A 288,358-nucleotide genomic window follows, 5' to 3' on the forward strand; every position below is an offset into this window, starting at 1 on the left:
TTTAACGCAGTATCTCTCTTAGTTATCACAAGTTCCAGTGGAGAAGTTTAGCCTCATGTCTTTCAGTCCTTTTCAAACTTTCCATGGTAAAGTCTTATTTTTCTCTAATCCACAGAAGACTGATAACTTCTGTAAAATGCAAAAAAAAAAAAAAAAAAAAATAGTAACAACATCCAATTGCCATAATAACTCCTAATGCTTACTCTCCTGTTACGTACTTACACAGTCACAGACAGCTAACACACATCAAAAGCTCTCTATGAATCGACCCTTGATTAGGACTGTGTTATGGATTGAATTGTGTCCTCCAAAACTATGTGTTGCAATTCCTAACCTTTATGCCTGTGGTTATAATTCCATTTGGGAATGGTTTACCTTTGTTATGTTAATGAGTTGGGATGAGTGTAGGTATGTCTTGAGTCAATTTCTTTTGAAATACAAAAGAGATTAAACAAGCAAAGAGAGAAGAGATGGATAAGATAGATGCCAAGACACATGGGGGAGCTTCAAGGAACGAGGAAGCAGAAGCTGAAGAGACAAAGAACGTCCTTCAGAGCTCACAGAGAGAGAAAGCCTTCCCCTAGATTCAGTGCTCTTAATTCAGACTTCTGTCTTCCTAAAATGTGAGAAAATAAATTTCTGTTTGTTAAATTCATCCACACGTGGTATTTCTAATATAGCAGCACTAGATAACTAAGGCAGAACTTGTTACTGAAAGAGTGGGGTGCTGCTCTACCAGATACCTAAAATGTGGAATTGATATTGGAATTCAGAAATGGGTAGAGGCTAGAAGAGTTTTAAGGTGTTTAATAGTAAAAGCCTAGAATGTCTTGAAGAGATTGTTGGTGGAATTATGGATGTCAATGCAATTCTGATGAGGGCTCAGAAGGAAGTGAGAAGAGCTATACAGAAAAGTTGTTAATGGTCTTAGAGAATACATATGGTGCCAGCATCAGAATGCTGCTAGAAATGTGGATGTTAGATGTGCTTCTAGTGAGGCTTTAAAAGAAAATGATGAACACATGATCAGACAATGGAGGAAGGGCAATGCTTTTCATGCAGTGGCAAAGAACTTGTCTGAATTATGTTCAAATATTGGGTGGAAGGTAGAACTTGTAAGTGATTAACTTGGATATCTGGCTGAGGAGATTTTTAAGCAAGATCTTAAAAGGGCCACGTGGTTTCTTCTTGCTGCTTATAGTAAAATGTGAGAGGAAAGAGATGGACTTAAAAATGAATGGCACAAAATGAAAACAACTTAAAGATTTGGAAAATTCTGTTGTACAAACTAAGCACACTCACCTAGAATGTTCACCAAGGATGTGGTTACACAATCTTTTGTTAAAGAGATTAAGCCTGTGATTGATGGATGTAACCAACTACCACAGCAGAAAATCCATTAGCTAAGACTTAAGGGGACAGAGAGAGAACAAAAGGAAAGAATGCTGTCAGCCTCTTAGAATTCTACAGGCAGGAAACAGGCCAAAGGAGCTACATCTGTTGTCCTCCAAGAGAAGAAAAGAATCATTCATGGAGCAGCCCAGAGATCAGTTGAACTGTAGGAAGGAGTCTCAAAGAGTGGGACCATGGCCTCTGAGATTTCAAAGGGTGGGGCCACAGGCTCCTAGGTTTCAAAGAGTCAGATATTAGCCAACTTGTTTCTGGGGTGTGGGGCTGCCATGAAAGTGTGCCGGGCAGATGGGGTGCCTCCCAAAGCAGAGGGTGTGGGGCTTCCACATCCAAGAAGCAGAAGAATGAGGCTTGCCAGGGCTCAGGGTGTGGAGTTGCAATGCAGATGTACAATACCATGGTAAAAAAAGTCCATGGTATATTCAACTTTCTTCGCGAACATCATAATTCAAATGTATAATTTTTTCATGGATCTTGCTTAGTCATTGTCCAGCTTTTGCATGCATATGAGGCAATTGAAAATACCATGGCTTGATCAGGCACATCTTAGTCCTCAAAGTGACATCTTTGCTTTTCAACACTTTAAAGAGGTCTTTTGCAGCAGATTTGCACAATCTTTTGCTTTCTTGACTGCTGCTTCCATAGGCATTGATTGTGGATCCAATAAAACGAAATCTTTGACAACTTCAATCTTTTGTCTGTTTATCATGATGTTGCTTATTGGTCCAGCTGTGATGATTTTTGTTTTCTTTATGTTGAGGTGTAATCCACACTGAAGGCTGTAGTCTTTGATCTTCATTATTAAGTGTTCCAAGTCCTCTTCACTTTTGGAAAGCAACATTGTGTCATCTTCGTATCACAGGTCGTCAATGAGTTTTCCTCCAATCTTGATGCTGTGTTCTTCTTCATATAGTCCAGCTTCTTGGATTATTTGCTAAGCATACAGATGGAACAAGAATGGTAAGTAAAAGATACAACCCTGAAGCAAACTTTTCCTGATTTGAAATAGCACACTGTTCTCTTATTTCATTCAAACAACTACCTCTTGGTCTACGTAAAGGTTCCACAGGAGCACAATTAAGTGTTCTGGAATTCGCATTCTTCGCAACGTTATCCATAATTTCTTATGATCAACACAGTCGGATACCTTTGCATAATCAATAAAACACAGGTAAACATCTTCATTGTATTCTCTGCTTTCAGCCAAGACTCACCTGACATCAGCTATGAAATCCCTGTTCCATGACCTTGTGTGAACCTGGCTTGAACTTCTGGCATTTCCCTGTCTATGTACTGCTGCAACCATTTTTGAATAATCTTCAGCAAAATTTTACTTACGTGTGATATTAATGATATTGTTTGATAATTCCTGTATTCTCTGGGATCTCCTCTCTTTGGAATGACCACAAATATGGATCTCTTCCAGTCAGTTGGACAGGCAGCTGTCTTTCAAATTTCTTGGCGTAGATGAGTGAGCAACTCCAGCACTGCATTCATTTGTTGAAACATCTTAGTTGGTATTTCCTCAATTCCTGGAGCCTTGTTTTTCCCCAATGCTTTCAGTGCAGCTTGCACTTCTTCCTTCAATACCATCTGTTCTTGATCATATGTTACCTCCTGAAACAGTTAAACATCAACCAATTCCTTTTTGGTTTGGTGACTGTGTGTATGCCTTCTATCTTCTTTTGATGCCTCCTGCATTGTTCAATATTTTCCCATGAATTCTTCAAAATTGCAACTTGAGGGCTGAATTTTTTCTTCAGTTATTTCCGCTTGAGAAATACCAAAATCCCTTTTGTTTTTCTAACTCCAGGTCTTCGCACATTTCATTTGAGATATAAAAGAGATTAAACAAGCAAGCAAGCTAGCAAAGAAGGGGGAAGGGAGATGCCAAGGCACATGAAGGTAATCCAGAAGCAGAAGCTCAAAAGAGACGAGGCTGTTCCTCCAGAGCTGATAGACAGAGGAAGCCTTACCCTATTTCCGGAACCTCAAATTTGGATTTCTAGCTTTCTAAACGGTGAGAAAATAAATTTCTGTTTGTTAAAGCCATCCATTTGTGGTATTTCTGTTTTAGCAGCACTAGATAACTAAGACATACTGCTTTAGACCTTTCAGTGTTTTTTAATAACTTCTAGAAAGCTCTATATACATTCTAATTTTTTGAAAATTTCTTTGGGATTAAAACTCAAAAAAGTATAACAACATCACCTTTAAAATAAAATAGTGAAAATTAATTTAAAATGTCACATTGAAAGTCAATGTAGAGATGGGAAATGTCACCTAAAAGTAAATTATAACCTGGAAAAATGAGTATTTCTTTTCTTAGTTTGTGTAATTTTAAGTCTATGTTCTAGAGTAACTTGTTATTACATTAGTTTATTTTAATTATTTATTTCTGCTTCTACTAAAATGAATTTAGTAAGAGGTTAGATTTTGGATAGCTGCCATCCCCACTAAAATGAACTGTAATTAAACTTGTTATTAGTGTTTTTAAGAGCATGCTAATGTCTCTCATTAAATACTAGATGGATTGTTTTTCAGTCCATGTTCCACGGTGTTTGCATTTTGTTATGTGGATGTTGGCCTAGATGTTGGCAAATGATACAGCCTAATCTCCCAGAATACTCATGGAAATGAAATGTGTGCATCCTGAGGCGAGCTGGGTGAGCAAAGGCTGGTACTTAATGAAATCAACAGACTGTTTGCCAAGGGTGACTTTAAGTTTGTGCAAATGATCCTCACCTCCATAAGGACAATAAGGTGATTTTACTGGCAGTGATTTTACACTTGGAAGAGGTGATTAAGCGCCTCTGGCCTGATGCTTCCATTAAGGGAGAATATTTTGCTTTCTTCCCTACAACAAAGCCAAGGTTTATGCTACATTAGGGAGTCTATGGTGACTGGATGATGTTTCATTTGTTGTTCTACTGCCCATCGCTGGGTTTGGAATTTTTATTGTGAAATGAGCACAATTCACTGTTCCAAATGACTTTTATTTTGCTACTCAGTGTGTGTTTGTTCTGCGTTACTCTAGGTGAACTGTACACTGCTTATGTTTCCGGAACTTTTTTAAGATTCATCCTTGAGCAAAGATTAGTAAGAACTATTCATTTATAGACTCTCCTCTAAAGACTGGCCATAAGACGAGTGATGGATCTTGGAGCTCATATTATTAAATATTAATCATTAGGAGATGCATATCTCCTCTTAACATGAACAAAATTAGCCTGCAAAAGGGCAAGGACTCATTTTTTTTTCCTATTTATTGTGCTTTAAGTGAAAGTTTACAAATCAAGCCAGTCTCTCATATAAAAACTTATACACACCTGGCTATGCACTCCTAGCCACTCTTCCCCTAATGAGACAACATACCCTTCCCCTCCACCCTATATTCCCCATGACCATTCAACCAGCTCTTGTCTCCCTCTGCCTTCTCATCTCACCTCCAGACAGGAGCTGCCCACATAGTCTCATGTGTCTACTTGAGCCAAGAAGCTCACTCCTCACCAGCATCATTTTCTGTTTTATAGTCTAGTCTAATCCCTGTCTGAAGAGTTGGCTTCAGGAATGGTTCCAACAGGGGCTCATTTTTTATGGATAATGCCTGTGGATCTAATTTTATAGAATGTGTTAGGCTGGATTCTCTAGAGAAGCAAAACCAGTGAAGTATATATACACATGTGTATATATATATATATATATATATATACGTAGAGCAAGAGAGAGAGAAAATGTTTATCTCAAGGAAATGGCTCACATGGTTGTAGAGGCTGGCAAGTCCAAGTCTGTGGGTCAAGAATCAGGTTGGAGGCTTCTCCTGACTCATGTAGCTGTAGGGGATGACAAACCCAAGATTAGCAGGTCTGATGGCAGGCCACTGGCTCATGGATTGTGGAGGCTGATGAATCCATGACTGGCAGGTAAGATGGCAGGCTGCTGGCTCAAAGGCTGTGGAGGTTGGCCAATCCCAAGATCTGCAGGTGATACAGTAGACAGCTGGCTCAAGTTCCAAGAACGAGAGATCCAATGATGATGAGCTGGATGTAGGATCCAGAGCAAGCAAGTGAGCTTTGCCAGAAAGCATATATGTCTGTGATCCCATAAGGTTATATTAGAGATCCCATAGGAGAACAGGACATAGTGGAAGTAACTGGACATATTGAATGCAACAGCTTCCTCCACACATGTATATCTCATGTCTCTTGTATATAGGCAGTCCCTGGGGTATGAATAAGATCTGTTTCTAAGTCTGTCTTTAAGTCTAATTTGTAGGTAAGTTGGAACAGGTATGTATGATTCTTATTTAGCTTTAATTAGTCAAATGTTTGTCTTAGTATATACTATATATTGTACCTTTCTATAGATATACTTTTTTTCCCAGAAAGTTGCAATATATGCACCATTTTCCTTTCATCCTCAGAGGCTGAACCCCTGAAGTGTACAGGTGAAGAATGTCATGGATTAGAGTGACTGGAGAGTAGAGACAGTGAAAATATGTGATTATTACTAGTGCTAAATTATGATATTGGAATAAAGGGAAATAGATTGATGAGATATTACAGGAAAACTATCAACACAACTTGATAATTGATTGCTTATGACAGTAAGGGGCAGGCTGTACTCAATAGTGATTCTAAGCTTTTGTTTCCAGGTGAGGGAAATAATGAGGGTATTGTCACATGACAACTTGATCATATCCAAAAGCAAAAAAAAGGAGGTGTTGCTATGAATCAGAATTGACCTGATGGCAATGGCTTTGGCTTAACCTGAATAGCTCTACTGTCAAATGGTCAAGTATAAAAGAGGGACACAAAAGGCAGGCATCCAATAGGGACCAAAACTTTGCAAGAATTTGATACACAGGGACAATAACTAATGCACTGATGGAACAGACTGCCCTTCCAGACAGATACTTTTATTTACCTAAAATAGCAAGATGCAACAGAATCCTCATCTAACATGGTTTGAACCATTAGGTTTCAGGGAGATCAAAATAAGGAGTGCCTACCACTAAAATCTGCATTCTCTGAAAGAAGTGCAAACTGAAAAGAGCTGAAAGAAGACCATTCCACTGATCTAAGGGTATCAATAATTCACAGGTAATGATAAAAAAACAGGCCATCCTAGTTGATCTGTAAATCAAAGCCATACCACACAGCATTCCATTGCTCTTCATCAGCATTTTTATACAACGCAACTTTTATCCTCTGCTTTCAATGATCAAATCTAGTGATACAGGATTTGGTTGCAGTTTCTAAGAACAGAAGCCCATGTGTGGTTCTAAATTATTAAATGCAATTTAAAAATGCAAAATGTTCATTTTTCTTCCTCAAAAAAAAAAGTATACCTTGTTGAGAGCTAAATGGATGGTATTAAGATTACAAACTAATGATTAAAAATACAAAAGCAGGTAGAATGAATCTGAATCTGGTAGTTGTGTGGACAACGATGAGGACTTAGGGCATGAGATTCTTCAGAATTTATGACTCATCATCAATAGTGGGAAACAAGCTATCAATAGGATATATGACTCCGAGAAAGATGGGAAACACTTTTGAGGCATTATTTTCACCTTCTTCCACAGATGAATGAGATATGATCACAGAAGTGTGGGTTTGTGTGTTTTCCAATGACTTACAGATTTAATAAAATAGCAAGAAAACCCATTTATCCTTTTTTATGGGTCCCACTGCATAGCTGTTCGTAGATAGAATTGTAAGGAATAAGCATCACATGTACGTTCACTGCTTTAATTTATTTTAATTGCATGCTTCTAGTAGTACATTTGTTTGAACCATTTTTAGATTGTTGTTCCTTTTAATAGTACTTCCTTCCTTGATAGCAGGACACAGCTTGTCTTATCATATCCAAATATTCTTCTTTACATCCCACTTTTTTAAAATCAGAAGGCACCAGCAATGGGATAATAAGACCTGCACCAAAAAAAGTCCTCCCCTAAACTGCTTGATAAATTACCCGGTGAAGCAGTTCACATGGTGTGTGCTTTCAAAATTTTGGGAGCCAACCATTAAAATACCGCAGAACAGAAGAACTAGATTGATGTTTTCTACAGTAACCTTTTATTTGAAAGTATAAAAATCAATTTAATTATGGAACCCACCTATTAGAGGCACAATTCAATGCAGCCAAATTAAAGTTTATGATCTTATAAAGTATTTGAGGTACAACAGGCCAATATCAATAGCTGGAAGCCAAAATCAAAAAAACAATCAGGAGATGTAATTTTTGTGTCTTTAGGTATTTCCAAATCATCCCTTAAAAAAGCATTTATTGAGTTTGGGCCACATGCTAGAATCTCTGCTAGAAGCTGAAAATAGAGCAGAAACACAAGAGAGAAGTGTTTTGCTCTCTTGGAAATTAACAGCAAATGCAAAGCAGACTGAACAAACCCTGCCCCTGATGCTCTTGCTTCCCTTCTTTATTATATGGAAAGACCAACACAACTACTCAACAAATTCTCTCTTGTATAGGAATGATTAGATCCAACCAGAGGGGTGAACCTTGAACTAAGAAGATGGGGACTTCCATTTCTGGGAAAATGAAGTAGATGTATTTTCTATATCCCTCCCTTATAGTATAACTAAAAACTCTAGATGCTACATATAAAACAAAAAAATAAGAAGACTCTAAAAGTTGAAGAGAAGAAGGCAGACTGGTTAATGATTTGGGACCTGATGAATGACCCAGTGGTGGCTTCCCTGGGTTTCCTTTGACTTGGAGCCAAAGAAGGTGGCAACCTAGTAATACCAACAGGTTCCCAAAAGAAAAATGAGTTCTTTTATTAAGCAGGAATAGGTAAATAGTGAAAACAAAAAACCAGCATGACCATAAGTCAGAGAGCTTTACTACTGTATCAAACTTCATGATCCCCTACCTCTTAACACCTCTCCTCACAGCAGTGTCTTTTGTTGAGCCTGAGGAAGAGCTTTTGTGTTACAAGGCTTCCCACAGCAAGAGCTCAAGGTATACTTACATGTTCCATAAAGACTCACTCTGTGAACATAGTTGCCTGGGGTCTGTAGGGGTTGGCACCACAGGAGCTGAGGAGTAGGCAGACCATTAACTCCACAGGCAGAGGCACTTGAATAGTTCAGCCCAGTGAAATTTATGACATTCATGAATCCACAAGCAGTCTGAGATTTCTCCTCTCCAATGGGCAATCTATAAAACCAAAGTTTCTGGATGAGACCTGCAGATAGTTTATTTCAATTGAAAGTTGTTTTGATTTTAACATGTACCCATATTATATTTATTATATGATGAATGCATAATATATAAATATTTAATGAGCATTCAAAATACATTGAAACTATCAAATATTCATCAATAAATATTCATAAATAAATAGACCACTGGAAAAATAGAAGAGATTTGCCTGGAGAGGTGATAATATTTTTTCTTTGGGGGACTGCACTGTAGTTATCTTATATAGCGCTTCTGGTTTATTTTCCTCTCATCCCAATAACACAGGATATAAACCAATTAAAAAAAAAAAAAAACTTTCTGAACTTAACGTTAACATAACCCATATATTTAGAGAAAAAAAAAATTTAAAAAATTTGTTATAGCATATTTTTTGCTGGCCACAAGGCCAAAGACTTGGATTTAATCTAACAATTTTTTTTTTTTTCCCTAAAGGAGGAGCCACTAACTCTAACCAGCAATGCAATAATGTGTTTCTTCTTTTTTCCAAAAAAATAGCACTAAAAAATGAAAACCTGTGCCCAAATGCTGTGGTCACAGATAGTTACTGACTTTATAAGCATAATTTGTCCAAATACAAGATCATTTTTTAGACCGCTAACCACCTGAAATCAGGGAAACAGAATTACCCCAAACCCTAACGAAATTATTTTATTGTTTCAAACATTTCACATGAATGTCTCCAAAATGCCAAGCTGTAAGTGTGTTCAGGGGGCTTTGTGATTAAAAAAAAAAAAAAAAAAGTGAAGGCAAATTCTCCAGCTTCACAAATGGGGCCACATTTATTTTTCCTCTGTCTGTAACCACAAAATTAAAATATATACCCCTCCTTCATTTCTCCATTTTGCCAAGCCCTGAGTCAGTTAAAGGGAGTATTTCTTTGATTTGGGGAAATCTGACAGAAAAGACCAAGCTTTGTTATTTCTCTGGCTGGTTCCCATATCCTCAAAAAATCCCAGCCTAACACATTTTACCTTTCACTCCTTTCCACATCTCTGCAGGGCTTCTGAAAAATGGTTACTAATCACTTCTCAGAGTAGTGATAAAGGTGAGAGGGGTGGTAAAGAAAAAGTCTGAGGCCAGTGGTCTGGTATAGATGGAATGGTGGTTCATCTAGAAGTGATTACTTTCAATTCAATAAATACTTATTTTACTGGACTTGTCATTTACATACTGTGTTCAATGTCCCCATTTAGCTAAAGAGTCCTTTCACTCAAGCAAACTTGAGCACTGATTTCGTTGGCAACTTATGAGGTAAAGATTTGTACAAAGAATTCTGCTCAGTAATCAGGAGAACAGTAATTAGCTTAGCTAAATAGACTGGCTCCCTCTGAGATTGTAGTTGGAGAACATAGAAGACTAAACAGTCAAGAACAGCAAGAAAATACAGAAAAGCATAAAAAGACTAGAAATAGTTCTGAAATACCCAAGGGAATGACTGTGAAGAAACAGCCATTGGTGGTAGGCAAATGCTAAGAGCTGGGATGGTATATTCAAAAGATACGGAGCTGCTTAGCTTCCTTCAGAGACTTGTAGTAGTTAGAGCAAATTGTGTAGGCACAGAATGATCAGAGATAAGGCTGGACGTGTTCATTTAGTACAGTGTTTCTCAACTGGGGATGATTTTGATCCCTACCTTGCTTCTGCCAGAAATTATTTCGCAGTGTCTGGAAACATTTTTGTTTGACCAGGGATGCTGCTAGACACCTTGTATGTAACACAGGAAAATCTCCTCCCTGCCCACCATGCTTCCCCGTGATTAATCAAAAATTATCCAGTACAAGGTGTCAATAATTTCAAGGTGAGAAATCCTGGTTTGGCCCAATAGGAAATGGAGACAGACATGTAGTTTAGAATTATCAGTTGAGCCACAATGTGAAGATGTACAGAAGAGGTTTAGAATGAAGGGCAGGGAGCTCAGTTAAACAGCTCAGGCATTAGTCCAAGTGAGAGACAATGAACTGGGTCATTGGTTCTCAAACTTAAGTGTGTGTCACTATCATGGGACAGGCTTATTAAAACTTAGATTGCTGAGACCCGCAGCCAGCGTTTCGGATTCAACAGATCTGGAGTGGGACCTGAGAATCTGCATTTCTAACAAGTTCTCAAAATTTTAGGACTACTAAACTAAGGCGTTGGGAATAGTCAAGGAGAAAGGGAAAGGCTTAGTAAAGAGGGGCAGGATTTGGGTAATCAATTAAGATGTGGGGTTATTGCTTCTTGAGCTCGGATTCTATGATCCATTATTATAATTATTTCTAAATACTCTTACCTGATGTACCTTCTGTCCTGAGAAACTCTATCTTTGGTGAAGGTCAACTACGTCTCTTCTCCATTTCAGCACACAACCAGATGAACACTGTTGGAAAAAATGTAAAATGAGCCAACTAAACAAACTTCTAGCCCATTATAGTTACTAAAATCTACCAGAAAACTAAGAAATATTTCTAAGTATACTTGCTTTCCTACTCCAAGATTATCATGCTATATGTTTCCCCTTAACCTCCCTCCCTCACTTCCTACCATGCTAGCAAATAAACTTCCCTCAAATTACCAAAGAAAACGTAAGGCATTAGATGGGGATTTACCCATCTGCTGTCCTTTCTGCCCCGGTCCCATCTTTGACTTTTTATTATAAAATGAAACCTGTACGCTTCAAATGTTAAAAGCCTGTCGCTGTACTTTTTTTTTCCTTTAAATCCCATCACCTTACTATTTCTCCAGACCTCCAGTTACTCACACTCTCCCATGCATCATAAATTTCTCACTATTCATTGAATTAACTTAACCACACAACATGCTCTAAATAATTCTAATTTAAAACTCTCTCTTGACCTTACATTCTCCTTTAGCCAGAGCTCCAATTCTCTGCTCCCCTTGACAACAACATTCTCTCCATTTTCTGTGCTTGCATGCTTTATCTACTTCCTAACCTCAATTCTCTCTTCACCTCACTGAACTAGACTTCATTATCAAGCGCTGAAACCAAACAGTTCTTACCAAGTCACAAATGACTAACATGTTGCTCCACTTGTTGGCTATTTGTCCTTACTAATTCCTGGACTATCTTTTGTAAAGCTGACTACTACCTTTTTTTTGTAACGCTGTTCTTTTTTTCAGCTTTGGTGAAAAACCTTTTTTAGCTGTTACCCCACTTACCAAGCCTTCTTAGTTTCAATGCTTACTTCTCTTATTTCAAATCTCTAAATCTTGGTTTTCTTAAATGCTTGTTCATGGTCCAATATTCTTATCTATATTCTTTTCTTAGTGACTTTATTTTTTCACAGGACTTCGAGGTTATCCTTTTGCTAACACTTTTCAAATATATATCTCTACTCCAGACCTCTTCTTTGAGTTTCAAACTGAATTATTCCCCTGCTTATCTAACTTCTCAATTTGGATGTTTGACTGGAGCTCAAGTTGAACATATCCAGCATGCAATCTTTGACTCCCACTCTATTTTCACCATATCTCAAAACAAACAAACGAACATACAAACAAACATTCTCTCAACAATAGTGCCAGAAATCTAGAAGACATGCCTCACTTCTCCATTTTCCTCACTCCCACATCCATTGCCAATCCTTTTTTCCCTATCTCCTCTTCCAACTCCTTAGTTCTAGCCACTGTCGCCACCTGGACAATAATAATAGCTTCTTAATTGGTCTCTATAGGGTCGCTATGGGTCAGAATCGACTCGATAGCAATGAGTTTAACTGGTCTTTCTAATTTTCTTCTTGCCCTCACCCTTCACTTATTTGTCCTACAGTATTCAGCATTACATTTTAAAAGATAACAACAGCTATTGCTGCTGCTACTACCACTACCACTACTACTACTAGTACTACTATACATATTTATAGGACTTAATATATTTACACACACTTTCCACTCATTAGCTCTTTTAAATGAAACTAAGCCCTCCATAAAACTCTTCTATGTAGTCCCATTACATTTAGGATGCACATAAAAGTAAGTAAATGCACTCAGAAGATTCTATTTGAACAAGCCACTGCTTGTTTCTCCAATCTAAACTCATGTCAGTCTGTCTCCTCCTATGCATAAGTCATGCAAGTCTCTCTCAATTTCTAAAACTTATTAAGTTCTTCCAGACACAGAACTTTTGCCCAATGTTCCCTCCAGTAGGAGTCTTTGCCTCCCATTTCTTTGCCTTATTTATTTATTTATTTTCATCTTTTCAGTCTCAGCTTTATCGTACCTCCTCCTACTGCATGCCCTGACTAAGCCACCTGAAATAGCCCTCACTTATTCTCAGTCATATATCTTATTTTACTTATTTCATGGATCAAGTCTCAAGAAATAACTATTTCCATTATTTAAATATGTGTTTATACAATGAGATATCATCTCACCCAGATACTACTGTCACTAATAAAAAAGAAACAGAAAATAACAAATGTTGGAGAGGCTGTGGGGAGACTGGAACTCTTATGCACTGCTGGTGGGAATGCAAAATGATACAACCACTTTGGAAAATGATATGGCGCTTCCTTAAAATGCTAGAAATAGAAATACCATACAATCCAGTTATTCTACTTCTACTCCTAGGAACATATCCTAGAGAAATAAGAGCCAGCACATGAATGGACATATGCACACCCATGTTCATTGCAGCATTATTCACTATAGCAAAATGGTAGAAACCACCTAAGTGTCCATCAACAGATGAACAGATAAACAAACTATGGTACATACACACAATGGAATACTATGCAACAATAAAGAACAATGATGAACCTGTGAAGCATCTCTTACTAAACATGGATGAATCTGGAGAGCATTAAAAAAAACGCTGAGTGAAATAAGTCAATCACAAGAGGACAAATACTATATGAGACCACTATTATAAAAAATCATGAAAAGGTTTACACACAGAAAGAAAAAAATCTTTGATGGATACGAGGGTGAGGGGGGTGGAAGGGAAAAAAAGCTCACTAGACAATAGATAAGTGGTAACTTTGGTGAAGGGTACAACAGTACACAATACAGGGGAAGTCACCACAACTTGACCAAGGCAAGTTCATGGAAGCTTCATAGACACGTCAAACTCCCTGAGGTACCAAATTGATGGGCTGATGGCTGTGGGGACCATGGTCTCAGGGGACATCTAGCTCAATTGGCATAACTTAGTTTATAAAGAAAATGTTTTACATCCTATTTTGGTGAGTAGTGTCTTGGGTCTTAAAAGCTTGTAAGCACGCATCTGAGATATTCTGCTGGTCCTATCCTGTGTGGAGCAAGGGAGAATGAAAAAAACCAAAGACACAAGGAAAAGATTAGTCCAAAGGACTAATGGACCACAACTACCACAGCCTGCACCAGACGAGTCCAGCACCTCAACATGGTGCCCAGCTACCACCACCGACTGCTCTGACAGGGATCACAGACAGAGCCAGAGAAACATAAAGAACAAAATTCTAACCCACAAAAAAAAAAAAAAAAAAAAACAGACGTACTGGTCTAACAGAAACTGGAGAAACCCAGAGAGTATGCCCCGGACACCCTTTTAACCCAGTACTGAAGTCACTCATGAGGTTCACCCGTCAGCCATAGATTAGACAGGCATATGAAACAAAATGAGACTAAATGGGCACATCAGCTATGGGGAGAGGACTAGGAGGCATGATGGGCAGGAAAGCTGGTAATGGGGAACCTAAGGTTAAGAAGAGGAGAGTGTTGACACATCGTGGGGTTGGCAACCAATGTCACAAAATGATATATGTATTAATTGTTTAATGAGAAACTAATTTGCTCTGTACACCTTCATTAAAGCACAATGATAAATAAATACACGTGTGTTTAATTCCATCTCCCCCATAATAATGTATGTTCTGTGAAGGTAGAATCTTGTGTCTTGCCTTCTCTTGTACTCCTCAGTTCTTAGCACAGTACCGTCACCTAGCAGGTGCTTAGTAAGCATTTGTTGAATGAAGTAAATTTGTTTAATAATTAGTCTGGGTAGACGAACAGCTGTAAAATGTCACCCCGAAATCTCAGTGGCTTAACATAAAAATCGATTTATTCCTGGCTCACATCACAGTCCAGTGCAAGTGAGCAGAGATGGTGGAGATCCTGCCATCTTCAGCTCCCAAATTTACTTTAGGAACTGACATCCAGCTGGCAGACAGGAGAGAGAAAGAGGTAAAGGCATGTTTTCTCTTACATTATCTGGGCAGACATTACATGTATCAGTTTTAATCACATGCTAATATCCGGAAATGGTCACATAGCCTCAACTAGATGCAAGGGGATGTAGAAACATCATTGAGCACTCTGTCCAGGGAGAGACAAGTGGTTTGGTTAGCATCCAGCAGGTCTTCTCCCACTCTGTAACGTTGCTCTCTGACTTCTCATGATTAAACCTCCTACCTCCATCAAGATGTAGATCTTCTTAATGATTCTAGCCTCTGCTTACCATTGAGACCCAGCATGTATAATGCTTATATTATGACCTTACTAAGTTATATGGATTAATTGACCAAAACAAACATAACAGAAGTGAACATACGCTTAGAGTGCTGGCAAAGAAACAGTTCTGAAGTAATCAATATTCCTAGGTCTAAATTACCTCCCTGAGTAAAATCTACTTGTGTAAGGCGACATTGAGGAAGTAAATTTGCCTGAACCTTATTTTTTTCCTGTCAAAAGTATTTATACCGTCATTGCATTGCAACAAATTAATGAATTTTAATGAGTTAAAACATACTTCTAAGTACTATAGACTATGCAAATGTCAAGTATACTTCTAATCTGAATTTAGAAGAAATGTGCATAAACCCTTTATCTTTGAAAAAAGCCAAGACTGTATTTTCATATTGTATTCATTATTTACACAGAAAAAAGTGATTGAAGCTTGCATAAAATTGTCTTCAAAATAAACAACTCAAATGAAAAATTAAATTGTTTTGAAAGTGTAACTGAATTATTGTACATGTGCTCATACATAAAAATTTTTTCAGACACATTTTTCCTTCATTTAAAGTAACTTTAATGAAAATCCTCAGTGTTCAGTTCTCCCAATAACATGCATAGGTTTTATACTCTACCTTTTAGTCTAGCTGAGACAGGTTTAATTACTGAATTAAATTATCATCTATTAATACAACATTGCCTAATTCATTATATTATTAACATTTCTGGCATAGAATAGCATAGCCATTTTTTTTTCCCCATTAACAACTTACAATTTCTTTGGATGCTTTTTTTTTTTAAGCATGCTTTATTTATTTTGTGACTGGTATTTTAATGAAAGTCTCAAGGTAAAGCCAATAAAATGTGATTCCAAAATTACAGAACATGAATTCTGATATATTTCAAACATACCATTGAAAAATAAGGAGCTCTGGTGTCATAATGGTTAAGAGCTAGGCTGCTAACCAAATGGTTCAGCAGTTCAAATCCACCAGCTGCTCCTTGGAAACACTATGGGGCAGTTCCACTCTGTCCTATAGCATAGCTATGAATCAGAACCAACTTGATGGTTTATAACAATAACAACAATTTAAAAATACACCTCAAAGTATGTATATTAGAAAAATGATATGTTTACAAAGTAATTTTTTAAAATCTTATAATTTTTAGTGGGCATTTACATTCATTTAGTCCTTGACAAAGTCTGAGTCAGTTGACATGTACGGGTGATCCAATTTTCCCCATGTCCATTTAAAAATCAGAAAATTATGCTCAGAGAGAATAGATGGTTTGCTCTATATTTCAGCATGTGACTACGAAAATAAGTTACTGTGTAAAAAAAAAAAAAGCACCCTAAAATTAAGTAGCTTAAAAAATTTTTTGCTCTGACTCTAGGGGTTGGTAATTTAGGCTGGGCTCAGCTGGGTGTTTCTTCTAGGCTTGACTGGGATTACTTACATGTCTGTGGTCAGCTACAAATAAGCTAAGAGACATTGCTACTCTTCCATGTAGTTGCATGTACCAGCAGTTTATTTTTTTTAAGTTGATTAATATGCTATTTTGTGGCTATGCCACAATGGCTTTATCCATTTGTCTGTTGAACATCTGGGTTTTTTCCAGTGTTTGCTGTTATGAATAAAACTACAATGGACTTTTGTGTTCAAGTCTTTGTATGACAGTATGTCCTCTTTTTTCTTGGATGAACACCTGGGATGCAACGCCGAATCACAGAGTAGCGGTGAGTTTAACTGTTTAAGAAACTCTCAAAATGTTTTCCAATGTTGTATGATTTTATATTTCCACCAGCACTGTAAGAAAGTTTCAGTTCCTCTATGCCTTCCCCAACTCTTGGTATGTTTGGACTTAAAAAAAAAAAAGATATTCTAATAGATGTGTAGTGGTTCCTCATTGTGGTTTTAATTTGTACAGTATTTGTACAGTATTTCCCTAATGCTATAGAGCATCTTTTCTTTTGCTTATTTTTGACATTTGTATATAATCTTTGGCATAGTGTCCATTCACATCTCTTGCCCATTTATTATTGGCTTTTTTGTCTTATATTGAGTTTTAAGTCTTTATATATTTTATATATGTGTCTCTTGTCAGATATTTCTTTTACAAATATTTTTAGGACAAAAAGTGTTACCAGGTATAAAAAGGGATATTTTATAATGACAACCCGTTGCCATCAAGTTGATTCTGAGTCATAGTGACCTATTTATAGGGCAGACAGAGTAGAACTGCCCTGTAGAGTTTTCAAGGAGCTCCTGATGAATTTGAACTGCTGACCTTTTGGTTAGCAGTTGTAGCTCTTAACCATTATACCACCAGAGTTTCCTTTATAATGATAGAAGTGTCAACTTATCAACAAGATACAACAATTCTTAAAGTGTATGTACCTATCAACAAGGTATGAAACTATATTAAGCAAAAGCTTACAGAATTAAAAGCCACAATAGATAAATATGCAAGTGTAGTTTAATTTTTCAAAACTAATTTTAAAACCTCTTAGTAATTTATAAGTAAACAGAAAATAAAAAATGGATTAAAAGCTAGAACAATATTATCAAATGGATACATAGACTGAAAATAAGTAATTATATGGAAGATATGAACAACAATATCAACAGAATCAAGCTAATTTACATGTTTGGGACAATTTCCTCAAGAGTGGTATAATTTATACATTCTTTTCGTTTGCATATTTTCACCAAGCTAGGCTACATGCTGTGATGTAAAATAAATCTGAATAAATTCCAAAAAATTTAAATGTTACAAAATTTATTTTCTGCCCCAAATATACTAAATTAACAAGCAGTAAAAATTAAATATTTTTAAAAGCTCCAAATGTGTGGAAACTTACAAAACAAAGAAAAAAATTAAATCAATTGGCCAAAAAAGATATTATCAGAAAATTAGAAAAAATACTGTGAGCTTAATTCAAATGATAACAGGACATATCTAAATTCATGGAGTGCAGCTAAAGCTGTGCTTAGAAATATATGTATAACTTTAAACGCTTATATACCCACTCCTCAGTTATTGACATAATTAGGTTCCAAAGACCAGTTCATTACACGCAAATCAACGTTATGTGAAAATGGAGGATGACCACATCAGATCACAAAATGGAGGGTGGCTACATCATTACATAACTGCCAAATTACATCATTACATAGCTGCCAAACTGCTGAGAATCAAGGCAAAGACAGATTGACACATAACTTTAGCCATCACAGCCAGTATCTCCCTTGCCTTGCAACTCAGCATTTGTTACTGCCAGATGTATGCCTTTAATGTGCAAAATAGTTGGATAATAGATTTTTTACTATTGCTGTAAATGGTAAATGTTGGATAACGAGATAGTCAATAAGTGAGGAGCAGGTGTATAAGAAGTAAAAAATTCAAAACTAATGGTTCAAGTTTAATAAACTATAAAACTAGGTAGGAGTAAAGTAATGTTATGGATTGAATTGTGTCCCCCCAAAATATCTGTCAACTTGGCTAGGTCATGATTCCCAGGATTGTGTGATTGTCTACCATTTTGTCATATGATGTGATTTCCCTATGTGTTGTAAATTCTATCACTATGACGTAATGAGATGGATTAGTGGCAGTTATATTGATGAGATCTACAAGATTAGACAGTGTCTTAAGCCAGTTTCTTCTGAGATATAAAAAAGAGAAGCGAGCAGAGACACATGGGGACCTCCTATCACCAAGAAAGCAAAGCCAAGAGTAGAGCGTGCCCTTTGGACCTGAGGTTCCTGTGCTGAGATGCTGCCAGCCGCCAGACCAAGAGAAGACTGATGACAAGGCCTTCCTCCAGAGCCATCAGAGAGAGAAAGCCTTCCCTTGGAGTGGCGCCCTGAATTTGGACTTGTAGTCTACTGGACTGTGACAGAATAAACTTCTTTTTGTTAAAGTCATCCATTTGTGGTATGTCTGTTACAGGAGCACCAGATGACTAAGACAGGTGATAATAATAATATAAATGGGAATCAATGGAATAAAACAAAAGGATAAACAAAAGAGAAAATTAATGAAGATGCACATATTTTTAAAGATTAATAAAATTGATAAATTTCTAGAAAGACTGATGATGAAAGAAAACCCAGAAAATTACAAAATAAAAATTACCAATATCAGAAAATAGAGATATTATCACTGATCTGGAAGACATTAATAAGATAATATTTAACAGTACTATGCACAACTTTATGGCAATCAATTTGACAACTTAAACGAGTTGGACAAATTTCTTGAGAAGTAAAACTTAACTCAATGTGTCTTAAGAAGAATAGAAAATCTGAATAGCTCTTTTATCTAGTAAAGAATTTCAATTAATCAAAAAATTTACTGCAAAGAAAAAAAGGTTGAGGTGGTTTTATTGCTGATTCCTCAAGAAATTATACTAATTTTACACAATTTTTTTAGAAAATAAAGGAGGAAACACTTTGTAAGCCATGTTATGAAATCAGTATAATCATCATACCTGGCAAAGATAATGCAAGAAAAAATTATTACATCCCATAACCCTCATTAACATAGCACAGAAATCTATAACAAAATATTACCAAATTGAATCCAATAATATAGAATTTTATATATACAAATATATATATCATTCCCAAGTGTGTTTCATCCTAGGAATGTAAAATTTAATTTACTTGGAAAATCAATAAATGTAATTCACTACATTAAGAAGAAGCAACCCTGGTGGTACAATGGTTAAACATTTGGCTGCTAACCAAAAGGTTAGCAGTTCAAATCCACCAGCAGCTCCATGGGAGAAAAGATCTGGCAATCCGGTCCCATGTAGATTATAGCCTAAAAAACCCTGTGGGGGAGTTCTACTCTGTCACAAGGGGTCACTACACTTTGTAGTTGATTCGATGAGATACAACAACAACAACATATTAAGAAAATAAAAGAGAAAACTCATATCATCACTCAGTGGAAGCAGAAAAAAAAAAATGACAAAATTCAACGTCTATCTTGACAGAAGCTTACCAAACTATGAATAAATCTTTTTCAAATTAGTTAAAGGGTATCTACATTGGAACTTATAGCTAAAATTATTTATTTATTTATTAACTTTTATTGAGCTTCAAGTGAACGTTTACAAATCAAGTCAGTCTGTCACATATAAGTTTACATACATCTTACTCCGTACTCCCACTTGCTCTCCTCCTAATGAGTTAGCCCTTCCAGTCTCTCCTTTCGTGACAATTTTGCCAGCTTCCAACTCTCTCTATCCTCCCATCTCCCCTCCAGACAGGAGATGCCAACACAGTTTCCAGTGTCCACCTGATATAATTAGCTCACTCTTCATCAGCATCTCTCTCCTACCCACTGTCCAGTCCCTTCCATGTCTGATGAGTTGTCTTCGGGAATGGTTCCTGTCCTGTGCCAACAGAAGGTTTGGGGACCATGACCGCCGGGATTCCTCTAGTCACAGTCAGACCATTAAGTATGGTCTTTTTATGAGAATTTGGGGTCTGCATCCCACTGATGTCCTGCTCCCTCAGGGGTTCTCTATTGTGCTCCCTGTCAGGGCAGTCATCGATTGTGGCCGGGCACCAACTAGTTCTTCTGGTCTCAGGATGATGTAGGTCTCTGGTTCATGTGGCCCTTTGTGTTTCTTGAGCTCTTAGTTATCGTGTGACCTTGGTGTTCTTCATTCTCCTTTGCTCCAGGTGGGTTGAGACCAATTGATGGATCTTAGTTGGCCGCTTGTTAGCATTTAAGACCCCAGACGCCACATTTCAAAGTGGGATGCAGAATGTCTTCATAATAGAATTATTTTGCCAATTTACTTAGAAGTCCCCTTAAACCATGGTCCCCAAACCCCCGCCATTGCTCTGCTGACCTTTGAAGCATTCATTTTATCCCGGAAACTTCTTTGCTTTTGGTCCAGTCCGGTTGAGCTGACATTCCATGTATTGAGTATCGTCCTTCCCTTCACCTAAAGCAGTTCTTAGCTACTAATTAATCAGTAAAAAACCCTCTCCCTCCTTCCCTCCCTCCCTCCCCTCCTTGTAACCACAAAAGTATGTGTTCTTCTCACTTTATACTATTTCTCAAGATCTTATAATAGAGGTCTTATACAATATTTGTTCTTTTGCCTCTGACTGATTTAGCTCAGCATAATGCCTTCCAGGTTCCTCCACGTTATGAAATGTTTCACAGATTCGTCACTGTTCTTTATCGATGCGTAGTATTCCATTGTGTGAATATACCACAATTTATTTACCCATTCATCCATTGATGGACACCTTGGTTGCTTCCAGCTTTTTGCTATTGTAAACAGAGCTGCAATAAACATGGGTGTGCATATATCTGTTTGTGTGAAGGCTCTTGTTTCTCTAGGGTATATCTGGGTTGTATGGTAGTTCTATTTCTAACTTTTTAAGAAAATGCCAGATATATTTCCAAAGTGGTTGTACCATTTTACATTCCCACCAGCAGTGTATAAGAGTTCCAATCTGTCCACAGCCTCTCCAACATTTATTATTTTATGTTTTTTGGATTAATGCCAGCCTTGTTGGAGTGAGATGGAATCTTATCGTAGTTTTAATTTGCATTTCTCTAGTGGCTAATGATCGAGAGCATTTTCTCATGTATCTGTTAGCTGCCTGAATATCTTCTTTAGTGAAATGTGTGTTCATCTCCTTTGCCCACTTCTTGATTGGGTTGTTTGTCTTTTTGTGGTTGAGTTTTGACAGAATCATGTAGATTTTAGAGATCAGGCGCTGGTCTGAGATGTCATAGCTGAAAATTCTTTCCCAGTCTGTAGGTGTTCTTTTTACTCTTTTGGTGAAGTCTTTAGATGAGCATAGGTGTTGATATTTAGGAGCTCCCAGTTATCTGGTTTCTCTTCGTCATTTTGGTAATGTTTTGTATTCTGTTTATGCCTTGTATTAGGGCTCCTAAGGTTGTCCCTATTTTTTCTTCCATGATCTTTATTGTTTTAGTCTTTATGTTTAGGTCTTTGATCCACTTGGAGTTAGTTTTTGTGCTTGGTGTGAGGTATGGGTCCTGTTTCATTTTTTTGCAAATGGATACCCAGTTATGCCAGCACCATTTGTTAAAAAGACTATCTTTTCTATTCCGAAGTATTTTATCTTCTTGGGGGCTACTATGAATGGTATTGATTTGGTTATTTCCTCTTCGATGTTCTTTTTGTTGATGTAGAGGAATCCAAGTGATTTTTGTATGTTTATCTTATAACCTGAGACTCTGCCAAACTCTCCTATTAGTTTCAGTAGTTTTCTGGAGGATTCCTTAGGGTTTTCTGTGTATAAGATCATGTCATCTGCAAATAGAGATAATTTTACTTCCTCCTTGCCAATCTAGATGCCCTTTATTTCTTTGTCTAGTCTAATTGCCCTGGCTAGGACTTCTAGCACGATGTTGAATAAGAGCGGTGATAAAGGGCATCCTTGTCTGGTTCCCGTTCTCAAGGGAAATGCTTTCAGGTTCTCTCCATTTAGAGTGATGTTGGCTGTTGGCTTTGCATAGATGCCCTTTATTATGTTGAGGAATTTTCCTTCAATTCCTATTTTGGTGAGAGTTTTTATCATAAATGGGTGTTGGACTTTGTCAAATGCCTTTTCTGCATCAATTGATAAGATCATGTGGTTTTTGTCTTTTGTTTTATTTATGTGATGGATTACATTAATGGTTTTTCTGATATTAAACCAGCCTTGCATACCTGGTATAAATCCCACTTGATCGTGGTGAATTATTTTTTTGATATGTTGTTGAATTCTATTGGTTAGAATTTTGTTGAGGGTTTTTTGCATCCATGTTCATGAGGGATATAGGTCTGTAATTTTCTTTTTTTGTAATGTCTTTACCTGGTTTTGGTATCAGGGAGATGGTGGCTTCATAGAATGAGTTGGGTAGTATTCCGTCATTTTCTATGCTTTGAAATATCTTTAGTAGTAGTGGTGTTAACTCTTCTCTGAAAGTTTGGTAGAACTCTGCAGTGAAGCCGTCCGGGCCAGGGCTTTTTTTTGTTGGGAGTTTTTTGATTACCGTTTCAATCTCTTTTTTTGTTATGGGTCTATTTAGTTGTTCTACTTCTGAATGTGTTAGTTTAGGTAGGTAGTGTTTTTCCAAGAATTCATCCATTTCTTCTAGGTTTGCAAATTTGTTAGAGTACAATTTTTCATAATAATCTGATATGATTCTTTTAATTTCATTTGGTTCTGTTGTGATGTGGCCCTTCTCATTTCTTATTCGGGTTATTTGTTTCCTTTCCTGTATTTCTTTAGTCAGTCTAGCCAATGGTTTATCAATTTTGTTAATTTTTTCAAAGAACCAGCTTTTGGCTTTGTTAATTCTTTCAATTGTTTTTCTGTTCTCTAATTCATTTAGTTCAGCTCTAATTTTTATTATTTGTTTTCTTCTGGTGCCTGATGGATTCTTTTGTTGCTCACTTTCTATTTGTTCAAGTTGTAGGGACAGTTCTCTGATTTTGGCTCTTTCTTCTTTATGTATGTGTGCATTTATTGATATAAATTGGCCTCTGAGCACTACTTTTGCTGTGTCCCAGAGGTTTTGATAGGAAGTATTTTTATTCTCGTTGCATTCTATGAATTTCCTTATTCCCTCCTTGATGTCTTCTATAACCCAGTCTTTTTTCAGGAGGGTATTGTTCAGTAGCCAAGTATTTGATTTCTTTTCCCTAGTTTTTCTGTTATTGATTTCTAGTTTTATTGCCTTGTGGTCTGAGAAGATGCTTTGTAATATTTCGATGTTTTGGATTCTGTAAAGGTTTGTTTTATGACCTAATATGTGGTCTATTCTAGAGAATGTTCCATGTGCGCTAGAAAAAAAAGTATACTTTGCAGCAGTTGGGTGGAGAGTTCTGTATAAGTCAATGAGGTCAAGTTGGTTGATTGTTGTAAGTAGGTCTTCCGTGTCTCTATTGAGCTTCTTACTGGATGTCCTGTCCTTCTCCGAAAGTGGTGTGTTGAAGTCTCCTACTATAATTGTGGAGGTGTCTATCTCAGTTTTCAGTTCTGTTAAAATTTGATTCATGTATCTTGCAGCTCTGTCATTGGGTGCATAAATATTTAATATGGTTATGTCTTCCTGATCAATTGTCCCTTTTATCATTATGTAGTGTCCTTCTTTATCCTTTGTGGTGGATTTAAGTCTAAAGTCTACTTTGTCAGAAATTAATATTGCTACTCCTCTTCTTTTTGGCTTATTGTTTGCTTGATATATTTTTTTTCCATCCTTTGAGTTTTAGTTTGTTTGTGTCTCTAAGTCTAAGGTGTGTCTCTTGTAGGCAGCATATAGACGGATCGTGTTTCTTTATCCAGTCCGAGACTCTCTGTCTCTTTAGTGGTGCATTTAGTCCATTTTCACTCAGCGTAATTATAGATAAATAAGTGTTTAGTGTTGTCATTTTGATGCCTTTTTGTGCGTGTTGTTGACAATTTCATTTTTCCACTTACTTTTTTGTGCTGAGACGTTTTTGTTAGTAAATGGTGAGATCCTCATTTTCATAGTGTTTGACTTTATGTTTGTTGAGTCGTTTCGTTTTTCTTGGTTTTTATCTTGAGTTATGGAGTTGTTATACCTCTTTGTGGTTACCTTAATATTTACCCCTATTTTTCTAAGTAAAAACCTAACTTGTATCGTTCTATATCGCCTTGTATCCCTCTCCATATGGCAGTTCTATGCCACCTGTATTTAGTCCCTCTTTTTGATTATTGTTATCTTTTACATATTGACTTCAATGATTCCCTGTTATGAGCATTTTTTTTTAATTAATCTTAATTTGTTTTTGTGATTTCCCTATTTGATTTGATATCAGGATGTTCTGTTTTGTGACCTTGTATTGTGCTGGTATCTGATATTATTGGTTTTCTGACCAAACAATTTCCTTTAGTATTTCTTGTAGCTTTGGTTTGGTTTTTGCAAATTCTCTAAACTTGTGTTTATCTGTAAATATCTCTTAATTTCGCCTTCATATTTCAGAGAGAGTTTTGCTGGATATATGATCCTTGGCTGGCAGTTTTTCTCCTTCAGTGCTCTGTATATGTCATCCCATTCCCTTCTTGCCTGCATGGTTTCTGCTGAGTAGTCTGAACTTATTCTTATTGATTCTCCCTTGAAGGAGACCTTTCTTTTATCCCTGGCTGCTTTTAAAATTTTCTCTTTATCTTTGGTTTTGGCAAGTTTGATGATAATATGTCTTGGTGTTTTTCTTTTTGGATCAATCTTAAATGGGGTTTGATGAGCATCTTGGATAGATATCCTTTCTTCTTTCATGATGTCAGGGAAGTTTTCTGTCAGGAGATCTTCAACTATTTTCTCTGTGTTTTCTGTCCCCCCTCCCTGTTCTGGGACTCCAATCACACGCAAGTTATCCTTCTTGATAGAGTCCCACATGATTCTTAGGGTTTCTTCATTTTTTTTAATTCTTTTATCTGATTTTTTTTCAGCTATGTTGGTGTTAATTCCCTGGTCCTCCAGATTTCCCACTCTGCATTCTAATTGCTCGAGTCTGCTCCTCTGACTTCCTATTGCATTGTCTAATTCTGTAATTTTATTGTTAATCTTTTGGATTTCTACATGCTGTCTCTCTGTGGATTCCTGCAACTTATTAATTTTTCCACTATGTTCTTGAATAATCTTTTTGAGTTCTTCAACTGTTTTATCAGTGTGTTCCTTGGCTTTTTCTGCAGTTTGCCTTATTTCGTTTCTGATGTCTTTAAGCATTCCGTAAATTAGTTTTTTATATTCTGTATCTGATAATTCCAGGATTGTGTCTTCATTTGGGAAAGATTTTGATTCTTTTGTTTGGGGGGTTGTAGAAGCTGTCATGGTCTGCTTCTTTATGTGGTTTGATATCGACTGCTGTCTCCGAGCCATCATGGTTTATTCTATAATTGCTCACTGAGTCTTATCTTGTTTTGTTTTCTTTCAATATACATGGATGGGCTACTAGATTGTGCTGTCTTGTTTGTTATAGCCCTTGACTTATTTATGACCTATTACCAGCTGGTTTGGGCTGTTGCCAGATATATATGCCTGAGTCTATTCACTATTCTTGAGTAGAATCTGATTTTGTGTCATTAAGTATGTGCTGCACCCTAACACCTATCCACCTCGAGAAGTAGTGGTGATAGTTGTGTGTACCGGATTCTATTAGCAGCTGGGGTTCACCCTCCAGGGGGAGCAGGATGCTGACAGGCTTCCCCCAAGTTTCAGTGAGGTGGGTGTGTCTCTATTCCTATAGCACCTTGGTGGGACGGCACTGCAGCTGTACCTTAGGCCCCCAATGCAAGTACCTCTACTGATTGGTAGGTGTCACCCTCCTTAGACCCCTAAGGCAAGAGGCTAGGTGGTCTGGGGGGAGCTTCAGCCCTCAGTTCCCTGTTGTGGGTCAGTTAGGGCTCTGTTGAATAAGCAGAGATATCAGACCTGGGAAACTTGTTTTTCCAGAAAATCCGCTAAAAAAAATGCAGTCAGATCCCTGTCAGAACTGCTTTTGGATTATAACCGCCACCTTGTTCCCCGTAAGGATGAAAGTCCGAGATTTGGATCATATATGCTTGGCTGTAGCTGGTTCTGTGTTTTTAGTCCAATTAGGGATGGATTTTTGGTCCCTGGGTTTTTTGTGGTTCCTTCTCTCAAACCGGAAGAATGGGTTAGGAAAAGACCAAAAAAAAAAGGGGGAGGGGAACAAAGCCGCCGCGGAGCCGGAGCCGTTCTCCCTCTGGCTCAGGAAATTCCAATGTTAATGAAGCCACCTGGGAAGGGTGGGGGAGGGTTCAGAGACATAGGAGAGTAGCACCTCGGAATATAGCCAAAGTTGCTTGTCTTGCTTGGAATGACTATTTTATCTGAGATTCCCAAGGGGCCTGTCGCCTACGTGTGCTGGCTGTGTGGAGATTGCCCCTGGGGGTCTGGCCCGCTGAAGCCCCGGTCAGATCCTCTGCTTCCAGTCCAAAGCCCACCGTCAAGGTTCCCCTGCTGGGATGCTGAACTCCCGGCTCCAAAATCAGTCGCTGCCTCCTGGGGACTTCTTGTCCCACCAGCCGTGTCGCAGCGCCGCCCTCGCGGACCGGCTGGGCCCCCTCCCCAGGTTAGTTCAGGGGAGTAGGGCTGCGCCCCGTGCTTGCGCCGTGACAGTGCCCAGTCAAAGGCCGGCGCCAAGGTTCCCTGGCTGGGACGCTGCACTCCCAGCTCCAAAACCAGTCACTGCCTCCCTGGGACTTCTCCCACCAGCTGCGTCACCACGCCGCCCACGCAGACCAGCTGGGCCCCCTCCTGGGTTCAGTTCGGGGGGTAGGGCTGCGTCGCTTGTTTGCGCTGTCACAAGATTTTTGAGTTCAGCTCCCCTGGGCCCAGAAGCCTGGCGCCAAGGTTACCTGACTGGGACGTTGGCTCCAGGCTCCGAAAACAGTCGCTGCTTCCCCGTATTTGTTCGTTTTCCGTCTCTAAATCTGTGTTTGTTGTTCAGGGTTCATAGATTTTTATGTATGTGATCTATTCACTTGTTTTTCTGAGTCTTTGTTGCAAGAGGGATCCGAGGTAGTGTCTACCTAGTCCGCCATCTTGGCCCTGCATCCTAAAAAAATTATTTTTAATGGGGAAAAATAAATATTTTACTTCTAAAGAGTGAACATCGAAAGGTGTCAAATTTACCATTTTGGTTCAACATTGTAATGGAGATCTGACTAGTACTATAAGGCAAAGGGGGGGGGAGCACACAGATTAAAAAGAAGTAATATTGTCATTATTTATAAATAACATGATGACATACACAGAAAATCCTATGAATCTGTGAAAAAACACTCCTAGAACCTGTGAGTTTAGCACAATCACTGGGTATAAGGTACACATAAAAACCAACTGCATTGCTATGTACAAGTTGTTGCTGTTGTTAGGTGCCGACGAGTCATTTCTGACTCATAGCAACCCTATGTACAACAGAATGAAACACTGCCCGGCTCTGCGTCATCCTCGCAATCATTGTTATGCTTGAGCCCATCGTTGCAGCCGTTGTGTCAATCCATCTTGTTGAGGGTCTTCCTTTTTTTGCTGACCCTCTACTTTGCCAAACATGATGTCCTTTTCCAGGGACTGATCCTCCTGATACCATGTCCAAAGTATGTGAGACTAGTCTTAACCATCCTCGCTTCAAAGGAGCTTTCTGATTGTACTTCTTCCAAGACAGGTTTGTTCTTTTGGAAGTCCATGGTATATTCAATACTCTTCCCCACACCACACTTCAAATGCATCAATTCTTCTTTGGTCTTCCTTATTCATTCTCCAGCTTTCGCATGGCTTGGGTCAGGTGCACCTTAGTCTTGAAAGCGACTTCTTTGTTTATAACACTTTAAAGGGGTATTTTGCAGCAGATTTGGCCAATGCAATGCATCTTTTGATTTCTTGACTGCTGCTTCCATGGGTGTTGATTGTGGATCCAAGTAAAATGAAATTCTTCACAACTTGGATCTTCTCTTCCTTTATCATGATGTTGCTTATTGGTCCCATTGTGAGGATTTTTGTTTTCTTTTGTTGAGGTGTAATCCATATTGAAGGCTGTGTGGTCTTTGATCTTCATCATTAAGTACTTCAAGTCCTCTTCACTTTCAGCAAGCAAGTAATGTATGAGTAATGATCAATTAAAAATGAAGTTAAAAATGCTGTCTTCTTAATAGTACCAAAAGTAAAGAAATACTTAGGGCTAATTTTAATAAAATATTTTCCAGATCTGGACAGAGAAAACTGCAAACATTGCTTAGATAAATTAAAGAAGACCTAAATAATTAAATTTGTATTTAATTTACATCTATATTTATATAGCAGTGGTGGTTCAGTAGTAGAATTCTCCCTTTCCATGTGGGAGACCCAGATTTGCACCTCACGTGCAGCCACAACTCACCTGTCAGTGGAGGCTTGCATGTTGGTGTGACGCTGAACAGATTTCTGCAGTTTCCAGACTAAGACAGACTAGGAATAGAGGCCTGGTGATCTACTTCTGAAAATCAGACAATGAAAACCCTGTGGATCACAATGGTCTCTTCCTGTTGTGCTCTGGGACGCCATGAGTCATGGTTGACTTGACAGCAATAAACATAAATATACATTATTTATAGTTTATGGATTAGAATATTCAATGTTGTTAAAATGTCAATTATCACCAAATTTATCTTTAGATACAATGCGATGCAATTCAAAATCTACGTAAGGTTTTCAGGGAAACTGGCAAACTGATTCTATATAAAATTCAATAAACCTAGTCAAAATAATTCTGAAACAAAGTATGCATCTATATAACTTAAACTACCTTACTTCAAGGCATATTTTGAAAGAAAAGTAATCAAGATAGTATCATATTATCATAAAAATACACATGGCTGATTTTTCAAAAATACATTGCCGGGCCTTTCTTCTGAGGAGCCTGCAGCATTTTGCAGCCTCTGAGTTATGATTCACCGTCATTATATCAGAGGCCTGTTGATGTGGCAGCAAGATGTTGGGGAAAGGGAAGCATGTCATATCTTATAATTAAATCTCTGTTTTTTAAGCAGGCCTGGGTCCTGAGCTGTGACCTTCAAAAGCATTTCTTAGCCTTTTTTTTTTTCCTCCCTTTTGTGAACTGGAAGGCTAGTGGGGGCTGGAGTTTCTCCAGGATAGATAAGGCTCTAGTAACTTAGCTTCCTTGGAGGCCATGCTTTTGTCATGGAGAAGGCTCTGGGCATATTTTGAAATGATAAATTTCTCTTGAGTATAGTTTTAAATGTTACATTTCCCCTCCTTCTGCTGAAACAAATGCCTATTTAAGTTATAAGAGATAATGAATGGTAAGAATTGTGTTTAATATTGTATTGAAAGAAGGCATCTCAAATCATATTCTAAGGTTTACACAAGCAAAATGTCACAAACTGATAAAAATAACAGAAAAAAATGCAATTGATTTCACCTATGAGTATGAATGAAAACCATTGTATTCTAACATCTGAACTCACCTAAATTTCCAAGCAATAAGAATCACTGTCAGCACAAAGCTGGTTCCTATGAGGTGGTTAGACATATCTCCACACACCAACTTTTTCACCATTTCTACCATCAGTCGTTCCCTTCACAGCAATCTCTACATCTCTCCTGGATTCTATAATTCATTGCAATGGTCACATAGAACCTACAGACTATACTCAAAATTATGTAGTTTATAAAAGAAATAACAAACTACAACTTGAGGTCAGGATCAACTTGGAAGCAATAGGACACAACTCAGGAGAAAGATACAGTTCATCAGTCAAGGTAGCTTTCAACCAGAACAGTTCTCTCGGCTCCTTACTGTTGGCTAGCAGGACCCTCCCGTCCCCCATTCTGAGCAGGGCTATTTCCTTCGGCTACTGTCTCACTGCCCTGGTGCCTTCATGGCTCCTGAGGTTTCTGCTCTGCTTTGCCTCTGCTGCTGGGCCTTGCCAAGCCCCTGCTCTGCTTCAGCAAGTGTTACAGCTCTGTTGGCTCCAATAGCAAACCTCCTGCCTGAAGGTGCTCAGCTGTCTCCCTCTCTGTGGGCCAGCTAGCCCACCACAGCTGCCTCTCTTTCTCCATGGGCTGTCTTGCACCACTTTCCTGGTTCCCACAACTCTGCAATGGTTTCTCTGCTGCTGGGCTCTGTTGTGCCTGTTGCTGTTTTCTCACGATGCTGCCTCCACCGTTACAGTTCTTACTACTATTATAACTCTTTTACCAGTTTCCCTCTCTCACTCATTGCCTCTCTCTGAAAACCTCTGTGAGTTGACTGATTAATAAGCAAGCTCCTTATCAATTTCAAGGCATGACCTTCCCAGCCAGGCCACAAACTGATCAATCCCTGCAAGGTCACTTAATCCTTTTGAGCGGTTTTACACACCCTATTTGCATAGTAAACTGACCAGTCCCTGCAGGGTATGTAAAGTAGGCCAATCACAGGGTAGGCTGCAGGCCAATCACAGGGTAGGCTGCAGCCCAATCAATAATTTTTTGCAGAATTATAAACTCAAGGCCAGAAGGACCAAATACAGAGAGAAACTCATTGAGCTCCAACCATATATAAATACAGCAAGTAAACTGAACATCTAACTAAAAGATAATACGCCATGCAAAAGCAGAATTTATTCCAGGAATACCAGGATGGGACCACATTACAAATCAATGAATAAAGTTCACTAAGTTAGTAAACTAATGGATGAAAAACATTTGACATTTTTTGAAAGAGTAAAATCATTGTTAAAGTTCAACATTTATTACTGATTTGACTAAACGGAGAATAAAACTGTTTATAATTAAAAGTCATCACGCAATACCAACAAGATGTATCAGTGTTAACACTAAAACATCAAACTTAGTGTGGTGGACAAGACACAGATCGCATTTTTATTTTTATTCAGCACAATCTGTCCTAGCAAACTCAATACCGAAGAGTAAAAAATAGGATAAACACTATACAAACACAAAAGTATTTTCAGATTAGGCTCATGAAGTCCATGAGAATCAGTTGAAGAAAATACTAATTTATAAGAATATGGTAAACTAGTTATTTCAAAAAACCATTCACAAAAAGAAATATCTTTTCTATAAAACAGCAATAAAAATGACAATTGATGTATTAGAAAAAATTATTATTCAAATAGCAAATAAAACTTTAAAATACACAGGAGTAAAATTAACCACCTAATATTCAAAACCAATATGAAACAAAGGGTAAGTCATTTTTGATAGATATATTATAATCCTAATTGTAGTCTTAATATTGTAAAAATGTAATTTCTCCCCAAATTTATTTATGAATTTAATTATCTTTTGATCGAAAAATCAATGGGATTATATGGGAAGAATATGGCAAATTGACTTAAAAAACACATGTAACCAACAACAAGAGCATGGAGAGAGAGAGGTTTACTTCAAGGAATTGGCTCACACCATTGTGGGGTCTGACAAGTCCAAAACTAGTAGGTCAGCCAGCAGGTTAGAGACTTCTGAATCAGATGATGGAAAGTGTGCAGAGTGAAGAGAAAGAGAGAGTTCTACAAAAATATCTATTTATAGCCTGGAGTTAGAACAAACCTTAAGGAAATTCCCTTTTCAACTGACTGATTGTATTCCATTAATTACATAATGGAAAGTCATTGCATTATATTACAGAACAGTAACTAGATGAGTGTTTAGCCAAATCACTGGGAATTATAGCCTAGTGAAGTTGACATATAAAATTAAACATTACACCTCCCATGAAAAGGTAGAGTTTATTTCTTCTCCTCTTAAATGTGGCCTATCCTATGTACCTAACTTTGAGCACTAGAATGTGGCAGAACTGAATTCTAGGCATTAGTCTTAAACTTCTGTTTTCAATCTGTAGGAATCTAGTCACATGAAAAAATGTTCAGACAAAATTACTGAGTTATGGAAAGCCATGTGGAGAGAGAGGTCGTAAAGAAGCCATCAATGTACAACACATGTACAGGAGGCCAGCCTGGATCCCCATCACCTACCTACCTTTCCCAGCTAATAACATGCAGAGGAGATAGGAGTCATATTCGATGAGTCCTGTCTGAACAACTCTTCCACAGAATCACAAGCAATAATGATTATTGTTTTAAGTTGATAAGCTCTGGAGGTTGTTTGTTTTGCAGAATATATAATTGAAAATATTTCAATGAAACATTTGTTTTAATCTTTATCTGTTACTCTTCAACTTTACTGTGTTTAACATCTATTCCATGTTGTTTTGATTCGTGTATATTTTGTGTTAATGGACACTGTATCATAACAATTAAGAGCACAGACTCTGGTGCCAGATGGCGACAGTTTAAAGTCCAACTTTATATCTTACTTATTGTAAGACTTTGTGCCTCACACTAAAGCTCTTTGTGACTCAGTTTTCTCATCTGTAAAATAGGGATAAAATCTGTCTCATAGGGTAACTTCTCATTTAACTTCTACCCCAGTGTAAACTACCCGTGGGAAAGTTTTTTAATTCCTTGAGTTATGTTTTATCCAAGACTACAATCTTTCTATGTCTTTGGCATACTATGCTCTGCTTTTACTCACCCATATATTGTTTGCTTAAGGAGCCCAATGGTACAATGGTTAAGTGCTTGGCTGTTAACTAAAATGTTGGTGATTTGAACCCACCTAGCAGCTCCGTGGGAGAACCACCTGGCAATCTGGTCTTGTATAGATTATAGCCCAGAAAGCTCCATGGGTACAGTTCTACTCTGTCACATGGGGTTATTATGAGTTGAAGTCAATTCAATGGCACCTAACAACAACAATATTGTTTGCTTAGTTTTTATGATATTTTGCTTCTTTCCTAACATAGGTAGCTTTGTCCAGACTTTCTACTCTTCTGAAATGGTTGAGATTAATTTTCTTGACTACATTTTTAATTTTTCTGGCACTTATTTGTATCCTGTGAATTAAAATGTGAGGAGTGAGGACTGCAGTCAGTTCAGTCTTCTTAGCTACCCTCTAACAACGTCTGCTCCAACTGAATGTAACTCTGCTCTTGGGAGAAACCTTCCCCCACCCACCAAACCAAAGCTGTGACTAATTTAAGATCTTATTACTTTATCAGAGGCATTCAAATTTTCATATTTATGTCTATTTTCATACTTCTCTACCATCAGCAGTTAACAGAGAAATAATGCTTTCTTCTCTAGAGACTTTGGACTATTATTATTATGTTCAGGATTTTTTGTCAGCTCTTCAATACAAACTATGATCCCATGACTAAATACATCACACTGATGTCCTAAAATTTCCTATATTTCTTTGGTCACCTTTTTAGGAAATTTGTGGTATAAGATGTACCTTCTTTCCTTGCCTGATTGTGGCTGTTCTTTGTTTGTTTATATGTGAGTTTGTTTGTAATAGGGAGGGAGGCTACTTGATGTCTTCCATTTCCTTACATATGACCCAGATTCAATATGTCATTTATTTCTGAAAATTAAGACTCTTTTTTGAATGCAACAATCTCAGACAAAATTCTAGAATGACCTCAAATAAAACCAGTTGTGGTTTATGGGGAAAAAAATTCCTAATTTTTTCATATGGACAAGCTTGCACTTGTGTAATACCTTCCTTGAAATAATTAGAAAAGAAATTGTGGAAAAGTTAACAATACCTTTCTAAATAAATATACATTGATCAGAAATTCATTCTTAAATGTGTTTGACTTGCACCATCTCAACTGCCCTCCACTATTCCCCACTCCACACACAAACTTTATTTGACACATTATAGTATAAATATTCAACAGCACTGGGTTTTTTTTTTTTGGGTTAGTATAAATATTTACCTAAAGCCTATACCATGTTTGAGAATATTGTATTCATATCTCTGGACATTGGGAGTAAAATTGTTATCACATTCATCTTTTATTGGTTTGGCATCTGACATTTTCATCTCAGAATATTCTTGGAGGTAAGCTCTCTGCTAGTTTTGAAATGTTTTCTCATGATAAATAGTCCAAAAACATAAACTTCATTAGCTAAAAAGGGAAGAAAATGAGATAATTGCTATACCTAATATCTGTATAATGATTTATTATTATATCTCTTTGTAATGTAACTCCTCTTAGGGTTTAATTAATCCCACTTAGTGTTTAAGTATCCTATATATCTGCCAACTCGAGTTCAATTTCTGGTTGCTGTTTATTAGCAAGATAATTGGCCTTCTTACTTAAGCATGGTGCCTCACTGGCATTCAGCCCAGATGGGATATTTTATATGTATTATATCCGATAAAGGAAAGGGTATGTTTCCTCAAAAGCAGATGTTTAAACAATATTAAGAACTCTAAATTTTTCAAGCCACAGTAATGCACCAAACTGGAGTTGAGACAACATAGCAGAACCAAATACATTAAACTCATAAACTAGAACATTATCTCTTAAATGTACAGTTTATATTTATTACTCTTTCAAAGAGTTTTAGATTTTTTATTTGCATGCACACACGCAAATATTTCTAAAAGGATTTGATATTTCAAGCTGAGTTGGTTGAGCTATTTTTTGCTTGCTCGTCACTTTTACTCTCCTGAAAAAAATAATAATAATTTTCAAACTTCGTAAAAGCTTTTTCTCTGAAAATCTGCCATTTCCCCTTTTCAGTTTAAACTTGTTTTGTGATACACAGAATAACACAGTGCCAGGAAAAAAAAAAAAACCCAACTGAAATCTTGGCAAAGTTATGCCAAATTTTAACTCTGGCGATTGAAAATGATGGCCTGATTGACCACCATTGATATTTGCCTAGCTGTATCCCTTCTTTGCTAACATAATTTCAACAACTTGAGGACAAGCTGAGTTTTGAGATGAACCTTGAGGCAAAATTTTTCCTAAAAAACAAATGGGAGTAGATGAGTATAAGGTCTGAAGATTCTTTATGGTGGTGCACAAAACTCAGGGAAATTATATTAATTCCAAATAATACAGGGAGAAAAGACTTCAGGAAGCCTGGGTTGGGTTTAGATTTAATTGACAAAGTAAGAGCTCACTCTTCCCAAATGTATAATGGCTAGAATGTATCAGAGACAAACTCTTCACTTTCCTAGCTCCACTAAGCACCTCTTATTAAACCGTAAGATTTTTAGAGGATGGGAAAATATTAATACATTGTTATAGACTCACAATTTAGCAAAACATCCGGTTCCTGAAGAGATATTTCAAAGGATTGTTGAATAAATTGATAAATGAATGGTGGAGAAGTTGATAGATACAGCAGCAGTATATCATATGTTGTTGCTGTGTGCCATCAAGTCGATTCTGACTCATAGAGGTGTTACCAGGGAATAGCCTCAGTTCTTGCCTTTGGTGTAGGAAAGAATTCAAACACTGAGACAAATAGTGTCGAGAGAGTGGAGGTTTATTAGCTAACAGAGGGTTAGTAACAAAAGTATGCTTGACTAGGGAGCATCAAGCGGGCTACTCAGATATAGAGAGAATCTGAGAGCCCCCATAGTTGTTTTCTTAGAGTTTTAAACCTTCTTGTCGCTTATCTCTCCCTGTTAATGTTTAATCAGCCAAGACAGGGATCCCTATAGAGATTATTTCCTTGGCATAAGGTTTAGTTGGGACCTTATCAAGTTAGGGACTTTATCAGGTTAGGGGCCGTTATAGGGATCATTTCCTTGGCTTAAAGTTTAACTACCTAGGGACCATCTTATTGAGGAATGTCACCACACCTTGCCTCTTCCTCTTCTTGAGTGGAAGCTCTCCCCCTCCCCTTTACAGAGGCACTATATGACACAGTAGAACTGCTGCATAAGGTTTCCTAGGCTGACATCATCTTCTTTCTTTTTTTTTATTGTGTTTGGGTGAAAGTGTGCAGAGAAAATTAGTTTCTCATTAAACAATACACAAATTGCTTTGTGACCTTGGTTGCCAACACCATGACATGTCAACGCTCCCCCATTCTCCACCCCAGTTTCCCTGTTTCCATTTGTCCAGTTTTCCTGTCCCTTCCTATCTTCCAGTCTTTGCTTTTGGGCTGTTAAGCTCATTTAGTCTTGTATACATGACTGAACTACAAAGCACGTTCCTCACATGTGTTATTGTTTGCCCTATCCAAAGCAAACCAAACCTCTTGTGTGGAGTCGATTTTGACTCATATTAACCCTATAGACCAGAGTAGAACTGTCCCATAGGGTTTCCAAGGAGCAGCTGGTAGATTTGAACTGCTGACCTTTTCGTTAGCAGCTGAGTTCTTAACCACTGCACCACCAGGACTCTTATAGACTTGTCTAATCTTTGGTTGGAGCCCTGGTGGCACAGTGGTGGTTCAAATCCGCCAGCCTCTCCTTGGAAACCCTATGGGGCAGTTCTACTCTGTCCTATAGGGTCACTATGAGTCAGAATCGACTTGACAGCACTAGATTTTGGTGGGTAATCTTTGGCTGAAGGGTGAACCTAGGGTGAAATCTCTACAGCAGCAGACTTCTCCAGGTCTTTTCTCCCACAGAGCTGCTAGTCAATTGGAACTGCTGACCTTTCAGTTAGCAGTGGAACACTTAACCATCGTGCCACCAGGGCTCCTTCAGTACATCAAATAGACATTCCTGAAAATGGTGACTGACTTGTTATAGAACTCAGATCACCAAAACAAGTCTCATTTTTACCATGCATGTTGAGATTCTTTTAATTAGACAATATCAAACAACTATTTTAAGCTATAGACTCTCAAAGCCAAGAAATAATGAATAAAGGAATATTTAAAGGATTATGAGATCTCAAAGCATAATAGTAGTATTATATATATTACAATGAAATATTTTAATAATTTCTATTTTAAATACTTTCTTTTAGAAACTTACTTTATTGTTGATGAGATGGGAATACAGTTTAGTGAAGAAGCCATTTATCTTTTTTTATAAAAGCAACTTTCCCTTAAATGTGACAATTCTTTTGGCTACTGCGCTGCATTTATATGGGACTAAGAAACAGACTTCAAGGAGAAAAGAAAATACATTTCTCTGTTCTCTCCTCTTATCTTCTTTTTCTTCTTGGTTACTTCAGAGGTCCTAGAGATAAAACATAGGAGGTTAGAGTAAAAAGTCTCCCTAGGAATTCGAAAACACTTCATCAAAATGAAATAGAATTTCTCTAATCCAGCATGCATTCTTCCCTTCTTTGGCTTCAGTTTTATTTTTGTGTGTCCTCATTTCTACATGCTTTTTCCAAACCCCAGAATATCAGTAAGAGTCTGCATGACACCTACCGTTTAAATATATAAAAGGTAACAGTACATTTTTCTCAAAGCACTTTGATAGACTTTATATCTAGATTTCTGTCACATGTGCATAAATGGCACACCACATACACTATTGTTTTAGGTCATCAGTGATCTTCGATGATATGTAGCAGAACGTGTTTCTGTAAACTGCATACAGTGTTGCAAAAAACAAGTAGGCTAGCTGGAGAAGAAAACAGGAAATTAGGAGGCTCAGACTAGAGTGTGAAGGGCTAATAAACTTTTCTACAAGGATGAGGTCACTGAACACTGGAATTGGCATACAATTTCAATAAACTCTTGCCCTTATGTGTATCTGTACACTACGTTGGTTGATTCCTTATTAGCTTCCATACCCATGTTTATTATAGGGATGGATAGAACACGGGATGGAACATCCATATGGAATACCATTACCGGAAGAGGTTTTAGTTGCGTGTACCGGCTCATCCTGCAGCTAGATATAACACTTATAAATTTGCTGATAAATAGTTTCCTATGTTACCTGTGGCCAACCCATTTCAATTCTTCTCCCTTAAGGTGCAAAAATCTCAGAACAGCAAGATGGTAGGCTGAACAACTTCTGATAGATAAGCCTACCCAAAGGATAACCCTAACCATCTAGGCTAATCAGTAAGAATGGAAATGATTCTGCAGGAGATTTTTGAATTTAGATATATTGGGCTTGAACCTTGGCCTCACTAGGATTGTAAGCCAGTCTCTCGCCAGCCTTTATCTGCTTATCTTGTTGTTTTGAAAATTATGTAAGAAAACACACCAATTGGAAATAAAAAAAACTTTGAAAAATTAGTAATGGTCTTCAGCATCATTGGGGATCAGTGTTTATTATATTTATAGTATGATATCTGAGCGTCTATTCCAAAGGTTTCTAATAGACCAAGAACAAAGGATCAACCCAAGCCCAGAAGATTCCATTTTATTGGAAGGGAAAATTTACCACGTGAAATGAATGGACTCTGAGCTCCCACATTTAAATGCTGTCATCTGTTATCTGATTTTATTCTTCCAAATTACAGTCCTGAAAAGCTCTCAGCTAGAGAATAATCTTCCCAGAAAACTAATCATGAGAAGCAATGGTCACGATGAGTAAGGAATATACAGCTGCCTTAGTGGAGGAGGTCATTTTTCCAGTTGTGCTTAGAGATTTCAATAAATAGTCTGCAATATTATTGTGATTCTTATAACAAATAACAAATGGGAACATAATCCACCAGTGGTAACCTGCCTCAAGATAACTTATGTGCACCATAACACCAGTTTGTAGTGGAAATAAAGTTGTCAGATGGTATATGGAGAGAGTTCTTTACACTATACTGTAACCATCTTACTTACATTATAACTGTTATTTTCATAAACGTGATCAACTGCAATAATAAACTTGGGACACAACTGTAGTGTTTGTTTGAGAACTTTTTTTTTTTCCTTTTGGCTTTGCCATGCCATAGTCCCATTTCTGTTTTGATCTTAGTGTTTGGATGTTGATATTTTATGCTATATTCTGTAACAAACAAGGCACTTAGGTTTCTAAATGCTACGAAATGAGGCTGAGTCAGACTGCTTGAATTCTAAAGAGTGTTTTAATGTGAGAATTGCTCCAAAAGAACTGAGATGGTATTTTTGGTTCTTCACGTAAGCCACAGGGGTTCAGGACCAGGCAATGTTGCTGTCCCTGAATCTGCATTTCCTTGTTTCGTGCAAGAGGCATCAAGTGATCACCTCCTTGCTTTTCATTTGATTCACACAGAGGATTTTTACTGAGGCTGGACATGCAATGCGGTAGGGTAGGGGCAGAATAGAGATTCTTATGCTAAAATGACAGTTCCTTAGTGATCAGAGCAGACGATGTAGATTGTAACAAGAGCCCACAAGGAGAAATACATCTTCTAGGTTAAAGGGTAGCTGACATAACAAATGATGTTATTCTTTGGTGCTTCTAGTGACAGGTAGCGAGTGGAGAAAAATTAAGAATATCATTGAGAATTGACCACGATTTTGGTGATTATAAATTCTTCTGGAATTAATTTTGGCCTTGGGCAATACCTGATTATCATAGTATGACATAATCTAAAGGTCAATAAAATCATTTAAGATTTGTGTTAGCTTAAGAAACATGCAAAACCTGGACGATGAATAAGGGAAACCTAAGAAGAACTGATGCCTTTTAATTATGGTGTTGGCAAAGAATATTGAATATACCATGGACTGCCAGAATAACAAACAAATCTGTCTTGGAAGAAGTACAGCCAGAGTGCTCCTTGGAAGCAAGGATGGCGAGACTACATCTCACATACTTTGGACATGTTTTCAGGAGGTAACAGTCCATGAAGAAGGACATCTTCATGCTTGGTAGAGGGCCAGGGAAAAAGAGGAAGACCCTCAATGAGATGGCACAGTAGCCACAACAATGAGCTCAAGTTGCTATGAGTCAGAAATGACTTGATAGCACCTAACAATAAGAAGAAACTACAGGAGGGTTATGGCAAAACAGTTGGTGGTGTTACTCATAAACATTTTCATATCCAAATCTGAATCCACGGTATACTTCAATATGGTAGATCATCACTACTATGGATCACAAGTGTATCAGCTCACATGACATGACACGAATATAAAGTCTTTCGTTATGCCTATTCCATAGTTCCTTTACTCCTCACTATGGAGGTAAGTTGATCCCTTATTTCTAGATCAGTCTTAAGACAGGCTCTGGGATACAGTCTGTGTTTCATCAGATATAATTTAAGGATTCTGAGGTCAGCAGTTCAAGGGACTCAACATTTATGTAGTTGCTGTTTTTAAATCTGGCGTCCAATATTGGTAAATAAAATTTTGCTCAATTTTTGTGAACTTGTTCCCACCTCATACTGCAATAATATTTTTTTAATAAAAGAACTGTAAACTATTTTTGTTATGAGAGTAATGATAATTTTCATGTTTTAGAAAGATATCCATGGAAGCAATATGTAGAATGAATTGAAATTTAGAAAGTTTAGGGGCAGAGAGGCCATTGGAAGGGACTTAAGGAAAGACATAAGATATGGATCAAGACCATAGCATAAGAGAAAGGGAAGGAAGAGAGGGTGGGTCAGAGAGACATTGGATTTTGAAAGATGATGGAAATAAATTGAACTGTTGATCAGAAGGAACGTGGTTGATGTTTCTGACTTGTTATTAGTGAAGGCATGGCATAGGGGAATACAATAGAAAAAGAAGCTTGCGTATGTGGAGGTTAATGTTTTCTGATTTAGCCATTCTGAGCTTGGGTACATCCATTCAAAAATATTCCACAAGTGAGTAGATACGTGGGTCTATAGTTGGAGACACAGGTTAAAAAAAGTAAATAAAAGTAAGCCACTGGACTAGACACTGGGAGATCGCAGACAATTCTAAAAGAGTAGTTGGTTCAAGCCCAAATTGGAAAAGGTTGAGAAAGGAATAAAAGGTGAGGCAAGAGAGTGAGCCAGTGCTCTGGAAATTTAGTGACAAGTTAGCTACTACTCACACACAGACCCAGAACTAGAAATATTTTAGGTTGAGAACTTATTTAAGAAAATAAAATTCTTGAACCAATTTGATCTCGAATTGATTCACTATTGCCCAAGCAGTTATATTTAACTTACAGTGAGTTGGAAATTCAAAGGTAAATAATAAGCTCTTCCAATATTGACATCACGACCTCTTGCAAAATGGCACAGTCAAGCTAAGGCACTTGTCCATATATTCGGAAAAAAGAAATTTCAATTAAAAAAAGATTTGTTTTTGGCTAAATTGCTCACACTGGCTTACTCTATCGATCAGGTTCACTGCATAATTATTTGACCCTCAGCTTTACTTCCTTTGTGTTAGACACAGGCAGTAACTTGGTGGCAGGGCCTGCAGCCAAAGCCTTGTAAAGAATGGTGCTGATTGATCAAAAGTGCTGATGTACGGGGAAGTGCTTTGTAAACTGTAAAGCACTATGTAGATACAAAATTGCCATCACTTTCTCTTGGAAAAGAATTTAGTTAATGTTACTTTCTCTTCCAAATACCAGGCTACCACTCAAAACATGGTTTTGTATCATTTGCAACTGGATTTATGAATTTCAGTGCGAGAAAATACAATAGTGCGTAGCTTTCTGGCAGACATGTGTATGAACCTGCAAAATCATACATTACCCACAACTCATCCCAAAAAATCTGAAGCATGGGCACATAACACTTTTGTTTTTTTAATTAAAAAATATATTTTCAGTGAGCAAGATTAAAAAATACCATTCCAGAGGCAAATTAATAAACAAGCTATTAAAATGCATGCAATAACTATCAATTTTTCAAGCAATATTTTAAAATCCCATTTTGGTTCCAACTAAGCCAGACCTGGACAATTTTGGGTTTTCTAAAAGCCGTTAATTTTAAGTTCTACATCCAATAGCACTTTAAATTTTAGTGACATCTGAAAACTTATAGAATTTAAAGGAAAAATAGCTTCAATGGACAAATATAAAAGAAAACACTGGTATTTTATTCTTACGCCACCACTGACTTCCTTCTGGCAACTGGACTTAGATTTTCTTCCCATGTCATGTTAACATAAAATATACCATTTTAGTTTCTTGAAAGTTGTCAAAAATATGCCAAAAGTGATTGGAAAAACATAATGAAATGGATGTAAAATAAAAACCCCATTTTTCTTTGAAATGATAGCTTTGTAAAGTGTAAAACACTATTTTTGCTTCAATAAAAATAACTGGTTTGACTCATTATTGTGGCTCTTTGACGTTTGCTTTCTTTCACCCCCTTTACCATAAGCACAAAATTTTGAAAGGCAACTTAATGCTTACAAGCACATTTATATATGTATTTTACTTCTTCGACACAAAAGCTTGTGAGCAGTTGTTCTTCCCACTGTAAAGATGAAGGAAATAGGAATTTATTTACTCTGGCAGCATATGGTTAAACTGAGACTGGTTTTCAGACTTTTTGACCCAAAATATCAAATATCCCCCAGTAGAGTCATTATTAACATCTTTGCCTCGGCCCACACTGGCTGAGGTCCTGTTTCCTAAAACGTGTCATGATGACACTGAAGAGTATCAAGAAACACAAATTGTCGTTTATGGCTTCCAGTGATGTACAATGAAGATGAGGAAGATAAGTCCTTCTTTGAAGATAAAATCACTAACAAAACAAAAATTATAAAGTAGAAATTGTTTTAAAAATACCTCCTGCAGTATTTTCTTTTTTCAGTAATGTACTTTCTCTAATGTTTGACACCATTTTTATCCCATAGAGGGGAAAGAGAATATCATAAAGAGAAGGTATGGGGATGAGCCTCAGAGGGAAGGATGAGAAAGGAAGGGGGGGGCAAGGCGGAATTCAAAAACAAGTGTTCTAGCTTTGTTTCTAAGGTTCAAAAATTGGGAATGGAAGGTATTAAAAACCACAGACGGGTTGGGGAGTGTCTTAGTTACCTAGGGCTGCTGTAACAGAAATACTACAAGTGGATGGCTTTGACAAAGAGAAGTTTATTCTCTCACAGTCTAGGAGGTTAGAAGTCTGAATTGAGGGTGCCAACTCCAAGGGAAGGCTTCCTTTCTATTTTGGCTCTGGGGGAAGGTCCTTGTCATCGATCTTCCCCAGTTGAGAAGCTTCTCAGCACAGGGACCCTGGGTCCAAGGGATGTGCTATTCTCTGGCTATTGTTTCTTGGTGGTAGGAGGTCCCTTTGTCTCTCTGCTCACTTCTCTCTTTTACATCTCAAAAGAGACTGGCTTAAAATGCAACCTAATCTTGTAGATTGAGTCCTGCCCTATTAACATAACTGCCACTAATCCCACCTCATTAACATCATAAAGACAGGATTTACTACCTATAGGAAAATCATATCAGGTGACAAAATGGTGGACAATCACACAATACTGGGAATCACAGCCTAGCCAAGTTGACAGATGATTTGGGGGGACATAGTTCAGTCCATGACAGGAGGCTGTCAGGAAAGAAGATCCTGAGATATTAGTGTGAGCTTAGAATGAGTGTTATAGACGAGTGGTTTCCAGGTGCAACTCTGATGATCAGAGCTAGTCTATGATGAATTTCCCACTGGCTTGCAACAGATCGACAGATGAAAAATGTGGTGAGATTTTTATTGAGCTAAATTTATTTTATGTTTTCTATGGTATTTTTGGTGGGTTGGGTATGGTATTTTTGGTGCTGAAATATATTTCATCCATGTTGTAGCATGTATCAGAATTTCATTTAACTTTATGGCTGAGCAGAGCCTTAACAATAAAATGGTTAAGCTTTCAGCTGCTAACTAAACCTTGGGGGTTCAACCCCAACAGGTACTCTGTGGGAGAAAAGACCTGACAATCTGATTCTATAAATATTACAGCCTAGAAAACCCTATGGGGCAGTTTTACTTTGTCCTATAGGGTCATTATGAGTCGGAATTGACTTGACAGCACACAACAAGTATTCCATTGTACATACGTACCACATCTTGTTTATCCATTCACCCACTCATGAACATTTACGTTGTTTCTACCTTTTGGCCATTGTGAACAGTGCTTCAGTGAGCAGTGGTATACATGTGTCTCTTTAAGTTGCTACCTTAAAGTCCCTTGAGATATATTTAGCGGTGGAATTGTTGGATCATTTGATAGTCCTAGGAGCCCTGGTGGTGCAGTGGTTAAGCATTCGGCTGCTAACCAAAAGGTCAGCAGTTCAAATCCACCAGCTGCTCCGTGGAAACCATATGGAGCAGTTCTACTCTGCCCACAGGGTTGCTATAAGTCGGAATCGACCTGACGGCAACTTTTTTTTTTTAATGGTAGTGCAACACTTAAGCACTTAGCTGCTAACTGGAAGCCTAGTGGTTCAGATTCACCCAGTGGTCCTACAGAAGAAAAGATTTGGCCATCTGCTCCTGTAAAGATTACAGCCTAGGAAACACTATGAAGCAGCTCTACTCAGTATACAGGGTCACTGTGAGTCATAATCAACTTGGCACCTAATAACAACAACATGGTAGTTCTGTATTTAATATTTTGAGCTATAGCCAAACTCTTTTCCACAATGGCTGTACCTTTTTGCATTCTCAGCCTAGAAAACAGCAACAACAGACAAGGGTTCCAATTTCCCCACATCCTCATCAACATTTGTTATTTTCCGTTTTTTAAAATCAAGCCTTCCTAGTGAGAATGAAGTAGGTTTGATTTTCATTTCTCTGATGCTGCAATGTTATTTCATGAAATGATGATAATTGTTTATCAAATTTATGTGGTCTGTATTTTTATGTGTGTATGAGAGATGGCTTTTGGCAAATTTTGGTTGTCTATGAAATCATAAATGCAGGGAACATATTATTTAATACAAATGTTACACTTCTTAGGAAGAAAGGATTACTTAGATCTGGGAAGTCAGAAGTTGCTTCAGGGTGGATGGGGTAGGGCATTCTAGGAGACAGGAATGCTGGTAGCAAACATAGGGGCTGGTCCATGTGTTATCTAAAAATAGGAAAGAGCAGGTTATTTTAGCTTGATCAAAAGGTGTAGTGAAAGTTAAAGTTAGGTCAAAGTAGGCCCAAATTAATTCAGATAATTCTGAATTTCAGACATCAAGAATTGTATGTTTGCTTGGAGTTAGGCAAATCCATTGCATGGAACTCAGGAGAGAACAGACCCTCACAAATTAAAGGCATTGACTCCAGAACACTTTCAAGAAGTAATTAAAAGGAGGTGAACAATACAAAGATTCAGGAAGTAAGACTGTAGGGATGAGAGCAGGCACTGATAAAATGGGGAGGCCACTGCCAAAGAGAGATCATCATTCAGTATCTGAAACTAAAAGGCCAAACTCATTGACTACTTACATAAACATGAACTGTGGCTATCATGGATTGTCTCATCTGGGAGAGCAAACTGTTGATTTCATATGGTGTTTAGGGGAAGAGTTTGTTTTGAGGTTGGCTTGCTTACAGATGTTGACGTGTGAAGGCAGAAGTGTGTTGCCTATAGAAGCGTGTTTTGCGTTGATGCCAAAGGGGTTTGATTGACTAGCAGTTTACTTGTTGTCATGGTTAGAGACCAATCTGTCTTTCCCTAGTCATATGAGAACTTCTTTATCCTTACCACTTAATGATCAAGACTTTATGCCTTCCTTCCAACTCAGTTCAGTCATCCCTCCTCATTACCATTTCTGTATCATACTAAGAGTTTAGCTATTATTAACGTAGTCTCTAGTCTCCAGTGCTTTCCTACCACCTGCTCTTCTCCATGCCCTCCCCAGCTTAATTGTGCTAAAAGAAAGATTTCATCATGCCACTGCCTTGCTCCAGCCCCTCTAAAAATTCACAATTCCTAGAGGTTAATATTTTCATATTTTTATTCTATAATTTTCATGATGTATTTCAGAGAATTATCAGGTACCTTAAGATTATATGATTTTCCCTAGCTAATGCCTTTTTTTTTTTTTTAATGCCTTGGCTTGAATTAGTCAGAAAACTTTTTTTAATGCCTTGGCTTGAATTAGTCAGAAAACTACCTCAAATCACTGCCTTAGTTTCTCTTTAGATAGAGAATCTGAGTCAAGAAAAAATGAAGTGTCCTTCTGAAATCAGAATCCAATTATGTTGAAATCATTGTAGAATAACTCCAAACAGGCATCAACCACCCTGCCATCAATAAGAGAGCAAAAGTCAGAGACAGACCACCTCATCTCAACAGAGGATTATGAAAATAAACTGCTTTGAGTCTCATTTCCCCTTTCTTTCTTCATGCTCCATTAGAATGCAACAAGAAATACATTTTCATTTTTCTGGTCATTAAAGAAGAATGTGTGTGGTTAGAAAATAAAATTTAGTTCATTTGAGTGAACTCAGTTTAACGAGGCTGACCTTTACGGTTCATTTTTACATGTTTCTTGATTCTGGACAAACAAGCACAAATTTATTTTAAGGAAATATCTTAGTCATTCCTCATCTCATAAATATTAAGTTTTAAGAAGGTGAACTGTAGAAGGGTCACCTTAATAGATGTTCTCTTCCCTCAAAGATATCAACATTAAATCTTTGTTCATCTCTAATTAAAAATATAAAATCAGCAGATTTATAGAAGTTAAGCTGAAAAAAGAAAGATTCATTCTTGGCTAAGTTATATTTTCCCTACTGTAGGGAGGGCTTATTTATCATATATGGCAGATGAGAATTATTAAAATTTCTTTTTCATCTAGATCTTACTCTCAAGCATCTCATTTATTCAAAATATTTTCATTAAGGGTTCCCTATATAACATATGGAGCCCTAGTGGCACAGTGGTTAACAGCTCGGCTGCTAACTAAAAGTTCCACAGTTTGAATCCACCACCTGCTCCTTGGAAACCCTATGGGGCAGTTCTACTCTGTCCTGTAGGGTCACTATGAGTTGGAATCAACTCTATGGTAATGGGTTTGGTTCTGGTTTTATATAGCACATAGGTCACTGGGTGGCACGAACGGTTTGCATTTCACTGCTAAATGAAAAATTGACAGTTCAAACACATCTGGTGGCACCATGGAAGAATGGCCTGGTGATCTACTTCCATAAAGATTTTAGTCAAGAAACTCTACGGAGTTTAGTTCTACTCTGTAATAAACAGGGTTGCCATGAGTCGAAATTGATTCAACATCAATGGGTTTGTTTTTTATACATAAATCCATATATTTCACTAGACTCTGTGTTCAATACATTTTAAATGTTATGTTGTTGTTGCTGTTATCTGCCATCAAATTGGCCCTCAATTCATGGCAACCCTGACGAAATGCTGCCCTACCCAGAGCCATCCCCACTATCATTTGTGAATCAAATCATTGTTTTCTTTGGCTGGTTTTTGGAAGATAGCCAGGCCTTTCTTCCTAGTCCATCTTAGTCTGGAAGCTTCACTGAAACCTGTGCGGTATCATAGCAACACTCAGACCTCCACTGACAGACAAGTGGTGGCTGTGTTTGAGATGCATTGGCCAGGAATCGAACCTGGGTCTCCTGCATGGGAGATAAGAATTCTACCATTGAACAACCACAGCCCCCTCACTAGAGACTGTGGCAGCAATAAACAGTTACATGATTTTGAGAAATTAATTTATGTTCTGTTTCCAGTTACATGAAAAATAAGCAGTCAAATTAATTTGATTAGTGAAAAGCATTTGAGATAATGAACTCATTTAAAAGTTCAGAGTCAGAAAACCCAAAGATAAGATCCAAAATGACAAAGAGATCAGTTTGATAAAAGCAGCTTTGTATAAGAGAATAACAAAATAAATGGTTTTAACGATTAGGATCAAATATTAGAATCAGATATTAGGGGTCATGATAGACCACTTTGTGGCATTTGGACTTGTCCTGAAAAACAAGAAATAAGTCGAAGTTCTATGAAAAAGGGATTCAAATGATTTAAGGTATGTGTGAGTCATTGAGGTTCATCTGGCTACTTCATTATTCAAGCTTTAACACTCTTTTCAAAATGGTGAGAGATTACAGCATTCCCAAAGACGTGAAGCTAAATGTTTAGGGTGGTAACACTAGTTTTATAACTTGTTTTATAACTTTCTTACACTCGGTTTTACTGGGTTAGAAAAGAAGAAATAACATCCCAACTTACAAGTGAATGGGTCCATCAACCATATCTTTTGAATTTCCGCCTTGTTCTTTACATTTATAGTAGGATAGCACAGAAGTCTGAAGGGTAACCAACTAATCCATTCAACAAATACTTTAGTATTAGGAAGGGAATAAAACGGTGAGGAAAATAGGCAAAACCAAAATAATTAACTAATAAAGAGTAACACAACAACAACAAAAAGGAACTGTTCCTGTCCTCAATGACATACATCCGAGTAGATAATTATCAATGAGTAATCTTAAAAATGAATCAAATAATCATACAAATACATGACTAATATGAATGCTATGAGTAAGAGCTAGATCATGCAGTTCAAGAATGGACCTCATCAAGGGATTATTGGGAATATGATATTTATGGGGAGAAGTACAAAATTAGAAACCAGTAACTAAATGACAGGAAAGTGGAGACATTTCCCCAGAAAGAGAACAGCCTGTGCGTAGGTCCTGAGAAGAGAAGGGTCATGGCACAGAGGGAGTCTGATTAAATAATCACATCGTTAAAACTGCCCCTACATTTTATTATTAGCACAAATATGTTTGGTGTGATAGATGGAGGTCTGAGCAATATTGCTGTAGGCCGATTCTGACCCTCTGCCTGTTTTGGTGAATAAAGTTTTATTGAAACTAAACTACACTCATTCATTTATATATTTTCTGAGCTGCTTTCCCTACAATAAAGGCAGAGTTGAGTAGTTGTAACAGGGACTATATGGCCCACAAACTCTAAAATATTTAGCATCTAGCCCTTTACAGAAAAAATTCCCCAAACTCTGTTACAGGCTGTTAATCAGTTCTAAATAAAATTGGTATTATGAGCTTGTTCAAATTTTGCAAAACCTTGGTCACTTTGGGACAAATATCAAAGGACTTGTAAAGAAATTGAAGATTTTCCTCCTAGACTGTCTACAAAAATTTTTAAGGTTATTCTAGCCTTTCTTCAAATAAAATCTTAAGCAAACCCCAAAATACACATCAGACTGAAATCTGATTGTGCTTTTGTAAAGTAAAGAAAGGGTCCCAGACCTCTTTGCCTGAATATTGGGCCAATCCCTCCATGGTAAAAGAAAAAAAAAAAAAAAGAAGTTCAGAAAGCAATGCTTTAGACTACATTTTACAATACTCAAATTATTGATTAAGGAACCAAGAAACTATCTGACATTTCCACAAAAGCCATTGTCATTTATTTTCCTCCAAACCAAATTTTCTCATGCAGAAGCACTGGATGAATAAAAAAATGATCACTCATATATTCTTCACTTAACACTTAACTTTTCACTGAATTTGCTTTGTCTTTATATTGTGTCTGTAAGTATGTTTACAAAGTTCTTTTCTTTACTGAACTAATTAAATATAATAGGCATACATTATAATCTTTCACTTTTAATTTTTTCAGGACGACTCTCTTGAAGTGTGGACTGTATGTTAGATATTAGGGAAATAGATTGCTATTTTTTGGATGTAATAATGGTATTGATTATACATACAAAAATTACCAGTAACTTTCCCTAATACCTAATACACAGTCCACATGTCATTTTTACCCATTTCAGGGGTTACAACTATCAGATTCGTGTACACATCTGTTTATGTGTCTGTGGTCTTTACTATTCTATGACAGGTACCTAGTTGTTTTTTCATTGTATTGACTTTCTGGACAGACCAGGCCATTATCTTGCAGGATACCTTACATTCTGGAGTTGTCTCAGTGTTTCACCTGTGTGTGTCTTCTAAGTGTGTTCATTTCTTTCCTACAATTCCTGGAAACTTAACTGATTAACTCAACTTACACTGAGTAAATAAAAACTCATGAGTCCACAGTGGTGCATAAGGGAAAAAAGAAAAGAAGGAGAAAGAGAAAAAAAGGAAGAAAAAATTCTATCTCATTTGAGGTGATTATAACATTATTTTTTTTTATTCTGAAACTATTATCAAAGAGAAACAACTTAAGCATTTGGCCTGCCTTTGAGGGTGTACTATATTTTATTCCTAGTTGATGAGAAAAGAAGTGGTTCTTTATGGAAATTTCCAGTCAATAAATGTAGAAGGAAATAGAATTTAAAAAATAGCCATTTTACAATACTCAAATTATTAATTAAGGAACAAATAATCAACAAATGCACAAACTATCAGACAAAAGGTTGTTGCAGAACCAGCTATTAACCCAGTGTGAAAGATCTACCCTCCTTCCAGGGTATTTATCCACTGTAAAGGAAAAAAAAGAAAAATCACACTTAAAATGAAAAATTTTGCTGCAACCACCTTAACTTCAATGGCCAAACTTAGAGTCACTAAGAATGGGGCAACTTCATTTTATAACCTCTTGATATGACACAATATGAAGTCCACAGGCTCACCTAGGAAAAGTTCTCACCAAACATTTTTAGCCTGAATCTCTTCAAGTCTTTAGGCCTAATTAGCAATTCTCCCAAGTAGGTGTTGGCTGAAATAATCTCACAATAACAATTTGATAAAAATAGTTCTATAGGCTATAAGTATACTTGAAATGATGATTAATCATTCTGGGCATGGCTCTGACTGTTTCTTTCACAACTGACCCATGAATTAACTAAGAAGGTGGAATGCTGTAGAGAAACGAACAATGAACAACAGGTAAGGAGTCTTGCTTCCACGCTCCAACCACTTCTAACTGAAAAGGCTTAGTTGCTACAAAGACTGCATAGTTCACAAATTCTAAGGTATTTACCATCTAGCAATTCACAGAAGCCCTGGTGGTGAGGTGGTTAAGCAGCTCGGCTGCTAACCAAAAGGTCAGAGGTTCAAACCCACCAGCCAATTCGAGCAGAAACATGTGGCCTGTAAAGATTACAGCCTTGCAAACCCTATGGGGCAGTTTTATTCACTCTGTCCTTTATGAGTTGGAATCGACTTGACGGAGACAGGTTTTTTGGTATAGGGTCAATTGGAAACTCTGGTGGTGTGCTGGTTAAGAGCTACAGCTGCTAACCAGAAGGTCGACTGTTCAAATCCACCAGGTGCTCCTTGGAAACCATATAGGGCAGTTTTTTATAGGGTCGGTATGAGTCGGAATCAGTGCAACAGGTTTGATTTTTTGGTATAGGGTCAAGGGAGCCCTGGTAGCGCAGTGGTTAAAAGCTTGGCTGCCATTCAAAAGGTCAGCAGTTCCAATCCATCAGCTGCTCCTTTGCAACCCTGTGGGACAGTTCTACTCTGTTCTATAGGGTCGCTATGAGTCGGGATAGATTCAATGACAATGGGTTTCCTTTTCTGATTTTTATAGTGTCCTTATGAGTCGGAATCAACCGAAGGGCAATGGGTTTGGTTTTGGATTTTTTTTTTTTTTGGCACCCTTTACAGAAAAAATTTTCCAAACCCTGTTATGTATAGACTTTTAATCAGTTCTAAAGACATTGGTTTTATGAGCTTGTTCAAATTTTGCAAAGCCTTGCTCCCTTTGGAACAAATTTCATCAAAGGACTTATAAATAAATTGAAGACTTAAAGATCTTGGTCACTATCATTCCTTCTTAGGGCTTCAGTTTCTCCATTGGTAAAAAGAAGCTTTGAGGAAAAAGCTTGTCTCTCATGCACCAAGGTTCTATGAAATTTTAGGACACAAGAAATAGTCTTGTATATGCAGTTTAGTGTAGTGATTAAGAGAAGGAACTTGGGATCTAGACTGCTTGGATACAAAATCTCAGCTCTACCCCTGACTGGTAAAAAACCTGTCGCTGTCCAGTCTATTCATAGTGATCCTATAGGACAGAATAGAACTGCTCCATAGGGTTTCCGAGGAGCGGGTGGTGGATTCGAACTTCCGAACTTTTGGTTAGCTGCCAAGTTCTTAACCACCAAGTTCTTTGCCACCACGGCTCTCTGCCCCTGATATCACTTCTCTAATCCTCAGCCCACTCACCCATAAAATGGGTATATTGCAATTAGATTACCTACTGTCTTAGTCACTTAGTGCTGCTATAACAGAAATACAAGTAGATGGCTTTAACAAAGAGAAGTTTGTTTTCTCACAGTAAAGTAGGCTAAAAGTCTAAATTCAGGGTGTCAGTTCCAGGAGAAGGCTTTTTCTCTGTGTCGACTCTGGAGGAAGGTCCTTGTCCTCAATCTTCCCATGGTCGAGGAATTTCTCAGGCACAGGGACCCAGGTCCAAAAGATGCGCTTTGCTCCTGGGGCTGCTTTCTTGCTGGTATAAGGTCCCCTTGTCTCTCTGCTTGCTTCTATCTTTTATATCTCAAGAGGTTGCCTCAAGACACAATCTAATCCTGTAGGTTGAGTCCTGCCTCACTAACGTAACTGCCACCCATCCTCCCTCATTAACATCATAGAGGCAGGATTTACCACATATAGGAAAATCACACAATACCAGGAATCATGGCCCAGCCTAATTGATGCACACATTTTTGGGGGACACAATTCAATCTGTGACATCTACCCTATAGGGTTGTTGTATTTATTCAGTTAATGCAAATAAAATACTCAGAAAAATTACTATTGCATAGTAAGTATGCATTATCTAATATTATATGTTATTATTCATCTAACTTTTTAGTTAAAATCAGCATTGTATTTTATTTGTCATAGGATCTTAAAAAGACCACAGTGGTGGCAATTACACAGAAGATTTATAAGCATCAGTAGTAAACGTGATCATCATGATAATATTGTCATCTGACAGTTCAGTTAATACAGTGTGCACAGGCCACAACTGATTTGATATCTAAAAGTGATTAACAACCTCTTCTCTCATTTATTCCTCTACTGGAAAACTAACCTGTAGCAAAGAGTGGCTATGTGACATACGTCTTGCTAATGAGAAGTTAGTGGAAATCAATTGGCAGAGCTTCTAGCAAAGCTCTCAAACAGGACAACTCAGTTGCTGTCACTTCTTTTGCTCTTTAGTCTTTGCCCTTCTTTCTGTCTGGGACATGGACACAATGCCAGGAATGTGGCAGCCATCTTGTGAACATGAAGACAAAGGAGACACAGATAAGAGCTGTGATGTAGATGTCAAAACTGAACACCTACAGCAGTTCACCTAAAACTAGACTACTTGTTATATGAGGAAAGTAAATTCTTATATCTTTAAACCACAATTAGTCAGGTTTTTCAATGCTTGCAACTGAAGACAATCCAAACTATGCATTTCCTCTATTTTGTTTAATTTCGTAGAAAACACTAAGAAAGAAGCACAATTATTATCTCTGCTTGACACCTATAGTAACCATAGTCTTTAAAAACAAATACAAAAAAAACTTGAGTTCTAAAAGGCACTAAATTGATTGAGCTTATCTGTATCTTTACTTAGGGTTTAAAATTTTATTGTGTCAAATAGGTTAGGAGCCAATTATCTTGTATTTCAATCTATATACTTTAGAGCAGAAATTATATCAGCAACAAATTGAGGTGGGTTAATACAAATGTCTTATCTTCAAGGCTATTATAACCAACAATGTCTTGTTGGATGTTCATACAACTATGAGAATGGTCTACTGAATTAATGCAAGGATTTGCAGGAAGATAAATGAAAGAGTTTTTTGTGGCTTATTAATTGTGAAGGCTTTAAGAATTTTTTGGAAGACTCAACCCATTATGGCAACAGTAATCCATAATTGTTCAGGTATTTTAACAAACCAATGGAAACTTAGCGTGATGGATACTAAACAATACTTATCATTCAGTTCTGGGGCATAGTGTCTACTTTCTGGTATTATTTATTTATTTATTTTTAAATTGTGGGTGTGTATGTGTGTGTTTGATCATTTTATTAAATGAAAAAAGTATATATATATACGTGTATAGATACACACTCGATGGCACTGGGTTATAGGTACACACACACATAAATATATATATATATATATATATTTCCCCCTCCCCCCCGCCATGGGACCTAGGTAAGTTCTTTCTTTTTGTGATGGTGTCTCCTTCTGTATGAGGTCTTTTTGTTGTTGTTGTAAAAATATAGTTAATACAACATATGCCAACTCAATAATTTTCACTTGTACAATTAAACAAATTGCATCAGTCACATTGTGCAATCATCACCAACATCCATTGCCGTATTTAGATAGCTATCTATCTCCTCTTGCTAAACAAATGTTACTGTTCAATAAATATAATAAAATATGCTAGTCGAAACTGATTTCGTAATGAAATTCAAAATTACTCCTACAGAAGAAGATGTTAAAAAGAAAGTGGAGGCAATTTATGTTGCTTTAAGTCCTTTGTTGAGATCTTACTGAGTTTCAAGGGTATAGCCCTATATCTTTTCCTTAACTTCTAAGTTTTCCTCCACTTCTTTTCCTTAACATTTCCTTCCTCAATATTCCAATCCAAACCACAGATTTAAATATAGAGGCAGAAATACTCTGGCTAACTCGCTTTAAGACCTATAAATAATAGAATCATCATCTAAAAATCATTGCAGAGCCCTCTTGGTATTAAAATTTCAGTGTGGCCTGAGTTTGTACACCATGCTGTTTAGAAAGAATCATTTCCATTCTAGAACATCCCAGTTGTCCCCCAAAGCCAATAATTGGTGTGTTTTTGTTAAACACAAGAGTCTCCATTATGAGTTTTCTTGTAAGAAAGTATTTTGTTAACTATTTCCAGAAACAACTGAAGTAGAATTTTTACATGTGGCTATATACTTTCATGTTGTATGTTATTCAGGATATATAAAGTGGTGGGAGAAGAACATTTCAAACTTTAAAGGCAAATTGATTTTCTGACTAATTCAAATGTCAAGAACAGTCCATTTTTAAAGTTTGTGTTTTTTACACAGAAGTATGCAGGATACAACTCTTCCTGACAAAAGTATGGCAAGGTGAATGCAAAGAGGTATAAGAAATGGTCACACTGAGTACTCTTTTCCTCACCATCTTTCTTTCTCCATACTCACAGAGACACTGGGAGACAACATTTGGGATGATGAAATAAGTTTTCCTTCTCGACCATGTGACGGCCCTGGTGGTGCAGTGATTAAGTAAGTGCTCAGCTGCTAACCGAAAGGTTGGCGGTTTGAACACACCAGCTACTCCACGGAAGAAAAATGTGGCAGTTTTCTTCCATAAATATTACAGCCTTGGAAATTCTGTGAGGCAGTTCTGAGCAATAGGGTCGCTATGAGTCAGAATCGACTTGACAGCCTTGGGTTTGGCTTTCTACCATCTACCTCCTTTCCCGAGGAACATGCTGCATTAGAAACTTGGCACTTTAGAGCTCTACCAAAGACTGGTTCACAAGCACACACATTTATACCTGGGTCCTGAACAAATTTGGATTCGTGATAAGCATGGACTCTTTGGTAAATCCACCACCACCTACATGTTAGGTATTTAGTTAGGATCCAACCAAAACATAACAAGTTACCGTCAAGTTGATTACGACTCATAGTGACCCTATAGGACAGAGCAGAACTGCCCACAGGGTTTCCTAAGAGCAGCTGATGGATTCAAACTGCCAGCCTTTTGATTAGCAGCCAAACTCTTTAACCACGGTGTCACCAGGGCTCCTTAGTTAGGATCAAGACAGAAAAACTCCCTGCTCTCCAGAGGTTTGCATTTTAATGGGGGGATAACTTGAAATAATTCTAACTCATATAAGAAAAATAAAGAATACTAACAAAGGTGGAATGGAATTAAAAAAAATAAGGTCCTAGAAGCCTGTTCCTCAGAGGGCTACGATTACCCAAATAATGGGCTTTTGGGGAGGTAGAATATTCCTGGAAGACACAGCAGCTAGTTCAAAGGCTATAAGGTGAGCATAAGGCTGACTGGCTTCTAGGAACAACAATAAGGCCAATGTAGCTGGAGTAGAGCCAGTAAGAAAGGAAGTGGTAGGAGGCAGACAGGGTCTGCCATCCGCAGAAATCTGTAGACTACAAAGAGGTGAGAGATTATCAGGGTGGGTCTAACACAGGGGAGCAGTGAGATCGTATCTGTATATTAAAAAGACCTCTCACTGCTGCATAAAAAAATAGGCATGATATTATGGGGTTAACTTATAAGGCTATGCTAAAAAACTAATATTTGTGAAAGAATGGACATTATTTTTGGTATACAGTAGTCATTCAATAAATATTAGCTCTTAGTATTGTCTCTCTTATGGCGATGAAAGACCGCCATGCATGCCAAGTCTATACAGAGGAGAGGGACCAAATTTTTTGAGTCCATTAAAATTTTAATTGCTTCTTCTTATCATAAAAGTGATACATGCTCATTTATAGAATTCATCAAACTATGAAGGACTATCATAAAAAATAAGAGAAAAATCTTCAACCGTAATCCTTTCTCCCAGAAGCAACCATTATTCATAGATAGGCATCTTTTCTTCCAGTTGGTTTTCTATGCAATAATATCTTTATAGTTGAGCTCTCAAGGTCTATATAATTTTGCATTCTGTTACCCTTTTTCCCCATATTAATTAAGAAAGGTTAAACTTTAGGAGTTTCTGACTTTTCACTTGAGCTTCTTCCAGAAATATGGTGCTTTATTTTTTTATATTATTAATATAATTACTATTGCACACTTGTTTAATGCTCGAGCATGTCACACACTGGGTGTGCATGTATTTTCGGTTAGATCTCAATACTTTGAGGTACGCAGGACAAACTAGAATTTTCATGTCAATTTAACAGATGAGTAAACTGAGATTTCAGTGGCTAATTGGAGAAAGTATAGTTCATAGATGAGCAGAAAAATTAAATCTAAAACCTTGCTCTTTGCTTTTCCAGCCTATTGACTTTCCCATGAATCCTCTGTAGCATCCGCATACTCAGTGAATCCTTAGGTCTTTTTTGCCCAATGCACTGTGGACAAGCAGTATCAGCATCACGTTTCTGCTCAGTGCACTGTGGGCCAGCAGTATTGCATCACCTTGCATCTTGTTAGAAATATGGACTCAGGCCCCACACCCAATTTCCTGACTCAGATTCTGCATTTTAACAAGATAAGGATGATTCCCATGCACTATGAGAAACGAGAAGTAACACATTTTCAATCCCTTTTTTAGAAGGAGATGACAATGACCAAGATAATTAATATGATAACCACTGTCAGCCTCAATCTATGAATTGAAGTCAGGAATTTATTGGATTAAGACATAAGACAGGAAAAATAGCAGTTTTGAGCTAAGCATGCTCTACTGGCCATACATTTATTATCTACTAAAGAGCAGCATAAAAATGAGCTACTTAATCATTTCACTGAAAACCATCAACTAAAGGGGTCTGTAGAACTTGCATACTAAAAATGATTTTCACCTGAGGTTAGGCTAGTTCAAGTGCAAAAATAGTATGTGAATATTCACTTCATCATTGATTATATTAGTAATAGCTGGAAAGACCCTAAATGTAGTCACTACAGGGTCCCTATGAGTTGGAATTGACTCAACGGCAGTGGGGTGGGGCAGAGGACTGGTTACATAAATCAAAGTATACTTGTAAAATGGCAAACTATGTGTGCATTTAAAAGAAGATATATTATGAAATTTTCTCAGGTATTGTTAAGTGAAAAAAGCAAGATGATATTTGTATGTGTGTGTGTGTGGAAAAATATATTGAAAGACACATAAATGTGTTTGTGAATACATGGAATATGTCTGGAGGAATATACAAGGCAATACCATGTATTTTTGTGGGAGGACAAGTGAGTGATTTGGGACAAGGCAAAGAGGGATACCTGCATTTGACTGTATATCCTTTTAATGCTTTTGAACATTATATAATGTAGATATGCAACCTATTCTATGCTTTTAAACAAACACCTACAGAAATAATTTTTACATAAGGCAAGAAAGTGGGGAGAGGCAGTGATTATCATGGATATAATGACAAATGGTTGTTGGGGGGTGTAGTTCAGTGGCACGCATATATTTCACAGGTACAAGGCCCTGGGTTCAATCCCTGGTGCCTTTATCTGCATTTTAAGGGCCCATTGGTGGTTCAGTGGTAGAATTCTCACCTTTGATGTGGGAGAACTGGGTCCAATTCCAGCCAATGCACCTCATGTGCAGCCACCACCTGCTATCAGTGGAGGCTTCTGTGTTGCTATGATGCTGAAGAGGTTTCAGTAGAGCTTCTAGATTAGGAAAGACTAGGAAGAAAGGCCTGGCAATCTACTTCCAAAAATCAGCCAATGAAAACCTTATGGGTCACAATGGCTTGATCTGCAACTGATGATGTGGATGTCACAGAACTGGGTAACTTTTCATTCAGTTGTGCGTGGGATTGCCATGACAACAGCAACAATGACAAATGTTAATCTCTCTATGACATAAACACAGAGAACAGCAGAAACAAAGCTAGATTTGCAATTTGACAACTAGGCTTCTGATGTTGGCTCCACCAGTAATTTTAGCGGCATTAGCTCAGTTCTTTTTATTTTCAAATCTCAGTATTATTTTTATTTTAGAAGAGAGCAAGCTATGCATCCTACCTGCCACCCTGCAATATTGTGAGGATGAAATAAGGAAATGCGTGGGAAAATCCATTGCAAACTGTAACACGGTATACAAAATTGATTCGGTATTACTGGGCTTGGATACTTAATGTTTTGATTTCCTCTAAATGGAACCACATCAAATATTAACCACCTCCATTATTGTCTTCCAATACAACCTACATTTTGGTAACAATTGAGTCTTCCAGAATCACTAATTTTATATTCTACTAGAAAAATTACAGGAACATGTCAAGTTCATTGATATTCCAGGCTCTCAGTGCCCTTGCTCAACAAAAAAGTTCCAGCTTTGTTTTAACTGTTTTTAAAAATAATATATTTCAGTTTAAATGTTTTATTTTCTTTTTCCCTGAAGAGTAATCTCAGTTTTTTGAATTCAAGTAGTTAGGATCTGGTTGTGGCAAGGAGAGGAAATATCTGCTTATTCTTATACATGAAATCCCATGTTAAGGACTTAGGGGCCAGAGCGTGGGAGTAGAGTTGGTGAAGAGGATGGGAAGGTGGTAATAGTGATGATGCTGTAACGCTACAGCCTATTCCCTTATACGTGGTAGGGCAAGTGGCAGAAAAAGCTGACCTGAAACACCACTTGCAATTGTTGTTAGTTGCCATCAAGTCAATCCTGGATGGTGGTAACCCCATGTGTGCAGAGTAGAACAGCTCCACAGGATTTCTAAGGCTGTGATCTTTCAGAAGCAGAATGCCAGGCCTGTCTTCCCAGGCTCCTCTTAGTGGGTGTGAACTGCCAGTGTTTTGGCTAGCAGTCCAGCGGTTAACTGTTTGCACCACCCAGGGACTCCCGAAATGCCCTTAAAATGCCTCAATTTCTACCTTACTTGAATGACACTAAGCCAAGACCAATCGCTTTCAAGTAGATTCCGACTCATGATGACCCCATGTGTGTAAGGGTAGAACTGCTCCTTAGACTTTTCATGGTTATGACCTTTCAGAAGCAGATCACCAGGCCTTTCTTCTGAGATACCTCTGGGTGGGCCTGAACCTCCAACCTTTGGCTTGTCGTTGAGAGCTTAACCAACTGAAGAGCCCGGGGATTCCGTAGCGATACTAGGAAGGCTATAGCTATCACAGATTTATTTTTTATGCTTTCTTCCTAGATTGCCTATTCTACTTTCTCTGAGTGTAGAAAACCTACTCATCCTTTAAGAGCCATTTCAAAGGCAATTTCTTTCAAGGAGCTATTTTTGATGACCTCAGTCCCATGAGGCTTAGGACTTATCTGAATCACTACTGTATATTCTATGAGTTTCATTAGATGTCACATTCTGTGTTATAAATGAGAGTTATATTTTCTCCCCTGCTATATTATACTCTCTCTAAGGACGAGACTGTGTCTTCTTTAGCTTTGCATCTGCGAAAGTATTTCACACTGAATATTAATTTGTCACATCATACAAGAAATAAAATTCCCCCCAATAAATTTCAATCTATTCTTTTTATACAAGATACAAAACAATTTAACTTCTTTAAGTGAAAAACAACTAGCGGTGTATAGGCACATATTTGATCAACAAAGGAATTGTCTTTATAAACAGCTCCTTCGGTTTGGGAATTTATTTCCTGCACCTTCCCTTTTTGTAGATTTTGTTCCAAAAAAATAAATAAATAAAAAAGAGGCACCATTTGTAGAAACTAAAGAAATTATTTTCTAAACCTTGCAATACATACAAATTAGCAAGGCTATTTCCAAATAGCTTTGCTTGGATTCTTACCTGCACTTGTTTAAAACTTCGTCTTTTTCCTCCTATTGATACATTTATTCAAAAACTAAATGGTCATATATCTAAGACAAATGTAGAATAGAGATTCTGTTCCAAATTAGAATCCCAACAGAAGGGGAAAATTGCAGAGACATTAATAACTAATGACTCAATCAAAAATTGATTTAAGACAAATTAACAAAGATGAAAGTCAAATTTAGACTCATTTAGTCTGTCTGGAAGAGTGAAAGGAGAATGAAAGACTCTAAATGCTGAAATTGCAAGAGAAGCTGGACATTTAATTCATAATCTCTAGGTTTATTTTGAAATCAATTTTAGTAAGCTATATCAAAATGTATTAAAATTTACAGACAATTTTTTAATACAAAAATCGAGTCAACATTCACCAAGCCTCTATTCTCAGCAACTCTAATGCATCTGATGCTTACCTGACCCTCCTATACAGTTTCATAGTTCCTATCATGAGTCACTAAATGGGGCTTATCACTTACAGTACAGAATTAAATAGAGGAAACTCCAGCAGGGAGTTCCTACTGCCTTACTTGGCTATGGCTTTATTTTGAGCCTTAACCCTAACCTTCTTTTATCCATAACCTCATGCTTTCTACACTGGTTCTCAACATCCCTTTAACTTGCTCGAGGGATTTATTTCCTTCCTTACTGGATCAGAACTGCCAACAACAAAAAGCAACTCTAGCTAACTCCAGCAAAGAAAGCAGGAGAGGTGGAACTGGGCTCAGGAAGAACAGAAACCAGGACTCCTCTGGCCTTTGAGGGATACTATTGGACAAAGGGTCAGTGAAAAAGAGGAAGATCTTCAATGAGATGGATTGACACAGTGGCTGCAACAATGGGCTCAAGCATAACAGTGATTGTGAGGACGTTACAGGACTGAGTAGTGTTTTGTTCGGTCGTACGTAGGGTTGCTACGAGTCAGAACCGATTTGATGGCTCCCAACAACAACATTGGCTTGATGAAAGCACTCCATCCCTGTTTAGTTCTTGGGTCACTTCTGCTCAAAATTCTGACTTCTGGGAGAGAGCGCCTGGTCATCCAAGTCTGCTGTCATATGCCTCAGCCCCTCAGAGCTGGCAAGGCAGTTAGATTGACAATGGAAGGACAAATAGTTGTTGTGTGCAGGCCAGTTGATTCTGACTCCTAGTGACTATACAGGACAGATAAAAACTGCCCCATAGGGTTTCCTAGGTTGAAATCTTCAGCGGAGCAGATCACCAGGTCTTTCTCCCCCAGGGTAGCTGGTGGGTTCAATGGCCAGTCTTTTGGTTAGCAGCCAAGTGCTTAACCACGGCTGCCACCAGGGATCCTTAAGGACAAATACAAATTGAAAATAAGAGCGTATAATTCTCTGTGCTGAAAGTAAGAGGCCAGTCCCTCCTCCCCTGTTCTTTAGGAATCCACTTTGGATAACTTGTAATTGTAAAATCTTTTTCTGTCTCCTTCAAAAGAATGTAAATCTAAATTGTTAATTCAAAGAACTGGCAGCCATCTCTTTGAAATGTAACTTCATGTAATCTCCTTGGAAGGAGATTAGCATAACCTGAGGTGACCAAGGCTCCAAATTACAAATCGACCTCTGGCCATAAAAATACTAGAAAATTAGAATTTTTATCTTGAAAATATGAATGTAATGGTTCCTATCCACTGAGCTATATAAAGGGTAAGACTTCTCTCTGTTTTTGCAATCTCTTTAGCGGATTGCCTGTGGTGCATCTTATTCCGGTTTAATGCTTATTCAATAATAAAACTTTTCTTCCTTTTCTATTTTTGTGGGGAGGTTTTCTGTGTTGAGATTAGACTTTGTTTTTAATTATATTTTCCCAACATTTCTGCCAAAGCCATATTCCAGGATTTTCGGGAGCTTCCCAGAGCAGATACTGGGGACAGGGTGTCAGAGGAGACAGATGTTTACTTTCTTTCTGACCCATGCCCCCCATTATTTGCTCAAAACATTGTCTCATAGGCAAAAAGGGCTCATATTACATAAAAGAAATTTTTGTACTTAAAGTCGAGTAAAAATAGCACGTAGTTTCAAGCCTCCCTGCCTTTGCTCACATGATTCTCTCTAACTAAAAAAAAAAAAAAAAAACCTCTCTAACTAGAATGCCATTAATCTCTGCTAGGTGAAATTCCACTCCTTCCAAATCCATTTCAAATATTACCTCCTCTGTAATGATTTTCCTGACCTCTCCATGAAGAATGAGTCAGTCCTGGACCTGGGTTTCCAAAGTACATTCTTCATAATCATACGGACTTGCACCAGCATTAGAGTTAATTGTTTACGTGTCAATCTCCTCTGTGGGACTGTGAGCACCTTGATGTCTATCTCCAGATGATTTACTTTGACCTCCAAATAGGTCTCCACAAATGTGCTTTGAGTACGTTAATAAAATTGTGAGAGTAGTAAACTGAAAATTCCTTACACATACTCTGATTCTTTTCTGTATACATGCCAAACACAATCACCTAATACATGCAATTTTAAAAGCTGAGCTATGAACTATATGCCATTTTGAGAATTAAACTGAATTATTTTCACAATTCTATATGGCTAATATTACGATAGAAGAAAGGCCTGGTAATCAAATTCTGAAAATAAGCCAATGATCCTGATCAAAAGGGGGGAAATGCAGACCAGAATTTCAAATTCTCATGGACTCAGACTTCCTGGAGCCATGGAGGCTGGATGAACCCCTGAAATAATCTTTAAACCATAAATAAAAAATATCCCCTGAAGTCTTCTTAAAACAAAACAATAAATTAACCGGTAAAAACAAGTCTGCCTTGAGAATTAAGCTCCTTTAAGAACTATCTACATGAGATCAAAATGACAACAGCAACTTGAAAGGTAAGATACGAACCTTAGGAGGCAGTGAGTTTATGCTATTTGGGTAGGAACAACTCAGAAAAGGAGAGTTGCACAACCCAAATAATGTAATCAATGTCACTGAATTGTACATGTAGAAATGGTGGAATTGGTATATGTTTTGCTGTGTAAATTCTCAACTACAACAACAAAATTAAAAAAAAGAAAAGAAAAGAAAACCCTAAGGATCATAACAGTCCACTCCACAACCAATCGTGGGGGTGGCACAGGACTGCGTAGTGTTTCATTCCTTTGCTCACGGGGTCACTACAAGTCAGATGTCACCTCCACAGCAGCTCAACAGCAGCTTATAGCAAGAACAAATATCTTTTTTTTTTTTTAAAAGCATGTATTAGGAAATCAAAATTCTCCAAACTAGACCTTACAGAAAAGAAATTCTACAAATATTGCTCAGAATTCCCACAAAATTTACAATCTACCGTGAATGGTAATAATGCAGAAAAACAGTAAGCATAAGACTAGGCTTAAACCAAAATAAAACAAATCTAGTGCTGTCGAGTCAATTCCAACTCATAGTGGCCCTACAGGACAGAGTAGAACTGCCCCATAGGATTTCCAAGGAGCTGCTAACCTTTTGGTTAGCAGCCAAATGCTTAATCACTGTGCCACCAGGGCTCCATATGTCGAGGAAGTGATATATGAAGTCCAAGAATATAGCACCTGAAATCTCAGTTAAAAAGAGATAAATATAGATCCAATATGGTCTTGCAAATAACCACTTTCCAACCTGCTTAAGGTAAATTAGGAAGTGTCTACTCATAATTTCTGCAAATACTGACTACCCCAATTATTTGACATTTAGGTTTCTCCATTCTCTTACAATTGTACTTAACTTTTATTTCGCCTGTTTTGTCCCCCACAATGACGTTTTAAGCACTGTGAAGACAAGCTCCATCCCTTTTATTCCTATCATACCCTAGAAATGCACCACACAGTCCCATAAATTTAAAATGCTTGACAAGTGAGTGAGAGGACACCAATTTCACTATCTTTTTATCTCTTGAGTTGTTGGGATAAACATTTTCAGTTGAACTCATTGGGCTTTTGTATTAATTTTTCAAGTCTGTGTTGACAGGGGAATTTTTTCATTCCTTTTGCAGATATAAAGGTATTTGATATCAACCTTTACATCAAGACAACATACTTGTGTAAAAAAAATCTCATAAAGAGGGTTTATGAAAATACATGAATATTATAAATGGATATAAATCCAGAGATCCTCTGGAGCAGACAGCATTATTACTACCTAATTTCCTCGAGGTATTAATGATATAAATATTATCAATGCTTGCTTTTAACATCAGCCCCAAATATTCAGCATTACACTAAAAATCCTGTGTTTGGATGATACTCATACTGTTGTTAGGTGTGTCAAGTCAGTTCCGACTCAGCGACCCTACGTACAACAGAACGAAACACTGCCTGGTTCTCTGTCATCCTCACAATCATTGCTATGTTTGAGCCAATTATTGCAGCCACTATCAACCCATCTTGTTGAGGGTCTTCCTCTTTTTTGCTGACCCTCTACTTTACCAAGCATGATGTCCTTCTCCAGGGACTACTCCTGCCTGGTAACACATCCAAAATACGTGAGACGGAGTCTTACCATCCTTGCTTCTAAGGAGCATTCTGGCTGTACTTCTTCCAAGAAAGATTCGTTTGTTCTTCTGGAAGTCCATAGTATATTTAATATTCTTTGCCAGCACCATAATTCAAATGTATCAATTTTTCTTCTTTCAACCTTATTCATTGTCCAGTTTTCACATACATATGAGGAGATTGAAAATACCATGGCTTCCATTAGTTGCACCTTTGTCCTCAAAGTGACATCTCTCTCTTTTTTTTTTTTTAAACACTTCAAAGAGATCTTTTGCAGCAGATTTGCCCAATGCAATATGCCAATTGATTTTTTTTGACTGCTGCTTCCATGGGCATTCATTGTGGACACAAGTAAAATGAAATCCTTGACAACTTCAATATTTTCTCCATTTATCATGATGTTGCTTATTGATCCAGTTGTGAGCATTTTTGTTTTCTTTACGTTGAGGTTTAAACCATACTGAAGGCTGTAGTCTTTGATCTTCATCACTAAGTGCTTCAAGTCCTCATTGCTTTCAGCAAGTAAGGTTGGGTCATCTGCATATTGAAGGTTGTTAATCAGACTTCCTCCAATCCTGATGCCATGTTCTTCTTCATGTAGCCCATCTTTTCAGATTAGTTGCTCAGCATGCAAATTGAATAAGTATGGTGAAAGGATACTATCCTGATGCATACCTTTTCTGATTTTAAATCACGCAGTATTCTCTTGCTCTGTTTGAACGACTGCTCCTTGGTCTATGGACAGGTTCTTCATGAGCACAATTAAGTGCTCTTGAATTCCCATTCTTTGCAATGTTACCCATAATTTGTTATGATCCGCACAGTTGAATGCCTTTGTATAGCCAATAAAACACAGGTAAACATCTTTCTGGTATTCTCTGCTTTCTGCCAAGATCCGTCTGACATCAGCAATGATTTTCCTTCTTCCAGGTCCTCTTCGGAATCTGCCTTGAATTTCTGGCAGTACCCTGTTGATTTATTGCTGCAACAGTTTTTGAATTATCTTCAGCAATATTTTACTTGTGTTTGATATTGTTCAATAATTTCCACATTCTATTCCATCACCTTTCTTTGGAATGTGCACAAACATGGATCGTTTCCAATTGGTTGGCCTGGCAGCTGTTTTCCAAATTTCTTGGCATAGACAAGTGAACACCTCCAGCACTGTATCTGTTTGTTGAAACATCTCAGTTGGTATGCCATTAATTCTAGGACCCTTGTTTTTTGCCAGTGCCTTCAGTGCAGCTTAGACTTCTTCCTTCAGTACCATTGGCTCTTGATCCTGAAATGGTTGAACATTGACCAAGTCTTCATGGTACAGTGATTCTGTGTATTCCTTCCATCTTCTTTTGATACTTCCTGCATTATTCAATATTTTGCCTCAATACTCATACTATCAAAAATTAAATTAAAAAAATACATAGATACAGAGCCTACAAAGCCAATGGGATTATTGAATAGAAATTCCAAGTCTATATTTATTGCTTATTTGAATTTAATAGCAGATTAGACTTTGAGTGGTTGTTGTGTGTTCCCACAATTCTGCCAATAAACATTAAGAAGAAAAAAGCAATTTGCTCCTGATAAACAAAGGCCTTCAACACTAACTACATTCTTACTTGTACAACCTCAACCTCTCAAACAGCTCTGTGGTCTTTGAGTATAAATCACTGTCACGCTGACTAGTACAGCAGCCCTGCTTGGAGGTTGTCTGTAATTCAATTACCATATTTTTTACACAAGTAATGTAATGTGCACCTTTATGTTTGTTTGCCAACCACACCCTCTTCCTCTCCCCCACCCTGAAGTATTTTTGCAAGGGCACTATGCTAATTTCTTTTAAAGCAACGTGAAAAAAAATTGCATAGCAATATCAGTAAAAATACCCTGCAGGGGGAGGGTGCAGCTTGCAAACAAACATAGAAGGTGCACGTTATTTGTGTAAAAATATAGTAGTAGCTTGAGTAGAACCTTGTGGACTAAGGTGCACCTGACCCAAGCCACCTTATATGCATGTGGAAGCTCGTCAGTGAATATGGAAGACCAAAGAAGAATTGATGCATTTGAATTATAGTGTTGATGAAGAATTTTGAATATATCACGGACTGTCAGAGGAACGAACAAATCTGTCTTGAAAGAAATACAGCCAGAATGTTGCTTAGAAGTGAGGGTGGCAAGACTTTGTCTCATATACTTTGGACATGTTATCAGGAGGGATCAGTTCCTGGAGAAGGAAATAATGCTTGGTAAAGTAGAGGGTCAGCGAAAAGGACAAAGACTCTCAACGGGATGAAATGACACAGTGGCTGCAACGATGGGGTCAAACATGGCAATGATTGTGAGGATGGTGCAGGACTGGGCGGTATTTTGTTCTGTTGTACGTAGGGTTGCTATGAGTTGGAACCAACTCAATGGCACCTAACAACAACAACAGAGCTGAGTTTTATTTCATCTCAGTAACACAATACTTGAATTACAATAATTTCCTCGGGTTGTTGAAAAGAATTTTCATTTTGTAACAGCATAAGTTGTAAAAAATAAAATAAATAAACAGGCAAATAAATTTAAGTAGAAGTGCGTATATTCATTTAATTCTAGAGAGGGTTATAAAACTTCTATGTTTAAAGCAAATACGAACTCTTAGGAATATTTTTATGCCACTTTTGGCTAAAGAATTCACAGGAGAATTTTTTTTTCTCTGATCCTTTAGATGTTAGCCCATTTATTGAGCACCTATTTGATGACAAACACCATGTTAGGCACGAGCCCAGGGCAAGAAAGATTATAGAAGAAATAGAAGGCTAGTTTCCTGATTCTGAAATGGAAAATATTCAAGAAAACATTTACAGAGCTTGTCACAACAAATTCTTTGTTAACAGTCTTAACAAGATCTGTTAAATTAGCTTTTGCATTGTGTTTTACTAAGTGTTCTACGTACGTCCTCTCATTTGAATCCCATGAAAGCTGGCACGTTTATTATGTCTGTTCAGGGCCAACTTGATGGCACAGATTGCCAGGTTCAGAAGGGTCCAAAATTTTAAATAATATTTGAATAAAGGAACCCCACATTTTCACTTTCCACTAGGCCCACAAACTATATAGCTAGTGCCTGCTTCCATGTGATAGACAAGGAAAGACATTAGGAGGGGAGGTGTCATCTTCAAACTCATGAGAATAATTGAATTGTCTACACAAGAAATCAAACAACATAGTGCATTGGGCAAATCTGCTTCAAAAGCCCTCTTTAAAGTGTTAAAAAGTAAAGATGTCACCTTGAGGACCAAGGTGCACCTGACCCAAGGCATGGTATTTTCAATTGCCTTATATGCATGTGAAAGCTGGACAATGAATAAGGAAGACCAAAGGAAAAAAGATGCATTGGAATTTCCGTGTTGACAAAGAATATTAAATACACCATGGACTGCCAGAAGAATGAACCAACCTGTCTTGGAAGAAGTAAACCAGAATGCTCCTTAGAAGCAAGGATGGCAAGACTTCATCTCATGTACTTTGGACATGTCATCAGGGGGGAGAAGTCCCTGGAGAAGGACATCATGGTTACTAAAGTAGAAGGTCGGAGGTAGAGAGGACAAATCTGAACAAGATGGGTTGACGCAGTGGCTGCAACAATGGGGTGAAGAAGCAATGATTGTGAAGATGGCAAAGGACAGGGCAGTGTTTCCTTTTTTTGTACATGGGGCTGCTGAGAGTCAAAACCAACTCAATGGCACCTAACAACAAAACCAGGTAAGAAAAATTTTAAAAAGGTGGATATTTATCTGGATCTTAAAAAAGAGGGCTAGGTTATGCACAGGAGGGGCTAGGCTGGGATACCTGGTGGCACAGTAATTAAGAGCTCAGCTGCTAAGCATACAGGCTGGCAATTCAAATCCACCAGTTGCTCCCTGGAAACCCTAGGGGACAGTTCTACTCTGTCCTGCAGGGTAGCTATGAGTCAGAATCGACTCAATGACAAAGGGCGTGTATAAAGAGTATAGGTTATGCAAGTCAAGATTAATGCCATCATGATTGCAGAAGGACAGTTGGCCTATGTCCCCTAGTTCAGCCATGGCATCAGCAAACCCTATAACATATCGAACATCAAAAAACAGTCCTAAGGAGTCCTGGCCTCGTAGTGACTGAAGGCCAGCTGTGTAAAACTAATGACATAGTGAAATAAGTGTGATTCGTGGGACAGAGAGGAGGGAAATTGAGTAATTCCAGGTGGATAAAACTGTTCTTGGTTCCCTGGGTGGTGCAAATGGCTAAGCACTTGGCTGCTAACAAAAAGGTTCGCTGTTCAAATCTACCCAGAGTTTCCTTGGAAGAAAAGCCTGGCAATCTCATTTTAAAACCCTATGGAGCACAGTTCTGCTCTGACACACATGGAGTCATCCTGAATCAAAATTGACTCAACGGTAACTGTTTTAACCTTTAAAACCTGTGCTTGTCTCTGTGAGGGCACCAATTTTATAGCAGAGCGCTGGGGTCCACCAAGACTTAGATATAACTGTGTCTGATAAAATGCTAAGGAGATATTTTATGAGAATCTTAGAAGAAAAGACATAAATTAGAACTAATGAGATCACACCAGGAATAAGTGACCTATGCCAATCAGATGCCACATGTCTATTGTAATAGCCAGTCTTCCTTTTGTTGATAGACCTAGTGCTATCTCCTAAAAACAAAAACAAAATCTGTTGCCATTAAGTTGATTCTGACTCATAGCAACCCTATAGGACAGAGTAGAACTGCCTCATGGTGTTTACAGAAGCAGACTGCTACATTTTTCTCCCGCGGACAGGCTAGTAGGTTCAAACCACTGACCTTTTGGATAGCAACCAAGCACTTTTAACCAATGTACCACCAGGGCTCCTTGCTGTCTAGTAAGTTTGGGGCAATTGTCTTTGTGCTGCTCCTGATATTGTAGATACCAGGGGTGTAGGGAGCAAAACGAGCACCCAGGAATCTCTATGTTACACCTCCTCTCTGTTTCAAGATGAATAGACGTTGACAGCGGCAACGTGAGCAGAAACGCATTCCTCTCTCTTGTCCGGCTGCCTTAGTCAAGCACCTTTCATATCTGTGGCGCCTTCGAATGTCATTCTGCACCTCCTCTGGCGCTACCTTGGACTTGTGCCAGGGAACAAATGCTGCCCTCTGCTCTGCCCCCTCACTAGCCTCTGATGGAGACCATGATGCTCTGAGCACTTATAAGGATCTTGAAGAACAGTGTAGCTTTCTTCACATGCCCTGCTCCTTGTGCCCCTGAAGTGCAGACTTCCAGACACTCCCTCCACTGTCATTTCTTACTGTGCCCTCCTAGCCACCTGTTTATAAGGCTATGAACAATTTAGGTTCAAAATGTTCTAGATTAGGGGCTGGCCACCTATGGCCTCAGAGTCATGTCTAGCCCAGGGCCTGTTTTATATGGCCTTGGATCTAAAAATGGTTTTTACATTTTTAAAGAGTTGTAAAATAATAGTAAAACCAACAAAGTGAATTGCACAACAAAGACTTTACGTAGTCTGCAAAGCCTAAAATATTTACTGCCTTTCATAGGAAAAGTCTGCCAATCCCTGGTCTAGAGAGACCCAAGGTTTTCAAGCAAACATGCTATGTAGTTTTTTGAGTCTTCTCTTGACCAAGAATAGTTACTAGGCTATCCTTAAAGCTAGGGTCTTCCAAATTTTGACAGCTAGACTCACTATTTACAAGGGTCCGTAGGCTTCAAGGCCTTTGTCAGGTTGATTGTTCTGTGCTTGGCAAGTCTGAGCTACTTTAACCTCACCCACAAGCAAGTCTCCATTCAAACTTTTACCCCTTTCTGACGTTGATTTTACCTTGGCTGTCTCTAGTCCTGACTCAGTTCTCAGTCAGAGTCAGCCATAAGCAGTAGAGTCTTTTATGCACTTCCTTCATTCCATCCTTTCCTCTTCCCCTTTAATGATACCCTACTTATGGTGCCCAAAAATAAGAACATTTTCTCATCATTCACCTCTTTTTTAGGTCCCTCTGTACTGGGTATGGGCCTGCATCACTTTGTTAGATTTTGAGAAATGCAAATGGTGGAACTCTACACCTTGCAGTCCAGATTCTGATTCAGTCCAGATGATTCCCATGCAGGCGCAATGCTAGTAGCCAGACACCCTCTTTGCACTTGCTGCTTTGTGGCAGGTTCTTCTTCTAGGTGCACACAGAACTCATCAAGCTCAGGATCCCAGCGACTGTCAAGCCCTCCCCAGCAGCTTCTGTGGCTAGCAGATGGGTACCAGCCATGGGATGTTTTGTCTCAGCAGCCAAACTATCTTAGCCTGACCCAACATTTTGGTGTAGAATATTGGAGAAATAGCCCACTGCATTGCAGCTGAAGAGAGCTGGATGGAAATATGCCTATTTTTAGCGTAGAAGAGATTTTCACTCCACTGCAAATAAATTTTTTAAATTTCTGGTAGATAATTTATTTTAACAAAAACCTGCATTAGGTATGTATGGATGCGAAAGGAAAGGAAAGATGTAAGCAGTTCAGACACAGGTAGATAATAGAGTTGAAAATAGTCGAGAAAGTAAATATAAACTCTTAAGTAAGGTGCTCTTATTACAATATTTTCCTATCCCTTCTAAACTTGACTAAACCAAGTGTTCTTTCTTTCTCTTCCTTTCCTTTCCCTGGTACTTATGATGTTTTGTGCGAGAAAAATTTACTAAGGGATGAACTTATATATGTCCTTACCTCCCCCCTTTTTTTTTCCATTTCTTCATTGCAAGCAAGGAGACTGGCCCTTAATCACAGATTTCCACCGCATACAGAGTGGAAAACAGAAGGCACTTAATGTTTAAATATTTTCCAGTTATTTATAAAAACTTTAAAACAATTATGCTAGTGTGCACTTTCAAAGGAAGGAAAAGGGAAAGAAATCCTCCTAAGGCAAAAAAAAAAAAGCGCTGAAGGTTGGGAAAAAAATGGAACAAAGAGAAAAGGGCCCTTTAGGTGTTGGTATCAATATTGTAGAGCGTTGGCAAGAAGTGAAAGGAGAGGTTTTTCTAGTATTTCTCAGAAGATTGGAGTAGGCACTACAGAGGATGTCTCATTGGTAATGTGGGTGGATGACTGATAACCAGTGGCCCAATGGACATGCCCAATGCTGTGACACTGAAGAGTCTCTAAGACTGTTGAACAACTAGGCAACTCCAATCATGCTTAAGATTACTTTCCTCACTGACTGATCATGTGGAGTTTGGGAATCAGTATGATTTTGATTTTTTAAAAATTTGAATAAATAGTCATTTCTTGAACATCTAGGTTTGTGGACTGTGATTTGAACCTGCCACATCTTTTTGCTTATAAATGATCACAATGAATAATTAAAGGTCTTGGTAGGATGGTGAACCATGTGGCTTTGTCATAAACAAAGCCAGTAGCCCTTGCCCGAAGAACATCCTTTCATGCTGCCGTTGCCTTTTTACTTGATTGCTCATTGCTGGCTCATCAAAAAAGCTGTGGTTTGCAGCCTGGGACCTGATGACCCTCTCCTATTGCCATTGGATGTTATCCGGAAGGACCAGTCCCTGGAGGAGGACATTATGCTTGGTAAAGTAGAGGGTCAGCAAAAAAGAAGAAGACCTTCAATGAGATAGATTGACACAGTGGCTGCAACAATGGGCTCAAACATAGCAACTATTGTGAGGATAGTGCAGGACCAGGCAGTGTTTTGTTCTGTTGTATGTGGGGCCACTATACATTGAAATCAATTTGAGGGTGCCTAACAATCTAACAACTGCTGGTCATGAAGCCTTGACCTCCCTGGCTAGCTGATGCTTCTGGTACGTCTGAGTTTGCAATTGGTCTAAATGCTGAGTGCAGAACAAAGGAGCCATCACTGAAGGGTCCTTCTGAGGTCACCCTGCCTCCAGGCAGATTAGTACCTACACCATGCAATTCACAAAAGTACTGTCTATTTTTAAACAGCTCCAAAAAGAAGCATTATGTAACTTTACTTTGGCAACCCAGTTTAGTGTTTACCAAGATATCCCTTCATTTAGCCTCTATGTAATCTAAAATAATAATAATTGTAATAATACACAAATGAATTATAGAAACCAAAAGAAACCTTGCTCTAACTCAAGATTATTTATTTATTTATTTATTTTTAGCTCCACTCAAGGGGACAGCCTATATTAAAAGTGCCCATAAGTCAATTTTTAGGCAAATTATTCATGTATATATTCATTTATTTATTCACATTTACTCTATATGTTTTACACTGAAATTACCTTCTTTGCTTATTTTACTTATTTATTACTCTGTGTTCCTCTTCTCTCATCCCACCTTCACTAAATGGAAGACCCCAGAAGACAGGGACACTGTCTATTTAATTTAGTTCACAGCTATATATCATATCCCTAAATTATCAACAGGAATATAACAAATATGCACCAGATATTTTGTAATGAAATACCAGATTGAATAACAAGCTGGTGAATTTAGTAAGCATTATTAAATGCCTACTTTGTGGAAAGCACTTTTGGATTACAAAGATGTGCTTACATGGCACCTCTTGGCAGAAGAAACGTGCTAAAAGTTAAAATGTGATTTGGTATGTTCTAATATAGCGATGGAGTCTCTGGGTAGTGCAAACTGTTAGTGTGCATGGCTGCTAACCAAAAAGTTGGAGGTTCAAGTCTATCCAGAGGTCCCTTAGAAGAAGCCTGGCAATGTACTTTTGAAAAATCAGCCATTGAGGACCCTATGAAGCACAGTTCTACCCTGACACACATGGGGTCACCATGAGTTGGAGTCAATTCACTGGCAACTGGTTAACAAAGAGACACATAACGAGTTCACAGAAGACATAATCCTAATGAATCTATTTTGTATAATTCTTATTTCTTTTTTCATAGAAGTTGCTTCAAAACTCAAGCCCAATTTTTGCTTTGAAACTCAATCCCAACTTCTGCTTTGAAACTCAATTCCAATTGTTGTCAATAAACACGGCAGCATGAGCTCTCAATCACTTATGGGACAACAAGGCTTGAGTTTGGTTATGCTATTTCTGACACAATTTCTGGAAGGGTTATCCAGAAAGAATAGGTTCCATCTGGAGAAGACTATACCATGTCATCCTTCCTTTGAAAAGGAGAAAAAGTATAGCTAGACCTCCAAACTAATAGGAAACTCACAGCCTCTGGAATCTAGGTCCCATGATGGCATTGCCCTCAGAATGATTCATGAAGTTTATTTCATAAATCAGCCAATCCACAATTGGTCCAGTCAAATGATGATTATGAGCTCCATCCAGACCCTGTTTAACTTTATGAAGTTATATTGCAAAGATAACTTAGTGCTCAAATTCCAGGGGCACTGTTAATATTTTCTAGAATTGATAATAAATTCTTATACAGTGGTCTCTATTCTGAATAAGTATATATGTAAGAACAATGACAGACTAAAAGGGGTTAAAATGCTGTACAAGCTAGTTCTATTTGTCCGTTAGTTGGTATGACAGTAGCCCTAGTGAAAACTCAGGCGGTTTTTAAGGAAATGTTAAACCTTCTCCCCAGGGAGTCTAGGAATGATAACATCCTGAAACACGGAAACTGTCAGGTTGCTTGTTGAGCATTCCAGACACACCAGGCCAATCCTATAGTCAGCATACTGACTCCACCAGAAGGGTAAATCAATGATGGAATGCGAGTGTATATCTATCCACCTAGAAAAGCAGTGGAACAGTGAATAAAGCTAATTGTTTTTAATCTCTTTCTTAAAGCAGGTTTTATGCCTAACGTCTTATCCCTTTAAATTATTTTCCTAAAGTGAGACCATAAAGTGGGCTTCTGATTTTTGCATTTTTGCAATCAATATATCTTTGAGCATGTGCAAATAACAAAATAAGAAGTTACTGATATTCTAACCCGTTATGCTTCAAGTGGCCAGGAGAATAAGTATCTTGCATGGCTCTGCAAAGAGTACAAAAAATACACTTCTATTCCTTCCATAGTTTATCAGCTGCTGTTTTTTATTGCTTAGCAGTTATCTGATACAGTTATATGGGCTTTCTGATGGTTTCTCTTTTTTGATGTATGAATTTACAATCCAGGTAGATGCATTTAAGGGTCACTGAATATCCCATCTTCTTTATCAAATGGTTTTCATGGTCCAAAGCTAGAAAGGGGAGATTTTTAAAAAGCATCCTTTTGGCAGATACATTTTTCTCTATTAATTTTTTTCCCCTTGTATTGGCAACAGAAACCCATCCACATGTTTGATGTGTTTACACTAAGTTTATCAAACTTAGTGCACTTTACAAAAAAATATTTAAGGCTTCGCTTCATTTTAAACATTCTTTGACTCTTTTTTCTAAAATGTGACTTTTTTGTCCATTTCTTCATTGAAACTTGCTCTCCTTTGACATCTACTCCCAAAGAAATCTGGACTCTTGAGGCCTCTTTGGAGCTCTTTCTAGGACTCCTTCTGCCCACTAAATAAGGTTACCCTCTAAAATCCTTCTCCTTTAATGCTCACATGTTTGTGTAAGTATCATCTGTGACTCTCACCTCAGAGATTCTAATCCAGTGAATTTAAGCAATAACCTAGAAACTTAATTTATGTATTTTCCTCAAGAGACAGAAATGCACAGCCAAGGTTTGGAACCATTGCTTTTTTTTTTCTTACAACTGTACGTGTTATCACGGCTTCCCCACAAATGACTTCTTTATTTTAGGCTCCTAAAAGTATGCCTTCAAACCTGGTCACACATCTGAGTTGCAACCTTCATTTTCAAGGAGCGCTGGGCTTGTTCATGTGAATATGTTACAGCCCAGCAAAAGAATATCTTATCAAAGACTGCCCTGCCAGGGAACACAACAGAGAATCTCTGAGGTAGCAGGAGAGCTGTGGGATGTAGACCTCAAATTCTCGAAAAAGACCAGATTTAATTGTCTGACTGAGGCTAGAAGGACCCCCGGAGGTGAGGGTCTCCAGACCTTCTGTTAGCCCAAGACTGAAACCATTCCCAAAGCCAACTCTTCAGACAGAGATTGGACTGGACTATAAGACAGAAAATGATACTGGTGAGGAGTGAGCTTCTTGGCTCAAGTGGACACATGAGACTATGTGGGCGGCTCCTGCCTGGAGGGGAGATGAGAAGGCAAAGGGGGACAGAAGCTGGCTGAATGGACATGGGGAATACAGGGTGGAGAGAAAGAGTGTGCTGTCTCATTAGGGGGAGAGCAAAGGAGTAAATAGCCAGGTATATATAAATTTTTGTATGGGAGACTGACTTGATTTGTAAACTTTCACTTAAAGCACAATAAAAAAAATTTTAATAACAGAATTAATAGCCAGGTATCTGTTGAGGAAACAGAATAGCCACCAACAATAAATGTTCAGAAAGACACACACAAAAAGAATATCTTATGTGTGTGTCATATACCGTATACTACGCTGCCCACTTTATATACATCACCTTATTTAAGTACATACCAACCTCATGAAGTAGAGGTCATTATCTGCATTTTCCAGATCAGGAAATTTTACCTCAGAAAGGTTACATGACCACCCAACATTATACTGTATTAAATATAAGAGATAGTTCACTTGGCTCATTGATTTTTCTCCTTCCATTAAACAACACTACTTTTAGAGAAAAGTATAAAATTCATCCTCGCTTTTCCTTTTTCAAAAGGATTATTTCTCCTTGATTTCTTTTTTTTTTCTGTGCACATCCCTACCATCTTTCCAAGAATATTCTAGAACTTGATGATAAGATTATTCTAAGTGTTATCTCATGTAATCCTTCCAAAAACACTATTATTTCAAAAGAGAAAATTAGTTTCAGGGTGGTTGAGTGTCATGTTCAGTGGAATGAGATAGAAAATGGCAGAGGTAGGATTTGCCTTAACTCTCAGCTAGCTTTCTCAACCATAATGCTACACTCAATAAAAAAGAAGGACCCTCTAGACCGTCAGGCACTATAATGAGCAATACTGTGGGTTCAGAGCCGAGGCTGCCCTACCTAACTCTGAGGGTGAAGTGCTAAAAAATACTCCTCTTCTTCTTAAGATTGAGCTAGTCCATATTTTGGAACGAAATGACACACTATGGAAACAGTGTTACATTCACGCAATTATTAGAACCTGTGTGTGTATGTGTGTGTAATGGTTGGGGGACTAGAAAATGGTCTCCAGAATTTTTTCTTGATGAGTATTTGTAGTTGTCATTATGTAAGTAGTGACATAATCATTGCAATGTTTTTAAAAATAGAATTCTCAAGAATGATACAAAATAAATATTATCATAGCAGGACTAATAATGGCAACTGGATATTTTAATGAAGTTGTTGATTCTGTCTGTGTTGAAGTCTCAAAGAAAACAATTCGTAGGTATTCGTATGTAAATTACAAGGGGATTAATTTATAATAAAAAGTAACAATAGAAATGTTTGTTTTTGTTTTTTTTCCACAATGGTAGGGTGGGACTCAACCATAATTTTACCATACAAAGAAATCAGGCTATTTCAGGAAGCGTGAAATTACCCAATCCTTGAAATCTGGCAAACCAGACATACTTACAGTACTATTTTTTTTTTTTTTTAACTTACAAAATGCCTCTCTTGTAAGTCTAACAGTATTCTCCAAAAAAAGATTCTATTAGAGGAAAAAACTTAACATTTGTGTCTATTGGATAACAATATATCTCAGTGTGTGAGAAAACAAACAAGGTCAAAAAGAAAAACATTTTCTTTCTCAGTATAAAAATGATGTAGGGGCGGTGCCTGACCTCTAAGTTCACAAGGGGGAAAGAGAATCAAGATTAGCAGCCCAAGGCTGACGATTCCTATGAGGTGGAGGTCAGGCATGCCTCCTCTCTCCACCGTCTTTACCAATTCTGACACCAACCGTCCCTCCCATAACACTTTCTACATCTCTGCTGGGTTCGATAATCATTGCGATAGTTAATCAGGACTCGGACAATATTCATGATTTTGGGGTTTATTAGGGAAGTAACAGCTACAATTTAGATTAAGGAATACTCAGGATATAGTTCTTTCATCAGCGCAGCCTCTTCCCAGTCGTGCTTGCAGGAACTCCTCTCCCTGGCCTCTTGGCCAATGCCCTGCTCAGGCAAGTATTACAAAACTGTTTTAGTTCTGCCAGTGAACTCCCAGAGGCACCCCACTCTGCCAGTAAGCCTCAGCCCAAAGGAATTCAGCTTTCTTGCTCTGTGGGTCAGGGAGGTCACTGCAGTACCTCCTGCAGTCTCTCCTGCTGTCATTTCTCTGCCGTTGTTTCTCACCCTTGTCAGTGTTACACCTCTCTGTCTGTCTGTCTCTTGGCTCCAGGAGCTTCTCAGTGCAGGTATCCCAGCCCCAAAGGACAAACTCTGTTCCTGGCTGTCTTTCTTGGCAATGGTGGGGTTCTCTCCTTTCTGCCTCTGGGGTGGCTCACCTCAAGCCCTGTGGGACAGCAAAACTAACCAATCCCTTTGGTGTGCCACAATTACCCTATCTGCACAGTCCCACCCAGATGACTGGGTGTGAAAGGCCACACAAAAAAGTTCCATCAAACCACAATCAGTCTTCCTATTTTGTAACAAATCTTGAAATTATTTAATCATGGGGAAATAGAATTATTTGATGTCTAAAAATGTAATTCATTTAATTTGATCTTTATCAATATTTTTAACATCTATTGATACTTGAAGTTGATCAAGATTTGTTGTTCTTGTTCATACCCGAAACACTGAGAATTTGAATGTAAAAGTGTTACCAGGAAAGAAGGATCTGGCTTTGTTCAAAATAGAATAAGAATAAGTAAAAGAGGAATGAGATGTTACAAATTCAGAAAAAATAATACACATGCAGAATGTTTACTACCATATTAAAAAGTCTCTGAGGAGAGGAAAAAAGAAGGTAAAAACTAACAGTATGTGTCACTAGGTTGTGTATGTCTTAAGGACAAGGGCCATGACTTATTTTTCTTTGTATCCGCAGCAGGCAGCAGTGCATATCAAATAGTAGATGCTTAGTAAAGGTCGAAATAATTAAAAAAAAAAAAAAAAAAAGAAGTACTATATGAATTTTAAGTATTTTCTCAAAAATTTTCTCTATGACATTTTTATATTGTTATGTAAATGATAAAAACAGTATAATAACAAACATATATGATGCATGTTTACTACGGGCCCAGTATTTTGAATATATCAACAACCCTGTGAAGGGACTATTATTATTTTTTTTTTTTAAGGAGCACGTGTGGTGTGCTGGTTAAGTGCTTGGCTGCTAATGGAAAGGTTGGTGATTCGAGTGCACCAGCTGCTAAGCAGGAGAGAGATGTGGCAGTCTGCTTCCGTGAAGATTTCAGCCTTGGAAACCCTATGTGACAGTTCTAGTCTGTCCTGTAGAGTCAGTCTGAGTTGAAATCGACCCAATACCAATGGGTTTGACACTGATTTTTGTTCAGATGAAGAAACTAAGGCACAGAGAGATTTGATAACTTAGCTAAGTCATATCTAGTAGCTGGTAAAACAAGGGATGCTTCTTTTAAAATTGTGCCCTTAATACTTTGCAAATTTGATTTCCAAATAATTTTAGTGGGTTTTTTAAAAGACCCTTTCCCTCCTATACTTTAGCACCCTGGGCCCATATTTCTCTGTCTGAAATTTTGTTCCATGATGTATAAAGAAGAAGGGGAGCCAAGAAAGCTGTCATCACTGGAGTCCTGGTACTGAAACTTCCAGTTACAAGCTTCTTCCTTCTCTGTCAGAGCAACACTCATCCTCCAACAACAGCACTTTCTTGTTGACCTCCTGTCCCATAGTGTGCCTACTAACTCCCCTCCCATCCTGACACTCATGAAACTCTTGAATTTGTCATCTTAATTCACATAACAAATATTTTACAAAAACATGCTGATCTCTCCTTAGTATTCCTTGAGGAGTACAGAAGCCAGACAGTGTGCTTGCTGTACTTCTCTAAACTAGGAAGCAGATTTACTGTATCAGCCCAGCTCTGGGCAAATCTGCTGCAATAGACCTTTGCATTGCATTGGGCAAATCTGCTGCAATAGACCTTTTTAAAGCTTTAAAAAAGCAAAGTGACAGTTTGAGGGCTAATGTGCATGTACCCAACACAAGCCATGGTCTTTTCAAATCACCTCAAATGCCTTCAAAAGCTGGATAATGAAAACGGAAGACAGACAGGTTGATGCATTTTAACTGTAGTGTTGGCAAAGAATATTGAATATACCATGGATTGCCAGAAGAATGGAGCCCTGGTGACACAGTGGTTAAGTGTTCGGCTGCTTACCAAAAGCTCAGCAGTTTAAATCCCCCAGCCACTACTTAGGAACTCTATGCGGCAGTTCTACTCTGTCCTATAGGGTCACTATGAGTTGAAATCGACTCAGCAGCGATGTATTTTTGCCAGAAGCATGAACAAATCAGTCTTAGAAGAAATATAAACAGAATGCTCCTTAGATAAGAAGGTGGAGATACTTCAGCTAGCTTATTTTGGACATGTCAAGAAAGACCAATTGTTAGAAAAGGACGTCATGTCCAGTAAAGTAGAGGGTCAGTGAAAACAAGGGAAACATTTGATGAGATGGATTGACACAATAGTTGAAACAATGGGCTCAAATATGCCCACGATCATGAAGATGAAGAGGGACCAGGCAACATTTTCTTCTGCTATACATGAGGTCACTATGAGTTAGAGGTGTCTTGACAATACCTAACAACAATAACATCCAACAGTACTGTCTTAGTTATCCAGTGCTGCTGTAACAGAAATACCTCAAGTGGGTGGTTTTAACAAACAGAAATTTATCTTCTCCTAGTTCAGGAGATTAGAAGTCCAGATTCAGGGTGTCAGCTTTAGAGGAAGGCTTTCTCTCTCTGTTGCCTCTTGGGGAAGGTCCTTGCCTCTTTCAGCTTGTTTCCTGCTTCCTTGGAGTTCTCATGTGGCATGACATCTATCTTCCTCCATGCCTGCTTGCTTGCCTGCTTCCTTGATCATTTTGCTCTTTTATATCTTAAAAGAGATTGACTTAAAGCATACCCTACACTAATATTGCCTCATTAACGTAACAAAGAGAACCCATTCCCAAATGGGATTATAACCACAGGTTATAGGGGTTAGGATTTACAACACATATTTTTAGGGGACACAATTCAATTCATAACAAGTACCAAAACAACTTGAGTCCTTTTGCCTGTTTCAGGATTAGACACAAAGGTATATGTAAGTATAGTTTCTTGTTAGTGTAATTCGGTTTGCTGCATTCTGTTGTACACGTTCTTAATGTTCAAGGATCAAGCCTGTTGAGGTGCGTGAGGTAAGTATAATAGCTCCTAAACACTGTGTCTATTGTTTTCTCTTAAAAATGGAAGAATTTGCCTGCTCTGGGCTCTGTTCAGAAGAATGTGTCATTTGACCCTTAGAAATATTCCAGGACAGAAGGCACCTGGCTTCTCTTTGAAATAAATGAATGGGGATTGTAGAAAACTGAACTTCCTACAGCCTATATAACATACCTTGTATGCCACTATATTTGTAAAAATTGATCTCCCACTTGCAGCATCATCAAGGCTTTTTCAAAAATGATATAACTTGACTTTTTCAAGCAAAAATAGACCCCTGTCCCCATTTGTTCTGTCACTTTTCTCTCTGGTTTGTCCTAAGTTTCTTAAATTACAATTATTTTTCTTGCTGCCTTGAAAGGAACAGGAGAAAGGTCAATTAGCACTCTCTGTACAAGATAGGAACGAGTTGCTTGGTTTCTATCCTCAACATCTTACTTTGATTTTCTAAATGTGTTTTGAGACTGAGCAGAGCATTAACTGATCAGCTGCACACAATTAGAACAATCCAATCAAATAATGAGGCAATTAACTTTATCGTGTTTCAAAAGGGCCATGTATTATCTGTACAAAGTATAACTGAGGCTATCGCTAAATTTACCTGTTCCCCATTTTCAAAGTATCACCAGTATTTTCATAGTTTGATTGCACCAGTCTGAGTAATACAAAATACTATCTTCACATTGAAAACTGACTCAGCAAGATTTCAAAGCAGGAATTCCACAAATAGCTTGTCTACCCACTGTTTAATACAATCCCTTCTGAAATGGGTTACTCGGCATTGCTGGTAAGGCCAAGAGTATATTGGGTTACTCGGCATTGCTGGTAAGGCCAAGAGTATATAGAGTGGGGTGATGAGGTGTGGAGAAAATACAGCAGGGGCTGCCCAGACATTTGCCTATGAGTTCTCCTGAATAACAAGAGGAAGAGATGAAGATAGAACACAAATATAAAGTAATATGGATGAACACAAACTTAGTGTCAGGTGCTGTACAGATGGGAGTCCCTGGGTGGTACAAATGGTTAACACGCTTGGCTGCTAACAGAAAAGTTGGAGGCTGCAGTCCACCCAAAGGCACCTGGAAGAAAGGCCTGGTGATCTGCTTCCAAAAACTCAGCCATTGAAAATCCTGTGGAGCACAGCTCTACTCTGACACACATGGGGTCGCCGTGATTTAGAATTCACTTGATGGTAACTCATAAACTACACGGAAAGATAACAGAGGGCAGTAGGCCCATGAGAGGGTCTCAGCAGTATGAAGACTTTTGGGTAGCCTTCCTTTCTTTGTTTTGAGGCTCACCACTTTCTGGAATGCAATGGATATTCGTTGAACTGATATAAAATTCCTGAACTCTTTTATGTTTAACTGGTTTTTGTACATGTTTCAAGCAAATTCCTTCCTCTCTATCTTTTGTTTGCTTGTTTTTAGCTCAATTTTGTTTTATTTTTGTGACCAGAGTAATTAAAGTGATAGATTACAAGAATGCCCTAGGTCCAGTGTATATAAATTTGATGACAGTTTCATGGTGTTCTTATGGACATGGTGGGATACTGTGACATGGAGAAGAGTGCAGATAGATAGGTGAATTAATGACTCATTGAATAAATGTATCAATGTGAGGATGATTACTCAGGTTAAGGCTGAAGGATGTCTCTAGCCATATCTTATAGAGCTCTATCATCAGGCCTGTCCTGTTCAAGATCACCTTTTCTGCAATGCTTATCAAATGAAAAAAATAGCACAAGTTTAGTGGAGATACAAACAGATTGGGTACCAGAATTAAAAACAATCTTGCAAGCTGGAATGAATACAATGAATGCAATAAAACAACATTTAATTGAGAGAGGATAAAAAGGACAATGTATTAAACTTCCAGAAAAGAGTAGTAGTAATAACAGCAGCCCACCACCCATCTGTGAGTTTGCTATACCGCGGTGGTGTGTGTGTTGCAAATGGTTTTTCAAATACCAGCAGGGTCACTCGTGGTGAACAGGTTTCAGCAGAGCTTCCAGAATAAGACAGCCTAAGAAGAAAGGCCAAAAATTAGCTAATGAAAACCTTATGAATCACAACAGAAGGCTGTCTGACTTGCTTACTTTGGACACGACATCAGGTGGGATCAATTGCTGGAGAAGGGTATCTTGTTTAGTGAAGTAGAGGGTCAGTGAGAGTGAGGGAGACTCTCAATGAGATGGACTGGCACAGTAGCCACAATGATGGGCTTGAACCTGCTGGCCACTTTGAAGGAGCTGTCCACTCAGCACTACAAAGATATTAACTCTCATAACAATGCAGTGAAACGGGTGTAGGATTTATGTTTCTACATTTTGTGTGTGTGCCTGAGTTGGATGTACAGCTGTGGAAACTGACACAGAGTAAAACATTTCCTTGATTGAAGCAGAGCTGAAATGATTACGTATCAAATTAAGAACATACTTATCCAAAGCGTCTTTATAAAACATTGTAACCACCTAATCAAATCATTACTAGAGAAAAATGGCATTCCTATTTATTTTCCATTTGCTTTAATGAACTTTTTTTTTAGTTCAAAAACATCTGGTATACTAAAATATTCTCTTCATAAATTAAGCTGTTTTTTTTTTTTCACATTCCAAAATAAAATTTTAAAAAAAGCACTCCTTGACTTGAGGGAACTTATTTACTAAATTCTAATCTTAGGCAAAATTGCGTATATGTGAATGTGTGTGTGTGTGTGTTTTCCTGAAACTCAGTGTTCGTTAAGAAATGTGAAATAATATCTGGTATCTAGCAACAAAGTGCTGTTCTCTTGCTTGAGGAGGGAGGCATCAGTAATGCATCTTGTTCGGGAAGGTGTGAATTCCCCTATACCTCTCAGTCACAGGCATGGAAATCATACATTGCCTGTCATTCAGTTTATTTTTATTATTATAGCCGAAATGGAGGGGGAGGGTTTCTGATCGTCAGCAAAACTGTCAAGTCTCTTGTTTAAATATCTTTCCTTTTTTCTTCACAAATGAAATAAGTCCCCCTGGGGAAAATGCTGGCTCTTTGGTCATAAATTATGTCTTTCTCTTCCAGGAGCAACTTTCTGTGATGATGTAGCCAAATTTCAGTCTCAATCCTCTGTGCTTACCAATGGTTGTGGTGACATTTTCTCCTGGAAGAAATTAAATTTGCTTCCCCTAGCCCTTCAAAATGATGAGCTTTGCCTCTCAGCAACGGGTTGTCCTGGCAGAGCTCTAACACTTAGATAAGGTGATGCATCACCCGGACACAGGGAATGGGTTTTCAAAGAGCTATCTTCCAGCAGGACAGGGTAGCTTTCTGACGCTGGCTGGGGCCTGGGGATAGGCCGTGAGCAGAATCCTTTCGAGCAGGGGGCTGTTTTTACAAACACCTTATTGACTGAGATGTGCTCTAAGTTAAAGCTCTCTTCAAGGCAATAGAATGTGACAAAGAGTTGGGCTGGTAAGATGAGACAAATCCACATGGCATTAAAAGTTCAATTCCTCCCCGTTTCTGTGAGTAAGCAAAGAACACCCTCAGGATGTCTAAGCTAGGTCAATAGGAGAACAGGATGGTACCTGCAACTGTGTTCCAGAAGCTGAGAGGTGCAAATGGTAAATCTACTTGGCTGTTGACCAAAAGGCTGGAGGGTCAAGTCCACCCAAAGACACCTAGAATAAAGGCCTGGTGATCTGCTTCTGAAAAATCAGCCACTGAAAACCCTATGGAGCACAGTTCTATTCTGACACACATTGGGTCACCATGAATTGGAGTCGTTTCGACATCAACTGGTTTACTGGTTCTGTACTAACAAGATCACTCCTATAGGCAGGGAATTTCCATTGTTACGTGGTCAGATAGATGTCCTTATCACCTATGGCCCCATTTCCCTTTAAATGTGAGGAGCTTTATGGGGTAGGATTGGTGGTTTTTTGTGTTGTGCCTGGTTTGGCCACGCCCAGCTTAAGAACATCTTTGTGTCAAATAATGAGATGTCAGGGGAATTGTGTGCTATTTTTCTGCTTCTAAATTTCTCTCCACAACAAATTACTTTACATTTATACTCTACCCTCCATTCCAAGGTAGAGGAATGGCAGAAAAGCAGTCAAATGGAATTTAGGATCAGCACAGGAAAAAGAAGGAAACTATCACAGTTCCTTCTCTTTCCTTTTCAGCCCAGAGCCCTCCCCATCCAAAAAAAAATATATGTATATAGAACGTGGTTGTTGTTTGGTGCCAATGAGTCGGTTTCAACTCACAGTGACATTATCTACAATAGGAGGTAACGTTGCCCAGTCCTGTGCCATCCTCACAATCTTTGCTATTTGAGCCCATTGTTGCAGCCATTTTGTCAATCCACACCGTGGAGGGTCTTCCTCTTTTTCACTGACCCTCTATTTTTACCAAGCATGACGTCGTTCTCCAGGGACTAGTACCTCCTGATAACATGTCTAAAATATGTGAGACCTAGTCTCGCTATCCTCACTTCTAAGGAGCATTCTGGCTTTACTTCTTCTAAGACAGATTTATTCATTCTTCTGACAGTCCATGGTTTATTCAATATTCTTCGCCCACGCCAGAATTCAAAGGCTTCACTTCTTCTTCAGTCCTCCTTATTTATTGTCCATGCATATGAGGTGACTGAAAATACCAAGGTTTGGGTCAGGTACACTTTAGTCCCCAAAGTGACATCTTTGCTTTTTAACACTTTAAAGGGGTCTGCAGTAGATTTGCCCAATGCAATACGACGTTTGATTTCTTGACTGCTGCTCTCATGGGTGTTGATTATAGATAAAAAATGAAATGAAATCCTTGACAACTTCAATATTTTCTCCGTTTATCATGATGTTGCTTATTGGTCTACTTGTGAAGATTTTTGTTTTCTTTACGTTGAGGTGTAATCCATACTGAAGGCTGTAGTCTTTGACCTTCATCAGTAAGTGTTTCAAGTCCTCTTCACCTTCAGCAAGCAAGGTTGTTTCATATGCATAGCACAGGTTGTTAATGAATTTTCCTCCAATCTTGATGTGGCGTTCTTCTTTATATAGTCCAGCTTCTTGGATTATTTGTTCAGCATACAGACTGAATAAAAGTTCCTCATGAGCACAATTAAGTTTTTGGGAATTGCTATTCTTTGCAATCTTACTCATAATTTGTTACAATCCACACAGTCGTATGCTTTTGCACAGTCAGTAAAACATAGGTAAACATCTTTCTGGCATTCTGTGTTTCAGCCAATACCTATCTGACATCAGCAACGATCTCCCTCATTCTACATACTCTTCTGAATCTGACTTGAATTTCTGGCAGTTCCCCGTTGATGTACTGCTGCAACTGCTTTTGAATTGTCTTCAGCAAAATTTTGCCTGTGTGTGATATTCATGATATTGTTCAATGATTTCCATGTATTGTTGAAACACCTTTCTTTGGAATGGGCACAAATATAGGTCTCTTCCAGTCAGTTGGCACATTTCTGTCTTTCAAAATTCTTGGCATAGATAAATGAGCACTTCTAGCGTTGCATCCATTTGTTGAAACATCTCAATTGATAGTACATCAATTCCTGGAGCTTTGTTTTTTGCCAATACCTTCAGTTCAGCTTGGATTTCTTCCTTCAGTACCATCGGTTCTTGATCATATGCTGCCTCCTGAACTGGTTGAATATTCCCTAGCTCATTTTTCATTTGTTTTGTTTTTCTTTGGCAACATTTTATTACGGAAATTTGCAAACATACAACAAAGTTGAAAAAATTTTACAGTAAACATCATATGGCTACCACCTAAATTACATAGTTAACATTTTTTTATATTTGCTTTATCACCTATGCATCTATTCACCCATCCATCCAACAATTCATCTTACTTTTTTTATTATTACTATTAACGTTTTAGATGAAAGTTTACAGTGCAAATTATTTTCTCATTCAAAAATGTATACAGTTTTTTTTTTTTTTTTGCAACATTAGTTGCAATCCCTGCAATGTGTCAGCACTTTCCCCCTTTCCCTTTATCCTGGGTTCCCCGTATCCATTCATCCAGGTTTCCTGTCCCTTCCTGCCTTCTTATCTTTGCTTTTGGGCAGATGTTGCACATTTGGTCTCCTATATTTGACTGAACTAAGAAGCACATTTTTCATGTGAGTTATTGTTTGTTTTATAGGTATGTCTAGTCTTTGGCTGAAAGGTGGACTTTAGGAGTGGCTTCAGCTCTGAGTCAGGTGGGTGTCCGGTGGCCATAGTCTTGGGGTTCCTCCAGTCTCTGTCAGACCAGTAAGTCTGGTCTTCTTTTTTTTGGAGGGGGGAATTTAAATTTTGTTCTACATTTTTTTCCCATTCTATCCAGAACGCTTTATTCTGATCCCTGTCCTAGAAGTCAATGGTGGTAGCTGGGCACCATCTAGTTCTTCTGGGTTCAGGCTGGTGGAGGCTGTGATTCATGTGGTCAGTTCCTTTGCACTGATATTTTCCTTGTGTCTTTGGTTTTCTTCATCCTCCTTTGCTCCGAAAATGATGGGACCAATAGATATATTTTAGATGGTCGCTTCCAAGCTTTCAAGACCCCAGATGCTACTCACCAAAGTAAGATGTAGAACATTTTCTTTATGAAATTTGCTATGTCAGTTGACCTAGGTGTCCCCCAAGACCATGGTCCCCAGTCATCAGCCCCAGTAACTCAGTCCCTCAAGGTGTTTGAATGTGTCTAGGAAGCTTCTATGGCTTTGTCTTGGTCAGATTGTGCTGACTTCCCCTATATTGTGTGTTGTCTTTCCTTTCAGCAAAGTTAATACTTGTCTACTACCTACTTAGTGATTTACCTCCCTGCCATTTTTTTCTGTGTGTAAACCTTTTCTTGAGTTTTTATAATAATGGTTTCATACAATATTTATCCTTTTGTGATTAACTTATTTCACTCAGCATAATGCCCTCCAGATTCATCCATGTTGTCAGACGTTTCAGAGATTCATCATTGTTGTTTATTGTTGCATAGTGTCCCATTGTATGTATGTATCATAATTTGTTTATCCATTTACCTGTTGATAGACACTTAGGTTGTTTCCATCATTTTGATATTGTGAATAATGCTGCAAAGAACATGGGTGTGCTTATGTCTACTCGTGTGCAGGCTCTGCTTCTCTAGGGTATATTACTAGGAGTGGGATTGCTGGATCATATTTCTATTTCTAGCTTTTTAAAGGGGCTCCATATTGTTTTTCCATAGTGGTTGGACCATTTTACATTCCTACCAGCAGTTCGTAAGAGTACCAACCACCCTGCAACCTCTCCAATGTCTGTTATTTTCTGTTTCTTTGATTTGTCCCAGTAATGTCAGGTTGAGATGGTATCTTATTGTAGTTTTGATTTGCATTTCTCTAATGGCTGATGATCACGAATATCTCCTTGTGTATCTGTTAGCTGGCTGAATGTCATCTTTGGTGAAATTTCTGCTCATATCCTTTGCCTATTTTTTAATTGGATTGTCTTTTTGTTTTGCACAGGTGTTGGCTTTTCCTATTTTCTCTATTTCAGTTATTTATGCTCAGTTCTTTACTATTTCTTTTCTTCTGGTGGCTGTGAGTTTCTTTTGCAATTTTATTTCTATTTGTTAAACTTGTAAAGCTAACCTTTTGATTTTAGCCCTCATCTTTTTTGATATGTGCATGTATTGCTATAAATTGACCTCTGAGCAGTACTTTTGCTGTGTCTCAAAGGTTTTGGAATGATGTATTTTCATTCTCATTTGATTCTAGGAATTTTTTGATGCCATCTTTGATTTCTTCTACTATCCAAGTACTTTTAAGAAGGTGTTATTCAGTTTCCATGTATTTGATTTTTTTTTCCTTGCTCTTCCTGTTGTTGATTTCTACTTTTACACATTGTGATCAGAGAAGATGCTTTGTATTATTTTGATGTTTCGGATTTTATTGATCGTTGCTTTGTGACCTAAAATGCGGTCTGTTCTAGAGAATGTTCCATGTGCATTGGAAAAAAATGTATACTCTGCTGCTGTTGGGTGTAGCATTCTATATATTTCTATGAGGTCAAGTTGGTTGGTTTTGGCCTTTAGATCTGTATCTTTGTTGAGTTTCTTTCTAGATGTTCTGTTCTTTACCGAGAGTGGTATGTTGAAGTCTCCTACTATTATTGTGGAAGTGTCTATTTCTGTTTTCAGTGCTGTTAGAGTTTGTTTTATGCATTTTGGATCCCTGTCTTTAGATGCATAGATATTTACAAAGGTTATGTCTTTTGGGGGATTGAAATTTTAATCATTACATAATGTCCTTCTCGATTTTGCTTTAAAAAAACCCAAACCCAGTGCAGTCGAGTCGATTCTGACTCATAGCGACCCTATAGGACAGAGTAGAACTGCCCCATAGAGTTTCCAAGGAGCGCCTGGCAGATTCCAACTGCTGACCCTTTGGTTAGCAGCCAGCCGTAGCACTTAACCACTACGCCACCAGGGTTTCCGATTTTGTCTTAAGGTCTATTATATCTGATATTAATATTGCCACTTCTGCCATTTTGGGGTTATTGTTTGATTGATGTATTTGTTTCCATCCTTTGACTTTTAATATATTTATGTCTTTGTGTCTAAGGTGTTTCTTTTGAAGACAGTATATTGATGCGTCTTTTTTTTTTTTTTAATCTATTCTGCCACCGTCTCTTTACAGGCGCATTTAAGCCATTTACATTAAATATATTTACCGATAGGTATGAGTTTATCGCTATCATATTGTTCTGCTTTTTGTGTGCGTGTGTGCGGTGCTGACTTTTTCTTTGTTCCTCTTACTTTCCTGTTCTGAGTTCCTATTGCTTGCGGATTTTCTTTTTCTTTTCTTTCATTATTGTAGATTTTATGTTTACTGAGACTTTATAAATTTCTTCTTTTTTATTCTGATGAGCAGATTTGTTAGCTTTCTTTGTGTCTACCTTGAAATTTACCCTCATCTTCCTAATTTTGAACCAGTCTTTTATTACATAATATTGCCTTGACTTCTCTCCATTTGAAATTTCTATGCCTACACTGTTTATTCCTTTTTTTATCGTTTTCATGTTGCCATCATTTACACATTGATGTCTCTGTTTTCCTGTTTTAAGGCTTTTGATGCTGTTTTATTATTGAGAGTTGTTTACCTAAGTTGATATTTGGCTGATATTGTCCTGTGTCCTAGACTTCAGTTGTTGTTTGATGTTGTTGGTTCTCTAACTGAAGGACTCCCTTTAATATTTCTTGTAAATTTGGTTTGGTTTTTACAGATTCCCTTAATATCTGTTTATACAGAAATGTCCTAATTTCACCACTGTATTTAAGAAAGAGTTTTACAGGATATATTATTTTTGGCTGGCATTTTTTTTTTTTCTTTCTTTCAAGGTTTTATATATGTCATCCCATTGCCTTCTTGTCTGCATAGTTTCTGCCAAATAATCAGCGTTTAGTCTTATTGTTTCCTTGTGTAAGTGACTTTTCATTTTTCTCGAGTTGCTCTCAGGATTCTTTCATTGTCTTTGGTTTTGGCAAGAGTGATTATGATATGTCTTGGTGACTTTCTTTTGGGGTTTACCCTATCCCGTGTTCATTGAGCTTTCTGGATGGTCAGTTTTCCATCTTTCATGATATTTGGGAGATTTTCTGCTGGTAAATATTCAACAAACTTCTTTGTGTTTTCCATTTTCTCTCCCTTTTCTGGAACTACGACCATGAGCAAATTTTTGCCCTTGATCATGTCCCACATTATTTTTAGGTTTTCTTCATTCTTTTCTCTGATTTTTCCTCCAACAAAATGACATCTTTGCATTCATCTTCAATCTTGCTGATTCTGTCTCCCATTGTTTAAAATTTCCTCCTAAAACTTTCTATTGAGTTGGCCATTTCCAAAACTCTGTTATCTTTTGGAGTTCTAGCTGCTATTTTTGTACAACTTCTAATTATTCATTTATTTTGACCTTTTGTTCTTGTATTATTTTCCTTAGTTCTTCTATTGCTTTGTCTGTGTTTTTCTTGATTTTGGTATATTTTTGTTGGTTTTGTCTGTGTTGTCCAAGATTTTGTCAATTTTTTTCCTTAGCTTTGTCTGTGTTTTCCTTGATCAGTCTCCTAATCTCTTGTAAAGCCCTAAATATCAGTCTTTTGAATTCATATTAGGTAGTTCTACTGCCTTTTCTTCTTCCAAAAGGTCATCTGATTCTTTAGCCTGGTCATTACCTGGAGCCATCTAGCCCTGCCTTTTTATGTCTTGATATTGTCTGCTGTCTCTGAAACTTTAAGGTATTATTTTCTCTATTAATTGATTATTCATTTGTTTTGTCTTGCTTTTTTTTTTTTTTTAAATATGTCAGGGCAGGCAGACCAGGTGTGCTTTGCTACTTGGTCATCTGTGGGCACAATATCTCTCAACACCTTTTCTGGGTGGGCAGGTCAGCAGTAGGCAGGGCAAGCCCACTTTGCTATACACTGGTTTGGCAATGTGGCTGAGGACAGACTGAGTAGGCACTGTTTGCCCCCTGAAGTTGGTCCATCATTGTGGTTGCATTCATAGCCCCTCACCAGATAGGCAGGAGTGTCATGCAGGGAGTGTTATGGGCTCATTTGCCTGCATTTACCGGATGGTTGATTGGCAGGAAGGGAGGGGCAGTGACAGCCCAGTGCAGTGGCAGGCCTGAGCCATGTATGCTCTAACTGTGTTGCCAGGGCGAGAGCCAGCAGGAAAGGGTAGGGGTGGAGTATGGAGCTAGGTGGGAGAGAGAATGATAAGGAAAAAAGGAAAAAAAATATTGTGTGGCAGGACCTGGTGGGTGGGGGCAGGGTGGACCTGGAGTAATAGCGAACTGATATTTCTCTAACCAAGCAGCACGGTGTGACCTGTCAGGAGGCAGTGGGGTGGTGCATGGGACAAAAGGGTTAGGAGAGGGGAAGTGTGTTTCTCTGGTTACTGGGTCCTCTGTCTCCTGTCGGGAGCTCTGTTGCCTTCCTTTACTCCCTGTCCAGGGGTCATACTTACTATGCTCCAAGATGGCGATGCTGTGCCACATTAGTTGGTAGGGGATCTCCACTCCATATCGCTCCTCCTTCTATGTTTTCCTTCAGTTTCTCCTTCCATTTGGTGTTTGATCTAGTTCTTTATCCCTGCATTTGATGCTTAGGGTTCCAGGATTGATGGTTTGTATCTGTTTTATTTTTTGGGTCTTTGCTGCAGAGGGATGGCATAATGCATCTTTCTAGGCTGCCATGTTCACTCCTGACCAATTCTTTTCAGTACAGTGACTTTATATATTCCTTCCATCTTTTTTTGATGCTTCTTCTGTTATTCAATATTTTTCCCTTAGAATCCCTCAGTATTGCAACTTGAGGCTTGAAATTTTTCTTCAGTACTTTAAGCTTAATAAATGCCAAGTGTATTCTTCCCTTTTAGTTTTCTAACTCAAGGTCTTTTACACATCTCATTAAAATACTTTGTCTTCTTGAGCCACCCTTTGAAATCTTCTGTTAAACTCTTTTACTTCATCATTTATTCCATTCACTTTACGTCTTCTGCATTTAAGAGCAAGTTTTAGAGTCTCTTCTTATATTCCTTTTGGTATTTTTTTTCTTTCATCTTTTTAATGACCTCTTGCTTTCTTCATGTATGATGTCCTTGATATCAACCCATGACTCTTCTGGTCTTTGGCCCTTAGCACTAAATGTATCAAATCTAGAGATGGTTTCTAAATTCAGATGGGATATACTCAAGGTCATACTTTGGCTCTCAGAGACTTGTTTTAATTTTCTTTGCCTTCAACTTGAACTTGCATATGAGCATCTGATGGTGTGTTCCACATTTGGCCCCTGGCTTTGTTCTGACTGGTGATATTGGTATTATATCAACAAAACGAAAGTCATGGCTAACAGCATTGCTAACTGGGCATTATCCACATGATTTGCGTATGTATATATATTGGGTTATATCTGTCCCCAGTGTTGTTCTTTGCCTCTCTGTCAATACCCACAGTCCAGGCTTGCATATGCAGTCATCTCACCTCTATTGGTACCCGCTTGCATCTGAAGCAGATTTGAAACCAGTGATGGAAACAGATGATCTGGGCAAGTGTGGAAAGACTCCATGTAGTATCAACAGTGAGAATGCCGGCCTAAAATAAGGATATTGTGGCTGGGAATTTAGGTCCTCTCTGCAGATTTTTTTTTTAATTAATTTATTCTGCAAATAGGTTGGGGTTCTGATTATTTAAGATAGGATAAAGTTATTACTTCTAACCTTCTGGTAGCAAAGATAGCTGTTGCTCTGTAAATCAACAGAGGATTATCTGTTTTTCTTGTCAGTTCATGAGTCTGAGACAAAATGCCACAGGGTTAACTGAAGACAGATAGTGCCAACAATTCATTTTCATTTTGTGTACTTTAAGTCAGTTTTTTCAAAGAAAATACTCAAAGATATGGTATCTAGAGAAATTATCACACAGTTAAATACATGAAATATATATACACTCCAACTCAGTTTTTTAGACATTTATTTACTTTTTTGGATAGATTTTATTTTGAGAAGCTTAGTGTTCACACAACTATCCAACCATTTGTTTCTAAATGGTTCTTGATATTTTTCCAAACTGGAAAAAAAAAAAAAGTTCAGAGTAAATACAGAAAACCTACTTTTTGTCCTTCACATCAAGTTTAGATTATAGTATCTAGAAAGAGTTAAAAACCATAGCTGAACCCATGATAGTCAAGAAGGATAGGAGTTCAATACGACCCTTAATTTCCAGAAACTTAATGAAAGACTTAATAAGGGAGACAAAGAGCAAACACTGGGGTAAGCCTGATGGCTAGATTTGAATGGGGCTAAAGTCCACAGAAATGGAAGTCATTTAAATTCTTTAATACATTTTCTTCTTCTATTTATTTTTTGAATCAACTATAATTTAAACAACTAAGTATATTTAGATTTGGCACCACACAAACATACATGCTGTTGTTATTGTTACCTGCCATAGAGTCAGCCTCGACCCATGGTGACCCCAAGTGTATCAGAGTAGAACTGATACTTTGTCTGAATTTTTCAGAAGTAGATTGCCAGGCCTTTCTTCTGAGGCACCTCTGGCTGTACTTGAACCACCAACATTTCAGTTAACCTATTGCTCAACTGTTCCCTAGAGACTCCAAACATATTCTAGGTCTGGTTTATAGTGTGAAATGTGACATGTCAGTTTGTAAAATTATTTGTGTGGGGATCTATTGGCCTTGGGAACAGAATGGCATAGGTGCACACTGGATGGATTTCCTCATTGTTTTCCTTGCTGTGGGCATTAATTAGCCACTGACATTTATCTTATACCACCACCTATTATAGACAGGATATTATATTTGAAACTGTTACTAGTTCCTATACAACATTCAAATTGGCTATAAACAGTGGCTAGGGATGATTTACAATATCTAAATTATACTCTTCACTTGTAATATACACATAATGATAAGCGGTAACAATGCCTAAATATTTACAACACTTTGCATTTTAAAAAGTACAGCCATATGTATTATTCCATTTGAGCTAGCCTGACCCCACAGGTTTCGGTATTACCATTCAACAAATCTACAGAAAAAATACAAAACAATATAATGGAAATGAATACCTGGCTCCTAACCTGCTGAGTACCTGAGATACTTGAATAACTGATGAACTCATTTCAGTAGCAACTTTAACTAAAACTAGCAATACAATTGAATTAAATGTTTTCTGCCTATGTGCAGCTAAATGTCACAGAGCTGGGTATATATATCTGAGGATCTGTACCCTTTTCTTACTTCTCTCAGGGCAATGAATTCTTACGTAATAATGCTTAGACATTTTCTGGTGGACCTCTTGAGTATTTGAATAAGTTTTCCGTTTTTTTTTTCATTCTCTTGCAGCAAAAGTGGAGATTTAACAACCTTCCCAATGCTCAGTACCCAGTCCAACATAGTCAAGCTGAGAACAAAATCTTTATCAGGCAAAGTAGAGAGTTGAGCCAGTATCTAGGGAGTAAGAACTGCATAGATAAATACTCTGAATAATTTAGGCTGCAAATCCCTGACTTTATGTATAAATGTTTTATCCCCTTTGAAAGTTTTTAAATAACAATTTTTAACTCAGCTCCACTTTAATAGTCAAAAGCAGGGCTCAAACGATGCCATCGTCACGTATTTCTTTCCTCTGTTGCTGACTGGCAGCCAATGTAAATTTTACCTTTAGTTTTTTGCTTTTTTTGAATATCTAAATGTGTTTCAGGTGAAATTTCACACAGTAAATTAGGTGTCCATTTAACAGTTTTTATACAAATTGTTCCATGACATTCATTACAATTTTTATAATGTGTCAGCATTCTCATTATTTCCATTCTGTTTGTTCTGTTTCCATTGATCCAGCTTCCCTTCCCCTCCTTGACTTCTCATCTTTGCTTTCGGGTAAATGTAGGCTGGTTGAGCTCAAATAGTTGACTGTTTCTGTCTTTAGTTTTAATGTGAAAATATTTCATTATTATTTGTCATCTGTTCTTGCCAAATAATAGCTGCCACTTGCATTCAGTAAAGATGGTGAAACTAATATTTGCACACATATACCCAGACCAAAGACTAGATGTGAGCTCATGTTGATAGCACAAACACACAGCCCATAATTCAGAAATTTATATTTCTATAGAGAAAGAAATGGCATTTTGCTATTTTGACAAACTGTGTGTGTTGATTATATACGACAAAACATTCAAATGTTACCTTGAACTGGGTCCTCCTGTTGATATATAGAACATAAAATTAAAGCATACTTTTTTCTTGAAGAAATGGAAACACTATTCTTTACTAAAACATACATAGATTTAATTAAACAAAGAAATATTGCTTTCTTCCAAAAAAAAGCAGTACTGTTGAGAGAAATGAAAGCACAATCCTAATTTGTGAATTCCATGGTTTATGATCATGTTTGATATAGTTAGGGCTCAGGGCAAGAGAACATGCCGACTTATTTCTGTATTCAGGAAAATATAATATTGAGTGCTTATGGTATAAAATTATTATTTATTCTAGAAGCATGAAACAAAGATGAATCAGACTCTCATCCTCTCTTCAAGAAAATTACCGTCCCACACAAAATAATAAAAATTCTGCACAATGTGGTAGAAGTCAAATAACCAGAAAATAGAAGGTAAGTTAATTTATGGCATCTCTACACAAGGGACAACATAGTGACCAATACAAAAATGCGTTGTAAAGGACAGTAAGTTATATAAAAATGTTTCTATTATAATACTAATGTAATAATGCAAACTGAATGTACAGTGTGATCCTAATTCTATTAGAAAACTGAAATCTGTTGCCATTGAGTCAATTCCGACTCACAGGGACCCTATAGGGTACAGTAGAACTGCCTCATGGGGTTTTCAAGGAGTGGCTGGTGGATTCGAACTGCCTATCTTTTGGTTAGCCGCCATAGCTCTTAATCATTGTGCCATCGGGCTCCAATCCTATTAGCGAGGTAGATGAATGAATAGATGGAGAAAAAAGGGAAGAAAGAAAGGGAAGGGAAGGGAAAAGGGGAAGAAAGAAAATGAGCAGCCAGAAGGAAATAAACATAATCTCAGCAGTGCTTAAAATTAAATTGTGAGAATATATGTATTTTAATTTATTCGTTATGCTTTATTTTCTTTATGAATAACATATAATATTATTACAAAAATAAATTCAATAATAAATTCTAGACAAAAATTGCTTATAATCTCTTTACCATGTAAAATAAGTATTTTCTGTTTTCTTTTCTTTGTCCTTTTCCATACGAATATACAATGATTACAAATACTAAAAAAAAAGATAGAACTTTACATTCTTAGTTGTTTTTAACATTGAACTTGAGCTCCCCCCCCCATTTCTTTTTTCTCCTTCCTATCACCTCCACCAAACCCTAAAGTGATTAAGAGAACCCCAAATTAATTTAGAAATCCCAACCTGAGATGGTGGCTATGCTAAGGTCTGAGGCTAAAACTCCATTTTGAATCAAAAGTAACTTCCGCATTGAAAATGCAGCCTCCCGTTTCTGTGACTCTCCGTTGTACCCAGAGAAGCATTACTTGGTAAACAATATTAGAGAACGCTTGCTTAAGAATACTCCCTGTTCAGGAAACTAGTCCAAAACAATTCCGAAGATAAACCTTAGAATTACACATGTCCTCCCTGCAGTCATGCAAGGAGGGTCTCATGATTGTTTTGAGGCCAGATGTACTCAATTTAGTGATCATTTTGTAACTTAAAAAAAAAAAATTAAAAATGTATGCAATCTCTTACCAACCAGATGTGCCCTCACTTGATTTTTTAACCATTACCTTCATGTCAACCAATCACTGGATTTTTACTGAAGTTCCTTGTAACCATTACCTACAAGTCAACCGAAATCACTTAATTTTTACTGCAGTATCTTGTATTTTCTTAGAAAAACTCCCTGAACTGTCTCTTCCTCAGTTTACTTAGTTTAGGACCCTCTGGGCCTTGTGATTCGCAATTTGCAAATTGCCTTGCCTCTCAATAAGAGCTTTTAATTTCAACCAGACTCTGCCATTTTTGCTCTACGACAAACTAATCAATAAAGCTTCGTAATTTCTGAGAATTTGTCCCCTGCCTCTGCTACTGGAATGGCCACAGTGAAGATGTCTCCTAAATAAAGATCAGTTTTATTTCTATGTTAAATAATCACACACATATTCATTTCAGTGGAAACCGAGATTAGAGGCAGCCCGTTCTGCAAATAAAGTGAGAGAACTGGGCTCAGCAGCTTCTCAAACAAGCAACTGGGGGATTCTAGAAGCCCTCCCCCAAGCTATTAAAAGAAAAAGAAGTCTCTAAGACCTTGGGTACAACTTCTTGATTTGCAGGTAAAAATAAATAGAATGCAGGTGATGGGTAGATGAGGCTTGGATTTTCCTCAGAATTCATGGGGAAGGAAACATTCACACTTTGTAACACTATATAAATCCCTACAAGTCACAAACCTTCTTAAATACTCAAAGTACTCATCAAGTCTCTGTAGAGAAACCCTCCGACATTTGTGATGGATACCTCCTGTGACCTTTGCAAATCATCACATTCAGTAATGCCCCAAAGCACCTAATTTTACTCATGAAATATAACAAATTATGGCAGGAACGAGCCATAAACAGAAGGAGGTCAACTAGACTTGATGACTGGCCATACATAAAATCCAAACTTAAACTTCAGCAAAATTGTAGAAGCCTTCACTGACAGATTTCCAATACCTCGTGCATACATGAAAATGTGAATGTGAAATCCAAGACTGCTAAGTCTACTGCAGTTCACCCCTTCTCCCCACAAGCAACTGTTAGTTCTTTGAAGAATGGACTGAGTATATTACAATCTTTTCCACATTTAACACAGAATCTGGCACATAGAAGGCAAACAGTATTCATTGGTTGAACTGACTTTAGATAGCAATGGTTTTTCAACAATGAACTAGACAGAGTTAAGACTTCTCAAACATCCCAGGAAAATGTAAGATGTGTCATTTTAGGAGAGCGTTTCTCAAGTTTTTCACCGAAATAAGATGAATAGCCCAAAGACAGTAGAACATGCATGCCTGGTAATTTTTTGTCTGTTTGTTTGATTGTTTCACTTTACCGATAGAGAAGAGGCACAGATGGAGAAACATAAACTCAAAATGAGAAACTAGGTTAACTATATCTGCTTAAACTTATAAATGCAAATTTATATAAATGTATAATCTACTTAATAATATATCCATGTTTGTTTTAATAAAACATTTTCGTTTTAGATTATTTACAAGTTAAATGATTTATTAACCTCTTACACACACGGAAACCCTGGTGGCACAGTGGTTAAGTGCTACAGGTGCTAACCAAAGGGTTGGTACTTCAAATTCACCAGGCTCTCCTTGGAAACTCTACGGGGCAGTTCTACTCTGTCCTATAGGGTCACTATGAGTTGGAATCGACTCGATGGCAACAGGATTTTTTTTTTTTTAACCCACACACACACACAAATTTTTATTATGATTCACCCTTTAAGGCTTCTAGAAGATGTAACATATTTCTACAGTGGGATTCCCACCCTCTGGTATCTCTGAGTATCTATGGGGGGTGGGAGGGTTTACAGAACTTGGTATTAGAAGAGAAGCATTAGCAGTTAAAATATAGTGGAGCGAGGGGTGTCTTTCAGCCCAGGGGCTAGATCATCAGCCCAGGGGCTAGACCATCAGCCCAGGAGCTGGACCAGGCAGACATATATAGCCATTGCGGTTGCCCCGCACATGGCTTTAGTTTTTTAAAGGGCAATGGGTTTGAAAGGACACTGTAACTAAGCTACATTTAAGTTTGTCATAAGGAGCTCCGGTGACGCCATGGTTAAATTGGAACCCACCAGCTGCTCCATGGGAGAAAAGGCCTGGTGATCTCCTCCCATAAAGATATCGGCCTAGAAAACCCTATGGGGCAGTTGTACTCTGCCATATAGAGTCTCTATAAGTTGGAATTGACTCCATGACACAAAATGATAACAAAGTTTGTCATAATGCAACAGAGCACTTATGGTCTTACATCATGTACGTTAAGTGTGTTACCTACCTGGTTCCTGTGATTATTTCAGTTTAGAGTTTCTGGTCCAGAATCTCTCACAAAAGACTCATTTCAAACATATCCTTCAACAAGCTGAGGGCTATTCACTGAGTTCTTCTGGGCAAGTCATAATCTTAAGCGCAAGGAATTGGTACCTGTCAAAACAAGAAATGCTTACATAGCATGCTATGTAAATAATAGTTAAAAACAATATTAGAAAGAGTGTCACAAGACTGTACAAGTAGTTCTCATTATCCAAATCTATTTAGATCCTGAGTTCAGGTAGTAAGGATTCAGGAAACAAAAAAAATAATCCAAAAGCAAAGTAAATAATCCAAAGCGAAAGAAAAAGGTCATACTGGTGAAATACTAGACTTAGGAGAGTCAAAGATGTGCTTAAATGAATGTTAAACGATATTTCAAAGACAGGCACTTCATGGAGGGAAGTACTCAGATATAAAAGAACATTTGGACACGTAGTAGCTAAAATGCTTTTGGTAGCAAGGAGTGGGAAATTCAGTACAAATTGGAATGAGTAAGAAATAGGGAGAGAGTGAGAGAATATAAGAATTTATTAGCTCATGTAAATGAGAAAAATGATAGGCTTTTACCTTCATACATGGACTAATCAAGAAACTAAAGGAATGTCATAAAAATCAAACCCTGTTTGTCTCTCTCTGATCTGATTTTTCTCTCTGTTTCATTCTCAGATATACTTTCCCCCTCATTTTGTCAAGATGGCTACTAAAAGCTCCAGGTGAACATTTTTTCAACTCCAAGTTCAGGGATAAAGAGAGCACTGTGTCTTTCAAAAGTCCCCTAATTGGCTTTGATGGGCTCTGACTGGATCTTTTACCCATCTCAGAATAAACATAGACAGCAAGGGTTAGGGTGCTGTGATGGGCCAGGCTGAGGCACATATGCAGCCAGGAACTGGTGATGGGCTCAGCCATGAGTATGGAAAATACATGGGCTAAAAGTTGGAGAAAATTAGTTCCCCAGGGCATTCCAGATGCTATTACTAGAAAAAGAAAAGAAGAAGGCTGGGCAGGAAAGCAAATAAATATTCACTGCTGGGTGCTTAATCATGGAAAGCCTTGAATTTCAGGACAAAGATTTGTGATTTCATTCCACACCGAATAGCAATCAGGGAGAAGATAAGTGCTTTGATAAAAGGTGAATTTAAGTGAATGAATCAAATAGCAACCGCAGGATTCAATCACAGTGGGAGTCACTGGCTGCTCTCTCTAGCATATTTTGTCACATTCCACAAATAAAAAAAGATGGGAAATTATAGGGAATAAACATCATAAAAGAGGCTAAGCCAAAGGTTATGAAGATAAGTAAGTCTGGAATAAAATATTATGAAACGAGTCTTTCTTATTTGGTTCTGATTTAAAGGTACGCTGTGAAACATGATTTATCTTTTGTCCAGAGGTAATAAATCAAATAAATTTTAATGGGATAAAAGAGAAGACTCGGAGGAATCAAACAGCTATGCATCAAAATGGGATCTTAAGCAATGATTCTGCAAGTTCTCTTTTCCCATTGGCTGCTTTGGTCATATCCTGTCAAGCTGAGAAACAAATTAGAACAACAAAGCGATCTGGTGACATTAAAACTGGACATTAAGATACCAGAAATTAATGGGGAAATGGAATAATTGCAGCAAGTAGAAAAGAAGCCTGGTTCTGAACTGACACAACTTCTAAATTGGAAAGGCTTAAGGAAATGGAAAAAAGGACTTCTGCCAACTTTACGTCTAACAGAGACTGACTATTTATCTTTGGGGCTCTTATCATGTAAGGAGCTCAGAAATATTTTCAATGCATGAGTTAATAAAATAAGATGAGAAATCACCCTAAGGGGGGGGCGGAAAACAGACAATACTGTTGACTGTTATATCTCAGTATACTGACAAGAGAACTTTAAGAATGTTTTCCTTACTCATAACTTCCCTTATATTCTAAAGGCATCAAGGACATTTCCATATGTACATCTGCCTAAAACAGCTCTTCCATTCTATCGCAGGGCTTTTATGAATACCTCAGTGCTTCTAATTGAGCTCTTTAATCTTTTACCTCTACTGAATGTCAATGTAGAAAAGATTGGTTTTATTCAAAGCTCTGTTATATGGTGGGAAGCAGATCGTGGATTTAGAAAGATTATGTTAATTCTAGATGAAGACACTGTTGATTTATTTGTTTCTATTGCATGGTTGAGTACTAAACTTCTAGATACTCAAAAAATAATAGTAATAACTGTTGAACCCTGAAGAACATCAGCTAAAGTGATTTTTAAAGAAATCAAAGGAATGTTCCAGAAGCAAAAAGAAGAGAATGCTGCAAGAAGGAAAACCTAATCAAATGTCTTGAATGCATCTGAAAGATTCAACCAGACAAGAGGATCATGATCCTATAACTGACCATATGGAGGTCATTGTGGTTTGACAAAAAAAAAAAAAAAAAAAAAATTCAGTGGAGTTGGGGGACAAAAACCCAACTTTAATAAGATTAGGAGTGAATGGAAGTAAAGAATTGGACACATTTTGGTGTAGAGAACTATTTCTAGAAGTTCAGCTTTAAATTAAGATCGAAATATAGGGAAAAAGCAGAAGGGGGTACAAGGTCAGGGGAAGGGTTTATTTTGCTATGATGATGTTTTATTATTTATTTTTGCCTTTGTTTAAATGGAAGGATCCTTGCTGGTGCAGTGGTTAAAGCGATTGACTGCTAACTAAAATTTCGGTGGTACAAAATCACCAGCGCTTTTGCAGGATAAAGACGTGGCAGTCTGCTTCCTCGATTTATAGCCACGGAAATCCTATGGGGTCACTATGAACTGGAGTCCACTGGATGACAGTGGGGAATTGGGTTTGTTTAAGTGGTGGAGGTAAGAGTATTTTCTATTCTTATGAGAATTATCCAGTAGAGAAAGGGAAGTGTCAGAGATGACCAGAGGCAGGAAGACACTGAGAAAGTTAGAACAGGTAGAAGAATAAAAGGTGAGCTTGGAAGCAGGGATAGCTTTGAACTTGGTGGTGGAAAGATATGGAAGGTAGTATAAGATTTTTAATTTTCTTTTCTCAATGCATATAAGGAAAATGGATAAGCTGAGAGTGAGGAATGCAGAAGAGGGAGAACAAAGGAGTTAAAGATACATATCTTCTAATAATGACATGGTCATAAATAAAAATAGGGAACAGAGGCAGATTTTTGAAGGAGAGAGATTGTGCTACCTTTTGGTGTATTTATTTGGCAGTGCCTGAGAGACATCCAGGTAGAGCTAACCAGTAAGTTCTTAGAAATGAAAAATGACATTGTAAGAGAATTATCAAGACTAAAGATCCAGAATTATATCTATCCAAGCTAAGGTCATAGTTGAAGCCATGGAATTAGGTGATACAGACAAAGAAGGACATTGGGGAAATGTAGAAAAATAAGCAAGTGGGGAGACTGGGAAAAGTTCTATACTTAGGGAATAAGAACAAGAAGTCAATTTGAAGGAAAAAGAAAAGTAGTGTCTAGAAAACTAAGAGAACAAGAATTATGACCTGACAGAGAAGTCAGGCAGCGATGCCCAAATCCTACAGAAATGTAGACGGACGGCCTACTGAACCTAGGATGTGGAGGGTCATTTCCAGAAAACTCTTTCAGTAGACTGATAAGGGTAAATGTGCTTAGACTCCATGGATTAAGCAATAAGTGGAAGGAAACAATAACTATAAAAGTCTTCCAAGAAGTTTGGCCTTGAAGGCAATGGAAAAGTTAGGCAAGAGGTAGCAGAGTCATCGAACTTAATGAATTAATAGGGAGGAAAGACATTAGTATGATTATAGGATGACAGGAAGTGTCCAGTGGAAAGTGGGAAATGGGAAACACTAGTAAAAACGGGGAAAATTGATGGAGTGAAGGCTTCTCTCCTTTCTTACATGACATGAAAGACACACTGACATTAGAATGAGCAATAAATAAATAAATATTTGTAGAATAAATAAATAAACAAAGGTACCAAAATGGGATTTAGAACAAAGAGAGGCGAGCCAATTCTCGTAGCGATTCTGTAGGACAGGGTAGAACTGCCCCATAAGGTTTCCAATGCTGTAATCTTTACTGAAACAGACTGCCACATCTTTCTCGTCAGAGCAGATGGTGGGTTCAAAGTGCAAACCTTTTAATTAGCAGCCGGTTGCTTAACCACTGCACCTCCAGGGTGCCTTAATAAGGGAGGAGCCAAGGTTATTTGTTAAAAATACCCCAACACCACCAAAGAGCTAAAATTCACTGAGCACTTATGATTTGCCAGAGACTATATCCAGTACTTTACAGGAATAGCCTACTTAATTCTCATAATACTCCTACAAGCCATTGTTGTCTACATTTTACAAACAAGGCAGCTAAAACTCAGAGAGGGGAAGAAATGTAGCCACAGTCAAACAGTAAGAAAGAGGCAGAGTTGGGACTAAAATCCAGGCTTACTCTAAAACCCATGCTCTTATCCATGATGGTATCCTGCCAGGGATGAGGAGAACCAGGTTGACCTTTGAGATGTAAAACAGTAGAAAACTTTCACCCTAGTTGCAGAAGAGTGTGTATTTAGAGTTCAGTCAAGAAATAAGTAAGCCACAAAAGGACAAATATTGTGTAGTCCCACTTATATGAAATATCTAGAATAGGCAAATGTATAGAGACCAAAGCTGATTAGTGGTTACCATAGATGGGCAAGAGAGAAAAAGAGAGAGTTATTGCTTAGGGGACACTGAGTTTCTGTTAAGGGTGATGGAAACATTTGGATGATTACTCAATATGATAAATGCAATTAATGTTACTGAATTGTGCACATAAAATAAAATATTGAAATGGCTAAATATCACAATTAAAACACACACAGATGAATGAAAGACTCTGAGTGGCTCCAGCGGATTATTAGCTTGTGAAGTTAATTACACTGAGGCTGAATTTCCCATAATTCCCTTTCTTTCATAGTTCTGAGCACGAAGACATTGGAGGGTAGAAGGGAAGTATTAGCCATCCTCTTCCTCCCTCTGAAAGTCAGAGCAGGGCAGCAGCACCACTGTAGCTCACAAGCATTGCTTCTTATCTGCCAGTGCCTGTTAGTGGCATGGGGCAGGAGCTGAGCCCTCAGCACCCCAGCACCCCAGCACCTGCTGGATCTCCTCTTTCACATTCTCCGAATTCTGAGCCACCGAGTATAGCCCATGGAGCATCAGCCAGGCCTCCCTCTCCTCCTTCTACATCTCCAGGGGCATGTTTAGTTGTATGAAACAGAAGACAAGTTTCTCCTGCAGGTCACCTACATCATCGATGTTGAAGGTATAGCAGCTGTGAAAGACTAGCATGAGTTCCAGTTTTGTCTCAACAGTTCCAGTTTGTACTCGATCTCCTGCTCTTCTCCCATTATTCCTTCCTGACTGTCTACTCTCTTGACTTCAGCCCTACGACCAGAGAGCAACTGGTATCCATAAACTGTTTATCCAGCTCCCATAATAATATACATCTGAGCCCCACAAAAATTCCTTATTCTCTATCACTCTGTTTCCTAATTCTCATTGAAAATCAAAGTCGATTATGTTTAACTTATTTAATTAACTTGGCAAAGAAAATGAAGTGAATAAACCATCAGCAGAAAAAATATTCTATAAAAGATGACTTTAAGAATATATTTTGTGTGAAGTAAATATAATAAACATTGAGTAGATAAAAGGGGATGCATGGCAAGAAATATGTCTGCAAATTTTCTTAATGCCTTAAGCAAAATTAGGAAATCATTCATTATATCAAACAGATTGTAGTTATGTATTTGTTATGAATATAACGGTAAGACTCCAAAGTGTGAAAATATTATAATTCTAGTTGAATGATATGAATTAATGACCATTTTATATGGTATATTTTTAATATAGTTATGTATAAGTAGTCTAGGTGGGTCTCCAAGTTATTAATATCATATCTTGCTATATAAATTTATAAAATACATTTCATCATGAATGTAAATATTTATAGTCAAATATATAGTATGTTATTTAGAAGCCAAAAAACTGAAAATATACAGTACTCTCTTTTCCTCAGTTTAATCCAATCGTTGTTAGTTACCATTGAGTTGATTCTGACTCATGGCAACCCCATGTAACATAGTAGAACTGAGCTCCGTAGAGTTTTCAAGGCTGTGATCTTTCAGAAGCAGATTGCTAGACCTGTCTTCTGAGGTGTTTTTCAGTGGGTTTGAACAGTCAACCTTTCGGCTAGTAGTCAAGCACTCAAACATTTGTGCCACCCAGCAACTCCCTTAATTTAATCCTAGAAACCACAAATGATAAATTAGTAATGCTTATAGTAAACATAAAGCAAAGGGTGCAAATGTAATTTGATCCCAAACATAACTCAGAAGAACCAAATCAGATGGGTTTATGTGGATAGAAAAAAGCACAAGGAAGACTATGAAGCTGAGTGATGATTTTTCCAGGTAGAACACTCAAAAGCAACTGAACGAAAATTATCATCTATGAATAGGGATTGATGGAAACTTCACAGGATGGCTCCCTGGAAAAGTATCAGCAGAACAGGTTCTCCTATACCCTGCCTCAAATAACTGGAAGAGGGGATTCTTTCCCTTGCCTAAAGAATTTGTTTCTAGTTGATGACCTAAACAGAGTGCTCTCTAAACAGAGTAAATTGTTTCCCGGGGATGTATCCACTGTGTGGATAATGAAGATTTTGAGAGAAAAGTGAGGAGCCTGAAGTAACTCTAGACCTCCAAAAAAGATTCAGAGAAGAAATAAAGGGACCTCCAAATAGGAGCAAAATAAATTAAAGCAATTCATGCTTAGGGAAAAGAGTTTTTACTTGTCAGTCATAAGAGTCCTAAGCAGACATGCCTATCAACCACCATAAAGAAAATCGGCTTTCCATTTACACAGAGACCAGAGCAGCCGTTCTGTTCAGGAGTACAGTCTTGGTGTAAAAAATCACACACAGCTGCAAAAGAAACTTGTATTTACCCACAAAAGTAGACATAAGCAATAATAATAAGAAAAAAGATAAAGATGAATACAGAGAACAGTTAATATGAGAGGAAACAGATACAAAGCACGGAACAGAAGAGAGTCTAAGGTTCTAATTAGTATCTTCAGCAAGATCGAGAGCGTGTTGTTATCTACCTAAACAAGAGTACTGTCATGCAATAGAAAAATGCAGAGAAACAGTAACAGTTCTTGGAAATTAAAAATACTTTTGCAGATGACTTCCACTTTTCATAATAAGAGTGTAACTTATACACATTCTCCCAGTGAAAATTACTAGGAAAGTGGTATAAAATACGGACATGAAGTCTTCTTAAAAACACAGAAGAAATTCTAAGTAGCCAGGAAGTGAAGGACCAGATCCTGGAGAAGGGTGCTCATTAAATTGATCTCAACTTTCTGCGCATTACTTTCCCTTTAAAGCATTTGCTTATTTTTGGTGCATGGCTGAGAAACAGGGCAATGGAAAGATTCTAAGGGGAAGAGAAACCATTATAAATGTTGGCAATAATAGAAGAGCAGAGAGACGAAATTTGGAATTCAGAGATGTGAGGGCAGCCAGGATATTCTCACAGAGAAAAGGGGAAACAAAGAAATGAGCTCAACATCTAGCACGCATTTTCATATTGAGGCACTGATTGATTTTTAAGCTGTACAGGGAAAGATGTTAAGAGGTCATGCAGAAAGTGGTTTAAAAGCAAAGTGGACTTTTTTGGTAGTACCATAGTGCCAGACAAAGATAAACTGAAATTCAGTAGTCACCTGTAAGGAGAATTCTTGTAAATACCACATGTTCACATTTAGAACATAGAGGACTGTACCCCCAGATTAGGAATATTACAGAATGGTTTAGAAACTTTGTAGCTCTTGACTGGGTTAAGGTAATCTACCCCTCTCTACCTGTCAGAGAATAATGAATAATTTTTTTTTTTTTTTCTATGGAGGAAGAAAAAAAAAAAAAAAAAACCCACGGCCTCTATCATTTGCATACTCCATATTTGGTGGCATTTTATGAAAAAAAAATAGGAGGAGTACTAACTAACTGAATGAGTAGATACAGAGGTGAATGAATGAAGGATTGAGTGATCAAATAAGCAAACAAACAAATCCATAAATGCAGGAGGGGGTAGAAAGAGAAACAGCACAAATAGATATACAGATGGCATAGATAGTGTAGTTATCACACCTTTATTAAAAATGTTGGCCATTATTTCAAGAAAATACATGATAAAATAAAGGAATTCATTGAGAGCTTAGCTCTATGCAAAAATAACCAAATGAAAACTATAGAACTGAATATCAAAACAACTGCAATTAGTAACTCAATACATTGGTTTAACTGCAGAGAACTAAATAAGAGATAATGAACTAAATAATAAAAAAAATAAGTGATCAGAAAAATCCAGACTTAGCATAAAGAGCAAAAATGATAAAAGATACATAACAGTGTAAGAGAATTATGAGACATGGTGAAAATATTTAACATATATGTAATTTGGGTCTCAGAGGAGGCAGAGGTGCAAGAACGAGGTAAAAGCAATACTTAATAAGACGATGGTCATGAATTTTCCAAAATGGTTATGAAAAACACTAACCCACAGATTCAAGAAGTGCTTGGAACCCAAGCAAAGCAGAATAAATAGAAAGTAAACAATAGGAAGGCACATAATACTAGTGTTTTAACACTACTTAAAATTAAGAAGAGGCATTCTTTAATAGAGATAAAGGAAAAACAACTATTAACTTTTAAAAAGCAATAATAAAACTGGGAGCTGACTTATCATAAAAAGTGTAAGCCAAGAGACAAAGAAATGGCATCTTTAACTGAATAAAAATACCTGTCAACCAAGAAACCCATATTTAGCAAAAATAACATTTCCAGACAAACAAAAACTGTGATAATTTTTCTTTACAATCTCATTCTAAAGAAAAAAAAAACAAAAAAGGAAGTTTTTCAGGCAAAAAATGTTAATGATTTCAGACAGAAAACCAGATATTCAAATTAGAATAAATAGGGATTGAAAAGATAATTATGCAGGTAAATCTAAATTGAAATAGACTACAAAATGGTAATGATATCTAATGGGGTTTGACATATATGTAGAATTAGAATGTAAGGCAACAATGCCTGAAATAGCAGAAGGATGATAGAATTGTTTTGAAAATGAGTCAAGAATGAATGGTTTAATATTAATATCTAGGAGGCTGGTAACAGAAGAGTAAAAAGAAATGTAAGAGCAATAAGAAAGTTCAGGGAAATGGATAAAACAAAAAAAAATCAAAAGACTTTATTAAAAAGAAGGCAAGAAAAGAAATAAATGCAAAAAAGGTTGGACATATTGAAATTAAATAATAAGACGATATATATATACAAACTAAATATATCAGTGTTAGGTATTGAATTGTGTGCCTCCAAAACATGTGTTATAAATCTTAACCCTTATACATATAAACCAAAAACCTGTTGCCGTCAAGTCAATTCCAGCTCATAGCAACTCTATAGAACAGAGTAGAACTGCCCCACAGAGTTTCCAAGGAGTGCCTGTTGGATTCGAACTGCCGACCTTTTGGTTAGCAACCATAGCACTTAACCACTACGCCACCAGGGTTTTCCCTACATCTGTACCTGTGGTTATAATCCCATTTGGGAATAGGTTTTCTTTGTTATGGTAATGTGGCAGTATTAGTGTAGGGTGTGTCTTAAATCATTCTTTTCTGAGATATAAATGAGCAGATCAAGCAACATAAATGGTGGTAATAGCTGCCATGCCATATAAGATCTCCAAAGAGCCAAGGAACAGAAGCTGAAAAAGGGACACAAGCCTTCCCCCAGAGCCGACAGAGCGAGAAAGCCTCCTCCTAGACCAGTATCGGAATTCAGGCTTCTAGCTTCCTAAACTGTCAGAAAATAAATTTCTTTTTGTTAAGGACGACCACTTGTGGAATTTCTATCATAGCCACACTAGAAAGCTATGATGATCTGTAATATAAAATACAGAGTAAATATTCCAATTAAAAGACTAAGTTGTCCTACTAGATAAAACAATAACAAAACTAACAGACCATATGCTTCTTAGAAAAGATTACCCTTGCATATGAAGGCACAGGAGGTTGAAAGTAAAAAAAATATATATATATACGTATGCATATATATACAATGACATACCATACAAACACTAAGAACAACAACAATCTGATTTGGCTACATCAAACTCATTTTCCCCCACGCGTCTGTCAGTTTGTGGTACTATGGGGGCTTGTGTGTTGCTGTGATGCTGGAAGCTATGCCACTGGTATTCAGATACCAGCAGGGTCACCCATGGAGGACAGGTTTCAGCTGAGCTTCCAGACTAAGACAGACTAGGAAGAAGGACCCGGCAGTCTACTTCTGAAAAGCATTAGCCAGTGAAAACCTTATGAATAGCAGCAGAACATTGTGTGATATAGTGCTGGAAGATGAGCCCCTGAAGTTGGAAGGCACTCAAAAGATGACTGGAGAAGAGCTGCCTCCTCAAAATAGAGCTGTCCTTAATGACGTGGATGGAGTAAAGCTTTCAGGACCTTCATTTGCTGATGTGGCACAACTCAAAATGAGAAGAAACAGCTGCAAACATCCATTAATAACCAGAACCTGGAATGTATGAAGTATGAATCTAGGAAAATTGGAAATCGTCAAAAATAAAATGGAACACATAAACATCAATATCCTAGGCATTAGTGAGCTGAAATGGACTGGTATTGGCCATTTCCAATTGGACAGTCATATGGTCTACCATGCTGGGAATGGCAGCTTGAAGAGGAATGGTGTCGCATTCATTGTCAAAAAGAACATTTCAAGATCTATCCTGAAGTACAACGCTGTCAGTGATAAGATAATATCATACGATGACAAGGAAGACCAGTTAATACGACTATTATTCAAATTTATGCACCAACCACTAGGGCCAAAGATGAAGAAATAGAAGATTTTTATCAGCTGCTACAGTCTGAAATGGATCGAACATGCAATCAAGATGCATTGATAATTACTGGCGATTAGAATGCAAAAGTTGGAAACAAAGAAGGATCCGTAGTTGGAAAATATGGCCTTGGTGATAGAAACAATGCCGGAGATCGAATGATAGAATTTTGCAAGATCAACGACTTCTTCATTGCAAATACCTTCTTTCACCAACATAAACGGCGGCTATACACGTGGACCTCGCCAGATGGAACACACAGAAATCAAATTGACTACATCTGTGGAAAGAGATGATGGAAAAGCTCACTACCATCAGTCAGAACAAGGCCAGGGGCCGACTGTGGAATAGACCATCAATTGCTCGTATGCAAGTTTAAGCTGAAACCGAAGAAAATCAGAGCAAGTCCATGAGAGCCAAAATATGACCTTGAGTATATGCCACCTGAATTTACAGACCATCTCAAGAATAGATTTGATGCATTTAACACTAATGACCGAAGACCAGACGAGCTGTGGAATGACATCAAGGACATCATCCACGAAGAAAGCAAGAGGTCACTGAAAAGACAGGAAAGAAAGAAAAGACCAAGGTGGATGTCAGAGGAGACTCTGAAACTTGCTCTTGAGCGTCGAGCAGCTAAAACAAAAGGAAGAATTCATGAAGTAAAAGGACTGAATAGAAGATTTCAAAGGGCATCTCGAGAAGACAAAATAAAGTATTATAACGACATGTGCAAAGAGCTGGAGATGGAAAACCAAAAGGGAAGACATGCTCGGTGTTTCTCAAGCTGAAAGAACTGAAGAAAAAAATTCAAGCCTCGAGTTGCAATAGTGAAGGATTCCATAGGGAAAATATTAAATGATGCAGGAAGCATCAAAAGAAGGTGGAAGGAATACACAGAGTCATTATACCAAAAAGAATTAGTCGATATTCAACCATTTCAAGAGGTGGCATATGATTAGGAACTGATGGTACTGAAGGAAGAAGTCCAAGCTGCTCTGAAGTCATTGGTGAAACACAAGGCTCCAGGAATTGATGGAATATCAATTGAAGTGTTTCAACAAACAGATGCAGCGTTGGAGGTGCTCACTTGTCTATGCCAAGAAATATGGAAGACAGCTTCCTGGCCAACTGATTGGAAGAGATCCATATTTATGCCTATTCCCAAGAAAGGTGATCCAACCGAATGTGGAAATTATAGAACAATATCATTAATACAACACACAAGCAAATTTCTGCTGAAGATCATTCAAAAATGGCTGCAGCAGTATATCGACAGGGAACTGCCAGAAATTCAGGCCGGTTTCACAAGAGGAAGTGGAACCAGGGATATCATTGCTGATGTCAGATGGATCCTGGCTGAAAGCAGAAAATACCAGAAGGATGTTTACCTGTGTTTTAGTGATTATGCAAAGGCATTTGACTGTGTGGATCATAACAAACTATGGCTAACACTGTGAAGAATGGGAATTCCAGAACACTTAATTGTGATCATGAGGGACCTTTACATAGATCAAGAGGCAGTTGTTTGGACAGAACAAGGGAACACTGATTGGTTTAAAGTCAGGAAAGGTGTGCATCAGGGTTGTATTCTTTCACCATGCCTATTTAATCTGTATCTGAACGAATAATAAGAGAAGCTGGACTATATGAAGAAAAACGGGGCATCAAGATTGGAGGAAGACTCATTAACAACCTGCATTACGCAGATGACACAACCTTGCTTGCTGAAAGTGAAGAGGACTTGAAACACTTACTAATGAAGATCAAAGACCACATCCTTCGGTATGGATTACACCTCAACATAAAGACAACAAAAATCTTCACAACTGGACCAATGAGCAACATCATGATAAATGGAGAAAAGACTGAGTTGTCAAGGATTTCATTTAATTGGATCCACAATCAACAGCCATGGAAGCAGCAGTCGAGAAATCAAAAGACGCATTGCATTGGGCAAATCTGCTGCAAAAGACCTCTTCAAAGTGTTGAAGAGCAAAGATATTACCCTGAAGACTAAGGTGTGCCTGACCCAAGCCATGGTATTTTCAGTCGCATCATAAGCATGTGAAAGCTGGACAATGAATAAGGAAGACTGAAGAAGAGTTGACGCCTTTGAATTGTGGTGTTGGCGAAGAATATTGGATATACCATGGACTGCCAAAAGAACAAACAAATCTGTCTTGGAACAAGTGCGGCCAGAATGCTCCTTAGAGGCAAGGATGGCGAGACTGCATCTTATATACTTTGGACATGTTGTCAGGAGGGATCAGTGCCTGGAGAAGGACATCAAGCTTGGCAGAGTACAGGGTCAGAGGAAAAGAGGAAGACCCTCAACGAGGTGGACTGACACAGTGGCTGCAACAATGAGCTCAAGCATAACAACGATTGTAAGGATGGCGCAGGACTGGGCAGTGTGTCGTTCTGTTGGCATAGGGTCACTATGAGGCCGAACCGACTCGACAGCACCTAACAACAACAACCCATTTTACATTAAGGTCAAAAGCATTACAGAGGTAAAGAAGCACATTTCACTTAAGGGAGTATGTATTAATTTTCTATTGTTATGTAACCAATGACCACAAATTTAGTAGCTTAAAACAATATATGTTTATTATCTCACGGCTCCTGTGGGTCGGGAGTCCAGGAATGATTTAGCTGGGTTCTCAGCTTCATTGTCCCACCAGGATGCTCTTAAGATGTTGGCTGGTCTATTGCCCTAAGACACCCTTTAAGCCTGGAACTGAAACCACTCTTGGAGGTCACCTTTCGGTCAAATAACAAATTAATTCATAAGAACTGAAACCACTCTTAGAGGGCACCTTTCAGTTATATAACAGACTAGCTCATAAAATAAACAGTATCGCCTGTGAGTACTCTAAAAGAAAAAAAAAAAAAATCAACTATATGAGACCAAACAGTCAACCTTTATCCTAAAGCAAAAATGAGAAGGAGGTGGGGAGTCGGTGGCAGGAAAGCTAGCTTAATGGAAAGAGAACAAGCAGAATGGAAATAATGAGAATGTTGCCACACTGTGAAAAATGCAATCAATGTCACTAAACAATATGTATCGAAATTTTTAAATGGGAACCTAATTTTCTGTGCAAACTTTTACCAAGAACACACAAAAAAATACTATTATTAAAAAAAAAAACAAAGATATTGGCTGGGCTGCATTCTCATCTGGAGGCTGCACTAGGGCAGAATCTGCTTCCAAGCTCACTTAGATTGTTGGTGAAATTCAGTTCCTTGAGACTGTATGATCAAGGGCTCTGATTTCTCACTGGCTGTAGGCTGGAGCCTGCCCTCAGGTCTTAGAAGCTGCCCACAGTTCCTTGCCATGTGGCCTCTCCATAGGCAGTTCACAACATGTCTGTTTGCTTCTTCAAGACCAGCAAGGGAATCTCTGTCTCCATTCTCTAAAACAGAATCTTTACACAATGTGATAGGGTTCAGCAGGAAGGAAGGGAAAAAAAGAAGACCCCCAAATGCTTGGAAAGAATGTATTTCTAAATAACAAATGCATCACAGGAGAAATAAAAATGGAAGTTAGAAAAATATTTTGCACTGAATGATTAACTGAAAGATCTTCAGTTTAAATCTACCAGGCGCTCCTTGGAGACCCTCTGGGGCAGTTCTACTCTGTCCTATATATGGGGTTCCTATGAGTTGGAGTCAACTGAACGACAAAGGGTTTGGGTTTTGGGGGGGGTATATGAGAGTGATGTACCATCACCTTTATAGGTTTTATTAGCTATAGGCAAGTCATGGGTCCTGCCCAAACACAAGGGGAGCTGATTATATATGGCATAACACCAGGGGACATCTTAGAATTTTTCCTATAACAGAGGCATTCTGAGTTTGTATGCACCAAAGAATATATCTTCACAATTAAAAAATAAAACGAAATAACAGACCTAAAAGGAAAACCAGACAAATCCACAACTAACTGGGAGGTTTTAATCCGCCTCTTTCCAGAACTGAATAGAACAAAAAGACAAAAAAAATTCAGTGTGATAGAGAGACTATATGAATAATACAATTAAAAAACATACTTTGCTTCAAAAATGGAGTCCACATTGTACTCTATAATAACAGAATAATGTATATTCTTGCAAGTAGATATGAATTTTAAAAGATAAACTTATGCTAGCTTATAAAATAAGTCTTAATATATAAAAAAGCATTGAACATATTTAGAGTATTGTCTGTTTCTAGAGTTGAATTAAATATTAAGTCAATAATAATAAGAAGAATATGGAGAAGGAGGTAAGGAGGGGAAGAACAGGATAGGATTGAGCAGGAAAGAGGGCAGAAAAAGAAGAAAAAGAAGGTCCCTGTCTTGGTCATCTAGTGCTAAAAAAAAAAGTGCTGCCATAACATAAATACCACAAGTGGATGGCTTTACAAAGAGAAATTTATTTTCTCACAGTCTAGTAAGTTACAAGTCCAAATTCAGGGCATTGGCTCCAGGGGAAGCCTTTCTCTCTCTGTGGGCTCTGGAGGAAGGTCCTTATCTTCAAACTTCCCCTGGTAGAGGAACTTCTCAGGCATAGGGACCCTGTGTCCAAAGGATGCACTCTGCTCCCGGTGCTGCTTTCTTGGTGCTATGAAGTTCCCCAACTCTCTGCCTGCTTCCCTTTCCTTTTATCTCTTGAGAGATAAAAAGGTGGTGCAGGCCACGCCCCAGGGAAACTCCCTTTGCCTTGGGTCAAGGAGGTGACCTGAATAAGGGTGTTGTTACAATCCTACCCTAATCCTTTTTTTTTTTCCTGTTTCTTGCCTGTTTTTTTTTTTTTTTATTAACTTTTATTGAGCTTCAAGTGAACGTTTACAAATCAAGTCAGACTGTCACATATAAGTTTATATACACCTTACTCCGTACTCCCACTTGCTCTCCCCCTAATGAGTCAGCCCTTCCAGTCTCTCATGACAATTTTGCCAGCTTCCAACTCTCTCTATCCTCCCATCCCCCCTCCAGACAGGAGATGCCAACACAGTCTCAAGTGTCCATCTGATATAATTAGCTCACTCTTCATCAGCATCTCTCTCCTACCCACTGTCCAGTCCCTTTCATGTCTGATGAGTTGTCTTCGGGAATGATTCCTGTCCTGGGCCAACAGAAGGTTTGGGGACCATGACTGCCGGGATTCCTCTAGTCTCAGTCAAGCCATTAAGTATGGTCTTTTTGTGAGAGTTTCGGGCCTGTATCCCACTGATCTCCTGCTCCCTCAGGGGTTCTCTGTTACGCTCCCTGTCAGGGCAGTCATCGATTGTGGCCAGGCACCAACTAGTTCTTCTGGTCTCAGGATGATGTAGGCCTCTGGTTCATGTGGCCCTTTCTGTCTCTTGGGCTCTTAGTTATCATGTGACGTTGGTGTTCTTCATTCTCCTTTGATCCAGGTGGGTTGAGACCAATTGATGCATCTTAGATGGCCATTTATTACCATTTAAGACCCCAGACACCACATTTCAAAGTGGGATGCAGAATGTTTTCATAATAGAATTATTTTGCCAATTGACTTAGAAGTCCCCTTAAACCATGGTCCCCAAACCCCCGCCCTTGCTCCGCTGACCTTTGAAGCATTCAGTTTGTCCCGGAAACTTCTTTGCTTTTGGTCCAGTCCAGTTGAGCTGACCTTCCATGTATTGTACCCTAATCATTTTTAACATAAAATTACACTCACAAAATAGAGGACAACCACAGAATACTGGGAATCATGGCCCAGCCAAATTGATATATATTTTGGGAGGACAGAATTCAATCCATTATAGTCCCCAGATGCTTGGAAATAACATATTTCTAAATAACAAATGCGTCACAGAACAAATAAAACAGAAGTTAGAAAATACTGTGCACTGAATGATATTTTCAATATGATATATCAAAGCTTGTGGGATACAGAGACAATCCTGCTTACAAGGATATTTATCACCTTAAATGTATACATTATAGAGAAAAAGCTGAAAATCAATCATCTTAGTTTCCATTTAAAGAAGTTATAAAAAGAACAGCAACTAAATCCACATAAACTTTATGGAAGGAGATAATAATGGCTAAGAGTGGAAATTCTTAAAACATAAAACAATCAGGAAAATACAGACAAAAGCTTTTTCTTGGAAAACCCTAGTACGACTAATTGAAAAAAAATAAAAGAGGGAGAAAATAACATGAATTACCAATGCTATTGTGTTAGAAATTATGAGTATGTTGTCCTATGGGAGAATGAAGTGGATAGCAACTCAGAGATGTCCCAAGAATGGTTTGGGGTTCTAATAAAAAATAGAAATAAACAAACAAAAAAAACCATTGCCATTGAGTCAATTCCAACTCATAGTGACCCTATAGGACAGATGTAGAACTGCCCTACAGGATTTTCAAAGGGTGTCTCGTGGATTGGAACTGCCCACCTTTTGGTTAGCAGCTGAGCTCTTAACCACTGAACCACCAGGGCTCCAGGGGCTGTAGTAGTATTTATATTTCCTGAGCTGGGTGGTGGTTGCACAGGTGTGTTCACTTGATAAAAATTCATTGAGTTAGACACTTCTTTTTTTTTTTTGGTCTTTTTATGGATGTATGCCATGCTTCCTTGGCACAGCAGGGTCATCCATGCCAGACAGGTTTCAGCTGAGCTTCCAGACTAAGACAGATGAGGAAGAAGGACCTGGCGGTCTTGGAAAACCCTAGTACGACAAATCGAAAAAAAAGAATTAGCCACTGAAAACTTTACGAATAGCAGCGGAACATTATCTGATATAGTGCTAGAAGACAAGCCCCTCAGGTTGGAAGGTACTCAAAAGACTACTGGGGAAGAGCTGTCTCCTCAAAGTGGAGTCGACCTTAACAACCTGGATGGAGTCAAGCTTTTGGTACCTTCATTTGCTGATGTGACATGACTCAAAATGAGAAGAAACAGCTGCAAACAGCCATTAATAATCAGAACCTGGAATGTACTAAGTATGAATCTGGGAAAATTTGAAATCGTTAGAAATGAAATGTAATGCACAAACATCAACATCCTAGGCATTAGTGAGCTGAAATGGACTGGTATTGGCCATTTCGAATCGGACAGTCATATGGTCTCCTATGCTGGGAATGATAACTTGAAAAGGAATGGCATTACATTTATCATCATAAAGAACATTTCAAGAGCCATCCTGAAGTACAATGCTGTCAGTGATAGGATAATATCCATATGCCTACAAGGAAGACCAGTTAATACTATTTATTCAAATTTATGCACCAAACACTAAGGCCAAAGATGAAGAAGTTGAAGATTTTTACCAACTTCTGCAGTCTGAAACTGATCAAACATGCAACCACGATGCAATGATAATTACTGGTGATTGGAATGCAAAGGTTGGAGACAAAAAAGAACTGGTGGTTGGAAAATACGGCCTTGGTGATAGAAACAACTCTGGAGATCATATGATAGACTTTTGCAAGACCGAGGACTTCTTCACTGCAAATACCTTTTTTCGACAACATAAATGGTGACAATATACATGGACTATACAAGTTAGGATAAACAGGAACCAAATTGACTACATTTGTGGAAAGAGATAATGGGAAAAGCTCAGCATCACATGTAAAGTTTTCCTGTTTTACTTAGCCGTGTTTGATTTATTTTACATAGCTAGAGATGAAAAAAAATGACTACATACATAGAGAGAGAGAGAGAGAGAGAGAGACCTGGTTGCACAGCGATTAAGATCTATAGCTGCTAACCAACAGGTCAGCAGTATATAAAGTACAGTAAAACCTGTGAAAGCCGGAACCTGTATAAGGTGGAAACCAGTTAGAGAAGGAAAACTCAAATACTTTCCACTAATAGAGAGCAATAGAAAAGTGCTAAGACTGCACTCTGTCAAGGGTGGAAAAATTTCGAGACCTGGAAAAACAAGGCAGTCCTGCCAAATTCCAGCTCTCACAGGTTTCACTGTATATGTATAACAAAACACCAAACCCACTGCCATTGAGCTGTATATTCACGTAGTCCTCTCCTCCAGCAAATCTTTGAAGAAGGTACTCCATTATGCCAATTTCACAGATGTGGAAAGTGAGACACAAAGTTTAAATGTCTTATTCAATGACATCTAAAAGTGGAAAAGACAGAATTTGTACCCAAGCAGGCTGGGTCCAGTGCTTATGGCACCCCCGATTCATGGTGGCCTCAAGCAGAATGAAACACCATGCACAAAGGAATGCCATGAACTTAGGGACGAAATGCTGCCCATTCCTGCGGCATCCCCATGATTGTTTGGGGGTTCTGACCATTATTATCCATAAAGTTTTTACTGGATGATTTTTGGAAGTAGATCTTCAAGTCTTTCTTCCTAGTTGGTCTTAGTCTAGAAGCTCCACCGAAACCTGTCCGACATCATAGCAACATGCCTTCTCATCTTTGCTTTTGGGTAAATGTTTATCTTACACAGTTAATTGTTTAAGAAAGAACATTATTCACAGGTAATAGTGTTTATTTTATAATCCAATCTATTATTTGGCTAAAAGGTGACCTCTGGGAGTGGCTTCAGCTTCAAGTTCAAAGGGTATCTTAGGGCAATAGTCTCAGGGGTTCCTCTAGTCTCTTATTGGTCCAGTAAGTCTGGCCTTTTTTTTAGGAATTTGAACTTTGTTCTACATTTTTCTCCCATTCTATCCTAGACTTAAAAGCTTGGACTCTTAAGTTATACTGATCTTGTTCAAATTCCAGTTCTGCTTACCTCTCTAAGCCTCAGTTTCTTTACTGGTCAATCATTGATCCCAATTTCACATCAACCTATCTCATAGATCTGTTGTGATTGGTAACATAAAATATTGAATAGATAAGCTATATGCCCAAAATAATACAGCTAATTAATTATTGAATTTCTTTCATTTTGGGCACTCCATAAAAATTTGTTGAAGCTTTAAGCACCCTCATAACATACTCAATGTTGTTGCTGCTGTTGTTAGGTGCCATCAAGTCAGTGCTGACTCATAGTGACCCTATGCACAACAGAATGAAACACTGCTCAGTCCTCATCATCCTCGTGATTGTTGTATGCTTGAGTCCATTGTTGCAGCCACTGTGTCAATCCATCTCATTGAGGGTCTTCCTCTTTTTCACTGACACTCTACTTTACCAAGCATGATGTCCTTCTTCAGGGACTGGCCCCTCCTGATAACATGTTCAAAGTACGTGAGATAAAGTCTTGCCATCCTCGCTTCTAGGGAGTATTCTGGCTGTACTTCTTCCAAGACAGATTTGGACATATATTGAATGGATATCTTCTATTATAGTTTCTAACAACTTTACTAGATGAAATTGTTTCAGCATCTGAGATCAAGAGTCATGGCAAATGGCACATAAAATGTTGACTAACCATAGAAGATGCTCAGAGAATATGTCCCAAATGAGTAAAAGGGGGAATAGTTGGTTGATGTAATTTCCTCTCTCTTTTCCTGTGTCCCTTCTGTCACAAGTTAGTGGCAAGGAGAAAGAAATTATTCTTTGTTCCTAGGTTGACTTTATTTGACAGTTCTACTGAATCCAGGGGTCTTCCCCTTTCCCACAGAACCACAGACTCTTAGCATTGCAAGGGATCTCGAGGGGTTCTCCAGGTAACTCTATATTTTATGGATAAGAACACTGACATCTGCCTCAGCATCTGTGCCATCTTCATGGCACCCCTCCCATATCAATGGAATCTTTATTTCCTATTTTCCTATATTCACCTCATATTCTAATATACTCACTGCCTGGAACGTTAAGTCAAACTCTTAAAAATGAAACAAAATGAAGAGTTTTGTTTGTTTTGTAACAACAATGATAGGAAGAATATGATTTAGCTTTTGAATACAAATCTGTGGTCTTGATTTCTTTGGGCTCACCCATTTCAGAAATGATGATAGCTCTGAGCTCCCTTCCCACACAGAAAACTCAAACATATTTACATAAAATTTTACAGTTTTAAGAAGTTTATGAAACCCCTTTAGCCCACATATAAAACTCAGATTAAAAACCCATGACCTGCAACTGTTCTGAGAGAAAATATTGGTCTGTGTTTCACTTCAGCATCTTGCTGGTGAAAACATCTAGCGCAGGTTATTACTCTGCATTAAAATACTCCATTTCCCCTGAATTGCATAAAGGGCTTTACAATATCTGGTTAATGGACAGAAACCTCAAGCTGGCTCCATCTAAAGGAAAACCACATTAGAAACACATCCATTGATATGAATGACCTTGTAGATGTCAATATAAAAAGGGAATGGTGCATGTGCAGTATTTGGGTTAGAATACCATCATGCTCTCCCAATGCATATTGTGGCCTCCTTGCCTCATTTATCTCAGTAGACATAAAAACATCAGATAGACATATCCTCTGGGCCGGCCATTTCCCAAGTGTTCCACACAATAGCCTGTCAATTACCATCAAATAATTTACATCAAATTTTAGGGAACTGCCAATGAGATTCAGAAGTGACAAACTTTATTCTCTGCTTTAAAATTTTTGGGAAAATTAAAGCAGTCTTACTGGTGTCTCCTTTCCCCCCACCCCTTTTTTTTTTTGTTGTTGTTGCTAGTGTTTTGGTTTGGCTGGTTTTAGAAGAGTAGTGGAAAATGCCAATGTGTTTACAATGTCTGGAGAAAATACAATTTGTACACGAATTGCTCCATGTTCTGATTTGGGTTGCTGTGAGCCTGACTTGGGAATGGCAGGGTGGTCTGAATATTCCTCGATGGTTGGTAGCTAGAACATGACTTTCCTCATTAAGGACTTTTACAACACTTCCATTCTACTTTTTCACAGATACAGGGTCAAGAGACGGCCATGTATAATCCAGTTGTACATTATTGCACTGTATCAATTTATATGAAAATTACAGCATGTGTCCTATATAAAAATTTAGCAAGGGAAGGTTGATCCTCGCCTATTGGTTTCCCACACAACCAACCAATAGTGTCTTCAGAAACTGCTCTCTGAGTATTTATTTGGGTCATCTCAGTCAACGATGGTTAAGTAGATAATAAAATACCTTGCATTTACATAGAACTCAGTATTTTCCAAAGTGATTTCATTTCCATAATCTCATCAGATATTTACACCAGTCCGATAGGGTTAGCAGTCTAGGTTGTTTGTTTCTTTGTAGAACTACAATAGGAAACACTACTGAAGCTTGTGTAGAAATGCTTTACTTCCTTATGATTTTAAGTCATATTAAATATAATTATTATAAACTTACCTTATAACTATATTAGTTTCCCATGGCTGGTGTTATAAAGTACCACAGACTGGGTGGCTTGAACAACAGACATTTATTATCTTACAGTTCTGAAGGCTAGAAGTCCAAAGTCAGGGCCACATTCCCTCTGAAGCCTCTAGGGAAGAATCCTTCCTTGCCTCCTCCAGTTTCTGGCAGCACCAGGCATCCCTTGCCTTATGGCAGTATAACTCCAACCTCAGTCTCTGTCTTCACATGACTGTCTTCCATTCGTGACTGTGTCTGTGTCTCTTTACCTTTTTTTACAAGGACACCAGTTGTATTGGATTAGGGCCCACACTACTCCAGTATGACCTCATGTTATTTTAACTAAAATTACATCTGCAAAGACGCCATTTCCAAATAAGGTCACATTCGCAAGTACCAGAGGCTAGCTCTTGAACATATCTTTTTGAGGGACACAAATCGATCCATAAAAATAGTTCGTTTCTAAAACTATTACACTGGAAAGGAAAGGTAAAACAAACAAAACTACACAGAATTTTTTGTACATTTATTCTTAGGAAAACAGACGATTCAGAAAAATTTAAAGAGAACTAAATAAGATGCCAAGTAAGCATATCTTTTTCAAGGAGAATGGAAGACAATTTCTGTTATTATTTCAGGAATGAAAATCTAAATCTTACTTTCTAGTTAATCATTCTAAATGATGAAGTAGTCTTGAAAGAATTAGAATAATTATGGCCAAATATTTGGGACACATGCTGATACTACTGTCTCCATCATGCATGGCAGACATTACTAATTGATCAAGCTACCCTTTCTTACAGATTTCAGATTTAGCCTCATAGCCTTTTGCAGCATGGCAACCACCATTAGTGGACTTGAGTTTTCAAGTGGAATAAAGTAAAAAAACAATTGGTCATTTCTTATAAATGAACATCTGCAAGTTTGTACACTTTGACTGTCCCTATTTTATATAGGCAACTTTTTACCCTGTAGAAAGGGAAAATTCATCTTGTAGAAGTAGATGTAAATATGGGCTTTATGCATGCTGCTATTATAATAGACAATAAATTGACTGACAAAAAGAAAAGGAATACTAGAGGCAAGTTTGTTTTTGTTTTTTTTTTAAATCTTCGAACTCGTGATTTTTGAGTGAAGTCCAATGGAATAATAAAACATGAACATTAGCAGAGGAGATCCGCTCATGTGCGTGTTTACGCCATTTGCATATAAAATTAAAAAAAAAAATGACTCATAGTGACCCTATAGGACAGAGTAGAACTGCCCCATAGGGTTTCCAAAGCTAAAATCTTTACGGAAGCAGACTGCCACGTCTTTCTCCCATGGAGCGGCTGGTGGGTTAGAAGGGCCAACCTTTCTGTTAACAGGCGAGTGCTTTAAAACCACTGCAGCACTAGGGCTCTTTCATCTGCATATAGCATTCATAACTACTATACATCTTCCATAACACACTAACCTACTAGGTTCAGTTTAAAAGGTTATAGCTTATTCTTTGGTAGATCAAATTAGAATACTATCACAAATACTGTGAAGTTGTTCAATTTCTGTCATAACAGAAGTAAGCACAAAAGAGTTGGAAGGTGCACCTGTGAATTAAGTCACCCTCTAACATTTTCATTTTAGGAACCAAACTTTTCAACTATAAATTGAATGCTGACATCTGTTGTCACAAAATAAACAAAAAATACACAAATGATAGGACTGTGAGCAGACCATACGCTTCTTTTTCCCTCTAGGAACATTAGTGATAATTTTTTGTTGTTGTATTTTTGAAAAAAAGTAAAAAGATAATCAATGCTAACAAGTAATTTTAAGCACATGTGAGAATCTTCCACAAAGATAGATGCGCGTATACATTAGTTTTATTTAATGAATCGCCATTTTGAATTCAAGTCCCTTGGCTAAAGTTAGTCTGCACTCTATTCTCACAGCACTCACCTATATTCTGGAAAACGATTTAATGCATGTGTTTACAAAACGTCTGCACAAGCCAAGATGAACCAGAAAGAAAAAGACAATATGATGTTCATTTTCAAAGTTCCAGCACTTTGAGTAGTTCTGATATGTAATAAAATCTTAGAAAATGTCTGTTACATGAAAAATAAAAGAAGGGATTTAATGATAAGTTCCTAGTAGGCAGATGCATTTGTTGTATTCATTTTTTTCCTGCATCAGGGTGAGTTCATTACTTAACACACCCCCACATACACGCAAAAAAAAAAGCATATTTTTGATCATTGATTAAAATAATGATCAAATATTAATTATGAAAGAATTGATTACTCATGTAGCCACATGGTGCAATGCAAAGTAATGCTCTGGGCTAATGGGAAGTGATTTTGTACTTTCTCTTCCACTGAACTGTAGAGTTGCGTTTTCTTGTGATATTATTTAAATATAAGACGATGCATCTCACTGTCCCAGCAAGATGGATTATTGTGGGATTTACTTGTCAGGCTGTGAAATGACCCGCAGTATTCATGTAGCCCAAGTGCTGATTTTGGAAGTGGCCTCATTGCCTGCAATGTGGGATATGATAAATCCCTGCTTGATCTGTCAGTGTTTTCCCCAAAATGGTATTCTATCATTCAAAACGCACACACACACACACACACACACAGAGGGGCAATGCAAAGCAAGCAAGTGGAGAAGCAAAGAGGAAAAGAGAGCAAATACTGGAAAGTAGGCCAACAAGATAACCACAGAAAAATTGCAAATGAATTGGAAGGTTAATTAAAGCATATCCAACAAAGTTAAAAACAAGAACAATGAATCAGATTATTGTGTATTGAAAATCCAGTGCCCTCTTCCCAAATGTCCGCAGTCCTCATCTTAGCTAAGTTATTGGCTGGCTTTTCTATAGAGCACCCATTTGAAAGTTAATTGTCAAACTTCTTCACTGTTTATCACAGAGATGATTGGATTTGTGCAGAGCCATAAAATAAGTAATGACTTTTGTTTTCATTATTAGTAGCCTATAGCAAAACGAATTCTAACATTTATTAAGTGTGTATTATGCCAGATATCAATCTATGTGTTTTGCATGATTTATATCATTTAACATTACTTGCACTGATTACAATCTATGCTAACAGGACAGATGAGGAAATTGAATCACCGAGCGATTATGTAACTAGCTTCATCACTTTTATGTGGTAAAATTAGGGGGAGAAGGAGACAGAATGGCTCCAGAAAATGCCTTCTTATCAACTACATTATGTTCCTACACCTTACATTTGCCATGTGCCCTATCATTCATAAGGATCTTACGTATATTATTTTAAGTTAAACCTCAAACTATCCCCCGTGAGAGGGGTAAGAGAGGCTATTTTAAATGTCTCAAAATTTCTAAGTGCTGGATTTAGCATCTAAACCCAGGTTTTCTTGCCCAAGATGCAGGAATTTCTCCACTATTTTTTTTAGCAAGATTCCTCGTTAAACCCCGGTTGAGGGTTTTGTTTGATTTTGGCGTAACTAACTTTTCAATTCACTTGCAATTGTTTTGTGTTCTGGTTGAAGTTATAGCTGATCGAGAAACTCCATGACTGACCAGTAATTAGCTCAGGTGTCAAATAGTGCAGAGAGAAGTTGTGATTGGAGCTTAGCGCTTTGTCTGGCCTTGGGAAGGAGACAGGAAAAGAAGGGAAGACACGAGCAACCGATGGAGCAGCTCAAAGGAGAGCTTGCCGTTTATCCAGACTTTTTTTCCCCTCCTTAAGAAACTGTTCTCTCCCTTTAACAAAGGTGTCTTTATATTCTGAGTGTCTGGTAGACAGTGCACTGCTATGGATGCTTTAGAGAAGGATGGCAGAACAAAAAAGGGAAGGTTGCTGGCCGTAGGTAATGAGGCAGGCATGTGCTGGCTATAGATCTGACTTTAGGTTTCCACTCTGTCATCCTCGACCCTGGAGTCACTTATATCACATCCAGCATTGTCCCCAACAGCAATACACATGCACTAACAAACATACACACAAGTTTACACATGCAAATGAACACACACAGCCGTACAGGCCTGGAGCTACTTCAGCAATAACCAGGGTTTCCATTCCAAAAAGTGTATGTCAAATACATGAGACAAAGTCAGGTCATTCATATTCTTTTCTGACTCTGTGACACTTACTGAGCTGCAAACCAGGTGACCTCCTTATTCCAAGGGCCAGGAGCACATTGGCAAATTTTACATAAATTAGCATTTAAATTGCATTTAAGTTGACACTCTTTGATCTCCATTCCCTCTCTTCTCACCCATTTCTTTAACTAGTGCCATAAAGCAGAGTTAGTGAATACTAAATGGAAACCCTGGTGGTGTGTGATTAAGAGCTGCTAACCAAAGAGTTGGCAGTTTGAATCTGTCAGATGCTCCTTGGAAACTCTATGGGGCAGTTCTACTCTGTCCTATAGGGTCATTATGAGTCGGAATCCACTCGATGTCACTGGGTTTGGTTTTTTTTGGAAGGGGAAGAAAAGTAAAACACCTTCCCAAGGCAACAGTTTATAATAATGAGAGTCAGTGGGAATCTCAGTCAAGCCACTGTGGTTTAGAGAACAACAATAATAAAGGAATTCAGTGCATTTTTAAAAAATCAAAGTGCCAAATAATTTTTTTAAGTTTCCATTTTCCGAGGAGGCATAGTCAGTGAACTGTGAATGACTGATTTATCAGCCCATCAGCAAGCTTCCATTTTATCACAGAAGGGAAAGCCAAGTCGGAATATTGCATTCTTATTCAAGTATTCACACCTTTACATTGAAAAAAAAAATTTTTTAATTTTTTATTTCATGGCATGGTATTTTGAAAGGAGAATTAAAATGAAACATTTCTAAAATAATAAGCCTTATTAGATCCTGTGCGAACCCAGCCTGGTTCCAAATGTTTTCCACTGGCTACAAAGAGAATCAGATAAAATAGTGCCAGTTGATCAGCCCAAACACAGATATTCCTGCTCTACTCTAGCTACAAATTTAATTGCATACATTCAAGTCTAATGCAGATGCAAAATTCAAGGACGTTACTTTTTCTACTTATGGAGAGAGGTAATTTTCTCTTTATAAACTTATGCTAGATATTAACAGCTAACATTTATTCAACACTTAGTAAGTGGCAAGTAGTGTTGTAAGCACTTTACATGTATAATTGCACTTAATTCTCACTTTAATCCTATGAGAGATATGGTTATTATCCTCATTTTACAGATAAGAAAAATGATTTGCCAAACAGCTTATAAAGCTTATAAAACAGGCTCTCAGATGCCAGCACTTACGTCCCTAACCATCATTCTATACTGTCTCCTATCCTATAAACGATGGTCTGCTACATTTACTTATTTTAATAAAAAAATGAAATAACTGGGTCCTTTATTTTCATGTCATCACACTTTTGCCTTCGTTTTTTTCCTCCCCCTTATTTTGCCTCCTCCCTTTCTCCCCTTTTCCCTCTCTTACCTTCCTCCCTTCCTTCCTTCTTCATCCCTCCCTCCCTCCGTCTTTCCCTCCCTTCCTGCCTTCCTGCCTTCTGTCTTAGTTATCTAGCGGTTCTATAACAGAAATACCACAGGTCGATGACTTTAACAAACAGAAATTTGTTCACTCACAGTCTAGGAGGCTGGAAGTCCAAATACAGAGTGCTAGCTCCAGGGAAGAGTACCCTGGTGGCGTAGTGGCTAAGTGCTATAGCTACTAACAAAAGGGTCAGCAGTTCAAATCCACCAGATGCTCCTTGGAAACTCTATAGGGCAGTTCTACTCTGTCCTATAGGGTCGCTATGAGTCGGAATTGACTCCACGCTAAGGGGCTTGCTTTTTTTTTTTTTTTTTTTAGCTCCAGGGAAAGGCTTCCTCTCTCTGTCAGTTCTGGCAGAAGGTCCTTGTCATCAATCTACCCCTGGTCTAGGAGCTTCTCAGTTCAGGTATCCTGAGTCCAAAGGATGTGCTATTCTCCTGGCTCTTGCTTCCTGGTGGTATGAGGGCCCCCTGTCTCTCTGGTCACTTCTCTCTTTTATATAACAAAAGAGATTGATTTAAGACACAACCTAATCTTGTAGATAATGCCCTGCCTCATTAACATAACTGCCTCTAATTCCGCCTCATTAACATCATAGAGGTTTTAACATCATAGAGGCAGGATTTATAATAGGATTTATAACACAAAGGAAAGTCACTTCAAATGACAAAATGGTAGACAATCACACTCTACTGGGAATCATGGCCTAGCCAAGTTGATACACATTTTGGGGGGACACAATTCAATCCATAACACTTACCTTCCTTTCTTCCTCTTTCTTCTTCCCTTCCTGTCTTCTATCCCTCTTTTTCTTCATTCTTCCCACCCTTAGTCTCTTCTTCTCTCTCTCCTTCTTTTTCTCCCTCCCTCTCTCTCTTCCCCTCTTTAGCCTTTCCTCCCTCCCTCTCTGCCTTCCTTCCTCTTTCCTTCCTTCCTTCCCTTTCTTATTCCTTCTCTACCTCCTCTCTCCCTTCCTTGCTCCTTTGTCACACAGAGACAGCAGAGCAGAAGAACACAAGGGAGGGGTATAATATCAGAAGTTAGATGGCCTCAGATTTAAAGCAGCTCCAACGCTGACTAGTTGCATGGCCTTGGCCAAGCTTCTTAAACTCTCTTAGCTTCGTTTCCCTCAATTACAAAATGGGACCACCATATTGGGTTGTTGTGAGAATTGGATAAGGCCATGAGTATAATCTATTAAGCACACTGGCACAGGAAAGCCCTCAAAATATCTTGGTTTTATATTGCTCTCTGGATTAACAATCTTATTCAGAGATACCATAGGTCAATACTGTGCCACCTTTGATGTTTTTGTGCTCCAAATAGGCACGATCGGAATGGTTCTAAAGACACATCTTTCTCTGAAAAGACACAGGTATCAAAGCAAAGGAATGATAGCTTTGAAAAAGTCTACAGTTGAAATTTTGTTTTATGTTTAGGTAGAATTTGATAAGAACAAAAAGGAACTTTATAAGTTATAGAGAAAAATAAAGTCACAATTGGGTAAATACTCAAGAAATTTCTAGTGTCCAGAGTAAACCTATCTTCATAAATTATATGTTTCTAAGTCATCCTAGCCTAGCATTCTCTGTTTTGGAAAATATGTGAGGAAAATATTACATAGAAAAGAGTCACAAGAGTTAAAATGATATATCTGAAGGAAATAGAGATGTTTGAGTCAGATAAAAATTGGATGAAGTGCTGAAATAACAAGATGAGAATATTTTAGATTTCTAGATAGGACTTTGATTGCAGATTAATTGATGTTTACAATCTATTTGCATCATTTTAAGAGAATCTACATGTAGCTTTGCATGCCCTGGGAGAGGCATATGAGTTAATTTCTAGATCCTTTTGCTCATTCTGTTCCCTTGTACCTTAAAAAAGGGATGGATTTTCTCTTTCTACAGTGTGTAAATTCTTCATTTCTCAAATGAAGGTGACCCTTTTTCTATGTTACATTCTAAGATTATACCCTCCTCTTGTAGGAATGTAGTTGCTCTTTTATCTGTGTCCCCAGAGAATTTTATACCAACTCTTGTAGGCTTGTCTCCACAAATGAGAATAGAAGAGTAACTACGCCCAATTTCTAGTTACCTAGAGCTTAACTGTTGGCTGAAAGAAAGAATCACAGGCTGGATAAGTAAAGAAACAAATGAAAAGTCAGAGGACACAGAATACCAACTCTGTTGGTGATCAAATAATAGATTCCCTCCTCTACTACATGTCCTAAAATACATACACATTCCTTTTGTTCCCATTTCCTGTAGACGAGGTCAGAGAACGACGGGACTTCTAATGGTTTTTGAGGCATCTTATTAACATTTTTCCTATATTCACCTTAAAAGAAGCTACTGTGCCAGATTTATGTAGACTCTACAAATAGAATGTCTCATAGTAAAATAAAACTTGGCCAGTTAAGGACTTGATTTTCTATAGATTCCTGAGGATTTTCTACAAGTTCATAACAGCAAAAATGTAGTTCTTATGAGTATCAACTTTTGGTCCTCAAGGAAAAATTCTAGAACAGTTCAATTTAATCTGTGCAAATTCTATGTTGCCATATTTTCATAACATGTTCTGCAACACAGCCTTGCTAATAAAGCAAGTATTTAGCAGTTCAGATGATTGCTTTACACAGTCATTGTGTTCCTTAGGAAATTCACATGTAGAAAAGTCAATGAACTAAAACAACTGTCCTCACACCTGGCATCAACGGCATAAGCAAAATTAGTTGATATGGAACATAAAAAACCTGAAGTGATAATAAGGATCTGATTCTTCACTTCAACTTCTCGATTTTTTTTTTTTTAGATCACTGAATTCTGAGTCATTGATCTAAATTCCCTTTGATTAACCACAATGAAAAAATACTAAGAATTCATGATTTTCAAACAGATTCTCCCAACTCCTATAGTTTTCTAACATTTTACCCTATAGCCCTTTCCTTTACATGTGTACCCTCTCATGGATTCAAAATATATCACCCTGAATTTGCTTTTAGAGGAATATTGGATTCTATGTTTGAATAGCCATTTCTACTTCAGTTTACAATCTAGCTATCTGTCTTCTTATGTGAAAACATTACCTTTTTCTTCAGCCAGTTAAGTATGGCCTAATGCTTCCTTCCACTAGTAATAAAGTTCATTCTGACTGCGTTCTAGGACATAAAGGGAATAATTGGCAACTTTCCATTCTGCCAATTTTCTGATGAGTTGATGGTCTCTCAGTTCGTGCTTTCTTCTCTCTTGCAGGTTCTTTTTCCAAAGCCATAAATCAGCATTCTTTTGATGCCATGGTCTCCTGAGTTGCTAATTTCTCATCTCTGAAGTTTTTTGTAGATCCAAAGTATTTGGCCATTTAGTAATATATATTGGCTTTGAGAGCTTTTCCCCTTGGTTAAACTTATGTTCTGCATACAAATTGATGCCAAGGGCAGATCCTTGATTCAGCTCGTCAAACATAAATTCGGTATCCAAATGTCCTTTTGCCCTAGTTTCTCTACATAAATAATTCTGCTTATGCCTTCATTGAGAATTAAAGTAGGTTTCCTTGATTGGGTCTCATTCTTGAATGTCAAGGTTATTAAACATGTTATTAAGTTCAAATCTATTTTTTTTTTTCTCATTAGTGTACCAATGAAAGACTGATCTAGTGATTTGCTTAACAATCTACCACTAATGTTTAAATAATATTTGGGAGAGTCTAAGTCAGATTTTTGAAAGTGAAATCTTATTTAAAATACATATAAAGGTGATGGTAACCTTGCTAAGTATTTTATTTTCTTATTCTCAAATGTTTTTTTACATATAAATTGATTTCAGTAAGCTCCCAGTAAAACGGTCTCAGATTTAATTTTCCGTCCTTAGCTCAAAACAGTAATAAATGAAATGCATTAATGTCCAAAGTATGCTACACAGTAAGTTGGTGGAAAGGTCCTAGAAATGGAATCAGGAAACTTGGATTTCAGTGATAATCAATAATATCCTGAGCTCGTTTCTCATTAAAAAAGCATATATTTAACAGAAGAAATATCTACACCTGTTGTTACCTAAATATAACCTAGATTCCTCTTAGAGGAATACTGATTTATGGCTTTGGAAAAAGAACCAGCATGAGAGAAGAAAGTATGAACTGAGAGACCATCAACTTAGATTCCAACTCATCAGAAAACTGGCAGAAAGAAAAAAAGAGTTGCTAATTATTCCCTTTACATCCTAGAATGCAGTAGAGGCCTACAAGATCAACTCTACTTTCTTAAACATTAGGGTGTTATTTACCTTTGTCACTTTCACTGTCTCCTGAGCATATAGAGAAACGCTGGTGGCATACTAGTTAACAGCTATGGCTGCTAACCAGAAGGCTGGCAGTTCAAATCCACCAGGCGCTCTTGGAAACCCTAAGGGGCAGTTCTACTCTTTCCTATAGGGTCACTATGAGTCAGAATCAACTCAACGGCAACAGGTTTGAGCAGATAGTGGGATTCCCCAGAGGCTGCAGGGCATATGATGATGTCCTTACTGGGACAGCTAAAAGGGTGTGTATTTTTGTAATCGTATGCTTCAAAAGATTCCATTTTAATACCTGATGCAGTAAATATTTAAAGATATAGCCCACATAAACAAAAGCTCTTCGAAGTCCTCAATAATTTCAAGAACACAAAGGCATCCTGTGACCTAAAAGGCTAAGAACCACTTATCGAAATTATTGTTGAATCTTGTAAAACTGGGCTTGATTTCTGTGTAAAATTTGATAACCAAAAACATTTCAGCTGGTCACTGTTAAAAACATGATGCAATGAGAATTAGTAGGCAACATTTCCAAAATCAGAGAGGGTTCAATCTTCTTCTATATTTTTCAGTGAATATTATCATTGTTCAGTGGAGTCAGGTTCCAGGTCCACCGCTAACGTGCTCTGTGATTTGAAGCAATTCACCTTTCTTCTATCAGCTTCCTCCTCAGTAAGCAATAAGAAGGCTGGAGTCAAAGACTTGTACTACTCCTTCCAGTTGTCAGGTACTAAAGAAATTATTGTTTCAAATTGACATGAACTTTGAAAATTAATATCTCTACATTTTTCCTCAACCTCCTTGTAATACATTCAAGTCTAATATTAACTTTCTTGTTCTATGAATTATTCTTTAATTACTTTTCATTGGTCCTAAGTTTAAAACACATAATGAAGATAAAATTTCTAGCTCTATATCCAACAAATTATTTTAGAATGCAATTAAATAGAAAGGTCGTGGCAATTGCAACTGAAATCTAATTCCTATCACTGAACAATGAGAAACTCATATTCATTCAGAAAATAGTGACTCATTCAGTGTTTTCTGAGCTGTTCATGTCAGATTACCCCATTGCCGTGGAGTCAGTTCCAAATCAGGGTGACCCCACATATTTAGGCCATACAGAGTCCAGTGAAAGAATTTACCTTTATGCATGTAAAATTAGACTCTCAGTAGTTAAAAGAAACCAGAAAAACTGTATAATTATAGGACTAATTGTTGAAAGGTTATGATAAAAGTGTTTTTCATTTTCTTGGTGCTGATTTAAATGTGTTTATGATTTAAAATGTGTTCATGAAAACATATCATTTATTCATCAAACAGCTTTTTAAAGCAGGCATATAAAATGCTCGATTATCCTTTATCCATAGCTGAGAATGCAGAGATTAAAGAAGTTGCCCTTCATGGGATGGATGGTTGCTGAATCTGAACTAGACCTCGGTTTTCTGAAAGCAAGTTTTATGTTTCCTCTGTCACCCACATTTACTGCCTTATTAGCTACTAAAAATTAAATTCTGATACACAATAAAAAAAAAAAACTTAGAGGTCCAAAATTATAGCTAGTTTCTCCCATTAAGAAGCTTACATGCTTAATCAATAGACATAAGGTAAGGATGGGTCACTGAAAGACTTGGTTTAAAGCCATAAACATTATTTAGAAAACCAACTTGCTTTGTGTTTATTCTATTAACTACTAATCTTTTTTTTTTTTAAGTTTTAAGTAGAGCCAATTTATTTTGGTTTTTATTGTCAACAAAATAAATAATTCCAGGTAAATTACACATACATTTATTTTCCTAGATGTTGTCTATAGTCAATCAAAAAAGAAAAAAACATGATACTACTCACAAAAGCATAGTGGAGCACAGTTAAAGGGTAGCTCTTTCTTTAAAATAGGTTTTGTGGTCAAAAACATTTGGGAGATGCTGAATTTCAGTGTAGAAGTTAATCTGTATTAGCATTTTAAAGACTTTGATACATCCTGATTTCATAAATTGTTTCATTTACAATCTTTACATCATGCTTACAAGGTCTAGCATGATCTGACCCCTGCCCACATTTCTTGCCACTCTCCCCCTTTCTCAAGTAATAAGGATTTTATGAATAGAACTCTTGCTGCCTCAGTTCTGGCCAAAGCGTCAAATTCTGAAGTGAGATGCTAGATAGCCCACCTATATGGGATTTGCTTAAAGTCAGTTTTTTTTTCAACTTGAGTCTCAGTATCAGTGACTACAGCCCAAACCAACACAGGAGTGTGTGATTAAAGATTTGAGAATGGTTTTCTTTGGAAAGGATTACTGGAGTGCTGAAGGGGCCCTTGTGGCACTAACAGTTAAGCACTTGGCTGCTAACCAAAAGATTGGCAGTTTGAACTCACCCAGTGGCTCACAGGTGAAAGACCTGGTGACCTGCTCCCTTAAAGATTACAGCCTGGAAAACCCTATGGGCAGTTCTACTCTGTCACATGGGGCTGCTGTGAGTTGGAATCAACTCCAACTCCATGGCATACAACAATGACTGGATGATGAGAGTTTTACCACTCTCCCACAGTGAGGGAGGGGAGGAAGGTGCTTCCAGAGGAAACTCAAGATTGATTAAAACTGCAGTAGCCATTCAATCTCCTGGTGAGATGAAGAGGCAAAGCTAGGAAATGGTAAAGATCTTAACCATGCCACTTCAAGACATACAAGCTGAGTGAGTCCAGAACTAGGAAAGAGAAAAAAGTCTCTAACTCAACTTTAGTTTGGCACTCCAATAACTGCTCTGCACTGGTTCTTTTAGTGACTGAAATGAGGCTTCTCTTGTGACTGAGAGGAGCAGAAAAAGCTTTGGCATCTGTGTGAGATTTCATTCAGAGGCAGCAAAAGGGCAACATTGAGAGAGCAAGTTTAAAGAACGTAGAATAAAGAAAACAGTGGCTTTATGCTTGTATTTATGCTTACGTTTTATGCTTAGAGGGCATCTTACCATTCAAAGTGGGCTATACCACACTGGCCTTTTCTTGATTTCCAAAACGCACAGAGATGTTTTGAGTCTCCTGGTCATTGTACTCTTGACTGGAATGTTCTTCCTTCCTTTCCCCTCCTTCAGCCCTTCCTTTAATCCATTCCTACTTGGCCTTCCCATCTCACCCTTACTATCAGTACATTGGGGAGTACTTTATTAATCCTCCTCTTTCAATCTAGGTCAGGTTACCTTGGTATTCATTCTCATACTGCTCTGTGCTTCTCCTTGATTCACTAATTTAAATGTGTTTTTATACTAGAAAATACTAAATACTGGGGGCAGAGACAAGATAGCAGACTAGTCAAATGTATGAAGCCATCCCTCTGTAACAAAGATCGAAAACACCAAGTAGAACAGATATAGATGTCAATCCTGGAACCCTGAACTTTAAATGAAGGGAAAAAGTATTAGATCAGAAGTTACTGAGAAGAAAAAAAACTGACTCAAAACAGTGAACGTGTACAGATACAGAGTGGAGGTTCCCTAGCAATCGGCATGGCACAGTGAGGCCATCTTGAGATAAAGCCAGCAACCTCACATGAAGAACACAGAAAGGCACCTAGTTGGAACTCCCAACAGGAGATAAAGAAACAGTGCAGACACGCCCAGAGTATAGTAAGGTCCAGTTTGCTAGATGTAGCTCAAGGAAGTCCCCAGACACTCTTACAAGGTAACCAGAGAGGCATGCTCCAACAATTCCCACCCTTCTGGTAAGTAGTGGCTCAAACTGCCCATCCCAGCAGCCCCAACTGCTGAGACCACAGTATGAGCCTGTCTATTACCTCTCATCTAGTTCAGTCTGTCTCCCCTTTGATCCCCCACCTCTCTCTTTCCTCCGGCCACAACCCACTGTGCTACAGCTGAGCAACCTAACTCTGCACCCCTCCCTTCCCACCAGCCAGTCCAGTGGAGCTACAGAGGAGTGAACCGGTCCTGTGCCTGCACCCTCCCTGCCAGCACTACCCCACTGCGCTGCAGCCATCAAGCAAACTGGCCCTATATTCACTCCCTCCCCACTACCTCCACCCTGCTGCACCATAGCCAGGCAAACCAATCCTGCACCCCATCCTCCTCTTCAGCTGCACCACAGCTGAGTGAACCGACCCTGTGCCTCTCCCCCTCACCAGCCCATCCAGCTGTGCTGCAGTCAGGTGACTTGGCCCTGCACACCTTCTTTCCCTGCTGGTTCTGCCCCACTGCACCACAGCCAGAAAACTGGCCCCATGCCCCTCCTTTCCTGATCACTGCCCCACTGTACCATAGCCAAGAGAACTGGCCCCACACCCGCCTCCCTGCTGGCTCCACCCCATTGCCCCACAGCCAAGAAAATGGGCCCCACATCCCCCTTCCCAGCCAGCTCTGCCCCACTGTGCTGCAGCCAAGAGAACTGGCCTTGTGCACCTCCTTCCATGCTGGCCCTCTCAAGCCACACCACAGTTGAGCAACTCAGCCTTGGGATCCTCCCTCCCTATAAGCCCTGTATAACTGTACCACAGGTGAATGTCCTGGCCCTGTGCCTCTTCCCACTTGCAGGCACCTCCCCACTGCATCACAGCTGAGCAACTTGCCCTATTCATTTGGACAGGATGGGGAGAGCTATCATTCCCACAGACAAACAAGCAACAAAGCACATCTGGCTTGTCAGCCAGACATATCAAAATGAAACAAAAAAGCAGGACAAAACAGAAAACATACAATCCATAAATAAAATAATACCTGAGACAGGAGACAATATCAAAACATAAAAAAAGCAGGACAAGATGGCTGCAGCAAATGACCAAAATAAAGCAACAGATGAACTTCTGGAAGAAGAAAAGGCAGTGGAACTACCTGATATGAATTCAAAAGACTAATATTCAGGGCTGTCTAAGAGATTAAGAAACTGATTAAGAAAAACACAGATAAAACTAAGGAAAAAATAGACAAAATAATGAAAAACACAGACATAATAAATGAAAACACAGCCAAAATCAAGGAAAACACATGAAAAGTAATAGAAGAATTCAATAAAATAATACAAGAGCAAAACATCAAAATGAATAAATAATTAGAAATCATACAAAAACAGCATTTAGAAATCTAAAAGATAAACAACAGAATTTCAGAAATGAACAACTCAATAGAAGGTTTTAGGGGTAAATTTGAAACTATGGAAGACATGATCGACAATATTGAAGGCAAATCCATTAATGCCAATTTGTTTTAGAAAAATCCAGAGAAAAGAATGAAGAAAACCTAAGAATTATGTGGGGTGGAATCAAGAGCAAAAACTCGCACATTATTGGAGTTCCAGGTCAGGGGAAGAAAATGGAAAATGCAGGATTGTTAAGAATTTGCTGGCAGAAAACTTCCCTAACATCATGAAAAATGAAAGCTGACCACCCAAGAAGCTCAATGAATTCCATATAGGGTAGACCACAAAAGAAAGCCACGAAGACATGTCATAGTCACACTTGGCAAAACAAAAGACAAAGAATTCTGAGAACAGCTTGAGGAAAACAAAAAGTCACTTACAAAGGGGCAGCATTAAGTCTAAGCTCTGATTACTCAGCAGGAGCTATGCAGGCAAGAAGGCACTGGGATGATATAAATAAATCTGTGAAAGAGAAAAAACTGCCAACTAAGAATAATATATCCTGCAAAATTCTCTCCGAATGATGACAATATTAGGATGTTTCTAGATAAACAGAAATTAAGGGAATTTGTAAAAACCAAACCAAACTTAAAAGAGATATTAAAGGGGGTCCTTGGTTTTTTTTTTTTTTTTTTTGGTTAGAGAACAAACATCAGACAATAACTGGAAACTAGGACACAGGAAAGCATCAGCCAGACACCAACCTAGGTAAAGAATTTTCAATAATAAAACGAAAGAATTAAAACAGGGGATCAGAGATGTCAACCTGTAAATGACGACAATGTCAAAACGATAAAAAGGGAAATAAATGGTGTAGGTATAGAACTTTCAGATGGAGAGGAAGTCAAGGCAATACCAAGTTATAAATAACTGGTTTAAACTTAGGAAGATAAGTGTAAATTTAAAGGTAACCACAAAGATAGTTAACAAACCTACTCAGCAAAAAATAATTAACAAAAAAAAAAGGAAAAACAAACAATAAACACAAAATGTATAATAATGAAAGAAATGAAAAGAAATTCAACAAACGAAAGGAACGCAGCATAGGGAGTAAGAAAAAGTCAACACCACACCCCCCTCCCCAAAAAAAGGCACAACAAAATGAAAGCTATATTCTCACAACTATGGATAATCACACTAATTGTAAATGGCTTAAATGTACCTGTAAAGAGACAGACAGTGACAGACTATGATGAAAACGTTTACTACAACAAATTTGAAAACTTAGAGAAAATAAACAAATTCCTAGAAATATACTACCTAAACTAAGCTAACACAAACTGATGTGGAAAATCTGAACAGACCCATAACAAGGGAGGGATTGAGAAAGTGATTAAAAAAAAAAAAAAAAAAAACTACCAACAAAAATAAGCTCTAGTCCAGATGGCTTCACTGGAAAATTGTACCAAACATTCAGAGAAGAGCTCACAGCAGCACGACACAAATTATTTCAGAGCATAGAACAGGAAGGTATACTCCCAAATTCATTCTATGAAACCTGCATAACCCTGATACCAAAGCCAGGCAAAGACACCACAAAAAAAAAGAAAGAAAGAAAATTACAGACCAGTAGCTCTCATGAATATAGATGCAAAAATTCTCAACAAAATTCAAGCCAATAGAATTCAGCATCATATATATAAAAAAAAAAAAAAATACACCACGACCAAGTGAGATTCATACTGGGTATGCAAGGATGGTTCAACATTAGAAAATCATATAAATGGAATAAAAGAAGAATCACATAATCATCTCAATCAACATTGAAAAGGCATTCGAAGAAGTCCATGACCCATTCTTGATAAAAACAACTCTCTCAATAAAATAGGAATAGAAAGAAAGTTCTTCAGCATAATAAAGGGCATCTACACAAAACCAACAGCCAACAACATTTTCAATGAAGAGAGACTGAAAGCATTCTCCCTGAGAATGGGAGCAAGACAAAAAAAAAAAAAAAAGACAAGGATGCCCCTTATCACCACTCCTATTTCAAATTGTGCTAGAAGTCCTAACTAGAGCAATAAGGCAAGAAAAGGAAATAAAGGGCATCCAAATTGGTAATAAAGAAATTAAACTATCCTTTTTTGAAGATGATACAATACTATACATAAAGAACTCTAAAGATTCCACAAGAAAACTACAGGAACTAATAGAAAGATTCAGCAATGTAGCAGGTTACAAGATCAACATACAAAAAATCCGTTGGATTCTTATACACCCACAAATAGAAAAACGAAAAAGAAATCAGGAAAACGATATCGTTTATAATAGGCCCTAAAAAAATAAAACATTAGGAATAAATCTAACCAGGGATGTAAAAGACCTATACAAAGAAAACTACAAAACACTACTGCAAGAAACCAAAAGAGATCTACATAAACGGAAAAACGTGCCATGTTCATGGATAGGAAGACTCAACACTGTGGAAATGTCAGTTCTACCCAAAGCAACCTACAGATACAATGCGATCCTTATCCAAATATCAATAGCATTCTTTGACGAGATAGAAAAACTAATTATTAACTTTATTTGGAAAGGAAACAGGCCCTGGATAAGTAAAGCATTATTGAATAAGAAGGACAGAGTAGGAGGCGTCACACTACCTGATCTCAGAACCTACTATATAGCCATGGTAGTCAAAATAGCCTGGTGCTGGTGCAGCAACAGACACACAGAACAATGGAACAGAATTGAGAACCGAGACATAAATCCACCTACCTATGGTTTATGGTTAGCTGATCTTTGACAAAGCCTCCAAGTCCTTTAAATAGGGAGAGAAAAAAAAAAAACAACCTCTTTAACAAATGGTGCTGGCAAAACTGGATGTCCATCTGTATAAAAATGTAACAAGACCTGTACCTCACCCCACACACAAAAAGTAATTCAAAATGGATCGAAGACTTAAATATAACACTTAAAGCTATAAAGATCATGGAAGAAAAAATAGGGACAATGCTGTTGTTGTTAGGTGCTCTCGAGTTGGTTCTGACTCACAGCGACCCCATGTACAACAGAACGAAACACTGCCTGGTCCTGTGCCATCCTCATGATTGTTGTTATGCTTGAGCCCATTGTTGCAGCCACTGTGTCAATCCATCTCATTTAGGGTCTTCCTCTTTTTTGCTGACCCTCCACTTTACCAAGCATGATGCCTTTCTCCAGAGACTGGTCCCTCCTGATAACGTGTCCAAAATATGTGAGATGAAGTCTCACCATCCCTGCTTCTAAGGAGCATTCTGGCTATACTAATATATAACAATGCCGGGGCCCTAGTATATGCCATAAATAGGATACAAAACCATAACTAACAATGCACAAAGACAAGAAGATAAACTAGACAACTGGTATCTCTTAAAAATGAAACAGTTAGGTTCATCAAAAGACTTCACCAAAAGAGTAAAAAGAGAACCTACAAACTGGAAAAAAAATTTTTTTTTTTTTGGCTACGACATATCTGAGAATGGTCTAAACTCTAAAATCTATAAGATATTATAAAACAAAAAGACAAATAATCCAATTAAAAAATGGGCAAAGGATATGAACAAACACTTCACCAAAGAAGACATTCAGGTGGCTAACAGACACATCAGGAAATGTTCACGATCACTAGCCATTAGAGAAAATGCAAATCAAAACTAAAATGTCATACCATCTAAACCCAACATCACTGGCACCAATCAAAAAAATAGAAAATAGCCAATGTTGGAGAGGTTGCAGGGAGTTTGGAACTCTTCTGCACCGCTGGTGGGAATGTAAAATGGTACAACCACTATAGAAAACAGTATGGTGCTTCCTTAAAAAGTTAGAAATAAAAATACCATATGATTCAACAATCCCATTCGGAGGAATATATCTTAAAGGATTAAGAGCTGTCGCCCAAATAGACGTATGCACATCCATGTTCACTGAAGCTTTATTCTCAACAGCAAAAAGAAATAAAACAACCTAAGTGCCCATCAACAGATGAATGGATAAACAGACTGTGGTACATACACACAATAGGCTACCATGCAATGACAGAGAACAATGATGAATCCGGGAAACAAAAATGACAATATTTGTCATTTTGCGAATGAAATAAGTCAATCATAAAATGACAAATATTGTATGAGATCACTATTATAAAAACTCAAGAAAAGGTTTACACACAAAAAGATGGTTATGAGTGAGGGGATTGCTGGAGAAGGAAAATCACCAACTAGATAGTAGATAAGCGGGAACTTTGATGAAGGGAAAGACAGTACACAATACTGGGGAAGTCAGCACAACTAGAGCAAGCCAAAGTCATAGGACCTTCATACATCCAAACACCCTGAAGAACAGAGTTATTGGGGTGAAGGCTGGGGACCATGGTCTCAGCAGACATCTAGGTTAATTGGCACAACATAGTTCATAAACAAAATGTTCTATATCTGACTTTGGTGAGTAGTTTCTGGGGTTTTAAAAGCTTGTGAATGGCCATCTAAGATACATCTACTGGTTCCATCCCATCCCGAGCAAAGGAGAATGAAGGAAACCAAAGACACAAGGAAAATATTAGTCAAAACGACTAATATTGGATCAAGAGTACTACAGCCTCCACTAGCCTGAGGTCAGAACAACTAGATGGTGCCCGGCTACTACAAACGACAGCTCTAACAAGGATCACAATAGACAGTCCCAGACAGAGTGGGAGAAAAATGCAGAACGAAATTAAAATTCACAAAAAAACGACCAGACTCACTAGTCTGATGGAGACTGGAGGAACCCCCGAGACTATGGCTCCTGGAAGCTCAGAGCTGAAGCTATTCCGAAACTTCACCTTTTAGCCAAAGATTAGACTGGTCTATAAAACAAAAAATACATGTGAGGAATGTGCATCCTAGTTCAATCATGTATAGGAGATCAAATGCGCAACAGCTGCCCAAAAGCAAAGATGAGAAGGCAGGAAGGGACAGGGAAATGGGACAAATGGAAATGGGGAACCCAAGATGGAAAAGGAGAGTGTTGACACATTGCAGGGATTGCAACCAATGTCACAAAACAATTTGTGCATAAATTGTTGAATAAGAAACTAATTTGCTCTGTAAACTTTCATCTAAAGCACCATAAAAAGAAAAAACAAAACAAATACTACAAAAGAGTATCTATACTGAAATAGAGTATTTATACTGAAATTAAACCAGGTTCCGTATTTCCTTCTTACATGGGTTCTTATACACAGTACTCATTAAACGATGATGGGAAATGGGAAATTATTGTTCTTTATGCAACAAGATTCTAGAATAGGCCAAAATGTATTAATGTCACCTTGAACACCTGTGAGGAGTCACAAGTGCCACTGCAAGGACTATGCCAGGCTGAGTTATTTGGCCACCAGGAGAACCAACGCCACTTGGTAACAAAAGTGACATATTTTAGTTGGGCTGCTCTTCACTAAAGTCAGGGTAATAGAGGGATTCTCCATTGAATACATTGGCTCCAAACACACACACACACACACACACACACACACACACACACACACACACCATTCCATTGAGTTGATGCCGACTCATAGCGACTCTACAGGACAGAGTAGAACTGCCCTATAGGCTTTCCAAGGAACAACTGGTGGATTCGAACTGGTTAGCAGCCGAGCTCTTAACTACTGCACCATGAGGGCTCAGATGATCATTAATGCTACAGTATTCCAGAACCAGAAGGAACTGTACAAAATGAGGAGGTCTCTGGCTAAACAATTCACTGAGAGCTCCTATGTTCCTCTGACATGCTGATTTATGCCACCACCCCTCCCACCCAAATCACTTCTAACAAGCTTCTGCCTTGATTATTTCACAGATGTGATATCACACAGTATATATCCTTTTGCGATTGTCTTATTTTGCTCAGCATGACATATTCAAGGTTCATCCATGTTGTGGTATCAGGATTTCATTTCTCTTTATGGACTATTATTCCATTGTGTGTATGTACCATGTTTTGTTTATCTCTTCCTCTGTTGATGGATGTTTCAGTTGTTTCCACTTTTTGACTATTGTAAAAAGTACTGCAATGAGTATTAGTATACAGGTTTTTGTTTGTGCCCCTGCCTTCACTTCTTCTGGGTATGCATATACTTAGGAGTGGAATTATTGGGTCATACGGTAAGGCCCTAGAATGGAAGCCCTGGGATGGTAGTTCTGGGTTCAACTTTTTTTTTTCCTGTAATTTTTTTTTTTTTAATTTTACTTTATATGAAGGCTTACAGAACTAGTTTCTCATTAAACAGTTAGTACACACATTGTTTTTTTATGACATTGGTTAATAACCCATGACACGTCAACACTCTCCCTTCTCCACCTTGGGTTCCCTATTACCAGCTTTCGTGTCCCCTCCTGATTTCTAGTCTTTGCCCTTGGGCTGGTGTGCCCCTTTAGACTTGTTTTCTTTTATGGTCCTGTCTAATCTTTGGCTGAAGGATTAACCTCAGGAGTGACTTCATAACTGAGCTAAAAGAGTGTCTGGGGCCCAAACTCTTGGGGTTTCTCCAGTCTCTGTCAGGCCAGTAAGTCTGGCCTTTTTTTGTGAGTTAGAATTTTGTTCTACATTTTTCTCCAGCTCTGTCTGGGACACTCTATTGTGATCCCTGTCATAGCAGTCAGTGGTGGTAGCCGGGCAACATCTATCTGTACTGGACTCAGTCTGGTGGAGGCCATGGTCGATGTGGTCCATTAGTCCTCTGGACTAATGTTTCCCTTGTATCTTTAGTTTTCTTTATTCTTTCTTGCTCCTGAAGGGGGGAGACCAGTGGCGTATCTCAGATGGCCACTCACAGGCTTTTAAAGCCCCAGACACTACTCACCAAAGTAGAATGTAAAACATATTCTTTATAAACCATGTTATGCCAGTTGAGCTAGATGTTCCCCAAGACCATGGTCCCCACAGCCCTCAGCCCAGCAATTTGGTCCCTCAGGGAGTTTGGATGTGTCTATGGCGCTTCCATGACCTTGCCTTGTACAAGTTGTGCTGACTTCTCCAGTATTGTGTACTGCCTTACCCTTTACCAACGTTACCACTTATCTATTGTCTAGTTAATGTTTTTCCATGCCCACTCCTTCTTTCCCTCCCTCATAACCATCAAAAATTACTTCTTTTTTGTATAAACATTTTCATGAGTTTTTATAGTAGTGGTCTCATACAATAATTGTCCTTTTGTGACTGACTTATTTCACTCAGTATAATGCTCTCCAGAGTCATCTATGTTATGAGATGCTTTGCAGATTCATCACTATTCTTTATCGTTGCATGATACTCCATTGTGTTATGTACCATAGTTTATCCATTCATCTGTTGGTGGGCATCTAGGTTGTTTCCATCTTTTTGCTATTGGGAACAATGCTGCAATGAATATGTTCAACTTTTTGAGGAACCACCAAACTGTTTTCCACAGTGGTTGTACCATTTTATGAACGTGGGATCCAGTTTCTACCCAACTTCACCAACATCTGTCGTTATTTGTTACTTGTTTCTTTTTTTTAATCATTGCCATTCTAATGGGGGTAAGATGATGTCTCACTGTGGTTTTGATTTACATCTTCCTAATGGCCAATGATTTGAGCATCTTTTCTTGTCCTTGTTGGCCACTTGGGTATTTCATTTGGTAAAATATCTGTTCAAGTCCTTTGCCCATTTTTTGATTGGGTTGTTTGTCTTTTTGTTGCTAAGTTGTAGAAGTTTTTTTTTTTAATATGTATATTTTTGATATTAAACCCTTTTTGGATATATGATTTCCAAACATTTTCTCCCAATCTGTAGACTATTCCTTCACTTGGTTGATAATGAGATTATGTGCTCTTAATCTCGAAGGTTTTGGAATTCCACTTGGGAAACTAATGACACAGTATGATACAACTTCTTTGTACTGTCCACAAATTGGAGACAATACTTCCTCTGTGGTGGTGAATTTGATATTTAGAAAGAGAAAAATGTCTTCTGACTTTAATTTTACTGGATAAGGACAGTCATTTAGAGAATAAAAAATGATTTTTGTCTATAAAATAATGACATTAGTTTTCTAAGGTGGTACCTACCTGGAAGGAGTTTCTAATGAGAAATCTCCAAAATGTTTTAAGAATCCTAGGGGCAATTATAGAACTGCTTTGGGACTTTGTTATATTTAGTGTGCTGCGAAGACCATTGAACAATAACACTACTGCCATAATAATGATGATTATATTAATAATTTTTAAATATTTTTATAGTTATTTCCTCTCTTAAACCAGGGCTTTCAATTCAATGAATTACTGCATAATATCGACGGCACTGGATGGTACTGGGTTATGATATGATATGATACAATACAATATATATTAGTTTAGTAGGTGAGGTTTAACTTTTAGATATTTGGAATTGATTAAAAGAAAAAGCAGAAGAGACACTTGTCAAAAGAGTTGTAGACCACTTTCCTTCACATGTTGTTATGACTGCTATGAGATGTCCTAAACATTCAATTTCTTTAGTGAATAACTCTTATCTCTGTGGTATTTCTGATCCTAGAACTATGAATATGCCCAGTATGCCTTATGATGTAACATCTTCTGGAGAGGTGAGAAATGGTTCTTTAATACGATTGGTAAAGATAAATTTTAGGACTCTATCCCTGGCTTCATAAACCTTTCAGGAAATCTGATTGGAACTGAGATATAATGGTATAACCTGGCTCAAATAAATCCAGTCCCCAAAAGAGGGAGCTTGATAAAACTCTAAAAAGAGATACTGCCTTTTCCAGGCCTATCCGACTTTTAGAGCAAAGCCTCGAAGAGGTTTTCATTGTAAAACTTTTTGCTTAATCTTGGCCAATATTTTTATTTTAAAACTTATTAATCGGTCTGTCATAGAATAATCCAAAACAGCATATAGCCTTATTAAACTGACAGTATACCACTGAGTAATTAACCAGATGATATCTTGTTTTATTTTCTAAATCATGCCTGGCAGTACTTCCTCAAATTTACGTATAATTATGCAAACTGATCTCTAATTCTGCAGCAGGAAATCAGACAAAATTTCGTTAAAATTTATGCTTTGTAATTTATTATCAACGTGAGTTTAGAGAAAATTTACATCCCTTCTGAATGTTAGTTTTCTTATCTGTGTACAGAGATAATGTAATTATTCTAAAGCAGACTTTCTCATTCTCAGCTTTATTGATGCTTTGGGCTGGATAATTCTTTGTTGTAAGGGGCTTTCCTCTTCACTGTAGGATGTTTAGCAGCATCCCTGGCCTCTACCTACTAGAAACTACTAGCAACCCCCCATCGAGTTGTGACAATCAAAAATGTCTCCTGACATTGCCATACGTCTCCTGAGAAGCAAAACTGCCCCATTTGATAACCACTGACCTAAAGGTTTATTGTGAGGGCTTGTTCACCTATTTACTCAACAATGAGAGACTACTATGTGTAGGCCCTGAGAAAGCATGGTGAATATAAGCCTGTGGAATTTACAGCCTAGAAAATTAAAGTTGATGATAAAATATACATATGTCCACCCCACGCCTGGCCTGCAGTGAATGCTCACTAAGAATTTGCTAAAATGTCTATGTCTTCTGATAGTAAAGAAATATATCTGGTATTTGTGTAGTGATTAATCGTAAAGGTAAAAGATAAGTTATATCTAACATAATATACTGATGCCTAATGTTACATAAAGAAACCCACTACTGTCAAGTTGATTACGACTCACAGCAACCCTATAAGACAGAGTAGAACTGGCCCATAGGGTTTCCAAGGTGTGGCTGGTGGATTGGAAGTCCCAATGTTTTGGTTAGCAGCCATAGCTGGCCATAGCTATTTGCAGTGGTTAAGAGTTTGGCTGCTAACCAAAAAAGGCTGGCAGTTCAAATCCAACAGCCGCTCCTTGGGAACCCTACAGGGTAGTTCTACTCTGTCCTATAGGGTCACTTTGAGTCAGAACTGACTCGACGGCAATGGGTTTGGTTTGATTTTTAACGTTACATAAAGTCTGGGATCAAACATTAAACAAGGATACACAGACTAGAGGAAGAAAATTATCTTCCAGCCTCCAGGTGGCATTATCATCTTCTAGGGCATAAGGGTAAGCACACATGTACTTGTAATTCAGGGTAGAATGTGATAAGTGTCACATGAGATCTTCAAACAAAGCGCCATGAGAGTTCAAAGCTAGAAGAACTGCCATCTAGTGAGGACAAAACAGAAGGTGATAGCTACAACTCGAAAGACGCTCACAGAACTATCTTTCGCTGAATTGCAAAATGATAATGCTCAGTCTCGTGTGGTTTTAAGGCCTGTCACATTACAAAAATTAAAGTCACTGTGCCTTTGAGTCTTTCAATATCTCTAATCTAAAATAATGAATTCAAGGCTATTTCAAAACATGAAATTGGGCTAACTTGAAATAGTTATGTGATTTAAATGTGTTATGCTTTTTTGGAGAAGAGGACAATTTACAAAATAAAGTAATTATAGACCAAATTCTACAACGGATAAATAAATACTATTTCTCTCTTACCTAAATTCCTTCTCAGGGATGGGAGCCCTAGTGGAACAGTGGTTAAGAGCTGCTAACTAAAGGGTCGGCAGTTCAAATCCACCAGCTGCTCCTTGGGAACCCTAGGGGGCAGTTCTATTCTGACCTATAGGGTTGCTATGAGTCAATCAACTTGATGGCAGGGCAGTGAGTTTAGATTTTTTTTTTTTCTTTTGGTTAATCTTACTAAAGAGTCCCGGGGTGGTGCAAACTGTTAACGTGTTCAGTTTGAAAGTTTGTTAGTTCAAGTCCACCCAGAGGTACCTCAGAAGAAAGGCCTTGTGATCTACTTCTGAAAAATCAGCCACTGAAAACTTTATGTAGCTCAGTTCTTCTCGGAAACACATGGGGTCACCATGAGTTAGAAGTGACTGGAGGATAACTGTTTTTGTTCCCTGCTAATGGCCTCAATCAGAGGAAAAGACCTGGTAATCTGTTCCCTTAAAGATTACAGCCTGGGAAACCTTATGGGGCAGTTCTAATCTGTCCTATTGAGTTGCTGCAAGTCAGGGCACACAACAACAGCAGTGGGCTCAATGATGAGGTATGTAATCCTTGTCTACCTCATCAGAATGCCCCACCTTCCTGGCCTTTAGAGAGGAGTTTAGGGAGTTTAGAGTAGGGAGTTTAAAGAGCCATACATACATCATGAAAGATTTAATCAGATTTGATCCCATGATATTTGCTAGACAGTTGAAGAAAAATTGCTCTCTTTTTTGCTAGAGTTGAAATATATGTCTGGTGAGTCTGCTGGGAATCGGTCCAACAGATTAGAAGGAAGAGGCAAGAGCTGGGGGAAAAGTCTCCAGGTGGTACATTTAAGATCCTGGATCCAGCATTGCCTGAATAGGGCCTATTGTTTGAACTGTCCTGTCATATGAAGCCATGAAATCCCATTTCGGTTTGAGTTGGGTTTCTGTACTTTGCAGTTGAAAGAGTTCCAACAAATAAATTGTCCTAATTACACTGAGCATTTGCTTCAACACTTTGCTTTTCAATATAACACAATGTCATGGTTTTGATGAGACAATAAATTAAAAAAACAAACATTAGAATGAATATCTATGGTACTCAGTAAATATCTGTTGAATGAAAGAACAAATGCCAGTTGCCAATTACCAATGGAAGAGCAAAACTTAAAACAAGCAGCAGGGTTCTCAAGCATCACAGATGACAGTTAGCAGAAACCCTTGAAACTACAGTCCATAATAATACCACATATATTATAAGAATTATGGATATTTGTTTCCCTTAGTTTATTTCTTTTATACTGCTTAGTTCAGTTAATAAATTTACATGATTTTTTTTATATTCCTCATAATTATAATGACACTTGAACTGAAATGGCCAAATTAGTTCTTCCTCAGCTTTTCTCATTTAAGATCCTTCACGGGAAAAACAATCCTAGGCCTTCTAGGAACTGATTTATCATTTTTTTCTTCATGTCAATAGGTTATCCTTGCTGAAAGAGGTCTTTCGATCGTTCCCTGCATTTGAATCCAAATAAAGTCAAATAGCTTGTAGTGGTGATGGGCTGCTTACAATGTTGCTTTGTGTCTGCAAAGCACAGACCATATATATTCAGCATTTTGGAAATGTCTCTAGTGCTATATGTTGCTTTTTTTTTTTTTTTAGGGCCAGTCAGTGAAAGGCATTGAATGTCTCTCCAAGAATTTCTTTAGGGTCATGGGAAGTGATGGAAAATCTTCAAGTAGGGGGTATAGCCAGATGTGTATTTTATACAGCTCACTTCAGCAAATTCTAGAATTGCAGAGGAAGGCAATGAAAGTGGTGCAAGAAGACATGTCTGCTGCCATACTCCAGGAAAAGCTATGAGAACTAGGAGTGGGATGATGGGATGAGAGGAAGGGACATATTCAGAAGACCTGCTGGTGGAGCCTGGGACTCAGTGACTGACTGAACCCCCAGGGATAGAGAGAGCTCAAGGTTTTTAACTCTGACAGATGGAAGAATGTTGTTGCACACATGAGAGATAGAGTACCATGAAGAAGAGCGCCTGTGGGTCCAGAAAAGAGGAACCAGAATGTTGGCACCCACCAAAACAATGAGCACAAAAGGCGACTATGGCATACAAACAGTTTGTTCTATAACTCATATAATTTTGCCCTCATTGTAGTTCTGAGGCTTGAAACTGACTGCCCAAAGCCTTCTCTTTGTTTCTGAAAGTCCCAGTATTAATTTGCTTAATCATCTCTCATCCCTTTTGCTAACTCCATTTGCATACCCCCTTAAAAAAAAAATTTTTTTTTTTTTTAATTCCTATACTTTATTGTGCACAAGACCTCTCACTTCTCTCAAGCTTGTAATCACTTAAGTTGCTTTGGATTTTAGTGTCCACAAACTTCCCCCCAACCCTGGCTCTACCATCTTGCCCACTCCCCTTCTAGTTCTTTCTCTACTCTGAACGAGAAACCAAGAAACGGACCCCTTTGTCTCACTCACAAAGAAAAGGTAAAATACCCTCTAGCCCCCTGAATACTTCAGTTTCTCTCCCAGGAAGTTTATAATTAATTAATAATTTCTCCTGTACAAGCACAGTGCACTTGTAGAAACAAGTCTGTGGAATATAATTTGCTTCATCCAGTAGGTCATGAGGGTGATGGAGAAACGGCACACCTCAAAGCAATATTCCACAGGCAGTTTCACCACTGAGAATCTCAAGCTCCATTTCTTAAAAAGCCTCATAAAGCTTTATGGGGCATTAGGCAGACAGATAGGTCATAAGCATAAGTCTAGTTTTAACCATTTCAGGATATAGGTGAAATGTGAAAAATTTTACATTTTCAAAGAACACTGTTTTATTTATGTACTTTTTCTTATGCTGTGCCCACATAAATTTTCACCACAACTATATCCTCATTTATTGGGGGAAGAAGGGTTCCCAGGGGCTGAGGAATGATGAAAAATACCCATACCCAGCCTTTACAGACCCTCTAAATGTGAATGTGCCATTTCTAGAGTAGCACGGTCCAATAAAGGTAGCCACTAACCACATGTGATGTTTTGAACGTAAACTAATTAAGATTAGGTAAAGTTAAAAATTGTGTTCTTCAGTCATACTGGCCATATTTCCAATGCTCAATGTTCACATGTGGCTAAAAAAAAAAAAAAACTTCAAACCTGTTGCGTTGATTCCGACTCACAGCGACCCTATAGGACAGAGTAGAACTGCCCCATGGAGTTTCCAAGAAGCAGCTGGTGGATTTGAAATGCCGACATTTTGGTTAGTAGCCAACCTCTTAACCACTGGGATACCCGGGCTCCAAATATTGGGCATGCAGATAGAGAACATATTCATCATCTCAAAAAATTCTATTGAATGCATTGCTCTAGGTCCTCATAATTTTTTTGATAAGGTCTTTTGATATACTGCTGCAGCCATTTTTTAATGCAGCGGTATATCGACAGGGAACTGCCAGAAATTCAGGTCGGTTTCAGAAGAGGACGTGGAATGAGGGATATCATTGATGATATCAGATGGATCCTGGCTGAAAGCAGAGAATGCCAGAAAGATGTTGACCTGTGTTTTATTGACTGTGCAAAGGCATTTGACTGTGTGGATCATAACAAATTATGGATAACATTGCAAAGAATGGGAATTCCAGAACACTTAATTGTGCTCATGAGGAACCTTTACATAGATCAAGAGGCAGTTGTTCGGACAGAACAAGGGGATACTGATTGGTTTAAAGTCAGGAAAGGTGTGAGTCAGGGTTGTATTCTTTCACCATACCTGTTTAATAGGGTCGTTATGAGTCAGAATCAACTCGACGGCACTGGGTTTTTTAAATTTAATCTGTATGCTGAACAAATAATAAGAGAAGCTGGACTATACGAAGAAGAACAGGGCATCAGGATTGGAGGAAGATTCATTAACAACCTGCATTATGCAGATGACACTACCGTGCTTGTCGAAAATGAAAAGGACTTGAAGCACTTACTAATGAAGATCAAAGACCACAGCCTTAAGTATGGATTGCACCTCAACATAAAGAAAACAAAAATCCTCACAACTGGACCAATGAGCAACATCATGATAAACAGAGAAAAAACTGAAGTTGTCAAGGATTTCATTTTACTTGGATCCACAATCAACAGCCATGGAAGCAGCAGTCAAGAAATCAAAAGACACATTGCATTGGGCAAATCTGGTACAAAGGACCTCTTCAAAGTGTTGAAGAGCAAAGATGTCACCCTAAAGACTAAGGTGTGCCTGACCCAAGCCATGGTATATTCAATCACATCATTTGCATGTGAAAGCCGAACAATGAATAAGGAAGACCGAAGAAGAGTTGATGCCTTTGAATTGTGGTGTTGGTGAAGAATATTGAATATACCATGGACTGCCAAAAGAACAAACAAATCCATCTTGGAGGAAGTACAGCCAGAATGCTCCTTAGAGGCAAGGATGGCCAGACTACGTCTTACATACTTTGGACGTGTTGTCAGGAGGGATCAGTCCCTGGAGAAGGACATCATGTTTGGCAGAGAACAGGGTCAGCAGAAAAGAGGAAGACCCTCAACAAGGTAGATTGGCACAGTGGCTGCAACAATGAGCTCGAGCATAACAACGATTTTAAGGATGGCTCAAGACCGGGCAGTGTTTCATTCTGTTGTGCAAAGGGTCGCTGTGAGTGGGAACCAACTCAACCGCACCTAACAACAACAACAACAACAAGGTCTTTTGAAAGTTAACTGACATTTTTATTGCTTAACAATATTAAAACTAACACATGCTCAGAACTTACTATATGTGAAACAGTGCTAAGCATTTCCATGTATTAACTCATTTAACTGAGATCAGGAGTTTTGTCGTTCCCATTTTTGGTATAGCTGCTAACCAAAAGCTCAGCAGCTCAAATCCATCAGGTGCTCCTTGGAAACTCTATGGGCCAGTTCTACGCTGTCCTATAGGGTCACCATGAGTTGGAATCAACTAGATGACAATGGGTTTGGTTTTTTGGTATTTTACAGTTGAGGTAACTGAAGCATACAAAGGTTAAATTACTTGAAATCATCTTACTGGAGTCATAAAACATCAATGTAAAGAAGATGGGAGACACAGAATGACACAATTTACAGAATATAAAACAAGCTTGCTGTAGTTTTAGAAACAGCCCATCAGTGAGATTAATCCGGCATCCATATTACTCCACTCCTCACACAGCTGAGGCCCTCTAGTTCATATTGTCTCCCAAACTATTGCTTAAGTCATAATATTCTAGAGTCCCTTAAAAGTTAATAAGTGTTTCTCAGAAAAAAGGGTTCCATAGTTAATTAAGTTTGAGAAACACCAAATTAAACAATGTGCCTTAAAAAATTGCGGGACTTCACAGAGACATTAACACGCTCCTGTTCACTGGAAATCTCCAAGACTGGTGCAGATTATAAAAAAATAAAATAAAATATAGTGATCCCTAAATTTATTTGATCACAGACCCCTTTTTTAACAGAACCTCTTGCAGAACTAGTGTTTTGCCCAGTGTTCTCTAATATCCACGGAACACTAGAGTTCACAGAAGATGGTTCAAGAAACACTGCCCTAACGAACCCTCATGACAATGTGCATGCTTTAATTTTAGTCAAATAAAAAAATGATTTTTATGATCACAAATGCTTAACTCTGTGGTTGTAGAATAGTAGTGGCTTGCATCTCCATTTTAATTATTGGGATTGTTAAAAATCATCCTGGATAAGCAGTCGTTCTATATGAAAGACAAGTTATCTTAGTGAGTTGGAGCAGTACTTGTCAAAGTTAGTATACATAGAAATCTTCTGGTACAATGCAGATTAGGGCTCAGTAGGCCTGGGGTAGGGCTGGAGAATATGCATTTCTAACAAGCTTTAGGGTGGTCCGAACATTGCTTGTCCATGGACCACATTTTGAGTAAAGGGGTTTAGAGCACGAGTGAGCAAGCTAAAGTCCAGGGGCCAAATCTGACCCATCGCTTGAATCCATATAAGCTACAAGCTAAGAATGGTTTTTAGATTTTTAAATGGTTGGGAAAAAAAAAATCTAAAGAACCATATTGCATACAACATGAAATTCAAAGTTCAGTGGCTATAAATAAGGGTTTATTGGAACATAGCCATGCCTATTAATTTACCAGTTGTCTATAGATGCTTTCATGCTATAACAGCGAAGTTGACTACTTGCAACAGATGCTGTAAAACCTAAAATAATAAATAATAAAATAAAAACCTCAACAGAAAAAGTTAGCTGCTCCTGGGTTAGCGTATAAGCTCTGGAACCAAACTGCGCAGTTTCAAATCCTGCTCTGCTTCTTGCCACTTGAATGATGTTGGGCAAGTGGCATAACCTCTCTAGGCCACAGGTTTTCCCCCTTTAAAGAGATAATAACAATAGTACCTACCTAACAGGGATGTTGAATAAATAAGTTAATACATCCCATAGAAGAGTACCTGAAATATAAAACAAAACCAAAAACCCGCTCCCGTCGAGTTGATTCTGATTCATAGCAACCCCGTAGTTTCCAAGGTTGTAAATCTCTACAGAAGTAGACTGCCACATCTTTTTCCCACGGAGCTGTGAGAGGTTTCGAACTGCCAGCCTTTCAGTTAGCAGTTAGTCATTTTAACCACTGCAAAACCAGGGCTCCTTGAAATATGAGAACTCAGTAAGCATCAGCCATCAAACTAAATGCTTCATAGGATCGTTCTGACTGATAATCCAACAGCCTTATATTAATACTGAAAAGGACATGTTGCTAGAGTAATACAGCTGGACTCTTTTTCCCTGTCTCACTACACGTGTTCAGTCTTTGTTTCATCCAAGTGAACATAAAGACCTGAAACGATGAGTCCAAATTACACACTTTTTGACGGTCCTTTGGCTCTTTAGGTAGTCTGATATCTGTCTCTCATTCTGCTGAACTCTCAAGATTCAAGGCAGACTGAAAGCCTCCTGGAAGACTGTATGGTTTGAAGTACATTACCAGCTATTTTATAAAGTGAAGCTCTTTACTTCTCAAATGTGGAAAAGTCAACCAAAGTGAAGGAAATTACGATATCTTCCAAAAAATACTGTATAGCCCACAGCCTACCTGAGTATATTTTTCAGAACTGAGATAAAATATCTATCCTTCTGCACCTCCACCATCCTCAGTGAGAAGATTTAAAATTATTTTATAACCAGCTACTATTTATGACCACCTGAGGGAGAATATGGAATTGTCCCTCGAAGTCAGAACGGTCTGTATGAGGTCACCTTAGGTTAGAGGGGTCACCAATCCATCCAGGACTTAAATGAACAAGGATCTTGACTGAATCCAAAAATACCTACACTGTTTTAGCCACTTAACCACAAAAAGGTTTTCATTGCTAGGAAAATCTTTCTAGAGTATGAGTTTTAATTGCCTACTCATCTAATTCCAAAGTGAGAAGCAATTTGTTGGCATATTCATTATACTATAGAGAAGAAAAGTTTTTCTAAGTTGAACACACTATTGTACAGTGTAGATCTTTGTAACAAGTTTGTGTCTATGTCATAAGCAGAAACTATCCTAGGTGATCAAATAATCTTATATCTGTACATCTTTTTGTGATATATTTTTGACTGGTCTCTAAGAAATATGGTTCTGAGCCTTTGGCCAGTAGCACGACTCCTAATATTACATCGGTTTCTCTGGGCAATGAAATTATTTATTATGTATTGTCCAGGAATGGATTGTATCAAAATAAGGAAATTCCTAACCTGGAAAAAAGTTTTTATGTGAACTTTAAGATCTTCCTCAAACAAAGGTGCAAATATACTATTTGCCTGATCACGGAGACACATCTGAAAAACACATGAAAAAAAATATGTTGTAGATGAAAAATAGATTCTACCCATCTCACTTTGTATTCAGTTGAATAAACAGGACATACCAAGTTTATGAAATGACTGTGGCACTGGAGTACCTACTTAAAATATACACAGAGCATAAAAGAGGAAAGAGCAAAAGAAATATTCGTTGAAGTGTATACTAGACTACAGGTGATTTAAACAAATTATCATCATCCTGTACAAGGCAATAATATATTTACATGCTAGATTCATTTCAATGGGACAGAAATGACTCTCGAGGGTATCATCCAGTCTATATGGAAGTACAATACAACACAACATTTCAGACCTTTAATTATGTTTGTTGACATCCAAAGATGCAATTGTTCATCTTGCTCTGGGAGACTGGAGGGAGGGGCATGTGAACAGATGGACAGAAATCTCTACCCTGTGCTCTGCTGGCTGCTGTTCAGTGAATGGCAGTACGCTAATAAAGCGCTTAGAGTACTTTTGCTTCCATCTGCTCTTAATAAAAATAAATGAGGCTATGAAGCAAGCACAGGCTTTCGGAGTCCTTTCGTGAGACTTGGCAATAGTGCACGAGCAAGCAGATAGGTTGATCTAAGACGACCCTTTACAGGTGTGACAGCCCCGTGATCATGGTGGCCCTCGCCTTCCATCCCCAGGTCCCAGCACTGCACTCTCTCTTTTCTGGCTACTTATCATGAGGAATTATCATGCTTGGACAACTTTTATAGCCTCTCAGCCCCATTGTTCCACAGCAAGTAATGAAATTAGATTAGTGCTGCTCAGTTTAGTGAGCAGGGACTTTATGACTGTCTTATGTTTAGGGAAATAAATGTTTATGAGGCTCCTCTTACAGTCCACAAGTGTGCAGCACATGTCATTAATAGTGTCCATTTTGAGCTTCTTATACAAGGTTTTGATTGTGCCCCCTTCCCCCGGCCTTTCAGCCACTGGCACGAACCAGACAGAGAGAAAAAGACAGAAATGGCAATTTCCCCATTGCACTAGGTTAGAAATTTAGGACAGAGGATAGTTTTCCTTCTCAGAGGAAAGTTTGCAATTGCCCTTGTAGGCAGTGCATTGGGGTCTCATTAAATTTTACCCGGAAGGAGGGGGAGGATGAAACTGGGGTAAAAAGCATTTCTCAAAAATAAAATGGTGCAAAGTCCCCATGGTAGAGTATTTGGGGCAATTTCTGTTTTAGAGCTGCTGCTTTTAACTGCTCTCCCAGGGATCATCCTTGGAGGTTAATGAAGAGTTGCCAAGATGCCTTAACGGGGCTCCAAAGGTAGGAACTCATGCTATGCAATGGGGATAATAATCCTTCAATTAGCATTTATCTCTTTCCACTCTGGAGGAAAAGTGCTGAATTAGTACAAACGCGGAATAAATGATAGAAGTTGCAGGGAGATAGTTTTAAACCCACCATGTGGAAGAACTTTACAATACTCAGATTTTCTCAATGATACAGAGGTGGTAAGTTCCCTGACACTGCCCATCGCCATCGAGTCAACTTTGACTCATAGAAACCCTATAGAACAGAGTAGAACTGCCCCATAGGATTTCCAAGGCTGTAAGCTGAACAGAAGCAGATTGACACATCTTTCTCCCACGCACTGGCTGGACTCACCGCTGACCTTTCGGTTAGCAGCTGAGCACTTAACCACTGCGTCACCAGGGTTCCTTCACTAGAGATAGTCAAATACAGAGTCAATGTTCTCTTGGTGGGGAAGTTACAAAGGGTCTACGTCTTTTGTGGTCTTTCCAACACAAGATTGTATTTAGTATTAAAATATCCCTCTCCCTGGTCCTACTATACATGTGCATACATGTGTACACACAGGCACGCATACACACAGAGTAGTGGATTGATGAGTCTTAAAAGTGGAATGCAGTGAAGACAAAGTCTGAATCAACAGTGCCATGCATGTCTCAATATACTGGGAAGGCAATGACTCCTTGTATTCAGAAGGCAGGAACTAACAAGTAGACTTTCCTGATTAGGAGTCTAGTGTGGTCCTCAGTGCCCAAGAATGTACTGAGGGCCACCATGTGTGAGGTACTGGAATAGGTTCTGAGCATAGAGATAAAAACAAGGTATTTCTTTCTATCTATCGACCGACCGACTGACCAGCCGGCCTACCTACCTATCTATCATCTATCTCTTTATCATCTATCTATTGACATCATCATTATCACTATCATCATCTCTCTACTTATGTCTCTATATACTGTATTTTATGCAAATAACGCGCACCTTCTATGTTTGTTTGCCAACTGTGCTCTCGCCTTGCAAGGTATTTCTGTAAGTGTACTATGCTGTTTTCTTTTTTTTTTTATGGCAACATGTAAAAAAAAAAAAAAAAGTTGGTATACAGCACTTATGAAAACACCTCCTGGAGGGAGGGGGCAGTTGGCAAACAAACATAGAAAGTGTGCGTTACTTGCGTAAAAATATGGTATCTGTTATGGCTGATTTATGTCCTTCCAAAAGATATGTTCAAATACTAACAAGTTATGGACTGAATTGCTTCCCACTAAAATATGTGTTGGAATCCTATTTCCTATCCCTGTAGATGTAATCCTGTTTGGGATAGGGTTTTCTTTGTTACATTAATGAGGCCACTTACATGTAGGATGTGTCTTAAACCTAACCACTTCTAAGTTGTAAGAAGCAACACAAACACAGAGACAAGCAAGCATAAATGGGTGGGGGGAGTGGGAGGAGACAGATGCCACCTGAAGTCTGCCAAGGAACCAAGGAATGCCGCAGCTACAGAAGCTGAAACAAGAATCACCCCCGCAGAACCAACAGAGAGAGAGACTTCCCAAGTAGCCAGTGCCCTTAATTCAGAATTTCAGTTTCCTAAACTGTGAGAAAATAAATTTCTTCTGTAAAGCTTGTGGTATTTCTGTTACCGCAGCACTAGGAAACTAAAACATAACAACTGGTACCTGTGAATGTTACCTTATTTGAAAATAGAGTCTTCGTAGATGTAATTACTGAAGTTAATATGAAATCATACTGGAGAAGGGTGGCCCGTAATCTGATACGACTGGTGTCCTTTTAAAAAATAGGAGAAGAGACACAAAGAGGGAAAATGGCAATGTGAAGACAGTGATAGAAATTGGAGTTATGCTGCCATATCCAAGGAACACCTGGAGCTACCAGAAGCTAAAAGAGACAAGGAAAAATCTGCCCCTAGAGGTTTAGAGGCTTCAGGGAGACTATGGCCCTGTGGACACACTGAAATCAGACTCCTAGCCCCCAGAACTATGAAGGAATAACTTTGTTGTTTTAAGCCACCCAGTTTGCAGTACTTTGTTACGATAGCCCTGGGAAATTTATAGCTCATGTAATTCTCTATAATCTACTTCTTTATGGTCTAACTATACCAGCGCCCACAGTACCTATTCATATCTACATCTATCAACATAGAGCTAGAGATCAGAGATAGTATATGCATGTGCAAACACACAGGGCTGCCTTAGTTGTTGCTAGTAACCATCTTGCTGATTGAAAGAAGCCATATTAAAGGTGATTTGTGGAAAATGGCAGAGCTGAGAAATTTCCATTATGGCACTGTACATACAGTTCACGCTTCCTCTGCTCATGGAGAATAGTACGTTTTATTAATGTTTAAACCACTGTAAGTGGTTGACTCTGTTATAACTAACAGAATTCTAACAGGTATAGTTCATTAAATGTACAAAGCAATTTTAACGGCTGGCTTTCATTTGTTAGCATGAAGAAGATAAGAAACTACTGTGGGCTAAAAACTAAATAGCATCACCGCTTTTTGTTATGTTTCAGGATGCCCTTTATTACAGGCATGAGGGAGAGAACTTAGGAAAAGAGAGAAACTTTAGGCGAACAAGTGAAGAACTGAGAAGCATTCCAGTATAAGATGGTGACTGGGAAGACTTTTATCAAGATAGGAGGAGATACATTTCCCTCAAGTTGCTAAAAGAGGTTAAAATATTTTGCCTTTTTCTTGCTCTTTGAAGTAGGGCAGAAAGAAAGAAGACAGAGAGAGAGAGGAAGAGAAGGTAGGAATGATGATAAAGGGAGCCACTGACCATTCTTAGATGTGATTAGGGGTTACCTAAGCCCCCATATGGAAACTCTGGTGGCACAGTGGTTAAGAGGTACAGCATGCTATAGCTGCTAACCAAAAGGTCGGCAGTTCGAATCCACCAGGTGCTCCTTGGAAACCCTGTGGAACAGTTCTACTCTGTCCTATAGTGTCTCTATGAGTCGGCATCAACTTGACGGCAACCGGTTTTTTTTTTTTTAAGCCCCCATACCCTGTACTTTCTACCCAGTCCACCCTCCTTAGTCATAGGGAAGTTGTGTATCCTCCTATACCCAACTCCCAGGAACTCTTAAATACCCTTGGGGAGGCCTGGAAATTAGATGTGGAGGAAGGAGGAGTGCTGTCAAGCAGAGGACTGGGTTTGAACACTAAGACTGATTCTGGGGGAACCTAGATCCATAGCACCTAAGCCTCCTTGTTGGAAGATAAGAAAATTCATTTGTCTTTCAAAGTAAGCCAACCATGATACTTCATACCCTGCATTCCTAACACACACACACACACACACACACACACACACACACACACACAACTTGTTTAATTTTCCAAAGATTAGGGTTTATCTGTGCCACTGGACCACATTAATATACACATGTGTGCTAGTATGTACATGTATACTAGTCTAACACACTGAGTCCATTATATAAAAGCCCATATTTTATATGAATATAACTCAGGTATAGGTGTTTTACCTTATCCTTCAGATGCTTTTCAAATATAGATTAATTTCTTCCACAAAGAATGTAATAATTAAGAAACTACTGGGCTAACTACTATTTAAGAAGTAGGTCCCTGGGTATCAAATGGTTTGTACTCAACCACTAGCCTAAGGCTGACATTTCAAACCCACACAGTGGCCTCGCAGAAGAAAAGCCTGGCCATCTGATTCCTTAAAAATTAGTCAAGAAAACCTATGGAACACAGTTCTAGTCTGTAGCACACGGGGTCACCATGAGTCAGAACCGACTTGATGGCAACAAGTTTGGTTTATTTAAGATGTAGAAAGGGATTGAGTTCCAACTCTTTCACTTCTCAGATATGTGGTCGTGGGCAGGTTACATAATATTTCAAAACTTGTGATTCTTCATACACAGAACAGGGATTTACTAGCTCCCTCCATGTGTTCTTAAAAGAAATAACAGAAGTAATGCTTAGTCAATAACAGGAGTCTAAAGTATAATTTGCTATATAGCATACCTTAGTAATTAAGAGCTTGGATTTGAAGACAGACAAACCAAGGTCTAAAGTGGATTAACTAGTAATTTAGTCCTCCTCTGTTACTTTCTTCATCCCTAAAAGGAGGTCAATAATATCTAAGCTGTAAAAGTTATTGAGAAGATTAGATGGCATGAATACTAAAATTGCCCAACATAGTGCCCTAGTTGTAGTAAAAGCTTGATGAATGGAAAAAATCTTTGATGGAATTTTCTGAGTTAAGCTCTCCTGTTGATGCCAGTTAACTTGTCTAATGCCTAAATAAAAATGGTTGGAAAAGCTTGGAAATATCAATCCCCAGTACATTTAGGATGACACATTTTCTACAGCTTGGATATATGTAATTTGAAATAGCTAAGATAGCAAAGCAAGAAAATTGAAAACAAATTCTTTGCAGGGTTTGCTTTAGGGCCTAATTATAAGTTCTCAATATGGCACCAAGGCCTGAAAAAAGATGAGGGAAAGGAAGTTCTGCATATGCTCGATAGCTGACTCCCCATCCTGAAATCCCTCAACCATCCCAAAGTTGGCATTTACTGTAAACAGTTAACTGGTATTATATAGAAAGAAAGCACCCAGCTGTGAAAAATCCCCACAAAGGTGACATGTTGATTACTTTTTCATTATGCTTCCAAATAAATAATGAAGTCTACTATTTAATGAATACTTTTTAGATTGAATGAGAATTTATTTCCCATTTGCTGATGTATAATGACTAAACCATATGTTAGGTTTGTTACCAGGAGTCCCCGGGGATGATCTGTACCGTTAGATTATTAGAAAGGACACATACCTCACCATGCACACATATACTCTCTATATACAGGTTTCCAGAAATGTAAACCGAAAACCAAACTCGTTGCTGTTGAGTTGATTCCAACGCATAGTGACCTTATGGGACAGAGTAGAACTGCCACATAGGGTTTCCAAGGAGCAGCTGATGGATTCAGACTGCCAACCCTTTGGTTTGCAGCCATAGCTCTTAACCACTGTGCCAGCAGGGCTCCTCTAGAAATATACCTGGGTTAATATAAAATACTAAATAAATAAATAAATCAATAAATCAAAGAGCCCTGGTAGCACAGTGCTTAAGGGCTCAGCTGCTAACTGAAAGGTTGGAGGTTCTAACCCACCAGCTGCTCCATGGGAAAAAGATTTGGCAGTCTGCTTCCATAAAGATTATAGTCTTAGAAAACTTATAGGGCAGTTATACTTTGTTCTTTAGGGTCACTGAGTCAGAATCGACTCAGCAGCAATAGGTTTGGTTTTGGTTTTTTGGTTTAATATAAAATATTAATCTGGAATGATTAGACAAGGTTACATTTTTGTAGATGGCTAAGGAAACCAGCATTTCTCATTCACTTATTTGATATCAGTGGTAGATATTACAGGTTAATATGTAAGAATATTGGCCTTGAATATAAAAAGACATGAGCTAAAACCCCAGACTTACCTTCTAGCTGAATAAACCTAGTCAAGTTATTTAACCTCTCAATGTTAGTTTTTTTTTTTCCATTTGTAAAATCAGAATAATAAAACTTACATCATAAAGCTGTTGCAAATAGCAAGGTAAATTATATAACCCATGTGTTCAGCATGATACTGGCATGCAGAAACCACTTAATAAATGATTACTGTAATTCTTATTTGGTAAGAAAAATACAAAAAAATTGGATCAAAGAAAAACATTCTAACTTTTGGCCCCTTAATTTGGAATATAAGAAAAATTTCAGAATTGTAAGGCTGCTTTTCCCCTCCACTATTTCATAACACGTTCTAACTACCTGAAAGAATTGTGAACGTGAGTATTTATCTTCGTCAGAGCAAAATAAACGGACAAAGACTGACAATTAAACACATTATTGAAATATTAAGAGGTTGGCAAGACTGAATGAAGGAGAGAAGGACAGATGGAAGGACAGACTATTTCGCTTTGTCCTTAAATGGGGTGAGTCATCTTACCTAGAGATGGTATAAGGTCCATGTGTACAGGACATAACCATGGATGTGAGATGACATAGCTTATTGCTTTAAGATCAGAACTTCATCCTAAGGCCAAAGGGCAGAGTACGTATGGGCCTCTCTCCTTATTCTGGATGGAGAAGATCTGTTGGAAAGATCTTTTCTGAAACAAAAATGACCATTCATCCACTGCGGGGGCTACAGAGGGCACAGGTTTCTAAAGAGCACCCTAGATCCTGACTAGCTGGAGAAAGAAGACCTAACAATATTGTCTCCGGAAAAATAAATCCACAGCGAATGAAAGAAAAAATATTTGAGTGAACAGTATGAGTGAGTTCTGTTCAAACGTTCATTACAACAAACCTATAGGATTGGGCATGCCCTTTTGTAAGAAGCTTAGATAATCTAATTGAGGTGTATGTGAAGGACAGCTGAGCCATGATGGGGCTGTCATGTATGCATAGAACTGAATGTGAACAAATTCACTTCAGGCAATCAAATTAAAGCAAATAAACTTAGGGACACTAGATCCAGGATCATTGTAACCTGCAACTTCGAGCAATCAGTTTTTTACACACACACACACACACACATATACACAGACACACTACGGGTTGTCTCTAGTTCCACCACTGAGGAGGAGAGATTTCTGAGTGTCTTAGCTTCAGGTCCTCAGGCTATTCCTAGCTGCTCCTGTTAATAACTTGATACTGTTCTATAGATCGGTGCTACATTAAGCTCAGGTCCACCAATCATTTTTTACTGGTCTTTGACAAGAAGAAGCTCTATTGAGAAGATAAATCAACCACATCACTAAGCAGACTGCTAAATTCAGTTGGAATTTTTGAGGATGAAGAAAGGAGCGCACCAATTAACATTCTGCAGCAGGCTCCTTGGTGAGGGACCAGTAACAAACAGTTTGGGGACCAGCATTTTGAACAGCACAGAGCTAGATTATTTAGGCAGAAGTCAGAGAACACAGCAGATTGAGAACGAATGTTCTATGCAATAATGAAGATTTTAGGAAAGGCACAAACCAAATAGTATGGGACAGAGCAAGTCTAACCACTCGTTAACAGTTCAAGAGGAATCTGCCACTAGAATTCATGTATAGAAATTATATTTACTGAGCATTTACTATATTCCAGGCACTATGCTAGGCAATACACTAGCATAGTTAATTTCAGAAAAATGCTTATTAACATCCAGGGGAATTAGAGAGCGTGGGAATATACTTTTGCAAATGTCGACACATCATACTTTGACTAATCCCTGGTTTCTTCTAATAAAATGAATCACACTTCCCATGTCCTTTTCTCTGCTGTATCTCCTTCTTATGAAACATTCAACACTCACTCATTTGTTCCCCAGAAGATTTTGGGAGTAGTGCCCATATACCAGACTCATCATATGCTGAACACTGCATGTATAAAGGCATAACTAGTTATCAGTACTCTCGAAAAGTTTAATAGAGAATGTTCATGAATGAAAGACAAGTTAGCTTGAAAAGCAGTCCCTTTGACTATGTAATTGACCTTCTTCATGGATTGCTTGCTGGATATGTGTTTATATCTGACTCCTATATTAGTCAGAATGCTTAATCATAAATAACGAAAACAAAACCAAATATGTTTAAGCAAAAAAGGAGGTTTCTGGGTTCATACAATTCATTGGCCAGTGGTAGTCTGGCTTTAGGTATGGCAGTCTCCAAGGTGCAAACAATTTCCTCAAAGCAATGTCTTCTTCTTCTCACTCCATATTTCTAATTGGCTTCATTTCCCCAACAGACCTTTTCTAACTGGTATACAAAATAGGGGCTAGTATACCTAGATAAATATCTTTGAAGTTCAGAAACCCAATCATAAAGATACTTTATTTCTTCTGCCTACACTCTCAGGAAAGGATCTAAGTATACTTGCTGGATTCTAAGCATCTCTGTAACATTACTGTTGACAGGGATATTCGGGCTCTGATTGGCCAACCTGGATTATTTGTGTCCTTATCTGGTGGCAGGGGGCTTGGGGGAAGCAGTGGGGAATGGAGAAAGGAGAAACTATAATTAGCAGCCTCACGAGGATCATGAAATTGTGAAGAAGTCCTGAAAGGTACCAGAAAAGAAAAAGCATATAGCATTTAATCATGCATTTATTTAAAAAATCAAACCATTTGCCGCTGAGTTGAACCTGACTCACAGCCACTACCGGCGTGTCAGAATAGAACTGTGCTCCAGAGGGTTTTCGAGGGCTGATTTTTTGAAAGTAGACCATCAGGCCTTTCTTCAGAGGTGCTTCTGGGTGACCTTGAACTGCCAACCTTTCAGTTAGTAGCCACCCAGAGTCTCTCACTCTGTGTGTGTGTATATACACAGACACACACACACACATATGTTGTTGTCAGGCGTCATCAAGTCGGTCCTGACTCATAGTGACCCTATGTGTAACAGAATGAAACGTCGCTTGGTCCTGTGCCATCCTCGCAGTAGTAGATTGACATAACAGCCACTGTGTCGATCCATCTCACTGAGCGTCTTCTTCTTTTTTGATGACCCTGTACTTTACCAAGCATGATGTCCTTTTCCAGGGATTGGTCCCTCCTGATAAAATGTCCAAAGTAAGCAAGACAAAGTCTTCCCATTCTTGCTTCTAAAGGAGCATTCCAGGTGTACTTTTTCAAAGAAAGACTTGTTCATTCTTCTGAAATTCCATGGTATATTCAATATTCTTTGCCAACATCATAATTTAAATGTGTCCATTCTTCTTTGTTCTTCCTTTTTCATTGTCCAGGTTTTGCATGCATATGAGGCAATTAAAAATACCATGGCTTGGATCAGGTGTAACATAGTGCTCAAAGTGACGTCTTTGCTTTTTAAGGTTTTAAAAAGGTCTTTTGCAGCAGATTTGTCCAAAGCGATACATTGTTTTGATTTCTTGACTGCTGTTTCATAGGCGTTGATTTTGGATCCAAGTACAATGATATCCTTGACAATTTCAATATTTTCTCTGCTTAACACGATGCTGCTTTTTAGTACAGTTGTGAGATTTTTGTTTTCTTTATGTTGAGGTATAATCCATACTGAAGGCTGTATTCTGATCTTCATTAGTAACTGCTTCAAGTCCTCTTCACTTTAAGCAAGCGAGGTGGTGTCATCTGCATATTACAGGTTGTTAATGAGTCTTCCTCCAATCTTTATGGTTCGTTCTTCATGTAGTTCGGTTTCTCAGATTATTATTTAATTATACAACTAAGTATCCACGGATATCTTATTTATCACAAAACCTTATTTTTGACACCATATCTATTAACACTCCCAGGAATTAATTCATATTTGATGGACATATTCATACACATTTTAGCATCTCGGAAGTTGTATGTTAACAATTGATGGCGTTTCATGGTTTGTCAGTGTTTTTCTTAATGGCACATAATGGTACATCTTTATATTCAGTGGTATTTTTGGTAAGGCAAAATTCACTAAATATCTTGATCGAGGCCTTGCTAAAAGCAGAGCTAAGCAGCAAAGCCTGGGGTATGACCCAGGATTTCTGGCGTCCATCCAGTATTTCTTCCATCTTACCACTGTTGTAAGCAATGCAACCTGATAAACACTTGCTACCAGAAGCCAGGTTTTTGCTAAAAGCTAATACTGACAGGGTATTGCCCTTCGACAACTGCCGCCCCATGCCTTAGGCCTCGAGGTATAGGTATGTTCTGTATTCTTAGAGGTTTCGGGAGAGGTGATTAAAAAAATGCTCTTAACTGACTACCAATGTGCCTATCCAAAATCTCAAAAATACATCATAATGCCTTCCATAGGCATTGCCTTGCATTCTTCTGGCTTGTTCTTTTTGGAAGCCACTGCATTTTCTTCCTCAAAAATGATTAACTACTTAAATATAATGCTGTTGTGTTCAGTTCTGTTGACTGTCAGTATAATCTTTTGTACCTTTTGACAAGTTTTCAAGACAGCCTCAATTTGGGTATTGCACGTCCAAATGGATTCAATCAATATCTAAATTGCTGAAGTGACAAGAGAACATAGAAACTTGTTTGTGAATAAACATGATAATTAATGACAATCAGTGGGACAGTTCAGTCACGTAAATCTTAAGAGTATAGCTTTTACTAATAAGCATTTGTCAAACTGTATTGCTCAGCAAACTAGCTTCCTTTAGGGGGTTATTAGCAACCAAGTTTTAACAAAACCATTGTCAAAAGAAAGCAAACATAAAATGTAGCTTCTCAGGAATGCAAGGAAATGGTGCCTGCTTCTAAGGCAAAACTATAGAATTACTGACAGGACCATTAATATGCATTCATTCTTCATACATAACACTCATCAGCTCAGAGGGGGAAAATGTTCTTTCTTCCTTCGTCTTTTCTATCTCCGAAACCAATCTAAATAGCAGCCTGACTGGTTTTACAATGTGTATCCTTCTAGCCCAGAGAGTTTAGAATTATGAACATAAAGTGCTTTGAAATAAAGATGGTACAGAAACAAACTGCATGTGATAAAATGAATTGGTTCTAATTGGTTTTAATTAGAGATGAGCAACACACTGAAGTGAAATTATCCATGAAGTATTTATATATATTTTTTCATAATGAAAGAATACTTATGTTTGTGTTTCTTCTTAAGTCATCTATTTTGTTTCTAATGGAGGTTCACCATACATTACATTCCAGCTATTTCATCAAAGTCACTTTTTGAAGAATTCTTTTAGCTCTTTCCAGTTGGTACTTTAAGGAACAATTTGTTTTTTTGCATCCCTAGTGTTAGCACAGGATTTTAAATTTTGAATGTTAGCACAGGATTTTAAATTTGAATAATTTGATTTTGTAAAATGCATCTGGACTAATATTAGACATAAGGAAAGAACTCTTTGAGTCCAAATGTACTTTGCAGGTTTCCTACAAAGTCAAAGTAGCGAAAGACAATTACTATCCTAATTATCTAAAAGCAATCAAGATTTCGGTTTCATCCTGTTTTTATTCTTCCAAGGCTTGGTATCCTTTTTCATGCAAAATGGCCATTTGGTTATTACCCTTCAGTGGTCCTACATATATGATAACCAAACTCTCAGGACCAAAACTTGGGACATGAACTCTGGCCAAGAGAGATAAAATGTTGGCTAGGGATCAGTTCTTTGGGGTCACCATAAGTTGGAATGGACTCAAAGACAACTGATAGGGGTTAGTTTACATAACAATATTTTTAGAAGCTCTCAATAACCCATAGAGTTTGATGATCTTATCTCATTTAGAAATGAGGCTCAGGAAAGACAAGTGTAATGTGGTAGCAATAGTGTCAGAACTTATCTAACTTCAGAGAGAATGAGAATCATCATCAGCGCCAGCCCAAAAATGGTTACTATGAGCTGAAGGTCAAACATTTCTCCATTCTCTAACCTTTTCACCAGTTCAGATACTAGCTGTCCTCCCCACAGCACTCTATTTCTCTACTGCGTTCGATAATTCATTGCAATGGCCACACAGAACTCACAGGCTGTATTCACAGGTATGTGGTTTATTAGGGAAGTAATATGGGATCAGGATTAACTTGAAAAGAACAGGAACAACGACAGGAAGCACACAGGCAAGATCTAGAAGTTTCCCCCAAAGTGAAGAGCACATTCTTCCCTTCTTGAACAGTTCTGTCTTTCTCTTGGCCATGCAGGTTTGCTCTCCGCCCCGTGAGAACAAGCCTCCTATCAGCCCTCCGAGAACAAGCTCTTCTTGGCCCCCTCAGGACAGGCTTTTCTCAGGCCCTGCCCTGCTCTGGCAAGTGCTACGGTTCTTTTAGCTCCACCAACAAGTGCCAAGCCACCCTACTTCAAAAGCAAGCCTCCTGCCTGAAAGTGCTCAGCTTTCTTGTTCCATGGGTCTGAAGTCCACTGTAGCCACCTCACTCTGTGGGCCAGGAAGCCCACCACACCGCCTGGTGCCAAGCTCCTGGTTCTGCTGCAACTGCTCCAGTATTACAGCCTTCTCTGTCTCCTGGGTCTAGGAGGTTCTCAACGCTGGGACTTCAAGTCCAAAGAATACACTCCACTCTAGACATTTCTTCTTGATGGTAGTGAGGACCCCTCAACCCCTGCTGGATGACTGCTTATATAGGCAAGTGGCTCAATAAACTGAGCAAATTCTACCCACTCTATCTGCAAAATAATTCATCAGTCTCCTCACTGGGCTACACTGGCCAAACCCCTCACAAGTGGCTCCATCTATTTGCATAATAACTAACATTTTCAAGGGACTGGCTTTTTCATTGGGCAACGTAACAAGAGCAACTCTAACAATACTTCAGGGCCAAGGAGAAAAGTCTCCCAAGCTGTTCTTTTTCACAGAACCAAGACAAAAGGCCACATAAAGAAATTCATTTCACCATAACAAGTTGCCTATTGAAAAAAAAAAAAAAAAACTAACAAGCAGTGGGCATCATCAGGGTTGGTGTCAGCCAGTGCAGTAACTCATAGTGTCATCCTCCTGGGTAGGCGGAGCTGGCAGTGAACTCCACCCCTGGTGCGTGGAGTGGCCTGGCCCCACTCTGCCCCATACAGACCCAAGCACGACGTGGCCCAGCGCCAGCACCTCACAGCTCCTGAGAGCTCCTTCCTTCTCCCATTGGTCAAGGCAGAAACCCTCTTCTCCAACCAATGACAGGTGCTGCAGCCTGGTTACCCACAGCCTGACTAGTGAATGACAGGGGTGGTGGTGGTGATGAGTTACCACACTGGGTGACACCAACCTTAGCAACTGACAGGTGACTGGGGAGGCTGACAAGTTATTGCACTGAGTGATGGGTGATGCCAATCTTAGTGACACCACTGCCTTGACCTGCCCTCTGTCCCAGCCACCTCCATAGACCCTGGGGTCATTTTGCTGTCACTCCTTCTGACAGTGTCAGGGGGTGCAGTCCACATTCCCCCACCATACCCCCGAGTGGTGCCACTGCTAAGAAGCAGTAAGTACCAACTTTTATAGCATTTTCCATAGGCCATTATGAGGTTCAAGGGAGGCCCAATAAATAATAACTCTCTTCCTTATCCAGGTTCTACCACTGAGAAATAAGAAAAAAGAGTCAAAATATCATTTATCAATATCAATGAAACAATTGCTGAAGAAGGTAGTCTATATCAGCAGGCAAACAGTCTCCCCCTAAGAGATCAGAATATACAGTTACCTGTGGGCAGCTTGCTTACAAGAAAAAGAAAGGAAAGAAGGGACTAGGATATGCATGTCCAGTTTCTCCTTTGAAAGTCACTAATCAGACACATCTTTTCATCCCCTTTTTTAGGGGATAATATGGAAACCCTGGTGGCGTAGTGGGTAAGTGCTACGGCTGCTAACCAAGAGGTTGGCGGTCCAAATTCACCAGGTGCTCCTTGGAAACTCTATGGGGCAGTTCTACTCTGTCCTATAGGGTCGCTGTGAGTCAGAATCGACTCGACGGCAAAGGGTTTTTTTTTTTTTTTTCTTAGGGGATAATATATGAAAGGCAAAGCAAGGCCAATTACATGAATAGAATACCTCATAGGAAGGAACCAGGAGGAGTGGGGAAGAAGCATGCTAGACATCTAATGTAATCCTTACCCAAACCCTATGAGGTGCTACTAATAACTCCATTTATATATTAGAAAAATGAGGTTTAGAGAGGTGAAATAATTCACCCCAATCATACTGCTGGTTAATAATGGAGCCAGAATTCCAATTAAGGTATTCAAAATCTGAGCGTGTAAAGAATAACAATAAGCAACATCCTGGAATCATCTAACCATCTACTATCTACTTTTCTTTCTATATGTAATCAATACTACAGTTTCTACTGAGAGGAATAAGAAAATAACTTCTCTCTCATTTGAATATTCATTGTCTGAATACTAGCATGTGATTGGAGAATACCCAGCTGTGCTATATATATATATCTCTCTCTCTCCAAAAAAAAAGAAAAAATGTACTTAGTAAATGTCTGTCAGTGAAGTAACCCCCAAATAAACAATTTTAAAAGTACGTGGGTGATGCAGAAGAAACAAATTCAAATCTGCCACTAACTAGTAGATATATTACAAGAGCTTTTATTATGATCGAGTATCCCAAACTTGGGAATAAAGGAAAAAGATGACTGCCCTTCCCTTTAATGTCACACTTCAGCGTTACCCAGCCCATCTGTCCAAGAGTTCTCTCTTTGTTTGGTTTCCTATTTACTTTTGATTGTGGCTCCTACTCGGTCAAGTAGACTTAAACGTGTACAAGATCAATGAGTTCAAACTAATTTTTGTCCAAAAGAGATGAAAATAATTTTTGCCTAGTAGTGTTGCAGGGTAAAAACATCACAAAGTTAAGCAAAGCAAAAAGAAAGTTTTATTTGGCGTATATTCAAAAAGGCAAAAGTGGGAAGCGGACGGGCATGTTGCTAGCGCCACGTCTGCCTGAGTCTAAGAAAGTATTACAGAGCAAAGGTGGGAAAACGGGCAAGCATGCTACCACAGTCATGTCTGCCCAAGTTCAGAGAATATTCCAGAACAGGCGAGAACGGGAAAACAGACAAGCATTCTGCTATAGCCATGTCTGTCCGAGTCCAAGAAATGTTACAGAATCATCAGCATATGTTAATGCTAAAAATGGGCAAAACCATTGAAAGCTTTCACAGATTGGCTAGAAACCGGGATCCTACATTCTGAATTGTCTTTCTTGACAATCATTGGTACAGGTTTCAGTAATGACAGTCAGGAAGGTCCTTTTCTCACTGGCCCAACAAATTTTCTATTCACTAAATGCTAAGTGGAAAGGCTTTTGTGTTCTGTTTGATTGGCTTAAATGACAGTTTCCCTAAAAGATATTTTCCAAGATTATTTTAGCTATTGTCTTTATACCCCAGGGCCCAGTTGATGTGCCCTTGTGAGTCCCTGTGAGCACAGCTCCAGCTGGGTCACGCTTTCTATGCTCAAGGGCAGGGAATAATGATTCCATTATTACTTTCTAAATCAGTAGAAGACACCCTAAATGTTACAGTTTAAATGTCTTGTAGGACATTAACCAGTTTATATTTATCTGTACAATCTTATTTTAGCGTTCTATTTCATTGATTCTACTTGGTTTAGTCTCTTGAATTCCCCTTTCAACTAGCTTTATCGCTCAACAGGTTCTCTCATTAATGAGTTAAAAACTTTTTTTTTTAATTAACAGTTTAGAATTTTAACAGCTCTTAAAATGTTTAGTAGTACCTTAACATACTATTTTAATGATAGCATTCCTGGGAAGCTATATTTTATGTTGTCATCATATATGTATCAGAACTATGTATTTTAAGTTTTTTAAATTATACTTTGATGTTATTTAACTCTATAAGTCTCAGTTTCCTCATCTACAAATTAGGAGTGATAAGATACCATGGACTGCCAAAAGAATGAACAAATCTATCTTGGAAAAAGTACAACCAGAATGCTCCTTGGAAGCAAGGATGACGAAATTGTGTCTCATGTACTTTGGACATGTTGTCAAGTGGGATCAGTCCTTGGAGAATGACATCAAGCTTGGTAAAGTAGAGGGTCAGTGAAAAGGAGGAAGACCCTCAACAAGATGGACTGACGCAGTGGCTGCAACAATGGGCTCAAACATAGCAATGATTGCGAGGATGGCACAGGATCCAAAAGTGCTTCTTTCTGTTATGCACAGGGATGCTATGAGTGGGAACCGACTCGATGGTACCTAACAACAACACAGTGACTTCCTCAAATAATCCCTGGGCATATTAAAGGTGACAAGCCCCTGATGCAGTAACGAGTGCTCACTAAATGTTTTATGACAAGGTACAGTGGTTTTTTCTCTTTTTTTATAGTAGTAATAGCACCATATATAATTGTTACTGTAGATTTTGTTGTTATTTTTCCGGTGGGAATTACGGACCAGTCTACCAAAAATGTGTGTACTTAAGGTTTGCATGAATAAAAATCTTTGCTAAGAATTAACTGGGTAAATAAGAGATTGAAGCTGTTCTTTAGTTCTATCATAGTATAGGACAGGGCATCTCAAATCCTCTGTAGTGAAATATCTTTCTCTTTTTTTTTTATTTTACCACATTGTAGGCAGTTTTGTAAAATATAATAAAAACAACATTACTAGAAAAATGAGCCAAAAGCAAAAATAACAATACTCTGTCAATTTGCTAGGAGCTTCTAAACTTTTATTCTCAATTTCTTTACTTGTCTTGCTATAGACGGGCAGCAACTTGGGGACCAGCAAGTCCTTGGCCCAAGGCCTGTACTTACGGTAGCAATGGTGTATGTTTCACCACACGGTAATGATACGGTGTTCCCAAAGAAAAAATAATCAGCTCTCGGACATAACCTCCACCTGCTGCAGACACTAGCTCAGTGTGTTAGCATGACTATATTATTTCTGAATTTTTTTTTTTTTAGCACAGCTAACTACTTTGGAAACCCATGATGAGTGGAAATTAGTGCCCATATCAGCAGCAACACATTCTTTAGTCGGAAACTACAAAGAGAGAGTACAAAGGAAACTGTTTACATATGTGAGTCCAAAGATGAATCAACGGTGCTGCTCTTACAGGTCTCAGTGACAAGCACACCTCTTTCCCAGGGAGGATTAAGTCTTTGAAAACCATAGATTCTTGTAAGAACAAATTTAAAATTTTACCGGTTTTATATTCTTCCTTAAACTTTGAATCTCAAGAGGAGATTAATCTTGAGATACTTTCTGTTTGCATGGCTTTCTTTTTCACTCAAATGTAATGTTGGCGTACTTTACCAAAAAAAAAAAAAAAAAATCCACCACCATCCAGTCTATTCAAACTCCTAGTGAAACTATAGGACAGAGTAGAATTGCCCCATAGGGTTTCAAGGCTGTAATCTTATGGAAGCAGAGTGGTTGGTGGGATCAAACCTCTGACCTTTTGTGAGTACTTAACCTCTATACCGCCAGGACTCTTTTGGCCTACTTTACCTTTTCTTAATTAACAATAGGAGGGTAAATTTCTCTATATTCTAATGTTACCAGCTTGGCACTCTTTTTTTTTCCCCCTTTTTGTTTTTTAAGAAGATTTTCCTCCTTTGGGGAAGGTTTTTAGTTAATATGTTAACAGTCAATAGCCTTTAAACATGCTGAAGCTATTATCACAGATTTGTGAAAACAGCAAAGAGTTTTGCTCCTTGGCCAAGAGATGAACTTGATTAGAATTCCACTGTATCCAGGAAACAGGAAGCTCTTTGGTCAGGGCAATGAGCTGGAGCTTCAATGGCATCCTATCCTCTGTGTGAACCCTTTAGGCAAAGATGGCATTTAACAGGCATTCTGTGAGTTGGGAGATGCTCTATTAACTTGTATTTCAGATATAGTACAAAAGAGAGCCAGGTCTTTCAGCGCTGATGCTAGAAGCCCAAGGGTCCTAAGTCATACCCAGTGCTATTTTTATTAAATCAGTGAAAAATAAAAATATATATTTTATCTTTTCTTGGAAACTGTCCATGATTTTAAAAAAAAAAAAAGTGTCCTTGTATTGAGTTAAAATTGATTCCCAAATACCTCAATTCCTGCCCATTGATTCTATATTTGTGCTATAGAATTAACTACAATTGATTGAATTCCTTTGGAAATGAGTCCCAGGGCTAATCTGACCTGTATCACTAAGTCCTTTTCTTGCCTTAGGTGATCATTCACTTCTCTGGACCCCTCTGTTAATAACAGAATTGTGAATCAAAACAATCTTGACCAGACTGCCACATAATGCTAGAAAAGAAGCAAGATGCAATTTAAGTAGGAACGATGTAAATTCTTAGAATTGGGTACTGCAAACAAACAAAATGCCTATTCAAGTTTAGGACAGAAGACACTTATATCTTAAGTTTTTCTTATGTATGTTAATTTAGCATATATAATAATCGACTTAGTAAATCATAGCCACTTTCAAATACTTAAACATCTGTTGGGAATGGATTTTAGCTCAAATATATGGAAGTGCTTTATTTAAATAATATTTAAACTATTGAATTTTAGCGCTTGGAGAATCTAAGAGATCATTGAGTCACTCCAAATTTCAGGGTATCTGCAAAACAGGAAAATCTACAATTAAAAATTTTAAATTTCAAATAAATATTTTGACAAGGACTGGTTTGAAGGCAGAGGCTTGTGGCACATTGCAGAGACTTCTGTCCTTGGTAATGTCGGTTTACTCATTGCATATGGCCATTTGGGAAGTTTCAGAAACACCTAAATATATTCTCAATCAGCCCGCATGGCCCCAACCTTGTCCCAACAGATAATGACAGTGATTTGGGCGAATTAATTAAATGAGTGAATGAGGAGTACTTACACAATTCTGCTATCTTTGACATCAATTCCTCCTTACCAAAGTTCATTCTCTCTTCCTGTTGGACAGTTTTCTGAACAAAGAAGATGGAACATAAAAAGAGTTCAACAACTCTGATTTCTCTCTATCTCGTTTTTTTTTTTTTTGAAGCTTCTTAGGTGACACAAACAGTTTGTACTCAATTACTAACATAAAAGGTTGGCGGTTCACACTCACTCAGAAGCTCCAAGGGAGAAAAGCCTGGTGATCTGCTTCCATAAGGATTACGGCCAAGAAAACTCTATGAAGCAGTTCTACTCTGCAACACATGAGGTCACTATCAGTTGGAATTGTCCTGGCAGCAACCAGTTTGTTTCTTTGTTTTTCTTGTTGTTATTTTACCATCTTCTCCAAGCATTAGCCTTCTCCCTTTCTTCTAACCTCTTCTTGGTTTAAGCCATAATTAAAACTTTGTTGTTGTTGTTGCTGTTACACACTCTTCGCCTGTGTGTGTGTGCACTTAACAGCTTAAGGTACTTTTTAAAATTTTGCAACAAATTTTACCTCCAGATTAATTCTATGAGGTAAGCAGGGCAGATTGCAACCCTAATTTATAGGCGACAGGAACAACACACAGTCACAGACAGCTGTGCAGATTACAGTCATTCTTTGTTTAAATTTATTGCTCTTTTGTCCACCTCAGGGGCCAGCAAACCGCAGCCAGTGAGTCAAATGCAACCTGTTGGCCAGGGACTTAAGAATGTTTTTTACGTTTTTAAATGGCTACATTTTAAAAAGTTATGTAAATACCTACATAATAGCCTCAATTTTGCCTCTTGGCACACAAAGCCTGGAGTATTTACTACCTGACCCTTTAAGCAAAGGGGCCCTGATGACTCAGTGGCTAAGAGCTCAGGTTGCTAACCAAAAGTTCTGTAGCTGGAACCCTATGGGGCAGTTCTACTCTGTTCTATAGGGTCACTACGAGTCAGAAAAAGTTCACCAATCCCTGCTCTATATTATAAACTCTAGGAAAGAGGTATTTTCAATCACCTCATAAGCATGTGAAAGCTGTACAAAGAATAAGGAAGACCAAAGAAGAATTGATGCCTTTGAATTATGATGTGGGCAAATAATACTGACTATTTTTTTTTTATATACAATAGACTGCCAGAAGAACGAACAAGCCTGTATTGGAAGAAGTACAGAAAGAGTGCTCCTTGGAAGCGAGGATGGCGAGACTTCATCTCACATATTATAAACTTGTTATCAGGAAGGGCCAGTCCCTGGAGAAGGCCATCATGGTTGGGTAAGGTACAGGGTCACCAAAAAAGAGGAAGACCCTCAAGAAGGTGGTTTGACACAGTGGCTGCAACAATGGACTCAAACGTAGCAAGATTGTGAGGATGGCACAGGAAACTGGGCAGCGTTCAGGTTCAACGGCACCTAACAACAACAACAATAGGAAAGAGGGATCCTCAAAATAAAAGGTGAGCACAGCTTAAGAAACACGAATTGGTACTAACTTTAAGAAAGAAAAAAACTATAATAAAAACACCAAAGTCTGTTGAAAATCAAGGACTGGAAAGACAAGGAGACTGTACTACAGAAGAAAAAAAAAAAAATTAAAAAAGATAGAAGGAAGTTAAAAAGTGGAAAAGTTTGTTCCTTATAAAAAAAAATCTGAGTATGTTTGTTTCATCAGTTAGCTTTCCGAATTTAGGTTGCAAGTTTCTAGAGGGAAAAATGCAATGTCTTAGTTTAAATTTTATAGGCTCCGCCACCTGTTGGCACTGCATAAAATGCCATTCTCATTTGAAAGGAACAGGCAGGGCTTGAGAGACTCTTCTGGACCAGAAGTAGTCTTCTGCCAAATTCCCACCAAATGCAGACCACGTGGATGAAGTGAGAGAACGAGGCAGGAGGACTGGCAGACAAGGAATGCAGGTCTCCAGGACAGTACCTCACCTCCTCACCACTACATAAGGAGCCCAAAGGTAGGCACTCGTGGGCTTATGTTTAATGAGGACAGTTGGGAATCTTCCTTTTCTTCCGTGATATCCTCCCAGAGATGAGCCTGGCAAAGACAAGGTGTCTGCTGTCAGAGCTAGCTAGGTGCAGCGGTAGCCTGCTTTGCATTTTACTTTGCCTTTCTGGCATCAGCAGCTTCTTCTCTGGCCCTCCTGGGGCTACAAATCTCAGACAACTACCGAGAACAAACAGCCTGATCATGAGCTGAAAGAAGGAGAGAAAGTGCTTCTCTAAACGTCCCTTCCGCTCCAGAGGACCTACCCCCTTGCCCCCCCCAACCCTGCACCTGCATTCAAGCCACCCCCTCTGCCTAAGTGCCTCATCCTCTGACCTCCATCCCTCCTTTATATCCCATCTCAAGCCTCCCAGAATCCTCCTCATAAACCCAGGGCTGGGCAAACCCCCACCCAAAGGAGTCTGCTTGGTGGCCTCTCCTTGCAGGGAGAGATGCACCCCAAAGTGCCCAGAGTGGAGTCTGGTACATGGCCCAGGGTGGGGAGTAAAGAGCCCAAGCTGACTGAACGGCAACTATCTATTGACTGGGTAAGCTCTAGCAAAGCCATTTAGCAAATAGCAACCTAATGAGAGTAGTTATTAGCAAGTTCTTTCCTCGGGTGAACTCAGATTATATAGCATGACACTGATGGTACTTCTCATCACGTGAAACACAGCATCAAAGGTGTTGGGGTAGTTGTCCCTGCACCCAAAATAGTTTCATAGTCCAGAATAATAACAGTTGACAAAATTATTTTTATTTGTTCTCCCTTCCCCCAAACCAAACCCACTACCGTCAAGTTGATTCTGACTCATAGAGACCCTATACGACAGAGTAGAACTGACCCTTTAGGGTTTCAAGGAGCAGCTGGTGGATTTGAAATACTGACCTTTTGGTTAGCAGCCTGAGCTCTTAATCACTGTGCCACCAGGGCTCCATTCTCCCTTCTGTATATAAAAACAAAACAAAACAAAAAACTCTATGTTATTGACCTGTATTGTTTCTCTTAAAACTGAGTTATAAAGATGTGGCAAACTGCCCAAAGCTAGGGAGAACCATGCAGTAAAGGTTTCCAAGACAGGATATCTGACTAACTTGAGCCGAATGGCAGGATAAGGGCTCATGTTATGAGCTGTCTTCCTCCATGCTTGCTGCATTCAGCTGGAATTCAAAAATAACGCACACCTTCTACGTTTGTTTTCAAACCGTGTCCTCCCCCAGCGGGATATTTTCATAAGCACTGCTGAAAAAATTGGCATAGTGGTGCTAACAAAAATACCTCATGAGGGGAGGGCATAGTTGGCAAAAAAAAAAAAAAAACACACACACACATTATTTGCATAAACCTACAGTACTGTAATTTGTGTTTAGCTGTCGTTCAGTGGTAGAATTCTCACCTTCCACGCAGGAGACATGGATTCAAACCCTGACCGGTGTACCTCATGCCCAGCTATCACTTATCTGTCAGTGGAGGCTTGTTTTGTTGCCATGATGCTGAACAGGTTTTAGCAGAGCTTCTAGACTAAGACAGACTAGGAAGAAAGGCTGGCAATCTATTTTTGAAAATCAGAATATGAAAATCTTATGGATTATAAGGATCCGATCCATAACCGATTATGGGGATGGTACAGGACTGGGCAATGTTTCATTTCCTTGTGCATGAAGTTGCCACGAGCCAGGGGCTAACTCAATGGCAGCTAACAACAACAATAACACTTGGCAACAAAAAAAAATCACATGCTGTGAAAATCAAATACAAACCATGGAGACTTCCACATTACACGACATAAATTCCCTATTTACCAATCACAGATGAGCTGATTTGTATATAAAAAGGAAAGCCAAATTCATTGCCAGTGAGTCAATTCTGGCTCATAGCCACCCTATATAGAAACACATATTACAATAGAAGAGTTTATATAATATAAGCTGTTAAGAGCACCATGATAAAGAAAGTCAGGTGCCTCTGAGAGCATCAAATACAGATTCTGACCTTGTCAGTGGTTCAGATGAGCTTCCCAAGAAAGGCAAATCTGAAGTGAAATTTGAAAGATGAACAGGAGTTCATTAGGAGAAACTGGTTTTCAAATATGGGTAGCTTTCAAATCTATGTCAGAAATGCTAACTTTGCCCCTGGGATTCAGATGCATTTCCCTCTTCATATTATCTTAAACTCCTAAGTCTAAAATGACGCTTCATATGGGAAGTGCAGCTCCATCCTTGCTCCTCCTGTCATCACACATCTCCTGACTACCTGCAGCATCAGTTCCCAAAGTTTGCTGCATCACCCGGGAAGCTTTTAACACATTCAGTGTCTGAGACATACTCCATGTCAACTGTGTCTGGATATCTGAGGGTAGTAACCAGGCCTCAGTGTTATTTAAAGATCTTAGGGGACTACAATGTGCGGCAAAGGTTAGGGGCCACTAACTTACTGTCTCTGATTTAAGAAAGCCCTCACCTAGCCATTCAAGGTGTTCCACTGGGCAACTCTCTTTTCGTCTTTGAAGACTTATCTTCTAAACAACCTGCATGCCAGACAAATAGGACTACTCGCTTTTCTCTGAAGATGTCTCATGCCATTTTGTTGATTAAGCTAATCTCTCCACTGAGGGTAGGTCCTCCTATTATATACACCGATTGGCATGCTCTCTTTCAAGAATTATACTCTCCAGAAAGCACCCCCGTGGTCCCAACTAGATGAGAATGCTCCCTTTGGAAACCTCACCTAGCAGTTTGTATTTCTCTTGGGCATCTATAATACTGCACACTGTTATATAAGCCACGGTAACTGTTTACAACTTAACACACGTGCATTGAGCACTTTTTGCCAGTCACTTAGCTAATCATTAGGAGACACCACTATTACCATGACCCAGGGAAGGGTTGTCATGAGTCAGAATCCACTCAAGGGCAAATAACAACAGCAATGCCTAACTCTCAATTGCAAGTTTAAGAGCTGGGTCCTTATTTTATTTATACTCTGACACTGAGTCCAATGCCTATTTTAAGTAGACGGTAAATAAATACTTTTTGAAATTAAGAAAATGATAAAACTCTAAGTTTAAAGAACAGCACAGTATGAGCATGAATATTGTACTTGAAATAAAAAAGTTATTTTCATCAGAAAAGTAAAATGTGATTTATCATGCTAAAACATGATAAACTCGACTTTGAATTCTAGAGTCAATGAAAATATTTCGGATCTCTCCATGAGTGATGATGTTACCTTCTGAGCTAACCTACCCTTTGAATTCCTAGTATATGCCTTAGAATATAATCTGTATTCACTTACTCATTGCTATTCAACAAACAATTATTAAACACATGTTCTCTTTTAGGCACTAAGCTGGAAAATGAAATATAGTAGTGACTAGGGAAGGTATTCATTCATTCAAACAATTTTTTTTTCTTATTCTTCCATTTTTTTTAAGTTATACTTTAGATGAAGGTTTATAGAACAAACTAGCCACTCATTAAACAGTTAGTACACATATTGTTTTATGACATGGCTTAACAACCCCATAACATATAAAAACTCTCCCCTCTTGACCTTGGGTTCTCCATTACCAGCTTTCCTGTCTCCACCTGCCTTCTAGTCCTTGCCCCTCGACTGGTACGCCCATTTAGTCTCCAAACAAAAATTTTTGAGTGCTTATGAAATATATTGTTTTCACAAGTTCTTAGTGAAGAGTTTAGAGCAGAGAACAGACCAGACACTGTTCTAATAGCGTGGTCAACAGGCGTGTATTACTCACAGAATACACACGACAGGGATGAGTAGAACAGCACACATCCTTATCAGCCAAGGGTTCCCCAAGGTTAGACTCCTCTGTCAGGGTGTGATGTTGCATCGCCTCCAAGCATGCCCCACTTCACAGCATAGGAGAAGGACACCAAAGGCCCTCTCTCCCAGGGTCAATATACTAGCAAGCAGCTATGTCTACATGCCAGACAGCATACACAGACAGCAAGTAGGGGAAAGAGGTAATAAATGGAACAGAAGGTAATAAAAAGGTAAAGGGGTAATAAAAGGGAAAAGAAGAATACCCCCTGCAAGCAATGGACATTACTCATTGTCCCATGTCCAGGATATGTGACCATAACCTGAGAGCTATTCTGGATTTACTGGCATCAGGAACTTTCTTTCCCCCTTTACCCTATTAAGATAACTTAACACAGTTCTGGGTTTTTTCAGAAGGCAATCACCTCCCTGTAAGGTGCATATGTTATCTATTAGTAGCGATCATGTCCATTAGTAGCCATGGAGATGGTGAGAGAGATCATAGCACACCTGTGTACCCAGCAGCTTACTATGGTCCAGACGCTGTTCTAAGCACTGTTTTTGATGTTGTTGTTAGGTGCCCTCAAGTTGGTTTCAACTCATAGCAACCCTATGTACAACAAAACACTGCCTGATTCAGTGCCATCCTCACAATCGTTGTTATGTTTGACCCCATTGTTGCAGCTACTGTGTCAGTCCATCTCACTGAAGGTCTTCCTCTTTTTCACTGACCCTCTACTTTACCAAGCATGATGTCCTTCTCCAGGCACCAGTCCCTCCTGATAACACGTCCAAAGTATGCAAGACGAAGTCTTTCCATCCTTGCTTCTAAGGAATATTCTGGCTCTATTTCTTTCAAGACAGATTTGTTCGTTCTTCTGGCAGTCCATGGTATACTCAATATTCTATGCCAGCACCATAATTCAATGCATCAATTCTTCTGTCCTTCCTATTCATTGTCCAGCTTTTGCATGCATATGAGGCAATCGGAAACACCATGGCTAGGGTCAGGCACGCTTTGTCCTCAAAGTTACATCTTTGATTTTTAAAACTTTAAAGAGCTCTTTCACGTATTTACTCAATGCAATGCATCGCTTGATTTCTTGACTGCTGCTTCCATGGGTGTTGATTGTGGATCCAAGTAAAATGAAATCCTTGACAACTTCAATCTTTTCTCCATTTATCATGATGTTGCTTATTGGTCCAATTGTAAGGATTTTTGTTTTATGCTGAGGTGCAATCCATACTGAAGGCCACAGTCATTGATCATCAATAAGTGCTTCAAGTCCTCTTCGCTCTCACCAAGCAAGGTTGTGTCATCTGCATATCACAGGAGTCTTTCTCCAATTCTGATGCCCCATTCTTCTTCATGCAGTCCAGTTTCTCAGGTTATTTGCTCAGCATACAGACTGAATAAATATGGTAAAAGGATACAACCCTGATGCATACCTTTCCTGACTTAAACCACACAGTATCCCCTTGTTATTTTGAATTGCTACCTCTTGATCTACATACAGATTCCTCATAAGCATAATTAAGTATTCTGAAATTCCCATTCTTTGCAATGTTATCCATAATTTGTTATGATCCACACAGCCAAATACCTTTCAATAGTCAGCAAAACACAGGTAAACATCCTAGGGATACTCAAATGAATAAAATACAACAAAATATCTGCCCTTGCGATATATGATCCCAAGAAACTTTTGAAACACGCCTTAGGAATTTTTAAAATTTTATCACAACTACCTGGAAAGTGTAACATGATTGTTAAATTTAAATTTACTAACCTCTTTTAATTGTAATTCTGGCATGAGTGGAGGCGATGCAACATCACACCATGACAGAAAGGAAGGAAGGCCAGTTCAAGAAGGCTTGAGGATAACTTTCCTTGGAACACTCATAGTTGGTCTTCCATACTCAAGTAAGCAGTGCTCTTCCCAGGCACCCACATGTCTTGTACATATGAATGGGTATCTTTGGGCAGTGCATTTTTTGTCCCTTCAGGCAGAAACAATCTATTTCTCTGGATGTTCCTCATCTGTCAAGTCAGAGACAGAAAAAGAGAAGAAGACTTACAAAAATACCAAATCAGCAAGTTTTCTAAATTTTCTTTCTCTTCTGCTGGAGGCAAGACATATTTCAGTGCTGTCCAGAGACTGCTTTGAAAAGTTGGAGTGGATGATGGCATTCGGGGTTCCTTTCTGCTTTAAAATTCTATGATGCATGTTTCTTATTCTGGGATTTTTATACCACATATTGTTATTCTTCATCCATGAGGTAAAGATTAGCTATTAGGATACCTTCAACCAAAAGTAAGAGAAGACCCAGCTAAAAATCCCTTAGCAAATACGAAAATTTAATATTTCCGATAAGCTATGATAGGCAGTTGTCAGGGTTGGTTAATTAGGCAGGTCAACCATAATACCAGTTCTTTCCTACTTTTAGCTCTGAAATCCCTCCAGTGTGACCTCAGTCTTCACTGTCATGAGTTGTGTGCAGCAGCTCCAGGTATCATACAACAAAATTTAAAGGCTAGAAGGCAAACCGATAACACATCCCTCTTTGAGAACAAAGACAGCATTCCTAGAGGTCCTGAGCCTGTATTTTCTCCTTCCATTTTGGTCAGAAGAATACCATATGCCCATTTTTAAACCAGTCACTGGCAGAGCAATGAAATTACCAGGGCAGGCTTGGAATTAATATCCTTCTAAATCCTATACAGTAAGCATGAGCAAACTTTCCAGGCATCAGCAAGGAAATGCGGACATTGTTTATCGGGCAGGCAATTGTGTCTGCGACTGAGTGGCATGTGTTTCTACAAATCAGGTATAGGTACTAAGGTGATCAGTTCTGAGTTGGCAGCAACAATACTGAAATCACCTGGGGAGGCGGTATAAAAAAAAAAATACTCCTCTAAAGCAGTGCTTCTCAAATTTTAATATACACTCAATTCATCTCAAGATCTGCTTAATCACCTGCATTCAGCAGGTCTGGGATGGGTCTGAGATGCTGCATTTCTAACCATCTCCTTGGTGACGCTGATACTGAAGTCCACGGACCATACTTTGAATTGCAAGGTCTCAGACACACAGGCTCCCAAAGTCCACAGCTCCATCACAGCGATTACCATAGTGCATATAATTTGCCTGGTACGTGGCTGACTTCTCGACTGGCCGTGAACTCTTTACAAAGAGGCAGAAATCTACCCACCCCAGAGTAGATATCTGATAATTATCCATTGAATTCACACTGTTAACTATTAGAGAGAGCCAGCTTTGAGCTGCAGTGGTGGCAGGTAGATAACATTAGAGAATGTAACTTTGAGGCTCACAGATGAGAAATTTTCAAATGGTCATAATAGCTGATTCCATTTGATTGCCTGCGGGCTTTGGTTGGGGAGAACTGGGGGGAGCTTAGCGACTGTGATGCTATTTGGGATGCCAACATGAGCATCTACATACAGGTCTTACCTTGGCTTAGGAGACACTCCACCAAAAGCAAATGGGGGTAGGCTGGGGGAGGTAGCAGTTAAAGTCAAATTTGGACACAGTCAGCTGCTTCTTCTCCCTTGGGCACTTTTGCAGGAGATGACTTTCTTTTTTAATTTTTATGTTGGAAGGCAAGGCAGTAGCCTGCTTGAGGCCCAGGAGGGACAATGAAAAGTTATTTTACATTAGGATGCCCAGGATCATCCCGGTCTAGCTCAAAAGAGCAAGGTTTGGCTTTTAAGCTGAAGCAATCAGCTCCTTTTTTGCACAAAAGCATAAAATTGTCATCCGCAGCACAGAGAACCCGAGGTGAACACAGCCATCAGAGACACCTGTGAGTGGCAGTGAGTCATTGTCCTACATTACAAACGATAATCAACTGAAAATCTGGGTCCTCGCTGCTTGCCAGTTACTTGCTCATAGCAATATAGCACAGGACCGGCTATCCGTTTAGTTCACTCTCCCAGGAGTGTCGAGGAATGAGATGCTGTCCTAATATGAAACTTTGCCACCTGCACAATAGGCTGTTCCTGAACGATGCTCAACTGACACAAACATCTCAGAGCAGGCTGTGTGTGCAGAAATACATAATGTATGAGTGTTTACACTTCCACGCTTGTCATTTCAGGGTGTATTTGTCTTAGCCCTGGAGACAGCCTTTTTTGTAAAGAAGTTTCATTTGTATTAAATCCCTGGCCTTAAAGAAGGATACTGGGCAAAATTGAAATGATAATTAAACCACAAAAATGCTTATTTTTAACAGTGAGATAATCCTTTCACAGACGTAAAACGGAACGAGACCATGAGCCTTGGCTCCTGCCGAACTGGTAACCTCACTCTTCTTTGCACAACTGGAGTGACACCCCATACCTGGTCCTGCTTCAGTCCTTTGCTCATTCTGTTGTCTCTTCCAGGAATGCAGTTCCCACTATCTTTTTTTGCTGTTGTTGTAAAACAGTCATGCCATCTTCATCCATCTAAATTCTTCATTAAAAAACCCCAGTGCCGTGGAGGTCAAGGTGCAGGAATAAATACAGTGCTTAAAGGCACTGCCACTGGAGCCATGCTTCCTCATTTGATTGCAATTTTGACCCTTGTTAAGTGCATTACTTAAATTGTATGACCCAATTCCCTCATACATAAAATATAGATAATAATGGTACCTACTCCACAAGGTTGCATGAGTATTAAATGGTTGAATATTTGTAAACTTTTTTGAGGTGTGCCTGGTACATAGAAAGTGGTAAAGAAGAATTGCAATTTTCACACCACACCAATGCTTTCTTTCTTTTTCTTTTTTCCCCCCTCTCTTCTTTAAACACACTTTCTATTTTTTCCCTTTTTTTGTCAAAAATGAATACATGTTACCTTAAAATTTTTATTTCAGTAAAATGTATATAAGATTTTCAACTTTAACCATTTTTAGGCATAAAATTCAATGGCATTAGTTATACTCACAGTGTCGTACGACCATCACCACTATTTCCAAAACTTTTCTATCACCTCAGAGAGAAACTCAGTATCTATTGAGCAACAATTTTTCATTCCCTCGCTCCCCCAGCCCCTACTAATCTCTAATCTACTTTCTGTCTCTATGCATTTGCCTAGTCTAGATATTTCATATAAGTGGGATCATACAATATTTGTCCTTTTGTGTCTGGCTTCTTTCACTTAGCATAATATATTCAAGGTTCATCCACACAGCATGTGTCAGAACTTAATTTCTCTTTATGGTCAAGTAATATTCCACTATATGGATAAATACCCACATTTTGTTCATCTACTCATCTATCAATGGGTTGTTTCCACCATGATGCTACGAACACTGGTGTAAAAATCCATTACTTCTATAATATGAAATACATCCCACGTTAAAATGGGTTTCTGTCTGTATTAGTTAATGTTGCCTAACAAACCACCCCACAATTCAATGGCTTAAAGCAACAAGCATTTATTATTAAAAGGGGATGTTAGCTGGCTGATCTTACCCAGGCTCACCCATGCAACCTTAGGGTAGCCCAGGTCTCTGCTGTTAGCTTGGCTTGGTTGTGTGTACCTTAGTTGGGGCAGCTCTGCCTCGCAAGTCTCTCATTCCCTTCTGGGACCAGCTGGCTAGCCCAGGCAACCCTTTTCATGGCCTTCGCAATGTGGCAGAAGCACAAGAGAGCAAATAGAAACATGCAAGACCTCTTGAACCCTAGGCTTGGACTTGGAACAATGTTTATCTCATATTGCCCAAAGCAAGCCACATGGCTGAACTCAGAATCAAGGGCTGGGAATATATACCCTACCTTTATGTGGGAGAAACTCTAAAGACACATAGCAAAGGTTATGGATTAGATAGATACATGAAGGGGAGAAAAATTAGGATGGGGGCCATTAATATAATCTACACCACCATACTTCTGGACTCTGTTCTAGTACCACTTCCAGTTTATTACTCCCATATCAGGGTGACTAGAATAATGACCATTGGAGACAGACACACCTGGCTTCAAATCCTGACTCAGCTACTTGATAACGATGTGACCTTGGTAAGCCACTTGGATTCTCTGAATCTCGCCTTCCTATTCTTAAGGTGGATAAAAATAGTGCTTACCTAATTAAATTTTTAATAATTAAATGAGGCATTCAATGTACGGCTCTTAGTAGAGTACCTGGTGCACAGTAAGCATTCAATGAACAGTGGTCAATATCCTTCCTGTGGTTTAATATTATCTTCCATGAGAGTCGTCATAAGCCTCTCAAACAGAAGCCACTTCTCTCCTCTGAAGTCCTTTACTCTGTAATCACCCGTACTAGTCATTTGGTATGCATCACATACAGCTTGGCGCTATGGTTATTTGTGCGCTTTTCTTGGACTGTAAGCTTCTGAATGGGCAGGGCCAGGCTTTACGTATCTTCTTATCCCATAGCACCTTGCATGTCTTCATAGTCAGAACATCAATAATATGAAATATATCATGTCTTAAACATCAATAATAGTTCATGCTTTTACAGTGCTTTGTAGCTGACACAGTGCTTTCTAGTTTCAATCTCTCAACATGAGATATCCTAGACAGACATTGTTCCCACTTTATAGATACGAAAACTGAGGCTTAGAGACTTTGAGACTTGCCTGAGGTCACATGTTCGATATATGGCATAAACTTCATTAGACTTTGTATCTTTGATTTTTACCCAGTTAACTTCTCCTATAGGTACATGATAGATAATCATTGAAGAGAGAAATGAGGTAAGGTCAACAACTCTGCAAAAAGGAATTTTCAATAGCCAACACTAAAAAGTACCATGAAATCTGATTTATTCTTATTCTCATTTTTTTCTAGTAATAAATTTTAAAAATGAGGAAAACAACAACCTTGAATATCATTTTGGTTTTGTCCTGCTTTTCTTTTTTTCTACCTTACGCAAAATCACATAACTTACATGAATTTGTGTAAAATACAAAGTGATGGATGTGCTTATAGATGCTACAATGTTTACTTAGGATAGGAAAGCAGGATTTACTTAAAAAGAAACGTTCTTTGAAGTACAGGTATCGTATTTCTAAATTGTACAATCATCTACCCTAAGGGATGTGGAAGAGGAGGGAGGGGACAGCTTAAGCTCCATGTCTGAAAGGTCAGCATCTCATCTATAGTTCTTATATTTAATTTCATAATTTGAATGGGTTCACTCTCCAGGAAATGAATGATATTCTTTCTGGGGTCTCTCCCTGACTGTCTCTTTCTAGAGTTTGCTATCATGTTTACCACAAATGTGCTTACCAATAAACTGTGGCTAAGCACATGAGTCAGAATGGACTCATTGGCAATGGGTTTGGTTTTTGGTTCTGGTTAAGCATATATGCATCCAAGTGCTTATTTTTGGTTTTAGAACAATGCCTCTGAAATACATACACATTTCTTATATAATACTTCCATTTATATTTGGGGCACAAACCTCAAGATTAAAAAAAAAAATCAATAAACATGTTTTGTAGATTTATAAAATTTAGTGTTTGAGAATTAATGAAAATATTCTGTGCAGATCAGATTTTTTTTCTCTTTAAGGTACCTGTTCAGTGGAGCAATGTCTACATAGATAAAATAAATTAACAAGTTAATCCTCTCACACACATATTCCAAGAAGCTGATAAAACATACATGTATTATGTAACCCTCTAATCCCAGAGAGAGAGAAAAATTTTCTCTGTAGACCTAATGTTCTAATTTAGAAAATAATACTGCCTTTTAGATTATAATTCACTTTTACATCAAAGGAATAAAGAATAGACTGCTTCCTTTTTCAAAAATGGTTTTACTTTGCCAGATTGGTGGAGGATTCCCCCAAAACATACAAATGATAAAAAAAACTCTACAAATCCAATCTAAGTCACCTGCTAAGAATAGTAGACAAACCCAGCATACAACTGTTTAGTTTTCTTCCTGCCAAGTTTACATGGTCTTTCCCCTATACCAGTGACTGCCAACCAGTGAGCTGCAAAATCCTGGAGGCCTCTGGAATTATGGCAAGTAGTTCTTGAATCTATTTGCATATTAAGTAATATCTGTAAGACCAATGAATTATATATTTTGGTTAAAAAAAATATTTTTTTACCACCATCTGTCTGTGAATTTGTTGTCCTGTGGTGTCTTCCACATTGCTAAGATGCTGCAAAGCTATGCTATCGTTATTTCAAATACCAGCAGGGTTATCCATGGTAGACAGGTTTCAGTGGCGCTTCCAGGCTAAGACACACTAGGAAGGAAGGAAGGCCTGGAGATCTACTTTAAATATCAGCCAGTGAAAACTCTATGGATCACTACAGAATATTCTGAATATTGTCCAATATAGTGCTGGAAGACAAGCCCCCTAGGTTGGAAGGCACTAACAACAGCCGAAACAACGGACTCCAGCATACCACTAATGATGAAGATAGCGCAGGGCCAGGCAACATTTTGTTTTGTTATACATAAGGCTTCCATGAGTTAGAGCCCACTCCATGGCCACTAACATTATTATTATTATTTATAATAAATGAAAATGTTATTTTAACATAAATAAATACAATCAAAGGGTATCTATGAATTTATTTGACATTAAAAAGTGGTCTGGGACCTTGCAGTCCAGAAATTGGGATGGTAACTGTCCCAGGCTTCACTTCTTCCTGCCCTTACCAATTTCTGATCTACAGAGAACTGGGTTAAGTGTAATGGCCCTATATTGTTAAATCACCTGTGTTCTGTATTTTTCAATCAAAAAATTGTATTCTTCGATCATATTTTTTTTTCCTCTACCTTTTTCAGCAAGGATTTGTTTTTTATTTTTTCCCCAGCAAGGGAGTAATAGGAACCTGCGACTTATGACATTATCCCAGCGGTGCCTCGAAACGTTTTAATGATGTAGCCTCAGGGATGATGAAATTTCACAACACCCTACATTCATCGTCAGAAGCACATGTCACTTACGTAGTTTTTAATAATCAAAAATTGACAATTCTCATATAATATCTGCATTAGAACAGAAATATGTCTATATCCCTTTAAAATTTAATTGACCAGTCACTGCTTTCTAATTAGAGTATTCCTCATAATATTTTTGAGGTTTCCCAAATTTATTATGCTTTCAGCACATACAAAGCAATTTTTTCTTGAGATATTTGCCGGAAGATTTTGAAAAGCTGTGTTAACAGATAACACTTTAATCTAACCCAAAATTAGTATTTGTTCAAAACACCATGAACTGATATTTTCCCCTGAGATTTGTAGGTAACTCATGGATTTCGTAACAACATCTAATACTAATAGTAACAGCAACAGTAACTACCATTTACTGAGAAGTAACTGTGTTCCAAATGTTACGCTAACTATGTACCAGTGGTAATCTCATTTAATCCTCACGAGTACTGTGAGGTTAATATTATTACCTCCATTTTGTACATGTGTAAACTAAGATTCTGTGGCTGAGAAACCGGGCAAGGGCACACAATTAGCAGAGACAGAATTTGAACACAGACCTCTCAGGCTCTGCAGTCTGTGACTTTGCACTACCTCCCAACACTGACACAATCCCAAGTGATTGAAAAGCTCTTGCAGCTCCCTCATTTTACCACTAAATTGAAAGAGACTGAGGAGAGCTAAGAAAACCCTGGTGGTGTAGTGGTTAAGTGCTACAGCCGCGAACCAAAGGGTCGGCAGTTTGAATTCACCAGGTGCTCCTTGGAAACTCTATGGGGCAGTTCTACTGTGTCCTATAGGGTCACTATGAATCGGAATCCACTCGACAGCACTGGGTTTTCTGGGGAGCGGAGCTGGGCTGAAAAGTGACCATGATGAGTTTAGGTTTTCATTATCATTAGTTTTGAGATTATCTTTGGGTGTCAAATTCAGTGTTCATTTATCACTTATCTCAGCACAGCTTTGAGTAAAACAGGGCTCTTGGCCTCAGTTTATTTACCGTTAAAATGGATACAAATGAATTAGATAATGGATCTCAAACTCAAATGCCTGAGAAACCAGGAAGTCCACAAACATGACGGAGACCTGACTGGGACTATGACACCTTGAAAGCCTACATCTCCATCCCCGTATAGGAGCAGTGTCCTAATTAGTTCCAAAGTGTTGTTAAAGGAGCCCTGGTGGCGCAACAGTTAAGCACACGGAACTTATGGTCGAAACCCTATGAGGCAGTTCTACTCTGTTACACAGAGTCACTATGAGCAGAAATCTACTTGACAGTGTGCAACAACACATGCTATTAGAGCTTTTGACTTTTCAAGATAGTTCAGAAATTCAGCATGCATTTTTAAAAAACAAAAATACCCCTTCATTATACCAAAAGCTTATTTGTGGGCAGTTCACCAACTTGTAGCTCTTGTCTTTTCCCACACCAAAATCTCCAGGATTCTCTATAGGATTAGCTAGATAAGCAGATCATCAATGCCATAGGAATAAATCTGGGGCTTTTGGAAAATCTTTACCCGCTAAAAGTCATAAGTAAAGTCTATCGGCCAAAACTATGCTTAGAAAATACTTTTAATGCCACAAGCTTGGACGTGATTGGGTTACATAAGACCTCATTCAGTTTTTGCATCTGCTTTATCTGACTCTGACTGGAAACCCTGGTGGCATAGTGGTTAAGTGCTAAAGCTGCTAACCAAGGGGTTGGCAGTTCGAATCCGCCACATGCTCCTTGGAAACTCTATGGGGGAGTTCTGCTCTGTCCTATAGGGTTGCTATGAGTTGGAATTGACTCAACGGCACTGGGTTTGGTTTTTTTTGGTTTTATCTGACTGCCTTCTAGGTGATTATTGCTAGTCTTTCTATGAATGCTGGTTTGGAACAAAGAGTTGTGCAAAATAAGAGGAAAAAGAGGAGAAGTATGAATTAAATCAATAATTGCCAAAGTTTGCATGCTACAAATGCCTTTACCCCTTCATGGACACAGTCGAATCATTTCAGATTATGAAATAAAGCCGTCCTTTATTTATTTGGAAACCCTGGCAGTGTACTAGTTAAGTGCTAAGGCTGTTAACCAAGAGGGCAGCAGTTCAAATCCGCCAGGCGCTCCTTGGAAACTCTATGGGGCAGTTCTACTCTGTTCCATAGGGTCGCTATGAGTCGGAATTGAATTGACAGGGCAGTGGGTTTTTTTTGTTTTTGTTTTTTTACTATTTGTCACGTGTAAAATTTAACGATATCAATTACATTAACCATGTTGTACAACCAACACCAGTAACTGTTGCCAAGTTTTCCATCACCATAAACAGAAACTCACCATTTCCTAAATAATGACCCTTTCTTTCCCCTTGTAACCACTAAAAAAACTTTGGTCTACAAACATTTGCCTATTCTAGGTATTTCATGTAAGTGAGATCACATTATTTTTCCTTTTATGACTAACTTATTTCACTCAGCATAACGTTTTCAAGGTTCATCCACATTGTAGTATGTATCAAGACTTCATTTCTCCTACTGGTTGAGTGGTATTACACTGTAGTATGTACCACATTTTGTTTATCTATTCATCTGTTAATGAGCACTTAGGTTGTTTCCACCTTTTGGCTATTGTGAATAGTGCTGCACTGAACTTTGGTGTACATGTGTCTGTTTGCATTGCAATAAAAGCCATCTTTTAACAAGCTTTACCTACCACATGGGCTATTCAAGGAGGCCTTCATGGACATGCTGAAAAATGATATATTTTGAGTTTGTTCATTATAAAAAGACAGCCATTTTTTCCAATGCAGTGAACAATTTTTTAAATATTAATAATTTTCTTTGTCAAAGAAGAAAGGCTTATGTGTATAGTCATGAAATGTTCAATGACCCAAGGAAACTTTTGACCTATCTACTATCAAATAATAAATAAGACTGATGTATTTTTCCTTGAAATAATTAGCTGCTAAATTGCTCAAATTAAACTCTTGTACCTAAAAAAAAAAAAGAAAAAAATTTTCTTTTTTTTTTTTTACTTAGGTTGAAAACAAGCCTTCTTGGCATAGAAGTGAAGTGTCTAAATGATGGGTCTGTACTTGAAAATGAATACATTTCCAAAGTTTTTAAGCAGAAAAAGAAAAGCAAATTTAAAAAAAAAAAAAATTTAAGCAACTAAATACAGTTATTTTGAAAGTTCTACTGTTGCCTAAGAAATTATCCATCTTCTATATCTCCCAAAGCACCACTAGATATAGATAAAAAAAAAAAAAGATATAGATAGTCTATGCATATTTTAGTTACAGAAAAATAAACAGGGAAAGATGATTTACAAATAACCTGTAGTTGTTTCCTTAGTGTTTTTATTAGAATGAAAAAAAAAAAAAAGAACCCTCTAACTTCTAGACTTTTTTTTTTTTTCCCTCAAGTCCATGTCAGGAAAAAATATTTTAATTGAAAATGTCTTTTACAAAGGCTCTTCATAGCAATATGATTTGGTTGTGTTATTTATTTATAGTATTTGAATAAATGTACAAATGTAATACAAATAAACAGTGTGATTTTTGAATAAATAATTCTTTGCAGTTATACTACAAAGTAATTGAGGAAAAAAAACTTGATAGAAATTGTCGGTTTATGCATTGGAACATGAAAGATATTTTCTCATTTTATTTAACTGGACAGGAAAACATTTTTCTTCAGGGCAAGCAATGACATTTTCTTATTTTATCTCCATTTGTCAAGTTCTAAATTTACAAATGCATTAAAGAAAAATAATACCATATTTTACAGAGAACACAGCTCTGTTACTATGTCTATATTATTAATAATAATAATTACAATAACATTAAATGTAATAGGAATTCACCTTTATTGAGGGGTAAGTGATAGGTTCTGTTATAAATGTTATGGATATATTAACACTCACAAGAGCTCTATAAGGTAGCTTTTTAATGTAATTACTAGACTATTTTTAAAACATTTTTAGATATACTGAAAAATCGAACAGATAGTATAAAGTGTTCATATATATGTATACATATATATATACACACCCCCACACTCAAGTTCCTCTAGTATTAACATTTTCCTTTAGTGCTGTATGTTTGCTATAATTAATGAACCGGTACTGACACATTTTTTTTTTAGTAACTAAAACCCATAGTTGACATTAATGTTCACTCTTTGTGTTGAACAGTTTCACGGTTTTTACAAGTGCATAATCTCATATATCCACCCTACAGTATCATACATAATAGTTTCACCAACCTGAGAATCACCTGTGCAGACACACATTTTCCCCCAGATACCTGGCAACCAATGATTTTTTTATTGTCTGTATTGTTTTGCCTTTCCCAGATACCATACAGTTGGATGTCATATAGTTGGATTTAATACTGTAGTATGTAGCCTTTTCAGGCTGCTTTCTTTCACTTAGGAATATATATTTGAAGGTTCCCCCATTTCTTTTGTGGTTTGATAGCTCATCTCTTTTTTATCACTGAATATACCATTTTTCAAATGTAACGAAATTTGTTTATACATTCATCTATTGAAGGATGATGTCTTGGTTGCTTCCAGTTTTGGACAATTTTGAATAGAGATGCTATAAATACATGTATTCAGGTTTTTGCGTAGACATAAATTTCCAACTCAATTGGGTAAATACCTAGAAGTGTGATTGTTGGATTGTATGGTAAGATCGTGTTTAGCTTCAAAAGATACTGCCAAACAGTCTTTCAAAGTGACTATACCATCAATGAATGAGTTTCTGGTGCTCTCTATCCTTGTCAGCTTTTAGAAATGTAAGTTTGTTGAATTCTAGCTATTCTAAATGGTATCTAGTGGTGTTTAGTGGTATCTGATGGTTCTTCTAATTTGCAATTCCCTAAGGACATATGATGCTCGGCATCTGTTCATATGCTCTTTGGCCATCTCTATATCTTCTTTAGTAAGGTGTCTGTTCAGCTTTTTTGCCCATTTTTTAAATGGGTTGTTTTCTCATTGTTGAGTTTTAAGATTTCTTCGTATATTCTGGATACAGGTCCATTATCAGACAAGTGCTTTGCAAATATTTTATCCCAGTCTGTGGCCTGTCTTTCATTCTCTTAAGATTGTCTTTGGAAGAGCAGAATTTTTTTTTATTAAAGTCCAACTTATCATTCCCCCCCCCCCCGCCCCTTTCCTGTATCATGCTTTTGGTATTGTATCTAAAAACTTATTACCATACCCAAGGTCATCTAGGTTTTCTCCTATGTTATTTTCTAGAAGTTTTCAAGTTCTGCATTTCACAGTTAGTGTTATCCAGTTTGTGATCCATTTTCTGATACTTTTTGTGAAAGGTGTAAAGTCAGAGTATACATTTTTTTTTCACATACAGATGTCTAATTTTTATAGCATCATTTGTTCAAAAGTCTATCTTTTCTTTTTTAAGTTGTCTTTGTTCCTTTTTCAGGTGAGCTGATATTGTGTGAGACTATTTCTGCGCTTTCTATACTGTTCCATTGATCTATCTGTCTATTCACAAATACCATGCTGTTTCAGTTACTCTGACTTTATAGTAATAAATCTTGCAGTCAAGAAGTGGGAGTCCTCTGACTCTGTTCGTCATTAATGTTGTGCTGGCTATTCTGGGTCTTTTGCCTTTCCTTATAAATCTTAGATCCACTTTGTCAATATTCACACACTATCCTGCTAGGATTTTGATTGAGTCTGTGTTGAATCTATAGATCAAGTTGAGAAGTGACAGCTTAACAATAGTGAGTCTTCCGATCCATGATCACATAATACCACTTCATTTATTAGGAGCTTTGCTTTCTTTCACCTGAGTGCTGTCATTTTCCTCATATAGATCTTTGTACATATTTTGTTAGATTTCTGCTTAAGTATTTCATTTTGTTATACTAATATAAATGGTATTTGTGTTTTAAATTTCAAATTCCAATTGTTCATTGCTGGTATATAGGAAAGCAAATGACATTTGCATATCAAGTTTCTATCCTGAAACTTTGCTCTTTGCTTACTAGTTCCAGGAGGTTTTCTGTTTGTTTTTGTTTTCTTAGGATTTTCTACATAGGTATCACACCATCTGTGAATAAAGACAATAGTATTTTTTTTTCTTATCTGCTTATCTTTTATTTCTTATTCTTGTCTTATTGTACTAGTTAAGATTTCCAGTATACTGTTGACTATGACTGGAAAGATACATCCTTGTCTTGTTCCCACTCTTAGAAGGAAAGCATTCAGTTCCTCATCATTGAGTACAATGTTACCTGTCAGATTTTTGTAGAGGTACTCCATCAAGTTGAAGAAGTTCCCTGATATTCCTACTTTTATGTTAATTTTTATAATGTCTGGGTGTTACATTCTGCTAAAAGTTTTTTCTTCATCAATTGATTTGATCATAAAAATTTTCTTCTTTAGCCTGTTAATGTGGTGGATTACATTGACTATTTTTTGAACACTGAACCACTTTGTATATCTGGAACAAATCCCATATGGTCATGGTATATAGTAATTTGAAATATGAGAATATTTTTCTCTGATATTCACCGTGAGAACCTGGTAGATCTCAATGAATGTTTGGGGGCTCCCCTAAAACTCAAGCTAGTCCATACTGAAGATACAGCAATTTTTTAATTACCATTTATGTGTTTCTATTCTTTTTTATCAGTTCCTGGCTCCAGCTGCTTGTGCCTCAGATAAGCTAATCTCAGCTGTGATTCTCTGTATTTGCCCCTCTCCCCATGTTTCAGGGTGGTGGTTTGCCCTGTGACCTCAGCTCTCTAATAGATCTAAGAAAAGTCATTAATTTTCAGTTTGTTCAGTATTTTTCTTGTTTTAAGTATGGGAGTGACAACTTCCAAGATCTTACATGTCAAAGCTGAAAATGGAAATTTCAGTAGATTCTATTCTCATCCCAGTTTTCAGGTAAGAATACTGAGCACCACAGGTGTCTAGGCTTGCCCAGGATTACATACTTACTAAGTGCAGGAGTTGCTATTCAACCCTAGGTAGTCTGATTTGAGAGACCACTTTCTTAACCACTATATTAGGTTATTTCTCCTGTAAAATGAAACCATTAAGTTGTATGCTGGATTGTGCTATGGTTAGCTTGGTTGCACTGGGAGATATTGTTCCTGGATCCACCTTGCCCAGTATGGTTCCAGTTAGAGAGCCAAAACCCCAAGATTTGGGAGGTGGAAGCAAACCAGCCTCCATTACACTCTGAGGGTTGTCACCGGCTAGAGGCGATAAGAGACAGTTGCAGAATTGCAGTAGGTTCTAGCTCTTTCTCTCTCCTCCTCACTCTTCCTCTCCCTGATGCTGGTACTACTGACCAGCAGCAATCCCCAAACTCAGGACTAGAAAGACAGCAGCCACAGAGGGTCAGCAGCCTACCACAGGCTTCTACCCCAGCCCCTCTCATGGTTTTTCTTCCACAGCTGGATGCGCATAGCTTCAGATTTTCCTGCCAGTTCCAGGGCTGAATTGTGATTTGTCTCTAATCCTTCGACTCCTTTGAGACTTCTGATTCTCCAACTCTTCCCACAATTTTCTAAGGTCCAGTTTCTGTAATCCCTTATTCCATAACACTTATAGTAGTTTTGCTTTTCTGACTGAAAAGTGACCAGTATATTTACTGATAAAAATAGCAGTTCTATGGCAAACAAAGTTTAAAGATGGGAATCTGGAATTATCTTTTTGATCTGATTAGATTTAAAGGTGTTAATGACTCTATTGACAGTAGAAAAAGCCATGGTATAGAATGACAAAATAATTGTTTAAACCATCACCTATAATCAGAGACTTTAAAAAAGTAGCATAGTTACTGCCATAGAATATTTTGGTGAAAATAAGGATTATATTGATGTTGGCTCTGTGTCTCTAAGTGTTTCGGAGAACCTGGAGAACTAAAATGATAAGATTAGAAATTTATATTCCCAGCTCAGGGGATGGTATGGAACCAAAAAGCACCTATGATTACTCTAAAATAGATTTCCTGTAGCTTTAGGGCCAACATTTTAATAAGCCAAATCTGAAGTCTACTCCTGCAGATGGCTATATTATAATACACCTGAATTCACAATCTCATAGGGTCTTTTATACTGAAGCTAGGATATATAGAAGAAAGGAATGGGGCCCTGAAAATTGGGATGAGGACACTGGGCAGATTCTGATGAAGCTGAGGACTTTACAACCTTAAATTTGACATGCAGGAGCAGACCTTCTACCCCTGTCTGAGGGTGTTAGTGTCTCTTTGCCTGTAGAATGTACAATGGTCTCCCTGAGGAAGCTTCCCTAAAGGGGAGAGTTTATGCTCTTCAACTTTTACCACCATCATCATCCCACCCCACAGACACTCATTACTTCTAGACCTATAATCACACTCAATTCCTAGCAGCCCTCAGGGGGTCAGTGACAAAGTTGGACTCTTAAGGAGGTGAAACACTTTCCAAAAGAATTGGAAGATGTTGCCAACTTATAGCAACAGAAACTTGGAGAATATGTATGGGAATGAAAGCTAAGGATGTTGGGTTACAATGGAAGGGGTATAATGTTGATTGAACTAAAGGTATTGATATGTGTGCACTAAGAAGATATTTTGTATTTAATATGTTAATTTGAATGGCTGGGAGTGAATCTAACTGTGTGCTTAATTGATTGTCAGAAATGTGGCCATAGACGGGCCTACACTGAATGAAACTGAAATGCCAGAACTTCTTTAGTATGCAAAGGCTGATGGATATCTAAACGCTATGGTGCATTTATTATGCAGAACTTGCTCACCCACCCTCTAATTATGTCCCTCAGAAGGGTCCTTCACCTAGAATTTGAGATTTACATTGATGAGGGGAGCACCAGCATGTTATGGTGGCTATTCATTGAGGGCTATTCATTGAGGGCCAGTGGGAACTGCTGCCATAATTTCAATGGGAATAGAGGTTTCTCAGGGTGACAGGATCCAAACAGTGACACTTACCTGCCCAAGTCATGGTGGTCATGGTTAGCACAACAGATAGTGAAACTCAAGCCTTATTAGAATGGTTTGACTCACAGAGGTCTCTGGTATTAGCCAAATGGGCACAGTGCCCTTAGGAATGAAACAGATGGGCAGACTCTCAGCCTCTGTTTCCTCAACAAAATTCAACCCTGGTATCTTTCTCTAACAGGTGTAGTCTTCTCTCTGCTCTCTCCTACCATCTTCAAGTGTCAAATCCACCTCCTTCCCTTGCTCACTTAGAAATGCCTTTTCCCTATAGAGTTAATTCTTTTAGGTTTCTTTGTGCCCACTGTTTTCTTGTGGCTTTAGACAAAAAAAAAAAAAAAACAAGATTTTTTGCTTCATCCAGTTATTTCTTGTTTCAGTAAAAAATAGAAGTGAAAATATTCCTCAGCCTTCTCCAAACTAGCTAGAAGCAGAACTTCTATTGATTGATTTTTGAATTATGGGATTTTTTTTTTTTTTTTTTGAGGAATTGAAAAAGTGATTCTAAAGTTTATATAGAAACGGAAACTCCCAAGAGTAGCCAAGGAAATTTTAAATAGCAAAGCTAAGTAATACAATCTGGGATGATACCCAGGATTTCTGATTATGCTGCTATTGTTACCAAAGGCCAGAAGATGATTTCCTGACATGGTATGAAACTTACCTTGCCATCAGAAACCATTAATTTTGGAAATCTCCAGGAGGGCTAATATCCGTGTAAAGTGAAAACCTTAAAATTTCTCAGAGGTCCTCTGCACATTGCCTTCATCTCCATAAAGCTGTTCTCTCTTTCACTTATTTAAGGTGTTTCAGGTCAACAGAACAGTTTAAGGCATGGGCATGCACACCCTTGTTTGGTTTTAGATTTCAGTGGTTCCCAAATGGATTTCTCTAGTTTTAGTGCTGAATATATGGGATCAGAGGTTCAGGCAAACCCAGAAGAATCACATGAAATCATCCCCATTATTGGTCATTGCAACTTCTACCCCTAACAATATTTCTCTCTTTTTTTATTGTTGTAAAATATATATAAAACAACATTTGCCAACTCAGTTATTTTTCAGGTATACAACTTATACCTGTTGTGAATGCATTACCCTTAATTGATGGCCAAATTTTCCATTGCTGTAAACAGGACTCATTGCTTCCCAAACAATTTGCCCCTAACAAACTATAAAACAAACAAATTTAGATTGTGTTCTAAATTTCTATCATCCCTAGCAGCCCACAGCAACCAAAACTCTAACTTACAATCATCACCTTCATTGACAAGATATGTTATTGTCTCATATACCAGCAAATATAAGTATAAAAGATATTGGCAAAATTATCTTAATGTGAAATTCTTTGGTTTGAAAATAAAAAAAAGGAAGCTAGATTGCAGGCATATAGAATGAATGTTGATGAATTTACTTTAACATCTGTATAAACATATTGATGCTATTATATTCTGATTATAATTGTGTTTTGCATTTGTCATAAGAAAAATGATGCAATTGTCTTATAAACTCTATGATTTATAGTGTTCATAAAAAAGTAGAAAGGAAAAAAACAATTACCTTAAAAATAAAAATCACAGATTCCCACTTGAATCACTCAAGAAAAATTATGACTGTTGCCCTGTCCTCTTGACAAATTATCAAGAACTACAATAGCCATTCAAATAAATTTCAATAAATACATTAATCATCATCAAATTTAAGATCATGAGTCAATAAGAAGCACTGGGAAAAATAACTTATACATGAGTTATATGACTCTTTTGTGTATATATTCCAGGCGTTTAAATTTAATTCTGAATTAAGTGATGGACAAATAATGAAGACCAGAGTTTCAAGACAGTTGGTTGTAGTTGTTGTCAGGTGCCGTCAAGTTAGCTTCAACTCCTAGCACTTATGTATGACAGAACAAAACATTGCCTGGTCCACGCCATCTCATAGTTGTTGCTATGTTTGAACTCATTGTTGCAGCCACTGTGTCAATCCATCTTATTGAGGGATTCCCTCTTTTTCGTTGAGCCTCTACCAAGCATGATGTCTTTCTCCAGTTATTGGTCCCTCCTGATGACATGCCCAAAGTAAATGAGACATTCTGGCTGTACTTCCTCTGAGACAGTTTTGTTCACTCTTCAAGCAGTCCATGGTATATTTAATATTCTTCATCAGTACCATAATTCAAATGTGTCAATTCTTCTTTGTTCTTCCTTTTTCATGGTCCAGATTTCACATGCATGTGAGACCACTGAAAATACCATGGCTTGGGTCAGGTATACCTGAATCATCAAAGTGATGTCTTTGCCTTTTAACACTTTAAAGATGCCTTTTGCAACATATTCGCCCAGTGCAATACATCATTTGATTTCTTCACTGTTATTTCTGTAGGCATTGATTGTGATCCAAGTAGAACGAAATACTTGACAACTTCAGTTTCTTTGCCAATTATCGTGATATTGCTTATTGGTTTAGTTGTAAGGATTTTTATTTTCTTTATGTTTAGGTGTAATCTATACCAACATCTGTTGTATTCTACCTTCATCGATAAGTTCTTCAAGTCCTTTCCACTTTCAGCAAGGAAGATTGTGTTATCTGGATAACTTAGGTTCTTAGTGAGTCTTCCTTCAATCCTGATGCTGCCTTCTTTTCCTATAGTCCAGCTTCCTGGTTTATTTACTCAGCGTATAGATTGAATAAGTAAGGTGAAAGAATATACCCTGCTACACACCTTTTCCAATTTTAAACTATATAGCATTCCCTCGTTCTGTTTGAAGGACTTACCAATTTAGGTAATTCATAAATGAAAAATAATTAACATGAGTTGTTGGGAATTGTATAAACCAAAGACCAACTGGTTTGCTACACAGATGGGCATCTAAGGCACAAACCAAATTACAGCATAGAGTCAGTTTAAATTAAGATTGGGATCTGAGAAGTGTGATTTTGGGCATATCATTTACCCTCCTTAGAATTCAGTTCCACCATTTGTGATTGGGGAGGATGAGATTAGATACATATGTGTTAGTCAGGACTCTGAGTTGCAAAAGACAAAAATAACTCAAACTTGTATCACTTGAGTTACAAAGGGAATTATTTACTTTTTGAACAAAAAAATCCAAGGATCCACCTACTTTCAGGCCTAGTTGCTCCAGAGACTTGAATAATTTCATACAGAATCTGCTCCATTTCACTGCCATGGTTTCTAGTCCCACCAAATGTTATCCAACCATTTTCTCAACCCCAGTGAAAAGACAGCTGCTGCTTCCAAAATGTTCTACAAAAGACACGAGATTGTTTCTTACTGAGCAACCCTTGAGTTCATGTGTCCATATCTGAATCAGTGTCAGTAGCCAGGGAGACCAAACATTCTAATAACCTTCTCTGTCTATATCCTTGGAAATGGGGCAAAGATTTACTTTTAACATATTGAATGAGAGTCATGAGGAGATGATTTGTTGGATGAAATAGCTGCTCTTTTTCTATCAGAAGGGATGCTCAGCAGACAAAAAAAAATTATGTTGTTGTTATGTGCCATCGAGTCAGTTCTGACTCATAGTAACCCTATGTACAACAGAACGAAACACTGTCCAATCTTGCACCATCTTCACAGCTGTTGCTATGTTTGAGCCCATTGTTGTAGCCACTGTGTCAATCCATCTCCTTGAGGATCTTCCTCTTTTTGCTGACCCTCTATGTTAGCAAGCATAATGTCCTTCTCCCGGGATTGGTCCTTCCTGATAACATGTCCAAAGTATGTGAGATGAAGTCCCACCATCCTTGCTTCTAAGAAGCATTCAGGCTGCACTTCTTCCAAGACAGGTTTTTTTGTTCTTCTGGTAGTCCATGGTATATTCGACATTCTTGATCAACACCATAATTCAAAGGCATCAATTCTTCTTTGGTGTTCCTTATTCATTGTCCAGCTTTCACATACATATGAGGTGACTGAAAAAACCATGGCTTGGATCTGGAATGCCTTAGTCCTCAAAGTGACATCTTTGCTTTTTAATACTTTAAAGAAGTCTTTTGAAGCAGTTTTTCCCAGTGTAATGTCATTTGATTTCTTGATTGCTGCTTCCATGGGTGTTGCTTGTGGCTCTGAGTAAAATGATATACTTGACAACTTCAGTAGTTTCTCCATTTATCATGATGTTGTTTGTTGGTCCACTTATGAGGATTTTTGTTTTCTTTATCTTGAGGTATAATCCATATTGAAGGCTGTAGTTGTTGATCTTTATCAGTAAGCACTTCAAGTTCTCTCCACTTTCAGCAAGGAAGATTGTGTCATCTGCATATCACAAGTTGTTAATGTGTCTTCCTCCAATCCTGATGCCGCATTCTTCTTCATATAGTCTGGCTTCTTGGATTATTCGCTCAGCATACAGACTGAATAAATATGATGAAAGGATACAACCCTGATACACACCTTTTCTGACTTTAAACCATGCAGTACCCCCTTGTTCTGTTTGAACGCCTACCTCTTGGTCTATGAACAGGTTCTTCGTGAGCACAATTAAGTGTTCTGGAATTCCCATTCTTCTCAATATTAGCCATAATTTATTATTATCCACACAGTTGAATGCCTTTGCATATAGTCCATTACTATCTCTAAGGACCCTTCCATGTCATGTATACTGGGATTCTATAACCTTTACTATGAAGTCCCTGCTTCCCTTCTCAGAGGATGAGGAGTAAGGAAAACAGAGGCTAGGTGATGATACTACTAGGTCATCCTCTTCTATGTGATATTGGCCTTTCTTGAATCACCGCCAACATATGGAGATCACTACATATTTAATATGTCAGATTTTCTGTCAAAGCACAAGGCATACAGGTATACATACTCAAATCTTTACGTAACAACTAAACCTCCTCTATAGTGAAGTACGAATAATTTTACAATCCCACTCATAAACTTAATACCAGTTTCTTTCCATAATGGAGTTTTACAAAACTTATTTCTCTACATGTGCTTAATGTTCCATCATATACCTAGAATGGTAGGAAAATGCCTAGGAGAGCAGGACTCTGTGAAAATATAAAATATATTCGGTTTAAATCCATTAATGAGCTGTTGTTTAGTTGATTCTAATTCATGGTGACCCCATGTATGTCAGGGTAGAACTGTGCTTCATAGGGTTTTTAATGACTAATTTTTCAGCAATAGATCACCACGCCTATCTTCCAAGGTGCCTCTAGGTGGACTCACCTGACCTGAATCCACACAAGGAAAGTAAATGCACTCCTGGGTTCAAACACCTAGTAGCAGCTATAACCACCTGGTGACAGGACATGAGAGCTTCAAAGACGCCAATAATCAAAGTAGCTTACACACCCAGACTATTTGGGTGTATCAAAACAAAACAAAAAGCTAGGACACAGTAAGCAAACATACAATAAATAAATTTAATAACTTATTAGTGGCTTGGAGACAACGGTCAATATCAAATCACATAAAGAAGCAGATCAAGATGGCTCCAGCAAGTGACCAAAACAAAGAACCAGGAAACCTTCCAGAGGAAGAGAAGATAGAATTCAAAATAACAACATACAGAGCTCTTCATGAGATCAGGAAGGAGATCAGGCAAAGCTCAGACTAACACAAGGAACATAAAGACAAAGCAGCATAGGAATTCAGGAAAGTTATATAAGATCAGAAAGAAAAATTTAACAGGCTGCTAGAATCCATACGGAGACAGCAAATAGAAATCCAAAAGATTAACAATAAAATTTCAGAATTAGACAACTCAATAGAAAGTCATAGGAGCAAAACTGAGGAAATGGAAGACAGAATTAGTGAGATCAAAGATAAAGCACCTGATATCAATTTATATGAAAAAAATAAAATAATTTTAGAAAATGAAAAAACTCTAAGAATTATGTGGGACATTATCAAGATGAATAACCTACAAGTGATCGAGTACTAGAACAGGGAGGAATAACGGAAAATACAAAGAGAATTGTTGAAGATTTGCTGGCAGAAAACTTCCCTGATATCATGAAAGATGAGAAGATACCTATTCAAGAAGCTCATAGAACCCCGCCCAAGGTAGATCCCAAAAGAAAGCCGCCAAGACATATTATACTCAAACTTGCCAAAACCAAAGACAAAGAGAGAATTTTAAGAGAGGCTAAGGATAAATGAAAAATCATCTACAAAGGAGAGTCAATAAGACTAAACTCTGACTACTTAGCAGAAACCATGAAGGCAATGGGATGACATATAGAAAGCCTTGAAGGAAAAAAAATTGCCAGTCAAGGATTATGCATCTAGCAAAACTTTCTCTCAAATATGAAGGTGAAATTAGGGCATTTCCATATTTAAAAAAAAGCTAAGGGAATTTGTAAAAACCAAACTAAAATTACAAGAAATATTAAAGGGAGTCCTCTGGCAAGAGAACCAACAATGTCAGATAACAACCCAAGACTAGAACACAGGACAGAACAACCAGATAACAACCCAGATAGGGAAGTTGCAAAAATATATCAAATCAAAGCTAAGACACTGAAAATAGAGAAACGGAAATCAATGTGTAAATGACGACATTAAAACAAAAAAGAGGGACTAAATAGTGTAGTCATAGAATTTTCATATGACGAGGAAGTCAAGGTGATATCAAGAAGTAAAAGACTGGTTTAAACTTAGAAAAACAGAGGTAAATTTTAAGGTAACCACTAACAAATCTACACATCAAAATAAAAAGCAAGAAAAATATAAAGACTCAGCAAGTACAAAAAGAACAACAATGAAAAAGATGAAAAGAAAATACATAAATAAAAACAACTCAGCACAGAAAGTTAAGGGGAACAAAGAAACTGCTAACATCACACACACAAAAAAAAAAAGACAGCACTAAACTCATACCTATCAATAATTATACTGAATGTAAATGGCCTAAACGCACCAATAAAGATACAGAGAGTGGCAATATGGATTAAAAAAAAAAAAAAAAAAACACTATCTGTCTATATGCTGCCCATTAGAGACACATCTCAGACTCAAAGAAACAAACAAACTAAAACTCAAAGGATGTAAAAAAAAAAAAAAAAATCAAGCAAACAACAATCAAAAAGAGCAGGAGTGGCAATATTAATCACTGACAAAATAGACTTTAAAGTAAAATTCACCACAAAAGATAATGAAGGACACTATATAATGATTAAAGGGTCAATACACCAGGAGGACATAACCATAATAAATATTAATGCACTCATGACAGGATTCCAAAATACATAAAACAAATTCCAACAGCACTGAAAAGAGAAATAACTCCATTTTAATAGTAGGAGACTGCAACACACCACTTTTGATAAGGGACAGAACATCTAGAAAGAAGCTCAATAAAGACATGGAAGATCTAAATGCCACAACCAACCAGCTTGATCTCATAGACTTACATGGAATACTCCACCCAACAGCGGCCAAGTAGTATACTTTCTTTTCCAATGCACATGGAATATTCTCCAGAATAGACCACATATCAGGCCACAAAGCAAGGCTTAACAGAATCCAAAACACTCAAATACTACAAAGCATCTTTTCTGACCATACAACCATAAAAATCGGTAACAGAAAAAGCAAGGGGAAAAAAAAAAAAAAATCAGACACATGGAAACTGAAAAACACCTGCTCAAAAACTACTGGGTTATAGGAGAAACCAAGGACGGAATAAACAACTTCATAGAATCAAATGAGAATGAAAATACATCTTACCAGAACCTTTGGGACACAGCAAAAGTGGTGCTCAGAGGTCAATTTATAGCAATAAATGCACACATCCAAAAAGAAGAAAGGGCCAAAATCAAAACATTAACCCTACAACTAGATCAAATAGAAAGAGAGGAGCAAAAGAAGCATGCGGCGGGCACCAGAAGAATGGAAATAATAAAAATCAGAGCAGAAATGAAACAGAGAATACAAAAATAACTTAAAGTCAACAAAACCAAAATCTAGTTCTTTGAAAAGATCAACAAAATTGCTAAACCACTGGCCAAACTGACAAAAGAAAAACAGGCAAGGAAGCAAATAACTGAAATAAGAAATGAGATGGACGATATTGTGACAGACCTAACTGAAATTAAAAAAAAAAAAAAAAACTGAAATTAAAAGGCTCATTAAAAAAAAAAATTAACAGAATACTATGAAAAATTATACTGTAACAAATGTGGAAAACATGGAGGAAATGGACATATTTCAAGAAACACACTACCTACCTAAACTAACACAAACCAAGGTGGAAAAACTAAATAAACCTATAATGAAAGAGGAGATCGAAGAGGTAATTAAAAAAAACTCCCAACAAAAAATAGTCCTGGCACCGATGGCATTACTGGAGAATTCTACCAAACTTTCAGAGAAGAGTTAACACAAGTACTACTAGAGTATTTCAGAGCATAAGGAAGGATGGAATACCTTGAACTCGTTTTATGAAGCCAGTATAACCCTGATATCAAAGCCAGCTAAAGACACTACAAAAAAGAAAATTAAAGGACTAATATCCCTCGTGAACATATACACAAAAATCCTCAACAAAATTCTAGCCAATAGAATTCAACAACATATCAAAAAAATAATTCATTATGACCAAGTGATACTCATACCAAGTATGCAAAGATGGTTCAACATTAGAAAAACAATCAATGTAATCCATCACATAAATAAAATAAAAGATAAGAACCACATGATCTTATCGATCCATGAAGAAAAGGCATATGACCAAGTCCGACACATATTCATGATAAAAAACTCGCAGCAAAATAAGAATAGAAGAGAAATTCCTTGACATAATAAAGGGCAAGGCAACAGTCAACATTATTCTAAATGGACAGAGTCTGTAACCATTCTCCTTGACAACGGGAATCAGACAAGGATGCCCTTTATCACCACTCTTATTCAACATTGTGCTGGAGGTCCTAGCCAAAGAAATAAGGAAAGAAAAAGAAATAAAGGGCATACGAATTGGTAAGGGAGATGTAAAATCATGCTTATTTGCAGATGATACTATCTTATACTCAGAAAACTCCAAAGAACCCACAAAAAAAAACTACTGGAACTAATAGAAGATTTCAGCAAAGTATCAGGTACAAGATAAACATACCAAAATCAGTTGGATTCCTCTACACCAACAAAGAGAACTTTGAAGGAAATCACCAAACCAATACCATTTACAATAGCCCCCAAGATGATAAAATACTTAGGGATAAACCTAATCAGAGACATAAAAGGTCTATACGAAAGAAACTACAAGTCACTACCATAAAAAACCAAAAGAGACCTACATAAGCGGACCTACATATGCTCATGGATAGGAAGACTCAACATTATGAAAATGTCAATTTTACTCAAAGCAATCTGCACATACAGTGCAATCCCAATCAAATTTCAATGACATTTTTTTTTAATGAGATAGAGAAACAAATCACCAACTTTAAATGGAAAGGGAAGAAGCCCTGGATAAGTAAGGCGTTACTAAAGAAGGATAAAGTGGGAGCTCTGACACTACCTGATCTCAGAACTTATTATAGTGCCATGGTAGTCAAAACAACCTGGTACTGGTACAACAACAGATCCATAGACCAACGGAACAGAATTAAGAACCCAGATGTAAATTCATCCACCCATGAGCAGCTGATATTTGACAAAGGCTCAAAGTCTGTTAAATGGGAAAGAGACAGTCTCTATAACAAATGGTACTGGCATAACTGGATATTTGCCTACAAAAAAATGAAACAAGACCTATACCTCACACCATACACAAACACTAATTCAAAATGGATCAAAGACCTAAATATAAAATCTAAACTGATAAAGATCATGGAAAAAAAAATAGGGACAATGGTAGGAGCCCTAATACATGGCATAAACAGAATACAAACCATAATTAACAATGCACAAACACCGGAAGAGAAACTAGATAACTGGGAACTCCTAAAAATCAAACACTTAGGCTCATCAAAAGACTTCACCAAGAGAGTAAAAAGACAACCTACAGACTGAAAAAAACTTTTTGGCTACGACATATCCAATCAGCGTCTAAAATCTATAATCTACAAGATGCTGCAACACCTCAACAACAGAAAGACAAATAACCCAAATAAAAAATGGGCAAAGGATATGAACAGATGCTTCACCAAAGAAGACATTCAGGTCGCTAACAGATACATCAGGAAAAGCTCACAGTCATTGGCCATTAGAGAAACGCAAATCAAAACTACAATGAGATACCAACTCATTCAACAAGGCTGGCACTTATGCAAAAAACACAAAATAATAAATGTTGGCAAGGTTGTGGAGAGACTGGAATACTTATGCACTGCTGGTGGGAATGTGAAATGTTACAACCACTTTAGAAAAATGATGTGGCACTTTCTTAAAAAGCTAGAAGTAGAAGTTCCATACGATCCAGTAATCCCACTCCTTGGAATGTATCCTAGAGAAAGAAGAGCCATCTCACGAATAGATATATGCACACCCATGTTTACTGCAGCACTGTTCACAACAGCAAAAAGATGGAAATAACCTAGGTGCTCATTAACAGAGGAATGGGTAAACAAATTATGGTACATACACAGAATGGAATACTATGCAATGATGAAGAACAATGATGAAAACTCAAAACATCTCACAACATGGTTGAATCTGGAGGGCATTATGCTGAGTGAAATTAACCTGTTGCTGTCAAGTCAATTCATACTCACAGCGACCCTATAGGACAGAATAGAACTGCCCCATAGAGTTTCCAAGGAGTGCCTAGTGGAATTGAACTGCCAACCTTTTGGTTTGCAGCCATAGCCCTTAACCACTATGCCACGAGGGTTCCCTGAGTGAAATTAGTCAGTTGCAAGAGGACAAATATTGTATGAGACCACTACTACAGGAACTCAAGAAAAGGTTTAAACCCAGAAGAAAATATTCTTTGATGGTTAAGAGGGTGGGGAGGGAGGGAGAGGAGAATTCACCAACTAGATAGTAGACAAGAATCATCTTAGGTGAAGGGAAGGGCAACACACAGTACAGGGGAAGTCAGCATACCTGGATGAAACCAAAAGCCAAGAAGCTTCCTGAACACAATTGAACATTTTGAGGGACAGAGTAGCTGGGCTGGTGTCTCGGGACTATGGTTTTGGGGGACATCTAGGTTAAATGGCGTACAAAGTTTATTAAGAAATTGTTCTTCATCCCACTTTTGTGAGTGGTGTCTAGGGTCTTAAAAGCTTGTGAGCAGCCATCTAAGATGCATCAATGGGTCTCAACCCTCTTGGAGCAAAGGACAATGAAGAACACCAAAGACACAAGGAAAATACTAGCCCAGGAGACAAAAGGGCCACATAAACAAGAGACTCAGTCTGGGACCAGAAAAATTAGATGGTGCCTGGCTATTAACAATGACCTCCCTGATAGGGAACACAACAGAGAGTCCCTGACGGAGCAGGAGAAAAGTATGGAGCAGAACTCAAATTCACATAAAAAGGCAATACTTAATGGTTTGACTGAGACTTGAGGAACCCCAGAAGACGTGGTCCTGGGACCCTCTGTTAACTCATAACTAAAACCACTCCTGAGGCCCACTCTTCAGACAAAGATTAGACTGGGCTACAAAACATAAAATAATACTCATGAATAGTGTGCTTCTTAGTTCAAGCAGATATACAAGACCAAATGGGCAGCTCTTGTCCAGAGGCAGGATGAGAGGGCAAGAAGGGACAGGAACTGGTTGAATGTACGTGAAACCTGGAGTGGAAAGGGGGAGTGTGCGGTCACGTTATAGAGATTGCAACTAATGTCACATAACAGTATGTGCATAAATTTTTGTAGGAGAAATTAACTTGAGCTGTAAACTTTCACCTGAAGTACAATAAAAAATAAAGAGAAAAATTACCAGGGTAGCTTGCCTTTTTCAGCAAGAATATAAAGAAGCATCTTTTAACAGTGATCCTTCAATTAATACTCCATGGCTCTCCACATCACTGAATGTGCCTTCTCTCAACTGTAATTTCTTCATCAAAGTACATTACCATCAGATTTATCCTCTGAATTTAGAAGCTCTGCTATGTTTGCAGTGAATGACACCAGAGACTACTTTCTTTAACCTGGAACAAAGAAAAATATGTCTTTTCTTAAGAGGAATTATAAACTTAGTAGAAAAGCCAAGGGATCATTGTGCATGTCTGTGTGTGCATGTATGTAGGGATATGTTCATATTAAGTAACTGGCTGTTTTGTAGAAATGTCACGGTGGTAGCTTTTAGATAGGGCAAGGTTCTCTTGTAAATCCTCATATCCCGGAAAGATGGACAGGTGTAATGAACATCTGTGAGTTTTTGGCTGCCCAACATCTGACCCTTCCATCCTTCCACTGTTTGGGAATCTTTTTCTTAGAAATTGTGGTGCGTGACAGGATCTTTTCTCCCACTACAGGTGCCAAAAATCCAGATACTTGCCTCCATCTCACTCCCTCAACCCACGTACAGCTAGGCTGAAGGAAAGAGACCTAAACTTGGTCAACTGAACGCACTTGTTTGGGACCTTGCACCTGAAGTAAGTGACACAGATGTAAGTAGAAACCATTCCACTGGCAGCCGCGGTACCCAGAATCTGGTGGGACAATGGCAGCCATCTTTGGAGTGTTGTCCAACAGCCACTGGCAAGACCAGCAGTGCCTTAACCAGGCCATTTTAGGGCTAACTTTATTTATTTATTTATTTTTAAACTATGGTTCTGGATACCTAGTTCCCCCAATTCCTTTCTTGACTATTGAAACTGTGAGTTACTCACTATTATTCTAGTGAATTCTCTTTCTGCCAAGATAGCTTAACATATAAAGGGAAGGGTGTAGAAATCAAGAAATAATCTGCTTTCCCATATCAAAAAGAAAAAAAATTGAAAAGCCTCATAGGGCGACTGAATTGATGGAAGTTAATTTCGTTTTGCTCGGGTTTCCATTAATATGTTTGTTTAATAAAATTTCTTAATTGATATACTCATGTTTATTTTTTATATTATTTTTTGAAAATTACTGGAAAAAACTGGGAATAAAGGAGCATCGAGATACCAAAAGAACTCATTATTATTTATCAGTGAGTGAGGAATCAATTGAAAATAATAAAGCTGAAGTGCTGTACTCTGATATAACTCAGAGTAAATTTGAAGGGAGGTTAATCAATATTTAGCTGCATTTTTGACTTTGACAGATTTCGATAAAATGTATTTATTGTTGAAATCACCAATATTGGAAAGAATATACGTCAGTTGTTGCAGACGAAATCCTCTTTGCGACCAAAGATTTTAGCTTCCTTTTCATCGCGTAGAGTTGCCCCGGCACAGCCAGAAAATACACTTTCTAGCCACCTTTGCTCCCTATTGTGGCCATGTGACTAGTTGTTGCCAATGCAATGTGAGAGAAGCGTATCATTTCTGCATCAATGTAGTTAAAAAGCAGGTGTGCCTTCTTCACTCATTCCCTTCCTTCGCTAATTGCCTGTGGCCATTCAGAATGCCCTTGAAAACAACATGTTAAAGGTGGCAGAACCCTAGTCTGCTGAGCCCCGGTACCCCCTACTATGCCAATTAGACTGCAAGAGTAAGAAATAAATTCCAAATGTTTTAATCCACTGGGACATTATATTTTTCTGATATAGCACTAGGTATAACTTCAAAGAAGACCACACTAGCTTACTTTCTATTTCTGTCCAAACTTACTCTGTTCTCTAATCTTTAACTCATGTTGGACATGCTATAAAGTACTTCCAAAGCCAGCATAAACTGGAGGTAGACTGTCTCTGTAAACTTCATGGCTGGTACCTTCTTTGTAACAGAGAAATAATTACTTGATTAATACAAACCTTCCCTGGGACAAAATGTATAAATATTTGGATAAGTCTTCTACATCTCACAGGTAGAGAGTTAAGCAAGTTCCGAGCACAGTCTACTTGGGTAAGGATCAGATCAGGGAGAAGGGGGTGCATCATTGTTTGGAGGGTGAGCAAGCCTATAAAAAAAGGTAACATGATACACCTGCCTTCTGTATATTTCTCATGGTTTTGTTTTTTCCCTGGTGGCATAGTGGTTAAGTGTTATGGCTGCTAACGAAAAGGTTGGCAGTTCGAATCCACCAGCTGCTCCTTGGAAATCCTATGGGGCAGTTCTACTGTGTCCTATAGGGTTGCTATGAGTCAGAATTGACTCGATGGCAACAGTTTGGTTTGTTTTGTTTTTTCTTCATCAAACATATTTTCATTGTAGTCCTTAAAACTGTAATATCAACATACTACCTTTAAAAAGTATTTCGAAGAACTCCCTTAAAGACTTGAGAATCTGCTTAAAGAGAGAAAATGCTCTCCCTGTATCCCCCACATTCCTGACTCCCCAACTTTACTTTTGCTGATATTATGGAATAAAACCAAAAATGTATTTATTCGCTCTGCTTAATTGTTTTAAAAAATCATATTTCATATTAGATTGTTTATTCATAAATAAGTGTCCCTGGGTGGCACAAAAGGGTCCCTGGGTGGCACAAATGGTGCCCTTGACTATTAATCTAAAGGTTGGCAGTTGGAATCCATCCAGCAGCCCAAGGAAGAAAGGCCTGGTGATCTGCTCCCATATGGATTACAGCCAAGAAAACTATGCCATGAGTTGGAACTGACACGAAGGCAATGGGCTTGGTTTTTGGTTTATTCGTAAATAGCCAAGAGTGGACCATAAAAGGTATTCTGTATCAAAACCTTATCTTGCCAAAAAGACATGTATAGAGGGGACACTACCAAATTTTTAGGAGTGTTACAGTTCCAGGTTGTAAATACTATAAGAGAAATTGTATTTATTAGAGTGCTTTTGATAATCACGTAAGGAAAAGAAACAAGAGAAATAAATGTTAACAAAATATCACTTTCGGTTAAGGAGGCCTTAAGTCCCTTGCATTGATTGAAAAAAAAAAAAGAAAGGTAGATAAATAGTTTAAAAGTCCTGGTCTGTGCCTAGTCCCTAGACAATACAACAATTACAGCTGGATTAATTCGGTTTCTAAGGAAAACATACAATCCACACTCTGGTGGCATATAATTGATTTTGCGGAAAGGAAAAAAAACTATCCTATTAACAAACAATAAAATTGTTTCACTGGCCAGCAAGGAGCAACTCAGCATTATTGATTTTGTCAATGCATCCCTCTTCCTTCCAGAGCATTCGGTTGACCTGGTATAATCACATAGCAGTGTGTATCTGAAATGGAGGTCTCAGCAGGGGAGATCCTTCTCTTCTCCCACTGTGAAAAAAATAATAACTGTGGAGAAGAATGAAAAGTAAAGCTGACAGTACCAGGAAGCCTCCATTCTGTCTGTTCAAGTTTAGCATCACATTACTGTGATTAGAAGCACTGGAGGTCACTCATCTTTTTTTGACATTCTGAGCTTCTGTGTATTATTATTGGGAAAAAGGGTGAAAAGCAATGTACAAAATGGTAATTTAGTTTTCAGAGCAGTGACATGAGGATATGACCTAAACATATTCATGCTGCCAAACCAGTGGTATCTGTAGAACAACAAGTATAGTTTTCCAGTGGAGCCCAAGGACAATGTCATTAAATGAATATACAAGAAGGGAAACAAACAATAGAGACATCTATAGACTGACATCTCCAGCATTAATAGTGCCTGACGGCCTGTGGCTCTTCATACCCTGAAAATTGCTGACTAGAGTTGCTCACATATAAAGCAGCTTAATTAAAAAAAAAGAAAAAAAACAACAACATGTGCAATTCAAGTGTTTACCCCATACTTTTTTATTTGAAGTGTGTATTTGAGAAGACTGTTTTATTCTGCTTGTAACCTGTTAACATGATGCTATTTTTCCTTTTTAACAGTCATATAGACAGCTACTTGGAAGACAAACTATCTGGCCACTGACTGGAAGACATCTGTATTTATGGCTATTCCCAAAAAGTCATCCAACCGAATGTGGAAATTATTGAACATCATTAATATCACACGCAAGTAAAATCTTGCTGAAGATCTTTCAAAAGTGACTGCATCAGCATATCAACTGAGAACTGCCAGAAATTCAAGCCAGATTCAGAAGAGGACATGGAACCAGGGATATCATTGCTGAAGTTAGATGGATTTTGGCTGAAAGCAGAAAATACCAGAAAGATGTTTACCTGTGTGCTATTGACTATGCTAAGGCATTCGACTGTGTGGATCACAACAAATTATGGATAACATTGTGAAGAATGGGAATTCTAGACACTTAATTGTGCTCATGAGGAACTTGTACCTACACCAAGAGATAGTTATTCCAACAGAACAATGGGATACTGTGTGTTTTAAAGTCAGAAAAGGTGTGCATCAGGGTAGTATCCTTTCACCATTCCCATTCATTCTGTATGCTGAGCAAATAATCTGAGAAGCTGGACTATAAGAAGAACAGGGCATCAGGATTGGAGGAAGACTCATTAACAACCTGCATTATGCAGATAACATAACCTTGCTTGCTGAAAGTGAAGAGGACTTGAAGCACTTACTAATGAAGATCAAAGACCAAAGCCTTCAGTATCATTTACACCTCAGCATAAAGAAAACAAAAATCCTCACAACTGGACCAATAAGCAACATCATGATAAACGGAGAAAAGATTGAAGTTGTCAAGGATTTCATTTTACTTGGATCCACAATCTACACTCATGGAGCCAACAGTCAAGAAATCAAAAGACACATTACATTGGGCAAATCTGCTACAAAAGACCTCTTTAAAGTGTTGAAATGCAAAGATGTCACCTTGAAGACTAAGCTATCCCTGACTCAAACCATGGTGTTTTCAGTTGCCTCTCATGCATATGAAAGCTGGACATTAAATAAAGAACACCGAAGAAGAACTGACACCTTTGAATTGTGGTGATGAAGGACATTGAATATACCATGGACAAAAGAATGGTGAAATCTGTCCTTGAAGACGTATGACCAGAACTCTCCCTAGAAGCAAGGATGGTGACACTAAGTCGTCTCACATACTTTGGACATGTTATCAGGAGGGATCAGTCCCTGGAGAAGAACATCGTGCTTGGAAAGGAGAGGGTCAGCAAAAAAGAGGAAGACTGTCAATGAGATGGACTGACACAGTGGCTGCAAGAGTGGGCTTAAACACAGCAGCAATTGTGGGAATGGCACAGGACCGGGCAGTGTTTCCTTTTGTTGTACATAGGGTTGCTACAAGTCGGAATCAACTTGATGGCACCGAACAACAACAATAGAACTTTAGTTGTATTTGAGCTTCAGTTTCCAGGGCAACGACTACATATGCCTTCAATACTTCTATCCCCAGGACTCAACAAAGTAAATTTTATGTTAAATTGATGCTTCTCAAACCATCTTTGGTCAAGGATCGATTTTCATTATTTCCAATGCATCACAAAACAACATGTGGTCTTCTGCATGTGGCTATTACCCAGGTCATACCACATATGACTCATCATGTAAACTGGTCTACATACTCTGTTCAATGAGGCGAGTCATTTAATCATGTGTTTGGGTGTCACAGAAATGTCACATTGCTATAACCTGTTGTCGTTTAGTCTATTCCAGCACATAGCGACCCTACAGGACAGAGTAGAACTGCCCCATAGGGTTTCCAAGGAGCACCTAGTGGATTTAAACTACTGATCTTTTGCTTAGCAGCCGAACTCTTAGCCACTACGCAACCAAGGTTACCCACATTGCTATAAGTTCTTAAAATATCATTCTCGATTTTTGTATTTGCCTTATCATGGACAAGTAACAAAAAGCTTGCAAACTAGCCTTAGTCCATAGATCACACTGAACAGCAATGTGTTACATGACCTATATGTTAACCTCGATCATTAAAGAAAAAAAAAATTAATTTAAAATAAAAACCACACACAAGATTTCCAAATTTGTTAAAAATATATGTATCTTTTTAAATATGATAAAATAAATAAAACAATATTCTTTGTATAAAGAATTATGCTGTGGATAGTTACACAGAGTTCAGTAGAGTGAACAGATTTTTACTTGGCTGGTGAAGGTGTGCTGTTGTGTTGCAGTAAGCAGTGACTGTCATCAAGCATCCAGTAGTCTCATTATTTATATCCTCTCAGGTCTCCTTTTTTGTTATCTACTCTAAAAATATAATTTGCTAAAGACGTCATACCTAAAAAAGAAAATTTTTAGTAAAATGACTAAAAATTGACCCTCAAATGAATACATGTAAGTAACAAATATAATGACCAGTATCATGTCCCAGACCAAAGAAGAAAATTGATATGTCCCTTTTATAGAGGAAAATGGATAAAGAGGTTGTCAAGTTTCCATGGTCAGTGAAGTTAAATGGAGCTGAAAGCTGTACTAAAAATAAAATCATTTCATGATGTTGGAAAGAAAAATAATAACAAAAGCACAATCAAACCCTCCTCCTTGAACTAGTATATTTAAAATAAAAAAAAAATCAGAATGACCATATCTGAGAAGGAATCAGAAACCTAACGATAAAACAATTTAAAAGAAAAAAGGAGACAAAGGAAAACAAGCAGGGAGGTGTGCCAGTGGGAGACCCGGGGTCTATTCCCAGTCGATGCACCTCATCTATCAATGGAGGGCCCATGTGCCGATCGATGTGTTGATGCTGAACAGGTCTCAGTGGAGCTTCCAGACGAAGACAGACTGAGAAGAAAGGCCTGGCAATCTACTTCCAAAAAGTGGCCAGTAAAAACACTGTGGGTCACAAGGGTCACTTGAGTTGTAATGACCATCTAGCACAGTATTAATTGCGTAACTATTTGACAACTATTAGCTAAGAACCTACTATGTGCCAGGCATTGAATTCAGATCATAAAAACACAAACAGCTCATATCCTATACCATGGAGAGGGAGAAAAACACATAGTCCAAAAGGTATTCTAAAAGGTTACAATTATTTGCATATTTGCATTCTTAATGAGTTATCTTGTAAAATACTCATATTTCGAAGTGATAGATTTGGCTCAACCTAAATCATTCAAAATAAATTTAGAGACAAAAATGAATAGATTTTAAATGTATGGAGAAATAACAGTTTCCCCCAGAAGACAATGAGTCGTATCTGACAAAAAGATACCAGGAAAATTTTCCTTCGATAATAAAGTTTCTACACTGTATTTATTTTTTTGAAGTTATTATAAATGGTATTGTTTGAAATTTTGTTTTTCAATTGTTTCTTGCCAGTAGCAGAAATAGGACTGAATTCTGTATACTGACTTTGTGTTCTATGACCTTGTTAGCTCAAGGAGATTTTGGTGGGTTTCTTAAGAGTTTCTAGGTACACGATCATTTTTGAATAAAGACAGCTATATCTGCATTCATTTATTTTTCTTTACCCTGGCCACTGGCTAGGGCCTCCAGTTAAATATTAAGTAGAAGTGGTGAGAGCAGACAGGTTTGTCTTTTTTCCAATCATTGGGGAAAGATTTTCAGAATTTCAAAATTAAGTATCATGTAAGCTCTTCATTTTCTGTAGACGTCTTTTATCTGATTGACGTTACTTTTATTCCAAGGTAGTTGGCCTTTTTTTTTCTTTTTTTGACATGAATGATTGTTGAATTTTGTCAAATGCCTTTTCTGAGCCTATTGAGATGATCATTGGATTTTCTTCTCTGTTCCGTTAATGTGCTAAATCACATTGATTAATTTTTGAATGTTGAAGCAACCTTTTACACCTGTGATAAATCTCAGTTGTTCCGAGAATTATCTTTTTTATATATTGCCAGGTGTCATTTGTACCATGGACTGTACAATTTGATAAGAATATTGTTGTTGTTAGTTGCCATCAAGTCAATTCAGATTCCTGGCAACCCCATGTATGCAAAATAGGGCTGGCTGCTCCATGGGGTTTTCAAGAGGATTCCTGCTTGCTCAGTGGTTATGCACTTGGCTGCTATTCAGAAGGTCTGTGGTTCAAACCCACCGGCTACTCTAAGAGACAAAGATTTGGCACTCTGCTCTGTAAAGATTATAGTCTTGGAAACCCTATGGGGCAGTTCTACTCTGTCCTATAGGGTCGCTATGAGTCACAATGGACTCGATGGTAACGGATTTGGTTTTGGTTTTTATAGGGTTTTCAAGGCTGTGATCTTTTGGAAACAGATCACCAGGCCTGTCTTCCTATGTGCCTCTGGGTAAATTCAAACACCAGCCTTTTGGGTAGTGGTCAAGTGCTAAGCCATTTAACCATTTGTGCCACTCAGAGACTCCTTTGGTAAGTATGGGCATATAAATTCACTAGTGAAACCATCACCAACATGAATATAATGGATATGTCCATCATCCCTAGATAGTGTGCTCAGGCACTTGGTAAGCACTCACTCTAGATGCCTGCTATCCCCTCCCCAGACAAACACTCATCTGTTACATACATCAAAAGTTTATTCTTTTTTTTTCTTTTTTATTGCTGAGTAGTATTCCATGGTCTGCTGTTAATTTTTTAATCCATATAGCTGTTGATGGACATTTGGGTTGTTTCCAGTTTCTGGCTATCACAACCAAAGCTGCTATAAACATTTATGTACAAGTCTTTATGTGGACACACCATTCATTTCTCTTTGGTAAACACCTATGAGTGGAATGGCTGGACCTAAAGGTGTATGTTTTAATTTTTAAAAAACTTCCAAATTGTTTTCCAATGTATTTCCACCATTTCACATCCCCATGGGCTGTGTATGAGAGTTCTAGCCAATCTACATCTTTGCCAACACTTGGTATAGTCAGTCATTTTAATTTTAGCCATCCTAGTAGGTATCTGATGCTATTTCATGTGGTTTTCATTTGCATTTTTCCAATGATGAATGATACATATCCACTGCCATGAAGTCATGTTGAGCATCTTCTCCTGTGTTTATTTACTACTTGTATATCTTCTTTTGTGATGTTTCTGTTCAAATATTTCACACATTTTTAATTGGGTTCTTTTCCAGATATTGTGTTAGGAGAGTTCTTTATGAATGCTAGTTAAAAGTCCTTTATCAGATATCTGATTTTGAAATATTTTCTTCCAATGTCTGGCTTTCCTTTTATTATTTAAGTGATTCTGAAGAGCTATTCTTAACTTTGATGAAAATTAATTCATCAATTTTTCTTTTATTGATTGTCCTTTTGGTGTCATAGCTAAAAAATCACTGTCTAACTCAAGCTCATAGAGATTTTATACAATGTATTTTCTAGAAGATATAATAATTTTTAATTTTCATTTAGGTCTATGATACATTTTGAGTCAGTTTTTCATTATGGTATAATGTGTGAATCAAAGTTTATTTTCTAAATATGAATATTCAATTCTTTCAAAACCATTTGTTGATAGCACTATTTCCTCTTCACTGATCTGCCTTGGCACCTCTGTCAAAAATCACCATGTATATGGGGGTCTATTTATGGAACTTTTATGGAACTTTGGTTCTGTTCCATTGACCTACTAGTCTATCTTTATGGAAATACCATAGTCTCTTGAATTCTGAAACTTCATCCATTCAAAAAATCATATTCTACTTTTATCTGAGGTTATATAATTTGAAATATAAGAACCCTGGGCTGTTGTTAGGTGTCATCAAGTCACCTCCAACCCACAGCAACCTTATTTATAACAGAAAAAAACATCCTCAGGTCCTGTGTCATCCTCACAATCATTGTTATGGTTGAGCCTGTTGTTGTAGCCACTGTGTCAATCCATCTCATTGAGGGTCTCCCTCTTTTCTGATAGCCCTCTACTATACTAAGTATGATGTGTTTTTCCAGGGATTGGTCCTTCCTGATGATGTGTCCAAAGTAATCCAGACAAAGTCTCACCATCCTCACTTCTAAGGAGCATTCTGGCTATATTTCCTCCAAGACCACTTTGTTCGTTCTTCTGACCGTCCTTGGTATTCTTCACCAATACCACAATTCGAATGTGTCAATTAGTCTTTGGTCTTTCCTTTTCATTGTCCAGCTTTCACATGCATATGTGGTGAATATAAAGACCATGGGTTGGATCAGGTGCAAGTTAGTGATCAAAATGACATCTTTGCTTTTTAAGATTTTAAAGAGGTCTTTTGCAATAGATTTGCCCAGTGCCCTATGTAGTTGGATTTATTGATTTCTGCTTCCATGTGAGTTGATTGTTGATGCAAGCAGAATAAAATCCTTGACAACTTCAAGGTCTTCACTATCTATCATGATATTGTTTATGTGCCCAGTTGTGAGAATTTTCATTTTCTTTATGGTTAGGTATAAACCATATCAAAGGCTGTAGTCTTTTATCTTCCTCAGTAGGTGTTTCAAGTCATCTTTATTTTCAAGAAGCAAAGTTGTGTCTTCTGCATATCTCAGGTTGTTAATGAGTCTTCCTCCAATTCTTATGCCACATTCTTCTTCATATAGTTCAGCTTCTTGGATTATTTCTCAGCATAGAAAATGGATAGGTAAGGTGAAAGCATACAACCCTACTCCACACTTTTTCCAATTTCAAACCCTGCAGTATCTCCTTGCTCTGTTCAAATGATGGCCTCTTGATCTCTGTACAGGTTCAGTAAGAGCACAATTAAGTGTTCTAGAATCACTATTATTTGTAATATTATCCATAATTTGTTGTGATCTACACAGTTAAATGCCTCTGCATAGTCAATAAAACACAGTTAAACATCTTTCTGATATTCTTTGCTTTGGGCCAAGATCCATCTGACATCAGCAATGATATCCCTTGTTCTACATCCTCTTCTGAATCTGGCTTGAACTTCTGACAGTTCCCTGTTGACATACTACTGCAGCTGTTTTTGAATTATCTTCAGCAAAACTTTGCTAGCATGAGGTATTAAGGATATTGTTTCATAATTTTCATATTTCATTTGATCACCTATCTTTGGAATAGGAACAAATATGGCTCTCTTCCAGTTGGATGGCCAAGTAGCTGTCATCCAAATTTCTTGACATAGATGAGTAAGCACTTCCAACAGTATAAATCCATTTCTTCCCTACAACCTTTGTTTTATTGTTTTTACATGTTTTATTTCTACAAATCTACAATCACACAATACACTGTTGCCATTTTTGCTTTAAATAATTATATTTTGAGAAAACATAAATAATATGGTAAAATATTTTATGTTTTATATTTATTCTTGAACTCTCCATTTCCAGTGCTTAAAGATGTTACTCCACTGTCTTCAGGCTTACCTTGTATACATGGACATACTTGCTGCCACCGCATGTTCCTTCCTCTATACACAATGTACCTTGCTTTTTTTTAATGGCTGCTTTTAAGATTTTTCTCTCTATCTATAATGCTGAGCAATTTAATTTTGACATGCTTTGGTGCTGTCTGGAAACCCTGCTGGCATAGTGGTTAAGAGCTATGGTTGTTAACTAAAGGGTGAGCAGTTTGAATCCACCAGGCATTCCTTAGAAATTCTATAGGGCAGTTCTACTCTGTCCTATAGAGTTGCTAGGAGTTGGAATCGACTGAACGGTAACAGGTTTTTGGTCGGTGCTGTTTACTTACACTTCTTGTTCTTGGGATTCATTGAACTTCTTGGTTATGTAGTTTTCATCCCATTTAGAACATTTTAAGTCCCTATGGTTTTTCTTTTATTTCTTTAATATTTCTTCTGTACCCCTCTCTCTCGTATTCAATGAATCCAGTTACATATATATTACAGTGCTTGAAGTTGTACCACTGATCACTAATGCTTTATTTGTTTATTTTTAGTCTTTTTTCTTTCTTCCTCTCTGTATTTCATTCTGGATACTTTCTCTTGCTATATCTTCAAGATCATTATTATTGTTATTTTTTTTTCCGGAGTGTCTAATCCGCATTCAGGTATATTTCATCAGTGACACCGTAGTTTTTATTTCTAAGAGTTTGATACATGTCTTTTTATATCTTCCATTCCTTTAATGATCAGTTCTATCTCCTCCAGTTGTTGAACATGTAGAATTACACAGTTTAAGTGCACTTTTCTACTAATTCCATTACCTATTACACATTCGTTTGGGTTTGAAGCTTTGATTTTTTTTTATCATTATGAGTTATGTTTTCCTGCTTTTTTGTATGCCTGGTGGTTCCTTAATTGGATACCAGAGAGAAAATGTGAATTTTATCTTCTGGGTGGTGGATATTTTTTGTATCCCTACAAATATTTTTGAGCTTTTTCCTGGGAAGGCTTTAAGTTACTGGAAATAGTTTGATCCTGGAGTTAACAGAACAGCATTTTGTCTAAGGTTAATTCTTTTCCACTACTGAGGAAATCCCTTCTTAGTAGTATAGGAATATCCAGGAGTCATGACATTTTCCATTCTGACTGATGGAAACAGGAACAACTTTCAGCCTTTTCACACTTTAATGATTGCTCCCCTCATCCTTTAGGTGATTCTTTCCCTGGCCTTGGATAGTTTCCTCATATGTATGTGCTGATTAATACTCAGCTAAAGGCTTGAGTGGGACCCTCTGCTAATAATATGAGTCCATCCTCTGTAGTTCTGTGTACTCTCTAGTACTCTTTGTTGCAAATTCTGGTCACTTTGGTCTCCACAGACTTTTATCTCTGTCTCCTCAACTCAGGGAGACTGCTGGACTCTGCCAATTCCCCTTTGCTGCACTGTATCCTGGAAACTCTCTCCAGACAGTAAGACAGGGCAACATGGAGCTTGTCTCTTTCTTTTCCCATCTCTCAGGGATCATTGCATGATATCCAATGTCTTAAAACCTGTAATTTCATGTATTTTTCTGTTTTTTTCATGTTCTCAGCAGATGAATAAATTTCATATCTATTATTCCATCTCAGTCAGAAGCAGAAGGCCCATCTACGCCTACTTCTCCTTAAGTGTGTTTTATACTCAATCTAAAATAATGTCCATTTCATCTGAGTTTTCAATCTTATAGACATGAAGTTGTAGTTAGTTTTCAATAAGAATTTTTGTTAAATTCATTCCGGAACTATGGATTTATTGCCTTTCTTCTTAATGGTACTGAATGCAGTTAAGTTTTTATAAATATTCCAAAATGTGTTAGAGAAAAATATATCATATGAGTTTGTATATACAGGGTTAGATGATTAACCATGTGAGAAATTTCTCTGTTGATCAGCCTATCAGGCTTTGTTAATAATATCCCAAATTTTATAGCCAATCAGATCAAGCACCTATGTAATATAATAGAGACATTTTCCAGATGAAGAGTCAGTCAAACTAGATTGCCTTGTTTGAAATATCTGTTGCATAATACCTATAATGTAATATACATAAACAAATGTGTATGTCTACACATATGTGCACACACACACACTGCATATTTTGGAGCTAATCCATTGGCTGCCAACTGGTCCAAGATTTTAAAAATACTTTAGGGGTAGGGCCAAGACAGTGAAATAGTCAGATGCTTCCTGTCATCCCTCTTACAACAAAGACTCAAAAAAAAAAAAAAAACAAGTAAGTCGATTATAAATGACAACCTAGAAACCCTAATAATCAAAGCCAAAGCTGAAGAACTGGACTGAGCAGCACCTGGATGGACAGACAATTCAAAAACAGCAGAGAAATACAGACTGCAAGATTGCTAGTGCCCTGCTAGCTGAGTCTGTGCAGTGCACATGGGCTGAGGCAAGCAGCATCATTCAAAGATGAGCTCTACCTCATCGGGTGTAGCCAAGCACAGTGAATCTGCACATGCCTCCAGAAAAAGCAGGAGCAACACCAGACCAGTGAAAGTTAGGTGCAAGCTTCTAACCTACCACACGGGGCTAAATAATCCCTCCCCCTCCCAGAGTTTCACAGCACAGAAGTGCTTCCTTCCCCTAACCAATGCCCCACCCTGCTCTGCTCCCACACCAGACCTGCAGTATTCGAAAATGCCATACTCCCTAAGCTAGAAACTCTGGGCTGGTCAGGAGGCCCCTTTGCCCAGCCACTGGCATAAGGGGTCCATGGACTTGCAGCACCCTTCACCCATGCCTAGATGAGTAGGCTGATTTAACTCCACACACCCTTATTAACATAAAACAGCAGGGCACACACCTGAAGACCACTTTCAACTGCTACAGCTAAGGGGGAGGTACAGACTCATGATATTTGATACCACCCTAAGCAGGGACCTCACCCACCCACCGTGGGTGCCCAATAGCTAGCGGTACCACCCACTCCATCTAGCTACCCACAAGGGCCTGAGAATTTTGGTGCCTTCCAGTCCCTCCAGCCAATAGCACCTGGTGCTCAAGGACCGGCTGCAATACCACCCCACTAGGCACTTTAGGGCACAGGAACACACCCTCCAACTAGGCACCTGGGGGTAGCCATCAACACACTGCCTTGACCTACACATAACCTCCACTCCAGTTAGATACCTGTACCTGCTCTAAACAACCCTACACAGACCTGCCTGCATAGGACTGTTGGTGACCAACGACCTAGAAACCTGTGCCACACTCCCACAAGAAAAGGGAACAGACTCCTGGGATCACACACCCAGTAGCTGCTCTGACCACCTGGAGACAGGATGTGAGAGATTCAAAGATGCCAACAAATGAAGTAGCTCACGTGCCCAGCCTACTTGGACATATCAAAACAAAAAGTCAGAACACAGTAAAGAAACATACAATAATAAATAAATATAACCTATCAATGCCTTGGACACAATTAAAAAAAAATTTTTTTTTTTTTTTAATCAAATCACATAAAGAAGCAGGTCAAGATGGCTCCAGCAAGGGATGAAAATAAAGAACTAGAAAACCTTATGGAGGAAGATAAGGCAATGCAACTATCTGAGAAAGAATTGAAAAGACTAATATACAGAGCTCTCCAAGAGATCGGGAAGGAGATCAGGCAAAACACAGATCAAGTCAAGAAACACACAAACAAAACAATAGAAGAATTCAGGAAAACAATGCAAGAACAAAGCAACAAAATAAACAGACTTCTAAAAACCATACAGAGACAGAAACTAGAAATCCAAAAGATTAACAATAAAATTTCAGAATTAGACAACTCAACAGAAGGTCATAGGAGCAGAATTGAGACAATGGAAGTCAGATTTAGTAAGACTGAAGGTAAAACCTTTGTAATCAATTTATTTGTGGAAAAATGAGAAAAAAAGAATTAAAAAAAAAAATGAAGAAGCCTAAAAATTATATGGGACACCATCAACAGGAAAAACGTATGAGTGATTGGAGTACCAGAACATGGGGAGATACAGAAAACAGAGAGAGAATTGTTGAAGATTTGCTGGCAGAAAACTTCCCTGCTATCATGAAAGATGAGAAGATACCTATCCAAGAAGCTCAACGAACCCCATACAGGGTAGACCCCAAAAGAAAGTCACCAACACATATCATAATCAAACTTGTCAAAACCAAAAACAAAGACAGAATCTTGAGAGTAGCTAGGGATAAATGGAAAGTCACGTACAAAGAAGAATCAATAAGACTAACCTCCGACTACTCAGCAGAAACCATGTAGGCAAGAAGATGATGGGATGACGTACATAAAGCCTTGAAGGGAAAAAAAAAATGCCAGCCAGGAATTATATTCCCAGCAAAACTGTCTTTCAAATATTATGGTAAAATTAGGTCATTTCCAGATAAACAGAAGTTAAGAGAATTTGTAAAAACCAGTCCCAAATTAACAGAAATATTAAATGGAGTCCTTTGGTTAGAGAACCAACAATATCAGACAGCAATCCAAGACTAGGACACAGGACAGATCAACCAGCTATCAACTCAGATAGGGAATTCATGAAAACAAATCATATCTAAAAGACTGAAAATAGGGAACCAGAGATGTCAATGTGTTAATGATGACAATTGCAAAACAAAAAGAGGGCATAAAGAGGGTAGTTACAGAACTTCCATATGGAGAGGAAGTTAAGGCAATACTGAGAAATAAAAGACTGATATAAACTTAGAAAAATAAAGGTATAGTTCAAGTAAACCACAAAGGAAGCTAACAAACCTACCCATCAAAACAAAAAAAGAAAAACATAAATACTCAGCAAAGATAAAATCAATAATAATGAAAAAGATGAAAAGAAAATACATAAAGAAAAAGAACTCAGTACAGAAAATTAAGTGGAACAAAGAAATTGTCAATACCAGAAAAAAAAAAAATCAAAATGACAGCAGCAAACTCATATCTATCAATAATTACACTGATTGTAAGTGGCCTAAATGCACCAGTAAAGAGACAGAAAGTGGCAGAATGTATAAAAAAGTATGACCCATCTATATGCTGTCTACAATAGACACACTTTAAACACAAAGACATAAACAAACTAAAATTTAAAGGGTGGAGAAAAATATATCTAGCAAACAACAACCAAAAAAGAGCAGGAGTGGCAAAATTAGTCTCTGACAAAATAGACTTTAAAGCAAGATCCACCACAAAGGATAAGGAAGGACACTATATAATGATTAAAGGGTCAATACACCAGGAGGGCATATCCATAATAAATATATATAAACCAAAAGACAGTGCTCCAAAGTACATAAAACAAACTTTAACAGCATTGAAAAGAGAAAACTCCACAATAATAGTAGAAGACTTCAACACATCACTTTTGGTGAAGGACAGAACATCTAGAAAGAAACTCAGTAAAGATACAGAAGATGTAAATGCCACAATCAATCAACTTAACCTCATAGACACATACAGACCACCACACCCAACAGCAGCAAAGTACACATTCTTTCCCAATGAACATGGAACATATTCCAGAATAGACCACTATTTAGCCACAAAGCAAGGCTTAACAGAATCCAAAACATCGAAATAATACAAAGCATCTTTTCTGATCATAATGCCATAAAAGTAGAAATCAGTAACAGAAACAGCAAGGAAAAACAGTCAAACACATGGAAGCTGAACACCACCTTGTTTAAAAACTACTGGGTTATAGAAGAAATCAAAGGTGGAATAAAGGAATTCATAGACTCAAATAAGACTGAAAACGCATCTTACCAAAACTTTTGGGGCACAGCAAAAAGTATTTAGAGGCCAATTTATTGCAGCAGATGCACATATCCAAAATCAAAACATTAACCTTACAACTTGAACAAATAGAAAGAGACCAGCAAAAGGAACCCTCGGGCACCAGAAGGTGTAAAGAAGGGAAATAATAAGAAGAAAGGAAATAATAAAGATTACAGCAGAAATAAATGAAGTAGAGAATAGAAAAACAATATAAAGAATCAACAAGACCAAAAGTTGTTTCTTTGAAAAGATCAACAAAATCGACAAACCACTGGTCAAACGAACAAAAGAAAAGCAGCAGAAGAAGCAAATGACCTGAATAAGAGATGAGATGGGCAACACCATAATAGATTCAACTGAAATAAAAGGGATTATAACAGAATAATATGAAAAACGGTACTCCAACAAATTTGAAAACCTAGAGGAAATGGGCACATTTCTAGAAACACATTACCTACCTAACACAAAGTAAGGTATAAAAACTAAATAAACCTGTAACAAAAGAAGAGATTGAAGAGGTAATTAAAAAAAAAAAAAAACTGCCAACAACAACAACAAAAATCCCTGGTCCTGAGGGCTTCACTGGAGAATTCTACCAAATTTGCAGAGAAAAATGAACACCAGTACTACTAAAAGTATTTCAGAGCATAGAAAATGATGGAATACTCCCAAATACATTCTATGAAGCCAGTATAACCCTGATACCAAAGCCAGACAAAGATAGTACAAAAAAAAGAAAATTACAGACCAAAAAAAAAAAAAAAATTTTTTTTTTTATGAACATAAATGCAAAATCCTCAACAAAATTCTATTCAACAGAATTCAACAGCATATCAAAAAAAAAAAAAAAGTTCACCATGACCAAGTGGGATTCATACCAGGTATGCATGGACGGTTCAACATCAGAAAATAAATCAACGTAATTCATCACAAAAAATAAAAGAACTACATGATCTTATCAATTGATGAAGAAAAGGCATTTGACAAAGTCCAACTCTCATTCCTGATAAAAACTCTCAGCAAAAAAGGAATACAGGGGAAATCCCTCCACATAATAAAGGGCATTTATACAAAGCCAACAGCCAACACCATTCTAAATGGAGAGAGACTGAGACAATTCCCCTTGATAATGGGAACCAGACGAGGATGCCCTTTATCACCACTCTTATTTACCATTGTGCTGGAGGTCCTAAGGCAAGAAAAAGAAATAAAGGACATCCAGGTTGGTAGGGAAGAAGTAAAAGTATCCCTATATGCAGATGGTATGGTCTTATACACGGAAAACCCCAAAGAATCCATTAAAAAGCTCCAGGAACTAAAATTTCAGCAAAGTCACAGGATACAAGACTAACATACAAAAATCAGTAGGGTTCCTCTACAAAAACAAAGAGAACATTGAAAAGGAAATCAATACTGCTTACGATAGTCCCCAAGGAGACAAGGTACTTAAGAATAAATCTAACCAGGGACGTAAAAGACCTATGCAAAGAAAACTACAAAATGCTATTGCAAGATACCAAAAGAGACCTACATAAGTGGAAAAACATACCATGATCATGGATAGGAAGACTCAATATCGTGAAAACGTCATTTCTACCCAAAGTGATCTACAGATACAATGTAATTCCAATTCAAATTTCAATGGCATCTATTAACAAGATGGAGAAACAAATCACCAACTTTATATGGAAAGGCAAGAGGCCTCAGATAAGTAAAGCATTACTGAAGAAAAATAAATAAATAGAATTTAGAACCTATATATACTGCCATGGTAGTCAAAACAGCCTGGTACTAGTACAACAACAGACACAGACCAACGGAACAGAATTGAGAACCCAGACATAAATCCATCCACTTATGAGCAGCTGATATTTGACCAAGGCCCAAAATCCATTAAATGGGAAAAAAGACAGTCTCTTTAACAAATGGTGCTGGCATAACTGGATATACATTTGTAAAAAAAATGAAACAGGACCCAAATCTCACACCATACACAGAAATTAACTCAATTTTGATAAAAGACCTAAATATAAAATCTAAAATGAAGAATAAATAAGGGCAACACTAGAGGCCCTAATACATGGTATTAACAGGATGCAAACCATAATTAACAACAGACGAACATCAGAAGAGAAACTAGATAACTGGGAGCTCCTAAAAATCTAAAACTTACACTTATCCAAAGACCTCGCCAAAAGAGTAAAAAGACAAACTACAGACTGAGAAAAAATTTTGGCTACAACATATCTGATCAGGGTCTAATCTCTAAAATGTACAAGACACTGCAACACCTCAACAACAAAAAGACAACGTAATTAAAAAAATGGGCAAAGAACATGAACAAACACTTCGTCAAAGAAGACATTCAGGCTGCTAACGGACACATCAGGAAATGCTCATGATCATTAGCCATTAGAGAAATGCAAATCAAAACCACAATGAGATATCATCTCATCCCAAGAAGGCTGCCACTACTCCAAAAAACACAAAATAACAAATGTTGGACAGATTGTGGGGAGACCAGAACTCTTAGGCACTGCTGGTAGCAATGTAAAATGGTACAACCACTTTGGAAAACAATTTGGGACTTTCTTAAAAAGCTAGAAATAGAAATGCCATAGGATCCAGCAATCCCACTCCTAGGAATATAACCCAAGAGAAATAAGAGCCATCATATATGCACACCCATGTTCATTGTAGCACTATTCACAATAGTAAAAAGATGGAAACAACCTAAATGCGCATCAACAGATGAATGGATAAATCATGGTACATACACACAATGGAATACTATGCAATGATCTGTTAAACATCTCATAATATGGATGAATCTGGAGGGCATTATTCTGAGGGAAATAAGCCAGACACAAAGGAAAAGTACTGTGTGAGACCACTATTATAAGAATTCAGGAAAAGGCTTAAACACAGGAAAAAAACATTCTTTGATGATTATGAGGAGGAAGAGAAGGGGAATTCACTAACTAGATAGTAGACAAGAATCTCATTGTAGGTGAAGGGAAGCAAAACACACAATACAGGGGAAGTCAGCATAACTGGACCAAAGCAAAAGCAAAGCAGTTTCCTAGACACAAACATTTTGAGGGACAGAGTAGCTGGGGCTGGGCCTGGGGACCATGGTTTCAAGGGACATCTAGGTCAAGTGGCATAACATAGTTTAAAAAGAAAACAGTCTACATCCCACCTTGGTGAGTAACCTCTGGGTTTTTAAAAACTTGCAAGAGACCATCTAAGATACATCTGTTGGTCCCATCCCACTCGGGGAAAAGCAGAATGAAGAAAACCAAAGACCCAAGGAAAATACCAGCCTAAAGGATTAAAGGACCAAATGAACCAGAGACTCCACCAGCCCGAGACCAGAAGAACTAGATGGTGGTCTGACAGGAAACACAACAGAAAGTCTTGGTCAGAGCAGGAGAAAAATGTAGAACAGAGCTCAAATTCACGTAAAAAGAGCAGGCTTAACGGTCTGACACAGACTGGAGGAACCTCTGAAACTATGGCCCCTGGAGGCTCTGTTAACTCAGAACCAAAACCGTTCCCGAAGCTCACTCTTCAGACAAAGATGAGACAGGTCTATAAAACATAAAATAACACACTTGAGAAACTTGCTTTTTAGTTGAATCAAATATATGAGACCAAATGGGCAGCTCCTGTCACAAAGCAGGATGAGAAGGTAGGAAGGGACAGGAACTGGTCCAATGGACACAGGGAACCCGGGGTGGAAAGTAAGAGTGTGCTGTCACATGGTGAGGGTTGCAACCAATGTCACAAAACAATTATGTGTATAAATTTTTTCCATGAGAAATTAACGTCAGATGTAAACTTCACCTAAAGCAAAATAAAAAAAAAAAAAATACTCTGGGTTTTTTTTTAAATTTATGAAGAATACTGTCTCTTTAATCCTGTTCATCCTTTCAGTATTAAATCCTAAATTCTTTGATGGTACCCGTTTTCTCCTTATCCCATCTTAATCTGACTTCTGTCTCCAAACACATATTGAAACGACTCTTGTGGAAATTAAAAATGAACTTCATACTGTCAAACCCAGTCGATTTTTTTCTGCACCTAATTTAAACTTTGAGCAGTATTTGATATATTTGATTACGAATTCCTTCTTGAAATATCTACTTTCTCTTTACATGATGGCATTTCACGTTTTAATCTTTGCTACTATAACTATGTCTTTTTTCACTGAGACAGACATTATTTAACAGACTTTGTTTTTAAAGCAGTTTTTGTTTTACAGAAAAAAAAGAGCAGATATTATAGAGACTTCCCATAGGTCCCCTCTCCCCCACACACAGCCTTCCCTATTATTAACCTCTTACAATAGTGTAGTATATTTGTTACAATTGATGAACCAATGTTGATACATTATCATTAACTAATGTTCATATTTCACATTAGGGTTCAGTCTTTGTACTGGACAGTTCTTCGTGCTTTGACATATGAATAATATCATATGTCCACCATTACAGTATCACACAGAATAGTTTCACTGCCCTAAATAATGTCCTGTATACCTCCTGTTCCCTCAAATCCCTGGCAACCTCTGCCCTCTTACTGTCTCTCTAGTTTTGCTTTGAAATCATAAGTATGTAGCCTTTCCAGACTAATTCCCAACTGAGTCAATATATTCGCTGCCCTCCAAAGTGCTGGGTGGAGAGACTTGGGAGTCACACTTAGCTATTCCTCTCTCTCACCTCCACATAAAATGCATTACCAGTCCTACCTGCTGAGACACTTCCAAAACATTTCTTCAATCTCTTATATCCCTTCGACTATACTTAACTTTTTAATGTATTTTATTTGTTCTAATACAGCACCATTTTAACAGTCTTGTCTCCCTGACTTACACTTGGTCTTTTTCTATATAATTTCTACTGAGTATCCAGGAAAGTCATTTAAAAATGAATAGATCTTGCCATTTCTCTGCTCAGAATATTAAAATTTCCCACTCACAGCACTTAAACTAAAATGTGAAATCCACAATGTCATCTACAAGCTTCTTCCCAGTCTCAGCTCTCACCAACTTCTCCTTCCTTCTCAACACTCCAGCCTCTCCATTCCACTTTCTTTTCTTCCAAGGTCGGCTTTTTTTTTTTTTTTTTTAACTGACATGGGCCTTTCTCTAGCCTAATTCCTCTGTCTAGATTATCCTTTTTCATTTCAGTAAAGATTACTTCTTCAGAGAAAAAAAAAATAAATTTCCCAACTTAAATCAGGTTCTCCTGGCATCTTCTCAAAAGACACTATGTTCCATTTCTTTATAGCACTTAAACCACATTTTTCAAAATTTTAATTAACTTATTCTAAGTACTATAGATCCCCCACAGATCTGTCAGTTTGTCTTACTATGTGTTTCTGTGATGCTGGAAGCTACACCACCAGTATTCAAATAACAGCAGGGCTGCCCATGGTGGACAGGCTTCAGCTGAGTTCCCAGACTAAGACAGACTAGGAGGAAGGTCACAGCAGTCTACTTCTGAAATGAATTAGCCAATGAAAACCTTATGAATAGCAGCAGAACTTCGTTTAATACAGTGCCAGAAGATGAGCTCCTCAGGTTGGAAGGCACTCAAAAGATGACTGGGGAAGAGCTGCCTCCTCAAAGTGGAGTTAACTTTAATGACATGCATAAAGTCAAGTTTTCGGGACCTTCATTTGCTGATGTGGTGCAACTCAAAATGAAAAGAAACAGCTGCAAATACCCATTAATAATCAAAACATGAAATGTACGATGTATGAATCTAGGAAAGTCAGAAATCTTCAAAAATGAAATGGAATGCATAAAAAAATGATATCCTAGGCATTACTGAGCTGAAATGAACTGGTATTGGCCATTTTGAATCAGACAATCACATGGTCTACTCTGCTGGGAATGACAACTTGAAGAAGAATGGCGTTGCATTTGTCGTCAAAAAGAACATTCCAAGATCTGTCCAGAAGTACAACATTGTCAGTGATGATATCCATATGCCTACAAGGAAGACCAGTTAATACAACTATTATTCAAATTTACACACCAACAGCTAAAGTCAGAGATGAAAAAACTGATGATTTTCACCAGTTTCTGCAGTCTAAAATTGATTGAACACACAATTAGGATGCATTGATAATTACTGGTGACTGGAATGAGAAAGTTGGAAACAAAGAAGGATCGGTAGGTAGAAAGTTTGGCCTTGGTGATAGAAATGATGCCGGAGATGGCATGATAGAATTTTGCAAGACCAACAACTTCTTCCTTGCAAATGCTTATTTTCACCAACATAAATGGTGACTATACACGTGGACCTTGCCAGATGGAATACACAGGTATCAAATTGACTACATCTGTGGCAAGAGGTGATGGAGATGCTCAGTATCATCAGTCAGAACAAGGCCAGAAGCTAACTGCTGAACAGGCCATCAATTGCTCCTATGCAAGTTCAAGTTGAAGCTGAAGAAAATTAAACAAGTCTACAAGAGCCAAAGTATGATCTTGAGTATATCCCACCTGAATTTAGAGACCATCTCAAGAACAGATTTGACGTTGAATATTAATGACTGAAGACCAGACAAGTTGTGGAACAATATTAAGGACATCATACATGAAGAAAGCAAGAGGTCATTAAAAAGACAGGAAAGAAAGAAAAGACCAAAACGGATGTCAGAAGAGACTCTGAAACTTGTTCTTGGACGTCGAGTAGCTAAAGCAAAAGGGATGATGAAGTCAAAGAGCTGAACAGAAGATTTCAAAGAGTGGCTTGAGAAGACAAAGCTAGTATTATAATGACATGTGCAAAGACATGGAGATAGAAAACCGAAAGGGAAGAACATGCTCTGCAGTTTTCAAGCTGAAAGAACTGAAGAAAAAAAATCAAGTCTTGAGTTGCAATATTGAAGGATTCGATGAGGAAAATATTAAATGGCACAGGAAGCATCAAAAGAAGATAGAAGGAATACACGAAGTCCCTATACCAGAAAGAATTGATTGATGTTCAACTATTTCAGAAGGTAGCATATGATCAGGAACCGATGGTACTGAAGGAAGAAGTTCAAGCTGCACTGAAGGAATTGATAGAATATCAATTAAGATGTTTCAACAAACGGATGTGACTCTGGAAGTGCCCACTTGTCTATGCCAAGAAATTTAGAAGACAGCTACCTGGCCAACCGACTGGAAGAGATCCATATTTATGTCTATTCCCAAGAAAAGCAATCTAACTGAATGCAAAAATTATCAAACAATATTATTACTATCACACACAAGTCAAATTTTGCTGAAGATCATTCAAAAGTGGCTGCAACAATATATCCACAGGGAACTGCCAGAAATTCAGGCCAGATTCAGAAGAGGTCATGGAACCAGGGATATCATTGCTGATGTCAGATGGATCCTGGCTGAAAGCAGAGAATACCAGAAAGATGTTTACCTATGTTTTACTGACTGTGCAAAGGCATTCAACTGTGTGGATCATAACAAATTATGGATAACATTGTTAAGAATGGAAGCTCCAGAACACTTAATTGTGCTCATGAGGAACCTGTCCGTAGAGAGGCAGTTGTTCTAACAGAACTAGAGGATACTGTGTGGTTTAAAGTCAGGAAAGGCGTGTGTCAGGGCTGTATTCTTTCACCATACCTATTCAATCTGTATGCTGAGCAAGTAATACGAGAAGCTGGACTATATAAAGAAGAATTCAGAATGAGGACTGGAGGAAGATTCTTTAACAACCTGCAATATGCAGATGTCACAATTTTGCTTGCTGAAAGCAAAGAGGACTTGAAGCACTTACTGATGAAGATCAAAGACTACAGCCTTCAGTACAGATTACACCTCAAAATGAAAACAAAAGTCCTCACAACTGGACCAATAAGTAATATCATGATAAAAGGAGAAAAGATTGAAGTTGTCCTGGATTTTATTTTGCTTGTATCCACAATCAACACTCATGATAGCACGAGTTAAGAAATCAAAAGATGCACTGCATTGGGCAAATATGCTGCAAAAGACCTCTTTAACGTGTTGAAAAACAAAGATGTCACCTTGAAGACTAAGGTGCGCCTGACCCAAGCCATGGTGTTTTCAATCACCTTATTTGCATGTGAAAGCTGCACAATGAAGAAAGACCAAAGAAGAGTTGATGCCTTTGAATTGTGGTGCTGGAGAAGAATGTTGAATATACCATGAACTGCCAAAAGAATGAACAAATCTGTCTTGGGAGAAGTATGACCAGAATGCTCCTTAGAAGCAAGGATTGCAAGACTATGTCTCACTTACTTTGGACATATTACCAGGAGGGATCAGTCCCTGCAGAAAGACATCATGCTTGGTAAAGTAGAGGGCAGAGAAAAAGAGGAAGACCCTCAAGGAGATCGACTGACACAGTAGCTGTAGCAATGGGCTTAAGCATAACAACGATTGTGAGGGTGGGGCAGGACCGTGCAGTGTTTCCTTCTATTGTATACGGGGTCATTGAGTCGGAATTGATTCAATGGCACCTAAAAACAACAGCAAGTAGCATAGATATCTGGTGCATATAAAAGTGATTCCAAAATTCATACAGTGAAAACCTTATCTTCAAAAACATCGCTTATCTACCTCTTCCTTGTGCATTTTTTATATATGAAAGCATATGCAAATGTATGTGCGTGAGTGTATGTGTACGTGTTTGTATTAACATTGATGTTCCCAACTACGCTTTAAATTCCATGTGGTCATGGCCAAGTTTGCGTTGTTCAGCTTTGTATCCTTTATGTGTCTAACATAAAGTAAAGCCTCAAACATAACAGCCATTTGTACTCCTTTCCTGAGGAGATGCCTAAGCAGAGATAAGAGGAATAAGTAATAATTAACCGCACATGGATGGGTTGGAATGAGTATGTTTTAGGCAGAGGAAACATTAGATAATACACAAAGGCTGAAGTAACAGAGTGTTTGGAGGCTGGCAAGTACCTCATTGGACTAGAAACGAGGGAGCTGAAAGGAGTGTTCAGAGAAGCTAGGAGGTAAGCAGAGGAGAGATCCTGAATGGCCCAAGATGGAATGGAAGTGAAATTATACTCAGATTGAGTTTGAAAATGGTCTCAGTTAATGTTATCCATTCATAATTATTCTTTTTGGATGACATGGTAGACATATTAAAATGCCAAATGAAAATGGGAAACATAAAGAAAATTAGGTCACTGAGAGTTTTTCAAGATTTAAAATAATAATAAAAGAAAATTGTATCCTCCTGCTAAACAGTCAGCATGCTAACATTTACAAAAGCTAACAGTCACAGCGATGTTGTAAGGCAGAGATGACACCATACAATTACCTGTGAACCATGCCAATATAGTTGACATGAAGAAATGGGATAGAATTAATTTCCTTATTTGTGGAAATTAACTGGAAGAAAATGGAAAAACTTGTACATAGAGCCAATTCGAAATTCATTTCATGTGGAAAGTCAAAGAGAAAGAGAAAGGCTGAAAAGATTAATTCCTTTCCTTTCAACTTCTCGTTGACAAAAGAAACGTATTCAGGATCAAAGGTGTGCCTAAAACAACCAGTTTAAGCCACCCAGTTGGTAGGGTGGTTTTATCAGCTTTATCAGCTCTTGGTGAGTTGCTTTTCATGTTCGTTTACTAAATCTTAGCAAGTTGACATGTTTCAACATTCTTGAAATCCATCCCCTTCTTTGTACCTGCTGTCAATATGCTAGTTCAGGATACTAATATGTGATAATTGGAACATTTATAATTGTCCCCTGACTGTTTTCCCTTTCTAATTTTCAGCGATCTTTCTAGAGTGGAAATCTGATCATCTCACTCTCCTGTTTAACATCTTTCAGTGGTTCTTCTTATTGTCCTTGGGATACAATTTGAACTTCCTAGCCTGGCTTTAATTAATACCTTTTTGAGATATGGCCTCTGCTTATCCCTCTAGCATCCTCTCTTGCTTCTCTTTCACTTTTCACTTTCTGCTCCAGCCAACTTACTCTATAACCAGTGGGTCTGTACACATGTTGTTTCCTCCACAATGTGTGATGTGTTCTTATATTCTTCATTGCCCTGTCCTACACCATCCCTGTGGTTGGCTGCAGGTCAGACTGTTACAGTCCACAGGGTTTCCACTGGCCGATTTTGGGAAGTAGGTCACCAGGCCTTTAGTCTATCTTAATCTGGAGACTGCTGAAACCTGTTCAGCGTCATAGCAACACACAAGCCGCCACTGACAGACAGATGGTGGCTTTGCGTGAGGTGGCCTGGCCAGGAGTCAAGGGTAGGTCTCCCGCATGAAAGGCGAGAATCCTACCACTGAACCACCACAGAGGAAGCGCCTCCTTAAACTTTGTCCTCCAGCCCCTAACCTTGACCTTAACAATTTTAATTTAAAATATGCCTTTCGTTACTTTGCCTTAGAGGCCCAAATGGAACTTTATTTGCTACCATACCATGAGCTCTGGAAAATACTTTATAGTTTACTAATAACTTGTCCTTTTTTCCTCTTCAGAATATGATTTAAATATGCATAGCAAAACATCTTATTTTCTAAAACATTTTCAGGAAAATAAGAACAATAGTTATCTCTGTATATACCAAAGTTCATTACAACTCTTTTAATAGGACTTGTCTTGAATTCCAGTAGCAACAGAATATGTTTTTAAATGTATATCAATACTTTAAATTTATTAATTTAAATAATCCTTTGGATATGGGAACTGGAATTGTAGAGACTCAGAGAGTAGCCAAAAAATATACAAAATTAATTAATTAAAATAATTCTTTGGATACTGGAACTGAGATTGTAGCCCAGCTCTTAGTTCAAGTCAGAAACTATTGATCTGATTTTTTTTTTTAAATATATAAAAGAAATACATGTTACCCAGGCATACACATTAGGCCTATTTGTTAACTCATTGATTCCTGTGCCTGTTCTCTATCAAAAAGAGGCATACATCTGTACCTTGGCCTATTGGATACTGTAAAAATGTCACTATTGATGATCTGATTGCCAAGACTAAAGGCAAGTTATTTGGAAAAGCAATTTGTTAAAGGAAATTAAGCCAATAATTGATTATTCAAGGTCACGTGAAATACAGAGAATACAGATTGTCAGGCGAACCCACTACCTAAGGCATGTGATGAAAGTTTCTACTTTCAAGCCAATGGTTAACATGGTCTTTTTAAGCATACCATTTTTGAATGCATAATTTTTTTTTGTAAACTGATTATATTTCCCAAATAACAGTGCTGGCAAGCATTCACATAGTACCACATTGCTTAAGAAAATACAGTTAGGGAAAACTTATGTAGAAAACACTTTTTTTTCCTTATAAGCATTTCTAAAATGCTTATCTGGAAAAACACACAAAGAAACTGGAAACTATAGACCAAATTATACTATACCAGATGAGTAACATGGTAAACCTTACTTTAAAATAGACTGAATTTTGTGTGATACATGTTTTATAGCAAAATAAATCTGTCTTTAATAAATGCTATCTTCTCTAGTTTGTATCCTGTGAGCCAATTTGCAAACTCATGTATTTAAAAATATTATATGACTTTCAGCAACTCATATGAAAAATTGTGAAGTGTTTGGGAGGGAAAGAATATATATTGTAAACTTTGCATTGGTTTTCCATTTTTGTCTCCAGAAGTATTTAAATAAAACTGTATCTACAAAAGACAAAGTGGAGACTTGGATCAGCATAGTTAATTAAGTAATTCTCTTACTAGCAAAAAGATGCATTTTTTTCCTAATAAAATAAGATGTTTAGGAGACTCTTCATATTGACTAATTTGATGTGCTAATTTTTACTCAGCTTCCCTTTTTTCTTAATTATGCTGAGCCCTGGTCACTGACATTTATAAAAGCTCAAGAGATGTAAAATGAAATTAGTTGTGCGTGTGTGTGCGTGCACGTTTGCTTAGTGTGTGTGTGTTTTAATTGCAAGTTCATCCAATGCATGCAAAGATGTCACAAAAAGGTTTTTTAATGAAAAGGTAAGCTGGGTCAAAGTTTCATCTCATTGCGTATTTTCCTTAAACTTCATTAATTTATGTCCATGCTAAAACGAAATTGTAGCTGTTTCAATAGAGCCTGGTGCTTTTCTAATCTCATTCATGGCCAAGAAGAATTCAAGTTGCCTTTGTTACTTCCAGTAGATTGATTAGGATTTTACTCATTTTTAAAACAACAATGCTCCATGAATTTTGGCCACAATAGAAGATTCAAAATGCATTTAGCAGTTCTAGAATAACAAAGGAAAGATTTTAGGTAACATGAAGATTTGGATACATATGCTTCCTAAAGTGTCATGTTAAAGTGGTCTTGGCAGGACTCCATAGGAAATATTTAGCAAATATACAGAACAGTCGGGAACATTTTTTAATGTAAAACTCAGAAATGATAATGTTCATCTAAAATGAATGGCAAGAGCTACTTCAATAATGTCCTTTATTAGACTGAGGGTGTGAGACCATGTTGCTGTTTTTCTCCTCCACTGGTTTTAATCAAGAAACTAGTTGGTTGTTTTATATAATACTTCTAAGGGTTCAAACTATTTCATCAGCCCTTATGTAGAAGGCAAATAAACACTGAGCTTGAATTTTTCACACTAAAAAGGAGAGGGGCTTATTTACTAAGAGAAGGTCATCCATTTACATATTCATCCAAGTATCCATTCCTCTTCACCAATTACATGTTGAGTCTCTACTCTGTGCCAGGTTCTGTACAGGCAAAGGGAACACAAGACAGACATGGCTCTTACCCTCTAGGAGCTTATATGTAGTCTTTTGGGATGACATACGTTAAACAAGTGACAACAAACCAGTTATCATACATAAACATTCTACGCTTCTACCTAGAACCAATCTCTCCACTTCTAGCGCCTCTGGCTTAGTTAAGGAAATCTCTCCAGCACCTCTGTCCATTTGACAATGTCACTGCAAGCAATATTCACCTTTCTCTTGCATCATCATTTTTTTTCCTCCTTAGAAGATCATTCCCCTCAGCATACAATTGACTATTACTTTACCCATCTTAATTTCTTTTCTTGTTCCTACTTCCCCTTTAGCTACTGCTTCATTTCTTGCCACCTTGCACAGCAGAGCTCCGACAGGAGCTGTCCAAACCCACAGCTTCTAATTCCTCTCCTCTCATCAGGATTTCATCTCATCACAACTGCTCTTAGCAATGATATTAATGACCTCCATGTTGCTAAATCCAATGGCCAGTTCTCGACATTCATCTCACTGGAACTATCGACAGAATTATCATATAATTCATCAATTCCTCCATCTTCATATAATTTCTTCACCTGGCTTGAGGACATCAAAGCCTGATTTCCCTATTACCACCAAAAAAAAAAGAAAAGAAAAATCAATTGCTAATGAGTCTTTCCTACTCATGGTGATCCCACGTGTGTTCAAGCAGAACTGTACTCCATAGGTTTTCATTGGCTGATTTTTTAGAAGTGGACTGCAGGTCTTTCTTTTGAGGTATCTCTGGGTGGATTTGAACCACCAATAAGTCACATTGGTTATTTATTCTCAGCTCAATCTGGTACTCCTTCTCATCACCCACACATCTTAATATTGGAGGGCTGGGGCTTATTCCTCAAATGCCTTGTCTTTTCTCTCTATACTCACTCCTTTAGGAGGCTCATGACTTAAAATATCTGTATGTCAATGACTCCCACGTGTATATCTTCAGCCCAACCATTGTCTCCCTCCAATTCAAAATTAGTAAATTCACCTCCCTCTTTGAATCTCCACTTGAAATATAGAATAAACATCTTAAATTGAACATATCCAAAACTAAACTTGAAATATTCTGCTCAAAACCTGCTGTACCTGCAGCCTTCCCATCACAAGGTAAGGCTAACTCCATTCCTCTGTGCCCAGGCTAAAAAACTGCAGCCATTCTCGACTCCTCTCTTTTTCTTATCTCCACATCCAGTTTATCTGGGAATCAAGTATATCATATATATATATATACACACACACACAAGCAAACCAAACCAAACTTGTTGCCATCGAGTCAATTTCAACTCACAGAGACCCTATAGGACAGAGTAGAACTGCCCAATAGGGTTTCCAAGGAGTGGCTGGTGCATTCAAACTGCCAACCTTTTGGTTAGCAGCCACGTTCTTAACCACTGTATATATCTCCAAAATTCAGCTACCTCTGGCCATTTCCTCTGCTAAATAAACCCCCACTCTGAGCCATCATCATCTCTTGTCTGATTCTTGCAATAGCCTCCTAACTCATCTCCCTGCTTCTACTTTTGCCCCCTATAGTTTATTCTCATCTAACAAGTAATCCTGTTAACACAGAAGTTACCCCCAAACCTGCAGTGGCTCCCAATATCACTCAGAACAAAGCCATAGCCCTCACTATGACCAATATGGTCTTATATGATCAGACTTCTTACCTTTCTGATCTCGTCTCCTACTGTCATCCCCCTTGCTGACTCTTTCCAGCCATTCTGGCCTTCTTAATGTTTCTGGAACATACCAGACCCACTCCCACGTTAGGGCATTTGCACTGGATGTCCCTTTTGCCTGGATCACTCTTCTCCCATCTATCTGCCTGGCTAACTCCCTTATGTCCTTTAGTGAAATTTGCTCTGTGTGCCCAAACCTGACTGCCTTCTAAAAATTTGTAACACAACGTCTGATTCCATTTACCTTGCTATACTCCCTTCCCCCAAAACAGGTATCCCTTTCTAGAACATACTGCTCATTTTTTAGCTATTACTTTCTCTACCTACTAGAATGCAAGTTAGGTGATCAGTATATCTGCATTCTTAAACAACCCCCCTGGCTTCTGTTCCTGGGCTATATTCTCTAGTTAGAGGACATTCGAGTTCGACAATGCTGAGGCTGGAAATAGACACCTCAATAATTTCAATTTTTTTCCCCATGCATCCTGTGCTTTTATTTTCAATTATCTTGCCTACAAATCCAATTCAATAAAACAAGGTGATTTATCAAAATTTTTATTTGACAGAATAATCTATTAAGATAATAACTTTTCCTTGTTGTTGTTGTTATAAGTACTCCACAAGTATGTCAAGATATTTACTCACCCGGTTACTTCTGCACCTTCCCCACTACCAAAATTAGGAGATGATGGAAGGTGACCTAAATTCTGAGCTTTTAAAACCCAGGGTTAAATAACATGAAGGTACAAAACTCAATAGGAGATGCAAGGGATGAGGAATGGGAGATGGGAGTGGAACAGGGACAACTGAGTAACAATACCAATACTTGGCATCAAGTAAAAGGTAGGGATTTTGTAGTCCAAAGACATTGGCTTGTAAGCTTGATAATGCCACTTCTTAACTCTGTGACCTCTAGCAAGTTACAGAATGATATTACCCACATCTTAGAGTTTTGAGAATGAAATGGGATTACAATGTACAAAGCATCTAGTTATTGCTGGCATTTGATAGGCACTAATAATTGGTAACTCTTATTATCACCTTTATTGCCAATTTTCTCAGAAGCGCCTGAGCTAGTAATGTTGTGATTCAGTGTTCTTCCATCATATTTTTCTATTAGTCATTTTTATTGAATACCAACAACTACAAATTCTGCTGGGTATACAAACATCTGCAATTATTTCTTGCTCAGAAGAATGCAGGTTGGATGGGGTGTTTCCACTGCAGTGTGTGGTGAGTGGGATAGCTGGGATTTACAAACCAGTTGGGTAGAATGGCTCTGCTCCAGAAGGCTCTCCTCCTCCCTCAGGTCCAGGGGTACAGCTGGGTGTGCTCTCCTCATAGAGATGGCAGAAGCAAAAAAGACAGCACAACTATACAAGGATGTTTCAAACATCTGCTTGCAATATGACTACTAATATTCCATTGGTGAAAGCAAGCTGTATGGTCAAGACAAAGCCATGGTTAAGGGAAATTTATTCTGCCTTCTAGGAGAAAGACTGAGAAGTTATATGGCAAAGCACATCAATATGGATAGGGGGAGGAATTAGGGCCAATAATTTATCCTCCAACAATGTCCTAGACTCAAAAGAATACACATGGCAATAAAAGGTCAACCTCTGTACCCTTAAACCCACACTTGGAAAGTAAAATGGAACCCAACATTAGATGTTAGAATCAAATGAGCAATATGCATTAATGTTCTTAATTAGGATTTCTTCAACAGTTTACTACATAAAAGCAAAATTCAAAACAATGAGAAAAGCCAAAGGAAACACTTCTATTGATAGTTATTTCTATGGAATACAAACGATATCATACACCAGTAGGTTGTTTTGTTTTATTACTTATTGAATTATCCATCCAATAGTCATTGAATACCTACTCCATGGCAAGCAGCAGGTTGTGTTAGCAGCTAACGATTTGTTAGTAGCAGGATGCAAAGATAAATGAGATACAGATGCTATCTTCATGGATAGTTCAATAAATTAGGGGTATTAAGATAAGTAGAGATAAGAATAACACAAAGTGGAAACTGAAAAATGACAGAAAAATGGCACCGATAGGGAACGGTTACTTCGAGGTGAGAAGATGCTCACATATATATTAGAGAAATTAGTTTTAAAAATCTATAAATGTTGATAGGAATTCAACATCACATGAAGAATTCTCTGATTGAACTCTATTTGATTTCTTGTTAAAATCTGACATTGCAACATAATTTCAGGATACATGCTTCTAAGTCATCAGTAAGATGGGGACTTCAGCCCTTTGAAATAAAAACAGAATATGACCGGTGAGAAATGAGCTTCTTGTAATGCAAGGCTGGAAAGGCAAAAGAATCAGAGCCGGGGCTCAAACAGCTACTGATGCTAAGTAATCTGCTTCAGGACAGCTGTTATCTGTAAGTCATTATTTCCTGCCTGCCAGTAATAATCCTATTTGCTTGGATAATCACACACAAGACTATGTTTTAGATAAACGTTTTTCATTTTGCCTAATAAGGAACTGGAGGAAAAATTCATTTTTATCCCATGAAAAGTGCTTAGAAAAACATAATAACTTTGTTTTTGTAAGGTCAATCTTAGTCAAAGAGACAGAAAATTGTGTATTTGATGTAACGTTATTTTACCATTAGAAATGAACCAAGCCATGACAGGTTAGGTTCCATGCTAAGACCTGTCTGCCATTTTCTACAAACTTGTTAAGCTTCGGTTAATTCTGATGTACAGAATCATGCATGGTGAATTTTTAGGTAGTAGTAAAACACTGAGCCTGGCAGAGAGCGTGCTTTTCATTTGCTTGTTTTACTTCACTCCAAAAATGCTCTGTTGTAAAAAAAAAAAAAAAAAAGATTAAAACTTCCTGGGTTTAATTTAAGCAGGTGTAATGGCAACTAAGGATACTTTCTGTAAAGAAAACAATGTTTCTTAACTTTCCAAACACAATAATGGTAAAATTATATGAACTTCTTGGGGGCAGGGGGGAAGAATTGGAAAGTAATTGCATTGGGGATTTAAATATAAGTCTAATATTCTGCAGTATGCTCCTCAAATTTAAACATTTAATTTTGTTGATTTACAAAACTTATGCATTCCTAAACAGGTCTGTATAAATGAAATCTTATTTTCCCAGTGACCCATATAATCGTTTTGGAGATATTTTCGTTTCATATGAAATTACCTGTCATTAGCAGTACTTCTCACCACTTTGGCTGAAAATATCTTTCCCCTGTCATTCTGCTAGAATCATGAACTCTTTTGGAACACAGGTCTGCATGCATATGGATATTGTCTTGATAATTCAGAACTACTCTGTATTCCCGACCAGCACAGTTCTTTGGAATAAACTACCACTTTTATGATCACTAATGTTCATGTGCTCACACTTATTAACATCTCTTATTTTTATTTTACAATGTTATTTTTGCTGTTTATTGGTCACATTCTTTGTTTCGGTACTTGAATCAATCCCAGTTCTCATCCCCAATCATCAGAAGCTAGTTCTTCCTGGAATAAGCAGAAGAGTAGTTTATTAAAAAGAGGTTGGGTACCTCACAGCAATATTAGGAGGGCTAGAGGATGAGGTTTAGGGTTAAGTGACCAGAAAAACCTTCTCAGATCAAATTTCAGATCATATTTGGTAAGAAAATTGCTGTTACCACCACTTCAGGAAAAGGGACAGAGGGAGAGAGAGAGGTTGAGAGAGAGATAACCTCATCATTTTCTTCTTGGGTCACCACCTCCCAAGTCAAGCCAGGTCTGTGACAGCTACGAAGCAGGCTGGGAAGGCAAGTACCTAACATTCTCAACCCTTGTTGTCGTAACTAATCTTTCCTCCTCACCAAGCTTCATAAGTTGGAGATTTTCTCACATGTAGAAAAAGGTTCAAATGCTGGGAGGTCAGAATGAATACCCCATGTACCCTAGAGCTTTATAGCATTATTTCATAAATTGTGAAATGTTAATATTGCATGAGTTTATTACACAATATAATAACAAATTTGTACATGAGGCTATAACACAATAACAACAACAAAACAAATTGAAATAAACAAAACGAAACATCATGGAAAATCCCACATATCACTTCTCATCTTGAGTTCATAATGCACACAAGCATAAAAGTACCCTACAATCCCCACAGTGAAGAGAATTTGAAATAAAATTAAACCCAGAATTTTCTAAACTTACTTTACTATGGAGTCTGCTTGTTTGAATAGACTACCCCATGGAGCAGTTTTACTCTGCACACATGGGGTCGCCAGGAGTCGGAATCGACTCTATGGCAAACAAGTCTTCTTATACGAGGTGTGTATTCAACATCTATTTCTACCCCCATCACACTTCTCCTTAACCTTAATTTTGTCTATGTATCCACCATCTTCCACACGACCTTGTTCTTTAGGCAAGGCAGACCTCATTTCCATCCCCAACCATGGAACCTAACTTGACTAAGATAATCATGGTGGTCCTTTTACCAGCAATTGGCTTCAGCATGGTCATGTGATACACTTTCAGGCAACGAGACATGAGTCGATATTGGCTGGGGATTTATGAGAAATTTTTCTTCCTACAAAGGAAGCCAGCCTGAGGACAAAACCTGTACAAAAAGGAACTCAGTCCCTAGAACAGCAAAGAAGTGAAGACATCTTGATCATACCATACCTAGAGTTCTGTCTTAGTTATCTAGTGCTGCTGTAACAGAAATACCAAAGCAGATGGCTTTTCACAGTTTAGGAGGTTAGAAGTCCAAATTCAGAGCCTTGGTTCTAGTGAAAGGCTTTCTCTCTCTGCCAGCTCTAGAGGAAGGACCTTGTCTCTTCTGCTTCTGCTTCCTGGTTCCTTGGAGGTCTTCAAGCGTCTTAGCATCTATCTCACCCCATCTCTGCGCTGCTCTGCTTGCTTGTTTAATCTCTTCTATGTCTCAAAAGAGATTGACTCAAGATACATTGTTGTTGTTGTTAGGTGCCCTCGAGTCGGTTATGACTCATAGCAACTCTATGTACAATAGAACAAAACACTGCCCAATCCTACACCATCCTCACAATTGTTGTTATGCTTGAGCCGACCGTTGCAGTCACTGTGTCAATCCATCTTGTTGAGGGTCTTCCTCATTTTTACTGACCCTCCATTTTACCAAGCATGATGTCCCTTTCCAGGGACTGATCCCCCCTGATAACATGTCCAAAATATGTGAGACATAGTCTCATCATTCTTGTTTCTAAGGAATATTCTAGTTGTACTTCTTCCAAGACAGATTTGTTTGTAATTTTGGCAGTCCGTGGTATATCCAATATTCTTTGCCAACACCACAATTCTTGCATCTTATTTATCGTTCAGCTTTCACATGCATATGAGGCAACTGAAAACACCATGGCTTGGGTCCGGCGCAGCTTAGTCTCTAAGGTGACATCTTTGCTTTTCAACACTACAGAGATCTTTTGCAGCAGATTTGCCCAGTGCAATGCGTCTTTTGATTTCTTGACTGGCACTTCCATGAGTGTTGATTGTGGATGCAAGTAAGATGAAATCCTTGACAACTTCAAGCTTTTCTCCATGTATCATGATGTTATTAGTCCAGTTGTGAGGATTTTTGTTGTTTTTATGTTGAGGTATAATCCATACTGAAAGCTGTGGACGTTGATCTTCATCAGTAAGTGTTTCAAGTCCTCTTCACTTTAGGCAAGCAAAGTTGTGTCGTTTGCATAACACAGGTTGTTAAGGAGTCATCCCTCAATCCTGATGCCCTCCAAACCTGATCAAGATATATCCTACACTAATCTGCCTCACTAACATAACAAAACAACCTTTCCCAAATGAGATTATAACCACAGACATAGAGGTTAGGATTTATAACACATATATTTGGGGAACATAATTCGATCCATAACAAGTACCTTCTTATTATTTGAAGCAATGCATTTTTTTCTAACTTAAGGCTACCAAAAGCATACTAACTGAAAATATGCTTAATATTTTGTAGAACATATTCCATATGATTTGTTTCTGAAACTATAAATATATAATCTTCTAACGTTCTAACTCTTGTTCTAGAAACTACCTTCTCAGTAACTTTTTCCATATGATTTGTTTCTGAAACTATAAATATATAATCTTCTAACGTTCTAACTCTTGTTCTAGAAACTACCTTCTCAGTAACTTTTTCCCTACGAATTATCAAACAAAACATCCCCCTTCCTGCATCACACTTGACAGCCTCCATTTTATTTGAATGTATAGTTATAGCTGACTAATCAAGCAAATGAAAAGCATTTTTGAAATCTACTATATGTAAGTTTCCCCTTTGGCAAAAATATGGATAAAACATCATAGTAGAATGTGTTACCTTTACTCAGTACTTAATTAGTACTTAGCTCAAATGTTACACAGTCAACTTCGCATTGTTTGGGAGCTCAATGGTTTGAGAATTAAATGCAGTTTACCAAAAAAAAAAAAAGATTAAGAATTAAGGGCATCAGCTGTTTGCAACAACATAGTCATCAACAGATGTGTTGTCTATTGTAATATGAGAACATCTCTCTGGTTCACCATTCCTGCTTTTGGCCTGCCAAAATAATGCCCTTCCCTGCCAGCAACTTCTCCTGTGGGTGCCATAGCCCTCAATTTAGTAGGGGCATGGGGGAGCTCTGCACAGCTGTGAAACCCAATGCAGTAGTTAGGGTTGTGAGGATGGAGAAATCAGCCAAGGAAAAGAGAGTAGAGGAAAGGAACAAACAGGCAACAGGAACAAAGGACAAAGCACGGTCTCTCTCACTCTACCATATCTTTTTGCAACTGAAATTTTCTTCTAAAATTCATGAACAAAGAGAGAGACAGAGAAACTCAGCTAAGAAAAACAAAATTACAACAAACTATTTTAACAGGCTTTGGCCATTTTTTAACTAGTAGCTTTTTGTGGGGTTGCATGTTCTTAAAGTTCTGGGTTTTTTTTCTCTTTTTTTTCATTTTTTAAGTGTTACTAAATTTTAGATGCAAATAATGTAGTCCTAAATCCATTCAATGTCATGTTTTTCTTTATCATAAATGAAAAGTAGTTTATTTGTACATCCCTTCACTCTTCCTTACCTCAGTTGAGAACCAACTTTTCTCAGAATGGAACTCATTTATATTTCACCATTGTATTCCCTGAAGTTTCTACCACAGATTTAATCTTAGCTGTCATTTTAAAGACATGTGATATGACATGGCCAAAAATATTTTTATTTATGATTTAATTGATATTGAGGTTTCAAACTATGAAGGATTGAGGTTTGAGTGACATGTTGTGACTACAGACTTTTTTGGTTCTTTCTCCTTTCATTCCATTCTTTTACCCATTCAGCCACTCACTGAACAAATATTAAAGAGAACTAAGAATACCTTCTTCTTTTTCAATTTTGGAAGTTTCCATGAAAAACTACAGTGAGTATATATAATGACAAAATATGGATCTCCTTATACTAAGCTGATAATCAGAACACTTGTGAAGTTCCTCAGAATTCCAAATACTACGTGCACTCGTTTTTTGAGAATGGGCTGGGGTGCTGCAGACCTGAGCAGGCTACCTATCTACCTCTCAGTTACCCTCAAGTCAACTCCGACTCATGATAACCATGTGTGCTCCATAGGGTTTTCAGTGTCTGATTTTTCAGAATTAGATCACCAGGTCTTTCTTCCAAGGCATGTCTGGATGGACTCAAACCTCCAACCTTTTGGTTAGCAGCTGAGATCACATGGGGATGAGGCAGAAATGATTTGCCAGCAACTGGTTTCCCTGAACAGGAACACAAGATTTAATTTATTTTGAGGATCCTTTATTGAATCCTTACTAGATGCACTCGGCTGAGAGTCACACTGGGAATGCTCAACTCTCACCTCCAGCTAAGCTCTCTTTCACTTCTCTCCCACTAACTCCAACACAAAAGTTTGAGTTACTCTTTGTGGTAGGCTGGTTTTTAAGATAGCCCTGAGTGATCCTCAACTCTTTGTGTCCATGTCCTTGTATGATCCCCCATGTTTGAGTGTGAGCTGGGAGCAGTGACTCAATTCTAGGAAATAGATTATAACAAAAGTGATGGGACATCACTTCTGAGACTAGGTTGCAAAGGACTGTGACTTCTGACTTGCTCTCTTGTGCTCACATTTATGAAAGCAAACTGCATGTTGTGACTGCCCTATGAATAGGCCCATTTGGTAAGGAACTTAGGGTCAAGAGCATGTGAAAAATGTGTCCTGCCAACTACCATGTGAGTGAGCCTAAAAGTGGATTCACCCTTAGTCAGCTTTAAAAGAACCACATCCCCAGGTGGACATCTTGATTGCAGCCCTGTGAGAGATCCTAAGCTGGAGGACACAGGAGTCAGAGGCCCTAGATAAGCTGTGCCTGGATTCCTGAACCCCACAGACTGTGAGATGGCAAATGTGTATTGCCTTAAGCCACTAAATTTGGGGTAATTTGCTATGCAGAAATATATAACTACAGGTGAGAGTAATGCTGGCTGTGATGGTTAAGGTTATATGTCAACTTGGCTAGGCCATAATTCTCAATGGTTTGGCAGTTATGTAATGAAATTTGGCAGTTACATAATGATGTAGTCATCTTCCAGTCTGTGATCTGATGTGTTCATCCTCCATTTTTCATAATGTCAGTTTTCACATAATGAACTTGTCTTTGGAACCTAACCAAGTTGGTAAGTGAGGAATGGGTGTAATACATTCTTCTGTATCCTGGAAACAGGACACAGTTGTTAGTTGCTGTTCAGCTGATTCGGACTCATCAGGACCCCACATGTGCAGAATAGAACTGTGCTCCATAGGATTTTCAAGGCTATGACTTTTGGAAGTAGAGTGCCAGACCTGTCTTCTGAGGAGCCTCAGGATGGGTTCGACTCACCAACTTTTCAGCATTTGCACCATCCAGGGACTCATCTGAATAATATATTTAAATATACTGTATTTTTACACAATGCACACCTTCTACGTTTATTTGCAAATTGCACCCTCCCTCCACAAGGTATTTTTATAAGCACTGCTATGCTGATTTTTTTACATGTTCCTGTAAAAAAATTAGCATAGTATGCTTAAGAAAATACCTCCTGGAGGGAAAGCATGGTCAGCAAACAAACATAGAAGGCACACATCATTTGCATAAAAATACAGTATATAATTACTTAGGTGACTGTATTATTTTATTTGTATACTGGTATATCATTCCTATTTAGACTAAAGGGATGTTGAAGTATTTTTCCAGCCATAAGACAGAGTGCCTGGTACCTAGTAGGCACTTAAAAATATGTGAATATATAGGCTCTATTTTCTCCTAAAGTTCAGATTTCATTAAATACGTACAAGAAATTCTCAGAGAGTTAATGATTGTATATACAACTAACTTTTCCAGAGTGCGATGAGTAGTGGTTACAAATTTGGGCTCAAGTCAGACAAGTCTGATCTCCATGCTTTCTCTAGCATCATTCTAACCCTACAGCCATGGGCAAGCAACTTACTCCTTCTTTAAACCTGTTCCCTCATCTGTAAAATGGTAGCATTATAATAATTGCCCCTTTGGGAAGAATTAACAGAGGTGAAGGGAAAACACAGTAACGTCTGGCACAGAGGAAGTTTAACTTAAATTTTAGCAATTATTACTGTGGCCAAATCTATGTAGCTAGATAAATATTTTCTCTTTGAAGCATTAGAATTATCATCATTTGACAAACACTGTTTGACCTGAGTGGGGAGGTTGGGTGGCTCAGCTATTGTCACAAGGCTAGCCATAGTCATGCTGTCTGAGTGGTTACTCTAGGGTCAGGCTTCTCTGTTAAATGAGATAATGAATGCATAGGGCTCAACCTGGCCCATACTGTGTGCTCAATAAATGTTACCTGGTATTATTGGGATACCAAGACAAGAATTTAGACTTCGTGACTCCCTTTCTGTAACATAAGGCCTATTTCCATTACTCCTTGTTTTTTTCTCATTTTCCAGATTTCCGTTCTACCAATGACAATAACAGAACTAAGGGATGGAAATAAGATCAAGAACCACTGAGTCAAGAAAGGGCCTCCCTCCCCCACCCCAACCCCAGAAAGTGTCTGGGGCACTCTTTAACAAAACGCTGTCTTAAAACATTCAAGCTTCAATTCCTTATAAATCAGACTCCTCCAGAAGGAGTAGATATTTTAGAAATGTTTGATCACCTCATTAGTTCTTATCCTCTAATGATACTTGTTTGCATTACTAGAAAAATGTTGTACTTATTCAGGATAAATAGGATTTGTGGAGATTAGAAATAAAGAAGGCTGAATAAATAAAAGTAGATTTGATGAATCAAAGAAAAACAGGAAGTCTATTTACTACATGCATTGGTAGATTATTACATTCACTATTATTGAGAAGAATACTATATAAGAATTTTAAAGTCCTACATTTAAAATTTTTAAAAAATATAAAAACATCCTAGATATAGAAACAAATTTGGCCATCATAAATTCTTTCTGTGTAAGAGGAAAATATGAATCAATTAATAAAATAAACACTGGCTATACATTAAATTATTTATACATTAAATGTTATTTAGAAGCCATCATGTCAAAACTTCCATTAAAACATAACTCACCTTTAAAACTCATATTGTCTGCTTACTTACAATATCCTAAGCTCCGCTCATCTCCCGTCTCTTCTACCCAAGAGGGAAACTGCCCACATCCCACACGAAAGATCTGATGTATTATCGTCAGGATTAAAGGTAGGATTGGAATTCAGTTCTTAATAACATCAAATGATCTCTTTATTATGTATGTGGTTTTTTGCTTAAAATGTACCTGATGTTAATAAAAAGAAAAATACCTAACAATAATTGATTAAAGACAGTATGTCAGGCATTATTCTAAACTCTTTAGAGGTATTATCTGCTTTGTTTCTTTCAGAAATCCTTTACGGAAGACATTAGTGCTGTCCCTATTTTGAAGATGAAAAAACTGAGGTACACAGGGGTTTAGTCCTTTGCTTAGGGACCAAAAACAAACAAATAAAACAGTCTGTTGCAGTCCAGTTGATTTCAACTCATAGAACTGTGGGAAACAGAACTGCTCCATAGAGTCTCCAAGGCTATAATCTTTATGGAAGCAGGCTGCCACATCTTTCTCCTGCGGAACGGGCTATTTGGGTTCAAACTGTAGCTTTTCGGTTAGCAGCTGAGCTTTTAACCACTGCATCACCAGGGCCCCTCCCAGCTTAGTGACACATGGCTAGTAAATGGTAGAGTCAGAGTTTAAACCCAGGCCATCTGAACACCAGAATCTGTAATTTTCACTCATCTTGTCCTACTACCTCTGATTCTGATTATATCCAGCATCGTGGGTTTTCCAATCTAAAATATATATAGGCACACAATGAAAAAGCCATCCTCACCAAGGAGTTGGCAGATACAATCATTAGTGGGAAATCCATCAACCACAGACAACCCATGGAAATTGACATGGCAGTAAAACACTCTCCATTCCCAGTCCAAGCCTCTCAGAACTGAGAAGTGTAGAGTTAGGTTGTATATGTTCAGATATCAATACATTAAGCCTTGAGAGTGGCAGAAAATGATGGGTATCAACAAAGGGTGAATTCATGAGAAGAAAGCCACATATAATGAGCTGCAACTTCTTATAATTATTATTATGAAATCTTTTTTCTCCAGCTGGTTGATAATGCAAATGTAAAAGAAGTTGGCTATTGTCTATAAAGAGTGATGGGAGGTACTTGTCCTAAGCTGCTACTCCATGGACAATAGAGTGGTGCTATCTCTCTCACTTGAAGGCTGGAACCCAGAAATAGCAGCAGAGGCTGCATGCAATGGAGACAGGTGTAGGTGACAACATAGTTTTCAAGTAATCAGAGTCTTCCAGCTGTGCCCTTCTATTCTCGGCCTCCACAAAGCCTTGACAAAGCACAGAATATAGACATTTTCTTTGAAACAAGATGATGAATTGTGTCAAGCTTTGTGAATTAAGGCAGTCTGTAACGAGGCCAAAGCCTGTGCTACATAGACTTATGGTGTAGATCAGGAAAGAATAAAGACTTGATTATGGTTTGTTTTCTTTTAACCATCAGTCATGCATTTCTTGATGTGCATTCCATTCTCATGTGATTCCTGGTAGTTGATTTGAAATTTAGCATTTGAAATAAACCTGACAGGCAGATACAATAACTTATTGCTTCACTATTTGCTTTATATTCAGACTTTTATTTATTTTCTTTGTGGGGTGGTGAGCATTCACACTGAGAAAGGCCCTTTAGGCAACACTTTCTATCTTAGGAAAGATAATACATTTCTGCAGGTGTCAGAATAAATGTTTCCAACAACTGTTATTCTAAAGGATACTGAACACAAGAGAGAAATTCTTACCGAAAAAAAAAAAAAAAAATTACAGTATTAAATATTTCACTTTCTAATCAACAAATGTTCATGTGCACTTGCTGTCTCCTATGTCAACTTTTTGGGTTCTGTGGACAGTTAGGAATAATCCAGATGTTCATTAAGCTTATAATCTAGTGTAAAATGCAGAGCCCTGGTAGTGCAGTGGTTAGGAGCTACAGCTGCTTAACCAAAAGGTTGGCAGTTTGGATCTGCCAGCTGCTTCATGGAAATCCTATTGGGCAATTCTACCCTTTCCTATAAGTTTGCTATGAGTTGGAATTGACTCGATGGCAATGGGTTGGGTCTGGTTTTTGGTCATCAATAAGGTACATTAAACAACAATGCAATTTCATATAGTGAAAGAGCGATTAAAATTGTTCCAATTATTAAAAAAAATCCCAATTTGACTTTTTTATTTCTTCCCAAGAAATATGCCTTCTAAATGTAACTTGCAAATTTCAAACTTTTTTTCTGTTTTCTATTTTACAAAATTATTTCTTTTTTCATATGAAGTCAATATAAATGGGGACATAGGATATTTTCCTTGGAGTGACTTGGGATAATAAACTATTATTTAGCAAGTATCCTAGGGAAGTTTCCTTCCTATCAATGTCATGGTCTGAACACTGGAATGCTTCCATTGGCATAAAGAGTGCTACAAATATCATTCAACTCTCAAATTGACAAATGTGAATATTTGACAGTAGAAGATGAGAACTGTGACTGAGACAGGCAAGCAGGTCTAAATCCAGGAGTGAGATCCTTGGATGTTTGAAAACCAATAATACCAAGTATGCCATATCCTTACTGAGACTTTCCTTGATGGCATTAACCCATTCAACTATGATGGATTTCTGATGCTTTATGTTTATGTCCATTTACCATCTTGCTGGCACAATTTAGAAATTTAATTAAAAATAAATGTATTGACACTGCACAATGTAGTACTTTATTAATATTATTTCCTCTGCTGCTATATGTTTTCCACAGACATTAAAGCTCCTCACAACCTATATGGCCTTGTCTAATGTGGCCAAGCAGCCACAGATAATATGGCTAGATACATTATCAAATAAATGTACAGAGAATTTAAACAATCTATATACAATGTGGAAACCCTGGTGGCATAGTGGTTAAGTTCTATGGCTGCTAACCAAAGAGTTGGCAGTTTGAATCTGCCAGGTGCTCCTTGGAAACTCTATGGGGCAGTTCTACTCTGTTCTTTCTATAGGGTCGCTATGAGTCGGAATCGACTCAATGGCACTGGGTTTGGTTTTGGTGTTTTCGGATACACAATGTCACGTAAAATCCAATCTGGTCAATTTGGTGTTAAGATAAATAGGAAAAAGAGTGTATCTCTTTAAACCAAGCCGCATCAGATATTGGGATGGGTCCTGGATAAAACCAAAATGGGCCAGGGACTAAAACCCCCTAACCCCTGCCAAAAAATATTCTTTCATATAGGCGGGAAAATCAAGAAGAACTAGAAATTGTTGTTGTTGTTAGGTGCCATAGAATCGGTTGCGACTCATAGCAAACGTACGTACAACAGAAGGAAACATGGCCCTGTCCTGCACCATCCTCACAATCATTATGTTTGAACCCATTGTTGCAGCCACTGTGTCAATCCATCTGGTTGAAGGTCTTCCTCTTTTTCTCTGACCCTCTGCTTTACCAAGCATGAGTACAGAGTAGGAAAAAGTAGAATAAGCAGGCAGTAAGTGAGCCCTGAGGACTGGGGACTAGGTTGCCACTGGGGTGGGGTGTCATTTACATCAAAGACACCAGCAGAAGTTTGATCAGAGTCCCCATGTGTCAAATAAAATAGTGAGGCAGTATAATGGCTGAAACTACAGCCTCTTAAGCCAGACTACTTGGACTGGAATTCTGGCCTTGCCACCTTACCAGCTTCGCAAACTAAGCTCCCTGAGCGTTACTTAACCTCCGCATTCCTTGATATCTCCAATTTAAAGAAATGGGAATTTGATAACAAGAGTGTCTCTTTCATAGGGCTATTGTGTGGATTAAATGAGAGAGAGTTTGTGCAAAGATCTCAGACCTGTACCTGGCACACAAAAAAACCAAACCAATCTCACTGCCATCAGGTCAATTCCGACTCATAGTGACCATACAGAACAGAGTAGAACTGCCCCATAGTGTTTCCAAGGAGCAGCTGGTAGATTAAAATTGCCCACCTTCTTGCTTGCAGCTGTAGCTCTTAACCACTGCACCACCAGGGCTCCATACATAAAATACATAGGAATATATTATTACATCGAAGGACTCCAGTTGAGATCTAAGAACTGGGAATTGGTTTTCAGAACTTTTGACAAGTGGTATTGAGGATAAACCACAGGTACTAAATGAGAACAAAAAATTCCAGTTACGCAGATTCAAGAATCAGGAAATCCGTGTGAGAAAAGTGTGGAGCGGAACTCAAATTCACATAAAAAGACCAGAGTTAATGGTCTGACTGAAACTGAAGGAATCCCTGAAGCCAGGGCCGCTGGATGCTCTGTTAACCTAGAACTAAAACCATTCCCAAAGCCCACTTTTTAGACAAAGATTAGACTGGACTGCAAAACATAAATAATACTCATGAAGAGTGTGCTTCTTAGTTCAAGCAGGTACACGAGACCAAATGGGCGGCTCCTGTCCAGAGGCAGGACGAGAAGGCAGGAAGGGACAGGAACTGACTGAACAGACACAAGAAACCTGGGGTGGATGGGGGGGGGGATGCGGGGGGATGCTGTCACATTATAGGGATTTTAATTAATGTCACATAACAGTATGTATATAAATTCCTATATGAAAAATTAACTTGAGCTGTAAACTTTCACCTAAATCAAAAAAAGAGAGTGAGAGAGAACAATCAAGAAATCCCAGGAAAGGCTGACATGACCTTAGACCAAGCCAGCAGGGTTCTAGCAGAGGGTTGGTGGATGAAACAGAATTGGTCCCAGGTGGGTCTGGATGCAGAGTTTTACGTGCCTTCAGCTGTGGCAATTTGCAAGCAGTAATGTCCACGGTCTGGACAGGGCACTTTGATCTTTGAAGAAAGGCAGCTCTTGGAATCAACTTTCTGGCAACAGGTTTGGTTTTGGTTTATCAGCTATTCATAGAATCATGGCATATTTGCAGGCAGAAAAACTTCTGCGGGCACTTTGCAACCTATGAAGTCAGAAAGTGCTGGGTCTCACCTTGACCTTGGTGATAACTTCACAGTCCTTCCTACCCTTGTGCCAACTCAGTTCTTCCATACAGTCTTCCCTGTGAGCTCTCTCACAAAAGAAATGTCCACTTACTTTTGAGTCTGAGGTATTACAGGCAGTTTGACGTTTTGGCCTGCCATCTTACTAACAACATATGTTTAGCTGACTTTTAGAATTTGGTTACACATTTTGAACATCCATAAAGAAAAGTATTCCTTTAACTTTTTATGATTTGACCTCTCAGATGCGGAGAGCTCCTCACTGAGGCCAGGCCAGGCCAGGCCAGTTGCCATTTAGTTGATTCTGGCTCATGATGACTGTCTGTGTTTAAGAGTAGATGTATGCTCCCTAGGGTTTTTAATGGCTGATTTTTTTTTTTTTTCCTGGAAGTAGATCACAGGAGGGTATTGTAAATTTGTTGAGGACAAGGTGTCTGTGTTATGTGTTTTTGTTATCTATGTATATCTCACCCTCCACCCCAGTCCACCTTAGAGCCAAGTACAATGCTAAAGGCAGGCAAGTCCTCAATTAATGAAGATTAAAGAAATATATGAATTCATAGAGGAAATAAAAATAAATATTCCCAATTGTGGATAAATTAAACTGTGTAATCAGCACATGGCTTGTTCTCCTGTGACTCATAGCCTAGTGGGATTTGCTAGACAGAGTGGGATTTCCTGGTGACAATTCCTAATCTCTCATTCCCCCACTCTCACACCTCTATTTTAAGGTTTTGTTGGTGTTTTCATTTGATGTTTCAGACCTAAAATTGGGTGTAGTATTATAGAATAAGAACGCCAAAGGGTTTTTTTTTTTTTTTTTTTTTTGTGGTTTCCCTGACGGTCTAGAAAATGATCCAGTGATGCCGGCCCAGGTCTTCTTAATCCATCCATCAGAGCGTTAGCCTCTGCTTTTCTGGCCTGCAGCTCTTTCAGTCCCAAGACGCTGGTATATCCATCCCTACCTGATTTTCTGGGCCATTAGATAGCAGCCTTCAGAGAATCACCAGGTATTCACAAGGGACTTCAGATCTACACATAAAAAAAAAAAAAAAAAAAAACACATAGCTCATTCTTAATGGAAGATCATCACTCACCTCTTAACTTAGGTTCAAAAGTCACAATGAAGTGGGGGGCTAAACAAAAACATCCTGAATATTTCAGTCCAATAATTTGCTAGTTGGATAATGTATTGAAGCCTGTGGTTTTGGACTATCCAGGTATTTATGCACATCTGTACTTTAACAACATAAATGAAAATGTAATAACTCCCAAGGTTTTAACTTTACTCCAGGCAATTCAATTCCAAAACGTTTATTAAATATCCACTTTAGGCTTGTACCTATTTAGTTTTTATAAATATTCCTTATATTATCTCAATTTAAAAATTTGTATTAAAAAAAGGTAGATTGTTAATAAGGATCAATTTGGACAGTTAACATAAAAGGGTTATTAAGGCGTACTTTTAAAGATGTTTGTAGTTGAAAACTAAAGAGAGTCATGGGCCCCTCTACAGGGATTGTATGAGTCCTGGAGGAATCTTCTGAGGTTGAAGGAGCAAGGGTGCAAGAAGCCTCAGAGGCACAAGGGTAAGCAGGATCGCAACGTTATCTTTCATGACGTAGACATGGCGGCCTGGCAAGTCTCCCAAAACAGCCCCAGATCTTTGAGGACTGAGCAGAGGTAAGAACACAGTCCTAGAATTTGAGACTGGGCAGCTCAGTAGCTGGGAAATTTTCACACTTAAAGATGCAGTAAAACCCTGTCATCTAACTTTTGAGTCTGAGGTATTACAGGCTACAATGTTTTGAGAACAGATGTTGTAGATTCATTCCCATGAATTCCCAAGTCCCTTAAGTATGATTAAGTCTCAACTTTCTCTTGTGGAAATGTTTCAGACTCTTTATTTCAGATGACTTAGCAAACAGGTTATGCCTGACTACCAACCAAAAGGTTGGCAGTTCAAACCCTAGAAGTACCATGGAATAAAAGTCTGGCAATCTGCTTCCATAAAGATTACAGCCAAGAAAACTGTATGGAATGGTTCTACTCTGTAACACATTAGTTTGCCATGAGTTATAATCAACTCAAAGGCAACTGATTTTGGCTTGGTTGTGTGAACAAGTGAAATAACATAATATTGGAAAATTCTTCATAATTTGTAATGCACTTGGAGCCAAGATACTACAGGGGTTAAGAGCACAGTCATTACCATTTTGTCTGGCTTGAATCCAAGCTCCAATTATCTCACTTAGCTGTGTGATCTTGAACAAGCTCCTAACATCCATAATCTTTTCATAGACAAACCAGAGATAATATTAGCTCTCACCTTGCATGACCATTAGTGTTAAAATGATAATGCCTGTGGCATGTCACAAATTTAGAAGTCAGTAAAAGTTAGCATTAACTATTTTTTATTAGTTTTTAATATAGTTATTATTTAAATGCACTCATTTATTAAGAATCAGAAACTTGGATAACCATCCATCTTATCACAAATGTGTTGTCTTATTCATTTCTTTTTCATGTGCTAAACTACTTACATAAAAATAAAAGATTACTTAAGGTGATGGTTAAGATTCTGTCAACTTGATTGGTCCATGGTTCTCATTGTTTCTATGTGATCATCCCCCTGATGGGATCTGCTGTGAGTAGCCAATCAGTTGAAAGGGAGTTTCCTTGGTTGTGTGGCTTGTATCCAAATATAAGTGGACGTTCTGACTTTTGGTTTCTCTGGATCCTGCAGCTGCCTCTTGTTCATCTGACCTCCAGTCCTTGGGATGTGAGCTAGCAGCTTACCTGCTGATCTTGGGATCTGTCAGTCTGCACAGCCTGTGAGCAAGAGCCCTGCTCTCCAACCTGCCAATCTTGGGTTCACCAGCCCCTGCAGCTACATGAATCAGAAGAAGCCTTGTGGTCTTGCCTGCTGGTCTTGGGACTGGTTGATCTTCACAGCCTGTGAACAAGAGCCCTTTTCTCCAACCTGCCGATCTTGGGTTTGCCAGCCCCTACGCCTAAGTGAATAGGGAGAACCCGCTATTCTGATCACGGACTTGGGACATTCCAGCCTGTACAATCGTGTGAGCCATTTACATGATGTAAATCTCTCTCTGTATATACTTGTACACTTTACTAGTTTTTCTACTCTAGAGAACCAAGTCAAAGACACTTAATATTATTATTTTTGAATTGGAAAGTATGTTGTTGAAAGAAAACTGAACTAAGGGCTAAAAGACCATGTGAGTGATATGTTCCACCATCTCATCTGAGCAGAACATCCAAAACAAGCCAGATTATCTGCTTAACAAGAAAAATAAAAACAAAGTTTAAAAAGACCAATAGCCATTTACTACATACTTACAGAAAGTGCTTGATTTCTTAAAAAAATATTAAATTTTTAAGGCTAAATTTTAAGTTATTTCTGAACCACCTATATGATCTGGCCATGTCCATGCATGACCTATACTGTTATTTGTCGTCTTTTTTTTTTTTTTTTAACACAATAATTATTTTTACAGGCATAAAGTGTTTTTTAATGATGAGCTCTCTCCCATAAAGAGAAAATCTCACCATAATTAGAAGGTAAAAGGAAAATAAACTCAATAAAATAATGCTACTAAATTATTGTTAGATAATATTTCCTGCCTATAGATCTGAGCCTGACAGCTTTTATCTTTTTCATAAAAAGATAAGATTATATAAAACTACCAAACTGACCTTTGTTTATATAACTACATGGTTGACTCACTGAGAAATTCAAAGTGATTTAACCTAACATCCACATGTTATCTAAAACCATTATTCCTGTTTCCCAAAGTAAATTCCACATTTGGGACTCACTGCTCTAGTGCTGGCGGCACAGTAGTTAAGAGCTCAGGCTACTAACCGAAAGGTCAGCAGTTCGAATCCACCAGCCACTCCTTGGAAACCCTATGGGGTGGTTCTAATCTGTTCTATAGGGTTCCTATGAGTTGGAATCAACTCCATGGCAAGGCATTTGCCTGAGGTTTTTTTTTTTTTTTTTCCTTTGGCTCTAGTCCAACACACCAGAGCAGTGGTTGTTGTTTTACCTCCCCTTTCTCTTCCTGTGCAGGTTCTGACACCTAGAACTGTCCTGGCATTCTTTTCCACATAAAGAAGCACTTGAACTGTCCTTGTTTTCTTTTCTACTTAAAGAAGCACACAAGGCTAATATCGCTACCATCTAAAAAAAAAAAAAAAAACTTAAAAATTGGAAAACTGAATAAAAGATACAAACATACAATTCATAAAGATATAAAATGACCTTTAAACATATGAAAAAATACTCATATTCACTTATAATTGGAGAAATACAAATTAAAACCACACTAAAATATTATTTCTTGTCTAGAAAACAGGCAAAAATTGACAAGGAACTCCTAATATTATTTCTTGTCTAGAAAACAGGCAAAAATTGACAACAAACTCCTAATTAAACAGGGTTTCTTGCATATGTTTACATACACTATACCACATTTTTCAGTTGCTTCCTATGTTACTTGGAAGTATCATTAATCATAGTTACATAAGTAATCCCTGCTGCTTCTCTGCCTGTATCAGAGATGCTTTCCAGCTTTGGTGTGTAGGATAATCATTAGAGAAATTGATAGAACTACAGAAGCCAAGCCACAGCGAACTTTCAAAAAACTCAGTTCTTTAATTTTTCCGGTGATTGTATGCACATCATATTTGAGAGTCACTGCGATAGCCCTTAAAGTTTCCTGTGAAACAAAAAAAAAAAGAAAAAAACTCCAAACACCTGCAATTTGAAATATCTACATTTGAGATTGTTTATATGAGATTCTTATTTGAAAGTGCCCCATGTTTTCTTTTCTCTCCAAAGAATTAGAGCATGCATGTCAATCTTAGGGGCTAATTTTGTTCCACAGTTAAGGAACTGTACTGCAAGATGGCTTCCTTGCACTCTCCAAAATGAATTTCACACTCTGTATAGATTATTCACTAAGTCAGACCATCTCAAGTACATTTTCTATATTTAGTAAAAATTTGCTCTGATTTTTAAAATGATTCTGGACAGAAATAAAGTTTGTTTGTATAGCTGTATGTGTAGATATACACAAAAACACATGTCTCTAGAATAAAATACAAAGTTTTATAAATAGATATACAATCTTATATAATTTTGTATCAGCCATAGTGTCTAGCAAGTTGTCTGGTTTACCATAGGCATTAGGTATATGTACATATGTACATATACATATAACCCAGTGTCATAGATTCAATTCATATGCATATATATGAATATATTTTAATAAATGATTTCTGAATACTTCTGATACTACAAAGGTTTTCATTCAGACTCAAAGTCAATGTTTCTCAAAGTGGGGTCATAAAAAGCATTTTCATGTTAGATGTTTGATAAAAGTTTAAATTTCTATGCTCTTACCCCAGCCCTACTAAATAAGAATCTCTCTGAGGCCTGAAAACTACAATTCTATCAAGCTTCCCCCGCTCGAGATAATTCCCTGAAGAATTGAGATTTTTGACTCTTCTATATCACTGTTTCCTCAATGTCTAAAACATGCTTAGCTCATGAATGAAGGAAATGATGGAAAAAAAAAAAAAACTTCCCAGATCATAGATTCTTATGTGTGCCAGAATTTTTAAACACAATTCAAATGGAAGGCACTGCCTACACACACACACACAAGATCAGGGGAGTGCAGTACTCACACCATAACAACTCATGGTGGCAGAAGAATATACCTACTCTGCTTTTCAGTAGAAGGAGCCCTGGTGGCACAGTTGTTAAGAGCTTGGCTGCTAACCAAAAGATGAGCAGTTCCAACCTGCCAGTCACTCCGTGGAAGAAAGATGTGGCACTCTGTTTCCATAAAGATTACAGCCTTGGAAACCTGATGGGTCAGTTCTATTATGCCTTATAGGGCTGCTATGAGTCTGGGCCGATTGGGCAGTAAGGGGTTTCGTTTTTTGGGGATCACCGGAGCTCTCCGTGGTTCTGAAATCTACTCGATGGCAAAGGTTTTGAGATCTATTACTATAAAGAATTTGTTCTGAACCGGGGGATATTTTAACCCCAAAGGAAATTTTTCAGTGTTTGGACTTACTTTTGACTGCCATGACAGGTGTGAGTGTGAGTGTGTTTGTGTGTGTGCATGCGTATATGTGGAGGGTGCTACTAGCATCTAGTGCATAGAGAATTAAGGATGCTTCTGAACATCCTACAATGGACAGGACAGCCCGCTATACCAGTACATTATCTGGTACAAAATGTCAATAGTGCTGTTGTTGAGAAATTCTGCTATAGAGTGATAGCTACAAGAGGGTATCCTGTTTTCTAATAGGATTTAGTTGAAATTATTTATTTGATGACCAAACTCAAAAGTATTCAGTGTTCTCCATTTCTATAACCACCATCCTTATTCAAAACACCATTTTTCACATGAACAATTGCTAACATGTTTTCCATACACAGCCATATATGTTCTCCATATATTCACCAGCCTCTGTCCACAGTGCTTTTTGGAAATCAATAAAATATACCAAACACTTTCCTGATTCATTCACTCTTGCCCTAGAAAAACCTATTACCCCCAATTTTGCATGACAAATTTATAGTCAGTTTTTTATCCTAATATCAGCTTAATGGTCCCCCAATTTTTTTTCTGAAAATACCCTCTCTAAAGCGACCGCCTTCAATTATTCTTTAACACAGATCAATTTTGTATTTAAGGTTTGTAAAAAAAAAAAAAAAAAAGATAACATGTATATTTCCTTTACCATTGTACCCCCCACAACTATAGCACAGTACTTGGCATAAAGTTAAAAGTAATTCTTTGCTGGCTGAATAAATGACCTATAGAAACAGTACACACACCTAAAACAGATGGAAGTACTAAGCAAACCACATTGCTCAGACAAAAGAATATATATCTAAAAAGAAAATACAGAATATTCATTGGGAAAAATACTAAAGTGACTCAGTCTCAAAGAAGCAAAATTAACCCCACCGTTAAAGTGGTTCCAGTGGAGCCCTAGTGGCTTAGTGGTTAAGAGCTTAGCTGCTAACCAAAAGGTCAGCAGTTCAAATTCACCAGCCGATCCTTGGGAACCCTATAGAGCAGTTCTGCTCTGTCCTATAAGATTGTATGAGTCGGAACCTACTCGGCGGCACCTAACAACAGCAGCAACAAAGTGGCTCCACATTGGAAATCTAGATCAGTGATCAACACAGTGAACACTCAAAATTACAACTCAAATCAAATCACTAGAAAAAAAAAAAAAAAGTAGTCCCATTTTTAGTTAAACATCATCTGTGCACCTGGATCTGCCGCGTATCCTGTTTAGTTTGTTAATCATGTTGTGTGAAGAGTAGAGCAAGGCACTTATATTGAATGATTTATTGACTCAAACAATGCAAATTTTGTGTTTTTTAAGACACTCTGGGCATACTTGAGACAAAAGAGATAATTGTTCTGCCCAAAGCGTTTTAGCTTCTTTTGTTTTTTCACTATCACGTATATATACACACAAAGAAAATAATTTTGCTTCATTTCTATTGATAGGCCCATTCCACTAAACCCACTTTTGGATAAGCTAAATTATGTTCTGTGTTTCTTGGAAACAACTTTCAGACAATGGAAAGAATTGTCGTATAAAAGTGATGAAAAATAAAACATCGGTCTAGTGCAGGAAAAATTACATGGCATTGTGCCTAAAAGTCATAAATACTATGTACTCTCTAAACTGTCAATGGGGCTCAATAATAGATATAAAATAAAACATTAAAATTATTAATACTTAACATGTAATGAGTTCAAAATTAATTCACCTGTGTCCTCTTCTAATGTAAAATGATCTTTTTTGGGGGGGGAACATAAAAGTATGCACATTTTGGGGGGGAACCTACTTCAATCACATTTAAGTCATTTTCTGTTTAACTCAAAATACTGACATAAGAACTTGCGGAAAGAGTTTTAACTACTCCCATAGGTATGAATTCAGTGACTACTGAGACACTTATACGGCAAATTGCAGAAGAGACAGGAGCTCATCAGGGACTGAATTGTGTACCCCCAAAAGAAGGTGGAAGCCCTAACCTCTATCCCTTTAAAGATGACCCTGTTTGAAAATAAGTGTTTCATACCAAAGTACGGCGTGACCTAAACCTAATTACTTTTGAGAAGTATCTTACTAAAAAATGCAGAACAGACCAGGAGACTCACACAAGGGAGAGCTGCCATGTGAAGACAGACACACAGCAGATTAATCTACAAGCCCAGGAATTCCAAGGACTGCCAGCAGCTTCTACAAGCTGAAATAGACAAAGAAGGACCTTCCCCTACAGCCACACCCTGAATGTGGACTTCTAGCCTCCTGAACTGTGGGAAAATAAATTTCTGTTCTTTAAAGCCACGCACTTGGGTTATTTTTTGTTACAACAGCACTAGGAAACTAAGAGGTAGTGGGGAGAGTTATTGGTTCACATTCTTTCACTCCCTTGTTCTTGGTAAGCACTGATTAAGGCTTCTCACTTTTCCATAGCTTTTTTTCCCCCCCTTTATCTTTCAATCTTAGAAAATGTTGAGTGGGGTACTCTCATTTAAATAATCTCTAGTCCACTAGAACTTGAATTTGTGATTCTATTATGTGCCTTACCAAGTTCTTCAATGGTGGACAAATCATGAGTGAGTCTTTTCATTATAAAGGATCTGGTGGGTTTTCTTCTTATCATAAATCAACTAGATAACTACTTACCATTACTTGAAACTTTTCACAATCAATTTGAATTGGAAAGGTTTTGCAAACTGTGAACATTTTAGTAAGTACACACATTTTCTCCTAAGAACAGTCAATAATTTGCCTTATTTTCATTAACTATTTCATTGTAATACCTATCATTAAAATTAGATTATAATGATTACATTACTTTCAGAGATAACTTTCTGCCAATTAATGGTTAATATATTTCTCTCCAAAGTTATTTCATGGGAACTTAACTTTTTTTCTTTTTCTTCTTTATTTACTTTTTTTAAAACTTAAGTTGACCTGATAATGAAATACATAATTCTCTACATTATTTTCACAACCAATGTAGAACAAAGACCTTTTTCTACAACTAACAAATAAATAACACTTCTTAAACCAATCCCTATAATACTACAAATTATCTCACCAAGCATCAATGAACTTGAATGAAATTACTATGTCCTTTTCACTACTAGGGATCTCTGTTTTACAGTTGCCCTGAGCAAAGTTCAGTAATGCTCTAGAATACTTTCCCTCTACACTCTTGTATGAGGTAAAAACAAACACACACAATCCTAAGAGGAAGGAAAATACTTGGAAGTAGAAACAGTATTTATAATTCACAGTGAGTAAACGGAGTACCCAGATATTTCCAAGCAAACGGATACTATGACATAGCCTTGCTTAACAAGACCAAATTATTTTCCACTTCTAATTTTTTGTTTTCTTCATTAATGGAATGCATGCTGAATCATTGAGTGTGTCTGAATTTTTGGCAGGTAATAAGGATTTTGAATACTATTATCTGGGACACACATGTACCCCTGGACTCTGGGGGTAGGGTGGTGGGATGAGAAATGCAACTTCCAAATAATGCACAGGAACCTGGAAATATACTTAGAAGGTGTATCTCACTGTACAAAAGTTAAAAGAGACAGAAGTTTTGTAGAATCACACCTCCAGGATGTACCACCTAATACAATACCCTGTAAAAACAGTAATTTGTGGTGTGTACCCATTTCTTCCATTTCAAACAGCTATACAGATCCCTGTCTGATAGCAGCACGTACTGTCAGTGGTAGACCAGCTTTCCAATAAACCCTAGAGGCAGAAAATGCAGGTGGTCACTATATGTACCACTAGTCGTTAATATACCATAAAAGTGCCAGATAATGCACAGAATATGTTGCCGTCGGCATTATTTCCCACTTGATTCCACTCCACAATTCAAACGTGATTTTCAATGTAATTCTCCTTAACATATATGTGCTATTTTTTCTTTGCTTAATGTATCTCCAAGGAGACCTGGTAGTGCAGTGGTTAACCGCTTGGCTGCTAACCAAAAAGCTGGCGGTTCAAACCCACCCAGCGGCTTCATGGGAGAAAGACCTGGTGTTCTGCTCCCAAAAAGTTAAGAAAAAAAAAGCCCATTGCTGTGGAGTCTATTCCAACTCACAGCTCATAGGATAGAGCAGAGCTGCCCATAGGGTTTCCAAGGCTATAAATCTTTACAGAAGCAGACTGTCACATCTTTCTCTCACAGAGTGGCTGATGGGTTCAAACTGCCAATCTTTTGGTTAGCAGATGAGCGCTTTAACCACTGTGCCACCAGGGCTCCTTCTATAAAGATTACAGCCAAGAAAACCCTGTGGGGCAGTTCCACTCTGTCAGGCTGGGTCCCTAGGAGTAGGAATTGACTTGATGGCACCCAACAACAATGCAGCTCCACAGTTATATTTCTATGTAGCTTAGGAGCCCTGGTGGCGCAGTGATTAAGCGCTTGGCTGCTAACCGAAAGATCAGCAGTTTGAACCCACCAGCTGCTCTTCGGGAGAAAGATGTGGCAATCTGCTTCCGTAAAGATTACAGTCTTGGAAGCCCTGTGGGGCAGATCTACTCTCTCCTATAGGATCGCTATGAGTTGGAATCAACTTGACAGCAGTGGGTTTGGGCTTTTTTTTTGTTCGGTTATCCACTAAAGTTTACATTTTTCTTCTTTCGAAAACAAAGCAGCAATTATTCTTTCACAGTGTTGAAAGACTGTAAGCTTTATTTGCCACTTTGGAATCAAGATTAGGCTTTTTTTTTTTTTTACACTTCCTTTCAGTCTTTGTATCCATATCTCTGTCTAAAATCACACTATATAATATTTAATAAACTTTAAAACAATATATGGTTAATATTTTTCATATTATCAAATGTTCTTTTATAATATAACATAATTTAAAACAACATCATAGAATAGCCAACAAAGGAATTCCATAATCCTCTTATTTGTTGAGCATTTATGGAGATCTTTTGCTATAAATTAAAGCAACGTAACTAAACGTAATTAAACGTAAACGTAACGTAATTAAAATCCTTTTTAAAAGTTGCCAATTTTATAAGTAAAATATGCTGTTTCATGTAATTTTAATTTATTTTCATTAGTTTTGTAACTTATTTTGTTGTTAGGTTCTTTGGGGCTTTCTACAAAGATAATCAAGCCATCTGTAAATAGAGAGAGTACTGTTCTTTCTACCCCATCTGTATGCCCTTTACTCTCTTTTCTTGTCTTATTGAATTGGCTAGAACTTTCAGCATTGTGTTAAATAAGACTGGTGGTAGCAGATGCCTTGCTTTGTTTCCTAACCAAACCAACCTGTTGCCATCGAGTCGATTTCGACTCACAGTGACCCTACAGGACAGAGTAGAACCGCCACAGGGTTTCCAAGGAGCGCCCGGTGGATTCGAACTGCCGATCTTTTGGTCAGCAGCTGTAGCACTTAACCACTACACCACCAGGGTTTCCTATACTACAGGGATAAAAATTCATTCTTTCACCATAAAGTATTACGTTAGTATAGGTTTTTTTTTTTTGTAAACACTCTTAAGGTTGAGGAAGTTCTTTTCCCATTTTTCTGATAGTTTTCTTTTAAAAAAAAAAAACATGAATTAGTGTTGGTTGCTAAACAAAAGGGTCAGCAGTTTGAATCTACCAGCCACTCCTTGGAAATCCTATTGGGCAATTCCACTCTGTCCTACTGGGTCGCTATGAGTTGGAATCCACTTGACAGCAAGGGTTTGTTTTTGCTTGGTTTCCTTCATCAACTGATATTATCATGTGATTTTTCTTCTTTTGTCTGTTAATATTGTAAATTACATTATTTGCATTTCAAATACTGAATCAGCTTTATATCACTGGGGTGTGGGGGGAGAAACCCGTTTGGTCATAGTGTATAATTATTTTTACATACTTCTAAATTATACTTGATAATAATTGGTTTGGGCTTTTTGAAATTATATTTATGAGGAGCTTTGGTCTGCAGTTTTTATTTTTGAAGTATCATTTCCTGGTTTACTATCAGTGTAATACGAGCTTTATAAAATAAAATGGCAAGTGATTCCTATTCTTTTAGTTTCCAGAAGAGACTGTGTAGAATTGGTTTTAATTCCTCTTTAAACATATTGTAGAATTCTCCAAAGAAACCATCTGGTCCTAGACAATTTTTTTAGTTTTAAAATTATAAATTTATTTTCCTTAATAGTTATAGGGTTAATCAAATTATCTATTTAACATTGGGTGAGTTGCGTAGTTTCTATTCTTTGATGAAGTAATCCATTTCCTCTAATTTGTTAAATTTATGTGTGTAGAGATGTTTGTAGTATTCCCTTATTTTCTTTTAGGTGTCTGCAGGACCTGTAGTGATATATCCGGTATGATTACTGATATTGGGAATTTGTGTCCTCTCCTTTCTTTTTATTGGTCTGTTTTAGAGGTTTGCCAATTTTACTGATCTCTTCAAAGAACAAGTTCCTTGTTTCATTGATTATCTTTGTTTTATTTTTTTCAATTTCATTGATTTTCTTATTAGAAGAACAGGCTGCTTAGCTATATCTTGAACATCACCTGTGCCATTTTTACCTTCCCTAGCCTGTCTCTATGGAAACCCTGGTGGCGTAATGGTTAAGTGCTATGGCTGCTAACCAAAGGGTGGACAGTTTGAATCCGCCAGGTGCTCCTTGGGAACTCTATGGGGGCAGTTCTACTCTGTCCTATAGGGTCGCTATGAGTCAGAATCGACTCGACCGCACTGGGTTTGGTTTGGTTTTTAGTTAGTCTGTCTCTGTCTCCAAGTACGATTTTGCTGTTAGTGCCTCTAAAAGTTAAATGTTAACTAATGTTTCCCCTAGGACCATGGGAAAACAAGTAATATCTATCTAAGCCTGTCAAACAGGATGATGTTTATCAAGATGATGCCAGTCACCCCCTGGGCTGATGGGATAATGGCAGAGAAAGATCAGCATGTTTGAGACATGATCACCTAAACCACACAGAAAGAGAATGGACATTCTACAAGTTCCTAAAATCCATGCCCCCTTTCCCTATAAAACCACAGCTGGACTGCAGTTTTTAGAGACAGACAGCTTTAGGAGGAGATCATTCCCCTCTGTCTCCATAACCCCAAAACCCACTGCCCTTGAGCTGATTCCAACTCATAGCGGCCCTATATGACAGAGTAGAGCTGCCCAATAGAGTTTCCAAGGAGCACCTGACAGATTCGAACTCTATATACTGGTATATATGTCTCCATATACCAGTATATATAATAAAGCTCTTGCTGCCCCCTCACCCCGTCTCAAGAATTGGTTGTTTGCAGCAGGCAGCTCTAACTCGCAAAATTGCGCAACATCACGTCCTTCTTTCTGCTTTCTTTGGGTTTATTTTGGTCTCCTTCCTGTAGGTTCTTGAGGTAAGAGCTTAGATGGTTGACATGAAACTTTTCTTTTTTTCTCATATAAGTGTTCAGTGCTGTAAGTTCCCGTCATCATGTGTTTTACCTTTGTCTTACAAATTGGTATGTTTTAGTTTTATTTTCATTTAGTTCAATTTTTTTTTTTAATTCTGCTCAGATTTAAATTTGACTAAGGGATTACTCAGAGAATTATTTAGAAGTGTATTGTTTACTTTCCAAGTTATTGGTGATTTTACTGTCATCTTTCTGTTACTAATTTTTTTGTTTCCTTGATTCCACTTAGGTCAGAGAATATAAAAAAAAAAAAAAACTCTGTAAAATTTCAATTGTTTTCATTTTCTTGAGATTTGTTTTATATACCAGGATATGGCCAATCTTGCTATATACTCTACAGGCCTTTGAAAATAATTCATATTTTGCTGTTGTTGACTGGAACAATCTGTAAGTGCTGCTCAGATCCTGTTGGTTTATGGTATTAAGTTCTTCCATATCCTTAGTGATTATCTGTCTAGTTGTTCTATCAAATGTTGAGAGAGAGGGTATGGAAGTCTTCACCAATAATAATGGATTTATCTATTTCTCCTTCAGTTCTGTAAGGTTTTTTTTTTTCCATTGTAGTAAAATTCACAGAAAATAATATTAACCATTTAAAAGTTTAAAATTCAGTGGTATTTAGTACATTCACCATGTTGCGTAACCATCGCTTCTATCAAATTCCAAAATGTTTTCATCATCCGCAAAGGAAACTCCATACCTATTAAGCAGTCTCTCCCCATCTTCCTTTCTACCTAGCCCCTGGTAACCACCAATCTGTGTTCTGTCTCCATGGATATACCTATCCTGGATATTTCATTTATGTGGAGTCATACAATATATGATCTTTTGTGTTTGCCTTTCTTCACTGAGCAATATACTTCCAATTCATCCATGCAGCATGCATCAGGACTTCATTCCTTTTTATGACTGAATAATATTTCATTGTACGTATATACCAGACTGATTTATTCACTAATCAGTTTATGGGCATTTGGCTTGTTTCCATCTTCTGGCTACTGTGAATACTGTAGTTAGGAAAATTCATGCAGCCGTACTGGTTGACTATCTGCTTTCAATTCTTTTGGGTTATACCTAGTAGTGGAATTGTTGTGCCACATGGTAATTAAATATTTGCATTTTTAAAGCACCTCCAAACTGTTTGCCACAGTGGCTTTGCCGTTTTACATTCCCACCAGCAATGCATACAAGTTGCAGTTTCTTCATAACCTTGCCAACACTGGTTCTTTTCCTTTTTTTTTTATTCTTTGTTATAGCCATCCTAGTGAATGTGAAGTGGTATGTAACTGTGGTTTCGATTTTCATTTCCCTAATAACTAATGATGTTCAGTATATTTTCATGTGCTTATTGACCATTTATATGTCTTCCTTAGAGAATACAGAAATGTCCATTCAAGTCCTTTGGTCATTTTTTATTTGGATTATTTGTCTTCTTGTTGTTGAGTTTAGAAGTCTTCATATATTATAGACATTAAGCGCTTATCAAGTATATGATTTCCAAATATTTTCTCCCATTGAAAAGACTGTCTTTTTCATTTACTTCATTATGCCCTTTAATGCACAAAAGCTTTTAATTTTAGTAAAGCTCAATTTATCTATTTTGCCTTTTGTTTTTTATGCTTTTGGTATAGTATTTAAGAATCCATTTCCAAATTCAAGTTCATGAAGATTTACTCCTATGTTTTCTTTTAAGGGTTTTGTAGTTTCAAGACTTGTACTCAGGTCTTGAATCCATTTTGAGTTAATTTTTGTGTATGTTGTGAGACAGGGGTTCAATTCAATTGTTTTGCATGTGGATATCCAGTTGTCCCAGCACTATTTGTTCAAGTTCCTATTCTTTCCCACCTGAATAGACTTGGCATCACTGTTGAAAATCTGTTGCCCATAGGTGCATGCATTAATTTCTGAATTCTCAATACTATTCTGCTGATCTATACATCTGTCTTAATGCCAGTACAATACTGTTTTGATTACTATAGCTTTGTAATAAATTTTGAAATCAAGAAATGTGAGTCTTCTGGCTTTGTTCTTTTTTGACATTGTTTTGCCTATTATTTCCATGTCTCCAAAAAAGAATATTGAGCATATAATAATGATTACACTGAATAAATTGCTTTGGGTAGTACTGCATCTTAAAAATATTAAGTCTTCCATGGAGATATTATGTTTTTTTTTTACTTAGGGCATCTTTAATTGCTTTAAGAAATGTTTTATATTTTTCAGTGTACAAGTCCTTCACTTTCCTGTTTAATATTCCTCCTATATATTTTGCTACTTTGGATGCTACTGTAAACAGAAGTGTTTTCTTAATATCTTTTTCAGATTCTTTATTGCTTTTGTATAGAAATACAATTTTTTTTGCATGTACTAATTTTGTATACTGGAGCTTTGCAGAGTTCAATTTTTAGCTCTAATAATTATTTTGTGGATTCTTTAGAATTTTGAATATATAAGATCATGTCTTCCATGAATAGGAATAATTTTACTTCTTCCTTTCCAATTTGAAGACCTTTTATTTCTTTAAAATAATTTTTATTGTGCTTTAAGTGAAAGTTTCCAAATCAAGTCAGTCTGTCACATATAAGCTTATATACACCTTACTACACACTCCCATTTACTCTCCCCCTAATGAGTCAGCCTGCTCCCTTCTTCCAGTCTCTCCTTTCGTGACCGTTTTGCCAGTTTCTAACCCTCTTTACCCTCCCATCTCCCCTCCAGACAGGGGATGCCAATACAGTCTCAAGTGTCCACCTAATCAAGTAGCTCACTCTTCATCAGCAACTCTCTCCAACCCATTGTCCAGTCCCTTCCATGTCTGATGAATAGTCTTTGGGAATGGTTCCTGTCCTGGGCCAACAGAAGGTTTGGGGACCATGACCACCGTGATTCTTCTAGTCTCAGTCAGACCATTAAGTCTGGTATTTTTATGAGAATTTGGGGTCTGCATCCCACTGTTCTCTTGCTCCCTCAGGAGTTCTCTGTTGTGCTCCCTGTCAGGGCAGTCATCGGTTGTGGCTGGACACCATCTAGTTCTTCTGGTCTCGGGATGATGTAAGTCTCTGGTTCATGTGGCCCTTTCTGTCTCAGGCTCATAGTTATCGTGTGACCTTGGCGTTCTTCATTCTCCCTTGATCCAGGTGGGTTGAGACCAATTGATGCATCTTAGATGGCCGCTTGTTAGCATTTAAGACCCCAGACACCACACTTCAAAGTGGGATGCAGAATGTTTTCATAATGGAGTTTATTATGCCAATTGACTTAGAAGTCCCTTTAAACCATAGTCTCCAAACCCCCGCCCTTGCTCCGCTGACCTTCGAAGCATTCAGTTTATCCCGGAAACTTCTTTGCTTTTGGTCCAGTCCAGTTGAGCTGACCTTTCCTGTATTGAGTATTGTCCTTCCCTTCACCTAAAGTAGTTCTTACCTACTAACTAATCAGTAAATAACCCTCTCCCACCCTTCCTCCCTCCCCCCTGTCGTAACCACAAAAGAATGTGTTCTTCTCAGTTTATACTCTTCCTCAAGAACTTATAATAGTGGTCTTGTACAGTATTTGTCCTTTTGCATCTGACTAATTTCACTCAGCATAATGCCTTCCAGGTTCCTCCATGTTATGAAATGTTCCACAGATTCGTCACTGTTCTTTATCGATGCGTAGTATTCCATTGTGTGAATATACCATAATTTATTTAACCATTCTTCTATTGATGGACACCTTGGTTGCTTCCAGCTTTTCGCTATTGTAAACAGAGCTGCAATAAACATGGGTGTGCATATATCTGTTCATGTAAAGGCTCTTATTTCTCTAGGGTATATTCCGAGGAGTGGGATTTCTGAGTTGTATGGTAGTTCTATTTCTAACTTTTTAAGATAGATTTCCAAAGTGGTTGTACCATTTTACATTCCCACCAGCAGTGTATAACAGTTCCAATCTCTCCGCAGCCTCTCCAAAATTTATTATTTTGTGTTTCTTGGATTAATGCCAGCCTTGCTGGTGTGAGATGGAATCTCATTGTAGTTTTAATTTGCTTTTCTCTAATGGCTAATGATCGAGAGCATTTTCTCATTAGCTGCCTGAATATCTTCTTTAGTGAAGTGTATGTTCATATCCTTTGCCCATTTTTTGATTGGGTTGTTTGTCTTTTTGTGGTTGAGTTTTAGCAGAATCATATAGATTTTAGAGATCAGGTGCTGGTCAGAGATGTCATAGCTGAAAATTTTTTCCCGATCTGTAGGTGGTCTTTTTACTCTTTTGGTGAAGTCTTTAGATGAGCATAGGTGTTTGATTTTTAGGAGCTCCCAGTTATCTGGTTTCCCTTCATCATTTTTACTAATGTTTTGTATTCTGTTTATGCCTTGTATTAGGGCTCCTAACGTTGTCCCTATTTTTTCTCCCATGTTCTTTATCGTTTTAGTCTTTATGTTTAGGTCTTTGATCCACTTGGAGTTAGTTTTTGTGCATGGTGTGAGGTATGGGTCCTGTTTCATTCTTTTGCAAATGGATATCCAGTTATGCCAGCACCATTCGTTAAAAAGACTATCTTTTCCCCAATTAACTGACACTGGGCCTTTGTCAAATATCAGCTGCTCATATGTGGATAGATTTATATCTGGGTTCTCAATTCTGTTCCATTGGTCTATGTGCCTGTTGTTGTACTAGTACCAGGCTGTTTTGACTACTGTGGCTGTAGAATATGTTCTAAAATCAGGTAGAGTGAGGCCTCCAACTTTCTTCTTTTTTTTTCAGTAATGCTTTACTTATCCGGGGCTTCTTTCCCTTCCATATGAAGCTGGTGATTTGTTTCTCCATCACTTTAAAAAATGTCATTTGAATTTGGATCAGAACTGCATTGTATGTATAGATGGCTTTTGGTAGAATAGACATTTTTACTATGTTAAGTTTTCCTATCCATGAGCAAGGTACGTTTTTCCACTTATGTAGGTCCCTTTTAGTTTCTTACAGTAGTACTTTGTAGTTTTCTTTGTATAGGTCTTTTACTTCTTTGGTAAGATTTGTTCCTAAGTATTTTATCTTCTTGGGGGCTACTGTGAATGGTATTGATTTGGTGATTTCCTCTTCGATGTTCTTTTTATTGATGTAGAGGAATCCAGGTGATTTTTGTATGTTTATCTTGTACCCTGAGACTCTGCCAAAGTCTTCTATTAGTTTCAGTAGTTTTCTGGAGGATTCCGTAGGGTTTTCTGTGTATAAGATCATGTCACCTGCAAATAGAGATGCTTTTACTCTTCCTTGCCAATCCGGACGCCCTTTATTTCTTTGTCTAGCCTAATTGCTCTGGCTAGGACCTCTAACACGATGTTGAATAAGAGCGGTGATAAAGAGCATCCTTGTCTGGTTCCTGTTCTCAAGGGAAATGCTTTCAGGCTCTCTCCATTTAGAATGATGTTGGCTGTTGGCTTTGTATAGATGCCCTTTATTATGTTGAGGAATTTTCCTTCAATTCCTATTTTGCTGAGAGATTTTATCATGAATGGGTGTTGGACTTCGTCAAATGCCTTTTCTGCATCAATTGATAAGATCATGTGGTTTTTGTCTTTTGTTTTATTTATATGGTGGATTACATTAATGGTTTTTCTAATATTAAACCAACCTTGCATACCTGGTATAAATCCGACTTGGTTATGGTGGATTAATTTTTTGATATGTTGTTGAATTCTATTGGCTAGAATTTTGTTGAGGTTTTTTGCATCTATGTTCATGAGGGATATAGATCTGTAATTTTCTTTTTTTGTGATGTCTTTACCTGGTTTTGGTATCAGGGATATGGTGGCTTGATAGAATGAGTTAGGTAGTATTCTTTCATTTTCTATGCTTTGAAATACCTTTAGTAGTAGTGGTGTTAATTCTTCTCTGAAAGTTTGGTAGAACGCTGCAGTGAAGCTGTCTGGGCCAGGGCTTTTTTTGTTGGGAGGTTTTTGATTACCTTTTCAATCTCTTTTTTTGTTATGGGTCTATTTAGTTGTTCTACTTCTGATTGTGTTAGTTTAGGTAGGTAGTGTTTTTCTAGGAATTCATCCATTTCTTCTGGGTTTGCAACTTGTTAGAGTACAATTTTTCGTAATAATCTGTTATGATTCTTTTAATTTCAGTTGGGTCTGTTGTGATATGGCCCATCTCATCTCTTATTTGGGTTATTTGTTTCCTTTCCTGTATTTCTTTAGTCAGTCTGGCCAATGATTTATCAATTTTGTTAATTTTTTCAAACAACCAGCTTTTGGCTTTGTTAATTCTTTCAATTATTATTATTTTTTTTTTTAATTCAGTTAGTTCAGCTCTAATTTTTATTATTTGTTTTCTTCTGGAGCCTGATGGGTTCTTTTGTTGCTCACTTTCTATTTGTTCAAGTTGTCGGGACAGTTCTCTGATTTTGGCTCTTTCTTCTTTATGTATGTGTGCATTTATCGATATAAATTGGCCTCTGAGCACTGCTTTTGCTGTGTCCCAGAGGTTTTGATAGGAAGTGTTTTCATTCTCATTGCATTCTATGAATTTCTTTATTCCGTCCTTAATGTCTTCTATAACCCAGTCTTTTTTCAGCAGGGTATTGTTCAGTTTCCATGTATTTGATTTCTTTTCCCTGATTTTTCTCTTATTGATTTCCACTTTTATGGCCTTGTGGTCTGAGAAGATGCTTTGTAATATTTCGATGTTTTGGATTCTGCAAAGTTTTGTTTTATGACCTAATATGTGATCTATCCTAGAGAATGTTCCATGTGCACTAGAAAAAAAAGTATACTTTGTGGCTGTTGGGTGGAGAGTTTTGTATAAGTCTATGAGGTCAAGTTGGTTGATTGTACCAATTAGGTCTTCCGTGTCTCTATGTAGCTTCTTACTGGAAGTCTTTGTGTTTATCTGTAAATGTTTGAATTTCGCCTTCTTATTTGAGAGAGAGTTTTGCTGGATAAATGATCCTTGGCTGGCAATTTTTCTCCTTCAGTGCTCTATATATGTCATCCCATTGCCTTCTTGACTGCATGGTTTCTGCTGACTAGTCTGACTTATTCTTATTGATTCTACTTTGCAGGAGACCTTTCTTTTATCCCTGGCTGCTTTTAAAATTTTCTCTTTATCTTTGGTTTTGGCAAGTTTGATGGTAATATGTCTTGGTGATTTTCTTTTTGGATCAATCTTATATGGGGTTCGTTGAGAATCTTGGATAGATATCCTTTCGTCTTTCATGATGTCAGGGAAATTTTCTGCCAACAGATCTTCAACTATTCTCTCTGTATTTTCTGTTATCCCTCCCTGTTCTGGAAATCCAATCACACACAAGTTATTCTTCTTGATAGAGTCCCACATGATTCTTAGGGTTTCTTCTTTTTTTTTAATTCTTTTATCTGATTTTTCTTCAGCTATATTGGTGTCAATTGTTTTTTCCTGCAGCTCCCCCACTCTGCATTCCAATTCCTCGATTCTGCTCCTCTGACTTCCTATTGAGTTGCCTAATTCTGTAATTTTACTGTTAATCTTTTGGACTTCTGAATGCTGTCACTCTATGGATTCTTGTAGCTTATTAATTTTTCCACTATGTTCTTGAATAATCTTTTTGATTTCTTCAATTGCTTTATCAGTATGTTCCTTGGCTTTTCTGTAGATTGCCTTATTTCATTTTTGAGGTCATCCCTGATGTCTTGAAGCATTCTGTAAATTCGTTTTTTATATTCTGCATCTGGCAATTCCAGGATTGTACCTTGATTTGGGAAAGATTTTGATTTTTTAATTTGGGGAGTTGTAGAAGCAATCATGGTCTGCTTCTTTACATGGTTTGATATTGACTGCTGTCTCTGAGCCATCTGTAAGATATTGTAATGATTTATTTTATATTTTCTCGCTGAGTCTTATCTTGTTTTGTTTTCTTTCAATATGTGTAGATGGGCTACTAGATTGCACTGTCTTGATTGTTGTAGCCTTTGAATCACTTGTGTCCTCTTACCAGCTGGTTTGGGCCGTTACCAGAAATATAAGCCTAAGAATCCATTCACTATTCTTGAGTAGAATCTGATTTTGGGTCATCAAGTGTGTGGGATAGACTGTCACCTATTCACTTAGAGGAGTAGTGGTGATAGTTGTGTGCACCAGATTCTAGTAGCAGCAGGGGGTCACATTCCAGGGAGGGCAGGATGCTGACAGGCTTCCCCCAAGTGCCAGTGAGGTAGGTGTGTCTCTCTTCCTAAAGCACTTTGGTGGGTGGGCTCTGCAGCTGTACCTTAGGCACTCAATGCATGTACCTCTACAGATTGGTAGATGTCACTATCCTCAGACCCCTATGGCAGGAGGTTAGGTGGTTTGGGTGAAGCTTTAGCCCTCAGTTCCCCATTGTGGGTCAGTGAGGGCTCTGTTCAATAGATAGAGATATCAGACCTGGGAAACTTCTCTTTCCAGTAATCTGCTAAAACAATTACACTCAGATCACTATCAGAATTGCCTTTGCATTATAATAGCCACCTTGTTCTCTGTAGGGATGAAAGCCCTAGACTGTGGATTTCATATGCTTGGCTGGAGCTGGTTCTGTATTTTTAGTCCAATTTCAGGAAGTCAGGGAAGGATTCTTGGTCCCTGGGTTTTTTGTAGCTGCTTCTCTCAGGCCAGGAGAATGGGTTAGGAAAAGACAAAACAAAACAAAAAAACACAGAGCACTTCACTCTCTGGCCAGGAAATTCCAATGTTAATGAAGCCGCCTGGGAAGGGGAGGGGAGGGATCAGATAGATAGAAAAGAGTAGTACACAGGAATATAGACAAAGTTACTTATCTTGCTTGGTGATGACTGTTTTATCTGAGATTCCCGAGTGGCGGGTAGCCTGTGTGCATTGGCTGGGTTGAGATTACCCCCGGGGGTCTGGTCCACATCCTGTGCACGTGCTGTCTCAGAAGCCGTGGTCAGTCCCTCCTCTCCCGGTCCATAGCCCAGCGCCGCGGTTCCCCGGCTGAGATGCCGCACTCCTGGCTCCAAAACCAGTCACTGCCTCCCAGTGACTTCTCTTCCTGTCAGCCGCTTCGCAGCGCTGCCTGCTTGCACTGGCTGGGCTTCCACCGAGGTCACTTCTGGGGGCTAGGGCTGCATTCCACGTTTGGGCCGTCTCAGGATGCCGTGCTCAGTTCCCCTGTGCCCAGTCCAAAACCTGGCGCCAAGGTTTTCTGACTGGGATGCTGGCTCCAGGCTCTGAAAACAGTCGCTGCTTCCCCGTGGTTGCTCATTCGTTCTCTCGTTAGCCCCGTTAGTGTGCAGCCTGCTTGCGCTGGCTGAGCCTCTATGGAGGTTACCCCAGGGGGCTAGGAGTTAGAGCTGTGTCCCATGCCTGCCCCACCTCAGCAAGCCGCTATCAGTCCACCACTCGGCACCAGGGAACCGCGAGGGCTCAAGTCTGTGGAGTGGGTCTCGGGTTCCAGAAGTTTTCGCTGGTTCAGGGTGCAGCTTTTCGCTCACCTGTCACTCAGGTCAACTCTTTAGATCTGTGTTTGATGGTCAGGGTTCGAAGATTGTCATGTATGTGATCGATTCACTTGTTTTTCTGAGTCTTTGTTGCAAGAGGGATCCGAGGTAGCAACTACCTAGTCAGCCATCTTGGCCCCGCCTCCCTTTTATTTCTTTTTCTTGACTAATTGTTCTGGCTTGAGCTCCCAATACAATGCTGAATTAAAGTAGTGAAATCAGTCACCCTTCTCTCACTCCAGATCTTAACGCATTGCCCTCAAGTTGATTCCAACTAATAGCAGCTGCATACAACAGAGTAAAACTGCCCTATAGGGTTTTCCAAGGCTGTAATCTTAATGGAAGAAGGCTGTCACATCTTTCTCCTGCAGAGCAGCTGGTCGTTTTGAACTGCTGACCTCTTGGTTGGCAGGTGAGTGCTTAGCCACTGTGCCACCAGGGTTCCTTTCCTGATATTAGGAGGAATGTCTTTCGCCATTGAGTATGATGTTTGTATGCTGCAGATTTTTCATAAATATCATTCATTGTGCTGATGAAACATTTTGAATGTTTAAAGAGCTTTGGGTTTTGTCAAATTTTTTTTTGTAACAACTGAAAAAATTATGTTTTTTTTTTCATTCTATTAATATGGTTTATTATATAGGTTTTTCTTATTTTGAACATCCTTGATTTTCTGAAATAAATTCCACTTGATACCAATGTAAAATCCTTGTAATATGCTGCTGTAATTGTTTTACTCATATTTTGTGGAGTATTTTTGCATGTATAGTCTGTAATTTCCTTGTGATTTCTTTGGTATCACAGTAATGCTAGTCTCAGAGAATGAGTTAGAAAAGATTTCCTCTCCTTATATTTCTCTCTTTTCATTTATACATACATACATATATATATTTGTCTAGCTAAATGAGTGTCAATTTTGTTGTTCTTTAAAAAAAATCAATTTTTGGTTTCATTAATTGTCTTAGTTATCTAGTGCTGCTATAACAGAAATACCACTAGTGGATGGCTTTGACAAACATAAGTTTATACTCTCACACTCTAGTAGGGTAGAAGTCTGAATTGAGGGTACCAGCTCCAGGGAAAGGCTTTCTCTCTGTCAGCTCTGGAGGAAGGTCCTTGTCATCAATCTTCCCTTGGTCTAGGAGCTTCTGTATGAAGGAACCCCGAGTCCAAAGGACGCACTCAGCTCTCGGCAGTGCTTTCTTGGTGGTATGAGGTCCCCCGTCTCTCTGCTCGCTATTCTCTTTTATATCTCAAAAGAGATTGGCTTAAAATACAACCTAATCTTGTAGATTGAGTCCTGCCTCATTAACATAACTGCCACTAATCCCATCTCATTAACATCATAGAGATACAATTCAAAACACTTAGGAAAATCACATCAGATGACAACATTGTGGATAATCACACTATACAGGGAATCATGGTCTAGCCAAACTAATACACATTTTTGGGGGGGGGACACAATTCAATCATGACATTAATTCTCTGTGTTTTCCTATTCTATATAACATTTATCTCTGCTCTAAATTCTATTATTCCCTCCTTCTGCTAGCTCTAAATATCTTTCTTTTTTAAATTCATGGATTTGCTGCTATAAATTCCCATCTGTCTTTCCTGCATCCTACAGGTTTTGGTAGGTCTTGCTTTCATTTTCATTCATCTCTCAGTCCATTCTAATTTTCCTTGTGATTTCTTCTTTGATCCATTTGTTAGTAGTTACTTTATTTCCACATATTTGTGGCTTTTCCAGTTTTCCTTCTGTAGTTGACTTCTAATATCATTCTACAATATTTGGAGAATTTATTTTGTATGATTTCAATCATTTTAAATACACTGTAACTTGTTTTGTGGCCTAAAATATGGATTCTCCTGGAGAACGTTCCACGTGCACTTGAGAAAAATGTATATCTTATTGTTTTTGCTTAGACTATTCTGTATCTGCCTATTAGTTCTAGTTGGTTTATAGTGTAGTTCGTGTCCTGTATTTCCTCATTTTTCTCTTTACAAATTTTGTTTCTGTCCCTTTCTTTTTCTCTTCTCCTCTGGGAATCCCATTATGCTTATGTTGGTATGCTTGGTGGTGTATCACAAATCTCTCAGGCTCTGATCTTTTTTTTTTTTGCTTTTTTATTTTCAGACTGGAAAATTTCAGTGACCTATCTTCAAGTGCACTGCTGCTTTTTTTCTGCCTGCTCAATTTTGCTGGTGAAAATATCTAGAGAATTTTTATTTCAGTTATTTTACTTTCCAGCTATGTGATTTCTTTTTAGTCCCTTTATATAATTATTAACTCTTTATGGATATTTTATGTTTGTTGATACATCATTCTCCTAGTTTTCTTCAACTCAATATTCATCTTTTCCTTTAGTTCTTTGAGTATATTTAAAATAGTTGATTAAATGTCTTTGTCAAGTAAGTTCAATGCCTGTACTTCTTCAGGGACAATGTCTGCTAATCTCTTCTTGAATGAGCCATACTTGTTTCCTTGCATGCTTTATAATTTTTTGTTTAAAATGGGACCTTCTCAGGGAACATCTAGCTCAATTGGCAAAGCATAGTTTATAAAGAAAATGTTCTACATCCTACTTTGGTGAGTAGTATGTAGGGTCTTAAAAGCTTATGAGCAGCCATTTAAGATACTCCATGGGTCCCACCCCATATGGAGCAATGGAGAATGAAGAAAACCGAAGACACAAGAGAAAGATATATATGCACACACTCCAAGTCTTTGCAGATTGGTTCCATGTTGTGGCATTCTTTCAATGCTTCACCAGGGAGTTCACAACCCTGCCATTACCATCACTTCATCCTTTAAGTGAGCCTAAAGATCACTCAGAAGTGAACGCTTAGGGTCTTTTGAGGTATTTTCTAAGCATTTATCCGCCCTGGGCATGCACATAGTTTCCTAAGTTTTTTAGTATATTCAGGAGATTTTTAATGCCTTATTTCCTTAAGATTCTCTCTCCCCAACTCTTTCTCCCAAGCTTTACATATGTCAATTGTTTGCCTCAACTAAACCCTCTGGCCCCAGATTTCACTCCCAATTCTGCATTGAGAGGTGTGTGCTTTGAGTGAGAGTTAGTTTTATCAGCTCTGGCTTCACATATTTTGCATCTCTGTTGGTTTCTACATACACATTTAGGATTGCTATATCTTCTTTGTGGATCAATCCTTTTATCATTGTATAATATCGTTCTCCACCTGTGACACTTTTTTTCCCTCTAAAGTCCACCTTATTTAACATTAATATAGCTACTCCTACTTCTTTTTGATTAATACTTTCATGATGTACCTTTTTCCATCCCTTCTCTTTCAAGCTGACTGTGTCATTACACTTGAAGTGTGTTTCTTGCAATAGTACACTGTTGGGTCATAATTTTTTTTTTTTTTTAATCCATGAAGCCAATCTCTGTCATTTCATTGGCTTACATACAGCATGTACAATTCTGCCATGTTCTTTATTTTGATTTACTTATTCCTTTCTGTTTGTTCTTCCCGGTTTGTTTCTCTGTTTTTTTCTTCCTTCTTCTTGTGGATTACATGTACATTTTCTTAAAAATTCAATTTTCATTTATCCTTTGTGATTTTGACTGTATATCTTTGTATAAGTATATTTGGGGTTACTGTAGAAATTACATTTTATATACATAAGTTATCACAGTCTGCTGATGTTACTTTTTCAGTTTGAATGAAGTGTAGTAGCTTTCCCTCTTTTTACATTCCTTTGCCCTCCCCTAATTATACTACATTGTCGTTGTTAGGTGCTGTTGACTTGGTTCTGACTCATAGCAACCCTGTGTACAACAGAACAAATCACTGCCCGATCCTGCGCCATCCTCACAATCGTTATGCTTGAGCCCATCATTACAACCACTTTGTCAATCCATCTCATTTAGTTCTTCCTCTCTTTTGCTGACTCTCTACTTTACCAAGCATGATGTCCTTCTCCAGAGACTGGTCCCTCCTGATAATATGTCCAAAATACTTGAGACAAATTTTTGCCATCCTTGCTTCTAAGGAGCATTCTGTCTGTACTTCTTCCAAGACAGATTTGTTTGTTCTTCTGGCAGTCCATGTTATATTCAACATTCTTTGTCAACACCATAATTCAAAGGCATCAATTCTTCTTTGGTCTTCCTTATTCATTGTCCAGTTTTCACACGCATACAAGATGATTAAAAATACCATGGCTTTGTTGAGGTTCAACTTAGACATCAAGGTGCTATCTTTGCCTTTTAATACTTTAAAGAGGACTTTTGCAGTCAAATTTGCCCAAGGCAATACATCATTTGATTTCTTGACAGCCGCTTCCATGAGTATTGATTGTGGATCCAAGTAAAATGAAATCCTTGACAACTTCAATCTTTTCCACATTTATCATGATGTTGCTTATTGGTCCAGTTGTGAGGATTTTTGTTTTATGTTGAGGTATAATCCATATTGAAAACTGTAGTATTTTGATCTTCATCAGTAAGTGCTTCAAGTCCTCTTCATTCTCCACAAGCAAGGTTGTGTCGTCTGCATATCACAGGTTGTTAATGAGTCTTCCTCCCATCCTGATGCCGTGTTCTTCTTCATACAGTCCAGCTTCTCAGATTATTTGTGCAGCATACAGACTGAATAAATACAGTGAAAGGATACAACCCTGACACATATATTTTCTGATTTTAAACCGTGCAGTATCCCCCTTGTTCTGTCCAAATGCCTGTCTCTTGATCTATGTACAGGTTCCACATGAGCACAATTAAGTGTTCTGAAAGTTCTATTCTTTGCAATGTTATTCATAATTTGTTATGATCCACACAGTCAAATGTCTTTGTATAGTCAATAAAAAAACAGTTAAACATCTTTTGGGTATTCTCTGCTTTCAGCCAAGATCCATCCAACATAAGCAATGACATCCCTCATTCCTGTCCTTTTCAAACTCCTGCTTGAATTTCTGGCAGTTCCCTGTCGATGTACTGCTGCAGCCACTTTTAAGTGATCTTCAGCAAAATTTTACTTGCGTGTCATATTAATGATACTCTTTGATAATTTCTGTATTCTGTTGGATCACCTTTCTTTGAAATGGGCACAAAAATATGGATCTTTTCCCGTCAGTTGGCCAAGTTGTTCTCTTCCAAATTTCTTCGCATAGACAAGCAAGTCCCTCCACCATGGTAGCAATTTGTTGAAACATCTCAATTAGTATTCCATCAATTCCTGAAGCTTTGTTTTTCACCAATGTCTTCAGTGCAGCTTGGACTGCTCCCTTCAATACCATCAGTTCTTGATCATATGCTACCTCCTAAAACGGTTGATTATCTGACCAGTTCTTTTTGGTTCAGTGACTCTGTGTATTCCTTATATCTTCTTTTGATGCTTTCTGTGTCATTTAATATTTTCCCCATAGATTCAATATTGCAATTCGAGGCTTGAATTTTTTCTTCAGTTCAGCTTGAGAAATGCCAAGCATGTTCTTTCATTTTGTTTTTTTAACTCCAGATATTTGCATATTTCATTATAATACTTTATCTTCTTGAGTCACCCTTTGAAATCTTATGTTCAGTTCTTTTGCTTCATCATTCCTTTCATTTGTTTTAGCCACTCTGCATTCAAGAGCAAGTTTCAGAGTCTCTTTTGACATCCATTTTGGTCTTTCTTTTTTGTCTTTTTAATGACGTGCTTTCTTCATGTATGATGTCCTTGATGTCATCCAACAACTTCTCTGGTCTTTGGTCATTAATTTTCAATGCCTCTAATTTATTCTACTATAGTATAAATGTCTCAAATACTTCCTCTAAATACATTTAGAACCACATCAGGTTTATTTTATTATTTCCTTTCTGTTTAGAAAACTTCCTTTAGTCTTTCTTTTAGTATAAGTCTGCTGGCAACAAAATTTCTTATTTTTCCTTCATCTGAGAACTTCTTGATGGATATTTTGCCTGGATATAGGATTCTTGGTTGACATTTCTTTTATTTCAGTACTTGAGAAATGTGCCACTTCCTTCTGACTGCTTTGGTATCTGACGAAAAATCCATTATCATTCAAATTGTTTTTTTTTCTCTCTCTATATAAGGTGTCATTTCTTTCTCAGTGCATGTCAGATTTTTTGACTTTAGTTTTCCAAAGTTTTGTGATGATGTGTATTGGTGTGGAATCCTTTGTGTTTATTATGATTAGGGCTCAATCGGCTTCTTGAATGTATAGGTTTATGTCTGTCGCCAAATTTGAGAAGTGCTTAGCTATAACTTATTCAAGTCTTATTCTCAGCCCTGCCCTCCTTCTCCTTTCCTTCCAGGTCATTAATGATATGAGATTGTATGTTACAGTCCCACAGTCCCTGTGGCTACATTTTTTTTTTCCTTTTTTTCTAAGTCTATGTACTTCCTTTCTGTTGTTTAGAGTGAAGAATTTCTATAGCTCTATCTGCCAGTTCACTGATTCTTTCCTCTGTCTGCTCCATTCTGTGTTGTGCCCATCCACTGAGTTCCTATCTGATTATCTAATTTTTCAATTCTAAAATATTGATTTGAATCTTCTTGATACCTTCTATTTCTTTGCTGACACATTCTATTTCTTTACTTAAGCTTTCCATTTTTTTCCCCCCTCTATTTTAAGCATTAAAAAACCCATTGCTGTCAAGTCAATTCTGACTCACAGGGACCCTATAGGGCAGAATAGAACTGCTCCATAGTGTTTCCAAGGAGCCACTGGTGGATTCAAACTGCCGACCTTTTGGTTAGCAGCTGTAGCACGGGGTAGCTCTTAACACTGAATCATTTTTATCATAGTTCCTTTAAAATCTTTCCCAGATATTTCTAACATTTCTGGCATCTTGCTGTTGGCATCTATTGACTGATTTTTCATTTAGTTTGATAGCTTCCTGGTTCTTGATATGAGTGATTTTTTTTTTACTGAAACCTGAATATTCTGAGTATTATTTTATGAGACTCTGGATCTTCTTAAAGCCTTCTGTTTTATGTGGCTTGCTCTAAGATCACTCTCACAGGGGAGGATATTGCCACCTCATTACTCTGAGGTGGGAGTAGAAAGTCAGGTTCACTACTCAATTGCTGTTGACACCTCTGGGGGGACTGCACTGCACTGTTGAATGTGGGTGGGAGTTCTGACTTCCCAGAGGCCTCCATTTATACTTCTATGGCTGAGAGTAGTAGGAATACCTTGCTATCGTTCCCCATGTGACCTCCACTGACACTGCAGCAGGGGGAAGTGGACTCCTGACCACTGGGCAGTAGTGCAAGTCCCGTCTCACCATTAGGAACTCTCTGACCTAACTCAGTGGGGAGCAAAAGGGGTGCCTGATTATTGCAAGGTGGCTTTGGAAGTCCAGGCTTTACATGTGGTTGCCACTAACACTGTGGTCACTGTGGGGAGCACGGTGGGGATATACGTCTGGCCC

Source organism: Loxodonta africana, chromosome 22 (assembly GCF_030014295.1).
Source record: "Loxodonta africana isolate mLoxAfr1 chromosome 22, mLoxAfr1.hap2, whole genome shotgun sequence".
Lineage (NCBI taxonomy): Eukaryota > Metazoa > Chordata > Mammalia > Proboscidea > Elephantidae > Loxodonta > Loxodonta africana.